Genomic DNA, 288,358 nt, shown 5'->3' with positions numbered 1-288,358 from the left:
ACAAATATACATTGTTTTATGTGCATTTTGTATATTTTTTCAATACAAATTTACCTTATTGTACGTGCATTTTGTATATTAATTTTATTACAAATTTAATTATTCTATGTGTATTTTTGTATATATATTTTTAAAAAAATATGCTTTATTTTATGGATATTTTGCATCTTTATTTTCATAAAAAATTACATTATTTTATTGATATTCTGTGTATTTATTTTGATACGAATTTACATTATTTTATGTATATTTTGTATATCTATTTTATACAAATGTACGTTATTTTATGTGAATTTGTTTTCATTTCATACAAATTTACATTATTTTTTGTGTATTTTCTACATGTATTTAAATACAAATCTAACTAAATATATGTGTATTTTGTATATCTATTTTCATACAAATTGAAATTTATTTTTTTGTTTTTTCGTATATATTTTTATTCAAATTTTCGTAATTTTATGTGTATTTTGTATATTTATTTTCCTACAAATATACGTTCTTTTATCGGAATTTTGTTTATTTATTTTGATACGAATTTTCATTTTTTTAGGTGTATTTCATATATATATTTTTATACTTATTTACATAATTTTTTATGTATTTTGAATATATATTTTCATAGAAATTTACTCTATATGTATATACATAAAAACACAGAAATAATTTAAATTTCTATGAAAATAAATATACAGAACACACATAAAATTAGGTAAATTTGTATTGAAATACATATACAAAATACACTTAAAATAATGTAAATTTGAATGAAATTATATAAACAAATACACTTAAATAACGTTAATTTGTATAAATTATAAAAAAAATACACATTAAATAATGAAAATATGTATAAAAGAATATATACAAAACACAAATAGTATAATATAAAATCGTATCAAAATATATACACAGAATATTAATAAAATAGTGTACATTTGTATGAAAACTAAGATGCAAAATACCTATAAAATAACGCATTTGTTATAAAATTATATATACCAAAATACACATAAAATATTTGAATTTGAATTAAAATAAATATACAAAATGCACATACAATAAGGTAAATTTGTATTGAAATAGATATGCAAAATACATATAAAACAATGTAAATTTGTTACAAAATATATATACGAATACACATAAAATAACGTAGATTTCTATAAATATATATATACAAAATACAAATAAAATTAAGTAAATACGAATCAAAAATGTATACAAAATACACATAAAATAATGTAAATTCGTATAAATATAAATAAACAAAATACCAATAAGAGAATGTGTATTTGTATAAATATAAATATACAAAATGTACATAAATTTGTATGAAAATAGATATACAAAATACACACAAAATAAGCTAAATTTGAATTGAAATATATATACAAAATACATAAAATAAAGTAAATTCGTTTCAAAATATTTTTAACAAATACACATATAATAACGTAAATTTGTAAAAAATATATAAACAAAATACACATTAAGTAATGTAAATACGTATAAAAAAATATTTACAAAATACACAAATAATCAAGTCATTCGTATCAAAATAAATAAACAAAAAACTATTTAAATAATGTAAATTTGTATGAGAAAACATATACAAAATACACATAAAATAACGTTTTAAGTTTCTATAAAAATATATGTACAAAAATGCACATAAAATTAGTTTGCATAAAAAAATATATACAAAACACACATTAGATAATGTAAATGAGTATAAAAATATGTACACAAAATACCTATGAAATAATCTAAATTCGTATCGAGTTAAATTAAGAAAATAACAATAAAATAATGTAATTTTGGATGAAAATATATATAGAAAACACACATAAAATAACCTAAATACAAATACAAAAATACACATTAAATAATTTAAAATTGAATTAAATAAATATACAAAATAAACATAAAATAAGGTAAATTTGTAATAAAATATATATAAGAATACACATAAAATAATATAAATTTGTATGAAAATATATATACAAATACACATAAAATAACATAAATTTGTATAAAATTTGTTTCAAAATATATACGAATACACACAATAAAATAACGTAAATTTTTATGAAAATGTAAATTTAAATACGTAGAAAAATATATATACAAAAAACACATAAAATAATGTAACTTCGTAAAAAATTAAATACACAAAATTCCAATAAAAGAATGTATATTTGTAGGAAAATATATATACAAAAAACAAATAAATAACTAAAATTTGTTTAAAAATATATACAAAAATACACAAAAATAATTTAAATTTGTTTGAAAATAGATATGCAAAATACACATAAAGTTAGGCAAATTTGTATTGAAATACATATACAAAACTCACATAAAATAATGTAAATTTGAATGAAAATATATAAACAAATACATATAAAATAACGTAAATTTGGATAAAATATATATACAAAATATACATTAAATATTTTAAATATGTATAAAAATATATTATATTATATATATTTTTATTGATATTTGCGTTATTTTGTCTGTTTATTTTGATACGAATTACATGATTATTTGTGTATTTTGTACATTTTTTTATACGTATTTACATTATTTAATGTGTATTTTGTTTATATATTTTTATACAAATTTACGTTATTATAAGTGTATTTGTATAAGTATTTTGATACAAATTTACATTATTTTATGTATTTTGTATATATATTTCAATTCAAATTTAGCTTATTTTATGTGTATTTTGTATATCTATTTATTTTAATACAAAATCAAATATTTTATGTTTTCTCGTATATATATTTTTATAAAAAATGCATTATTTTATGGGTATTTTGCATCTTAATTTTCATACAAATTTACATTATTTTATTAATATTTTCTGTATTTATTTTGATACGATTTTACATTATTTTATTTGTGTTTTGTATATATTTTTTATACATATTTACATTATTTAATGTGATTTTGTATATATATTTGATACATATATACGTTATTTTAAGTTATTTTATGTGTATTTATTTATATATTTTGACACAAATTTACAATATTTTATGGGTATTTTGTATATATATTTCAAAAGAAATTTACCTAGTTTTATGTGTATTTTGAATATCTATTTTCATACAAACTCAAATTATTTTTATGTTTTTTTGTATATATTTCAATACAAATTTTAGTTATATTATGTGTATTTTGTAAATCTATTTTCATTCAAATATATATTATTTTATTGGTATTTTGTTGATTTATATTGATACGAATTTACATTATTTTATATGTACTTTGTATATATATTTTTATACGCATTTACATTATTTAATATTTATTTTGAATATATAATTTCATACAAATTCATGGTATTTTATGTGTATTTGTATATATATTTTCATATAAATTTACATTATTTTATGTGTATTTTGTACATATATTTTATTACAAATTTACCTTATGTTATGTTTATTTTGTATGTGTATTTTGTACATTTATATTTATAGAAATACACATTCTTTTATTGGTATTTTGTTTATTTATTTTGTTTCGAATTTACATTATTTTATGTGTATTTTGTTTACATAGTCTTATACGTATTTACTTAAGTTTATGTGTATTTTGTATATATTTTTTTTATAGAAATCTACGTTATTTTATGTGTATTCGTATATATATTTTGAAACAAATTTACATTGTTTTATATGTATTTTTGCATATCTCTTTCAATAGAAGTTTACCTTACTGTATGTGCATTTTGTATATTTATTTCAATACAAATTTAAATATTTTATGTGTATTTTGGTATATATATTTTTATAAGAAATGCGCTATTTAATGGGAATTTTGCAACTTTATTTTCATACAAATTTACATTATTTTATTAATATTCGGTGTATTTATTTTGATACGATTTTACATTATACTATTTGTTTTTTGTATATATATATTTTTTTTTTATACATATTTATATTATTTAATGTGTATCTTAATTTTATGTGTATTTTGTATATATATATTTTTTAAAAATCTACGTTATTTTATGTGTATTCGTATATATATTTTGAAACAAATTTACATTGTTTTATATGTATTTTTGCATATCTCTTTCAATAGAAGTTTACCTTATTGTATGTGCATTTTGTATATTTATTTCAATACAAATTTAAATATTTGATGTGTATTTTGGTATATATATTTTTATAAGAAATGCGCTATTTAATGGGAATTTTGCATCTTTATTTTCATACAAATTTACATTATTTTATTAATATTCGGTGTATTTATTTTGATACGATTTTACATTATTCTATTTGTTTTTTGTATATATATTTTTTTATACATATTTACATTATTTAATGTGTATCTTGCATATATATTTCATACAAATTTATTATCTATTATTTATTTTCATACAAATACACATTCTTTTCATGAGATTTTGTTGATTTATTTTGACACGAATTTACATTACTTAATATGTATTTTGTATATATATTTTTATACGTATTTATATAATTTCATGTGTATTTTGTATATATATTTCTATAGAAATCTACGTTATTTTATGTGTATTCGTATATATATTTTGAAACAAATTTACACTGTTTTATGTGTATTTTGCATATCTATTTCAATACAAATTTACCTTATTGTATGTGCATTTTGTATATTAATTCTAATACAAATTTAATTATTCTATGTGTATTTTTGTATATGTATTTTTAAGAAAAAATATGCTTTATTTTATGGGTATTTTGCATCTTTATTTTCATACAAATTTAAATTATTTTATTGATATTCTGTGTACTTATTTTGATACGAATTTACATTATTCTATGTATAACAAAAATAAATACAGAATACACAAAAATAGATATGCAAAATACAGATAAACAATATAAATTGTTTCAAAATATATATACGAATACACATGAAATAAGGTAGATTTCTATAAAAATATATATACAAAATACACATAAAATTAAGTAAATACGTATAAAAAATGTATACAAAATACACATAAAATAATATAAATTAGTATCAAAATAAATATACAAAATACCTATAAAAGAATGTGTATTTGTATAAATATATATATACAAAATACGCATTAAATAACATAAATTTGTTTAAAACTATACAAAATACACATGAAATGATGTAAATACGTATAAAAATATATATACAAAATACACATTAAATAATGTAAATTCGCGTCAAAATAAATAAACAAAATATCAATAAAAGAATGTGTTTTTGTATGAAAATAGATATACAAAATACACATGAAATAATCTAAATTTGTATCAAACTATATACAAAAATACACAAAAATATTTTAAATTTGCATGAAAATAAATATACAAAATACACATAAAATTAGGTAAATTTGTATTGAAATACATACACAAAATACACATAAAATAATGTAAATTTGAATGAAAATACATAAACAAATACACTTAAAATAACGTAAATTTGTATAAAAAAAATATGTACAAAACACAAATAGAATAATGTAATATCGTATCAAAATAAATACACAGAATATTAATAAAATAATGTAAATTTGTATGAAAATAAAGAAGCAAAATACCCATAAAATAACGCTTTTTTTTTAATATATATATATACCAAAATACACATCAAAAAATTAAATTTGTATTAAAATAAATATACAAAAACACATACAATAAGGTAAATTTGTATTGAAAAAGATATGCAAAATACATATAAAACAATTTAAATTTGTTTCAAAATATATATACGAATACTCATAAAATAACGTAGATTTCTTTATAAATATATATACAAAATACACATAAAATGAAGTAAATACGTATAAAAAAATGTATACAAAATACACATAAAATAATGTAAATTCGTATCAAAATAAATAAACAAAATACCAATAAAAGAATGTGTATTTGTATAAATATAAATATACAAAATACACATAAAAAACCGTAAATTTATATAAAACTATATACAAAAATACACAGAAGTAATTAAATTTGTATGAAAATATATACAAAATACACACAAAATAAGCTAAATTTGAATTGAAATATATATACAAAATACATGAAATAAAGTAAATTTGTATCAAAATATTTATACAAATACACATATAATAACGTAAATTTGTATGAAAATATATAAACAAAATACACATTAAATAATGTAAATACGTATAAAAAAAATATGTACAAAATACACATATAATCAGGTAATTCGTATCAAAATAAATAAACAAAATACCAATAAAATAATATAAATTTGTATGAGTAAACGTGTATGTTGCATATTTTTTCAATACAAATTTACCTTATTATATACCCATTTTGTATATTAATTTTAATACAAATTTAGTTATTCTATGTGTATTTTTGTATCTGTATTTTTATAAACATATGCTTTATTTTTTGGGTATTTTGCATCTTTATTTTCATACAAATTTTTCATTATTTTATTGATATTCTACTCATTCATTTTGATACGAATTGACATTATTCTATGTGTATTTTGTATATATTTTTCATACAAATTAACGTTATTTTATGTGTATTTGTTTATATATTTTGACACAAATTTACAATATTTTATGGGTATTTTGTATATACATTTCAAAAGAAATTTACCTAGTTTTATGTGTATTTTGTATATCTATTTTCATACAAACTCAAATTATTTCTATGTATTTTTGTATATATTTTAATACAAATTTTAGTTATGTTATGTGTATTTTGTAAATTTATTTTCATTCAAATATATATTATTTTATTGGTGTTTTGTTGATTTATATTTATACGAATTTACATTATTTTATATGTACTTTGTATATATATTTTTATACGCTTTTACATTATTTAATATTTAGTTTGAATTTATATTTTTATACAAACTCATGGTATTTTATGCGTATTTGTATATATATTTTCATATAAATTTACATTATTTTATGTGTATTTTGTACATATATTTCATTACAAATCTACCTTATTTTATGTATGTTTATATTTATCCAAATACACATTCTTTTATTGGTATTTTGTTTACTTATTTTAATTCGAATTTACATTATTTTATGTGTATTTTGTATACATTTTTTTATACGTATTTACTTAACTTTATGTGTATTTTGTATATATATTTGTATAGAAATCTACGTTTTTTTATTTGTATTCGTATATATATTTTGAAACATATTTACATTGTTTTATATGTATTTTTGCATATCTCTTTCAATACAAATTTACCTTATTGTATGTGCATTTTGTATATTTATTTCAATACAAATTTAAATATTTGATGTGTATTTTCGTATATATATTTTTATAAGAAATGCGCTATTTTATGGGAATTTTGCATCTTTATTTTCATACAAATTTACATTATTTTATTAATATTCAGTGTTTTTATTTTGATGCGATTTTACATTATTCTATTTGTATTTTGTATATACTTTTTTTTATACATATTTACATTATTTAATGTGTATCTTGCATATATATTTTATACAAATTTATTATCTATTATCTATTTTCATACAAATACACATTCTTTTCATGATATTTTGTTTATTTATTTTGACACGAATTTACATTATTTGATATGTATTTTGTATATATATTTTTATACGTATTTACATAATTTCATATGTATTTTGTATATATATTTTTATAGAAATCTGCTTTATTTTATGTGTATTCGTATATATATTTTGAAACAAATTTACATTGTTTTATATGTATTTTTGAATATCTGTTTCAATACAAATTTACCTTACTGTATATGCATTTTGTATATTTATTTCAATACAAATTTAAATATTTTATGTGTATTTTGGTATATATATTTTTATAAAAAATGCGATAATTTTTGGGAGTTTTACATCTTTATTTTCATACAAATTTACATTATTTTATTGATATTCTGTGTATTTATTTTGATACGATTTTACATTATTCTATTTGTTTTTTGTATATATTTTTTATACACATTTACATTATTTAATGTGTATCTTGCATATATATTTTATACAAATTTACGTTATTTTAAGTGTATTTGTTTATATATTTTCATTCAAATTTACATTTATTTTAATTCGAAATTACATTATGTTATGTGTATTTTGTATTTATTTTGACACGAATTTACATTATTTGATATGTATTTTGTATATATATTTTTATAGAAATCTACGTTTTTTTATTTGTATTCGTATATATATTTTGAAACAAATTTACATTATTTTATATGTATTTTTGCATATCTCTTTCAATACAAATTTACCTTATTGCATGTGCATTTTGTATATTTATTTCAATGCAAATTTAAACATTTTATGTGTATTTTGGTATCTATATTTTTATAAGAAATGCGCTATTTTATGGAAATTTTGCATCTTTATTTTCATACAAATTTACATTATTTTATTAATATTCGTGGTATTTATTTTGATACGATGTTACATTATTCTATTTGTTTTTTGTATATACTTTTTTATACATATTTACATTATTTAATGTGTATCTTGCATATATATTTTATACAAATTTATTATCTATTATCTATTTTCATACAAATACACATTCTTTTCATGATATTTTGTTTATATATTTTGACACGAATTTACATTATTTGATATGTATTTTGTATATATATTTTTATACGTATTTACATAATTTCATATGTATTTTGTATATATATTTCTATAGAAATATACTTTATTTTATGTGTATTCGTATATATATTTTGAAACAAATTTACATTGTTTTATATGTATTTTTGAATATCTCTTTCAATACAAATTTACCTTACTGTATATGCATTTTGTATATTTATTTCAATACAAATTTAAATATTTTATGTGTATTTTGGTATATATATTTTCATAAAAAATGCGATAATTTTTGAATTTTTGCATATTTTCATACAAATTTACATTATTTTATTGATATTCTGTGTATTTATTTTGATACGATTTTACATTATTCTATTTGTTTTTTGTATATATTTTTTTATACACATTTACATTATTTAATGTGTATCTTGCATATATATTTTATACAAATTTACGTTATTTTAAGTGTATTTGTTTATATATTTTCATTCAAATTTACATTATTTGATGTGTATTTTGTATATGTATTTCAATACAAATTTACCTAATTTTATGTGTATTTTGTATATTTCTTTTCAAACAAATTTAAAATATTTTTGTGTATTTTTGTATATAGTTTTATACAAATTTAGGTTATTTTATGTACGCATTTACATTATTTAGTGTGTGTTTTGTATATATATTTTTTTGCAAATTTACTTTATTTTATGTGCATTTTTGTACAAATATTTTTATAGAAATTTGCGTTATTTGTATATGTTTTCTCATACAAATTTGCATTATTTTATTGCTATTTTGTTTATTTATTTTGATACGAATTACATGATTATATGCGTATTTTGAACATATTTTTTATACGTATTTACATTATTAATGTGTATTTTGTTTATATATTTTTAAACAAATCTACGTTATTATATGTATTTGCATAAATATTTTGATACAGATTTACATTATGTTATGTATTTTGTATGTACATTTCAATTCAAATTTAGCTTATTTTAGCTGTATTTTGTATATATATTTTCATACAAATTTAATTACTCCTGTGTATTTTTGTATATAGTTTTATACAAATTTACGATATTTTTTGTGTATTTTGTATATTTATAATTATACAAATACACATTCTTTTACTGGTATTTTGTTTATTTATTTTGATACGATTTTTATGTGTATTTTGTATTCATTTTTTTATACGTATTTACTTCATTTTATGTGTATTTTGTATATATTTTTATAGAAATCTATCTTATTTTATGTGTATTCGTATATATATTTTGAAACAAATTTACATTGTTTTATATGTATTTTTGAATATCTCTTTCAATACAAATTTACCTTACTGTATATGCATTTTGTATATTTATTTCAATACAAATTTAAATATTTTATGTGTATTTTGGTATATATATTTTTATAAAAAATGCGATATTTTTTAGGAATTTTGCATCTTTATTTTCAGACAAATTTACATTATTTTATTGATATTCTGAGTATTTATTTTGATACGAATTTACATTATTCAATTTGTTTTTTGTATATATTTTTGTATACACATTTACATTATTTAATGTGTATCTTGCATATATATTTTATACAAATTTACGTTATTTTAAGTGTGTTTGTTTATATATTTTCATTCAAATTTACATTATTTGATGTGTATTTTGTATATGTATTTCAATAAAAATTTACCTAATTTTACGTGTATTTTGTATATTTCTTTTCATACAAATTTAAATAATTTTTGTGTATTTTTGTATACAATAAGGTAAATTTATATTGAAATAGATATGCAAAATACATATAAAACAATGTAAAATTTGTTTCAAAATATATATACGAATTCACATAAAATAACGTAGATTTCTATAAAAATATATATACAAAATACACATAAAATGAAGTAAATACGTATATAAAAATGTATACAAAATACACATAAAATAATGTAAATTCGTATCAAAATAAATAAACAAAATACCAATAAAAAAATGTGTATTTGTATAAAAATAAATATACAAAATACACATAAAATATCGTAAATTTATATAAAACTATATACACAAAAGTTAAATTTGTATGAAAATAGATATACAAAATACACATAAAATAAACTAAATTTTTGTATTTTTGTAATTACTTTTATATCAATTTACGTTATTTTATGTGTATTTTGTATATTTATATTTATACAAATACACATTCTTTTATTAGTATTTTGTTTATTTATTTCGATACGAGTTTACATTATTTTATATGTAATTTGTACACATTTTTTTATACGTATTTAATTCATTTTATGTGTATTTTGTATATATATATATATATATATATATATATATATATATATATATATATATATATATATATATATATATATATATATATATATATATATATATATATATATATTTTGTATATATATCTTTATAGAAATATGCGTTATTTTATGTGTATTTGTATATATATTTTTAAACAAATTTACATTGTTTTATATGTATTTTGCATATCTATTTCAAAACAAATTTACCTTATTGTGTGTGCATTTCGTATATTTATTTTAATACAAATTCAAATATTTTATGTGTGTTTTAGTATATATATTTTTTAAAAAAATGCGCTATTTTTGGGGTATTTTGCATCTTAGTTTTCATACAAATTTACATTATTTTATTAATATTCTGTTTATTTATTTTGATACGATTTTACATTATTTTATTTGTGTTTTGTATATATTTTTGTATACATATTTACATTATTTAATGTGATTTTATATATATATTTTATACAAATTTACGTTAATTTAAGTGTATTTGTATATATATTTTAATTCAAATTTACACTATTTGATGTGTATTTTGTAAATGTATTTAAATACATTGTTTATATATTTTCATACAGATTTACATTATTTTATGAGTGTTTTGTATTTGTATTTCAATCCAAATTTGCCTAATTTTATGTGTATTTTGCCTATCTATTTTCAAACAAATTTAAACTATTTTTGCGTATTTTTGTATCAATTTTTATACAAATTTTAGTTATTTTATTTGTATTTTGTATATATATTTTCCTACATATATACATTATATTATTGCAATTTTGTTTATTTATTTTGATACGAATTTCCATTACTTTATGTGTATTTTGTATATATATGTTTCTACGTATTTACATTATTTTATGTGTATTTTGGATATATATTTTCATAAAAATTTGCGTTATTTTATTGTGTGCTCTGGTATATATTTTTATACAAATTTTATACAAATTCATGTTATTTTATGTGTATTTGAATACATATTTTCATGCATTATTTTATGTGTATTTTTACATATATTTCATTACAAATTTACCTTATTTTATGTTTGTTTCATATATTCATTTCATGCAATTTTAAATTATTTTATGTGTATATTTGTATTTGTATTTAGGGTATTTTATTTGTATTTTCTATATACATTTTCATCCAAAACTACATTATTTTATTGGTATTTTGTTAATTTAATTCGATACGAGTTTAGATTATTCAAAGGTATTTTTTATACATTTTTTTTATACGCATTTTCATTATTTAATGTGTGTTTTGTATATATATTTTGATGCAAATTTACTTTATTTGATGTGCATTTTTGTACATATATTTTTAAAGAAATTAGCGTTATTTTATATGTATTTTGTATATGTTTTCTCATACAAATTTACATTATATTATTGGTATTTTGTTTATTTATTTTGATACGAATTACATGATTATATGTGTATTTTCTACATATTTTTTTACACGTATTTACATTATTTAATGTGTATTTTGTTTATGTGTTTTTATACAAATTTACGTTATTATATGTGTATTTGTATAAATATTTTGATACAAATTCACATTATTTGATGTATTTTGTAAATATATATATATATATATATATATATATATATATATATATATATATATATATATATCTATATATATATATCGATATATCTATATATATATATATATATATATATATATATACATATATATATATATATATATATATATATATATATATATATATATATATATATATATATATATATATTTCAATTCAAATTTAGTTTATTTTATGTGTATTTTGTATATCTATTTTTATAAAAATTTAACTACTTTTGTGTATTTTTGTATATAGTTTTATATAAATTTACGATATTTTATGTATATTTTGTATATTTATTTTTATACAAATACTCATTTTTTTATTGGTATTTTGTTTATTTATTTTGATACGAATTTACATTATTTTATGTGTATTTTGTATACATTTTTTATACGTATTTACTTCATTTTATGTGTATTTTGTATATATATATTTTTATAGAAATCTATGTTATTTTATGTGTATTCGTATAAATTTACAAATTACAAATTTTACATTGTTTTATATGTATTTTGCATATCAATATAAATTTACCTTATTGTATGTGCATTTGGTATATTTATTTTAATACAAATTAAAAAAAATTTATATGTATTTTGGTATATATATTTTTTAAAAAATGTGTTATTTTATGGATATTTTGCTCCTTTATTTTCATACAAATTTACATTATTTTATTAATATTCTGTGTATTTATTTTGTTACGATTTTACATTATTCTATTTGGGTTTTGTATATATTTTTTTTATACATATTTACATTACTTAATGTGTATTTTGTATATATATTTTATACAAATTTACGTTATTTTAAGTGTATTTGTTTATATATTTTCATTCAAATTTACATTATTTTATGTGTATTTTGTAAATGTATTTCAATACAAATTTACCTAATTTTATGTGTATTTTGTATACTTATTTTCAAACAAATTTAAATTATTTTTGTGTATTTTTGTATAAAGTTTTATACAAATTTACGTTATTTTATGTGTATTTTGTATATCTATTTTCATACAAATACACATTCTTTTATTGATATTTTGTTTATTTATTTTGACACGAATTTACATTATTTAATGTCTATTTTGTATATATATTTTTATACGTATTTACAGCATCTCAAGTGTATTTTGTATATACATTTCTATAGAAATCTGCTTTATTTTATGTGTATTCCTATATATATTTTGAAACAAATTTACATTGTTTTATTTTTATTTTGCATATTTTTTAAATAAAAATTTACCTTATTGTATGTGCATTTTGTATATTAATTTTATTACAAATTTAATTATTGAATGTGTATTTATGTATATGTATTTTTATAAAAATATGCTTTATTTTACTGGTATTTTGCATCTTTATTTTCATACAAATTTACATTATTTTATTGATATTTTGTGTATTTATTTTGATACGATTTTACATTATTTTCTGTGTATTTTGTATATATATTTAATACAAATGTACGTTATTTTATGTGTATTTGTTTTCATTTCATACAAATTTTCATTATTTTATGTGTATTTTGTACATGTACAAATTTGTACAAATTTAACTAATTATATGTGTATTTTGTATATCAATTTTCATAAAAATTGAAATTATTTTTGTTTTTTTTGTATATATTTTTATACAAATTCTCGTTATTTTATGTGTATTTTGTATATTTATTTTCCTACAAATATACGTTCTTTTATCGGAATTTTGTTTGTTTATTTTGATACGAATCTACATTATTTTAGGTGTATTTGGTATATATATTTTTATACAATTTACATCATTTTATATGTATTTTGTATGAATATTTTCATAGAAATTTACTCTATTTTATGTGTATTCGTATATATATTTTGATACAAATTTACATTATTGATGTGCATTTTGCATATGTATTTCTATACAAATTTACTTTATTGTATATGCATTTTGTATATTTATTTCAATACAAATTTAATTATTTCATGTGTATTTTTGTACATATATTTTTATGCATATATGCGTTATTATATGGGTATTTTGCATCTTTATTTTCATACAAATTTTAATTATTTTATTGATATTCTGTTTATTTATTTTGATACGATTTAACATTATTCTATGTGTATTTTGTATATATATTTTATACATATTTACATTATTTAATGTATATTTTGTATATATATTTATCCAAATTTACGTTACTTTATGTGTATTTGTTTATATATTTTCATACAAATTTACATTATTTTATGCGTATTTTGTATATGTATTTCAATACAAATTTGCCTAACTTTATAAGTATTTTGCATATCTATTTTCAAACAAATTTAAATTATTTTTGTGTATTTTTGTATTTATTTTATACAAATTTTAGTTATTGTATTTGTATTTTGTATATATATTTTCCTACAAATATACAATCTTTTATTATAATTTTGTTTATTTATATAGTTTATATAGTTTACATTATTTTATGTGTATTTTGTATATATATTTTTCTACGTATTTACATTATTTTATGTGTATTTTATATATTCGTATATATATATAAATTTTAATAAAAATTTATATATATATATATTTATAAATAAATATATATATATATATATATATATATATATATATATATATATATATATATATATATATATATATATATATATATATATATATATATATATATATATATATATATATATATATATATATAAATTTTTAATAAAATTTACATTATTTTATTGTGTGTATTCTATTTATTTTGATACAAATTTTATACAAATTCAGGTTATTTTATGTATTATATTTTACGTGTATTCTTACATATTTTTCATTACAAATTTACCTTATTTTATGATTATTTTGTATATTTATTTCATTCAATTTTATTATTTTATGTGTATATTTGTATTTGTATTTACGTAATTTTATGTGTATTTTCTATAAATATTTTCATCCAAAATTACATTATTTTATTGGTATTTTCTTTATTTAACTCGATACGAATTTAGATTTTTTCATAGGTATTTTATATACATATGTTTATACTCACTTACATTATGTAATGTGTGTTTTGTATATATTTTTTAATGCAAATTTATTTTATGTGCATTTTTGTACATATATTTTTATAGAAATTTATTTATTTTATGTGTATTTTGTATATGTTTTCTCATAAAAATTTACATTATTTAATTAGTTTTTTGTTTATTTATTTTGATACGAATGACTTGATTATTTGTGTATTTTGTAAATATTTTTTTATACGTATTTACATTACTTAATATGTATTTTGTTTATATATATTTTTTTATAAATTTACGTTATTATATGTGTATTTGTTAAAAATATTTTGAAACGAATTTACTTTATTTTATGTATTTTGTATATATATTTCAATTCAAATTTAGCTTATTTTGTGTGTATTTTGTGTATCTATTTTCATACAAATTTAATTACTTCTGTGTATTTTTGTATATAGTTTTATACAAATTTACGTTATTTTACGTGCATTTTGTATATTTATATTTATACAAATACACATTCTCTTATTGGTATTTTGTTTATTTATATTTATACGAATTTACATTATTTTATGTGTATTTTGTATACATTTTTGATTCGTATTTACTTAATTTTTTTTGTATTTTGTATATATATATTTATAGAAATCTACGTTATTTTATGTGTATTCGTATATATATTTTGAAACAAATTTACATTGTTTTATATGTATTTTGCATATCTATTTCAATACAAATTTACCTTATTGTATGTGCATTTTGTATATTTATTTTAATACAAATTCAAATATTTTATGTGTATTTTGGTATATATAATTTTATAAAAAATGCGTTATTTTATACGTATTTTGCATCTTAGTTTTCATACAAATGTACATTATTTTATTAATATTCTGTGTATATATTTTGATACGATTTTATATTATACTATTTGTGTTTTGTATATATTTTTTTATACATATTTTCATTATTTAATGTGTATTTTTTATATATATTTTATACAATTAACGTTATTTTAAGTGTATTTGTTTATATAATTTCATTCAAATTTACATTATTTTAAGTGTATTTTGTATATGTATTTCAATACAAATTTACCTAATTTTATGTGTATTTTGTATATTTATTTTCATACAAATTTAAATTATTTTTTGTTTTTTTGTATATACATATAGAGTAAATTTCTATGAAAATATATATTCAAAATACATATAAAATTATGTAAATAAGTATAAAAATATATATATTAAATACACCTAAAAAATGAAAATTCGTATCAAAATAAATAAACAAAATTCCGATAAAAGAACGTATATTTTGTTTATTTATTTTGATACGAATTGCATGATTATATGTGTATTTTGTATATATTTTTTTATACGTAATTACATTATTTAATGTGTATTTTGTTTATATATTTTTATATAAAATTTACGTAATTATATGTGTATTTGAAAAAATATTTTGATACAAATTTACTTTATTTTATGTATTTTGTACATATATTTCAATTCAAATTAAGCTTATTTTGTGTGTATTTTCTATATCTATTTTCATACAAATTTAATCACTTTTGTGTATCTTTGTATATTGTTTTATATAAATTTACCTTATTTTATGTGCATTTTGTATTTTTATATTTATACAAATACACATAAATTAAGTAAATTTCCATAAAAATAAATATACAAAACACACATTAAATAATGTAAATGAGTATAAAAATATGTATACAAAATACCTATGAAATAATCTAAATTCGTATCGAATTAAACTAACAAAATACCAATAAAATAATGTAATTTTTGATGAAAATATATATAGAAAATACACATAAAATAACCTAAATACAAATACATATATATACACATAAAATAATTTAAAATTGAAGGAAATAAATATTCAAAATAAACATAAAATAAGGTAAATTTGTAATGAAATATATGTAAAAATGCATATAAAATAATGTACATTTGTATGAAAATATATATACAAATACACATAAAATAACATGAATTTGTAAAAAATTTGTATCAAATTATATACGAAAACACACAATAAAATAAAATATTTTTTTATGAAAATATATATACAAAATACACATAAAATAATGTAAATACGTAGAAAAATATATATACAAAATACACATAAAATAAAGTAAATTCGTACCAGAATAAATAGATAAAATTCCAATAAAAGAATGTATATTTGTAAATATGTAAATATGTATAAAAAAAATATATACAAAACACAAAGAGAATAATGTAAAATCATATCAAAATAAATACACAGAATATTATTAAAATAATATAAATTTGCATGAAAATAAAGATGAAAAATACCCATAAAATAACGCATTTTTTATAAAAAATATATATACCAAAACACACATAAAATATTTGAATTTGTATTAAAATAAATATACGAAATGCACACACAATAAGGTAAATTTGTATTGAAATAGATATGCAAAATACATATAAAACAATGTAAATTTGTTTCAAAATATATATACGAAAACATATAAAATAACGCAGATTTCTATAAAGATATATATAAAAAATACACATAAAATGAAGTAAATACGTATAAAAAATGTAAAAAATACACATAAAATAATGTAAACTTGTATCGAAATAAATAAACAAAATACTAATAAAAGAATGTGTATTTGTATAAATATAAATATACAAAATACACATAAAAGAACGTAAATTGATATAAAAGTATATACAAAAATACACAAAAGTAATTAAATTTGTATGAAAATAGATATACAAAATACACAAAAACTAACTCATATTTAATATATATATATATATATATATATATATATATATATATATATATATATATATATATATATATATATATATATATATATATATATATATATATATATATATATATATATATATACAAAATGCACATACAATAAGGTAAATCTGTATTGAAAGAATATGCAAAACACACATAAAACAATGTATATTTGTTTCAAAATATATATACGAATACACATAAAATAATGTAGATTTCTATAGAAATATATATACAAAAAATAGATGAAATGACGTAAATACGTATAAAAATATATATACACAATACATATTAAATAATGTAAATTCGTGTCAAAATAAATTAACAAAATATTAATAAAAGAATGTGTATTTGTATGAAAATAGATATACAAAATACACATTAAATATTGTAAATTTGTATAAAATTCTATACAAAAATACACAAAAAATAATTTAAATTTGTATGAAAATTAATATACAAAATACACATAAAATTAGGTATTGAAATACATATACAAAATACACATAAAATAATGTAAATTTGAATGAAAATATATAAACAAATACACTTAAAATAACGTAAATTTGTATGAAATATATATACAAAATACACATTAGATTATGTAAATATGTATAAAAAAATATATACAAAAGACAAATAGAATAATGTAAAATAGTATCAAAATAAATACACAGAATATTAATAAAATAATGTAAATTTAGATGAAAATAAAGATGCAAAATACCCATAAAACAACGCATTTTTTATGAAAATATATATACCAAAATACACATAAAATATTTAAATTTGTATTACAATAAATATACAAAATACACATACAATAAGGTAAATTTGTATTGAAATTGATATGCAAAATACATATAAAACAATGTAAATTTCTTTCAAAATATATATACGAAACACATAAAATAACGTAGATTTCTATAAAAATATATATACAAAATACACATAAAATGAAGTAAATACGTAAATGTATACAAAATACACATAAAATAATGTAAATTCGTATCAAAATAAATAAACAAAATGCCAATAAAAGAATGTGTACTTGTATAAATATAAATATACAAAATGCACATAAAATAACGTAAAATTGTAAAACTATATACAAAAATACAAAATAATTAAATTTGTATGAAAATAGATATACAAAGACACATAAAATAAGCTAAATTGAAATAAATATATATAAAATACATATAATAATGCATAAATTTGTATCAATATATTTTCAAATACATATATAATAACGTAAATTTGTATAATATATAAACAAAATACATTAAATATATATATATATATATATATATATATATATATATATATATATATATATATATATATATATATATATATATATATATATATATATATATATATATATATATATATATATATATATATATATATATATATATATATATATATATATATATATATATATATATATATATATATATATATATATATATATATATATATATATATATATATATATATATATATATATATATATATATATATATATATATATATATATATATATATATATATATATATATATATGATATATATATATATATATATATATATATTTATATATATTTCAATACAAATTTACATTATTTTATGTGTATTTTGTATATTTATTTTAATACAAATTTACATATTTTATGTATTTTGTATATATATTTTATAAAAAATACGTTATTTTATGTGTATTTTATATATATATTTTCATAAAATTTACATTATTTTATTAATATTTTGTATTTATTTTGATACAATTTTACATTATTTTATGTGTATTTTGTATATATTTTTTCAATACAAATTTACATTATAGTATGTGTATTTTGAATATTTATTTTATACAAATTGAATTATTTCATGTGTATTTTGTATATATTTTCAAATTTACATTATTTTATGTATTTTGTATATATTTCAATATGTTATTTTATGTGTATTTTGTATATCTATTTTCATACAAATTTAACTTATTTTTGTGTATTTTGTATATACTTTTATATCAATTTACGTTATTTTATGTATTTTGTATATTTATATTTATACAAATACACATTCTTTTATTAGTATTTTGTTTATTTATTTTGATACGAGTTTACATTATTTTATGTATTTTGTATATATTTTTATACGTATTTACTTCATTTTATGTATTTTGAATATATATTTAAAGAAATCTGCGTTATTTTATGTGTATTCGTATATATTTTGAAACAAATTTACATTGATTTATATGTATTTTGCATATCTATTTCAACAAATTTACCTTATTGTGTGTGCATTTTGTATATATATTTTTATAAAAATAAATTATTTATGTGTGTATTCGTATATATATATTTTATAAAATTTATTTTATACAAATTCACATTATTTATGTGTATTTGTATATATATTTTATACAAATTTATATTATTTTATGTGTTTTTTACATATTTATATTCATTACAAATTTACCTTATTTTATGATTACTTTGTATATTTATTTCATTCAATTTTAAATTATTTTATGTGCATATTTGTATTTGTATTTACGTTTTATATATTTATATTTATACAAATTTTAGTTATTTTATTTGTATTTTGTATATATATTTTCCTACAAATATACATTCTTTTATGAATTTTGTATATTTTTTATACGAATTTACATTATTTTATGTATTTTGTATATATATTTTCTACGTATTTAAATTATTTTATGTGTATTTTATATATACATTTTCATACAAATTTACGTAATTTTATGTGTATTTTGCATATATATTTCAAAATTTTATACAAATTCATGTTATTTTATGTGATTTTGTATATTTATTTCATACAAATTTAAATTATTTTATGTGTATTTTTACATATATTTCATTACAAATCTACGTTATTTTATATTTTTTGTATATTTATTTTATTCAAATTTAAATTTTAATAATATTGTGTATATATTTTTGTATTTACATTATTTTATGTGTGTTTTCTATATATATTTATATTCAAAACTATATTATTTTATTGGTATTTTATATATTTAACTCTATAAATTTAGATTATTTCATGTATTTTGTATACATATTTTATACGTATTTACATTATTTTATGTGTATTTATATATATTTTCATGCAAATTAATTTTATGTGCATTTTGTATATATATTTTATAGAAATTTGCGTTATTTTATGTGTATTTGTATATATATATTTTCATACAAATTTACATTATTTTATTGTATTTTTTTATATATTTCATTGCAAATTTACATTATTTTATGTGTATTTTGTATATTTATTTTATTCAATTTTAAATTACTTTATGTGTATTTTGTATATATATTTTATACAAATTTACGTTATTATATGAATATTTTGTAAAAATTTTCATACAAATTACTTTATTTTATGTATTTTGTTATATATTTCAACTCAATTTAGATTATTTTGTGTGTATTTTGTATATCTATTTTATACAAATTTACATTATTTAATGTGTATTTTGTATATATTTTTATATAAATTTACGTTATTTTATGTGCATTTTGTATATTTATATTATAAAATACAAAATACATAAAATAATTGGTATATTATTTATTTACATTTATACGAATTCGCATTATTTTATGTGTATTTTGTAAATATTTTTACAAAATACAACTTAATTTTATGTGTATTTTGTATATGTATTTTTATAGAAATCTAAGTTATTTTATGTGTATTCGTATATAATTTTGAAAAAATTTACATATATTTTAAATGTATTTTGCATATAATTTACGTAAATTTTATATTTATTAAAATTAATAAACAAAATACAAATATTTTAATGTATTAGTATCAAAAATTTTATACAAAATTACATATTATATAATTTGTATCCAAATAAATATACAAAATATACATTATTTTATAAATAATTATTTTGTTTATATATTTTTATACGAGTTTTACATATTATTATTTAATGTATATATTTTATATATATATTTACAATATATGTATTTAATTATATGTGTATTTTAAATTTATATTTAAATATATATTTTGTATATGTATTCAATAATAAATAACTGAATTTTATGTGTATTTGTATATTTCTTTCATACAAATTTAAATTAAATTAATATATATTTGAATGAAAAATAAATATACAATATACACATAACATAACTAAACAAAATAATTTATATTAAAATATATACAAAATACACATAGAAATAATTTGAGTTTGTATGAAAATAGATATATAAAATACACTTAAAACTAGGTAAATTTGAATTGAAATGTATATACAAAATACCATAAAACAACGTAAATTTGTGTCAAAATATATAAAATACGCATAAAATAACGTAAATTTGTATAAAAATATATACAAACACACATAGAATAATATCAAATCGTATCAAAATGAGTACACAGAATATCAATAAAATAATGTAAATTTGTATGAAAATAAAGATGCAAAATACCAAAAATAAAGCATATGTTTAAAAAAATACTGATACTAAAATACACATCGAATAACTAAATTTGTATTAAAATTAATATACAAAATGCGTATATAATAAGGTAAATTTGTATTGAAATAATATGCAAAATACATATACTGGATACAATATAAATTTATTGGTTTCAAAATATATATACGAATACACATAATATATGTGTACGTAGATTTCTATAAATATATATACATATTATAAATACAAAAAATTAATGTATATACGTATCAAAATATATGCATAAAATACACATAAATAATGTAAATTCGTATATATATATCTATTTCAATACAAACTCACAAAATGCACATAAGAAATGTAAATTTGTATAAATATATATATACAAAATGCACGTATAAATAACCTAAATTTGTACAAAACTATATACAAAAATACACAAAAATAATTAAATTTGTATGAAAAGAAATATACAAAATAAACATAAAATTAGGTAAATTTGTATTGAAATACATATACAAAATACACATCAAATAATGTAAATTTGAATGAAAATATAAACAAATACACTTAAATAACGTAAATTTGTATGAAATATATATGCAAGATACACATTAAATAATGTAAATGTGTATAAAAAATATATATACTAAAAAGAAATAGAATAATGTAAAATCGTATCAAAATAAATACAGAGAATATCAACAAAATAATGTAAATTTGAATGAAAAGAAAGATGCAAAATTCCCATAAAATAGCGCATTTTTTCTAAAAATATATATACCAAAATACACATAAAATATTTAAATTTGTATTTAAATAAATATACAAAATGCACATACAATAAGGTAAATTTGTATTGAAAGAGATATGCAAAAATACATATAAAACAATGTAAATTTGTTTCAAAATATATATATAAAATACAAATAAAAAACGTAGATTTCTATAAAAATATATATACAAAAAACACATAAAATTAAGTAAATACGTATAAAAAAAGTATAAAAATACACATAAAATAATGTAAATTGATTTAAAATAAATAAACAAAATACCAATAAAAGAATGTATTTGGATAAATATAAATATACAAATACACATAAAATAAACATATAAATTTGTAATAAAATATATGTACAAAATACACATAAAATAATGTAAATTTATATGAAAATATATATACAAATACACATAAAATACCATGAATTTGTATAAAAAAATATATGCAAGATACACATTAAATAATGTAAATGTTTATAAAAAAAATATATACAAAAAAGAAATAGATTAATGTAAAATCCTATCAAAATAAATACAGAGAATATCAACAAAATAATGTAAATTTGTATGAAAAGAAAGATGCAAAATTCCCATAAAATAGCGCATTATTTCTAAAAATATATATACCAAAATACACATAAAATATTTAAATTTGTATTTAAATAAATATACAAAATGCATATAAAACAATGTAAATTTGTTTCAAAATATATATACGAATACACATAAAATAAAGTAGATTTCTATAGAAATATATATCCAAAATACATATGAAATTATGTAAATACGTATAAAAATATATATACAAAATACATATTAAGTAATGTAAATTCGTGTCAAAATAAATAAACAAAATATCATGAAAAGAATGTGTATTTGTATGAAAATAAAGAATAGATAATAAATTTGTATGAAATATATATGCAAGATACACATTAAATAATGTAAATATGTATAAAAAAAATATATACGAAAAACAAATAGAATAATGTAAAATCGTATCAAAATAAATACACCGAATATTAATAAAATAATTAAAATTTGTATGAAAATAAAGATGCAAAATTCCCATCAAATAGCGTATTTCTTATAAAAATACATATACCAAAATACACATAAAATATTTAAATTTTTATTGAAATAAATATACAAAATGCACATACAATAAGGTAAACTTCTATTGAAAGAGATATGCAAAAATACATATAAAACAATGAAAATTTGTCTCAAAATATATATATGAATACACATAAAATAACGTAGATTTCTATAAAAATATTTATACAAAATACACATAAAATTAAGTAAATACATATAAAAAAATGTAAACAAAATACACATAAAATAATGTTAATACGAATCAAAATAAATAAACAAAATACCAATAAAAGAATGTGTATTTGTATAAATATAAATATACAAAATACACATACAAAATAAACATAAAATAAGGTAAATTTGTTATGAAATATATGTATAAAATACACATAAAATAATGTAAAATTATATGAAAATATATATACAAATACACATAAAATATTATGAATTTGTATAAAATTATATATTCAAAATAAATATTAAATAATGTATATGTGTATAAAAAATATATATACAAAGTACATATAAAATAATACAAATTTAATTATTCTATGTGATTTTTTGTATATGTATTTTCATAAAAAAATGCTTTATTGTATGAGTATTTTGCATCTTTATTTTCACAAAATTTACATTATTTTATTGATATTCTGTGTATTTATTTTGATACGATTTTACATTATTCTATGTATATTTTGTATATATATTTCATACAAATGAACGTTATTTTATGTGAATTTGTTTTCATTTCATACAAATTTACATTATTTTATGTGCATTTTGTACATGTATTTAAATGCAAATTTAACTAATTATATGTGTATTATGTATATCTATTTTCATACAAATCGAAATTAGTTTTGTGTATTTTAGTATGTATTTTTATTCATATTTTCGTAATTTTATGTGTATTTTGTATATTTATTTTCCTACAAATATACGTTCCATTATCGGAATTTTGTTTATTTTGATACGAATTTTCATTATTTTAGGTGTATTTAATATATATATTTTTATACTTATTTACATAATTTTATATGTATTTTGAATATATATTTTCATAGAAACTTACTCTATATGTATATACAAAAAAACACAAAAATAATTTAAATTTGTATGAAAATAAATATACAAAATACACATAAAATTAGGTAAATTTGTATTTAAATACATATACAAAATACACTTAAAATAATGTAAATTTGAATGAAATTATATAAACAAATACACTTAAAATAACGTTAATTTGTATAAAATATATATAAAAAATACACATTAAATAATGAAAATATGTATAAAAAAATATACAAAACACAAATAGTATAATATAAAATCGTATCAAAATATATACACAGAATATTAATAAAATAATGTACATTTGTATGAAAACTAAGATGCAAAATACCTATAAAATAACGCATTTTTTATAAAATTATATATACCAAAATACACATAAAATATTTGAATTTGTATTAAAATAAATATACAAAATGCACATACAATAAGGTAAATTTGTATTGAAATAGATATGCAAAATACATATAAAACAATGTAAATTTGTTTCAAAATATATATACGAATACACATAAAATAACTGTATGTGCATTTTGTATATTTATTGTAATACAAATTTAAATATTTTGTGTATTTTGGTATATATATTTTATTAAAAAATGCGTTATTTAATGGGTATTTTGCATCTTTATTTTCATAAAAATTTACATTGTTTTATTAATATTCTGTGTGTTCATTTTGATACGATTTTACATTATTCTATTTGTGTTTTGTATATATTTTTTTATACATATTTACAATATTTAATGTGTATTTTGTATATTTTAAAACAAATTTACGTTATTTTATGCGCATTTGTTAAAATATTTTGATACAAATTTACATTATTTTTTGTATTTTTTATATATATTTCAATACAAATTTAGTTTATTTTATGTATATTTTGTATATCTATTTTCATTCGTATCAAAATAAATAAACAAAATAGCAATGAAATAATGTAAATTTGTATGAAAAAACATATACAAATACACATAAAATAACGCAAATTTTTAAAAAATATACGTACAAAAATGCACATAAAGTAAATTAAATTTGAATAAAAATATATATACAAAACACACATTAAATAATGTAAATGCGTACATAAAATAACCTAAATTTGTATAAAACTATATACAAAAATACACAAAAATTGTATGAAAAGAAATATACAAAATACACATAAAATTAGGTAAATTTGTATTGAAATACACATACAAAATACACATAAAATAATGTAAATTTGAATGAAAATATATAAACAAATACACTTAAAATAACGTAAATTTGTATAAAATATATATGCAAGATACACATTAAATAATGTAAATGTGTATAAAAAATATATACAAAAAAGAAATAGAATAATGTAAAATCCTATCAATATAAATACACAGAATATCAATAAAATAATGTAAATTTGTATGAAAAGAAAGATGCAAAATTTCCATAAAATAGCGCATTTTTTATAAAAATATATATACCAAAATACACATAAAATATTTAAATTTGTATTGAAATAAATATACAAAATGCATATACAGTAAGGTAAATATGTATTGAAAGAGATATTAAAAAAATACATATATAAAACAAAGTAAATTTGTTTCAAAATATATATACGAATACACATAAAAAAACGTAGATTTCTATAGAAATATATATACAAAATACTCATGAAATTATGTAAATACATATAAAAATATATATACAAAATACATATCTAGGTAAATTCGTGTCAAAATAAATGAACAAAATATCATGAAAAGAATGTGTTTTTGTATGAAAATAAATAATAGATAATAAATTTGTATGAAATATATATGCAAGATACACATTAAATAATGTAAATATGTATAAAAAAATATATATACAAAAAACAAATAGAATAATGTGAAATCGTATCAAAATAAATACACCGAATATTAATAAAATAATGTAAATTTGTATGAAAATAAAGATGCAAAATTCCCATCAAATAGCGCATTTCTTATAAAAATATATATACCAAAATACACATAAAATATATAAATTTGTATTGAAATAAATATACAAAATGCACATATAATAAGGTAAACTTGTATTGAAAGAGATATGCAAAAATACATATAAAACAATGTAAATTTGTTTCAAAATATATATACGAATACACATAAAATAACGTAGATTTCTATAAAAATATATATACAAAATACACATAAAATTAAGTAAATACGTATAAAAATAGATATACAAAATACACATAGAATAATGTAAAATTGTTTAAAAAAAATAAACAGAATATAAATAAAATAATGTAAATTTGTATGAAAAAAAAATGCAAAATACCCATAAAATAAAGCATATTTTTATAAAAATACATATACAAAAATACACATAGCATAATTAAATTTGTATTAAAATTAATATACAAAATGCATATACAATAAGTTAAATTTGTATTGAAAAATATGCAAAATTCATAAAACAGTGTAAATTTATTTAAAAATATATATACTAATAATCATAAATCAACGTATATTTATATATAAATATATATACAAAATACAAATCAAATGATGTAAACACGTATAAAAAAAAAAAAAAAAAAAAATATATATATATATATATATATATATATATATATATATATATATATATATATATATATATATATATATATATATATATATATATATATATATATATATAAAAAACACATTAAATAATTTAATTTAGTGTTTAAAAAAATAAACAAAATATCAATAAAAGAATGTGTATTTGTATGAAAATAGATATACAATATACACATAAAATCACATAAATTTATATAAAACTATATACAAAAATATACAAAAATAATTTTAATTTGTATAAAAATAAATATACAAAATACAAATAAAATTAGGTAAATTTGTATTGAAATACATATACAAAATATACATAAAATAATGTAAATTTGAATGAAAATATAAAAACAAATACACTTAAAATACCGTAAATTTGTATAAAATATATATACAAAATACACATTAAATAATGTAAATATGTATAAAAAAAAATATACAAAACACAAATAGAATAATATAAAATCGTATCAAAATAAATACACAGAATATTAATAAAATAATGTAAATTTGTGTGAAAATTAAGATGCAAAATACCCATAAAATAACGCATTTTTTTTATAAAAATATATATACCAAGACACACATAAATATTTAAATTTGTATTAAAATAAATATACAAAATGCACATACAATAAGGTAAATTTGTATTGAAATAGATATGCAAAATATATATAAAACCATGTAAATTTTTTTCAAAATATATATACGAATACACATAAAATAACGTAGATTTCTATGAAAATAAATACACAAAATTCACATAAAATGAAGTAAATACGTATAAAAAAAGGTATACAAAATACACATAAAATAATGTAAACTCGTATCAAAATAAATAAACAAAATACTAATAAAAGAATGTGTATTGTATAAATATAAATACAAAATACAAATAAAATAACGTAAATTTATATAAAACTATATGCAAAAATACACAAAAGTAATTAAATTTGTGTGAAAATAGAAATACAAAATACATGTATATTTTGTATATTGTATAAAACTATATACAAAAATACATAAAAATAATTTAAATTTGTATGAAAAGAAATATACAAAATACACGTAAAATTAGGTAAATTTGTATTGAAATACATATACAAAATACACATCAAATAATGTAAATTTGAATGAAAATATATAAACAAACACACTTAAAATAATGTAAATTTGTATAAAATATATATGCAAGATACACATTAAATAATGTAAATGTGTATAAAAAAATATATACAAAAAACAAATAGTATAATGTAAAATCGAATCAAAATAAAAACACAGAATATCAATAAAATAATGTAAATTTGTATGAAAATAAAGATGCAAAACTCACAAAAAATATCGCATTTTTTATAAAAATATATATACCAAAATACACATAAAATATTTAATTTTGTATTGAAATAAATATACAAAATGCATATACAGTAAGGTAAATTTGAATTGATAGAGATATTCAAAAATACATATAAAACAATGTAAATTCGTTTCAAAATATATATACGAATACACATAAAAAAATGTAAACTCGTATCGAAATAAATAAACAAAATACTAATTAAAGAATATGTATTTGTATAAATATAAATATACAAAATACACATAAAATAACATAAATTGATATAAAAGTATATAAAAAAATACACAAAAGAATTAAATTTGTATGAAAATAGATGTACAAAATACACATGAAATAACTCATATTTAAAAAAATTATATACGAAAATACACATAAAATAATTAAATTTGTATTAAAATAAATATACAAAATACACATACTATAAGGTAAATTTGTATTGAAATAGATATGCAAAATACACATAAAATAATGTAAATTTGTATCAAAATAGATACGAATACACTCAATAAAATAACGCAAATTTTTATAAAAATATAAACAAAATACACATAAAATAATGTAAATACGTAGAAAAATATATATACAAAATACACATAAAATAATGTAAATTCGTATCAAAATAAATAAACAAAATTCCAATAAAAGAATGTATATTTGTATGAATATATATATATATATATATATATATATATATATATATATATATATATATATATATATATATATATATATATATATATATATATATATATCTATATATATATATATATATATATATATATATATATATATATATATATATATATATATATATAGTATATGTATAGAAAATATAATGAAATAATCTAAATTCGTATCGAAATAAATGAACAAAATACCGATAAAATAATGTAATTTTGAATGAAAATATATATAGAAAATACACATAAAATAACGTAAATACAAATAAATATATACACATAAAATGATTTGAATTTGAATGAAAATAGATATAAAAATAAACATAAAATAAGGCAAATTTGTAATGAAATATATATACAAAATACACATAAAATAATGTAGATTTGTTTCAAAATATATATACGAATACACATAAAATAACGTAGATTTCTATAGAAATATATATACAAAATACACATGAAATGATGTAAATACGTATAAAAATATATATACAAAATACACATTAAATAATGTAAATTCATGTCAAAATAAATAAGGAAAATATCAATAAAAGAATGTGTATTTGTATGAAAATACATAAACAAAATACACATAAAATAACGTAAATTTGTATAAAACTATATATAAAAATACACAAAAATAAATTAAATTTGTATGAAAATAAATATACAAATTACACATAAAATTAGGTAAATTTGTATAGAAATACATATACAAAATACACATAAAATAATTTAAATTTGAATGAAAATATATAAACAAATACACCTAAATAAACGTAAATTTTTATAAAATATATATTCAAAATACTCATTAAATAATGTAAATATGTATAAAAATATATATACAAAACACAAATAGAATAATGTAAAATCGTATCATAATAAATACACAGAATGTAAATAAAATAATGTAAATTTGTATGAAAATAAAGATGCAAAATACCCATAAAATAACGCATTTTTTATAAATATACAAAATACAAATGAAAGGATGTAAATACGTATAAATATATATATATATATATATATATATATATATATATATATATATATATATATATATATATATATATATATATATATATATATATATATATATATATATATATATATATATATATATATATATATACAAAATACACATTAAATAATGTAATATCGCGTCAAAATAAATAAACAAAATATCAATAAAAGAATGTGTATTTGTATGAAAATAAATATACAAAATACACATAAGATAACATAAATTTGTATAAAACTATATACAAAAATACACAAAAATAATTTAAATTTGTATGAAAATAAATATACAAAATACACATAAAATTAGGTAAATTTGTATTGAAATACATATACAAAATACACATCAAATAATGTAAATTTGAATGAAAATATATAAACAAATACACATAAAATAACGTAAATTTGTATAAAATATATATGCAAGATACACATTAAATAATGTAAATGTGTATAAAAAAATATATTCAAAAACAAATAGAATAATGTAAAATCGTATCAAAATAAATACATAGAATATCAATAAAATAATGTAAATTTGTATGAAAATAAAGATGCAAAATTCCCAAAAATTATCGCATTTTTTTAAAAAATATATATACCAAAATACACATAAAATATTAAAATTTATATTGAAATAAATATACAAAATGCATATACAGTAAGGTAAATTTGTATTGAAAGAGATATTCAAATATACATATAAAACAATGTAAATTTGTTTTAAAATATATATACGAATACACATAAAATAAAGTAGATTTCTATAGAAATATATATACAAAATACATATGAAATTATGTAAATACGTATAAAAATATATATACAAAATACATATCAAATGATGTAAATTCGTGTCAAAATAAATAAAGAAAATATCATGAAAAGAATGTGTATTTGTATGAAAATAGATAATAGATAATTAATTTGTATAAAATATATATGCAAGATACACATTAAATAATGTAAATATGTATAAAAAAGTATATACAAAAAACAAATAGAATAATGTAAAATCGCATCAAAATAAATACACCGAATATTAATAAAATAATGTAAATTTGTATGAAAATAAAGATGCAAAATTCCCATAAAATAGCGAATTTCTTATAAAAAATATATATACGAAAATACACATCAAATATTTAAATTTGTATTGAAATAAATATACAAAATGCACATACAATAAGGTAAATTTGTATTGAAAGATATATGCAAAAATACATATAAAACAATTTAAATTTGTTTCAAAATATATATACGAATACAAATAAAAAAACGTAGATTTCTATAAAAATATATATACAAAATACACATAAAATTAGGTAAATACGTATAAAAAAATGTATACAAAATATACATAAAATAATGTAAATTCGAATTAAAATAAGTAAACAAAATACCAATAAAAGAATGTGTATTTGGATATATATAAACATACATAAAATAAGGTAGATTTGTAATAAAATATATGTACAAAATACACATAAAATAATGTAAATTTATATGAAAATATATATACAAATACACATAAAATATCATGAATTTGTAAAAAAATATATATTCAAAATAAATATTAAATAATGTAAAAGCGTATAAAAATATATATACAAAGTACATATAAAATAATGTAAATTCGTATAAATATAAATCAACAAAACACCAATAAAATAATATATATTTGAGTGAAAATAAATTTACAAAATACACATAACATAACTAAAATTTGTATTAAAATATATACAAAAATACATAGAAATAATTTGAGTTTGTATGAAAATAGATATACAAAATACACATAAAACTAGGTAAACTTCTTTTGAAATGTATATACAAAATACCCATAAAATATTGTAAATTTGTGTCAAAATATATAAACAAATACACATAAAATAACGTAAATTTGTATGAAAAATATATACAAAATACACATAGAATAATGTCAATTCGTATCAAAATGAATGAGCAGAATATCAATAAAATAATGTAAATTTGTATGAAAATAAAGATGCAAAATACCCAAAAAATAAAGCATATGTTTATAAAAATACAGATACAAAAATACACATCGAATAATTAAATTTGTAATAAAATTAATATACAAAATGCGTATATAATAAGGTAAATTTGTATTGAAAAAATATGCAACATACACGTTTACTCATACAAATTTATATTATTTTATTGGTATTTTGTTTATTTATTTTGATACGAATTATGATTATATTTTATTTTTTTTATACGTATTTACATTATTTAATGTGTATTTTGTTTATATATTTTCATACAAATTTACGTTATTATATGTGTATTTGTATAAATATTTTGATACAAATTTACTTTATTTCATGTATTTTGTATATATATTTCAATTCAAATTTAGCTTATTTTGTGTGCATTTTGTATATATTTTCATACAAATTTAATTACTGTGTATTTTTGTATATAGTTTTATATAAATTTACGTTATTTTATGTGTATTTTGTATATTTATATTTATACAAATACACATTCTTTTATTGGTATTTTGTTTATTATTTTGATACAATTTACATTATTTATATGTATTTTGTATACATTTTTATACGTATTTACTTCATTTTATGTGTATTTTGTATCTATATTTTTAAAGAAATCTACGTTATTTTAGGTGTATTCGTATATATATTTTTAAACAAATTTACATTGTTTTATATGTATTTTGCATATCTATTTCAATACAAATTTACCTTATTGTATGTGTTTTTTGTATATTTATTTTAATACAAATTAAATTTTTTGATGTGTATTTTGGTACATATATTTTTATATATAAAAAAATGCGTTATTTTATGGGTATTTTGCTTCTTTATTTTCACACAAATTTACATTATTTTATTAATATTCTGTGTATTTATTTTGATACAAATTTACGTTATTTTAAGTGTATTTGTTTATGTATTTTCATTCAAATTTACATTATTTTATGTGTATTTTGTGTATGTATTTCAATACAAATTTACCTAATTTTGTGTGTATTTTGTATATTTATTTTCATACAAATTTAAAATATTTTTTGTGTATTTTTGTATATAGTTTGATACAAATTTAGGTTATTTCATGTGTATTTTGTATATCTATTTTCATACAAATACACATTCTTTTATTTTGTTTATTTATTTTCACGCGAATTTACATTATTTAATATTATTTGTATATATATTTTATTTACATCATTTCATTTATGTATTGTATAGTTTTTAAACAAATTTATATTATTTAATGTGTATTTTGCATATATATATATATATATATATATATATATATATATATATATATATATATATATATATATATATATATTTATTCAAATACACATTCTTTTATTGGTATTTTGTTTATTTATTTTGATACTAGTTTACATTATTTTATGTGTATTTTGTATACATTTTTTATACGTATTTACTTAATTTTATGTGTATTTTGTATATATATTTTTATAGAAATCTACCTTATTTCATATGTATTCGTATATATATTTTGAAACAATTTACATTGTTTATCTGTATTTTGCATATCTATTTTTGTGTATTCTGTATTTATTTTTGTTATACATAGAATAATGTAAAATCGTATCAAAATAAGTACACAGAATATCAATAAAATAATTTAAATTTGTATGAAAATAAAGATGCAAAATACCCATAAAATAAAGCATATTTTTTCTTAAAAATACATAAACAAAAATACACATAGAATAATTAAATTTGTATTAGAATTAATATACAAAATGCACTTACAATAAGGTAAATTTGTATTAAAAAAAAAAAAAACGCAAAATACACATAAAACAGTTAAAATTTGTTTCAAAATATATATACGAATACACATAAAATAAAGTAGATTTCTATAGAAATATATATACAAAATACATATGAAATTATGTAAATACGTATAAAAATATATATACAAAATACATATGAAATAATGTAAATTCGTGTCAAAATAAATAAACAAAATATCAAGAAAAGAATGTGTATTTGTATGAAAATAGATAATAGATAATAAATTTGTATAAAATATATATGCAAGATACACATTAAATAATGTAAATATGTATAAAAAAGTATATACAAAAAACAAATAGAATAATGTAAAATCGTATCAAAATAAATACACCGAATATTAATAAAATAATGTAAATTTGTATGAAAATAAAGATGCAAAATTCCCATAAAATAGCGCATTTCTTATAAAAATATATATACCAAAATACACATAAAATATTTAAATTTGTATTCAAATAAATATACAAAATGCACATACGCTAAGGTAAACTTCTATTGAAAGAGATATGCAAAAATACATATAAAACAATGTAAATTTGTTTCAAAATATATATACGAATACACATAAAATAACGTAGATTTTTATAAAAATATATATACAAAATACACATAAAATTAAGATACACATTAAATAATGTAAATATGTATAAAAAAAAAAAAAAAAAAAAAAATATATATATATATATATATATATATATATATATATATATATATATATATATATATATATATATATATATATATATATATATATATATACAAAAAACAAATAGAATAATGTAAAATCGTATCAAAATAAATACACCGAATATTAATAAAATAATGTAAATTTGTATGAAAAAAAAGATGCAAAATTCCCATTAAACAGCGCATTTCTTATATAAATATATATACCAAAAAACACATAAAATATTTAAATTTGTATTGAAATAAATATACAAAATGCACATACAGTAAGGTAAACTTCTATTGAAAGAGATATGCAAAAATACATATAAAACAATGTAAATTTGTTTCAAAATATATATACGAATACACATAAAATAACGTAGATTTCTATAAAAATATATATACAAAATACACATAAAATAAAGTAAATACGTATAAAAAAATGTAAACAAAATACACATAAAATAATGTAAATTCGAAACAAAATAAATAAACAAAATACCAATAAAAGGATGTGTATTTCTATAAATATAAATGTACAAAATACACATACAAAATAAACATAAAATAAGGGAAATTTGTAATGAAATATATGTACAAAATATACATAAAATAATGTAAATTTATATGAAAATATATATACAAATTCATATAAAATACCATGAATTTGTATGAAATTATATATTCAAAATAAATATTAAATAATGTAAATGCGTATAAAAATATATATACAAAGTACATATAAAATAATGTAAATTCGTATCAATATAAATCAACAAAATACCAATAAAATAATATATATTTGAATGAAAGTAGATTTACAAAATACACATAACATAACTAAAATTTGTATTGAAATATATACAAAAATACATAAAAATAATTTGAGTTTGTATGAAAATAGATATTCAAAATACACATAAAACTAGGTAAATTTCTTTTGAAATATATATACAAAATACCCATAAAATATTGTAAATTTGTGTCAAAATATATAAACAAATACACATAAAATAACTTAGAATAACGTAAATATGTATCAAATATATATACAAAAAACACAGTAAATAATGTAAATATGTATAAAAAAATATATACAAAACACAAATAAAATAATGTAAAATCGTATCAAAATAAGTACAGAAAATATTAATAAAATAATGTAAATTTGTATGAAAATTAAGATGCAAAATACCCATAAAATAACGCATTTTTTATAAAAATATATATACGAGAAAACATAAAATGTTTGATTTTGTATTAAAATAAATAGATATACAAAATACACATAAAATAAGCTAAATTTGAATTGAAATATATATACAAAATACATAAAATAATGTAAATTTGTATCAAAATACTTATACAAATACACATATAATAACGTAAATTTGTATAAAAATATATAAACAAAATACACATTAAATAATGTAAATACGTATAAAAAAAATATGTACAAAATACACAAATAATCATGTAATTCGTATCAAAATAAATAGACAAAATACCAATAAAATAATGTAAATTTCAATAAAAATATATATAATATAATATATTTTTATACATATTTAAAATATTCAATGTATTTTTTGTATATATATTTTATCCAAATTTACGTTATTTTATATGTATTTGTTTATATTTTCATTCAAATTTACATTATTTTATGTGAGTTTTGTATATGTATTTCAATACAAATTTGCCTAACTTTATGTGTATTTTGCATATCTATTTTCAAACAAATTTAATTTTTTTTTGTGTATTTTTGTATATATTTTTATGCAAATTTTAGTTATTTTATTTGTTTTTTGTATATATATTTTCCTACAAATATACATTATTTTATTGGAATTTTGTGTATTTAATTTTTTACGAATTTACATTATTTTATGTGTATTTTGTATATATATTTTTCTACGTATTTAAATTATTTTATGTGTATTTTATATATACATTTTCATAAAAATTTACGTTATTTTATTGTGTGTATTCGTATATTTTGAAACAAATTTTATACAAATTCATGTTATTTTATGTGTATTTGTATATATATTTTCATACAAATTTATATTATTTTATGTGTATTCTTACATATATTTTATTACAAATTTACCTTATCTTATGTTTATTTTGTATATTTATTTCATTCAATTTTAAATTATTTAATGTGTATTTTTGTATTTGTATTTAGGTTATTTTATGTGTGTTTTCTATATATTTTCATCCAAAATTACATTATTTTATTGTTATTTTCTTAATTTAACTCGATACGAATTTAGATTATTTCATAGGTATTTTGTATACATATTTTTATACTCATTTACATTATCTAATGTGTGTTTTGTATATATTTTTTTATGCAAACTAATTTTATGTGCATTTTTGTACATATATTTTTATATAAACTTAAAACGTTATTTTATGTGTATTTTGTATATGTTTTCTCATACAAATTTACATTATTTAATTAGTTTTTTGTTTATTTATTTTGATACGAATGACTTGATTATTTGTGTATTTTGTAAATATTTTTTTATACGTATTTACATTACTTAATGTGTATTTTGTTTATATATTTTTTACAAATTTACGTTATTATATGTGTATTTGTTAAAAATATTTTGAAACGAATTTACTTTATTTTATGTATTTTGTATATATATTTCAATTCAAATTTAGCTTATTTTGTGTGTATTTTGTATATCTATTTTCATACAAATTTAATTACTTCTGTATTTTTTTGTATATAGTTTTATACAAATTTACGTTATTTTATGTACATTTTGTATATTTATATTTATACAAATACACATTCTCTTATTGGTATTTTGTTTATTTATATTTATACGAATTTACATTATTTTATGTGTATTTTGTATACATTTTTGATTCGTATTTACATGATTTTATTTGTATTTTGTATATATATATTTATAGAAATCTACGTTATTTTATGTGTATTCGTATATATATTTTGAAACAAATTTACTTTGTTTTATATGTATTTTGCATATCTATTTCAATACAAATTTACCTTATTGTATGTGCATTTTGTATATTTATTTTAATTCAAAATCAAATATTTTATGTGTATTTTGGTATATATAATTTTATAACAAATGCGTTATTTTATAGGTATTTTGCATCTTTGTTTTCATACAAATGTACATTATTTTATTAATATTCTGTGTATATATTTTGATACGATTTTATATTATACTATTTGTGTTTTGTATAAATTTTTTTATACATATTTTCATTATTTAATGTGCATTTTTTTTAAATATTTTATACAAATTAACGTTATTTAAGTGTATTTGTTTATATAATTTAATTCAAATTTACATTATTTTAAGTGTATTTTGTATATGTATTTCAATACAAATTTACCTAATTTTATGTGTATTTTGTATATTTATTTTCATACAAATTTAAATTATTTTTGTGTTTTTTTGTATATACATATAGAGTAAATTTCTATGAAAATATATATTCAAAATACACATAAAATTATGTAAATAAGTAAAAAAATATATATATCAAATACACCTAAAAAAATGAAAATTCGTATCAAATAAATAAACAAAATTCCGATAAAAGAACGTATATTTTTAGGAAAATAAATATACAAAATACACATAAAATTACGAAAATTTGAATAAAAATATATACAAAAAAACAAAAAAATAAATTTCAAATTGTATGAAAATAGATATACAAAATACACATATAATTAGTTAAATTTGTATTTAAATACATGTACAAAATACACATAAAATAATGTAAATTTGTATGAAATGAAAACAAATTCACATAAAATAACGTACATTTGTATAAAATAGATATACAAAATATACATAGAATAATGTAAAATCGTATCAAAATAAATACACAGAATATAAATGAAATAATGTAATTTTGTATGAAAGTAAAGATGCAAAATACCCATAAAATAAAGCATATTTTTTTAAAAATACAGATACAAAAATACACATAGAATAATTAAATTTGTATTAAAATTAATATACAAAATGCACGTACAATAAGGTAAATTTGTATTGAAAAAATATACAAAATGCACATAAAACAATGTATATTTGTTTCAAAATATATATACGAATACACATAAAATAACATATATTTCTATAGAAATATATATACAAAATACACATGAAATGACGTATATACGTATAAAAATATATATACACAATACACATTAAATAATGTAAATTCGCATCAAAATAAATAAACAAAATATCAATAAAAGAATGTGTATTTGTATGAAAATAGATATACAAAATACACATAAAATATTGTAAATTTGTATAAAACTCTATACAAAAATACACAAAAAATAATCTTAATTTGTATAAGAATATATATACAAAATACACATAAAATTAGGTAAATTTCTATTGAAATACATATACAAAATACACATAAAATAATGTAAATATGAATGAAAAGATATAAACAAATACACTTAAAACAACGTAAATTTGTATGAAATATATATAGAAAATACACATTAAATAATGTAAAAATGTATAAAAAAATATATACAAAACACAAATAGAATAATGTAAAATAGTATCAAAATAAATACACAGAATATTAATAAAATAATATAAATTTGTATGAAAATAAAGATGCAAAATACCCATAAAACAACGCATTTTTTATGAAAATATATATACCAAAATACACATAAAATATTTAAATTTGTATTACAATAAATATAGAAAATGCACATACAATAAGGTAAATTTGTATTGAAATAGATATGCAAAATACACATAAAACAATGTAAATTTGTTTCAAAAAATATATACGAATACACATAAAATAACGTAGATTTCTATAAAAATATATATACAAAATACACATAAAATGAAGTAAATACGTATAAGAAAATGTATACAAAATACACATAAAATAATGTAAATTCGTATCAAAATAAATAAAATAAATGCCAATAAAAGAATGTTTACTTGTATAAATATAAATATACAAAATACACATAAAATAACGTAAAATTGTATAAAACTATATACAAAAATAAACAAAAATAATTAAATTTGTATGAAAATAGATATACAAAAGACACATAAAATAAGCTAAATTTGAATTGTAATAAATATAGAAAATACATAAAATAATGTAAATTTGTATCAAAATATATATTCAAATACACATATCATAACGTAAATTTGTATAAAAATATATAAACAAAATACACATTAAATAATGTAAATACGTATAAAAGATATGTACGTAATGTAAACATTTATAAAATTAAAGAAGCAATATACCCATAAAATAGCTCATATTTAAAAAAAAATTATATACAAAAATAAACATAGAATAATTAAATTTGTATTAAAATAAATATACAAAATACACATACAATAAGGTAGATTTTTATTGAAATAGATATGCAAAAAACACATCAAATAATGAATTTTTTTATCAAAATATATACGAATACACACAATAAAATTACGTAAATTTTTATGAAAATATATATACAAAATACACATAAAATAATGTGAATACATAGAAAAATATATATACAAAATACACATAAAATAATGTAAATTCGTATCAATATAAATAAAAAAAATTTCCTCTAAAAGAATGTATATATGTAGGAAAATATATATACAAAATACAAATAAAATAACAAAAATTTGTATAAAAATATATACAAAAATACACAAAAATAATTTAAATTTGTTTGAAAATAGATATGCAAAATACACATGAAATTAGGCAAATTTTTATTGAAATACATATACAAAATACACATAAAATAATGTAAATTTTTATGAAAATATATATACAAATACACATAACATAACGTAAATTTTCATAAAACATTTGTACAAAATATACATTAAATAATGTAAATATGTCTAAAAATATATATACAAAATACACAGAATAACGTAAAATCGTATCAAAATAAATAAAGAGACTATCAATAAAATAATGCAAATTTGTATGAAAAAAAAGATGCAAAATACCCATATAATAACGCATATTTGTTTAAAAATATATATACAAAAATACACATAATATAATTAAATTTGTATCAAAATAAATATACAAAAGGCACATACAATAAAGAAAATTTGTATTGAAATAGATATGCGAAATACACATAAATAATGTAAATTTATATCAAAATATATATACGAATACACATAAAATAGAGTAAATTTCTATGAAAATATATATTCAAAATACATATAAAATTATGTAAATAAGTATAAAAATATATATATCAAATACACCTAAAATAATGAAAATTCGTATCAAAATACATAAACAAAATTCCGATAAAAGAACGTATATTTGTAGGAAAATAAATATACAAAATACACATAAAATTACGAAAATTTGAATAAAAATATATACTAAAATAAAAAAAAATAATTTCGATTTGTATGAAAATAGATATAAATAATACACATATAATTAGTTAAATTTGCATTTAAATACATGTACAAAATACACATAAAATAATGTAAATTTGTATGAAATGAAAACAAATTCACATAAAATAGCTTTCATTTGTATAAAATATATATACAAAATATACATAGAATAATGTAAAATCGTATCAAAATAAATACACAGAATATCAATAAAATAATGTAAATTTGTATGAAAATAAAGATGCAAAATACCCATAAAATAAAGCATTTTTTTATGAAAATACATATACAAAAATACACATAGAATAATTAAATTTGTATTATTTTATATGTACTTTGTATATATATTTTTATAAGCATTTACATTATTTAATATTTATTTTGAATATATAATTTCATACAAATTCATGGTATTTTATGTGTATTTGTATATATATTTTCATATAAATTTACATTATTTTATGTGTATTTTGTACATATATCTCATTACAAATTTACCTTCTTTTATGTTTATTTTGTATGTGTATTTTGTACATTTATATTTATAGAAATACACATTCTTTTATTGGTATTTTGTTTATTTATTTTGATTCGAATTTACATTATTTTAGGTGTATTTTGTTTACATTTTTTTATACGCATTTACTTAATTTTATGTGTATTTTGTATATATATTTTTATAGAAATCTACGTTATTTTATGTGTATTCGTATATATATTTTGAAACAAATTTACATTGTTTTATATGTATTTTGCATATGTATTTCAATACAAATTTACCTTATTATATGTGTTTTTTGTATATTTATTTTAATACAAATTTAATTTTTTGATGTGTATTTTGGTATATATATTTTTATAAATAAAAAAATGCATTATTTTATGGGTATTTTGCTTCTTTATTTTCATACAAATTTACATTATTTTATTAATATTCTGTGTATTTATTTTGATACGATTTTACATTATTCTATTTGTGTTTTGTACATATTTTTTTATACAAATTTACGTTATTTTATGTGTATTTGTTTAAATATTTTCATTCAAATTTACATTATTTTATGTGTATTTTGTGTATGTATTTCAATACAAATTTAAATAATTTTATGTGTATTTTGTATATTTATTTTCATACAAATTTAAAATATTTTTGTGTATTTTTGTATATAGTTTGATACAAATTTACATTATTTAATGTGGATTTTGTATATATATTTTTATACGTAGTGTATTTTGTATATATATTTTTATAGAAATCTATCTTATTTCAAGTGTATTCGTATATATATTTTGAAACAAATTTACATTGTTTATATGTATTTTGCATATCTATTTTTGTGTATTCTGTATTTATTTTTGTCATTCATAGAATAATGTAAAATCGTATCAAAATAAGTACACAGAATATCAATAAAATAATTTAAATTTGTATGAAAATAAAGATGGAAAATACCCATAAAATAAAGAATATTTTTTTTTAAAATACATATACAAAAATACACATATAATAATTAAATTTTTATTAAAATTAATATACAAAATGCACATACAATAAGGTAAATTTGTATTGAAAAATACACATAAAACAGTGTAAATTTGTTTCAAAATATATATACGAATACACATAAAATAACGTTGTTTTCTTTAGGAATATATATACAAAATACACTTGAAATGATGTAAATACGTATAAAAATAGATATACAAAATACACATTAAATACTGTAAATTCGCGTCAAAATAAATAAACAAAATATCAATAAAAGAATGTGTATTTGTATGAAAATAGATATACAGAATACACATAAAATAACCTAAATTTGTATCAAACTATATACAAAAATACACAAAAATATTTTAAATTTGTATGAAAATAAATATACAAAATACACACAAAATTAGGTAAATTCGTATTGAAATACATATACAAAATACACATAAAATAATGTAAATTTGAATGAAAAGACATAAACAAATACACTTAAAATAACATAAATTTGTATAAAAAAATATATACAAAACACAAATAGAATAATGTAAAATCGTATCATAATAAATACACAGAATATTAATAAAATAATGTAAATTTGTATGAAAATAAAGAGGCAAAATACCCATAAAATAACGCATTTTTTTTATTTATAAAAATATATATGCCAAAATACACATAAATTTTTTTAATTTGTATTAAAATAAATATATAAAAAACACATACAATAAAGTAAATTTGTATTGAAATAGATATGCAAAATACATATAAAACAATGTAAATTTGTTTCAAAATATATATACAAATACACATAAAATAACGTAGATTTCTATAAAAATATATATACAAAATACACATAAAATGAAGTAAATACGTATAAAAAAAAGGATACAAAATACACATAAAATAATGTAAATTCGTATCAAAATAAATAAAAAAATACCAATAAAAGAATGTGTATTTGTATAAATATAAATATACAAAATACACTTAAAATAACGTAAATTTATATAAAACTATATACAAAAATACCCAGAAGTATTTTAATTTGTATGAAAATAGATATACAAAATAAGGTAAATTCGTTTCAAATTCAATAAACAAAATTCAGATAAAAGAACGTATATTTGTAGAAAAAATAAATATACAAAATACACATAAGATAACGAAAATTTGTATGAAAATATAAAAAAAAATAAACAAAAATAATTTAAATTGGTATGAAAATAAATATACAAAATTCACATGTATTTTGTATATCTATTTTCACACAAATTTAATTACTTTTGTGTATTTTTGCATATAGTTTTATATAAATTTACGTTATTTTATTTGTATTTTGTATATTTATATATATATACAATACATATTCTTTTATTAGTATTTTGTTTATTTGTTTTCATACGAGTTTACATTATTTTATGTGTATTTTGTATACCTTTTTTTATACGTATTTACATCATTTTATTTGTATTTTGTTTATTTATTTTCATAGAAATCTATGTTATTTTATGTGTATTCATATATATATTTTGAAAAAAATTTACATGGTTTTATATGTATTTTGCATATATATTTCAATACAAATTTACGTTATTGTATGTGCATTTTGTATATTTATTTTAATACAAATTCAAATATTTTATGTGTGTCTTGGTATATATATTTTTATAAAAAATAGCGTTATTTTATGGGTATTTTGCATCTTAATTTTCATACAAATTTACATTATTTTATTAATATTCTGTGTATTTATTTTGATACGATTTTATATTATTCTATTTGTGTTTTGTATATATTTTTTTATACATATTTACATTATTTAATGTGTATTTTTTATATATATATTTTATACAAATTTTCGTTATTTTAATTGTATTTGTTTATATATTTTCATTCAAATTTACATTATTTTATGTGTATTTTCTAAATGTATTTCAATACAAATTTACCTAATTTTATGTGTATTTTGTATATTTATTTTCATACAAATTAAAATTATTTTTGTGTTTTTTTGTATATAGTTTTATACAAATTTAGGTGATTTTATGTGTATATTGTATATCTATTTTCATACAAATACACATTCTTTTATTGATATTTTGTTTATTTATTTTGACGCGAATTTACATTATTTAATGTGTATTTTATATATATGTCTTTATACGTGTTTACATCATTTGATGTGTATTTTGTATATATATTTGTATTGAAATCTACGTTGATTTATGAGTATTCGTATATAGATTTTGAAATAAATTTACACTGTTTTATGTGTATTTTGCATATTTTTTCAATACAAATTTACCTTATTGTATATGCCTTTTGTATATTAATTTTAATACAAATTTAATTATGCTATGTGTTTTTTTGTATATGTATTTTTATGAAAATATGCTTTATTTTATGGGTATTTTGCATTTTTATTTTCATACAAATTTATATTATTTTATTTATATTCTGTTTATTTTTTTTAAACAATTTTACATTATTCTATGTGTATTTTGAATATCTATTTTTATACGTATTTACTTAATTTTATGTGTATTTTGTATATATATTTTTATAGAAATCTACGTTATTTTATGTGTATTCGTATATATATTTTGAGACAAATTTACATTGTTTTATATGTATTTTTGCATATCTCTTTCAATACAAGTTTACCTTATTGTATGTGCATTTTGTATATTTATTTCAATACAAATTTAAATATTTTGTGTATTTTGGTATATATATTTTTATAAGAAATGCGCTATTTAATGGGAATTTTGCATCTTTATTCTCATACAAATTTACATTATTTTATTAATATTCGGTGTATTTATTTTAATACGATTTCACATTATTCTATTTGTTTTTTTAATATATTTTTTTTATACATATTTACATTATTTAATGTGTATCTTGCATATATATTTCATACAAATTTATTATCTATTATTTATTTTCATACAAATACACATTCTTTTCATGATATTTTGTTTATTTAATTTGACACGAATTTACCTAGATATGTATTTTGTATATATATTTTTATACGTATTTACATAATTTCATGTGTATTTTGTATATATATTTCTATAGAAATCTACGTTATTTTATGTGTATTCGTATATATATTTTGAAACAAATTTACTTTGTTTTATATGTATTTTTGAATATCTCTTTCAATACATATTTACCTTACTGTATATGCATTTTGTATATTTATTTCAATACAAATTTAAATATTTCATGTGTATTTTGGTATATATATTTTTATAAAAATGCGCAATTTTATGGAATTTTGCATCTTTCTTTCATACAAATTTACATTATTTTATTGATATTCTGTGCATTTATATTGATAGGATTTTACATTATTCTATTTCTTTTTTGTATATATTTTTTTTATACATATTTACATTATTTAATGTGTATCTTGCATATATACTTTATACAAATTTACGTTATATTAAGTGTATTTGTTTATATATTTTCATTCAAATTTACATTATTTTATGTGTATTTTGTATATGTATTTCAATACAAATTTACCTAATTTTATGTGTATTTTGTATATTTCTTTTCATACAAATTTTAAATATTTTTGTGTATTTTTGTATATAGTTTTATACAAATTTAGGTTATTTTATGTACGCATTTACATTATTTAATGTGTGTTTTGTATATATATTTTTATGCAAATTTACTATATTTTATGTGCATTTTTGTACATATATTTTTTTAGAAATTTGCGTTATTTTATTTCTATTTTGTTAATTTATTCTGATACGAATGAAAATAGATATACAAAATATACATAAAATAAACTAAATTTGTATTGAAATATATATAAAAAATACATAAAATAATGTAAATTTGTAACAAAATATTTTAACAGATGCGCATAAAATAACGTAAATTTGTTTTAAAATATACAAAATACTCATTAAATAATGTAAATATGTATGAAAAATATATACAAACCACAAATAGAATAATGTAAAATCGTATCAAAATAAATACACAGAATATTAATAAAACAATGTAAATTTGTATGAAAATAAAGATGCAAAATACCCATTAAATAACGCGTTTTTTATAAAAATATATATACCAAAATACACATGAAAAAATAAATTTGTATTAAAATAAATATACAAAATACACATACAATAAGGTAAATCTGTATTGAAATAGATATGCAAAATACATATAAAACAATGTAAATTTGTTTCAAAATATATATACGAATACACATAAAATAACGTAGATTTGCATAAAAATATATATACAAAATACACATAAAATGAAGTAAATACTTATAAGAAAATGTGTACAAAATACACATATAATAATGTAAATTTGTTTCAAAATATATATACGAATACACATAAAATAACGTAGATTTGTATAAAAATATATATACAAAATACACATAAAATTAAGTAAATACGTATAAGAAAATGTATACAAAATACACAAAATAATGTAAATTCGTATCAAAATAAATAAACAAAATACCAATAAAAGAGTGTGTATTTGTATTAATATAAAGATACAAAATACACATAAAATAACGGAAATTTGTATAAAACTATATACAAAAATACACAGAAGTAAATAAATTCGTATGAAAATAGATATACAAAATACAGATAAAATAAGCTAAATTTGAATTGAAATGTATATACAAAATATATAAAATAATGTAAATTTGTATCAAAATATTTATAAAAATACATATAATAACGTAAATTTGTAAAAAAATATATAAACAAAATACACATTAAGTAATGTAAATACGTATAAAAAATATGTACAAAATACACATATAATCATGTAATTCGTATCAAACTAAATAAACAAAATATCAATAAAATAATGTAAATTTGTATGAGAAAACATATACAAATACATAGAAAATAACGCTAGTTTCTAGAAAAATATATGTCCAAAAATGAACGTAAAATAGAGTAACTTTGGATAAAAATATATATACAAAACACACATTAAAAAATGTAAATGCGTACATAAAATAGCCTAAATTTGTATAAAACTATATACAAAAATACACAAAAATAATTTAAATTTGAATGAAAAGAAATATACAAAATACACATAAAATTATGTTAATTTGCATTGAAATACATATACAAAATACACATAAAATAATGTAAATTTGAAAGAAAATATATAAACAAATACACATATAATAACGTAAATTTGTATGAAATATATATTCAAAATACACATTAAATAATGTAAATATATATAAAAAAATATATACAAAACACAAATAGAATAATGTAAAATCGTATCAAAATATATACACAGAATATTAATTTGTATGAAAATTAATATGCAACATACCTATAAAATAACGCATTTTTTATAAAATTATTGATACCAAAATACACATAAAATATTTGAATTTGTATTAAAATAAATATACAAAATGCACATACAATAAGGTAAATTTGTATTGAAATAGATATGCAAAATACTTATAAAATAATGTAAATTTGTTTCAAAATATATATACGAATACACATAAAATAACGTAGATTTCTATAAAAATACATATACAAAATACACATAATATTAAGTAAATACGAATAAAAAAATGTATATAAAATACAAATAAAATAATGTAAATTCGTATAAATGAAAATAAACAAAATACCAATAAAAGAATGTGTATTTGTATAAATATAAATATACAAAATGCACATAAAATAACGTAAATTTATATAAAACTATATACATAAAATAACGCAAATTTCTATAAAAATATATGTACAAAAATGAACATAAAATAAATTTGCATAAAAATATATATACAAAACACACTTTAGATAATGTAAATGAGTATAAAAATATGTATACAAAATACCTATGAAATAATCTAAATTCGTATCGAATTAAATTAAGAAAATACCATTAAAATAATGTAATTTTGGATGAAAATATATATACAAAATACACATAAAATAACCTAAATACAAATACAAATATACACATAAAATAATTTAAAATTGAATGAAATAAATATACGAAATAAACATAAAATAAGGTAACCTAAAGATAACCTAAGATAACCTAAATACAAATACAAAAATACACATTAAATAATTTAAAATTGAATGAAATAAATATACAAAATAAACATAAAATAAGGTAAATTTGTAATAAAATATATGTAAGAATACACATAAAATAATATAAATTTGTATGAAAATATATATACAAATACACATAAAATAACATGAATTTGTATAAAATTTGTTTCAAAATATATACGAATACACACAAAAAAATAACGTAAATTCTTATGAAAATGTATATATAAAATACACATCAAACAATTTAAGTACGTAGAAAAATATATATACAAAATACACATAAAATAGTGTAAATTCGTAAAAAATTAAATACACAAAATTCCAATAAAAGAATGCATATTTGTAGGAAAATATATATACAAAATACAAATAAATAACTAAAATTTGTATAAAAATAAATACAAAAATACACAAAAATAATTTAAATTTGTTTGAAAATAGATATGCAAAATACACATAAAGTTAGGCAAATTTGTATTGAAATACATATACAAAATACACATAAAATAATGTAAATTTGTATGAAAATATATAAACAAATACACATAAAATAACGTAAATTTGGATAAAATATATATACAAAATACACATAGAATAATGTTAAATCGTATCAAAATAAATAAACAGAATATCAATAAAATAATTTCAATTTGTATGAAAATAAAGATGCAAAATACCCATATAATAACGCATATATGCATAAAAATATATATACAAAAATACACATGAAATAGTAAAATTTGTATTGAAATAAATACACAAAATGCATATACAATAAAGTAAATTTGTATTGAAATACATATGCAAAATACACATCAATAATGTAAATTTGTATCAAAATATATATACGAATACTCATAAAATAGAGTAAATTTCTATGAAAATATACATACAAAATACATATAAAATGATGTAAATAGTAAAAAAAAATATATACCAAATACACGTAAAATAATGTATATTCGTATCAAAATAAACAAACAAAATTCCGATAAAAGAACGTATATTTGTAGGAAAATAAATATACAAAATACACATAAAATAACGAAAATTTGTATAAAAATATATACAAAAAAAGACAAAAATAATTTCAATTTTTATGAAAATTGATATACAAAATACACATATAATTAGTTAAATTTGTACAAATTTGTACATGTAAAAAATACACATACAATAATGAAAATTTTGTATGAAATGAAAACAAATACACATAAAATAACACACATTTGTATTAAATATATATACAAAATACACATAGAAAATAATGTAAAATCGTATCAAAATAAATACACAAAATATCAATAAAATAATGTAAATTTGTATGAAAATAAAGATGCAAAATACCAATAAAATAAAGCATATTTTTATAAAAATACATATTCATAAATACACATTCAATAATTAAATTTGTAGTAAAATTAATATACAAAATGCACATACAATAAGGTAACTTTTTATTAAAAAAATATGCAAAATACACATAAAACAATGTAAATTTCTTTCAAAATATATATACGAATACATATAAAATAACGCAGATTTCTATAAAAATATATATACAAAATACACTTGAGATGCTGAAAATACGTATAAAAATATATATACAAAATAGACATTAAATAATGTAAATTCGTGTCAAAATAAATAAACAAAATATCAATAAAAGAATGTGTATTTGTATGAAAATAGATATACAAAATACACATAAAATAACGTAAATTTGTTTAAAACTATATACAAAAATACACAAAAATAATTTAAATTTGTTTGAAAATAAGTATACAAAATACACATAAAATTAGGTAAATTTGTATTGAAATACATTTACAAAATACACATAAAATAATGTAAATTTGAATGCAAATATATAAACAAATACACTTAAAATAACGAAAATTTGTATAAAATATATATACAAAATACACATTAAGTATTGTAAATATGTATAAAAAAAATATATACAAAACCCAAACAGAAATATGTAAAATCGTAACAAAATAAATACCCAGAATATTAATAAAATAATGTAAATTTGTATGAAAATAAAGGAGCAAAATATCCATAAAATAACGCATTTTTTTTAAATATATATACCAAAACACATATAATTTTTTTTAATTTGTATTAAAATAAATATACAAAATGCACATACAATAAGGTAAATTTATATTGATATGCAAAATACATATAAAACAATGTAAAATTTGTTTCAAAATATATATACGAATACGCATAAAATAACGTAGATTTCTATAAAAATATATATACAAAATACACATAAAATGAAGTAAATACGTATAAAAAATGTATACAAACTACACATAAAATAATGTAAATTCGTATCAAAATAAATAAACAAAATACCAATAAAAAATGTGTATTTGTATAAAAATAAATATACAAAATACACATAAAATATCGTAAATTTATATAAAACTATATGCAAAAATACACAAAAGTAGTTAAATTTGTATGAAAAAAGATATACAAAATACATATATATATATAATATATATATATCTATATATATATATATATATATATATATATATATATATATATATATATCTAAATATATATATATATATATATATATATATATATATATATTTACAAAATACATCAAATAATGTAAATTTGTATCAAAATATTTATCCAAACACACATATAATAACGTAAATTTGTATAAAAACACATAAACAAAATACACATTAAATAATTTAAATACGTATAAAAAAATGTGTAGAAAATACACATATAATCATGTAATTCGTAAATAAATAAATAATCAAAATACCAATAATATAATGTAAATTTGTATGAGAAAACATATACAAAATACTTATAAAATAACGCTAATTTCTTTAAAAATATATGTACAAAAATGCACATCAAATAAAGTAGATTTGCATCAAAATATATATTCAAAACACACATTAAATAATGTAAATGCGTATAAAAAAATGTATAAAAAATACCTTTGAAATAATCTAAATTCGTATCGAATTAAACTAACAAAACACCAATAAAATAATGTAGTTTTGGATGAAAATGTATATAGAAAATACAAATAAAACAAACTATATACAAATACAAATATACACATAAAATAATTAAAAATTGCATGAAATTAATATATGAAACAAACATAACATAAGGTAAATTTGTAATGAAATATATGTAAAAATACACATAAAATAATTTAAATTTGTATGAAAATATGTATTGAAATACACATAAAATAACATGAATTTGTATGAAATTTGTATCAAAATATATACGAGAGCACACAATGAAATAACGTAAATTTTTATGAAAATATATATCCAAAATACACATAAAATAATGTAAATACGTAGAAACATATATATACAAAATACACATAAAGTAAAGGAAATTCGTATCAAAATAAATAAACAAAATTGCAATAATAGAATGTATATATGTAGGAAAATATATATACAAAATACAAATAAAATAACTAAAATTTGTATAAAAATTTATACAAAAATACGCAAAAATATTTTAAATTTGTTTCAAAATAGATAGGCAAAATACACATAAAATTAGACAAATTTGGATTGAAATACATATACAAAACACTCATAAAATAATGAAATTCTGTATGAAAATATATAAACAATGTATAAATACATTTACCAAATACACATCAAATAGTGTAAATTTCATTTAAAATATATATACAAATACACTTAAATTAACGTAAATTTCTATAAAATATATATATAAAATCACATTAAATAATGTAAATATGTATACAAAAATATATACAAAACACAAATAGAATAATATAAAATCGTATCAAAATAAATAAACAGAATATTAATAAAATAATGTAAATTTGTATGAAAATTAAGATGCAAAATACCCCAAAAATAGCGCATTTTTTTAAAAATATATATACCAAAACACACATAAAATATTTGAATTTGTATTAAAATAAATATACGAAATGCACACACAATAACGTAAATTTGTATTGAAATAGATATGCAAAATACATATAAAACAATGTAAATTTGTTTCAAAATATATATACGAATACACATAAAATAACGCATATTTCTATAAAGATATATATACAAAATACACATAAAATGAAGTTAATACGTATAAAAAAATGTGTACAAATTACACATAAAATAATGTAAACTCGTATCGAAATAAATAAACAAAATACTAATAAAAGAATGTGTATTTGTATAAATATAAATATACAAAATACACATAAAATAACGTAAATTGATATAAAAGTATATACAAAAATACACAAATTTTGTTTATTTAATGTGTATTTTGTATATCTATTTTCATACAAATTTAACTACTTTTGTGTATTTTTGTATAAAGTTTTATATAAATTTACGATATTTTATGTGTATTTTGTATATTTATTTTTATACAAATTCACATTTTTTTATTGGTATTTTGTTTATTTATTTTGATACGAATTTACATTATTTTATGTGTGTTTTGTATACATTTTTTTATACGTATTTACTTCATTTTATGTGTATTTTGTATATATATTTTTATAGAAATCTTCGTTATTTTATGTGTATTCGTATATATATTTTGAAACAAATTTTACATTGTTTTATATGTATTTTGCATATCTATTTCAATATAAATTTACCTTATTGTATACAAAAATACACAAAAATAATTTAAATTTGTATGAAAAGAAATATACAAAATACACGTAAAATTAGGTAAATTTGTATTGAAATACATATACAAAATACACATCAAATAATGTAAATTTGAATGAAAATATATAAACAAACACACTTAAAATAACGTAAATTTGTACAAAATATATATGCAAGATACACATTAAATAATGTAAATGTGTATAAAAAATATATACAAAAAACAAATAGAATAATGTAAAATCGTATCAAAATAAATACACAGAATATCAATAAAATAATGTAAATTTGTATGAAAATAAAGATGCAAAACTCCCCAAAAATATCGCATTTTTTATAAAAATATATATACCAGAACACACATAAAATATTTAAATTTGTATTGAAATAAATATACAAAATGCATATACAGTAAGGTAAATTTGTATTGAAAGAGATATTCAAAAATACATATAAAACAATGTAAATTTGTTTCAAAATATATATACGAATACACATAAAATAACGTAGATTTCTATAAAAATATATACAAAATACACATAAAATGAAGTAAATACGTATAAAAAAATGAATACAAAATACACATAAAAATCGTATCAAAATAAATAAAAAATATACCAGTAAAAGAATATGTATTTGTATAAATATAAATATACAAAATACACAAAAAATATCGTAAATTTGTGTAAAACTATTTACAAAAAACCACAGAAGTAATTAAATTTGTATGAAAATATATATACAAAATACAGCTAAAATAAGCTAAATTTGAATTGAAATGTACATACTAAATACAAAAAATAAAGTAAATCTGTATCAAAATATTTATACAAATACATATAATAACGTAGATTTGTTTAAAAATATATAAACAAAATACACATTAAGTAATGTAAATACGAATAAAAAATATGAGCAAAATACACATATAATCATTTAACTCGTATCAAAATAAATAAACAAAATAGCAATAAAATAATGTAAATTTGTATGAGAAAACATATACAAATAACGCAAATTTCTATAAAAATATATGTACAAAAATGCACATAAAATAAAGTAAATTTTCATAAAAATATATATACAAAACACACACTAAATAATGTAAATGCGTACATAAAATAACCTAAATTTGTATAAAACTCTATACAAAAGTACACACAAATAATTTAAATTTGTTTGAAAAAAAATATACAAAATACACATAAAATTAGGTAAATTTGTATTGAAATACATATACAAAATACACATCAAATAATGTAAATTTGAATGAAAATATATAAAGAAATACACTTAAAATAACGTAAATTTTATAAAATATATATGCAAGATACACATTAAATAATGTAAATGTGTATAAAAAAATATATACAAATAACATATAGAATGATGTAAAATCGTATCAAAATAAATACACAGAATATCAATAAAATAATGTAAATTTGTATGAAAATGAAGATGCAAAATTCCCAAAAATTATCGCATTTTTTATAAAAATATATATACCAAAATACACATAAAATATTTAAATTTGTATTGAAATAAATATACAAAATGCATATACAGTAAGGTAAATTTGTATTGAAAGAGATATTCAAAAATACAAATAAAACAATGTAAATTTGTTTCAAAATATATATACGAATACACATAAAATAAAGTAGATTTCTATAGAAATATATATACAAAATACACATGAAATTATGTAAATACGTATAAAAATATATATACAAAATACATATCATATAATGTAAATTCGTGTCAAAATAAATAAGCAAAATATCATGAAAAGAATGTGTATTTCTATGGAAATAGATAATAGATAATAAATTTGTATAGAATATATATGCAAGATATACATTAAATAATGTAAATATGTATAAAAAAGTATCTACAAAAAACAAATAGAATAATGTAACATCGTATCAAAATAAATACCCCGAATATTAATAAAATAATGTAAATTAGTATGAAAATAAAGATGCAAAATTCCCATAAAATAGCGCATTTCTTATAAAAATATATATACCAAAATACACATAAAATACTTAAATTTGTATTGAAATAAATATACAAAATGCACATACAATAAGGTAAATTTGTATTGAAAGAGATATGCAAAAATACATATAAAACAATGTAAATTTGTTTCAAAATATATATACGAATACAAATAAAAAAACGTAGATTTCTATAAAAATATATATACAAAATACACATAAAATTAATTAAATACGTATAAAAAAATGTATACAAAATACACATAAAATAACGTAAATTCGAATTAAAATAAATAAAGAAAATACGAATAAAAGAATGTGTATTTGGATAAATATAAATATACAAAATACGCATACAAAATAAACATAAAATAAGGTAGATTTGTAATAAAATATATTTACAAAATACACATAAAATAATGTAAATTTATATGAAAATATATATACAAATACACATAAAATACCATGAGTTTGTATAAAAATATATATTCAAAATAAATATTAAAAAATGTAAAAGCGTATAAAACTATATATACAAAGTACATATGAAATAATGTAAACTCGTATCAATATAAATCAACAAAACACCAATAAAATAATATATATTTGAATGAAAATAAATTTTCAAAATACACATAACATAACTAAAATTTGTATTAAAATATATACAAAAATACATAAAAATAATTTGAGTTTGTATGAAAATAGATATACAAAATACACATAAAACTAGGTAAATTTCTTTTGAAATGTATATACAAAATACCCATAAAATATTGTAAATTTGTGTCAAAATATATAAACAAATACTCATAAAATAACGTAAATTTGTATGAAAAATATATACAAAATACACATAGAATAATGTCAATTCGTATCAAAATGGATGAGCAGAATATCAATAAAATAATGCAAATTTTTATGAAAATAAAGATGCAAAATACCCAAAAAATAAACCATATGTTTATAAAAATACAGATACAAAAATACACATCGAATAATTAAATTTGTATTAAAATTAATATACAAAATGCGTATATAATAAGGTAAATTTGTATTGAAAAAATATGCAACATACACGTTTACTCATACAAATTTATATTATTTATTGGTATTTAGTTTATTTATTTTGATACGAATTACATGATTATATGTGTATTTTGTACATATTTTTTTTATACGTATTTACATTATTTAATGTGTATTTTATTTATATATTTTCATACAAATTTACGTTATTATATGTGTATTTGTATAAATATTTTGATGCAAATTTACTTTATTTCATGTATTTTGTATATATATTTCAATTCAAATTTAGCTTATTTTGTGTGTATTTTGTATATATTTTCATACAAATTGAATTACTTCTGTGTATTTTTGTATATAGTTTTATATAAATTTACGTTATTTTATGTGTATTTTGTATATTTATATTTATACAAATACACATTCTTTTATTGGTATTTTGTTTATTTATTTTGATACGATTTTACATTATTTTATGTGTATTTTGTATACATTTTTTTATACGTATTTACTTCATTTTATGTGTATTTTATATATATATTTTTATAGAAATCTACATTATTTTATGTGAATTCGTATATATTTTTTGAAACAAATTTACATTGTTTTATATGTATTTTGCATATCTATTTCAATACAAATTTACCTTATTGTATGTGTTTTTTGTATATTTATTTTAACACAACTTTAATTTTTTGATGTGTATTTTGGTGTATATATTTTTATAAATAAAAAAAATGCGTTATTTTATGGGTATTTTGCTTCTTTATTTTCATACAAATTTACTTTATTTTATTAATATTCTGTGTATTTATTTTGATACGATTTTACATTATTCTATTTGTGTTTTGTACATATTTTTTTTATACAAATTTACGTTATTTTAAGTGTATTTGTTTATGTATTTTCATTCAAATTTACATTATTTTATGTGTATTTTGTGTATGTATTTCAATACAAATCTACCTAATTTTATGTGTATTTTGTATATTTATTTTCATACAAATTTAAAATATTTTTGTGTATTTTTGTATATAGTTTGATACAAATTTAGGTTATTTTATGTGTATTTTGTATATCTATTTTCATACAAATACACATTCTTTTATTGATATTTTGTTTATTTATTTTGACGCGAATTTACATTATTTAATGTGTATTTTGTATATATATTTTATACGTATTTACATCATTTCATGTGTATTTTGTATAGTTTTAAACAAATTTATATTATTTAATGTGTATTTTGTATATATATATATTTATACAAATACACATTCTTTTATTGGTATTTTGTTTATTTATTTTGATACTAATTTTCATTATTTTATATGTATTTTGTATACATTTTTTATACGTATTTACTTAATTTTATGTGTATTTTGTATATATATTTTTATAGAAATCTACCTTATTTCATGTGTATTCGTATATATATTTTGAAACAAATTTACATTGTTTATATGTATTTTGCATATCTATTTTTGTGTATTCTGTATTTATTTTTGTTATATATAGAATAATGTAAAATCGTATCAAAATAAGTACACAGAATATCAATAAAATAATTAAAATTTGTATAAAAATAAAGATGCAAAATACCCATAAGATAAAGCATTTTTTTTTTTAAATACATACACAAAAATACACAGAATAATTAAATTTGTATTAAAATTAATATACAAAATGCACACATACAATAAGGTAAATTTGTATTGAAAAAAAACGTAATGTAAATGTAAATTTATTTCAAAATATATATACGAATACACAGAAAATAACGTAGATTTCTATAGAAATATATATGCAAAATAAACATGAAATTATGTAAATACGTATAAAAATATATATACAAAATACATATTAAGTAATGTAAATTCGTGTCAAAATAAATAAACAAAATATCATGAAAAGAATGTGTATTTGTATGAAAACGAATAATAGATAATAAATTTGTATGAAATATATATGCAAGATACACATTAAATAATGTAAATATGTATAAAAAAAATATATATACAAAAAACAAATAGTTTATACAAATACACATTCTTTTATTGGTATTTTGTTTATTTATTTTGATACGAATTTACATTATTTTATGTGTATTTTGTATATATTTTTTTAATCGTATTTAGTTCATTTTATTTATAGTTTGTATATATATTTTTATACAAATCTACGTTATTTTATGTGTATTCGTATATATATTTTGAAACAAATTTACATTGTTTTATATTTATTTTGCATATCTATTTCAATACAGATTTACCTTATTGTATGTGTATTTTGTATATTTGTTTTAATACAAATTAATTCTTTTATGTGTATTTCTGTATATATATATTTTTATAAAAAAAATGCGTTATTTTATGGGTATTTTGCTTCTTTATTTTCATACAAATTTACATTATTTTATTAATATTCTGTGTATTTATTTTGATATGATTTTACATTATTCTATTTATGTTTTGTATATATTTTTTTATACAAATTTACGTTATTTTAAGTGTATTTGTTTATGTATTTTCATTCAAATTTACAGTATTTTATGTGTATTTTGTATATGTATTTCAATACAAATTTACCTAATTTTATGTGTATTTTGTATATTTATTTTCATACAAATTTAAACTATTTTTGTGTATTTTTGTATATAGTTTTATACAAATTTATGTTATCTTATTTGTATTTTGTATATTTATTTTCATACAAATAAACATTCTTTTATTCATATTTTGTTTATTTATTTTGACTCGAATTTACATTATTTAATGTGTATTTTGTATATATATTTTTAATACGTATTTACATCATTTCATGTGTATTTTGTATATATATTTTTAATACGTATTTACATCATTTCATGTGTATTTTGTATATATATTTCTATAGAAATTCTTTGTATTTATTTTGATACGATTTTACATTATTCTATTTGTGTTTTGTTTATATATTTTTGATACATATTTACATTATTTAATGAGTATTTTGTATATATATTTTATACAAATTTACGTTAATTTAAGTGTATTTTTTTATATATTTCATTCAAATTTACATTATTTTATGTGTATTTTGTATATGTATTTCTATACAAATTTACCTAATTTTATGTGTATTTTGTATATTTATTTTCATACAAATTTAATTTATTTTTGTGTATTTTTATATATAGTTTTATACAAATGTACGTTATTTTATGTGTATTTTTTATATGTATTTTCATACATATACACATTCTTTTATTGATATTTTAATTATTTATTTTGACACGAATTTACATTATTTAATGTGTGCTTTGAATATATATTTTTAATACGTATTTACATCATTTCATGTGTATTTTGTATATATATTTCTAGAGAAATCTACGTTATTTTATGTGTATTCGTATATATATTTTGAAACAAATCTACATTATTTTATGTGTATTTTGTATATATATTTCATTACAAATTTGCCTTATTTTATGTTTATTTTTATATCTATTTTCATTCAAATTCAAATCATTTTATGTGTATATATTTATTTGTATTTACGTTATTTTATGTGTATTTTCTATATATTTTTTCATTCAAAATTACATTATTTATCGGTATTTTGTTCATTTATTTCGATACGAATTTAGATTATTTCATGTGTATTTTCTATACATATACATATATATATGTATTTTTGTATATAGTTTTATACAAATTTACGTTATTTTATGTGTATTTTGTATATTTATATTTATTCAAATTCACATTCTTTTATTGGTATTTTGTTTATTTATTTTGATACGAATTTACATTATTTTATATGTTTTTTGTATACATTTTCTTATACGTATTTACTTCATTTTATGTGTATTTTGTATATATATTTTTATACAAATCTACGTTATTTTATGTGTATTCGTATATATATTTTGATACAAATTTACATTGTTTTGGATATTTATTTTAATACAAATTAATTTTTTCATGTGTATTTTGGTATATATATTTTTATAAAAAATGCGTTATTTAATGGGTATTTTGCATCTTTATTTTCATACAAATTTACATTGTTTTATTAATATTCTGTGTATTTCTTTTGATACGATTTTACATAATTCTATTTGTGTTTTGTATATATTTTTTTATACATATTTACATTATTTAATGTGTTTTTTGTATATTTTAAAACAAATTTACGTTATTTTATGCGCATCTGTTAAAATATTTTGATACAAATTTACATTATTTTATGTATTTTGCATATATATTTCAATACAAATTTAGTTTATTTTATGTATATTTTGTATATCTATTTTCTTTCGTATCAAAATAAATAAACAAAATAGCAATAAAATAATGTAAATTTGTATGAGAAAACATATGCAAATACACATAAAATAACGCAAATTTCTAAAAAAATATATGTACAAAAATGCACATAAAATAAAGTAAATACATATAAAACAATGTAAATTTGTTTCAAAATATATATACGAATACACATTAAATAACGTAGATTTCTATAAAAATATATATAAAAAATACACATAAAATTAAGTAAATACGTATAAAAAAATGTAAACAAAATACACATAAAATATTGTAAACTCGAAACAAAATAAATAAACAAAATACCAATAAAAGAATGTGTATTTGTATAAATATAAATGTACAAAATACACATACAAAATAAACATAAAATAAGGTAAATTTGTAATGAAATATATGTACAAAATACACATAAAATAATGTAAATTTATATGAAAATATATATACAAATACACATAATTATATGTAAATTCGTATCAATATAAATCAACAAAATACCAATAAAATAATATATATTTGAATGAAAATAGATTTACAAAATACACATAACATAACTAAAATTTGTATTGAAATATATACAAATATACATAAAAATAATATGAGTTTGTATGAAAATAGATATTCAAAATACACATAAAACTAGGTAAATTTCTTTTGAAATATATATACAAAATACCCATAAAATATTGTAAATTTGAGTCAAAATATATAGACAAATACACATAAAATAACTTAAAATAACATAAATATGTATCAAATATATATACAAAAAACACATTAAATAATGTAAATATGTATAAAAAATATATATACAAAACACAAATAAAATAATGTAAAATCGTATCAAAATAAATAGAGAAAATATTAATAAAATAATGTAAATTTGTATGAAAATTAAGTTGCAAAATACCCATAAAATAACGCATTTTTTATAAAAATATATATACGAAAAAACATAAAATATTTGATTTTGTATTAAAATAAATATATATACAAAATACACATAAAATAAGCTAAACTTGAATTGAAATATATATATACAAAATACATAAAATAATGTAAATTTGTATCAAAATACTTATATAAATACACATATAATAACGTAAATTTGTATAAAAATATATAAACAAAATACACATTAAATAATGTAAATACGTATAAAAAAAAATTACAAAATACACAAATAATCATGTAATTCGAATCATAATAAATAGATAAAATACCAATAAATTAATGTAAATTTCTATGAGAAAACATATACAAAATACACATAAATAACGCAAATATCAATAAAAATATATATAATATAATATATTTTTATACATATTTAAAATATTTAATGTATATTTTGTATATATATTTTATCCAAATTTACGTTATTTTATAAGTATTTGTTTATATATTTTCATACAAATTTACATTATTTTATGTGAGTTTTGTATATGTATTTCAATACAAATTTGCCTATCTTGATGTGTATTTTGCATATCTATTTTCAAACAAATTTAAATTATTTTTGTGTATTTTTGTATATATTTTTATGCAAATTTTAGTTATTTTATTTGTTTTTTGTATATATATTTTCCTACAAATATACATTCTTTTATTGGAATTTTGTGTATTTAATTTTTTACGAATTTACTTTATTTTATGTGTATTTTGTATATATATTTTTTTACGTATTTAAATTATTTTATGTGTATTTTATATATACATTTTCAAAAAAATTTACGTTATTTTATTGTGTGTATTCGTATATATTTTTAAACAAATTTTATACAAATTCATGTTATTTTATGTGTATTTGTATATATATGTTCATACAAATTAATATTATTTTATGTGTATTCTTACATATATTTTATTACAAATTTACCTTATTTTATGTTTATTTTGTAAATTTATTTCATTCAATTTTAAATTATTTAATGTGTATATTTGTATTTGTATTTAGGTTATTTTATGTGTGTTTTATATATATATTTTCATCAAAAATTACATTATTTTATTGTTATTTTCTTAATTTAACTCGATACGATTTTAGATTATTTCATAGGTATTTTGTATACAAATTTTTATACTCATTTACATTATCTAATGTGTGTTTTGTATATACTTTTTTATGCAAACTAATTTTATGTGCATTTTTGTACATATATTTTTATAGAAACTTAAAGCGTTATTTTATGTGTATTTTGTATATGTTTTCTCATACAAATTTACATTATTTTATTAGTTTTTAGTTTATTTATTTTGATACGAATGACTTGATTATTTATGTATTTTGTAAATATTTTTTTATACGTATTTACATTACTTAATGTGTATTTTGTTTATATATATTTTTTTACAAATTTACGTTATTATATGTGTATTTGTTAAAAATATTTTGAAACGAATTTACTTTATTTTATGTATTTTGTATATATATTTCAATTCAAATTTAGCTTATTTTGTGTGTATTTTGTATATCTATTTTCATACAAATTTAATTACTTCTGTGTATTTTTGTATATAGTTTTATACAAATTTACGTTATTTTATGTGCATTTTGTATATTTATATTTATACAAATACACACTCTCTTATTGGTATTTCGTTTATTAAAATTTATACGAATTTACATTATTTTATGTGTATTTTGTATACATTTTTGATTCGTATTTACTTAATTTTATTTGTATTTTGTATATATATATTTATAGAAATCTACGTTATTTTATGTGTATTCGTATATATATTTTGAAACAAATTTACATTGTTTTATATGTATTTTGCATATCTATTTCAATTCAAATTTACCTTATTGTATGTGCATTTTGTATATTTATTTTAATACAAATTCAAATATTTTGTGTATTTTGGTATATATAATTTTATAAAAAATGCGTTATTTTATATGTATTTTGCATCTTAGTTTTCATACAAATGTGCATTATTTTATTAATATTCTGTGTATATATTTTGATAAGATTTTATATTATACTATTTGTGTTTTGTATATATTTTTTTATACATATTTTCATTATTTAATGTGTATTTTTTATATATATTTTATACAAATTAACGTTATTTTGAGTGTATTTGTTTATATAATTTCATTCAAATTTACATTATTTTAAGTGTATTTTGTATATGTATTTCAATACAAATTTACCTAATTTTATTTGTATTTTGTATATTTACTTTCATACAAATTTAAATTATTTTTGTGTTTTTTTTGTGTAAACATATAGAGTAAATTTCTATGAAAATATATATTCAAAATACATATGAAATTATGTAAATAAGAATAAAAATATATATATTAAAAACACCTAAAAAAATGAAAATTCGTATCAAAATAAATAAACAAAATTCCGATAAAAGAACGTATATTTGTAGGAAAATAAATATATAAAATACACATAAAATTACGAAAATTTGAATAAAAATATATACAAAAAACAAACAAAAAATTTCAATTTGTATGAAAATAGATATACAAAATACACATATAATTAGTTAAATTTGTATTTAAATACATGTACAAAATACACATAAAATAATGTAAATTTGTATGAAATGAAAACAAATTCACATAAAATAACGTACATTTGTATAAAATAGATATACAAAATATACATAGAATAATGTAAAATCGTATCAAAATAAATACACAGAATATCAATAAAATAATGTAATTTTGTATGAAAATAAAGATGCAAAATAACCATAAAATAAAGCATATTTTTTTAAAAATACATATACAAAAATACACATAGAATAATTAAATTTGTATTAAAATTAATATACAAAATGCACGTACAATAAGGTAAATTTGTATTGAAAAAATATACAAAATGCACATAAAAGTGTAAATTTGTTTAAAAATCTATATACGAATACACATAAAATAACGTAGATTTCTATAGAAATATATATACAAAATACACATGAAATGACGTAAATACGTATAAAAATATATATATACAAAATACACATTAAATAATTTAAATTCTCGTCAAAATAAATAGACAAAATATCAATAAAAGAATGTGTATTTGTATGAAAATAGATATACAAAATACTTATAAAATAACCTGTTTGTATTAAACTATATACGAAAATACACAAAAATAACTTAAATTTGTATGAAAATAAATATACAAAATACACATAAAATTAGGTAAATTTGTATTGAAATACATATACAAAATACACATAAAATAATGGAAATTTGAATGAAAATATATAAACATATACACTTAAAATAACATAAATTTGTATCAAATATATATACAAAATACACATTAAATGATGTAAATATGTATAAAAAAATATATACAAAACACAAATAGAATAATGTAAAATCGTATCAAAAATAAATACACAGAATATTAATAAAATAATGTAAATTTGTATGAAAATAAAGATGCAAAATAGCCATAAAATAACGTATTTTTTATAAAAATATATATACCAAAATACACATAAAATATTAAAATTTGTAATAAAGTAAATATAAAAAATGCACATACTATAAGGTAAATTTGTATTGAAATAGATATGCAAAATACATATAAAATAACGTAAATTTTTTTCAAAATATATATACGAATACACATAAAATAACGTAGATTTCTATAAAAATATATACAAAATACACATAAAATGAAGTAAATACGTATAAAAAAATGAATACAAAATACACATAAAAATCGTATCAAAATAAATAAACAAATCTACCAGTAAAAGAATGTGTATTTGTATAAATATTTATATACAAAATACACATAAAATATCGTCAATTTGTATAAAACTATATACAAAAATACACAGAAATAATTAAATTTGTATGAAAATATATATACAAAATACAGCTAAAATAAGCTAAATTTGAATTGAAATGTACATACAAAATACATAAAATAATGTAAATCTGTATCAAAATATTTATACAAATATATATAATAACGTAGATTTGTTTAAAAATATATAAACAAAATACACATTAAGTAATGTAAATACGTATAAAAATATGTACAAAATACACATATAATCATGTAATTGTATCAAAATAAATAAACAAAATAGCAATAAAATAATGTAAATTTGTATGAGAAAACATATACAAATATAAATTTCTATAAAATATATGTACAAAATGCACATAAAATAAAGTAAATTTGCATAAAATATATATACACACACACTAAATAATGTAAATGCGTAAAATAAAATTAATTTATAAAATTATATACAAAATATTAAATAATTTAAATTTGTTTGAAAGATATAAAATAATAAAATTAGGTATTGAAATATATACAAATACACATCAAATAATGTAAATTTGAATGAAATATAAACAAATACACTTAAAATAACGTAACTATTTGGGTTTTGTATATATATTTATACATATTTACATTACTTAATGTGTATTTTGTATATATATTTTATACAAATTTACGTTATTTTAAGTGTATTTGTTTATGTATTTTCATTCAAATTTACATTATTTTATGTGTATTTTGTAAATGTATTTCAATACAAATTTACCTAATTTTATGTGTATTTTGTATACTTATTTTCAAACAAATTTAAATTACTTTTGTGTATTTTTGTATAGTTTTATACAAATTTACGTTATTTTATGTGTATTTTGTATATCTATTTTCATACAAATACACATTCTTTTATTGATATTTTGTTTATTTATTTTGACACGAATTTACATTATTTAATGTCTATTTTGTATATATATTTTTATACGTATTTACAGCATCTCAAGTGTATTTTGTATATATATTTCTATAGAAATCTGCGTTATTTTATGTGTATTCGTATACATATTTTGAAACAAATTTACATTGTTTTATGTGTATTTTGCATATTTTTTTAATAAAAATTTACCATATTCTATGTGCATTTTGTATATTAATTTTACTACAAATTTAATTATTGAATGTGTATTTATGTATATGTATTTTTATAAAAATATGCTTTATTTTATTGATATTTTGCATCTTTATTTTCATACAAATTTACATTATTTTATTGATATTTTGTGTATTTATTTTGATACGATTTTACATTATTTTCTATGTGTATTTTGTATATATATTTAATACAAATGTACGTTATTTTATGTGTATTTGTTTTCCTTTCATACAAATTTTCATTATTTTATGTGTATTTTGTACATGTACAAATTTGTACAAATTTAACTAATTATATGTGTATTTTGTATATCAATTTTCATAAAAATTGAAATTATTTTTGTTTGTTTTTTGTATATATTTTTATACAAATTTTCGTTATTTTATGTGTATTTTGTATATTTATTTTCCTACAAATATACGTTCTTTTATCGGAATTTTGTTTGTTTATTTTGATACGAATTTACATTATTTTAGGTGTATTTGGTATATATTTTTATACTATTTACATCATTTTATATGTATTTTGTATGTATATTTTCATAGAAATTTACTCTATTTTATGTGTATTCGTATATATATTTTGATACAAATTTACATTATTGATGTGTATTTTGCATATGTATTTCAATACAAATTTACTTTATTGTATATGCATTTTGTATATTTATTTCAATACAAATTTAATTATTTCATGTGTATTTTTGTATATATATTTTTATGCATATATGCGTTATTATATGGGTATTTTGCATCTTTATTTTCATACAAATTTAAATTATTTTATTGATATTCTGTTTATTTATTTTGATACGATTTAACATTATTCTATGTGTATTTTGTATATATATTTTTATACATATTTACATTATTTAATGTATATTTTGTATATATATTTTATCCAAATTTACGTTATTTTATGTGTATCTGTTTATATATTTTCATACAAATTTACATTATTTTATGTGTATTTTGTATATGTATTTCAATACAAATTTGCCTAACTTTATGTGTATTTTGCATATCTATTTTCAAACAAATTTAAATTCTTTTTGTGTATTTTTGTATTTATTTTTATACAAATTTTAGTTATTTTATTTGTATTTTGTATATATATTTTCCTACAAATATACAATCTTTTATTATAGTTTTGTTTATTTATTTTGATACGAGTTTACATTATTTTATGTGTATTTTGTATATATTTTTCTACGTATTTACATTATTTTATGTGTATTTTGTATATATATTTTAATAAAAATTTACATTATTTTATTGTGTGTATTCCTATTTATTTTGATACAAATTTTATACAAATTCATGTTATTTTATGTGTATTTGTATATATATTTTCATACAAATTTATATTATTTTACGTGTATTTTTAAAAAAAATTCATTACAAATTTACCTTATTTTATGATTATTTTGTATATTTATTTCATTCAATTTTAAATTATTTTATGTGTATATTTGTATTTGTATTTACGTAATTTTATGTGTATTTTCTATATATATTTTCATCCAAAATTACATTATTTTATTGGTATTTTCTTTATTTAACTCGATACGAATTTAGATTTTTTCATAGGTATTTTGTATACATATGTTTATACTCATTTACATTATGTAATGTGTGTTTTGTATATATTTTTTAATGCAAATTTATTTTATGTGCATTTTTTACATATATTTGATAGAAATTTATTTATTTTATGTGTATTTTGTATATGTTTTCTCATAAAAATTTACATTATTTTATTGCTATTTTGTTTATTTATTTTGATACGAATTACATGATTATATGTGTATTTTGTACATATTTTTATACTTAATTACATTATTTAATGTGTATTTTGTTTATATATTTTATATAAAATTTACGTAATTATATGTGTTTTTGTAAAAATATTTTGATACAAATTTAATTTATTTTATGTACTTTGTACATATATTTCAATTAAAATTAAGCTTACTTTGTATGTATTTTGTATATCTATTTTCATACAAATTTAATTACTTTTGTGTATCTTTGTATATTGTTTTATATAAATTTACCTTATTTTATGTGCATTTTGTATATTTAAATTTATACAAATATGCAAAAAACATATAAAACAATGTAAATTTCTTTCAAAATATATATACGAATACACATAAAATAACGTAGATTTCTATAAAAATATATATACAAAATACACATAAAATGAAGTAAATACGTATAAGAAAATGTATACAAAATACACATAAAATAATGTAAATTCGTATCAAAATAAATAAACAAAATGCCAATAAAAGAATGTGTACTTGTATAAATATAAACATAAAATACACATAAAATAACGTAAAATTGTAAAAACTATATACAAAAATAAACAAAAATAATTAAATTTGTATGAAAATAGATATAAAAAGACACATAAATAAGCTAAATTAGAATGAAATAAATAAATATATATATATAAATATATATATATATATATATATATATATATATATATATATATATATATATATATATATATATATATATATATATATATATATATATATATATATATATATATATATATATATATATATATATATATATATATATATATATATATATATATATATATATATATATATATATATATATATATATATATATATATATATATATATATATATATCTGTGTATTTTGTATACATATTTTTAGACATGTTTACATTATTTAATATATATTTTGTACATATAGTTTATGGAAATTTACGTTATCTTATGTGTATTTGTTGATATAGTTTCATACAAATTTACATTATTTTATGTGTATTTTGTATAATGTATTTCAATAAAAATTTGCCTAATCTCATGTGTATTTTCCATATCTATTTTCAAACAAATAAAAAAAAAAATTTGTATTTTTGTATATATTTTTATACAAATTCTTGTTATTTTATTTGCATTTTATATATATATATTTTCCTACAAATATATATTCTTTTAGTGGAATTTTGTTTATTTATTCTGATAGGAATTTACATTATTTTATGTGTATTTTGTATATATATTTTTTTATGTATTTACATTATTTAATGTGTATTTTGTATATATATTTTCATAAAAATTTTTGTTATTTTATTGTGTGTATTCGTATATATTTTGATACAAATTTACTTTATTTTATGTGCTTTTTGCATATCTATTTCAATAAAAATCTACCTTATTGTATGCGTATTTTGTATATTTATTGTAATACAAATTTAATTATTTTATGTGTATTTTTGTATATATATTTTTTTAAATATGAGTTATTTTATGGGTATATTGCATCTTTAATTTCATAAATTTTTACATTACGTACATATCTTTTATACGTATTTACATTATTTAATGTATTTTTGTATATATTTTATACAAATTTACGTTATTATATGTATTTTGAATATATATTTTGATACAAATTTACATTATTTTATGTATTTTCTTATATTTATTCAATTCAAATTTAGCTTATTTTATGTCTTTTACGTTATTTTATGTGTATTTTGTATATTTATATTTATACAAGTGCACATTCTTTTATTGGCATTTAGTTTATTAATTTTGATCCGAATTTACATTATTTTATGTGTATTTTGTATACATTTTCTTATACATATTTACTTCATTTTATGTGTATTTTGTATATATATTTTTATAGAAATCTACGTTATTTTATGTGTATTCGTATATATATTTTGAAAGAAATTTACATTGTTTTATATGTATTTTGCATATCTATTTCAATACAAATTTACCTTATTGTATGTTCATTTTGTATATCTATTGTAATACAAATTTAAATATTTTATGTGTATTTTGGTATATATATTTTCATAAAAAATGCTTTGTTTTATGGGTATTTTGCATCTTTATTTTCATACAATTTTACATTATTTTTTTAATATTCTGTGTATTTATTTTGATACTATTTTACATTATTCTATTTATCTTTTGTATATATTTTTTTATACATATTTACATTATTTAATGTGTATTTTATATATATATTTCATACAAATTTACGTTTTTTTAAGTGTATTTGTTTATATATTTTCATTCAAATTTACATTATTTTATGTGTATTTTGTATATGTATTTCAATACAAATTTACCTAATTTTATGTGTATTTTGTATATTAATTCTCATACAAATACACATTCTTTTATTGATATTTTGTTTATTTATTTTGACACGAATTTACATTATTTAATGTGTATTGTGTATATATATTTTTATACGTATTTACATCATTTCATCTATTTTTTGTATATATATTTCTATAGAAATCTACGTTATTTTATGTGTATTCGTATATATATTTTGAATATACATTGTTTTATGTGTATTTTGCATATTCTTTCAATACAAATTTACCTTATTGTATGTGCATTTTGTATATATATATATATATATATATATATATATATATATATATATATATATATATATATATATATATATATATATATATATATATATATATATATATATATATATATATATATATATATATATATATATATACATACATTCTTTTATTGGAATTTTGTTTATTTATTTTGGTACGAATTTACATTATTTTAGGTGTATTTTGTATATATATTTTTATACTTATTTACATTATTTTATGTGTATTTTGTATATATATTTTACGTTATTTTATTGTGTATTTGTATCTATTTTGATACAAATTTACATTATTTTATGTATTTTGCATTTCTATTTCAATACAAATTTACCTTATAGTATGTGTATTTTGTATATTTATTTTAATACAAATTTAATTATTTTATGTATTTTTGTATATTTTTTAAATATGAGTTATTTTATGTGTATTTTGTATATCTATTTTCACAAATTTAATTATTTTGTGTATTTTTGTATATATATCAATTTACGTTATTTTATGTGTATTTTGTATATTTTTTTATACATATTTACATTATTTAATGTATTTTGTATATATTTTCATACAATTTTACGTTATTTTATGTATTTGTTTATATATTTTTTCAAACTTACATTTATTTATGTGTATTTTATATGTATTTCAATACAAATTGCCCAATTTATGTGTATTTTGCATATCTATTTTCAAACAAATTTAAATATTTTGTGTGTTTGTATATATTTTATACAAATTTGTTATTTTATTTGTATTTTGCATATATATTTCCTACAAATATATTCTTTTATTGAATTTTTATCTATTTATTCTGATACGAATTTAATTTATTTTATGTGTATTTTGTATATATATTTTCACGTATTTACATTATTTTATGTGTATTTTGTATATATTTTCATAAAATTTATTTATTTTATTGTGTGTATTCGTATATAATTTGATACAAATTTTATACAAATTCATGTTATTTTATGTGTATTATTTATATATTTCACAAATCTACATTATTTTATGTGCATTTTACATATATTTCATTACAAATTTACCTTATTTTATTTTTATTTTGAATATTTATTTCTTCAATTTTAAATTATTTTATGTGTATATATGTATTTGTATTTAGGTTATTTTATGTGTATTTTCTATATATTTTCATAAAAAATTACATTATTTTATTGGTATTTTGTTAGTTTAATTCGATGCGAATTTAGATTATTTCATAGGTGTTTTGAATACATATTTTTATACGCATTTACATTATTTAATGTGTTTTATATATTTATTTTTATGCAAATTTACTTTATTTTATGTGTATTTGTATAAATATAAATATACAAAATGCACATAAAATAAGGTAAATTTATATAAAAAAAATATACAAAGATTCACAAAAGTAATTAAATTTGTATGAAAATAGATATACAAAATACACACAAAATAAGCTTAATTTGAATTGAAATATATGTACAAAATACATAAAATAAAGTAAATTTGTATCAAAATATTTTTACAAATACACATATAATTACGTAAATTTTATATAAAAATATATAGACAAAATACACATTAAATAATGTAATTACATATAATCATGTAATTCGTATCAAAATAAATAAACAAAATACCAATAAAATAATGTAAATTTTTATGAGAAAACATATACAAAATACACATAAAATAAATAAATTTCTATAAAAATATATGTACAAAAATGCACATAAAATAAATTTGCATTAAAAAATATATACAAAACACACATTACATAATGTAAATGAGTATAAACATATGTATACAAAATACCTATGAAAAAATCTAAATTCGTATCGAGTTAAATAAAGAAAATACCAATAAAATAATGTAATTATGAAAATAATGAAAATATATATAGAAAATACACATAAAATTACGTAAATACAAATACAAATATACACATAAAATAATTTAAAATTGAATGAAATAAATATACAAAATAATCATAAAATAAGGTAAATTTGTAATGAAAAATATGTAAAAATACACGTAAAATAATATAAATTTGTATGAAAATATATATACAAATACACATAAAATAACATGAATTTGTATAAAAATTTTATCAAAATAAATACGAATACACACAATAAAATAATGTAAATTTTTATTAAAATATATATACAAAATACACATAAAATAATGTAAATACGTAGAAAAATATATATACAAAATACACATAAAATAATGTAAACTCGTATCAAAATAAATAAACAAAATTATAATAAAAGATTGTATATTTGTAGGAAAATATATATACAAAATACAAATAAAATAACTAAAATTTGTATAAAAATAAATACAAAAATACACAAAAATAATTTAAATTTGTTTGAAAATAGATATGCAAAATACACATAAAGTTAGGCAAATTTGTATTGAAATACATATACAAAATACACATAAAATAATGTAAATTTGTATGAAAATATATAAACAAATACACATAAAATAACGTAAATTTGGATAAAATATATATACAAAATATACATTAAATAATGTAAATATGTATAAAAATAGTTATACAAAATACACATAGAATAATGTTAAATCGTATCAAAATAAATAAACAGAATATCAATAAAATAATTTAAATTTGTATGAAAATAAAGATGCAAAATACCCATATAATAACGCATATATGCATAAAAATATATATACAAAAATACACATGAAACAATTAAATTTGTATTGAAATAAATATACAAAATGCATACTATACAATAAAGTAAATTTGTATTGAAATACATATGCAAAATACACATCAATAATGTAAATTTGTATCAAAATATATATACGAATACACATAAAATAGAGTAAATTTCTATGAAAATATACATACAAAATACATATAAAATGATGTAAATAGTATAAAAATATATATACCAAATACACCTAAAATAATGTAAATTCGTATCAAAATAAACAAACAAAATTCCGTTAAAGAACGTATATTTGTAGGAAAATAAATATACAAAATACACATAAAATAACGAAAATTTGTATAAAAATATATACAAAAAAAAATAATTTCAATTTTTATGAAAATTGATATACAAAATACACATATAATTAGTTAAATTTGTACAAATTTGTACATGTACAAAATACACATAAAATAATGAAAATTTGTATGAAATGAAAACAAATACACATAAAATAACGTACATTTGTATTAAATATATATACAAAATACACATAGAAAATAATGTAAAATCGTATCAAAATAAATACACAAAATATCAATAAAATAATGTAAATTTGTATGAAAATAAAGATGCAAAATACCAATAAAATAAAGCATATTTTTATAAAAATACATATACATAAATACACATTCAATAATTAAATTTGTAGTAAAATTAATATACAAAATGCACATACAATAAGGAAAATCTTTATTAAAAAATATGCAAAATACACATAAAACAATGTAAATTTGTTTCAAAATATATATACGAATACACATAAAATAACGCAGATTTCTATAGAAATATATATACAAAATACACTTGAGATGCTGTAAATACGTATAAAAATATATATACAAAATAGACATTAAATAATGTAAATTCGTGTCAAAATAAATAAACAAAATATCAATAAAAGAATTTGTATTTGTATGAAAATAGATATACAAAATACACATAAAATAACGTAAATTTGTATAAAACTATATACAAAAATACACAAAAATAATTTAAATTTGTTTGAAAATAAGTATACAAAATACACAAAAAATTAGGTAAATTTGTATTGAAATACATTTACAAAATACACATAAAATAATGTAAATTTGAATGAAAATATATAAACAAATACACTTAAAATAACGTAAATTTGTATAAAATATATATACAAAATACACATTAAGTAATGTAAATATGTATAAAAAAAATATATACAAAACCCAAATAGAATAATGTAAAATCGTAACAAAATAAATACAGAGTATTAGTAAAATAATGTAAATTTGTATGAAAATAAAGGAGCAAAATATCCATAAAATAAAGTTTTTTTTTAATATATATACCAAAAGACATATAAAAAATTAAAATTTGTATTAAAATAAATATACAAAATGCACATACAATAAGGTAAATTTATATTGATATGCAAAATACATATAAAACAATGTAAAATTTGTTTCAAAATATATATACGAATACACATAAAATAACGTAGATTTCTATAAAAATATATATACAAAATACACATAAAATGAAGTAAATACGTATAAAAAAAATAAACAAAATACACATAAAATAAATGTATTTGTATAAAATAAATAAACAAAATACACATAAAAAATGTGAAATTTATATAAAATAAATATACAAAATACACAAAAATATCGTAAATTTATATAAAATATATACAAAATACACAAAAGTAGTTAAATTTGTATGAAAATAGATATACATATATATATATATATATATATATATATATATATATATATATATATATATATATATATATATATATATATATATATATATATATATATATATATATATATATATATATATATATATATATATATATATATATATATATATATATATATATATATATATATATATATATATATTTTTTTTTTTTCAAAATACATCAAATAATGTAAATTTTTATCAAAATATTTATACAAATACACATATAATAACGTAAATTTGTATAAAAACACATAAACAAAATACACATTAAATAATGTAAATACGTATAAAAAAATATGTAGAAAATACACATATAATCATGTAATTCGTATCAAAATAAATAAACAAAATACCAATAATATAATGTAAATCTGTATGAGAAAACATATAGAAAATACATATAAAATAACGCTAATTTCTTTAAAAATATATGTACAAAAATGCACATCAAATAAAGTAAATTTGCATCAAAATATATATACAAAACACACATTAAATAATGTAAATGCGTATAAAAAATGTATAAAAAATACCTTTGAAATAATCTAAATTCGTATCGAATTAAATTAACAAAATACCAATAAAATAATGTAGTTTTGGATGAAAATGTATATAGAAAATACAAATAAAATAACCTAAATACAAATACAAATATACACATAAAATAATTTAAAATTGCATGAAATGAATATATGAAACAAACATAAAATAAGGTAAATTTGTAATGAAATATATGTAAAAATACATATAAAATAATTTAAATTTGTATGAAAATATGTATTCAAATACACAAAATAACATGAATTTGTATAAAATTTGTATCAAAATATATACGAGAGCACACAATAAAATAACGTAAATTTTTATGAAAATATATATCCAAAATACACATAAAATAATGTAAATACGTAGAAACATATATATACAAAATACACATAAAGTAATGGAAATTCGTATCAAAATAAATAAACAAAATTGCAATAATAGAATGTATATATGTAGGAAAATATATATACAAAATACAAATAAAATAACTAAAATTTGTATAAAAATTTATACAAAAATACGCAAAAATAATTTAAATTTGTTTGAAAATAGATAGGCAAAATACACATAAAATTAGGCAAATTTGGATTGAAATACATATACAAAACACTCATAAAATAATGTAAATCTATATGAAAATATATAAACAATGCATTTAAATACATTTACAAAATACACATCAAATAGTGTAAATTTGAATTAAAATATATTTACAAATACACTTAAATTAAGGTAAATTTGTATAAAATATATTCATAAAATCACATTAAATAATGTAAATATGTATACAAAAATATATACAAAACCCAAATAGAATAATGTAAAGTCGTATCAAAATAAATAAACAGAGTATTAATAAAATAATGTAAATTTGTATGAAAATTAAGATGCAAAATACCCCCAAAATAGCGCATTTTTTATAAAAATATATATACCAAAACACACATAAAATATTTGAATTTGTATTAAAATAAATATACGAAATGCACACACAATAAGGTAAATTTGTATTGAAATAGATATGCAAAATACATATAAAACAATGTAAATTTGTTTCAAAATATATATACGAATACACATAAAATAACGCATATTTTATAAAGATATATATACAAAATACACATAAAATGAAGTAAATACGTATAAAAAAATGTGTACAAATTAACCATAAAATAAAGTAAGCTCGTATCGAAATAAATAAACAAAATACTAATAAAAGAATGTGTATTTGTATAAATATAAATATACAAAATACACATAAAATAACGTAAATTGATATAAAAGTATATAAAAAATACACAAATTTAGTTTATTTTGTGTATTTTGTATATCTATTTTCATACAAATTTAACTACTTTTGTGTATTTTTGTATATAGTTTTATATAAATTTACGATATTTTATGTGTATTTTGTATATTTATTTTTATACAAATACACATTTTTTTATTGGTATTTTGTTTATTTATTTTGATACGAATTTACATTATTTTATGTGTATTTTGTATACATTTTTTTATACGTATTTACTTCATTTTATGTGTATTTTGTATATATATTTTTATAGAAATCTACGTTATTTTATGTGTATTCGTATATATATTTTGAAACAAATTTTACATTGTTTTATATGTATTTTGCATATATATTTCAATATAAATTTACCTAATTGTATACAAAATACACATTAAATTAGGTAAATTTGTATTGAAATACATATACAAAATACACATAAAATAATGTAAATATCAATGAAAATATATAAACAAATACACTTAAAAAAACGTAAATTTGTATGAAATATATATATATATAAAATACACATTAAATAATGTAAATATGTATAAAAAAATATATACAAAAGACAAATAGAATAATGTAAAATAGTATCAAAATAAATACACAGAATATTAATAAAATAATGTAAATTTGTATGAAAATAAAGATGCAAAATACCCATAAAACAACGCATTTTTTATGAAAAAATATATACCAAAATACACATAAAATATTTAAATTTGTATTACAATAGATATACAAAATGAGCATACAATAAGGTAAATTTGTATTGAAAGAGATATGCAAAATACATATAAAACAATGTAAATTTCTTTCAAAATATATATACGAATACACATAAAATAACGTAGATTTCTATAAAAATATATATACAAAATACACATAAAATGAAGTAAATACGTATAAGAAAATGTATACAAAATACACATAAAATAATGTAAATTCGTATCAAAATAAATAAACTAAGTGCCAAGAAAAGAACGTGCACTTGTATAAATATAAATATACAAAATACACATAAAATAACGTAAAATTGTATAAAACTATATACAAAAAAAAAAAAAAAAAAAAAAATTTGTATGAAAATAGATATACAAAAGACACATAAAATAAGTTAAATTTGAATTGAAATAAATATAGAAAATACATAAAATAATGTAAATTTGTATCAAAATATATATTCAAATACTCATATAATAACGTAAATTTGTATAAAAATATATAAACAAAATACACATTAAATAATGTAAATACGTATAAAAGATATGTACGTAATGTAAAAATTTATAAAATTAAAGATGCAATATACCCATAAAATAACTCATATTAAAAAAAATATATATACAAAAATACACATAAAATAATTAAATTTGTATTAAAATAAATATACAAAATACACATACAATAAGGAAGATTTTTATTGAAATAGATATGCAAAAAACATAAAATAAAGTAAATTTGTATCAAAATATATACGAATACACACAATAAAATAACGTAAATTTTATGAAAATATATATACAAAATACACATTAAATAATGTAAATACATAGAAAAATATATATACAAAATACACATAAAATAATGTAAACTCGTATCAAAATAAATAAACAAAATTTCCTCTAAAAGAATGTATATTTGTAGGAAAATATATATACAAAATACAAATAAAATAACAAAATTTGTATAAAAATATATACAAAAATACACAAAAAAAAATTTAAATTTGTTTGAAAATAGATATGCAAAATACACATGAAATTAGGCAAATTTTTATTGAAATACATTTACAAAATACACATAAAATAATGTAAATTTGTATGAAACTATATAAACAAGTACACATAAGATAACGTAAATTTCCATAAAATATATGTACAAAATATACATTAAATAATGTAAATATGTCTAAAAATATGAATAAAAAATACACAGAATAACGTAAAATCGTATCAAAACAAATAAACAAACTATCAATAAAATAATGTAAATTTGTATGAAAAAGATGCAAAATACCCATATAATAACGCATATTTGTTTAAAAATATATATACAAAAATACACATAAAATAATTAAATTTGTATCAAAATAAATATAGAAAAGACACATACATTAAAGAAAATTTGTATTGAAACAGATATGCGAAATACACATAAATAATGTAAATTTGTATAAAAATATATATTCGAATACATATATAAATATATATATATATCTATATATATATATATATCTATCTATATATATCTCTATATCTATCTCTCTATATCTATATATATATATATATATATATATATATATATATATATATATATATATATATATATATATATATATATATATATATATATATATATATATATATATATATATATATATATATATATATATATATATCAGATACACATAAAATAATTAAAATTCGTATCAAAATCAATAAACAAAATTCCGATAAAAGAACGTACAAATTTACATTATTTTATGTGTATTTTGTACATGTATTTAAATACAAATTTAACTAATTATATGTGTATTTTGTATATCTATTTTCATACAAATTGAAATTTATTTTTTTGTTTTTTTGTATATATTTTTATTTAAATTTTCGTAATTTTATGTGTATTTTATATATTTATTTTCCTACAAATATACGTTCTTTTATCGGAATTTTGTTTATTTATTTTGATACGAATTTTCATTTTTTTAGGTGTATTTGATATATATATTTTTATACTTATTTACATAATCTTATATGTATTTTGAATATTTATTTTCATAGAAATTTACTCTATATGTATATACATAAAAACACAAAAATAATTAAAATTTGTATGAAAATAAATATAATATATAATATATGAAAAAAATATATACAAAACACAAATAGTATAATATAAAATCGTATCAAAATATACACACAGAATATTAATAAAATAATGTACATTTGTATGAAAACTAAGATGAAAAATACCTATAAAATAACGCATTTTTTTAAAAATTATATATACCAAAATACACATAAAATATTTGAATTTGTATTAAAATAAATATACAAAATGCACATACAATAAGGTAAATTTGTATTGAAATAGATATGCAAAATAAATATAAAACAATGTTAATTTGTTTCAAAATATATATACGAATACTCATAAAATAACGTAGATTTTTATAAATATATATATACAAAATACAAATAAAATTAAATAAATACGAATGAAAAATGTATACAAAATACACATAAAATAATGTAAATTCGTATAAATATAAATAAACAAAATACCAATAAGAGAATGTGTATTTGTATATATATAAATATACAAAATGCACATAAAATAACGTAAATTTGTATAAAATATATACAAAAAAAACAAAGAAGTAAGTAAATTTGTGTGAAAATAGATATACAAAATACACACAAAATAAGCTAAATTTGAATTGAAATATATATACAAAATACATAAAATAAAGTAAATTCGTTTCAAAATATTTTTAACAAATACACATATAATAACGTAAATTTGTTAAAAAATATATAAACAAAATACACATTAAGTAATGTAAATACGTATAAAAAAATATTTACAAAATACACAAATAATCAAGTCATTCGTATCAAAATAAATAAACAAAAAACTAATTAAATAATGTAAATTTGTATGAGAAAACATATACAAAATACACAAAAAATAACGTTTTAAGTTTCAATAAAAATATATGTACAAAAATGCACATAAAATTAGTTTGCATAAAAAATATATACAAAACACACATTAGATAATGTAAATGAGTAAAAAAATATGTATACAAAATACCTATGAAATAATCTAAATTCGCATCGAGTTAAATTAAGAAAATAACAATAAAATAATGTAATTATGGATGAAAATATATATAGAAAACACACATAAAATTAACCTAAATACAAATACAAATATACACATTAAATAATTTAAAATTGAATGAAATAAATATACAAAATAAACATAAAATAAGGTAAATATGTAATAAAATATATGTAAGAATACACATCAAATAATATAAATTTGTATGAAAATATATATACAAATACACATAAAATAATAAATTTGAATAAAATTTGTTTCAAAATATATACGAATACACACAATAAAATAACGTAATTTTTTTATGAAAATGTATATATAAAATACACATAAAATAAATTAAATACGTAGAAAAATATATATACAAAATACACATAAAATAATGTAAATTCGTAAAAAATTAAATATACAAAATTCCAATAAAAGAATGTATATTTGAAGGAAAATATATAAACAAAAAACAAATAAAATAACTGAAATTTGTATAAAAATATATACAAAAATACACAATAATAATTTAAATTTCTTTGAAAATATATTTTCAAAATACACATAAAGTTAGGCAAATTTGTATTGAGATACATATACAAAACTCACATAAAATAATGTAAATTTGTATGAAAATATATAAACAAATACATATAAAATCACGTAAATTTGGATAAAATATATATACAAAATATACATTAAATGTTTTAAATATGTATAAAAATATATTATATTATATATATTTTTATTGATATTTGCGTTATTTATGTGTATTTTGTATATGTTTTCTTATAGAAATTTACATTAATTTATTGGTATTTTGTCGATTTATTTTGATACGAATTACATGATTATTTGTGTATTTTGTACATTTTTTTTTACGTTTTTACATTATTTAATGTGTATTTTGTTTATATATTTTTATACAAATTTACGTTATTATATGTGTATTTGTATAAGTATTTTGATACAAATTTACATTATTTTATGTATTTTGTATATATATTTCAATTCAAATTTAGCTTATTTTATGTGTATTTTGTATATCTATTTATTCTAATACAAAATCAATTATTTTATGTTTTTTCGTATATATATTTTTTATAAAAAATGGGTTAATTTAATTGTATTTTGCATCGTAATTTTCATACAAATTTACATTATTTTATTAATATTTTCTGTATTTATTTTGATACGATTTTACGTTATTTTATTTGTGTTTTGTATATATTTTTTTATACATATTTACATTATTTAATGAGTTTTTTGTATATATATTTGATACAAATTTACGATATTTTAAGTCTATATGTTTATATATTTTCATTCAAATTTACATTATTTTATGTGTATTTTGTATATGTATTTCAATACAAATTTACCTAATTTTATATGTTTTTTGTAGATTTATTTTCATACAAGTTTAAATTATTTTGTGTATTTTTGTATATAGTTTTATACAAATTTAGGTTATTATATGTGTATTTTGTATATCTATTTTCATACAAATACACATTCTTTTCATGATATTTTGTTTATTTATTTTGACACGAATTAACATTATTTAATGTGTATTTTGTATATATATTTTTATACGTATTTACATTATTTCAAGTGTATTTTGTATATATATTTCTATAGAAATCTACGTTATTTTATGTGTATTCGTATATATATTTTGAAACAAATTTACATTGTTTTATGTGTATTTTGCATATTTTTTCAATACAAATTTACCTTATTGAATGTGCATTTTGTATATTAATTTTAATACAAATTTGATTAATCTATGTGTATTTTTGTATAAGTATTTTTATAAAAATATGCTTTATTTTATGGGTATTTTGCTTCTTTATTTACATACAAATTTACATTATTTTATTGATATTCTGTGAATTTATTTTGATATGATTTTACATTATTCTATGTGTATTTTGTATATATATTTTAATAAAATGTATTTGTTTTCATTTCATACAAATCTACATTATTTTATGTGTTTTTTGTACATGTATTTAAATACAAATTTAACTAGTTATATGTGTATTTTGTATATCTATTTTGTATGTATATTTTCATAGAAATTTACTCAATTTTATGAGTATTCGTATATATATTTTGATACAAATCTACATTATTGATGTGTATTTTGCATATCTATTTCAATACAAATTTACTTTATTGTACGTGCATTTTGTATATTTATTTTAATACAAATTTAATTATTTTATATGTATTTTTGTATATATATTTTTATGCAAATATGCGTTATTATATGGATATTTTGCATCTTTATTTTCATACAAATTTACATTATTTTATTGATATTCTCTTTATTTATTTTGATACGAATTAACATTATTCTATGTGTATTTTGTATATATTTTTTTTATTCATATGTACATTATTTAATTTTCATTTTGTATATATATTTTATCCAAATTTACATTATTTTATGTGTATTTGTTTATATATTTTCATAAAAATTTACACTATTTTATGTGTTTTTTGTATATATATTTTTCTACGTATTTAAATTATTTTATGTGTATTTTGTATATACATTTTCATAAAAAAATTACGTTATTTTATTGTGTGTATAAGTATATATTTTGATACAAATTTTATACAAATTCATATTATTTAATGTGTATTTGTATATATATTTTCATACAAATTTATATTATTTTATGTGTATTTTTTCATATATTTCATTACAAATTTACCTTATTTTATGTTTATTTTGTATATTTATTTAATTCAATTTTAAATTATTTTATGTGTATATTTGTATTTGTATTTAGGTTATTTTATGTGTATTTTGTATATATATTTTCATCAAAAATTACATTATTTTATTGGTATTTCTTAATTTAATTCGATACGAATTTAGATTATTTCATAGGTATTTTGTATACATATTTTTATACTCATTTACATTATCTAATGTGTGTTTTGTATATATATTTTTATGCAAATTTATCTCATGTTAATTTTTGTTTATATAATTTTATAGAAATTTGCGTTATTTTATGTATATAGTTTTATATAAATTTACGTTATTTAATGTGCATTTTGTATATTTATATTAATACAAATACACATTCTTTTATTGGTTTATTGTTTATTTACATTTATTCGAATTTACATTATTTTATGTGTATTTTGTATACATTTTTTTATACGTATTTACTTAATTTTATGTGTATTTTATATATGTATTTTTATAGAAATCTACGTTATTTTATGTGTATTCGTATATATATTTTGAAACAAATTTACATTATTTTATATGTATTTTCCATATATATTTCAATACAAATTTACCTTATTGTATGTGCATTTTGTATATTTATTTTAATACATGTTCAAATATTTTATGTGTATTTTTGTATCAATAATTTTATAAAAAATGCGTTATTTTATAGGTATTTTGCATCTTAATTTTCATTTTATATGTACTTTGTATATATATTTTTATACGCTCTTACATTATTTAATATTTATTTTGAATGTATATTTTTATACAAATTCATGGTATTTTATGTGTATTTGTATATATATTTTCATATAAATTTACATTATTGTATGTGTATTTTGTACATATATTTTATTACAAATCTACCTTATTTTATGTTTATTTTGTATGTGTATTTTGTATATTTATATTTATCCAAATACACATTTTTTTATTGGTATTTTGTTTATTTATTTTAATTCGAATTTACATTCTTTTATGTGTATTTTGAATACATTTTTTTATACGTATTTACTTAATTTTATGTGTATTTTGTATATATATTTTAATAGAAATCTACGTTTTTTTATTTGTATTCGTATATATATTTTAAAACAAATTTACATTGTTTTATATGTATTTTTGCATATCTCTTTCAATACAAATTTACCTTATTGTATATGCATTTTGTATATTTATTTCAATACAAATTTAAAAATTTTATGTGTATTTTGGTATATATTTTTATAAGAAATGCGCTATTTTATGGGAATTTTGCATCTTTATTTTCATACAAATTTACATTATCTTATTAATATTCGGTGTATTTATTTTGATACGATTTTACATTATTCTACTTGTTTTTTGTATATACTTTTTTATACATATTTATATTATTTAATGTGTATCTTGCATATATATTTTATACAAATTTATTATCTATTATCTATTTTCATACAAATACACATTCTTTTCATGATATTTTGTTTATTTATTTTGACACGAATTTACATTATTTGATATTTATTTTGTATATATATTTTTATACGTATTTACATAATTTCATATGTATTTTGCATATATATTTCTATAGAAAACTACTTTATTTTATGTGTATTCGTATATATATTTTGAAACAAATTTACATTGTTTTATATGTATTTTTGAATATCTCTTTCAATACAAATTTACCTTACTGTATATGCATTTTGTATATTTATTTCAATACAAATTTAAATATTTTATGTGTATTTTGGTAAATATATTTTTATAAAAAATGCGATAATTTTTGGGAATTTTGCATCTTTATTTTCAAACAAATTTACATTATTTCATTGATATTCTGTGTATTTATTTTGATACGATTTTACATTATTCTATTTGTTTTTTGTATATATATTTTTTATACACATTCACATTATTTAATGTGTATCTTGCATATATATTTTATACAAATTTACGTTATTTTAAGTGTATTTGTTTATATATTTTCATTCAATTTTACATTATTTGATGTGTATTTTGTATATGTATTTCATTACAAATTTACCTAATTTTATGTGTATTTTGTATATTTCTTTTCAAACAAATTTAAATTATTTTTGTGTATTTTTGTATATAGTTTTATACAAATTTAGGTTATTTTATGTACGCATTTACATTATTTAGTGTGTGTTTTGTATATATATATTTTTGCAAATTTACTTTATTTTATATGCATTTTTGTACATATATTTTTATAGAAATTTGCGTTATTTGTATATGTTTTCTCATACAAATTTACATTATTTTATTGCTATTTTGTTTATTTATTTTGATACGAAATACATGATTATATGTGTATTTTGTACATATTTTTTATACGTATTTACATTACTTAATGTGTATTTTGTTTATATATTTTTAAACAAATCTACGTTATTATATGTATTTGTATAAATATTTTGATACAGATTTACATTATTTTATGTATTTTGTATGTGCATTTCAATTCAAATTTAGCTTATTTTAGCTGTATTTTGTATATATATTTTCATACAAATTTAATTACTTCTGTGTATTTTTGTATATAGTTTTATACAAACACGATATTTTATGCGTATTTTGTATATTTATATTTATACAAATACACATTCTTTTACTGGTATTTTGTTTATTTATTTTGATACGATTTTTATGTATTTTTTGTATTCATTTTTTTATACGTATTTGCTTCATTTTATGTGTATTTTGTTTATATTTTTATAGAAATCTACGTTATTTTATGTGTATTCGTATATATATTTTGAAACAAATTTACATTGTTTTATATGTATTTTGCATATCTATTTCAATACAAATTTACCTTATAGTATGTGCATTTTTTATATTTATTTTAATACAAATTTTAATATTTTATGTGTATTTTGGTATATAAATTTTTATAAAAAATGTGTTATTTTATGGCTATTTTGCATCTTTATTTTTATACAAATTTACATTATTTTATTAATATTCTGTGTATTTATTGTTGATACGATTTTACATTATTCTATTTGTGTTTTGTATATATTTTTTTATACATATTTACATTATTTAATGTGTATTTTGTATATATATTTGATACAAATTTACGTTATTTTAAGTGTATATGTTTATATATTTTCATTCAAATTTCCATTATTTTATGTGTATTTTGTATATGTATTTCAATACATATTTTTGAGTATTTTTGTATATAGTTTTATACAAACTTAGGTTATTTTATGAGTATTTTGTATATCTATTTTCATACAAATACACATTCTTTTATTGATATTTTGTTTATTTATTTTGACGAGAATTTAGATTATTTAATGTGTATTTTGTATATATATATTTTTTACGTATTTACATCATTTCATGTGTATTTTGTATATATATTTCTATAGAAATCTACGTTATTTTATGTGTATTCGTATATATATTTTGAAACAAATTTACACTTTTATGTGCATTTTGTATATTTTTTCAGTACAAAATTACCTTATTGTACGTGCATTTTGTATATTAATCTTAATACACATTTAATTGCTCTATGTGTATTTTTGTATATGTATTTTTAAAAAAATATGCTTTATTTTATGGGTATTTTGCATCTTTATTTTCATACAAAATTACATTATTTTATTGATATTCTGTGTATTTATTTTGATACGATTTTACATTATTCTATGTATATTTTGTATATCTATTTTATACAAATGTACGTTATTTTACGTGAATTTATTTTCATTTTATACAAATTTACATTATTTTATGTGTATTTTGTACATGTATTTAAATACAAATCTAACTATATATATGTATATTTTGTATATCTATTTTCATACAAATTGAAATTTATTTTTTTGTTTTTTTGTATATATTTTTATTCAAATGTTCGTAATTTTATGTGTATTTTGTATATTTATTTTCCTACAAATATACGTTCTTTTCTCGGAATTTTGTTTATTTATTTTAATACGAATTTTTTTTTTTTAGGTGTATTTGATATATATATTTTTATACTTATTTACATAATTTTATATGTATTTTGAATATATATTATCATAGAAATTTACTCTATATGTTTATACAAAAAAACACAAAAATAATTTAAATTTGTATGAAAATAAATATACTAAATACACATAAAATTAGGTAAGTTTGTATTTAAATACATATACAAAATACACTTAAAATAATATAAATTTGAATGAAATTATATAAACAAATACACTTAAAATAACGTTAATTTGTATAAAATATATATAAAAATTCACATTAAATAATGAAAATATGTATAAAAAAATATATACCAAACACAAATAGTATAATGTAAAATCGTATCAAAATATATACACAGAATATTAATAAAATAATGTACATTTGTATGAAAACTAAGATGTAAAATACCTATAAAATATCGCATTTTTTATAAAATTATATATACCAAAATACACATAAAATATTTGAATTTGTATTAAAATAAATATACAAAATGCAAATACAATAAGCTAAATTTAAATTTAAAATATTTTTGTGTATTTTTGTATATAGTTTAATACAAATTTAGGATATTTTATGTGTATTTTGTACATCTATTTTCATACAAATACACATTCTTTTATTGATATTTTGTTTATTTATTTTGACGCGAATTTACATTATTTAATGTGTATTTTGTATATATATATTTTTACGTATTTACATAATTTCATGTGTATTTTGTATAGTTTTAAACAAATTTATATTATTTAATGTGTATTTTGTATATATATATTTATGCAAATACACATTCTTTTATTGGTATTTTGTTTATTTATTTTGATACTAATTCACATTATTTTATGTGTATTTTGTTTACATTTTTTATACGTATTTAATTAATTTTATGTGTATTTTGTATATATATTTTTATAGAAATCTATCTTATTTCATGTGTATTCGTATATATATTTTGAAACAAATTTACATTGTTTATATGTATTTTGCATATCTATTTTTGTGTATTCTGTATTTTTTTTTGTTATACATAGAATAATGTAAAATCGTATCAAAATAAGTACACAGAATATCAATAAAATAATTTAAATTTGTATGAAAATAAAGATGCAAAATACCCATAAGATAAAGCATATTCTTTTTTAAAAATACATATACAAAAATACACATAGAATAATTAAATTTGCATTAAAATTAATATACAAAAAGCACACATACAATAAGGTAAATTTGTATTGAAAAAAAAAACGCAAAATACAAATAAAACATTGTAAATTTGTTTCAAAATATATATACGAATACACATAAAATAACGTAGATTTCTATAGAAATATATATATAAAATACACATGAAATTATGTAAATACGTATAAAAGTATATATATATATATATATATATATATATATATATATATATATATATATATATATATATATATATATATATATATATATATATATATATAAAATATATATTAAGTAATGTAAATTCGTGTCAAAATAAATAAACAAAATATCATGAAAAGAATGTGTATTTTCATGAAAATAAATAATAGATAATAAATTTGTATGAAACATATATGCAAGATATACATTAAATAATGTAAATATGTATAAAAAAAAGATACAAAAAACAAATAGAATAATGTAAGATCGTATCAAAATAAATACACCGAATATTAATAAAATAATGTAAATTTGTATGAAAATAAAGATGCAAAATTCCCATCAAATAGCGCATTTCTTTTAAAAATATATATACCAAAATACACATAAAATATTTAAATTTGTATTGAAATAAATATACAAAATGCACATACAATAAGGTAAACTTCTATTGAAAGAGATATGCAAAAATACATATAAAACAATGTAAATTTGTTTCAAAATATATACGAATACACATAAAATAACGTAGATTTCTATAAAAATATATATACAAAATACACATAAAATTAGGTAAATACGTATAAGAAAATGTAAACAAAATACACATAAAATAATATAAATTCGAAACAAAATAAATAAACAAAATACCAATAAAAGAATGTGTATTTGTATAAATATAAATGTACAAAATACATATACAAAATAAACATAAAAGAAGGTAAATTTGTAATGAAATATATGTACAAAATACACATAAAATAATGTAAATTTATATGAAAATATATATACAAAAATACATAAAAATAATTTGAGTTTGTATGAAAATAGATATTCAAAATACACATAAAACTAGGTAAATTTCTTTTGAAATATATATACAAAATACCCATAAAATATTGTAAATTTGTGTCAAAATATATAAACAAATACACATAAAATAACGTAAATTTGTTTGAAAAATATATACAAAATACACATAGAATAATGTCAAATCGTATCAAAATGAATGAGCAGAATATCAATAAAATAACGTAAATTTGTATGAAAATAAAGATGCAAAATAACCATAAAATAAAGCATATTTTTATAAAAATACATATACAAAAATACACATAGAATAATTAAATTTGTATTAAAATTAATACACAAAATGCATATAGAATAAGGTAAATTTGTATTGAAAAAATATGCAAAATACACATAAAATTGTAAATTTGTTAAAAAATATATATACTAATACACATAATATAACGTAGATTTCTATAGAAATATATATACAAAATACACTTGAAATGATGTAAATACGTATAAAAATATATATACAAAATACACATTAAATAATTTAAATTCTCGTCAAAATAAATAAACAAAATATCAATAAAAGAATGTGTATTTGTATGAAAATAGATATACAAAATACTCATAAAATAGCCTAAGTTTGTATAAAACTATATACAAAAATACACAAAAATAATGTAAATTTGTATGAAAATAAATATGCAAAATACACATAAAATTATTTTGTATTTTTATTTTATATAAATGTACGTTATTTTATGTGAATTTGTTTTCATTTCATACAAATTTACATTATTTTATATGTATTTTGTACATGTATTTAAATACAAATTTAACTAATTATAGTTGTATTTTGTATATCTATTTTCATACAAATTGAAATTTATTTTTTTTGTTTTTTTTTTATATATTTTTATTCAAATTTTCGTAATCTTAAAAAAATATATATACCAAAATACACAAAATTTTTAAATTTGCATTGAAATAAGTATACAAAATGCACATACAATAAGGTAAATTTGTATTGAAAGAAGTATGCAAAAATACATATAAAAGAATCTAAATTTTTTTCTATATATATATATATATATATATATATATATATATATATATATATATATATATATATATATATATATATATATATATATATATATATATATATATATATATATATATATATATATATATATATATATATATATATATATATATATATATATATATATATATATATATATATATATATAAATATACACATATATATATATACACATAAAATTAAGTAAATACGTATAAAAAAATGTATACAAAATACACATAAAATCATGTAAATTCGAATTAAAATAAATAAACAAAATACCAATAAAAGAATGTGTATTTGGATAAATATAAATATACAAAATACACATACAAAATAAACATTCTTTTATTGATATTTTGTTTATTTATTTTGACGCGAGTTTTATGTGAATTTGTTTTCATTTCATACAAATTTTTTTATTATTTTATGTGTATTTTGTACATGTATTTAAATACAAATTTAACTAATTATATGTGTATTTTGTATATCTATTTTCATACAAATTGAAATTTATTTTTTTGTTTTTTTGTATATTTGTTTATTCAAATTTTCGTAATGTTATAAAAATATATATATACCAAAATACACATAAAATATTTAAATGCGTTATTTTATGGGTATTTTGCATCTTAATTTTCATACAAATTTACATTATTTTATTAATATTTTCTGTATTTATTTTGATACGATTTTACATTATTTTATTTGTGTTTTGTATATATTTTTTTATACATATTCATATTATTTAATTTGTTTTTTGTATATATATTTGATACAAATTTACGTTATTTTAAGTCTATATGTTTATATTTTCATTCATATTTACATTTTTTTATGTGTATTTTGTATATGTATTTCAATACAAATTTACCTAGTTTTATATGTTTTTTGTATATTTATTTTCATAGAAGTTTAAATTATTTTTGTGTATTTTTGTTTATAGTTTTATACAAATTTAGGATATTTTATGTGTATTTTGTATATCTATTTTCATACAAATACACATTCTTTTTATGATATTTTGTTTATTTAATTTGACACGAATTAACATTATTTAATATGTATTTTGTATATATATATTTATACGTCTTTACATTATTTCAAGTGTATTTTGTATATATATTTCTATAGAAATCTGCGTTATTTTATGTGTATTCGTATATATATTTTGAAACAAATTTACATTGTTTTATGTGTATTTTGCATATTTTTTTAATACAAATTTACCTTATTGTATGTGCATTTTGTATATTAATTTTAATACAAATTTGATTAATCTATGTTTATTTTTGTATATGTATTTTTTAAAAAATATGCTTTATTTTATGGGTATTTTGAATCTTTATTTTCATACAAATTTGCATTATTTTATTGATATTCTGTGTATTTATTTTGATATGATTTTACATTATTCTATGTGTATTTTGTATATATATTTTATATAAAATGTATTTGTTTTCATTTCATACAAATCTACATTATTTTATGTGTTTTATGTACATGTACTTAAATACAAATTTAACTAGTTATATGTGTATTTTGTATATCTATTTTGTATGTATATTTTCATAGAAATTTACTCTATTTTATGAGTATTCGTATATATATTTTGATACAAATTTACATTATTAATGTGTATTTTGCATATCTATTTCAATACAAATTTACTTTATTTTACGTGCATTTTGTATATTTATTTTAATACAAATTTAATTATTTTATATGTCTTTTTGTATATATATTTTTATGCAAATATGCGTTATTATATGGATATTTTGCATCTTTATTTTCATACAAATTACATTATTTTATTGATATTCTCTTTATTTATTTTGATACGATTTAACATTATTCTATGTGTTTTTGTATATATATTTTTATATATATATTTACATTATTTAATGTTCATTTTTTATATATTTTATCCAAATTTACATTATTTTATGAGTATTTGTTTATATATTTTCATACATATTTACATTATTTTATGTTTTTTTTTATATATATATATTTTTCTACGTATTTAAATTATTTTATGTGTATTTTGTATATACATTTTCATAAAAAAATTACGTTATTTTATTGTGTGTATAAGTATGTATTTTGATACAAATTTTATACAAATTAATGTTATTTAATGTGTATTCGTGTCAAAATAAATTAACAAAATATCATGAAAAGAATGTGTATTTGTATAAAAATAGATAATATATAAAAAAAATTTATAAAATATATATGCAAGATACACATTAAATAATGTAAATATGTATAAAAAAGTATATACAAAAAAAAACAAATAGAATAATGTAAAATCGTATCAAAATAAATACACCGAATATTAATAAAATAATGTAAATTTGTATGAAAATAAAGATGCAAAATTCCTATAAAATACCGCATTTCTTATAAAAATATATATACCAAAATACACATAAAATATTTAAATTTGTATTGAAATAAATATACAAAATGCACATACAATAAAGTTAATTTGTATTGAAAGAGATATGCAAAAATGCATATAAAACAATGTAAATTTGTTTAAAAATATATATATGAATACACATAAAAAACGTAAATTTCTATAAAATATATATACAAAATACACATAAAATTAAGGAAATACGTATACAAAATGTATACAACATACACATAAAATAATGTAAATTCGATTTAAAATAAATAAACAAAATACCAATAAAAGAATGTGTATTTGGATAAATATAAATATACAAAATACATATACAAAATAAACATAAAATAAGGTAGATTTGTAATAAAATATATGTACAAATTACACATAAAATAATGTAAATTTATATGAAAATATATACAAATACACATAAATACCATGAATTTGTATAAAATATATAATCAAAAATATTAAATAATGTAAAAGCGTATAAAAATATATATATATATATACAAAGTACATATAAAATAATGTAAATTCGTATCAATATAAATCAACAAAACACCAATAAAATAATATATATTTGAATGAAAATAAATTTACAAAATATACATAACATAACTAAAATTTGTATTAAAATATATACAAAAATACATAGAAATAATTTGAGTTTGTATGAAAATAAATATACAAAATACACATAAAACTAGGTAAATTTCTTTTGAAATGTATATACAAAATAGCCAAAAAATATTGTAAATTTGTGTCAAAATATATAAACAAATGCACATAAAATAACGTAAATTTGTATGAAAAATATATACAAAATACACATAGAATAATGTCAATTCGTATCAAAATGAATGAGCAGAATATCAATAAAATAATGTAAATTTGTATGAAAATAAAGATGCAAAATACCCAAAAAATACACATTCTTTTCATGATATTTTGTTTATTTATTTTGACACGAATTAACATTATTTAATGAGTATTTTGTATATATATTTTTAGACGTATTTACATTATTTCAAGTGTATTTTGTATATATATTTCTATAGAAATCTGCGTTATTTTATGTGTATTCGTATATATATTTTGAAACAAATTTACATTGTTTTATGTGTATTTTGCATATTTTTTTAATACAAATTTACCTTGTTGTATGTGCATTTTGTATATTAATTTTAAGACAAATCTGATTAATCTATGTGTATTTTCATACAAATTTACATTATTTTATTGATATTCTGTGTATTTATTTTGATATGATTTTACATTATTCTATGTGTATTTTGTATATATATTTTATATAAAATGTATTTGTTTTAATTTTATACAAATCTACATTATTTTATGTGTTTTTTGTACATGTATTTAAATACAAATTTAACTAGTTATATGTGTATTTTCTATATCTATTTTGTATGCATATTTTCATAGAAATTTACTCTATTTTATGAGTATTCGTATATATATTTTGGTACAAATTTACAATATTAATGTGAATTTTGCATATCTATTTCTATACAAATTTACTTTATTGTACGTGCATTTTGTATATTTATTTTAATACAAATTTAATTATTTTATATGTCTTTTTGTATATATATTTTTATGCAAATATGCGTTATTATATGGATATTTTGCATCTTTATTTTCATTCAAATTTACATTATTTTATTGATATTCTCTTTATTTATTTTGATACGATTTAACATTATTCTATGTGTTTTTTGTATACATTTTTTTATATATATATTTACATTATTTAATGTTCATTTTGTATATATATTTTATCCAAATTTACATTATTTTATGTGTATTTGTTTATATATTTTCATACATATTTACATTATTTTATGTGTTTTTTGTGTATATATTTTTCTACGTATTTAAATTATTTTATGTGTATTTTGTATATACATTTTCATAAAAAAATTACGTTATTTTATTATGTGTATAAGTATATATTTTGATACAAATTTTATACAAATTCATGTTATTTAATGTGTATTTGTATATATATTTTCATACAAATTTATATTATTTTATGTGTATTTTTTCATATATTTCATTACAAATTTACCTTATTTTATATTTATTTTGTATATTTATTTAATTCAAATTTAGATTATTTTATGTGTATATTTTTATTTGTATTTAGGTTATTTTATGTGTATTTTGTATATATATTTTCATCCAAAATTACATTATTTTATTGGTATTTCTTAATTTAATTCGATACGAATTTAGATTATTTCATAGGTATTTTGTATACATATTTTTACACTCATTTACATTATCTAATGTGTGTTTTGTATATATATTTTTATGCAAATTTATCTAATGTTCATTTTTGTAAATATATTTTTATAGAAATTTGCGTTATTTTATGTATATAGTTTTATATAAATTTACGTTATTTTATGTGCATTTTGTATATTTATATTTATACAAATACACATTCTTTTATTGGTATATTGTTTATTTACATTTATACGAATTTACATTATTTTATGTGTATTTTGTATACATTTTTTTATACGTATTTACTTAATTTTATGTGTATTTTGTATGTATTTTTATAGAAATCTACGTTGTTTTATGTGTATTCGTATATATATTTTGAAACAAATTTACATTATTTTATATGTATTTTGCATATCTATTTCAATACAAATTTAACTTATTGTATGTGCAATTTGTATATTTATTTTAATACAAGTCCAAATATTTTATGTGTATTTTGGTATCAATAAATTTAAAAAAAATGCGTTATTTTATAGGTATTTTGCATCTTAATTTTCATTTTATATGTACTTTGTATATATATTTTTATACGCTCTTACATTATTTAATATTTATTTTGAATATATATTTTTATACAAATTCATGGTATTTTATGTGTATTTGTATATATATTTTCATATAAATTTACATTATTGTATGTGTATTTTGTACATATATTTTATTACAAATCTACCTTATTTTATGTGTATTTTGTATGTGTATTTTGTATATTTTTATTTATCCAAATACACATTCTTTTATTGGTATTTTTTTATTTATTTTAATTCGAAGTTACATTATTTTATGTGTATTTTGAATACATTTTTTTATACGTATTTACTTAATTTTATGTGTATTTTGTATATATAATTTTATAGAAATCTACGTTTTTTTATTTGTATTCGTATATATATTTTGAAACAAATTTACATTGTTTTATATGTAATTTTGCATATCTCTTTCAATACAAATTTACCTTATTGTATGTGCATTTTGTATATTTATTTCAATACAAATTTAAATATTTTATGTGTATTTTGGTATATATATTTTTATAAGAAATGTGCTATTTTATGGGAATTTTGCATCTTTATTTTCATACAAATTTACATTATTTGATTGATATTCGGTGTATTTATTTTGATACGATTTTACATTATTCTATTTGTTTTTTGTATATACTTTTTTATACATATTTACATTATTTAATGTGTATCTTGCATATATATTTTATACAAATTTATTATCTATTATCTATTTTCATACAAATACACATTCTTTTCATGATATTTAGTTTATTTATTTTGACACGAATTTACATTATTTGATATGAATTTTGTATATATTTTTATACGTATTTACATAATTTCATATGTATTTTGTATATATATTTAATAGATATTCAAAATACACATAAAATACCTTAATTTGTATCAAACTATATACAAAAATACACAAAAATATTTTATATTTGTATGAAAATAAATATACAAAATACACATAAAATTAGGTAAATTTGTATGGAAATACATATACAAAATACACATAAAATAATGTAAATTTGAATGAAAATACATAAACAAATACACTTAAAATAACGTAAATTTGTATAAAAAAATATATACAAAACACAAATAGAATAATGTAAAATCGTATCAAAATAAATACACAGAATATTAATAAAATAATGTAAATTTGTATGAAAATAAAGAGGCAAAATACCCATAAAATAACGCATTTTTTTTATTTATAAAAATATATATACCAAAATACACATAAAAAAAATAGATTTGTATTAAAATAAATATATAAAAAACACATACAATAAGGTAAATTTGTATTGAAATAGATATGCAAAATACATATAAAGCAATGTAAATTTGTTTCAAAATATGTATACGAATACACATAAAATAACGTAGATTTCTATAAATATATATATACAAAATACACATAAAATGAAGTAAATACGTATAAAAAAATGTATACACAATACACATAAAATAATATAAATTCGTATCAAAATAAATAAACAAAATACCAATAAAAGAATGTGTATTTGTATAAATATAAATATACAAAATACACATAAAATAACGTAAATTTATTTAAAACTATATACAAAAATACACAGAAGTAATTAAATTTGTATGAAAATATATACAAAATACACACAAAATAAGCTAAATTTGAATTGAAATATATATACAAAATACATGAAATAAAGTAAATTTGTATCAAAATATTTATACAAATACACATATAATAACGTAGATTTGTATGAAAATATATAAACAAAATACACAATAAATAATGTAAATACGTATAAAAAAAATGTGTACAAAATACACATATAGTCATGTAATTCGTATCAAAATAAATAAACAAAATACCAATAAAATAATATAAATTTGTATGAGTAAACGTGTATGTTGCATATTTTTTCAATACAAATTTACCTTATTATATACGCATTTTGTATATTAATTTTAATACAAATTTAGTTATTCGATGTGTATTTTTGTATCTGTATTTATATAAACATATGCTTTATTTTTTGGGTATTTTGCATCTTTATTTTCATACAAATTTACATTATTTTATTGATATTCTGCTCATTCATTTTGATACGAATTGACATTATTCTATGTGTATTTTGTATATATTTTTCATACAAATTTACGTTATTTTATGTGCATTTGTTTATATATTTTGACACAAATTTACAATATTTTTTGGCTATTTTGTATATACATTTCAAAAGAAATTTACCTAGTTTTATGTGTATTTTGTATATTTATTTTCATACAAACTCAAATTATTTCTATGTATTTTTGTATATATTTTAATACAAATTTTAGTTATGTTATGTATATTTTGTAAATTTATTTTCATTCAAATATATATTATTTTATTGGTGTTTTGTTGATTTATATTGATACGAATTTACATTATTTTATATGTACTTTGTATATATATTTTTATACGCTTTTACATTATTTAATATTTATTTTGATTATATATTTTTATACAAATTCATGGTATTTTATGTGTATTTGTATATATATTTTCATATAAATTTACATTATTTTATGTGTAATTTGTACATATATTTTATTACAAATCTACCTTATTTTATGTTTATTTTGTATATGTATTTTGTATATTTATATTTATCCAAATACACATTCTTTTATTGGTATTTTGTTTATTTATTTTAAATCGAATTTACATTATTTTATGTGTATTTTGTATACATTTTTTTATACGTATTTACTTAATTTTATGTGTATTTTGTATATATATTTTTATAGAAATTTACGTTTTTTTATTTGTATTCGTATATATATTTTTAAACAAATTTACATTGTTTTATATGTATTTTTGCATATCTCTTTCAATACAAATTTACCTTATTGTATGTGCATTTTGTATATTTATTTCAATACAAATTTAAATATTTTATGTGTATTTTGGTATATATATTTTTATAAGAAATGCGCTATTTTATAGGAATTTTGCATCTTTATTTTCATACAAATTTACATTATTTTATTAATATTCGGTGTATTTATTTTGATACGATTTTACATTATTCTATTTGTTTTTTGTATATACTTTTTTATACATATTTACATTATTTAATGTGTATCTTGCATATATATTTTATACAAATTTATTATCTATTATCTATTTTTATACAAATACACATTCTTTTCATGATATTTTGTTAATTTATTTTGACACGAATACACATTAAATAACATTAATTTGTATAAAATTTGTATCAAAATATATACTTATACACACAATAAAATAACGTAATTTTTTATGAAAATGTATATACAAAATACACATAAAATAATTTAAATACGTAGAAAAATATATATATATATATACAAAAAACACATAAAATAATGTAAATATGTATGAAAATATATAAACAAATACACATAAAATAATGTAAATTTGGATAAAATATATATACAAAATGAACATTAAATAATGTAAATATATATATATAAAAAAATATATACAAAAAACACATAGAATAATGTTAAATCGTATCAAAATAAATGAAGAGAATATCAATAAAATAATGTAAATTTGTATGAAAATAAAGATGCAAAATATCCATATAATAACGCATATTTGCATAAAAATATATATACAAAAAGACATATAAAATAATTAAATTTGTATTAAAATAAATATACAAAATGCACGTAAAATAAAGTAAATTTGTATTGAAATAGATATGCAAAATACACATTAATAATGTAAATTTGTATCAAAATATATATACGAATACTCATAAAATAGAGTAAATTTCTATGAAAATATACATACAAAATAGATATACAAAATACACATATAACTAGTTAAATTTGTATTTAAGTACATGTACATAAAACACATAAAATAATGTAGATTTGTATGAAATGAAAACAAATACATTTTATATAAAATATATATACAAAATACACATAGAATAATATAAAATCATATCAAAATAAATACACAGAATATCAATAAAATAATGCAAATTTGTATGAAAATAAAGATTCAAAATACCCATAAAATAAAGCATATTTTTTTAAAAAATACATATACAAAAATAAACATAGATTAATCAAATTTGTATTAAAATTAATATACAAAATGCACATACAATAAGGTAAATTTGTATTAAAAAAATATGCAAAATACACATAAAACAATGTAAATTTGTTTCAAAATATATATACGAATACACATAAAATAACGCAGATTTCTATAGAAATATATATACAAAATACACTTGAAATAATGTAAATACGTATAAATATATATATACAAAATACATATTAAATAATGTTAATTCGTGTCAAATTAAATAAACAAAATATCATAAAAAGAATGTGTATTTGTATGAAAATAGATATACAAAATACACATAAAATATCCTAAATTTGTATAAAACTATAAACAAAAATACACAAAAATAATTTAAACTTCTATGAAAATAAATATACAAAAAACATATAAAACTAGGTAAATTTGTATTGAAATACATATACAAAATACACATAAAAAAATGTAAATATGAATGAAAATATAAACATATAGACTTAAAATAACGTAAATTTGTATCAAATATATATACAAAAAACAAATTAAATAATATGAATATGTATAAAAAAATATATACAAAACACAAATAAAATAATGTAAAATCGTATCAAAATAAATACAAAAAATATTAATAAAATAATGTAAATTTGTATGAAAATTAAGATGCAAAATACCCATAAAATAACGCATTTTTTATAAAGATATATATACGAAAAAACATAAAATATTTGATTTTGTATTAAAATAAATAGATATACAAAATACACATAAAATAAGCTACATTTGAATTGAAATATATACAAAATACATAAAATAAAGTAAATTTGTATCAAAATACTTATAAAAATACACATATAATAACGTAAATTTGTATAAAAATATATAAACAAAATACACATTAAATAATGTAAATACGTATAAAAAAAATGTACAAAATACACAAATAATCATGTATTTCGTATCAAAATAAATAGACAAAATACCAATAAAATAATGTAAATTTCTATGAGAAAACATATACAAAATACACATAAATAACGCAAATATCAATAAAAAAATATATAATATAATATATTTTTATACATATTTAAAATATTTAATGTATATTTTGTATATATATTTTATCGAAATTTACGTTATTTTATATGTATTTGTTTATATATATTCATACAAATTTATATTATTTTATGTGAGTTTTGTATATGTATTTCAATACAAATTTGCCTAACTTTATGTGTATTTTGCATATCTATTTTCAAACAAATTTAAATTATTTTTGTGTATTTTTGTATATATTTTTATGCAAATTTTAGTTATTTTATTTGTTTTTTGTATATATATTTTCCTACAAATATACATTCTTTTATTGGAATTTTGTGTATTTATTTTTTTACGAATTTACATTATTTTATGTGTATTTTGTATATATATTTTTCTACGTATTTAAACTATTTTATGTGTATTTTATATATACATTTTCAAAAAAATTTACGTTATTTTATTGTGTGTATTCGTATATATTTTGAAACAAATTTTATACAAATTCATGTTATTTTATGTGTATTTGTATATATATTTTCATACAAATTGATATTATTTTATGTGTATTCTTACATATATTTTATTACAAATTTATCTTATTTTATGTTTATTTTGTATATTTATTTCATTCAATTTTAAATTATTTAATGTGTATATTTGTATTTGTATTTCGGTTATTTTATGTGTGTTTTCTATATATATTTTCATCCGAAATTAAATTATTTTATAGTTATTTTCTTAATTTAACTCGATACGAATTTAGATTATTTCAACGGTATTTTGTATACATATTTTTATACTCATTTACATTATCTAATGTATGTTTTGTATATATTTTTTTATGCAAACTAAATTTATGTGCATTTTTGTACATATATTTTTATAGAAACTTAAAACGTTATTTTATGTGTATTTTGTTTATGTTTTCTCATGCAAATTTACATTATTTAATTAGTTTTTTGTTTATTTATTTTGATACGAATGACTTGATTATTTGTGTATTTTGTAAATATTTTTTTTTATACGTATTTACATTACTTAATGTGTATTTTGTTTATATATTTTTTTTACAAATTTACGTTATTATATGTGTATTTGTTAAAAATATTTTGTATATATATATATATATATATATATATATATATATATATATATATATATATATATATATATATATATATATATATATATATATATATATATATATATATATATATATATATATATATATATATATATATATATATATATATATATATATATATATATATATATATATATATATATATATATATATATATATATATACACATAAAATTTTGTATTTTGTATATACATTTCAATTCAAATTTAGCTTATTTTATCTGTACTTTGTATATCTATTTTCATACGAATTTAATTGCTTCTGTGTATTTTTTTATAGTTTTATACAAATTTACGTTATTTTATGTGTATTTTGTATATTTATATTCATACAAATACACATTCTTTTATTGGTCTTTTGTTTATTTATTTTGATACGAATTTAGATTATTTTATGTGTATTTTGTATACATTATCTTATACGTATTTACTTCATTTTATGTGTATTTTGTATATATATTTTTATACAAATCTACGTTATTTTATGTGTATTCGTATATATATTTTGAAACAAATTTACATTGTTTTATATGTATTTTGCATATCTATTTCAATACCGATTTACCTTATTGTATGTGTATTTTGTATATTTATTTTAATACAAATTAATTTTTTCATGTGTATTTTGGTATATATATTTTTATAAAAAATGCGTTATTTAATGGGTATTTTGCATCTTTATTTTCATACAAATTTACATTGTTTTATTAATATTCTGTGTATTTATTTTGATACGATTTTACATTATTCTATTTGTGTTTTGTATATATTTTTTTATACATATTTACATTATTTAATGTGTATTTTGTATATTTTAAAAGAAATTTACGTTATTTTATGCGCATCTGTTAAAATATTTTGATACAAATTTACATTATTTTATATATATATTTCAATACAAATTTAGTTTATTTTATGTATATTTTGTACATCTATTTTCATTCGTATCAAAATAAATAAACAAAATAGCAATAAAATAATGTAAATTTGTATGAGAAAACATATACAAATACACATAAATTAACGCAAATTTCTAAAAAAATATGTACAAAAATGCACATAAAATAAAGTAAATTTGCATAAAAATATATATACAAAACACACAGTAAATAATGTAAATGCGTACATAAAATAAGCTAAATTTGTATAAAACTATATACAAAAATACACAAAAATATTTAAATTTTGTATGAAAAGAAATATACAAAATACACATAAAATTAGGTAAATTTGTATTGAAATACATATACAAAATACACATAGAATAATGTAAATTTGAATGAAAAGATATAAACAAATACACTTAAAATAACGTAAATAATGTAAATGTGTATAAAAAAATATATACAAAAAAGAAATAGAATAATGTAAAATCCTATCAATATAAATACACAGAATATCAATAAAATAATGTAAATTTGTATGAAAAGAAAGATGCAAATACATATACATATAAATGCATATACATATAAATGCATATACAGTAAGGTAAATATGTATTGAAAGAGATATTCAAAAATACATATAAAACAAAGTAAATTTGTTTCAAAATATATATACGAATACACATAAAATAACGTAGATTTCTATAGAAATATATATACAAAATACACATGAAATTATGTAAATACGTATAAAAAAATATATACAAAATACATATCTAGGTAAATTCGTGTCAAAATAAATAAACAAAATATCATGAAAAGAATGTGTATTTGTATGAAAATAAATAATAGATAATAAATTTGTATGAAATATATATGCAAGAAACACATTAAATAATGTAAATATGAATAAAAAAAATATGTACAAAAAACAAATAGAATAATGTGAAATCGTATCAAAATAAATACACCGAATATTAATAAAATAATGTAAATTTGTATGAAAATAAAGATGCAAAATTCCCATCAAATAGCGCATTTCTTATAAAAATATAAATACCAAAATACACAAAAAATATTTAAATTTGTATTGAAATAAATATACAAAATGCACGTACAATAAGGTAAACTTGTATTGAAAGAGATATGCAAAAATACATATAAAACAATGTAAATTTGTTTAAAAATATATATACGAATACACATAAAATAACGTAGATTTCTATAAAAATATATATACAAAATACACATAAAATTAAGTAAATACGTATAAAATAAAAACAAAATATAAATATAATAATGTAAATTTGAATGAAAATAAAAATCCAAATTACCATTAAAATAAAGCATATTTTTATAAAAATACATATACAAAAATACACATAGCATAATTAAATTTGTATTAAAATTAATATACAAAATGCATATACAATAAGGCAAATTTGTATTGAAAAAATATGCAAAATACACAGAAAACAGTGTCAATTTATATCAAAATCTATACACGAATACTCATAAATCAACGTAGATTTCTATAGAAATATATATACAAAATACACATCAAATGATGTAAACACGTATAAAAATATATATATAAAATACACATTAAATAATGTAAATTCGCGTCAAAATAAATAAACAAAATATCAATAAAAGAATGTGTATTTGTATAAAAATAGATATACAATATACACATAAAATCACCTAAATTTGTATAAAACTATATACAAAAATACACAAAAATAATTTTAATTTGTATGAAAATAAATATACAAAATACACATAAAATTACGTAAATTTGTATTGAAATACATTTACAAAATACACATAAAATAATGTAAATTTGCATGAAAATATATAAACAAATACACTTAAAATAACGTAAATTTGTATAAAATATATATAAAAAATACACATTAAATAATTTAAATATGTATAAAAAAATATATACAAAACACAAATAGAATAATATAAAATCGTATCAAAATAAATACACAGAATATTAATAAAATAATGTAAATTTGTATGAAAATTAAGATGCAAAATACCCATAAAATAACGCATTTTTTTTTTAAATATTTATACCAAGACACACATAAAATATTTGAATTTGTATTAAAATAAATATACAAAATGCACATACAATAAAGTAAATTTGTATTGAAATACATACGCAAAATACATATAAAACCATGTAAATTTTTTTGAAAATATATACACGAATACACATAAAATAACGTAGATTTCTATGAAAATAAATATACAAAATACACATAAAATGAAGTAAATACGTATAAAAAAGGTATACAAAATACACATAAAATAATGTAAACTCGTATCAAAATAAATAAACAAAATACTAATAAAAGAATGTGTATTGTATAAATATAAATATACAAAATAAAAATAAAATAACGTAAATTTATATAAAACTATATGCAAAAATACACAAAAGTAATTAAATTTGTGTGAAAATAGATATTCAAAATACATGTGTATTTTGTATGTTTATTTTCATACAAATTGAAATTATTTTTGTTTATTTTTTTATATATTTTCATACAAATTTTCGTGATTTTATGTGTATTTTGTATATTTATTTTTTCTACAAATATACGTTCTTTTATCTGAATTTTGTTTATTGAATTTGAAACGAATTTACCTTATTTTGTATATCTATTTTCATACAAATTAAAATACTTCTGTGTATTTTTGTATATAGTTTTATATAAATTTACGTTATTTTATGTGTATTTTGTATATTTATATTTATACAAATACACATTCTTTTTTTGGTATTTTGTATATATATTTTGATACGAATTTACATTATTTTATGTGCATTTTGTATACATTTTTTTTATACGTATTTACTTCATTTTATGTGTATTTTGTATATATATTTTAATAGAAATCTACGTTATTTTATGTGTATTCGTATATATATTTTGAAACAAATTTACATTGTTTTATATGTATTTTGCATATCTATTTCAATACAAATTTACCTTATTGTACGTGTTTTTTATATATTTATTTCAATTCAAATTTAATTTTTTTTATGTGTATTTTGGTATATATATTTTTATAAATAAAAAAAAAATGCGTTATTTTATGGGTATTTTGCCTCTTTATTTTCATACAAATTTACATTATTTTATTAATATTCTGTGTATTTATTTTGATACGATTTTACATTATTCTATTTGTGTTTTGTATATATTTTTTTTATTCAAATTTACGTTATATTAAGTGCATTTGTTTATGTCTTTTCATTCAAATTTACATTATTTTATGTGTATTTTGTATATGTATTTCAATACAAGTTTACCTAATTTTATATGTATTTTGTATATTTATTTTCATTCATTCATTTATTTTTGTGTATTTTTGTATATAGTTTGTTACAAATTTAGGTTATTCTATGTGTATTTTGTATATCTATTTTCATTCAAATACACATTCTTTTATTGATATTTTGTTTATTTATTTTGACGCGAATTTACAGTATTTAATGTGTATTTTGTATATATATTTTTATACGTATTTACATCATTTCATGTGTATTTTGTATATATATTCCTATAGAAATCAACGTTATTTGATGTGTATTCGTATATATATTTTGAAACAAATTTACCATAGAATAATTAAATTTGTATTATTTTATATGTACGTAATGTAGAAAATTATAAAATTAAAGATGCAATATACCCATAAAATAACTCATATTAAAAAAAATATATATACAAAAATACACATAAAATAATTAAATTTGTATTAAAATAAATATACAAAATACACATACAATAAGGTAGATTTTTATGGAAATAGAAATGCAACAAACACATAAAATAAAGTAAATTTGTATCAAAATATATACGAATACACACAAAAAAATAACGTAAATTTTTATGAAAATATATATACAAAATACACATTAAATAATGTAAATACATAGAAAAATATATATATACAAAATCCACATAAAATAATGTAAATTCGTATCAAAATAAATAACCAAAACTTCCTCTAAAAGAATGTATATTTGTAGGAAAATATATATACAAAATACAAATAAAATAACAAAAATTTGTATAAAAATATATACAAAAATACACAAAAATAATTTAAATTTGTTTGAAAATAGATATGCAAAATACACATGAAATTAGTCAAATTTTCATTGAAATACATATACAAAATACACATAAAATTATGTAAATTTGTATGAAACTATATAAACAAATACACATAAGATAACCTAAGTTTCCATAAAATATATGTACAAAATATACATTAAATAATGTAAATATGTCTAAAAATATGTATACAAAATACACAGAATAACGTAAAATCGTATCAAAATAAATAAACAGACTATCAATAAAATAATGTAAATTTGTATGAAAATAAAGATGCAAAATACCCATATAATAACGCATATTTGTTTAAAATATATATATATATATATATATATATATATATATATATATATATATATATATATATATATATATATATATATATATATATATATATATATATATATATATATATATATATATATATATATATATATATATATATATATATATATATATATATATATATATATATATATATATATATATATATATATATATATATATATATATATATATATATATAGAAAATTTGTATCAAAATAAATATACGAAATACACATAAATAATGTTAATTTGTATCAAAATATATATAAATAATACACATAAATATATATATAAATATATTAAATATATATTAAAATTACATATAAAATTATGTAAATAATTAAAAAAAAAATATATATATATATATATATCAAATACCCCTAAAATAATGAAAATTCGTATCAAAATCAATAAACAAAATTCCGATAAAAGAACGTACAAATTTACATTATTTTATGTGTTTTTTGTACATGTATTTAAATAGAAATTTAACTAATTATATGTGTATTTTGTATATCTATTTTCACACAAATTGAAATTTATTTTTTTGTTTTTTTGTATATATTTTTATTCAAATTTTCGTAATTTTATGTGTATTTTGTATATTTATTTTCCTACAAATATACGTTCTTTTATCGGAATTTTGTTTATTTATTTTGATACGAATTTTCATTTTTTTTGGTGTATTTGATATATATATTTTTATACTTATTTACATAATTTTATATGTATTTTTAATATATATTTTCATAGAAATTTACTCTATATGTATATGTAAATTCGCGTCAAAATAAATAAACAAAATATCAATAAAAGTATGTGTATTTGTATAAAAATAGATATACAAAATACACATAAAATAACCTAAATTTGTATAAAACTATATACAAAAATACACACAAATAATTTAAAGTTGTATGAAAATAAATATACAAAATACACATAAAAAGAGGTAAATTTGTATTTAAATACATATACAAAATACACTTAAAATAATGTAAATATGAATGAAATTATATAAACAAATACACTTAAAATAACGTTAATTTGTATAAAATATATATAAAAATACACATTAAATAATGAAAATATGTATAAAAAAATATATACAAAACACAAATAGTATAATATAAAATCGTATCAAAATATATACAGAGAATATTAATAAAATAAGGAACATTTGTATGAAAACTAAGATGCAAAATACCTATAAAATAACGCATTTCTTATAAAATTATATATACCAAAATACACATAAAATATTTGAATTTGTATTAAAATAAATATACAAAATGCACATACAATAAGGTAAATTTGTATTGAAATAGATATGCAAAATACATATAAAACAATGAAAATTTGTTTCAAAATATATATACGAATACACATAAAATAACGTAGATTTCTATAAATATATATATACAAAATACAAATAAAATTAAGTAAATACGAATCAAAAATGTATACAAAATACACATAAAATAATGTAAATTCGTATAAATATAAATAAACAAAATACCAATAAGAGAATGTGTATTTGTATAAATATAAATATACAAAATGCACATAAAATAACGTAAATTTGTATAAAACTGTATACAAAAATACACAGAAGTAATTAAATTTGTATGAAAATAGATATACAAATACACACAAAATAAGCTAAATTTGAATTGAAATATATATACAAAATACATAAAATAAAGTAAATTCGTTTCAAAATATTTTTAACAAATACACATATAATAACGTAAATTTGTAAAAAAATATATAAACAAAAAACACATTAAGTAATGTAAATACGTATAAAAAAATATTTACAAAATACACAAATAATCAAGTCATTCGTATCAAAATAAACAAAAAACTAATTAAATAATGTAAATTTGTATGAGAAAACATATACAAAATACACATAAAATAACGTTTTAAGTTTCTATAAAAATATATGTACAAAAATGCACATAAAATTAGTTTGCATAAAAAAATATATACAAAACACACATTAGATAATGTAAATGAGTATAAAAATATGTATACAAAATACCTATGAAATAATGTAAATTCGTATCGAGTTATATTAAGAAAATAACAATAAAATAATGTAATTTTGGATGAAAATATATATAGTAAACACACATAAAATAACCTAAATAAAAATACAAATATGCACATTAAATAATTTAAAATTGAATGAAATAAATATACAAAATAAACATAAAATAAGGTAAATTTGTAATAAAATATATGTAAGAATACACATGAAATAATATAAATTTGTATGAAAATATATACAAATACACATAAAATAACATAAATTTGTATAAAATTTGTTTCAAAATATATACGAATGCACACAATAAAATAACGTAAATTTTTATGAAAATGTATATATAAAATACACATAAAATAATTTAAATACGTAGAAAAATATATATACAAAATACACATAAAATAATGTAAATTCGTAAAAAATTAAATACACGAAATTCCAAGAAAAGAATGTATATTTGTAGGAAATTATATATACAAAAAACAAATAAAATAACTAAAATTTGTATAAAAATATATACAAAAATACACAAAAATAATTTAAGTTTGTTTGAAAATAGATATGCAAAATACACATAAAGTTAGGCAAATTTGTATTGAAATACATATACAAAACTCACATAAAATAATGTAAATTTGTATGAAAATATATAAACAAATACATATAAAATAACGTAAATTTGGATAAAATATATATACAAAATATACATTAAATATTTTAAATATTTAAATATATTATATATATTTTTATTGATATTTGCGTTATTTATGTGTATTTTGTATATGTTTTCTCATATAAATTTACATTATTTTATTGGTATTTTGTCTATTTATTTTGATACGAATTACATGATTATTTGTGTATTTTTTACATTTTTTTTATACGTATTTACATTATTTAATGTGTATTTTGTTTATATATTTTTATACAAATTTACGTTATTATATGAGTATTTGTATAGGTATTTTGATACAAATTTACATTATTTTATGTATTTTGTATATATATTTCAATTCAAATTTAGCTTATTTTATGTGTATTTTGTATATCTATTTATTTTAATACAAAATCAAATATTTTATGTTTTTTCGTATATATATTTTTAAAAAAAATGCGTTATTTTATGGGTATTTTGCATCTGAATTTTCATACAAATTTACATTATTTTATTAATATTTTCTGTATTTATTTTGATACGATTTTACATTATTTTATTTGTGTTTTGTATATATATTTTTTATACATATTTACATTATATTATGTTTTTTTTTGTATATATATTTGATACAAATTTACGTTATTTTAAGTCTATATGTTTATATATTTTCATTCAAATTTACATTATTTTATGTGTATTTTGTATATGTATTTCAATACAAATTTACCTATTTTTATATGTTTTTTGTATATTTATTTTCATACAAGTTTAAATTATTTGTGTGTATTTTTGTATATAGTTTTATACAAATTTAGGTTATTTTATGTGTATTTTGTATATCTATTTTCATACAAATACACATTCTTTTCATGATATTTTGTTTATTTATTTTGACACGAATTAACATAATTTAATGTGTATTTTGTATATATATTTTTATACGTATTTACATTATTTCAAGTGTATTTTATATATATATTTCTATAGAAATCTGCGTTATTTTATGTGTATTCGAATATATATTTTGAAACAAATTTACATTGTTTTATGTGTATTTTGCATATTTTTTCAATACAAATTTACCTTATTGTAAGTGCATTTTGTATATTAATTTTAATACAAATTTGATTAATCTATGTGTATTTATGTATATGTATTTTTATAAAAATATGCTTGATTTTATGGGTATTTTGCATCTTTATTTTCATACAAATTTACATTATTTTATTGATATTCTGTGTATTTATTTTGATATGTTTTTACATTATTCTATGTGTATTTTTTATATATATTTTATATAAAATGTATTTGTTTTCATTTCATACAAATCTACATTAATTTATGTGTTTTTTGTACATGTATTTAAATACAAATTTAACTAGTTATATGTGTATTTTGTATATCTATTTTGTATGTATATTTTCATAGAAATTTACTCTATTTTATGAGTATTCGTATATATATTTTGATACAAATTTACATTATTAATGTGTATTTTGCATATCTATTTCAATACAAATTTACTTTGTTGTACGTGCATTTTGTATATTTATTTTAATACAAATTTAATTATTTTATATGTATTTTGTATATATATTTTATGCAAATATGCGTTATTATATGGATATTTTGCATTTTATTTTCATACAAATTTACATTATTTTATTGATACTCTCTTTATTTATTTTGATACGATTTAACATTATTCTATGTGTTTTTTGTATATATTTTTTTTATACATATTTACATTATTTAATGTTCATTTTGTATATATATTTTATCCAAATTTACATTATTTTATGTGTATTTGTTTATATATTTTCATACATATTTACATTATTTTATGTGTATTTGTATATATATTTTCTACGTATTTAAATAATTTTATGTGTATTTTTTATATACATTTTCATAAAAAAATTACGTTATTTTATTGTGTGTATAAGTATATATTTTGATACAGATTTTATACAAATTCATGTTATTTAATGTGTATTTGTATATATATTTTCATACAAATTTATATTATTTTATGTGTATTTTTTCATATATTTCATTAAAAATTTACCTTATTTTATGTTTATTTTGTATATTTATTTCATTCAATTTTAAATTATTTTATGTGTATATTTGTATTTGTATTTAGGTTATTTTATGTGTATTTTGTATATATATTTTCATCCAAAATTACATTATTATATTGGTATTTTCTTAATTTAACTCGATACGAATTTAGATTATTTCATAGGTATTTTGTATACATATTTTTATACTCATTTACATTATCTAATGAGTGTTTTGTATATATATTTTTATGCAAATTTATTTAATGTTCATTTTTGTACATGTATTTTTATAGAAATTTGCGTTATTTTCTGTATATAGTTTTATATAAATTTACGTTATTATATGTGTATTTTGCATATTTATATTTATACAAATACACATTCTTTTATTGCTATATTGTTTATTTATATTTATACGAATTTATATTATTTTATGTGTATTTTGTATACATTTTTTTATACGTATTTACTTAATTTTATGTGTATTTTGTATATGTATTTTTATAGAAATCTACGATATTTTATGTGTATTCGCATATATATTTTGAAACAAATTTACATTATTTTATATGTATTTTGCATATCTATTTCAATACAAATTTAACTTATTGTATGTGCATTTTGTATATTTATTTTGATACAAATTCAAATATTTTATGTGTATTTTGGTATCAATAATTTTATAAAAAATGCGTTATTTTATAGGTATTTTGCATCTTAAAACAAATTTACATTATTTTATTAATATTCTGCGTATATATTTTGATACGATTTTACATTATTCTATTTGTGTTTTGTATATATTTTTTTATACATATTTACATTATTTAATGTGTATTTTGTATATATATTTCATACAAATTTACGTTATTATATGTGTATTTGTTTATATATTTTCTTTCAAATTTACATTATTTTATGTGTATTTTGTATATGTATTTCAATAGAAATTAACCTAATCTTATGTGTATTTTGTATATTTCTTTTCATACAAATTTAAATTATTTTTGTGTATTTTTGTATATAGTTTTGTACAAATTTAGGTTATTTTATGTACGCATTTACATTATTTAATGTGTGTTTTGTATATATATTTTTATCCAAAGTTAATTTATTTTTCGTTCATTTTTGGACATATATTTTTATAAAAATTAGCGTTATTTTATATGTATTTGTATATGTTTTCTCATACAAATTTACATTATTTTATTGCTATTTTGTTTATTTAGTTTGATACGAATTACATGATTATATATGTATTTTGTACATATTTTTTATACGTATTTACATTACTTAATGTGTATTTTGTTTATCTATTTTTAAACAAATTTACGTTAATATATGTATTTTTATAAATATTTTGATACAGATTTACATTATTTTATGTATTTTGTATATACATTTCAATTCAAATTTAGCTTATTTTATCTGTATTTTGTATATCTATTTTCATACGAATTTAATTACTTCTGTGTATTTTTTTTTATAGTTTTATACAAATTTACGTTATTTTATGTGTATTTTCTATATTTATATTTATACAAATACACATTCTTTTATTGGTATTTTGTTTATTCATTTTGATACGAATTTACATTATTTTAAGTGTATTTTGTATACATTTTTTTATACGTATTTACTCCATTTTACGTGTATTTTGTATATATATTTTTATACAAATCTACGTTATGTTATGTGTATTCGTATATATATTTTGAAACAAATTTACATTGTTTTATATGTATTTTGCATATCTATTTCAATACAGATTTACCTTATTGTATGTGTATTTTGTATATTTATTTTAATACAAATAAATTTTTTTGTGTATTTTTGTATATATATTTAAAAAAAAAAATGCGTTATTTTATGCGTATTTTGCTTCTTTATTTTCATACAAATTTACATTATTTTATTAATATTCTGTGTATTTATTTTGATACGATTTTACATTATTCTGTTTGTGTTTTGTATATATTTTTTTTATTCAAATTTACGTTATTTTAAGTGTATTTGTTTATGTATTTTCATTCAAATTTACAGTATTTTATGTGTATTTTGTATATGTATTTCAATACAAATTTACCTAATTTTATGTGTATTTTGTATATTTATTTTTATACAAATACACATTCTTTTATTGACATTTTGTTTATTTATTTTGACGCGAACTTACATTATTTAATGTGTATTTTGTATATATGTTTTTATACGTATTTACATCCTTTCATGTGTATTTTGTATATTTAAAAAAAATGCGTTATTTTATGGGTATTTTGCATCTTTATTTTCATACAAATTTACATTATTTTATTTACATTCTGTGTATTTATTTTAATACGATTTTACATTATTCTATTTGTGTTTTGCATATATATTTTTTATACATATTTACATTATTTAATGAGTATTTTTTATATATATTTTATACAAATTTATATTAATTTAAGTGTATTTGTTTATATATTTTCATTCAAATTTACATTATTTTATGTGTATTTTGTATATGTATTTCTTTACAAATTTACCTAATTTTATGTGTATTTTGTATATTTATTTTCATACAAATTTAACTTATTTTGTGTATTTTATATATAGTTTTATACAAATTTACGCTATTTTATGTGTATTTTGTATATGTATTTTCACAAATAATACATTCTTTTAATGATATTTTAGTTATTTATTTTGACACGAATTTACATTATTTAATGTGTATTTTGTATATATATTGTTATACGTATTTACAACATTTCATGTGTATTTTGTATATATATTTCTATAGAAATCTACGTTATTTTATGTGTATTCGTATATATATTTTGAAACAAATCTACATTATTTTATGTGTATTTTGTATATATATTTCATTATAAATTTGCCTTATTTTAAGTTTATTTTTATATCTATTTTCATTCAAATTCAAATCATTTTATGTGTATATATTTATTTGTATTTACGTTATTTTATGTGTTTTTTCTATATATATTTTCATTCAAAATTACATTATTTTATCGGTATTTTGATCATTTATTTCGATACGAATTTAGATTATTTCATGTGTATTTTCTATACATATATATATATAGAGTAAATTTCTATGAAAATATATATTCAAAATACATATAAAATTATGTAAACATGTATGAAAATATATATATCAAATACACCTAAGAAAAATGAAAATTCGTATCAAAATAAATAAATTAAATTCCGATAAAAGAACGTAAATTCGAATTAAAATAAATAAACAAAATACCAATAAAAGAATCTGTATTTGGATAAATATATATATACAAAATACACATACAAAATAAACATAAAATAAGGTAGATTTGTAATAAAATATGTACAAAATACACATAAAATAATGTAAATTTATATGAAAATATATATACAAATACACATAAAATACCATGAATTTGTATAAAAATATATATTCAAAATAAATATTAAATAATGGAAAAGCGTATAAAAATATATATACAAAGTACATATAAAATAATGTAAATTCGTATCAATATAAATCAACAAAACACTAATAAAATAATATATATTTCAATGAAAATAAATTTTCAAAATACACATAACATAACTAAAATTTGTATTAAAATATATACAAAAATACATAGAAATAATTTGAGTTTGTATGAAAATAGATATACAAAATACACATAAAACTAGGTAAATTTCTTTTGAAATGTATATACAAAATACCCATAAAATATTGTAAATTTGTGTCAAAATATATAAACAAATACACATAAAACAACGTAAATTTGTATGAAAAATATATACAAAATACACATAGAATAATGTCAATTCCTATCAAAATGAATGAGCAGAATATCAATAAAATAATGTAAATTTGTATGAAAATAAAGATGCAAAATACCCCAAAAATAAAGAATATGTTTATAAAAATACAGATACAAAAATACACATCGAATAATTAAATTTGTATTAAAATTAATATACAAAATGCGTATATAATAAGGTAAATTTGTATTGAAAAAATATGCAACATACACGTTTACTCATACAAATTTATATTATTTTATTGGTATTTTGTTTATTTATTTTGATACGAATTACATGATTATATGTATTTTGTACATATTTTTTATACGTATTTACATTATTTAATGTGTATTTTGTTTATATATTTTCATACAAATTTACGTTATTATATGTGTATTTGTATAAATATTTTGATACAAATTTACTTTATTTCATGTATTTTGTATATATATTTCAATTCAAATTTAGCTTATTTCGTGTGTATTTTGTATATATTTTCATACAAATTTAATTACTTCTGTATATTTTTTATATAGTTTTATATAAATTTACGTTATTTTATGTGTATTTTGTATATTTATATTCATACAAATACACATTCTTTTATTGGTATTTTGTTTATTTATTTTGATACGAATTTACATTATTTTATGATATATATTTTATCCAAATTTACATTATTTTATGTGTATTTGTTTATATATTTTCATACATATTTACATTATTTTATGTGTTTTTGTATATATATTTTTCTACGTATTTAAATTATTTTATGTGTATTTTGTATATACATTTTCATAAAAAAATTACGTTATTTTATTGTGTGTATAAGTATATATTTTGATACAAATTTCATACAAATTCATGTTATTTAATGTGTATTTGTATATATATTTTCATACAAATTTATATTATTTTATGTGTATTTTTTCATATATTTCATTACAAATTTACCTTATTTTATGTTTATTTTGTATATTTATTTCATTCAATTTTATATTATTTTATGTGTATATTTGTATTTGTATTTAGGTTATTTTATGTGTATTTTGTATATATATTTTCATCCAAAATTACATTATTTTATTGGTATTTCTTAATTTAATTCGATACGAATTTAGATTATTTCATAGGTATTTTGTATACATATTTTTATACTCATTTACATTATCTAATGTGTGTTTTGTATATATATTTTTATGCAAATTTATTTAATGTTCATTTTTGTACATATATTTTTATAGAAATTTGCGTTATTTTATGTATATAGTTTTATATAAATTTACGTTATTTTATGTGCATTTTGTGTATTTATATTTATACAAATACACATTCTTTTATTGGTATATTGTTTATTTACATTTATACGAATTTACATTATTTTATGTATATTTTGTATACATTTTTTTATACGTATTTACTTAATTTTATGTGTATTTTGTGTATATATTTTTATAGAAATCTACGTTATTTTATGTGTATTCGTATATATATTTTGAAACAAATTTACATTATTTTATATGTATTTTGCATATCTATTTCAATACAAATTTACCTTATTGTATGTGTATTTTGTATATTTATTTCAAGACAAATTTAAATATATTATGTGTATTTTGGTATATATATTTTTATAAGAAATGCGCTATTTTATGGGAATTTTGCATCTTTATTTTCATACAAATTTACATTATTTTATTAATATTCGGTGTATTTATTTTGATACGATTTCACATTATTCTATTTGTTTTTTGTATATATTTTTTTATAAATATTTACATTATTTAATGTGTATCTTGCATCTTTTATCGTAATTTTGTTTATTTATTTTTATACGAATTTACATTATTTTAGGTGTATTTGATATGTATATTTTTATACTTATTTATATCATTTTACTTGTGTTTTGAATATATATTTTCATAGAAATTTACTCTATTTTATGGGTATTCGTATATATATTTTGATACAAATTTACATTATTTAAGTTTATTTTGCATATCTATTTCAATACAAATTTACCATATTGAATGTGTATTTTGTATATTTATTTTAATACAAATTTAATCATTTTATGTGTATTTTTGGAAAAATATGCGTTATTATTTGGGTATGCATATCTATTTTTGTGTATTCTGTATTTATTTTTGTTATACATAGAATAATGTAAAATCGTATCAAAATAGGTACAGAGAATATCAATAAAATCATTTAAATTTGTATGAAAATAAAATACCCATAAGATAAAGCATTTTTTTTTTTTTAAAAATACATATACAAAAATACACATAGAATAATTAAATTTGTATTAAAATTAATATACAAAATGCACACATACAATCCGGTAAATTTGTATTGAAAAAAAAACGCAAAATACAAATAAAACAGTGTAAATTTGTTTCAAAATATATATACGAATACACATAAAATAACGTAGATTTCTATAGAAATATATATACAAAATACACATGAAATTATGTAAATACGTATAAAAATATATATATAAAATACATATTAAGTAATCTAAATTCGTGACAAAATAAATAAACAAAATATCATGAAAAAAATGTGTATTTGTATGAAAATAAATAATAGATAATAAATTTGTATGTAATATATATACAAGATACACATTAAATAATGTAAATATGTATAAAAAAAAATATATATAAAAAACAAATAGAATAATGTAAAATCGTATCAAAATAAATACACCGAATATTAATAAAATAATGTAAATTTGTATGAAAATAAAGATGCAAAATTCCCATCAAATAGCGCATTTCTTATAAAAATATATATACCAAAATACACATAAAATATTTAAATTTGTAATGAAATAAATATACAAAATGCACATACAATAAGGTAAACTTCTGTTGAAAGAGATATGCAAAAATACATATAAAAAATTGTAAATTTGTTTCAAAATATATATACGAATACACATAAAATAACGTAGATTTCTATAAAAATATGTATACAAAATACACATAAAATTAGGTAAATACGTATAAAAAAATGTAAACAAAATACACATAAATAATATAAATTCGAAACAAAATAAATAAACAAAATACCAATAAAAGAATGTGTATTTGTTCTGTGTATTTTTGTATATAGTTTTATACAAATTTACGATACAAATACAAATACAAATATACACATTAAATAATTTAAAATTGAATGAAATAAATACACAAAATAAACATAAAATAAGGTAAATTTGTAATAAAATATATGTAAGAATACACATGAACTAATATAAATTTGTATGAATATATATATACAAATACACATAAATAACATAAAATTTGTTTCAAAATATATACGAATACACACAATAAAATAACGTAATTTTTTATGAAAATGTATATATAAAATACACATAAAATAATTTAAATACGTAGAAAAATATATATACAAAATACACATAAAATAATGTAAATTCGTAAAAAATTAAATACACGAAATTCCAATAAAAGAATGTATATTTGTAGGAAAACATACATACAAAAAACAAATAAAATAACCAGAATTTGTATAAAAATATATACAAAAATACACAAAAATAATTTAAGCTTTTTTGAAAATAGATATGCAAAATACACATAAAGTTAGGCCAATTTGTATTTTGTATATCTTTTTTATACGTATTTACTTAATTTATGTGTATTTTGTATATATATATTTATAGAAATCTACGTTATTTTATGTGTATTCGTATATATATTTTGAAACAAATTTACATTGTCTTATATGTATTTTTGTATATCTCTTTCAATAGAAGTTTACCTTATTGTATGTGCATTTTGTATATTTACTTCAATACAAATTTAAATATTTTATGTGTATTTTGGTATATTTATTTTTATAAGAAATGCGCTATTTTATGGGAATTTTGCATCTTTATTTTCATACAAATTTACATTATTTTATTAATATTCGGTGTATTTATTTTGATACGATTTCACATTATTCTATTTGTTTTTTGTATATATTTTTTTTTTATACATATTTACATTATTTAATGTGTATCTTGCATATATATTTCATACAAATTTATTATCTATTATTTATTTTCATACAAATACACATTCTTTTCATGATATTTTTTTTATTTATTTTGACACGAATTTACCTAAATATGTATTTTGTATATATATTTTTATACGTATTTACATAATTTCATGTGTATTTTGTATATATATTTCTATAGAAATCTACGTTATTTTATGTGTATTCGTATATATATTTTGAAACAAATTTACTTTGTTTTATATGTATTTTTGAATATCTCTTTCAATACATATTTACCTTACTGTATATGCATTTTGTATATTTATTTCAATACAAATTTAAATATTTTATGTGTATTTTGGTATATATATTTTTTAAAAAAATGCGCTATTTTATGGGAATTTTGCATCTCTCTTTTCATACAAATTTACATTATTTTATTGATATTCTGTGTATTTATATTGATAGGATTTTACATTATTCTATTTTTTTTGTATATATTTTTTTATACAAATTTACATTATTTAATGTGTATCTTGCATATATATTTTATACAAATTTACGTTATTTTAAGTGTATTTATTTATATATTTTCATTCAAATTTAACATATTCTATGTGTATTTTGTATATGTATTTCAATACAAATTTACCTAGTTTTATGTGTTTTTTGTATATTTCTTTTCATATAAATTTTAAATATTTTTGTGTATTTTTGTATATAGTTTTATACAAATTTAGGTTATTTTATATACGCATTTACTTTATTTAATGTGTGTTTTGTATATATATTTTTATGCAAATTTACTTTATTTTATGTGCATTTTTGTACATATATTTTTTTAGAAATTTGCGTTATTTTATGTGTATTTGTATATGTTTTCTCATACAAATTTACATTATTTTGTTGCTATTTTGTTTATTTATTTTGATACGAATGAAAATAGATATACAAAATATACATAAAAGAAACTAAATTTGTATTGAAATATATATACAAAATACATAAAATAATGTAAATTTGTATCAAAATATTTTAACAGATGCGCATAAAATAACGTAAATTTGTTTTAAAATATACAAAATACAAATTAAATAATGTAAATATGTATAAAAAAATATATACAAAACACAAATAGAATAATGTAAAATCGTATCAAAATAAATACACAGAATCTTAATAAAACAATGTAAATTTGTATGAAAATAAAGATGCAAAATACCCATTAAATAACGCATTTTTTTATAGAAATATATATACCAAAATACACATGAAAAAATTAATTTGTATTAAAATAAATATACAAAATACACATACAATAAGGTAAATCTGTATTGAAATAGATATGCAAAATACATATAAAACAATGTAAATTTGTTTCAAAATATATATACGAATACACATAAAATAACGTAGATTTGTATAAAAATATATATACAAAATACACATAAAATGAAGTAAAAACGTATAAGAAAATGTATACAAAATACACTAAAAATAATGTAAATTCGTTTCAAAATAAATAAACAAAATACCAATAAAAGAATGTGTATTTGTATAAATATAAATATACAAAATACACATAAAATAACGTAAATTTGTATAAAACTATATACAATAATACACAGAAGTTATTAAATTCGTATGAAAATAGATATACAAAATACAGATAAAATAAGATAAATTTGAATTGAAATGTATATACAAAATACATAAAATAATGAAAATGTGCATCAAAATATTTATAAAAATACATATAATAACGTAAATTTGTTTAAAAATATATAAACAAAATACACATTAAGTAATGTAAATACGTATAAAAAATATGTACAAAATACACATATAATCATGTAATTCGTATCAAACTAAATAAACAAAATATCAATAAAATAATGTAAATTTGTATGAGAAAATATATACAAATACATATAAAATAACGCTAATTTCCATAAAAATATATGTCCAAAAATGAACGTAAAATAAATTAACTTTGGATAAAAATATATATACAAAACATACATTAAATAATGTAAATGCGTACATAAAATAACCTAAATTTGTATAAAACTATATACAAAAATACACAAAAATAATTTAAATTTGTATGAAAAGAAATATACAAAATACACATAAAATTAGGTTAATTTGTATTGAAACTCATATACAAAATACATTTAAAATAATGTAAATTTGAAACAAAATATATAAACAAATACACATATAATAACGTAAATTTGTATGAAATATATATATTCAAAATACACATTAAATAAAGTAAATATGTATAAAAAAATATATACAAAACACAAATAGTATAATGTAAAATCGTATCAAAATATATACACAGAATATTAATAAAATAATGTAAATTTGTATGAAAATTAAGATGCAAAATACCTATAAAATAACGCATTTTTTTAAAAATTATTGATACCAAAATACACATAAAATATTTGAATTTGTATTAAAATAAATATACAAAATGCACATACAATTAGGTAAATTTGTATTGAAATAGATATGCAAAATACATATAAAATAATGTAAATTTGTTTCAAAATATATATACGAATACACATAAAACAACGTAGATTTCTACAAAAATACATATACAAAATATACATAATATTAAGTAAATACGTATAAAAAATGTATACAAAATACACATAAAATAATGTAAATTCGTATAAATGTAAATAAACAATATACCAATAAAAGAATGTGTATTTGTATAAATATAAATGTAAAAAATGCACATAAAATAACGTAAATTTATATAAAACTATATACATAAAATAACGCAAATTTCTATAAAAATATATGTACAAAAATTAACATAAAATAAATTTGCATAAAAATATATATACAAAACACACTTTAGATAATGTAAATGAGTATAAAAATATGTATACAAAATACCTATGAAATAATCTAAATTCGTATCGAATTAAATTAAGAAAATATCAATAAAATAATGTAATTTTGGATGAAAATATATATACAAAATACACATAAAATAACCTAAATACAAATACAAATATACATATAAAATAATTTAAAATTGAATGAAATAAATATACAAAATAAACATAAAATAAGGTAAATTTGTAATGAAATATATGAAAAAATACACATAAAATAATATAAATTTGTATGAAAATATATATACAAATACACATTAAATAACATGAATTTGTATAAAATTTGTATCAAAATATATACTTATACACACAATAAAATAACGTAATTTTTTATGAAAATGTATATACAAAATACACATAAAATAATTTAAATACGTAGAAAAATATATATACAAAAAACACATAAAATAATGTAAATTTGAATGAAAATATATAAACAAATACACATAAAATAATGTAAACTTGGATAAAATATATATACAAAATGAACATTAAATAATGTAAATATGTATAAAAAAATATATACAAAATACACATAGAATAATGTTAAATCGTATCAAAATAAATAAAGAGAATATCAATAAAATAATGTAAATCTGTATGAAAATAAAGATGCAAAATATCCATATAATAACGCATATTTGCATAAAAATATATATACAAAAATACATATAAAATAGTTAAATTTGTATTAAAATAAATATACAAAATGCACGTAAAATAGATATACAAAATACACATATAACTAGTTAAATTTGTATTTAAATACATGTACAAAAAACACATAAAATAATGTAGATTTGTATGAAATGAAAACAAATACATTTTATATAAAATATATATGCAAAATACACATAGAATAATGTAAAATCATATTAAAATAAATACACAGAATATCAATAAAATAATGTAAATTTGTATGAAAATAAAGATGCAAAATACCCATAAAATAAAGCTATTTTTATAAAAATACATATACAAAAATACACATAGATTAATCAAATTTGTATTAAAATTAATATACAAAATGCACATACAATAAGATAAATTTGTATTGAAAAAATATGCAAAATACACATAAAACAATGTAAATTTGTCTCAAAATATATATACGAATACACATAAAATAACGCAGATTTCTATAGAAATATATATACAAAATACACTTGAAATAATGTAAATACGTAAAAAATACACATTAAATAATGTTAATTCGTGTCAAAATAAATAAACAAAATATCATGAAAAGAATGTGTATTTGTATGAAAATAGATATACAAAATACACATAAAATAACCTAAATTTGTATAAAACTATAAACAAAAATACACAAAAATAATTTAAACTTGTATGAAAATAAATATACAAAAAACATATAAAAATAAGTAAATTTGTATTGAAATGCATATACAAAATACACATAAAATAATGTAAATTTGAATGAAAATATATAAACATATAGACTTAAAATAACGTAAATTTGTATCAAATATATATACAAAAAAACATTAAATAATGTAAATATGTATAAAAAAATATATACAAAACACAAATAAAATAATGTAAAATCGTATCAAACTAAATACAGAAAATATTAATAAAATAATGTAAATTTGTATGAAAATTAAGATGCAAAATACCTATAAAATAACGCATTTTTTATAAAAATATATATACGAAAAAACATAAAATATTTGATTTTGTATTAAAATAAATACATATACAAAATACACATAAAATAAGCTAAATTTGAATTGAAATATATATACAAAATACATAAAATAATGTAAATTTGTATCAAAATACCTATACAAATACACATATAATAACGTAAATTTGTATAAAAATATATAAACAAAATACACATTAAATAATGTAAATACGTATAAAAAAATGTAAAAAATACACAAATAATCATGTAATACGTATGAAAATAAATAGACAAAATACCAATAAAATAATGTAAATTTCTATGAGAAAACATATACAAAATACACATAAATAACGCAAATATCAATAAAAAAATATAAAATATAATATATTTTTATATATATATTTAAAATATTTAATGTATATTTTGTATATATATATTTTATCCAAATTTACGTGATTTTATATGTATTTGTTTATATATTTTCATACAAATTTACATTATTTTTTGTGAGTTTTGTATATGTATTTCAATACAAATTTGCCTAACTTTATGTGTATTTTGCTTATCTATTTTCAAACAAATTTAAATTATTTTTGTGTATTTTTGTATATATTTTTATAAAAATTTAAGTTATTTTATATGTATTTTTTAGATATATTTTCCTACAAATATACATTATTTTATTGGAATTTTGAGTATATAATATTTAAAGAATTTACATTATATTATGTATGTATATATATTTTTCTTCGTGTTTAAACTATTTTATGTGTATTTTATATATACATTTTCATAAAAATTTACGTTATTTTATTGTGTGTATTCGTATATATTTTGAAACATTTTATACAAATTCATGTTATTTTATGTGTATTTGTATATATATTTTCATACAAATTTATATTATTTTATGTGTATTCTTACATATATTTTATTACAAATTTTCCTTATTTTATGTTTATTTTGTATATTTATTTCATTCAATTTTAAATTATTTAATGTGTATATTTGTATTTGTATTTAGGTTATTTTATGTGTGTTTTCTATATATATTTTCATCCAAAATTACATTATTTTATTGTTATTTTCTTAATTTAACTCGATACGAATTTAGATTATTTCATAGGTATTTTGTATACATATTTTTATACTCATTTACATTATGAAATATATATGCAAGATACACATTAAATAATGTAAATATGTATAAAAAAATATATACAAAAAACAAATAGAATAATGTGAAATCGTATCAAAATAAATACACCGAATATTAATAAAATAATGTAAATTTGTATGAAAATAAAGATGCAAAATTCCCATCAAATAGCGCATTTCTTATAAAAATATATATACCAAAATACACATAAAATATTTAAATTTGTATTGAACTAAATATACAAAATGCACATACAATAAGGTAAACATTCATTGAAAGAGATATGCAAAAATACATATAAAACAATGTAAATTTGTTTCAAAATATATATACGAATACACATAAAATAACGTAGATTTCTATAAAAATATATATACAAAATACACATAAATTAAGTAAATACGTATAAAAATAGATATACAAAATACACATAGAATAATGTAAAATTGTTTAAAAAAAAATAAACAGAATATAAATAAAATAATGTAAATTTGTATGAAAATAAAAATGCAAAATACCCATAAAATAAAGCATATTTTTATAAAAGTACATATACAAAAATACACATAGCATACTTAAATTTGTTTTAAAATTAATATACAAAATGCCTATACAATAAGGTAAATTTGTATTGAAAAAATATGCAAAATACACATAAAACAGTGTAAATTTATTTCAAAATCTATATACGAACACTCATAAATCAACGTAGATTTCTATAGAAATATAAACAAAATACACATTAAATGATGTAAACACGTATAAAAATATATATATATATATAAAATACACATTAAATAATGTAAATTCGCGTCAAAATAAATAAACAAAATATCAATAAAAGAATGTGTATTTGTATGAAAATAGATATACAATATACACATAAAATCACCTAAATTTGTATAAAACTATATACAAAAATACACAAAAATAATTTTAATTTGTGTGAATATAAATATACAAAATACACATAAAATTAGGTAAATTTGTATTGAAATACATTTACAAAATGCACATAAAATAATGTAAATTTGAATGAAAATATATAAACAAATACACTTAAAATAACGTAAATTTGTATAAAATATATATAAAAAATACACATTAAATAATGTAAATATGTATAAAAAAATATATACAAAACACAAATAGAATAATATAAAATCGTATCAAAATAAATACACAGAATATTAATAAAATAATGTAAATTTGAATGAAAATTAAGATGCAAAATACCCATAAAATAACGCATTTTTTATAAAAATATTTATACCAAGACACACATAAAATATTTGAATTTGTATTAAAATAAATATACAAAATGCACATACAATAAGGTAAATTTGTATTGAAATAGATATGCAAAATACATAAAAACCATGTAATTTTTTTTCAAAATATATATACGAATACACACAAAATAACGTAGATTTCTATGAAAATAATTATACAAAATACACATAAAATGAAGTAAATACGTATAAAAAAAGGCATGCAAAATACACATAAAATAATGTAAACTCGTATCAAAATAAATAAACTAAATGCCAATAAAAGAATGTTTACTTGTATAAATATAAATATACAAAATACACATAAAATAACGTAAAATTGTATAAAACTATATACAAAAATAAACAAAAATAATTAAATTTGTATGAAAATAGATATACAAAAGACATAAAATAAGCTAAATTTGAATTGAAATAAGTATAGAAAATACATAAAATAATGTAAATTTGTATCAAAATATATATTCAAATACACATATATTAAAATTAATATACAAAATGCGTATATAATAAGGTAAATTTGTATTGAAAAAATATGCAACATACACGTTTACTCATACAAAATAGCAATAAAAGAATGTGTATTGTATAAATATAATTATACAAGATACAAATAAAATAACGTAAATTTATATAAAACTATATGCAAAAATACACAAAAGTAATTAAATTTGTGTGAAAATAGATATACAAAATACATGTGTATTTTGTATATTTATTTTCATACAAATTGAAATTATTTTTGTTTATTTTTTTATATATTTTCAAACAAATTTTCGTTATTTTATGTGTATTTTGTATATTTATTTTTTCTACAAATATACTTTCTTTTATCTGAATTTTGTTTATTGAATTTGAAACGAATTTACCTTATTTTGTATATCTATTTTTATACAAATTAAAATACTTCTGTGTATTTTTGTATATAGTTTTATATAAATTTGCGTTATTTTATGTGTATTTTGTATATTTATATTTATACAAATACACATCCTTTTATTGGTATTTTGTATATTTATTTTGATACGAGTTTACATTATTTTATGTGTATTTTGTACACATTTTTTTATACGTATTTACTTCATTTTATGTGTATTTTGTATATATATTTTTATAGAAATCTACGTTATTTTATGTGTAGTCGTATATATATTTTGAAACAAATTTACATTGTTTTATATGTATTTTACATATCTATTTCAATACAAATTTACCTTATTGTATGTGTTTTTTATATATTTATTTTAATTCAAATTTAATTTTTTATGTGTATTTTGGTATATATATTTTTATAAATAAAAAAAAATTGTTATTTTATGGGTATTTTGCCTCTTTATTTTCATACAAATTTACATTATTTTATTAATATTCTGTGTATTTATTTTGATACGATTTTACATTATTCTATTTGTGTTTTGTATATATTTTTTTATACAAATTTACGTTATTTTAAGTGTATTTGTTTATGTCTTTTCATTCAAATTTACATTATTTTATGTGTATTTTGTATATGTATTTCAATACAAATTTACCTAATTTTATGTGTATTTTGTATATTTATTTTCATACAAATTTAAAATATTTTTGTGTATTTTTGTATATAGTTTGATACAAATTTAGGTTATTTTATGTGTATTTTGTATATCTATTTTCATACAAATACACATTCTTTTATTGATATTTTGTTTATTTATTTTGACGCGAATTTACAGTATTTAATGTGTACAAAATACACATAAAATAATGTAAATATATATGAAAATATATATACAAATACACATAAAATACCATGAATTTGTATAAAATTATATTTTCAAAATAAATATTAAATATGTAAATGCGTATAAAAATATATATACAAAGTAAATATAAAATAATGTAAATTCGTATCATTATAAATCAACAAAATACCAATAAAATAATATATATTTGAATGAAAATAGATTTACAAAATACACATAACCTAAATAAAATTTGTATTGAAATATATACAAAAATACATAAAAATAATTTGAGTTTGTATGAAAATAGATATTCAAAATACACATAAAACTAGGTAAATTTCTTTTGAAATATATATACAAAATACCCATAAAATATTATAAATTTGTGTCAAAATATATAAACAAATACACATAAAATAACGTAAATTTGTATGAAAAATATATACAAAATACACATAGAATAATGTCAAATCGTATCAAAATGAATGAGCAGAATATCAATAAAATAACGTAAATTTGTATGAAAATAAAGATGCAAAATACCCATAAAATAAAGCATATTTTTATAAAAATACATATAGAAAAATACACATAGAATAATTAAATTTGTATTAAAATTAATATACAAAATGCATATACAATAAATTTAAATTTTATTATATTAAATGAAATAAATATACAAAATAAACATAAAATAAGGTAAATTTGTAATAAAATATATGTAAGAATACACATAAAATAATATAAATTTGCATGAAAATATATATACAAATACACATAAAATAACATGAATTTGTATAAAATTTGTTTCAAAATATATACGAATACACACAATAAAATAACGTAAATTTTTATGATAATGTTTATATAAAATACACATAAGATAGTTTAAATATGTAGAAAAATATATATACAAAATACACATAAAATAATATAAATTCGTAAAAAATTAAATACACAAAATTCCAATAAAAGAATGTATATTTGTAGGAAAATATATATACAAAAAACAAATAAAATAACTAAAATTTGTATAAAAATATATACAAAAATACACAAAAATAGTTTAAATTTGTTTGAAAATAGATATTCAAAATACACATAAAGTTAGGCAAATTTGTATTGAAAAACATATACAAAACTCACATAAAATAATGTAAATTTGTATGAAAATATATAAACAAATACATATAAAATCACGTAAATTTGGATAAAATATATATATATATATAAAATATACATTAAATATTTTAAATATGTATAAAAATATATTATATTATATATATTTTTATTGATATTTGCGTTATTTATGTGTATTTTGTATATGTTTTCTCATAGAAATTTACATTATTTTATTGGTATATTGTCTATTTATTTTGATACGAATTACATGATTATTTGTGTATTTTTTACATTTTTTTATACGTATTTACATTATTTAATGTGTATTTTGTTTATATATTTTTATACGAATTTACGTTATTATATGTGTATTTGTATAGGTATTTTGATACAAATTTACATTATTTTAAGTATTTTGTATATATATTTCAATTCAAATTTAGCTTATTTTATGTGTATTTTGTATATCTATTTATTTTAATACAAAATCAAATATTTTATGTTTTTTCGTAAATATATTTTTATAAAAAATGCGTTATTTTATGGGTATTTTGCATCTTAATTTTCATACAAATTTACATTATTTTATTAATATTTTCTGTATTTATTTTGATACGATTTTACATGATTTTATTTTTGTTTTGTATATATATTTTTTATAGATATTTACATTATTTAATATTTTTTTGTATATATATTTGATACAAATTTACGTAATTTTAAGTGTATATGTTTATATATTTTCATTCAAATTTACATTATTTTAAGTATATTTTGTATACGAATTTACATTGTTTTATATGTACTTTGTATATATATTTTTATACGCATTTACATTATTTAATATTTATTTTGAATATATATTTTTTTACAAATTCATGGTATTTTATGTGTATTTGTATATATATTTTCATATAAATTTACATTATTTTATATGTATTTTGTACATATATTTTATTACAAATCTACCTTATTTTATGTTTATTTTGTATGTGTATTTTGTATATTTATATTTATCCAAATACACATTCTTTTCTTGGTATTTTGTTTATTTATTTTAATTCGAATTTACATTATTTTATGTGTATTTTGTATACATTTTTTTATACGTATTTACTTAATTTTATGTGTATTTTGTATATATATTTTTATAGAAATTACGTTATTTTATTTGTATTCGTATATATATTTTGAAACAAATTTACATTGTTTTATATGTATTTTTGCATATCTCTTTCAATACAAATTTACCTTATTGTATGTGCATTTTGTATATTTATTTCAATACAAATTTAAATATTCTATGTGCATTTTGGTATATATATTTTTATAAGAAATGCGCTATTTTATGGGAATTTTGCATCTTTATTTTCATACAAACTTACATTATTTTATTTTCATAGAAATTTACTCTATTTTATGAGTATTCGTATATATATTTTGATACAAATTTACATTATTGATGTGTATTTGCATATCTATTTCAATACAAATTTACTTTATTGTATGCATTTTGTATATTTATTTTAATACAAATTTAATTATTTTATATGTATTTTGTATATATTTTTATGCAAATATGCGTTATTATATGGATATTTTGCATTTTTATTTTCATACAAATTTACATTATTTTATTGATATTCTGTTTATTTATTTTGATACGTTATTTTATTGTGTGTATTCGTATATATTTTGATACAAATTTTATACAAATTCTTGTTATTTAATGTATATTTGTATATATGTATTTTGATACAAATTTATATTATTTTATGTGTATTTTTACATATATTTCATTACAAATTTACCTTATTTTATGTTTATTTTGTATATTTATCTCATTCAATTTTAAATTATTTTATGTGTATATTTGTATTTGTATTTAGGTTATTTTATGTGTTTTTTCTATATATATTTTCATCCAAAACTACATTAGTTTATTGGTATTTTCTTAATTTAATTCGATACGAATTTAGATTATTTCATAGGTATTTTGTATACATATTTTTATACTCATATTTTTTTTATACTCATATTTTTATGCAAATTTATTTGATGTGCATTTTTGTACATATATTTTCATAGAAATTTACGTTATTTTATGTGTTTTTTGTATATGTTTTTTTATACAAATTTATATTATTTCATTGGTGTTTTGTTTATTTATTTTGATACGAATTACATGATTATATGTGTATTTTGTACATATTTTTTATACGTATTTACATTATTTAATGTGTATTTTGTTTATATATTTTCATACAAATTTACCTTATTGTGTGTGTATTTGTATAAATATTTTGATACAAATTTACTTTATTTTATGTATTTTGTATATATATATATATATATATATATATATATATATATATATATATATATATATATATATATATATATATATATATATATATATATATATATATATATATATATATATATATATATATATATATATATATATTTCAATTCAAATTTAGTTTATTTTGTGTCTATTTTGTATATCTATTTTCATACAAATTTAATTACTTTTGTGTATTTTTGTATATAGTTTTATACAAATTTACGTTATTTTATGTGTATTTTGTATATTTATATTTATACAAATACACATTCTTTTTTTGGTATTTTGTTTATTTATTTTGATACGAATTTACATTATTTTATGTGTAATTTGTATACATTTTTTTTATACGTATTTACTTCATTTATTCATTTATTTATTTGTATATATATTTTTATAGAAATCTACGTTATTTTATGTGTATTCGTATATATATTTTGAAACAAATTTACACTGTTTTATATGTATTTTGCATATCTATTTCAATACAGATTTACCTTATTGTATGTGTATTTTGTATATTTATTTTAATACAAATTAATTTTTTATGTGTATTTTTGTAAATATATTTTTATAAAAAAAATGCGTTATTTTATGGGTATTTTGCATCTTTATTTTCATACAAATTTACATTATTTTATTAACATTCTGTGTATTTTTTTTGATACGATTTTACATTATTCTATTTGTGTTTTGTATATATATTTTTTATACATATTTACATTATTTAATGAGTATTTTGTATGTATATTTTATACAAATTTACGTTAATTGAAGTGTATTTGTTTATATATTTTTATTCAAATTTACATTATTTTATGTGTATTTTGTATATGTATTTCAATACAAATTTACCTAATTTTATATGTATTTTGTATATTTATTTTCATACAAATTTAGTTTATTTTTGTGTATTTTTATATATAGTTTTATACAAATTTACGTTATTTTATGTGTATTTTCATACAAATACATATTCTCTTATTGATATTTTCCTTATTTATTTTGTCACGAATTTACATTATTTAATGTGTATTTTGTATATATATTTTTATACGTATTTACATCATTTCATGTGTATTTTGTATATATATTTCTATAGAAATCTACGTTATTTTAAGTGTATTCGTATATATATTTTGAAACAAATCCTCATTATTTTATGTGTATTTTGTATATATATTTCATTACAAATTTGCTTTATTTTATGTTTATTTTTATATCTATTTTCATTCAAATTCAAATTATTTTATGTGTATATATTTATTTGTATATACGTTCTTTTATGTGTATTTTCTATATATATTTTCATTCAAAATTACATTATTTTATCGGTATTTTGTTCATTTTTTTCGATACGAATTTAGATTATTTCATGTGTATTTTCTATATTTATACATATAGAGTAAATTTCTATGAAAATATATATTGAAAAAACATATAAAATTATGTAAATAAGTATAAAAATATATATATCAAATACACCTAAAAAAATGAAAATTCAATATAAATTTACCTTATTGTATGTGCATTTTGTATATTTATTACAATACAAATTTAAATATTTTATGTGTATTTTGGTATATATATTTTTATAAGAAATGACCTATTTTATGGGAATTTTGCATCTTTATTTTCGTACAAACTTACATTATTTTATTTTCATAGAAATTTACTATATTTTATGAGTATTCGTATATATATTTTGATACAAATTTACATTATTGATGTGTATTTTGCATATCTATTTCAATACAGATTTACCTTATTGTATGTGTATTTTGTATATATATTTTAATACAAATTAATTTTTTTTTTGTATTTTTGTATAGATATATTTCTATAAAAAAAAGCGTTATTTTATGGGTATTTTGCATCTTTATTTTCATACAAATTTACATTATTTTATTAATATTCTGTGTATTTATTCTGATACGATTTTACATTATTCTATTTGTGTTTTGTATATATTTTTTTATTCAAATTTACGTTATTTTAAGTATATTTGTTTATGTATTTTCATACAAATTTAAATTATTTTTGTGTATTTTTGTATATAGTTTTATACAAATTTATGTTATCTTATGTGTATTTTGTATATATATTTTCATACAAATACACATTCTTTTATTGATATTTTGTTTATTTATTTTGACACGAATTTACATTATTTAATGTATTTTGTATATATATATTTAGATATATATATTTATATATATCTATATATATATATATATATATATATATATATATATATATCTATATATATATATATATATATATATATATATATATTTATACGTATTTACATCCTTTCATGTGTATTTTGTATATTTATAAAATAATGTAAATTTGTATGAAAATTAAGATGCAAAATACCCATAAAATAACGCATTTTTTATAAAAATATATATACGAAAACACATAAAATATCTGATTTTGTATTAAAATAAGTATACAAATGCATACAATAAGGTAAATTTGTATTGAAATAGATATAAAATACATATAAAACAATGTAAATTTGTTTCAAAATATATAAAGGAATACACCTAAAATAACGTAGATTTCTATAAAATATATACAAAATACATATAATTAAGTAAAACGTATAAAAATGTATACAAAATACATAAAATAATGTAAACTCGTATCAAAATAAATAAACAAAATACTAATAAAAGAATGTGTTTGTATAAATATAAATATACTAAATACACATAAAATAACGTAAATTTATATAAAACTATGTAAAATACATAAAAGTAATTAAATTTGTATTAAAATAGATATAAAAATACATAAAATAAGCTAAATTTGAATTGAAATATATATAAAAAATACACATATATATAACGTAATTTGTAAAAAATATATAAAATACACATTAAATAATGTAAATACGTATAAAATGTACAAAATAAACAATCATGTAATTCGTATCAAAATAAATAGACAAAATACCAATAAAATAATGTAAATTTCTATGAGAAAACATATACAAAATACACATAAATAACGCAAATGTCAATAAAAATATATATAATATAATACATTTTTATACATATTTAAAATATTTAATGTATATTTTGTATATATATATTTTATCCAAATTTACGTTATTTTATGTGTATTTGTATATATATTTTTATACAAATTTACATTATTTTATGTGAGTTTTGTATATGTATTTCAATAACTGCCTAACTTTATGTGTATTTTGCATATCTATTTTCAAACAAATTTTAATTATTTTTGTGTTTTTTTGTATATATTTTTATACAAATTTTAGTTATTTTATTTGTTTTTTGTATATATATTTTCCTACAAATATACATTCTTTTATTGGAATTTTGTGTATTTATTTTGTTACGAGTTTACATTATTTTATGTGTATTTTGTATATATATTTTTCTACGTATTTAAATTATTTTATGTGTATTTTATATATACATTTTCATAAAAATTTATGCTATTTTATTGTGTGTATTCGTATATATTTTGAAACAAATTTTATACAAATTCATGTTATTTTATGTGTATTTGTATATATATTTTCACACAAATTTATATTATTTTATGTGTATTTTTACATATATTTTATTACAAATTTACTTTATTTTATGTTTATTTTGTATATTTATTTCATTTAATTTTAAATTATTTAATGTGTTTATTTGTATTTGTATTTAGGTTATTTTATGTGTGTTTTCTATATATATTTTCATCCAAAATTACATTAATTTGTTGTTATTTTCTTAATTTGACTCGATACGAATTTAGATTATTTCATAGGTATTTTGTATACATATTTTTATACTCATTTACATTATCTAATGTGTGTTTTGTATATATATTTTTATGCAAATTAATTTTATGTGCATTTTTGTACATATATTTTTATAGAAATTTGCGTTATTTTATGTGTATTTTGTATATGTTTTCTCACACAAATTGACATTATTTAATTAGTTTTTTGTTTATTTATTTTGATACGAATGACATGATTATTTGTGTATTTTGTACATATTTTTTTATACGTATTTACATTACTTAATGTGTATTTTGTTTATATATTTTTATACAAATTTACGTTATTATATGTGTATTTGTTAAAAATATTTTGAAACAAATTTACTTTATTTTATGTATTTTGTATATATATTTCAATTCAAATTTAGCTTATTTTGTGTGTATTTTGTATATCTATTTTCAAACAAATTTAATTACTTCTGTGTATTTTTGTATATAGTTTTATACAAATTTATGTTATTTTATGTGCATTTTGTATATTTATATTTATACAAATACACATTCTTTTATTGGTATTTTGTTTATTTATATTTATACGAATTTACATTATTTTATGTGTATTTTGTGTACTTTTTCTATTCGTATTTACTTAATTTTATGTGTATTTAGTATATATATTTTTATAGAAATCTACGTTATTATATGTGTATTCGTATATATGTTTTGAAAGAAATTTACATTGTTTTATATGTATTTTGCATATCTATTTCAATACAAATTTACCTTATTGTATGTGCATTTTGTATATTTATTTTAATACAAATTCAAATATTTTATGTCTATTTTGGTATATATAATTTTATAAAAATGCGTTATTTTTTAGGTATTTTGCATCTTAGTTTTCATACAAATTTACATTATTTTATTAATATTCTGTGTATATATTTTGATACGATTTTATATTATACTATTTGTGTTTTGTATATATTTTTTTATACATATTTTCATTATTTAATGTTTATTTTTTATACATATTTTATACAAATTTACGTTATTTTAAGTGTATTTCTTTATATAATTTCATTCAAATTTACATTATTTTAAATGTATTTTGTATATGTATTTCAATACAAATTTACCTAATTTTATGTGTATTTTGTATATTTATTTTCATACAAATTTAAATTATTTTTGTGTTTTTTTGTATATAGTTTTATACAAATTTAGCTTATTTTATGTGTATTTTCTATATCTAGTTTCATACAAATACACATTCTTTTATTGATATTTTGTTTATTTATTTTGACTCGAGTTTACATTATTTAATGGCTTCCTACAAATGAATAGACCATTTATTATTATTATTATTATTTTATTGCTATTTTGTTTATTTATTTTGATACGAATTACATGATTATATGTGTATTTTGTACATATTTTTTTACGTATTTACATTACTTAATGTGTTTTGTTTAAACATATTAACGTTATTAAATGTGTATTTGTGTAAATATTTTGATACAAATTTACATTATTTTATGTATTTTGTATATACATTTCAATTCAAATTTAGCTTATTTTATTTTTAATTTGTATATATATTTTCATACAAATTTAATTACTTCTGTGTATTTTTGTATATAGTTTAATACAAATTTACGTTATTTTATGTGTATTTTGTATATTTATATTTATACAAATACACATTCTTTTATTGGTATTTTGTTTATTTATTTTGATACGAATTTACATTATTTTATCTGTATTTTGTATACATTTGTTTATACGTATTTACTTCTTTTTATGTGTATTTTGTATATATTTTTATAGAAATCTACGTTATTTTGTGTGTATTCGTATATATATTTTGAAACAAATTTACATTGTTTTATATGTATTTTGCATATCTATTTCAATACAAATTTACCTTATTGTATGTGCATTTTGTATATTTATTTTAATACAAATTCAAATATTTTATGTGTATTTTGGTATATATATTTAAAAAAAATGCGTTTCTTTATGGGTATTTTGCATCTTAATTTACATACAAATTTACATTATTTTATTAAGATTCTGTGTATTTATTTTGATACTATTTTATATTATTCTATTTGTGTTTTCTATATATATATTTTTTTATACATATTTACATAATTACCTTATAATTACATAATGTATTTTTTATATATATTTTATACAAATTTACGTAATTTTAGGTGTATTTTTTATATATTTTCATTCAAATTTAAATATTATTTTATGTGTATTTTGTATATGTATTTCAATACAAATCTACCTAATTTTATGTATATTTTGTACATGTATTTAAATACAAATTTATTTAATTATATGAGTATTTTGTATATCTATTTTCATACAAATTGAAATTAATTTTGTGTATTTTTGTATATATTTTTATATTATATTATATATATATATATATATATATATATATATATATATATATATATATATATATATATATATATATATATATATATATTTATATTTGTATATTTATTTTCCTACATATATACGTTCTTTGATCGTAATTTTGTTTATTTATTTTGATACGAATTTACATTATTTTAGGTGTATTTGATATGTATATTCTTATACTTATTTATATAATTTTTTTGTATTTTGAACATATATTTTCATAGAAATTTACTCTATTTTATGGGTATTCGTATATATATTTTGATACAAATTAAAATTGTTTATGTTTATTTTGTATATCTATTTCAATACAAATTTACCATATTGTATGTGTATTTTGTATATTTATTTTAATACAAATTTAATTATTTTATGTGTATTTTTGTAAAAATATGTGTTATTATTTGGGTATTTTGCATCTTTATTTTCATACAAATTTACATTATTTTATTGATATTCTGTTTATTTATTTTGATACGATTTTACATTATTCTATGTGTATTTTGTATATATATTTTTATACACATTTACATTATTTAATGTATATTTTGTATATATATTTTATATAAATTTACGCTATTTTATGTGTATTTGTTTATATATTTTCATACAAATTTACAATATTTTATGTGTAATTTGTATATGTATTTCAATACAGATTTGCCTAATTTTATGTGTATTTTGCATATCTATTTTCAAATAAATTTAAATTATTTTTATGTATTTTTTATATATTTTTATACAAATTTTTGTTATTTTATTTGTATTTTGTATTTATATTTTCAAACAAATATACATTCTTTTAGTGGAATTTTGTTCATTTATTTTCATAAGAATTTACATAATTTTATGTGTATTTTGTATATATATTTTTTTACGTATTTACATTATTTTATGTGTATTTTTTATATATATTTTCATAAAAATTTACGTTATTTTATTGTGTGTATTCGTATATGTTTTGATACAAATTTACATTATTTTATGTTTATTTTGCATATCTATTTCAATATAGATTTACCTTATTGTATGTGTATTTTGTATATTTATTTTAACACAAATTTAATTATTGTATGTGTACTTTGTATTAAATTTCTCATACGTATTTACTTCATTTAATGTGTATTTTGTATATATATTTTTATAGTAATCTACGTTATTTTATGTGTATTGGTATATATATTTTGAAGCAAATTTACATTGTTTTATATGTATTTAGCATATCTATTTCAATATAAATCTATCTTATTGTATGTGCATTTTGTATATTTATTGTAATACAAATTTAAATATGTTACTATTTTGGTATATATATTTTTATAAAAAGAGTTTTATATAAATTTAAAATATTTTATGTGTATTTTGTATATCTATTTTCATACAAATACACATTTTTTATTGAGATTTTGTTTATTTATTTTGACGCGAATTCACATTATTTAATGTGTATTGTGTATATATATTTTTATACGTATTTACGTCATTTCATGTGTATTTTGTATATATATTTCTATAAAAATATATGTTATTTTATGTGTATTCGTATATATATTTTGAAACAAATATACATTGTTTTATGTGCATTTTGCATATTTTTTCAATATAAATTTACCTTATTGTACGTGCATTTTGTATATTAATTTTAATACAAATTTAATTATTCTATGTGTATTTTTGTATATGTATTTTCATAAAAAAATGCTTTATTTTATGGGTATTTTGCATCTTTATTTTCATACAAATTTACCTTATTTTATTGATATTCTGTGTATTTATTTTGATACGATTTTACATTATTCTATGTATATTTTGTATATATATTTCATACAAATGAACGTTATTTTATGTGAAATTGTTTTCATTTCATACAAATTTACATTATTTTATGTGTATTTTGTACATGTATTTAAATACAAATTTAACTAATTATATGTGTATTATGTATATCTATTTTCATACAAATTGAAATTAATTTTGTGTGTTTTATTATATATTTTTATTCAAATTTTCGTAATTTTATGTGAATTTTGTATATTTATTTTGCTACAAATATATGTTCTTTTATCGGAATTTTGTTTATTTATTTTGATACGAATTTTCATTATTTTAGGGGTATTTGATATATATATTTTTATACTTATTTACATAATTTTATATGTATTTTGAATATATATTTTCATAGAAATTTACTCTATTTTATGTGTATTCGTATATATATTTTGATACAAATTTACATTATTTATGTGTATTTCGCATATCTATTTCAATACAAATTTTCTTTATTGTATGTGCCTTTTGTATATTTATTTTGATGCAAATTTAATTATTTTATGTGTATTTTTGTATATATATTTTTAAACAAATATGCGTTATTATATGGGTATTTTGCATCTTTATTTTCATACAAATTTACATTATTTTATTGATTGTCTGTTTATTTATTTTGATACGATTTTACGTTATTCTGTGTATTTTGTATATATATTTTTAGACATATTTACATTATTTAATGTATATTTTGTACATATATTTTATGGAAATCTACGTTATCTTATGTGTATTTGTTTATATATTTTCATACAAATTTACATTATTTTATGTGTATTTTGTATATGTATTTCAATAAAAATCTGCCTAATTTCATTTGTATTTTGCATATCTATTTTCAAACAAATTTAAATTATTTTTGTGTATTTTTGTATTATTTTTATACAATTTTTTTTTTATTTGTATTTTGTATATATATTTTCCTACACATATACATTCTTTTAGAGGAAATTTTGTTTATTTATTTTGATACGAATTTACATTATTTTATGTGTATTTTGTATATATATTTTTTTATGTATTTACATTATTTTATGTGTATTTTGTATATATATTTTCATAAAAATTTACGTAATTTTATTGTGTGTATTCGTATATATTTTGATAAAAATTTTCATTATTTTATGTGTTTTTTGCATATCTATTTCAATAAAAATGTACCTTATTGTATGTGTATTTTGTATATTTATTTTAATCCAAATTTAATTATTTTATGTGTATTTTTGTATATATTTTTTTTTTTAAATATGAGATATTTGATGGGTATTTTGCATCTTTAATTTTAAAATTTTTTACATTACGTACATATCTTTTATAGGTATTTACATTATTTAATGTGTATTTTGTTTATATATTTTTATACAAATTTACGTTATTATATGTGTATTTGAATATATATTTTGATACAAATTTACATTATTTTATGTATTTTCTATATTTATTTCAATTCAAATTTAGCTTATTTTATGTGTCTTTTGTATATCTATTTTCATACAAATTTAATTATTTTGTTTATTTTTGTATAGTTTTATACAATTTTACGTTAATTTATGTGTATTTTGTATATTTATATTTATACAAGTAAACATTCTTTTATTGGCATTTAGTTTATTTATTTTGATACGAATTTACATTATTTTATGTGTATTTTGTATACATTTTCTTATACGTATTTACTTCATTTTATGTGTATTTTGTATATATATTTTATAGAAATCTACGTTATTTTATGTGTATTCGTATGTATATTTTGAAACAAATTTACATTGTTTTATATGTATTTTGCATATCTATTTCAATACAAATTTACCTTATTGTATGTGCATTTTGTATATTTATTGTAGTACAAATTTAAATATTTTATGTGCATTTTGGTATATATATTTTCATAAAAAATGCGTTGTTTTATGGGTATTTTGCATCTTTATTTTCATACAAATTTACATTATTTTATTAATATTCTGTGTATTTATTTTGATACTATTTTACATTATTCTATTTGTGCTTTGTATATATTTTTTTATACATATTTACATTATTTAATGTGTATTTTCTATATATATTTCATACAAATTTTCGTTATTTTAAGTGTATTTGTTTATATATTTCTATTCATATCTACATTATTTTATGTGTATTTTGTATATGTATTTCAATAGAAATTTAACTAATTTCATGTGTATTTTGTATATATATTTTATACAAATTTAAATTATTTTTTGTGTATTTTTGTATAGAGTTTTATACAAATTTACAATATTTTATGTGTATTTTGTATATCTATTTTCATACAAATACACATTCTTTTATTGATATTTTGTTTATTTATTTTGATGCGAATTTACATTATTTAATGTGTATTGTGTATATATATTTTTATACAGATTTACGGCATTTCATGTGTATTTTGTATATATATTTCTATAGAAATATACGTTATTTTATGTGTATTCGTATATATATTTTGAAACAAATATACATTGTCTTATGTGCATTTTGCATATTTTTTCAATACAAATTTATCTTATTGTACGTGCATTTTGTATATTAAATTTAATACAAATTAAGCTATTCTATGTGTATTTTTGTATATGTATTTTATAAAATATGCTTTATTTTATGGGTATTTGCATCTTTATTTTCATACAAAATTACATTATTTTATTGATATTCTGTGTATTTATTTTGATACGATTTTATTATCTATGTATATTTTGTATATCTATTGTATACCAATGTACGTTATTTTATGTACATTTGGTTTAATTTCATACAAATTTACATTATTTTATGTAAATTTTGTACATGTATTTAAATACAAATTTAACTAATTATATGTGTATTTTGTATATCTATTTTCATACAAATTGAAATTAATTTTGTGTATTTTGTATATTTTTATTCAAATTTTCGTAATTTTATGTGTATTTTGTATATTTATTTTCCTACAAATATACGTTCTTTTATCGGAATTTTATTTATTTATTTTGATACGAATTTTCATTTTTTTTAGGTGTATTTGATATATATATTTTTATACTTATTTACATAATTTTATATGTATTTTGAATATATATTTTCATAGAAATTTACTCTATATGTATATGTATAGAAAATACACATGAAATAATCTAAATTCGTATCGAAATAAATGAACAAAATACCGATAAAATAATATAATTTTGAATGAAAATATATATAGAATATACACATAAAATAACGTAAATACAAATAAATATATACACATAAAATGATTTGAATTTGAATGAAAATAGATATAAAAATAAACTTAAAATAAGGCAAATTTATAATGAAATATATATACAAAATACACATAAAATAATGTAGATTTGTTTCAAAATATATATACGAATACACATAAAATAACGTAGATTTCTATAGAAATATATATACAAAATACACATGAAATGTTGTAAATACGTATAAAAATATATATACAAAATACACATTAAATAATGTAGATTCGTGTCAAAATAAATAATTAAAATATCAGTAAAAGAATGTGTATTTGTATGAAAATACATATACAAAATACACATAAAATAACGTAAATTTGTATAAAACTATATATAAAAATACACAAACATAAGTTAAATTTGTATGAAAATAAATATACAAAATACATAAAATTAGGTAAATTTGTAAAGAAATATATACAAAATACATAAAATAATGTAAATTTGAATAAAAATATATAAACAAATACACTTAAATTAACATAAATTTGTATAAAATATATATAAAAAATACTCATTAAATAATGTAAATATGTATAAAAAAATATATATACAAAACACAAATAGAATAATGTAAAATCGTATTAAAATAAATACACAGAAAGTAAATAAAATAAAGTAAATTTGTATGAAAATAAAGATGCAAAATACCCATAAAATAACGCATTTTTTATAAATATACAAAATACACATGAAAGGATGTAAATACGTATAAAAGTATATATATACAAAATACACATTAAATAATGTAAATTCGCGTCAAAATAAATAAACAAAATGTCAATAAAAGAATGTGTATTTGTATGAAAATAAATATACAAAATACATAAGATAAATATAAATTTGTATAAAACTATATACAAAATACACAAAATAATTTAAATTTGTATGAAAATAAATATACAAAATACACATAAAATTAGGTAAATTTGTATTGAAATACATATACAAAATACACATAAAATACTGTAAATTTGAATGAAAATACATAAACAAATACACTTAAAATAACGTAAATCTGTATAAAAAAAATATATATACAAAATACAAATAGAATAATGTAAAATCGTATCAAAATAAATACACAAAATATTAATAAAATAATGTAAATTTGTATGAAAATAAAGAAGCAAAATACCCATAAAATAACACATTTTTTTTTAATATATATACAAAATACATAAAAAATTTATTTGTATTAAAATAAATATACAAAATACATACAATAAGGTAAATCTGCATTGAAATAGATATGCAAAATACATATAAAACAATGTAAATTTGTTTCAAAATATATATACGAATACACATAAAATAACGTAGATTTGTATAAAAATATATATACAAAATACACGTAAAATGAAGTAAATACGTATAAAAAATGTATACAAAATACACATAAAATAATGTAAATTCGTATCAAAATAAATAAACAAAATACCAATAAAAGAATGTGTATTTGTATAAATATAAATATACAAAATACACATAAAATAACGTAAATTTGTATAAAACTATATACAAAAATACACAGAAGTAATTAAATTCGTATGAAAATAGATATACAAAATACAGATAAAATAAGCTAAATTTGAATTGAAATGTATATACAAAATACATATTAAGTAATGTAAATACGTATAAAAAATATGTACAAAATACACATATAATCATGTAATTCGTATCAAACTAAATAAACAAAATAACAAAAAAATAAAGTAAATTTGTATGAGAAAACATTTACAAATACATATAAAATAACGCTAATTTCTATAAAAATAAACGTCCAAAAATGAACGTAAAATAAATTAACTTTGGATAAAAATATATATACAAAACACACATTAAATAATGTAAATGCGTACATAAAATAACCTAAATTTGTATAAAACTATATACAAAAATACACAAAAATAATTTAAATTTGTATGAAAAGAAATATACAAAATACACATAAAATTAGGTTAATTTCTATGGAAATACATATACAAAGTACACATAAAATAATGTAAATATGAAAGAAAATATATAAACAAATACACATATAATAACGTAAATTTGTATGAAATATATATACAAAATACACATTAAATAATGTAAATATGTATAAAAAAATATATACAAAACACAAATAGAATAATGTAAAATCGAATCAAAATATATACACAGAATATTAATAAAATAATGTAAATTTGTATGAAAATTAAGATGCAAAATACCTATAAAATAACGCATTTTTTATAAAATTATTGATACCAAAATACACATAAAATATTTGAATTTGTATCAAAATAAATATACAAAATGTACATACAATAAGGTAAATTTGTATTGAAATAGATATGCAAAATACATATAAAAAGTTTTAAATTTGTTTCAAAATATATATGCGAATACACATAAAATAACGTAGATTTCTATAAAAATACATATACAAAATACACATAATATTAAGTAAATACGTATCAAAAAAGTATACAAAATACACATAAAATAATGTAAATTCGTATAAACATAAATAAACAATATAGCAATAAAAGAATGTGTATTTGTATAAATATAAATACACAAAATGCACATAAAATAACGTAAATTTATATAAAACTATATACATAAAATAACGCAAATTTCTATAAAAATATATGTACAAAAATGAACATAAAACAAATTTGCATAAAAATATATATACAAAACACACATTAGATAATGTAAATGAGTATAAAAATATGTATACAAAATACCTATTAAATAATCTAAATTCGTATCGAATTAAATTAAGAAAATACCAATATAATAATGTAATTTTGGGTGAAAATATATATACTAAATACACATAAAATAACCTAAATACAAATACAAATATACACATAAAATAGTTTAAAATTGAATGAAATAAATATACAAAATATATATAAAATAAGGTAAATTTGTAATGAAATATAAAAAAAAATACACATAAAATAATATAAATTTGTATGAAAATATATATACAAATACACATTAAATAACATGAATTTGTATAAAATTTGTTTCAAAATATATACTTATACACACAATAAAATAATGTAATTTTTTTATGAAAATGTATATGCAAAATACACATAAAATAATTTAAATACGTAGAAAAATATATATACAAAAAAAACATAAAATAATGTAAATATGTATGAAAATATATAAACAAATACACATAAAATAATGTAGATTTGGATAAAATATATATACAAAATGAACATTAAATAATGTATATATGTATAAAAAAAATATATACAAAAAACACATAGAATAATGTTAAATCGTATCAAAATAAATAAAGAGAATATCAATAAAATAATGTAAATTTGTATGAAAATAAAGATGCAAAATATCCATATAATAACGCATATTAGCATAAAAATATATATACAAAAATACATATAAAATAATTAAATTTGTATTAAAATATATATACAAAATGCACGTACAATAAAGTAAATTTGTATTGAAATAGATATGCAAAATACACATTAATAATGTAAATTTGTATCAAAATATATATACGAATACTCATAAAATAGAGTAAATTTCTATGAAAATATACATACAAAATAGATATACAAAATACACATATAACTAGTTATATTTGTATTTAAATACATGTACAAAAAACACATAAAATAATGTAGATTTGTATGAAATGAAAACAAATACATTTTATATAAAATATATATACAAAATACACATAGAATAATGTAAAAACATATCAAAATAAATACACAGAATATCAATAAAATAATGTAAATTTGTATGAAAATAAAGATGCAAAATACCCATAAAATAAAGCATATTTTTATAAAAATACATATACAAAAATACAAATAGATTAATCAAATTTGTATTAAAATTAATATACAAAATGCACATACAATAAGGTAAATTTGTATTGAAAAAATATGCAAAATACACATAAAACAATGTAAATTTGTTTAAAAATATATATACGAATACACATAAAATAACGCAGATTTCTATAGAAATATATATACAAAATACACTTGAAATAATGTAAATACGTATAAAAATATATATACAAAATACACATTAAATAATGTTAATTCGTGTCAAAATAAATAAAAAAATATCATGAAAAGAATGTGTATTTGTATGAAAATAGATATACAAAATACACATAAATAACCTAAATTTGTATAAAACTATATACAAAAATACACAAAAATAATTTAAACTTGTATGAAAATAAATATACAAAAAACATATAAAAATAGGTAAATTTGTATTGAAATACATATACAAAATACACATAAAATAATGTAAATTTGAATGAAAATATATAAACATATAGACTTAAAATAACGTAAATTTGTATCAAATATATATACAAAAAAAACATTAAATAATGTAAATATGTATAAAAAAATATATAGAAAACACAAATAAAATAATGTAAAATCGTATCAAAATAAATACAGAAAATATTAATAAAATAATGTAAATTTGTATGAAAATTAAGATGCAAAATACCCATAAAATAACGCATTTTTTATAAAAATATATATACGAAAAAACATAAAATATTTGATTTTGTATTAAAATAAATAGATAAATAACATAAATAAACATAAAATAAGCTAAATTTGAATTGAAATATATATATAAAATACATAAAATAATGTAAATTTGTATCAAAATCCCTATACAAATACACATATAATAACGTAAATTTGTATAAAAATATATAAACAAAATACACATTAAATAATGTAAATACGTATAAAAAAAAATGTACAAAATACACAAATAATCATGTAATTCGTATCAAAATAAATAGACAAAGTACCAATAAAATAATGTAAATTTCTATGAGAAAACATATACAAAATACACATAAATAACGCAAATATCAATAAAAATATATATAATATAATATATTTTTATACATATTTAAAATATTTAATGTATATTTTGTATATATATATTTTATCCAAATTTACGTGATTTTATATGTATTTGTTTATATATTTTCATACAAATTTACATTATTTTATGTGAGTTTTGTATATGTATTTCAATACAAATTTGCCTAACTTTATGTGTATTTTGCATATCTATTTTCAAACAAATTTAAATTATTTTTGTGTATTTTTGTATATATTTATATACAAATTTTAGTTATTTTATTTGTTTTTTGTATATATATATTTTCCTTCAAATATACATTCTTTTATTGAATTTTGTGTATTTAATTTTTTACGAATTTACATTATTTTATGTGTATTTTGTATATATATTTTTCTACGTATTTAAACTATTTTATGTGTATTTTATATACACATTTTCATAAAAATTTACGTTATTTTATTGTGTGTATTCGTATATATTTTGAAATAAATTTTATACAAATTCATGTTATTTTATGTGTATTTGTATATATATTTTCATACAAATTTATATTATTTTATGTGTATTCTTACATATATTTTATTACCAATTTACCTTAGTTTAGGTTTATTTTGTATATTTATTTCATTCAATTTTAAATTATTTAATGTGTATATTTGTATTTGTATTTAGGTTATTTTATGTGTATTTTCTATATATATTTTCATCCAAAATTACATTATTTTATTGTTATTTTCTTAATTTAACTCGATACGAATTTAGATTTTTTCATAGGTATTTTGTATACATATTTTTATACTCATTTACATTATCTAATGTGTTTTGTATATATTTTTTTATGCAAACTAATTTTATGTGCATTTTGTGTACATATATTTTTTAGAAACTTAAAACGCTATTTTATGTGTATTTTGTATATGTTTTCTCATACAAATTTACATTATTTAATTAGTTTTTTGTTTATTTATTTTGATACGAATGACTTGATTATTTGTGTATTTTGTAAATATTTTTTTATACGTATTTACATTACTTAATGTGTATTTTGTTTATATATTTTTTTTACAAATATTATATGTGTATTTGTTAAAAATATTTTGAAGCGAGTTTACTTTATTTTATGTATTTTGTATATATATTTCATTTAAAATTTAGCCTATTTTGTGTGTATTTTGTATATCTATTTTCATACAAATTTAATTACTTCTGTGTATTTTTGTATATAGTTTTATACAAATTTACGTTATTTTATGTGTATTTTGTATATTTATATTTATACAAATACACATTCTCTTATTGGTATTTTTTTTATTTATATTTACACGAATTTTCATTATTTTATGTGTATTTTGTATACATTTTTGATTCGTATTTACTTAATTTTATTTGTATTTTGTATATATATTTATAGAAATCTACGTTATTTTATGTGTATTCGTATATATATTTAGAAACAAATTTACATTGTTTTTTATGTTTTTTGCATATCTATTTCAATACAAATTTACCTTATAGTATGTGCATTTTGTATATTTGTTTTAATACAAATTCAAATATTTTATGTGTATTTTGGTATATATAATTTTATAAAAAATGCGTTATTTTATAGGTATTTTGCATCTTAGTTTTCATACAAATGTACATTATTTTATTAATATTCTGTGTATATATTTTGATACGATTTTATATTATACTATTTGTGTTTTGTATATATTTTTTTATACATATTTTCATTATTTAATGTGTATTTTTTATATATATTTTATACAAATTAACGTTATTTTAAGTGTATTTGTTTATATAATTTCATTCAAATTTACATTATTTTAAGTGTATTTTGTATATCTATTTCAATACAAATTTACCTAATTTTATGTGTATTTTGTATATTTATTTTCATACAAATTTAAATTATTTTTGTGTTTTTTTGTATATACATATAGAGTAAATTTCTATGAAAATATATATTCAAAATACATATAAAATTATGTAAATATGTATAAAAATATATATATCAAATACACCTAAGAAAATGAAAACTCGTATCAAAATAAATAAACAAAATTCCGATAAAAGAACGTATATTTGTAGGAAAATATATATACAAAATACGTATAAAATTACGAAAATTTCAATAAAAATATATACAAAAAACAAAAAAATAAATTTCAATTTGTATGAAAATAGATATACAAAATACACATATAATTAGTTAAATTTGTATTTAAATACATGTACAAAATACACATAAAATAATGTAAATTTGTATGAAATGAAAACAAATTCACATAAAATAACGTACATTTGTATAAAATAGATATACAAAATATACATAGAATAATGTAAAATCGTATCAAAATAAATACACAGAATACCAATAAAATAATGTAATTTTGTATGAAAATAAAAATGCAAAATACCCATAAAATAAAGCATATTTTTTTAAAAATACATATACAAGAATACACATAGAATAATTAAATTTGTATTCAAATTAATATACAAAATGCACGTACAATAAGGTAAATTTGTATTGAAAAAATATACAAAATGCACATAAAACAATGTATATTTGTTTCAAAATATATATACGAATACACATAAAATAACGTATATTTCTATAGAAATATATATACAAAATACACATGAAATGACGTAAATACGTATAAAAATATATATACACAATACACATTAAATAATGTAAATTCGCATCAAAATATATAAACAAAATATCAATAAAAGAATGTGTATTTGTATGAAAATAGATATACAAAATACACATAAAATATTGTAAATTTGTATAAAACTCTATTCAAAAAATACACAAAAATAATTAAAATTTGTATAAAAAAAAATATACAAAATGCACATGAAACTAGTTAAATTTCTATTGAAATACATATACAAAATACACATAAAATAATGTAAATTTGAATGAAAATATATAAACAAATACACTTAAAATAACGTAAATTTGTATGAAATATATATAGAAAATACACATTAAATAATGTAAATATGTATAAAAAAATATATACAAAACACAAATAGAATAATGTAAAATAGTATCAAAATAAATACACAGAATATTAATAAAATAATGTAAATTTGTATGAAAATAAAGATGCAAAATACCCATAAAACAACGCATTTTTTATGAAAATATATATACCAAAATACACATAAAATATTTAAATTTGTATTACAATAAATATACAAAATGCACATACAATAAGGTAAATTTGTATTGAAATAGATATGCAAAATACACATAAAATGAAGTAAATACGTATAAGAAAATGTATACAAAATACACATAAAATAACGTAAAATTGTATAAAACTATATACAAAAATAAACAAAAATAATTAAATTTGTATGAAAATAGATATACAAAAGACACATAAAATAAGCTAAATTTGAATTGAAATAAATATAGAAAATACATAAAATAATGTAAATTTGTATCAAAATATATATTCAAATACACATATAATAACGTAAATTTGTATAAAAATATATAAACAAAATACACATTAAATAATGTAAATACGTATAAAAGATATGTACGTAATGTAAAAATTTATAAAATTAAAGATGCAAAATACCCATAAAATAACTCATATTTATAAAAAAAATATATACAAAAATACATATTAAATAATTGAATTTGTGTTAAAATAAAGATACAAAATACACATACAATAAGGTAGATTTTTATTGAAATAGATATGTAAAAAACACATAAAATAATGAAATTTTTTATCAAAATATATAAGAATACACACAATAAAATTACGTAAACTTTTATGAAAATATATACAAAATACACATAAAATAATGTAAATACATAGAAAAATATATATACAAAATACACATAAAATAATGTAAATTCGTATCAAAATAAATAAACAAAATATCCTCTAAAAGAATGTATATTTGTAGGAAAATATATATACAAAATACAAATAAAATAACAAAAATTTGTATAAAAATATATACAAAAATACACAAAAATAATTTAAATTTGTTTGAAAATAGATATGGAAAATACACATGAAATTAGGCAAATTTTTATTGAAATACATATACAAAATACACATAAAATAATGTACATTTGTATGAAAATATATAAACAAATACACATAAGTTAACGTAAATTTCCATAAAATATATGTACAAAATATACATTAAATAATGTAAATATGTCTAAAAATATATATACAAAATACACAGAATAACGTAAAATCGTCTCAAAATAAATAAACAGACTATCAATAAAATAATGTAAATTTGTATGAAAATAAAGATGCAAAATACCCATATAATAACGCATATTTGTTTAAAAATATATATACAAAAATACACATAAAATAATTAAATTTGCATCAAAATAAATATACAAAAGGCACATACAATAAAAAAAATTTGTATTGAAATAGATATGCGAAATACACATAAATAATGTAAATTTGTATCAAAATATATATACGAATACACATAAAATAGAGTAAATTTCTATGAAAATGTATATTCAAAATACATATTAAATTATGTAAATAAGTATAAAAATATATATATCACATACACCTAAAATAATGAAAATTCGTATCAAAATAAATAAACAAAATTCCAATAAAAGAACGTATATTTGTAGGAAAATAAATATACAAAATACACATAAAATTACGAAAATTTGAATAAAAATATATACTAAAATACACAAAACTAATTTCGATTTGTATGAAAATAGATATACATAATACACATATAATTAGTTAAATTTGCATTTAAATACATGTACAAAATACATATGAAATAATGTAAATTTGTATGAAATGAAAACAAATTCACATAAAATAACGTTCATTTGTATGAAATATATTTACAAAATATACATAGAATAATGAAAAATCATATCAAAATAAATACACAGAATATCAATAAAATAAAGTAAATTTGTATGATAATAAAGATGCAAAATACTAATAAAATAAAGCATTTTTTTATGAAAATACATATACAAAAATACACATAGAATAATTAAATTTGTATTATTTTATATGTACTTTGTATATATATTTTTATTCGCATTTACATTATTTAACATTTATTTAATTTAATTACTTCTGTGTATTTTTGTATATAGTTTTATACAAATTTACGATATTTTATGTGGACTTTTTATATTTATATTTATACAAATACACATTCTTTTATTGGTATTTTTTTTATTTATTTTGATACGATTTTACATTATTTTATGTGTATTTTGTATTCATTTTTTTATACGTGTTTATTTCATTTTATTCATTCAAATAACGTAAATTTATATAAAACTATATACAAAAATACACAGAAGCAATTAAATTTGTATGAAAATATATACAAAATACACACAAAATAAGCTAAAATTGAATTGAAATATATATACAAAATACATGAAATAAAGTAAATTTGTATCAAAATATTTATACAAATATACATATAATAACGTAAATTTGTATGAGAATATATAAACAAAATACACATTAAATAATGTAAATACGGATAAAAAAAATGTGTACAAAATACACATATAATCATGTAATTCGTATCAAAATAAATAAACAAAATACCAATAAAATAATATAAATTTGTATGAGTAAACGTGTATAAATATAAATGTACAAAATACTCATACAAAATAAACATAAAATAAGGTAAATTTGTAATGAAATATATGTACAAAATACACATAAAATAATGTAAATTTATATGAAAATATATATACAAATACACATAAAATGCCATGAATTTGTATAAAATTATATATTCAAAATAAATATTATATAATGTAAATGCGTATAAAAATATATATAAAAAGTACATATAAAATAATGTAAATTCGTATCAATATAAATCAACAAAATACCAATAAAATAATATATATATGAATGAAAATAGATTTACAAAATACACATAACATAACTAGAATTTGTACTGAAATATATACAAAAATACATATAAAAATAATTTGAGTTAGTATGAAAATACATATTCAAAATACTTGTATTGAAATAGATGTGCAAAATAAATATAAAACAATGTAAATTTGTTTCAAAATATATATACGAATACACATAAAATAACGTTGATTTCTATAAAAATATATACAAAATACAAATAAAATGAAGTAAATACGTATAAAAAAATGAATACAAAATACACATAAAAATCAAAATAAATAAACAAAATACCAGTAAAAGAAAGTGTATTTGTATAAATATAAATATACAAAATACACATAAAATATCGTAAATTTGTATAAAACTATATACAAAAATACACAGAAGTTATTAAATTTGTATGAAAATATATATACAAAATACAGCTAAAATAAGCTAAATTTGAATTGAAATGTACATACAAAATACATAAAATAATGTAAATATGTATCAAAATATTTATATAAATACATATAATAACGTAGATTTGTTTAAAAATATATAAACAAAATACACATTAAGTAATGTAAATACGTATAAAAAATATGTACAAAATACACATATAATCATGTAATTCGTATCAAAATAAATAAACAAAATAGCAATAAAATAATGTAAATTTGTATGAGAAAACATATACAAATAACGCAAATTTCTATAAAACTATATGTACAAAAATGCACATTAAATAAAGTAAATTTGCATTAAAATTTATATACAAAACACACACTAAATAATGTAAATGCGTACATAAAATAACCTAAATTTGTATAAAACTATATACAAAAATACACAAAAATAATTTAAATTTGTTTGAAAAGAAATATACAAAATACACATAAAATTAGGTAAATTTGTATTGAAATACATATACAAAATACACATCAAATAATGTAAATTTGAATGAAAACATATAAACAAATACACTTAAAATAACGTAAATTTGTATAAAATATAAATGCAAGATACTCATTAAATAATGTAAATGTGTATAAAAAAATATATACAAAAAACAAATAGAATAATGTAAAATCGTATCAAAATAAAATAATGTAAATTTGTATGAAAATAAAGATGCAAAACTCCCAAAAATTATCGCATTTTTTATAAAAATATATAGACCAAAATACACATAAAATATTTAAATTTGTATTGAAATAAATATACAAAATGCATATACAGTAAGGTAAATTTGTATTGAAAGAGATATTCAAAAATACATATAAAACAATGTAAATTTGTTTCAAAATATATATACGAATACATATAAAATAAAGTAGATTCCTATAGAAATATACATACAAAATACATATGAAATTATGTAAATACGTATAAAAATATATATACAAAATACATATCAAATAATGTAAATTCGTGTCAAAATAGATAAACAAAATATCATGAAAAGAATGTGTATTTGTATGAAAATAGATAATAGATAATAAATTTGTATAAAACATATATGCAAGATACACATTAAATAATGTAAATATGTATAAAAAAGTATATACAAAAAACAAATAGAATAATGTAAAATCGTATCAAAATAAATACACCGAATATTAATAAAATAATGTAAATTTGTATGAAAATAAAGATGCAAAATTGCCATAAAATAGCGCATTTCTTATAAAAATATATATACCAAAATACACAAAATATTTAAATTTGTATTGAAATAAATATACAAAATGCACATACAATAAGGTAAATTTGTATTGACAGAGATATGCAAAAATACATATAAAATAATGTAAATTTGTTTCAAAATATATATACGAATACACATAAAATAACGTAGATTTCTATAAAAATACATATACAAAATACACATAAAATTAAGTAAATACGTATAAAAAAATGTATTCAAAATACACATAAAAGAATGTGTATTTGTATAAATATCAATATACAAAATGCACATAAAATAACGTAAATTTATATAAAACTATATACATAAAATAACGCAAATTTCTATAAAAATATATTTACAAAAATGAACATTAAATAAATTTGCATAAAAATATATATACAAAACACACATTAGATAATGTAAATGAGTATAAAAATATGTATACAAAATACCTATGAAATAATCTAAATTCGTATCGAATTAAAATAAGAAATACCTATAAAATAATGTAATTTTGGATGAAAATATATATACAAAATACACATAAAATAACCTAAATACAAATACAAATATACACATAAAATAATTTCAAATTGAATGAAATAAATATACAAAATAAATATAAAATAAGGTAAATTTGTAATGAAATATATGAAAAAATACACATAAAATAATATAAATTTGTATGAAAATATATATACAAATACACATTAAATAACATGAATCTGTATAAAATTTGTATCAAAATATATACTTATACACACAATAAAATAACGTAATTTTTTTATGAAAATGTATATACAAAATACACATAAAATAATTTAAATACGTAGAAAAATATATATACAAAAAACATATAAAATAATGTAAATATGTATGGAAATATATGAACAAATACACATAAAATAATGGAAATATGGATAAAATATATATACAAAATGAACATTAACTAAAGTAAATATGTATAAAAAAATATATATACAAAAAACACATAGAATAATGTTAAATCGTATCAAAATAAATAAAGAGAATATCAATAAAATAATGTAAATTTGTATGAAAATAAAGATGCAAAATATCCATATAATAACGCATATTTGCATAAAAATATATATACAAAAATACATATAAAATAATTAAATTTGTATTAAAATAAATATACAAAATGCACGTACAATAAAGTAAATTTGTATTGAAATAGATATGCAAAATACACATTAATAATGTAAATTTGTATCAAAATATATATACGAATACTCATAAAATAGAGGAAATTTCTATGAAAATATACATACAAAATAGATATACAAAATACACATATAACTAGTTGAATTTGTATTTAAATACATGTACAAAAAAAACATAAAATAATGTAGATTTGTATGAAATGAAAACAAATACATTTTATATAAAATATATATACAAAATACATATAGAATAATGTAAAATCATATCAAAATAAATATACAGAATATCAATAAAATAATGTAAATTTGTATGAAAATAAAGATGCAAAATACCCATAAAATAAAGCATATTTGTATAAAAATACATATACAAAAATACACATAGATTAATCAAATTTGTATTAAAATTAATATACAAAATGCACATACAATAAGGTAAATTTGTATTGAAAAAATATGCAAAATACACATAAAACAATGTAAATTTGTTTAAAAATATATATACGAATACACATAAAATAACGCAGATTTCTATAGGAATATATATACAAAATACACTTGAAATAATGTAAATACGTATAAAAATATATATACAAAACACACATTAAATAATGTTAATTCGTGTCAGAATAGATAAACAAAATATCATGAAAAGAATGTGAATTTGTATGAAAATAGATATACAAAATACGCATAAAATAACCTAAATTTGTATAAAACTATAAACAAAAATACACAAAAATAATTTAAACTTGTATGAAAATACATATACAAAAAACATATAAAATCAGGTAAATTTGTATTGAAATACATATACAAAATATACATAAAATAATGTAAATTTGAATAAAAATATATATAAACATATAGACTTAAAATAACGTAAATTTGTTTCAAATATATATACAAAAAACACATTAAATAATGTAAATATGTATAAAAAAATATATACAAAACACAAATAAAATAATGTAAAATCGTATCAAAATAAATACAGAAAATATTAATAAAATAATGTAAATTTGTATGAAAATTAAAATGCAAAATACCCATAAAATAACGCATTTTTTATAAAAATATATATACGAAAAAACATAAAATATTTGATTTTGTATTAAAATAAATAGATATACAAAATACACATAAAATAAGCTAAATTTGAATTGAAATATATATACAAAATACATAAAATAATGTAAATTTGTATCAAAATACTTATAGAAATACACATATAATGTAAATACGTAATACGAAAAATAAAAATAAAAAAAACAAATAATAATCATACTCTGAAAATCAACAATAATAAATAAATATAAATAATGAAATTTTTATGAGAAAACATACAAAAAATACATAAATAACGCAAATATCAAAAATATATATAATATAATATATTTTATACATATTTAAAATATTTAATGTATATTTTGTATATATATATTTTATCCAAATTTACGTGATTTTATATGTATTTGTTTATATATTTTCATACAAATTTACATTATTTTTTGTGAGTTTTGTATATGTATTTCAATACAAATTTGCCTAACTTTATGTGTATTTTGCATATCTATTTTCAAACAAATTTAAATTATTTTAGTATTTTGTATATTTTTATACAAATTTTAGATATTTTATTTGTTTTTTGTATATATATTTTCCTACAAATATAACTTCTTTTATTGGAGTTTTGTGTATTTCATTTTTTACTAATATACATTATTTTATGTGTATTTTGTATATATATTTTTCTACGTATTTAAACTATTTTATGTTTATTTTATATATACATTTTCATAAAAATTTACATTATTTTATTGTGTGTATTCGTGTATATTTTGAAACAAATTTTATACAAATTCATGTTATTTTATGTGTATTTGTATATATATTTTCATAAATTTATATTATTTTATGTGTATTTACATATATTTTTTACAAATTTAATTTTATTTTGTGTTTATTTTGTATATTTATTTTATTCAATTTTAAATTATTTAATGTGTATATTTGTATTTGTGTTTAGGTTATTTTATGTGTGTTTTCTACATATATTTTCATCCAAAATTACATTATTATATTGTTATTTTCTTAATTTAACTCGATACGAATTTAGATTATTTCATAGGTATTTTGTATACATATTTTTATACTCATTTACATTATCTAATGTGTGTTTTGTATATATTTTTTTTTATGCATACTAATTTTATGTGCATTTTTGTACATATATTTTTATAGAAACTTAAAACGTTATTTTATGTGTATTTTGTATATGTTTTCTCATACAAATTTACATTATTTAATTAGTTTTTTGTTTATTTATTTTGATACGAATGACTTGATTATTTGTGTATTTTGTAAATATTTTTTATACGTATTTACATTACTTAATGTGTATTTTGTTTATATATTTTTTTTACAAATTTACGTTATTATATGTGTATTTGTTAAAAATATTTTGAAATGAATTTACTTTATTTTATGTATTTTGTATATATATCTCAATTCAAATATAGCTTATTTTGTGTGTATTTTGTATATCTATTTTCATGCAAATTTAATTACTTCTGTGTATTTTTGAATATAGTTTTATACAAATTTACGTTATTTTATGTGAATTTTGTATATTTATATTTATACAAATACACATTCTCTTATTGGTATTTTGTTTATTTATATTTATACGAATTTACATTATTTTATGTGTATTTTGTATACATTTTTGATTCGTATTTACTTAATTTTATTTGTATTTTGTATATATATATTTATAGAAATCTACGTTATTTTATGTGTACTCGTATATATATTTTGAAACAAATTTACATTGTTTAATATGTATTTTGCATATCTATTTCAATACAGATTTACCTTATTGTATGTGTATTTTGTATATTTGTTTTAATACAAATTATTTTTTTCATGTGTATTTTGGTATATATAATTTAAAAAAAAAATGCGTTATTTAATGGGTATTTTGCATCTTTATTTTCATACAAATTTACATTGTTTTATTAATATTCTGTGTATCTGTTTTGATACGATTTTACATTATTCTATTTGTGTTTTGTATATATTTTTTTATACATATTTACATTATTTAATGTGTATTTTGTATATTTTAAAACAAATTTACGTTATTTTATGCGCATCTGTTAAAATATTTTGATACAAATTTACATTATTTTATGTATTTTGTACATATATTTCAATACAAATTTAGTTTATTTTATGTATATTTTGTATATCTATTTTCATTCGTATCAAAATAAATAAACAGAATAGCAATAAAATAATGTAAATTTGTATGAGAAAACATATACAAATACACAAAAAAATTACGCAAATTTCTAAAAAAATATATATACAAAAATGCACATAAAATAAAGTAAATTTGCATAAAATATATATACAAAACACACATTAAATAATGTATATGCGTACATAAAATAACCTAAATTTGTATAAAACTATACACAAAAATACACAAAAATATATATACAAAAAACAAGTAGAATAATGTAAATTCGTATCAAAATAAATACACCGAATATTAATAAAATAATGTAAATTTGTATGAAATTAAAGATGCAAAATTCCAATCAAATAGCGCATTTCTTATAAAAATATATATACCAAAATACACATAAAATATTTAAATTTGTATTGAAATAAATATACAAAATGCACATACAATTAGATAAACTTCTATTGAAAGAGATATGCAAAAATACATTTAAAACAATGTAAATTTGTTTCAAAATATATATACGAATACATATAAAATAACGTAGATTTCTATAAAAATATATATACAAAATACACATAAAATTATGTAAATACGTATAAAAAAATGTAAACAAAATACACATAAAATAATGTAAATTCGAAACAAAATAAATAAACAAAATACCAATAAAAGAATGTGTATTTGTTCTGTGTATTTTTGTATATAGTTTTATACAAATTTACGATATTTTATGTGTATTTTGTATATTAATATTTATACAAATACACATTCTTTTACTGGTATTTTGTTTATTAATTTTGATACGATTTTTATGTGTATTTTGTATTCATTTTTTTATACGTATTTACTTCATTTTATGTGTATTTTGTATATATTTTTATAGAAATCAACGTTATTTTATGTGTATTCGTATATATATTTTGAAACAAATTTACATTGTTTTATATGTATTTTGCATATCTATTTCAATACAAATTTACCTTATAGTATGTGCATTTTTTATATTTATTTTAATAATAATTTTAATATTTTATGTGTATTTTGGTATATATATTTTTATAAAAAATGCGTTATTTTATGGATATTTTGCATCTTTATTTTCATACAAATCTACATTATTTTATTAATATTCTGTGTATTTATTTTGATACGATTTTACATTATTCTATTTGTGTTTTGTATATATTTTTTTATACATATTTACATTATTTAATTAGTATTTTGTATATATATTTGATACAAATTTACGTTATTTTAAGTGTATATGTTTAAATATTTTCATTCAAATTTCCATTATTTTATGTGTATTTTGTATATGTATTTCAATACAAATTTACCTAATTTTATGTGTATTTTGTATATTTATTTTCATACAAATTTAAATTATTTTTGTGTATTTTTGTATATAGTTTTATACAAATTTAGGTTATTTTATGAGTATTTTGTATATCTATTTTCATACAAATACACATTCTTTTATTGATATTTTGTTTATTTATTTTGACGAGAATTTAAATTATTTAATGTGTATTTTGTATATATTTTTATACGTATTTACATCATTTCATGTGCATTTTGTATATATATTTCTATAGAAATCTACGTTATATTATGTGTATTCGTATATAGATTTTTAAACAAATTTACACTTTTATGTGTATTTTGCATATTTTTTCAATACAAATTTACCTTATTGTATATGCATTTTGTATATTAATTCTAATACAAATTTAATTATTCTATGTGTATTTTTGTATATGTATTTTTATAAAAATATGCTTTATTTTATTGGTATTTTGCATCTATATTTTCATACAAAATTTACGTTATTTTATTGATATTCTGCTCATTCATTTTCATACGATTTGACATTATTCTATGTGTATTTTGTATATATTTTTCATACAAATTTACGTTATTTTATATGTATTTGTTTATATATTTTGACACAAATTTACAATATTTTATGGGTATTTTGTATATACATTTCAAAAGAAATTTACCTAGTGTTATGTGTATTTTGTATATCTATTTTCATACAAACTCAAATTATTTCTATGTATTTTTGTATATATTTTAATACAAATTTTAGTTATGTTATGTGTATTTTGTAAATTTATTTTCATTCAAATATATATTATTTTATTGGTGTTTTGTTGATTTATATTGATACGAATTTACATTATTTTATATGTACATTGTATATATATTTATATATATATTTACATTATTTTATGTGTATTTTGTACATATATTTTATTACAAATCTACCTTATTTTATGTTTATTTTGTATGTGTATTTTGTATATTTATATTTATCCAAATACACATTCTTTTATTGGTATTTTGTTTATTTATTTTAATTCGAATTTACATTATTTTATGTGTATTTTGTATACATTTTTTTATACGTATTTACTTAATTTTATGTGTATTTTGTATATATATTTTTATAGAAATCTACGTTTTTTTATTTGTATTCGTATATATATTTTGAAACAAATTTACATTGTTTTATATGTATTTTTGCATATCTCTTTCAATACAAATTTACCTTATTGTATGTGCATTTTGTATATTTATTTCAATGCAAATTTAATATATTTTATGTGTATTTTGGTATATATATTTTTATAAGATTACGAAAATTTGAATAAAAATATATACAAATAAACAAAAAAATAAATTTCAATTTGTATGAAAATAGATATACAAAATACACATATAATTAGGTCAATTTGTATTTAAATACAAGTACAATATACACATAAAATAATGTAAATTTGTATGAAATGAAAACAAATTCACATAAAATTCGCGTCAAAATAAATAAACAAAATATCAATAAAAGAATGTGTATTTGTATGAAAATAGATATTCAAAATACACATAAAATAACCTAAATTTGTAGCAAACTATATACAAAAATACACAAAAATATTTTAAATTTGTATGAAAATAAATATACAAAATACACATAAAATTAGGTAAATTTGTATTGAAATACATACACAAAATACACATAAAATAATGTAAATTTGAATGAAAATACTTAAACAAATACACTTAAAATAACGTAAATTTGTATAAAAAAATATGTACAAAACACAAATAGAATAATGTAAAATCGTATCAAAATAAATACACAGAATATTAATAAAATAATGTAAATTTGTATGAAAATAAAGAAGCAAAATACCCATAAAATAACGCATTTTTTTTATTTATAAAAATATATATACCAAAATACACATCAAAAAATTAAATTTGTATTAAAATAAATATACAAAAAACACTTACAATAAGGTAAATTTGTATTGAAATAGATATGCAAAATACATATAAAACAATGTAAATTTGTTTCAAAATATATATACGAATACACATAAAATAACGTAGATTTCTATAAAAATATATATACAAAATACACATAAAATGATGTAAATACGTATGAAAAAATGCATACAAAAAACACATAAAATAATGTAAATTCGTATCAAAATAAATAAACAAAATACCAATAAAAGAATGTGTATTTGTATAAATATAAATATACAAAATACACATAAAACAACGTAAATTTATATAAAACTATATACAAAAATACACAGAAGTAATTAAATTTGTATGAAAATATATACAAAATACACACAAAATAAGCTAAATTTGAATTGAAAGATATATACAAAATACATGAAATAAAGTAGATTTGTATCAAAATATTTACGCAAATGCACATATAATAACGTAAATTTGTATGAAAATATATAAACAAAATACACATTAAAGAATGTAAATACGTATAAAAAATATGTACAAAATACACATATAATCATGTAATTCGTATCAAAATAAATAAACAAAAAACCAATAAAATAATATAAATTTGTATGAGTAAACGTGTATGTTGCATATTTTTTCAATACAAATTTACCTTATTATATACGCATTTTGTATATTAATTTTAATACAAATTTAATTATTCGATGTGTATTTTTGTATCTGTATTTGTATACATATTTTTATACGCTTTTACATTATTTAATATTTATTTTGAATATATATTTTATACAAATTCATGGTATTTTATGTGTATTTGTATATATATTTTTATATAAATTTACATTATTTTATGTGTATTTTGCACATATATTTTTTTACAAATCTACCTCATTTTATGTTTATTTTGTATGTGTATTTTGTATATTTATATTTATCCAAATACACATTCTTTTATTGGTATTTTGTTTATTTATTTTAATTCGTATATACATTAATTTATGTGTTTTTTGTATACATTTTTTTATACGAATTCACTTAGTTTTATGTGTATGTTGTATTTATATTTTTATAGAAATCTACGTTTTTTTATTTGTATTCGTATATATATTTTGAAACAAATTTACATTGCTTTATATGTATTTTTGCATATCTCTTTCAATACAAATTTACCTTATTGTATGTGCATTTTGTATATTTATTTCAATGCAAATTTAAATATTTTATGTGTATTTTGGTATATATATTTTTATAAGATTACAAAAATTTGAATAAAAATATATACAAATAATAAAAAAAAAAATTTCAATTTGTATGAAAATAGATATACAAAATACACATATAATTAGTTAAATTTGTATTTAAATACATGTACAAAATACACATAAAATAATGTAAATTTGTATGAAATGAAAACAATTTCACATAAAATTCGCGTCAAAATAAATAAACAAAATATCAATAAAAGAATGTGTATTTGTATGAAAATAGATATACAAAATACACATAAAATAACCTAAATTTGTATCAAACTATATACAAAAATAAACAAAAATATTTTAAATTTGTTTGAAAATAAATATACAAAATACACATAAAATTAGGTAAATTTGTATTGAAATACATACACGAAATACACATAAAATAATGTAAATTTGAATGAAAATACATAAACAAATACACTTAAAATGACGTAAATTTGTATAAAAAAATATGTACAAAACACAAATAGAATAATGTAAAATCGTATCAAAATAAATACACAGAATATTAATAAAATAATGTAAATTTGTATGAAAATAAAGAAGCAAAATACCCATAAAATAAAGCATTTTTTTTATTTATAAAAATATATATACCAAAATACACATCATAAAATTAAATTTATATTAAAATATATATACAAAAAACACATACAATAAGGTAAATTTGTAATGAAATAGATATGCAAAATACATACAAAACAATGTAAATTTGTTTCAAAATACATATATGAATACACATAAAATAACGTAGATTTCTATAAAAATATATATACAAAATACACATAAAATGAAGCAAATACGCATAAAAAAATGTATACAAAATACACATAAAATAATGTAAATTCGTATCAAAATAAATAAACAAAATACCAATAAAAGAATGTGTATTTGTATAAATACAAATATACAAAATACACATAAAATAACGGAAATTTATATAAAACTATTTACAAAAATACACAGAAGTAATTAAATTTGTATGAAAATATATACAAAATACACACAAAATAAGCTAAATTTGAATTGAAATATATATACAAAATACATGAAATAAAGTAAATTTGTATCAAAATATTTACACAAATACACATATAATAACGTAAATTTGTATGAAAATATATAAACAAAATACACATTAAATAATGTAAATACGTATAAAAAATATGTACAAAATACACATATAATCATGTAATTCGTATCAAAATAAATAAACAAAATACCAATAAAATAATATAAATTTGTATGAGTAAACGTGTATGTTGCATATTTTTTCAATACAAATTTACCTTATTATATACGCATTTTGTATATTAATTTTAATATATGTGTATTTGAATATATATTTTGATACAAATTTACATTATTTTATGTATTTTCTATATTTATTTCAATTCAAATTTAGCTTATTTTATGTGTCTTTTGTATATCTATTTTCAGACAAATTTAATTATTTTTGTTTATTTTTGTATATAGTTTTATATAATTTTACGTTATCTTATGTGTATTTTGTATATTTATATTTATTCAAGTAAACATTCTTTTATTGGCATTTTGTTTATTTATTTTGATACGAATTTACATTATTTTATGTTTATTTTGTATCCATTTTCTTATACGTATTCACTTCATTTTATGTGTATTTTGTATATATATTTTTATAGAAATCTACATTATTTTATGTGTATTCGTATATATATTTTGAAACAAATTTACATTGTTTTATGTGTATTTTGCATATGTATTTCAATACAAATTTACCTTATTTTATGTGCATTTTGTATATTTATTGTAATACAAATTTAAATATTTTATGTGTATTTTGGTATATATATTTTCATAAAAAATGCGTTCTTTTATAGGTATTTTGCATCTTTATTTTCATACAAATTTACATTATTTTATTAATATTCTGAGTATTTATTTTGATACTTTTTTACATTATTCTAATTGTGTTTTGTATATATTTTTTTATACATATTTACATTATTTAATGTGTATTTTCTATATATATTTATACAAATTTACGTTATTTTAAGTGTATTTGTTTATATATTTTCGTTCAAATTTACATTATTTTATGTGTAGTTTGTATATGTATTTCAATAGAAATTTAACTAGTTTTATGTGCATTTTGTATATATATTTTTATACAAATTTAAATTATTTTTGTGTATTTTTTTTAATAGAGTTTTATACAAATTTACAATATTTTATGTGTATTTTGTACATCTATTTGCATACAAATACTCAATCTTTTATTGATATTTTGTTTATTTATTTTGATGCGAATTTACATTATTTAATGTGTATTGTGTATATATATTTTTATACGTATTTACGTCATTTCATGTGTATTTTGTATATATATTTCTTTAGAAATATACGTTATTTTATGTGTATTCGTATATATATTTTGAAACAAATATACATTGTTTTATGTGCATTTTGTATATTTTTTCAATACAAATTTCCCTTATTGTACGTGCATTTTGTTTATTAATTTTAATACAAATTTAATTATTCTATGTGTATTCTTGTATATGTATTTTAAAAAAAAAATATGCTTTATTTTATGGGTATTTTGCATCTTTATTTTCATACAAAATTACATTATTTTATTGATATTCTGTGTATTTATTTTGATTCGTTTTACATTATTCTATGTATATTTTGTATATCTATTTTATACAAATGTACGTTATTTTATGTGAATTTGTTTTCATTTCATACAAATTTACATTATTTTATGTGTATTTTGTACATGTATTTAAATACAAATTTAACTAATTATATGTGTATTTTGTATATCTATTTTCATACAAATTGAAATTTTTGTTTTTGTTTTTTTTATATACTTTTATTCAAATTTTCGTAATTTTATGTGTATTTTGTATATTTATTTTCCTACAAATATACGTTCTTTTATCGGAATTTTGTTTATTTATTTTGATACGAATTTTCATTATTTTAGGTGTATTTGATATATATATTTTTATACTTATTTACATAATTTTATATGTATTTTGAATAAATATTTTCATAGAAATTTACTCTATATGAATATACAAAAAAACACAAAAATAATTTAAATTTGTATGAAAATAAATATACAAAATACACATAAAAGTAAGTAAATTTGTATTGAAATACATATACAAAATACACTTAAGATAATGTAAATTTGAATGAAAATATATAAACATATACACTTAAAATTACGTAAATTTGTATAATATATATATACAAAATACTCATTAAATAACGTAAATATGTATAAAAAAACATATACAAAACACAAATAGAATAATATAAAATCGTATCAAAATATATACACAGAATATTAATAAAATAATGTAAATTTGTATGAATATTAAGATGCAAAATACCTATAAAATAACGCATTTTTATAGAATTATGTATACCAAAATACACATAAAATATTTGAATTTGTATTAAAACAAATATACAAAATGTACATACAATATGGTAAATTTGTAGTGAAATAGATAGGCAAAATACATATAAAACAATGTAAATTTGTTTCAAAATATATATACGAATACACATAAAATAACGTAGATTTCTATAAATATATATATACAAAATACTAATAAAATTAAGTAAATACGAATCAAAATTTATACAAAATACATAAAATAATGTAAATTGTATAAATATAAATAAACAAAATACTAATAAGAGAATGTGTATTTGTATAAATATAAATATACAAAATGCACATAAAATAACGTAAATTTGTTTAAAACTATATACAAAACTACACAAGTAATTAAATTTGTATGAAAATACTTTTACAAAACACACACAAAATAAGCTAAATTTGAATTGAAATATATATACAAAATACATAAAATAAAGTAAATTCGTTTCAAAATATTTTTAACAAATACACATATAATAACGTAAATTTGTAAAAAAAATATATAAACAAAATACACATTAAGAAATGTAAATACGTATAAAAAAATATTTACAAAATACACCAATAATCAAGTCATTCGTATCAAAATAAATAAACAAAAAACTAATTAAATAATGTAAATTTGTATGAGAAAACATATACAAAATACACATAAAATAACGTTTTAAGTTTCTATAAAAATATATGTACAAAAATGCACATAAAATTAGTTTGCATAAAAAAATATATACAAAACACTCATTAGATAATGTAAATGAGCATAAAAATATGTATACAAAATACCTATGAAATAATCTAAATTCGTATCGAGTTAAATTAAGAAAATAACAATAAAATAATGTAATTTTGGATGAAAATATATATAGAAAACACACATAAAATATTATGTGTATTACACATAATATTTTATGATAAATAAATAAATAATTAAATAATGTATATATGTAAAAAAAAATATATACAAAAAACAAATAGAATAATATGAAATCGTAACAAAATAAATACACCGAATATTAATAAAATAATGTAAATTTGTATGAAAATAAAGATGCAAAATTCCCATCAAATAGCGCATTTCTTATAAAAATATATATACCAAAATACACATAAAATATTTAAATTTGTATTGAAATAAATATACAAAATGCACATACAATAAGGTAAGCTTGTATTGAAAGAGATATGCAAAAATGCATATAAAACAATGTAAATTTGTTTCAAAATATATATACGAATACACATAAAATAACGTAGATTTATATAAAAAAAAATATATACACAATACACATAAAATTAAGTAAATACGTATAAAAATAGATATACAAAATACACATAGAATAATGTAAAATTGTTTAAAAATAAATAAACAGAATATAAATAAAATAATTTAAATTTGTATGAAAATAAAAATGCAAAATACCCATAAAATAAAGCATATTTTTATAAAAATACAGATACAAAAATACACATAGCATAATTAAATTTGTATTAAAATTAATATACAAAATGCATATACAATAAGGTAAATTTGTATTGAAAAAATATGCAAAATACACATAAAACAGTGTAAATTTATTTCAAAATCTATATACGAATACTCATAAATCAACGTAGATTTCTAAAGAAATATATATACAAAATACACATCAAATGATGTAAACACGTATAAAAAAATATATATATATAAAATACACATTAAATAATGTAAATTCGCGTCAAAATAAAAAAAAAATATCAATAAAAGAATGTGTATTTGTATGAAAATAGATATACAGTATACACGTTATTTTATGTGTATTCGTATATATATTTTGAAACAAATTTACACTGTTTTATTTGTATTTTGCGTTTTTTTTCAATACAAATTTACCTTTTTGTATGTGTGCCTAATGTATATTAATTTTAATACAAATTTAATTATTCTATGTGTATTTTTGTATATGTATTTTTAAAAAAAAATATGCTTTATCTTATGGGTATTTTGCATCTTTATTTTCATACAAATTTAAATTATTTTATTGATATTCTGTGTACTTATTTTGATACGATTTTACATTATTCTATGTATAACAAAAATATATATTAAAAATAAAAATAATTTAAATTTGTTTGAAAATAGATATGCAAAATATGTGTATTTTGTATATATATTTCAATTCAAATTTAGCTTATTTTGTGTGTATTTTGTATATATTTTCATACAAATTTAATTACTTCTGTGTATTTTTGTATATAGTTTTATATAAATCTACGTTATTTTATGTGTATTTTGTATATTTATATTTATACAAATACACATTCTTTTATTGGTATTTTGTTTATTTATTTGGATACGAATTTACATTATTTTATGTGTATTTTGTATCCATTTTTTATACGTATTTACTTCATTTTATGTGTTTTTTGTATATATATTTTTATAGAAATCTACGTTATTTTATGTGTATTCGTATATATATTTTGAAACAAATTTACATTGTTTTATATGTATTTTGCATATCTATTTCAATACAAATTTACCTTATTGTATGTGTTTTTGTATATTTATTTTAATACAAATTTAATTTTTTGATGTGTATTTTGGTATATATATTTTTATAAATAAAAAAAATGCGTTATTTTATGGATATTTTGCTTCTTTATTTTCATACAAATTTACATTATTTTATTAATATTCTGTGTATTTATTTTGATACGATTTTACATTATTCTATTTGTGTTTTGTACATATTTTTTTATACAAATTTACGTTTTTTTATAAAATTATTGATACCAAAATACACATAAAATATTTCAAATTGTATTAAAATAAATATACAAAATGCACATACAATAAGGTAAATTTGTATTGAAATAGATATGCAAAATACATATAAAATTTTGTAAATTTGTTTCAAAATATATATACGAATACACATAAAATAACGTAGATTTCTATAAAAAATACATATTCAAAATACATATAAAATTAAGTAAATACGTATAAAAAAATGTTTACAAAATACACATAAAATAATGTAAATTCGTATAAATGTAAATAAACAATATGCCAATAAAAGAATGTGTATTTGTATAAATATAAATATACAAAATGCACATAAAATAACGTAAATTTATATAAAACTATATACATAAAATAACGCAAATTTCTATAAAAATATATGTACAAAAATGAACATAAAATATATTTGCATAAAAATATATATACAAAACACAAATTAGATAATGTAAATGAGTATAAAAATATGTATAGAAAATACCTATGAAATAATCTAAATTCGTATCGAATTAAATTAAGAAAATACCAATAAAATAATGTAATTTTGGATGAAAATATATATACAAAATACATAAAATAACCTAAATACAAATACAAATATACACATAAAATATTCTATATTGTATATACCTTTCAATTCAAATTTAGCTTATTTTATCTGTATTTTGTATATCTATTTTCATACGAATTTAATAACTTCTGTGTATTTTTGTATATAGTTTTATACAAATTTACGTTATTTTATGTGTATTTTGTATATTTATATTTATACAAATACACATTCTTTTATTGGTATTTTGTTTATTTATTTTGATACGAATTTACATTATTTTATGTGTATTTTGTATACATTTTCTTATAAGTATTTACTTAATTTTATGTGTATTTTGAATATATATTTTTATACAAATCTACGTTATTTTATGTGTATTCGTATATATATTTTGAAACAAATTTACATTGTTTTATATGGATTTTGCATATCTATTTCAATACAGATTTACCTTATTGTATGTGTATTTTGTATATTTATTTTAATACAAATTAATTTTTCATGTGTATTTTTACATATATTTTTATAAAAAATGCGTTATTTAATGGGTATTTTGCATCTTTATTTTCATACAAATTTACATTGTTTTATTAATATTCTGTGTGTTTATTTTGATACGATTTTACATTATTCTATTTGTGTTTTGTATATATTTTTTTATACATATTTACATTATTTAATGTGTATTTTGTATATTTAAAACAAATTTACGTTATTTTATGCGCATCTGTTAAAATATTTTGATACAAATTTACATTATTTTATGTATTTTGTATATATATTTCAATACAAATTTAGTTTATTTTATGTATATTTTGTATATCTATTTTCATTCGTATCAAAATAAAAAAACAAAATAGCAATCAAATAATGTAAATTTGTATGAGAAAACATATACAAATACACAAAAAAATAACGCAAGTTTCTAAAAAAATATATATACAAAAATGCACATAAAATAAAGTAAATTTGCATAAAAATATATATACAAAACACACATTAAATAATGTAAATGCGTACATAAAATAACCTAAATTTGTATAAAACTATAAACAAAAATACACAAAAATATTTAAAATTTGTATGAAAAGAAATATACAAAATACACATAAAATTAGGTAAATTTGTATTGAAATACATTTACAAAATACACATAGAATAATGTAAATTTGAAAGAAAATATATAAACAAATACACTTAAAATAACGTAAATTTGTATAAAATATATATGCAAGATACACATTAAATAATGTAAATGTGTATAAAAAAATATATACAAAAAAGAAATAGAATAATGTAAAATCCTATCAATATAAATACACAGAATATCAATAAAATAATGTAAATTTGTATGAAAAGAAAGATGCAAAATTCCCATGAAATAGCGCATTTCTTATAAAAATATATATACCAAAATACACATAAAATATTTAAATTTGTATTGAAATAAATATACAAAATGCATATACAGTAAGGTAAATATGTATTGAAAGAGATATTCAAAAATACATATAAAACAAAGTTAATTTGTTTCAAAATATATATACGAATACACATAAAATAACGTAGATTTCTATAGAAATATATATATAAATACACATGAAATTATGTAAATACGTATAAAATATTTTTACAAAATACATATCTAGGTAAATTCGTGTCAAAATAAATAAACAAAATATCAAGAAATGAATGTGTATTTGTATGAAAATAAATAATAGATAATAAATTTGTATGAAATATATATGCAAGATACACATTAAATAAAGTAAATATGTATAAAAAATATATACAAAAACAAATAGAATAATGTGAAATCGTATCAAAATAAATACACTGAATATTAATAAAATAATGTAAATTTGTATGAAAATAAAGATGCAAAGTTCCCATCAAATAGCGCATAACTTATAAAATATATATACCAAAATACACATAAAATATTTAAATTTGTATTGAAGTAAATATACAAAATGCACATACAATAAGGTAAACTTCTGTTGAAAGAGATATGCAAAAATACACATTAAATAATTTAAATTCTCGTCAAAATAAATAAACAAAATATCAATAAAAGAATGTGTATTTGTATGAAAATAGATGTACAAAATACTCATAAAATAACCTAAGTTTGTATAAAACTATATAAAAATACACAAAATAATTTAAATTTGTATGAAAATAAATATTCAAAATACACATAAAATTATTTTGTATATCTATTTTATACAAATGTACGTTATTTTATGTGAACTTGTTATCATTTCATACAAATTTACATTATTTTATGTGTATTTGTACTTGTTTAAATACAAATTTAACTAATTATAGTTGTATTTTGTATTTCTATTTTCACAAATTGAAATTTATTTTTTTATTCAAATTTTCGTAATCTTATAAAAATATATATACCAAAATTCACATAAAATTTTTAAATTTGCATTGAAATAAATATACAAAATGCACATACAATAAGGTAAATTTGTATTGAAAGAGATATGCAAAATACATATAAAACAATGTAAATATGTTTCAAAATATATATACGAATACAAATAAAAAAACGTAGATTTTATATATATATATATATATATATATATATATATATATATATATATATATATATATATATATATATATATATATATATATATATATATATATATATATATATATATATATTCTCTTTGCTATACGAGATTGAATGAAACTGCTGTTTCTGCATTATTCAGCTTCTGCTGCGTTTTTTTTCTATTAGTCTTATCAACTCTCTTTTGACGGTGTCTAAAGCCCTGAGGAGCTGTCCAAAAGTTGGGTTGTTGGTTGCAACGTTTCGTTCCTGCTCAGGGAACATCTTCAGGCTGAATGGAGCTGGGTCGTCTGGGTTGCTCCTTTTATATGCGCGTTCTGGCTTGTGATTGGCCGGTGGCGTGTACAAGTAGCTCGGTAAATGCTACGCGGCGTCCCTCGCTGCGCAGGTGTTCAGGTGTTGTTTTTCTGCTACTTCTCTTCGTTGGTAAGATTTGCAGATCTTGGGCTTGAGTGTTCATCGTTGGCCCTAGATCTTCAATGTAGAGGGCTTCCAGGAACAACAGTCGGCGTGGGTCAGTTTCCTGTCAAGCATTTTCGTTGAATCTTCTTGGTGGCTGCGTGCTAAGGTTTTGTGCTTGACTGTGTAATGGTTCTTGATAGCACCATTTTGTAGGTGGCATGTTAAGCGCCTAGTCAGTTTTGTCCGTGCCATCCAGCAGTTTCATTCAATCTCGTATGCTTAAAGAGAATATATATATATATATATATATATATATATATATATATATATATATATATATATATATATATATATATATATATATATATATATATATATATATATATATATATATATATATATATATATATATATATATATATATATATATATATATATATATATATATATATATATATATATATATATATATATATATATATATATATATATATATATATACAAAATACACATAAAATTAAGTAACTACGTATAAAAATTTTTATACAAAATACACATAAAATAATGTAAATTCGAATTAAAATAAATAAACAAAATACCAATAAAAGAATGTGTATTTTAATAAATATAAATATAAAAAATACACATACAAAATAAACATAAAATAAGGTAGATTTGTAATAAAATATATGTACAAAATACACATAAAATAATGTAAATTTATATGAAAATATATATACAAATACACATAAAATACCATGAATTTGTATAAAAATATATATTCAAAATAAATATTAAATACTGGAAAAGCGTATAAAAATATATATACAAAGTTCATATAAAATAATGTAAATTCGTATCAATATAAATCAACAAAACACCAATAAAATAATATATATTTGAATGAAAATAAATTTACAAAATACACATAACATATCTAAAATTTGTATTAAAATATATACAAAAATACATAGAAATAATTTGAGTTTGTATGAAAATAGATATACAAAATACACATAAAACTAGGTAAAATTCTTTTGAAATGTATATATAAAATACCCATAAAATATTGTAAATTTGTGTCAAAATATATAAAAAAAAATACACATAAAATAACGTAAATTTGTATGAAAAATATATACAAAATACACATAGAATAATGTCAATTCGTATAAAAATGAATGAGCAGAATATCAATAAAATAATGTAAATTTGTATGAAAATAAAGATGCAAAATACCCAAAAATAAAGCATATGTTTATAAAATATAGATACAAAATACACATCGAATAATTAAATTTGTATTAAAATTAATATACAAAATGCGTATATAATAAGGTAAATTAGTATTGAAAAAATATGCAACATACACGTTTACTCATACAAATTTATATTATTTTATTGGTATTTTGTTTATTTATTTTGATACGAATTACATGATTATATGTGTATTTTGTACATATTTTTTTATACGTATTTACATTATTTAATGTGTATTTTGTTTATATATTTTCATTACGTTATTATATGTGTATTTGTATAAATATTTTGATACAAATTTACTTTATTTCATGTATTTTGTATATATATTTCAATTCAAATTTAGCTTATTTCGTGTGTATTTTGTATATATTTTCAAACAAATTTAATTACTTCTGTGTATTTTTGTATATAGTTTTATATAAATTTACGTTATTTTATGTGTATTTTGTATATTTATATTCATAGAAATTCACAGTCTTTTATTGGTATTTTGTTTATTTATTTTGATACGAGTTTACATAATTATATGTGTATTTTGAATACATTTTTTTATACGTATTTACATCATTTTATGTGTATTTTGTATATATATTTTTATAGAAATCTACGTTATTTTATGTGTATTCGTATATATATTTTGAAACAAATTTACATTGTTTTATATGTATTTTGCATATCTATTTCAATACAAATTTATCTTATTGTATGTGTTTTTTGTATATTTATTTTAATACAAATTTAATTTTTTGATGTGTATTTTGGTATATATATTTTTATAAATAAAAAAAAATGCGTTATTTTATGGGTATTTTGCTTCTTTATTTTCATACAAATTTACATTATTTTATTAATATTCTGTGTATTTATTTTGATACGATTTTACATTATTCTATTTGTGTTTTGTACATTTTTTTTTTATACAAAATTACGTTATTTTAAGTGTATTTTTTTATGTATTTACATTCAAATTTACATTATTTTATGTGTATTTTGTGAATGTATTTCAATACAAATTTACCTAATTTTATGTGTATTTTGTATATTTATTTTCATACAAATTTAAAATATTTTTGTGTATTTTTGTATATAGTTTGATGCAAATTTAGGTTATTTTATGTGTATTTTGTATATCTATTTTCATACAAATACACCTTCTTTTATTGATATTTTGTTTATTTATTTTGACGCGAATTTACATTATTTAATATGTATTTTGAATATATATTTTTATACGTATTTACGTCATTTCATGTGTATTTTGTATAGTTTTAAACAAATTTATATTACTTAATGTGTATTTTGTATATATATATTTATACAAATACACATTCTTTTATTGGTATTTTGTTTATTTATTTTGATACTAATTTACATTATTTTATGTGTATTTTGTATACATTTTTTATACGTATTTACTTAATTTTAGGTTATTTTGTATATATATTTTTATAGAAATCTACCTTATTTCATGTGTATTCGTATATATATTTTGAAACAAATTTACATTGTTTATATGTATTTTGCATATCTATTTTTGTGTATTCTGTATTTATTTTTGTTATACATAGAATAATGTAAAATCGTATCAAAATAAGTACACATAATATCAATAAAATAATTTAAATTTGTATGAAAATAAAGATGCAAAATACCCATAAGATAAAGCATTTTTTTTTAAATACATATACAAAAATACACATAGAATAATTAAATTTGTATTAAAATTAATATACAAAATGCACACATACAATAAGGTAAATTTGTATTGAAAAAAACGCAAAATACAAATAAAACAGTGTAAATTTGTTTCAAAATATATATACGAATACACATAAAATAACGTAGATTTCTATAGAAATATATATACAAAATACACATGAAATTATGTAAATGCGGCCCCGCTGCACTCGACTTTTCTTACTTCTGCTCATCCTTATACTGTTCAACTCTTTCTGCAAGAGTTAACAGCATCTTCACCCCTTCATCCTCTCACGCTGTAAAAAAAAAAAAAAAAAAAAATATTAAGTAATGTAAATTCGTGACAAAATAAATAAACAAAATATCATGAAAAGAATGTGTATTTGTATGAAAATAAATAATAGATGATAAATTTGTATGTAATATATATGCAAGATTCACATTAAATAATGTAAATATGTATAAAAAAAAATATATAAAAAAAAAACAAATAGAATAATGTAAAATCGTATCAAAATAAATACACCGAGTAATAATAAAATAATGTAAATTTGTATGAAAATAAAGGTGCAAAATTCCCATCAAATAGCGCATTTCTTATAAAAATATATATACCAAAATACACATAAAATATTTAAATTTGTATTGAAATAAATATACAAAATGCACATACAATAAGGTAAACTTCTATTGAAAGAGATATGCAAAAATACATATAAAACAATGTAAATTTGTTTCAAAATATATATACGAATACACAAAAAATAACGTAGATTTCTATAAAAATATATATACAAAATACACTTAAAATTAAGTAAATACGTATAAAAAAAATGTAAACAAAATACTCATAAAATAATGTAAATTCGAAACAAAATAAATAAACAAAATACCAATTAAAGAATGTATATCTATTTATTTTAATACAAATCAAATATTTTATGTTTTTTCGTATATATTTTTATAAAAAATGCGTTATTTTATGGGTATTTTGCATCTTAATTTTCATACAAATTTACATTATTTTATTAATATTTTCTGTATTTATTTTGATACGATTTTACATTATTTTATTTATGTTTTGAATATATTTTTTTATACATATTTACATTATTTAATGTGTTTTTTGTATATATATTTGATACATATTTACGTTCCTTTAAGTCATTTTATATGTATTTTGACACAAATTTACAATATTTTATGGGTATTTTATATATATATTTCAAAAGAAATTTACCTAGTTTTATGTGTATTTTGAATATCTATTTTTATATAAACTCAAATTATTTCTATGTATTTTTGCATATATTTCAATATAAATTTTAGTTATGTTATGTGTATTTTGTAAATCTATTTTCATTCAAATATATATTATTTTATTGGTATTTTGTTGATTTATTTTTATACGCATTTACATTATTTTATATGTACTTTTTATATATATTTTTATACGCATTACATTATTTAATATTTATTTTGAATATATAATTTTATACAAATTCATGGTATTTTATGTGTATTTGTATATATATTTTCATATAAATTTACATTATTTTATGTGTATTTTGTACATATATTTCATTACAAATTTACCTTATTTTATGTTTATTTTGTATGTGTATTTTGTACATTTATATTTATACACACATTCTTTTATTGGTATTTTGTTTATTTATTGTTTCAATTTACATTATTTTATGTGTATTTTGTTTACATTTTTTGTACGTATTTACCTAATTTTATGCGTATTTTGTATATATATTTTATTGAAATCTACGTTATTTTATGTGTATTCGTATATATATTTTGAAACAAATTTACATTGTTTTATATGTATTTTTTAATATCTCTTTCAATAGAAGTTTACCTTATTGTATGTTCATTTTGTATATTTATTTAAATACAAATTTAAATATTTTATGTGTATACATGTAGAAAAGACACATAAAATTAGGTAGATTTGTATGAAATGAAAACAAATACATATTATATAAAATATATATACAAAATACACAGAATAATGTAAAATCATATCAAAATAAATACACAGAATAACAATAAAATAATGTAAATTTGTATGAAAATAAAGATGCAAAATACCCATAAAATAAAGCATATTTTATATAAAATATATATACAAAATACACATAGATTAATCAAATTCGTATTAAAATTAATACAAAATGCACATACAATAAGGTAAATTTGTATTGAAAAAATATGCAAAATACACATAAAACAATGTAAATTTGTTTCAAAATATATATACGAATACACATAAAATAACGCAGATTTCTATAGAAATATATATACAAAAAACACTTGAAATAATGTAAATACGTATAAAAATATATATACAAAATACACATTAAATAATGTTAATTCGTGTCAAAATAAATAAACAAAATATCATGAAAAGAATGTGTATTTGTATGAAAATAGATATACAAAATACACATAAAATAACCTAAATTTGTATAAAACTCTAAACAAAAATACAAAAAAATAATTTAAACTTGTATGAAAATAAATATACAAAAAACATATATTTTTATGTAAATTTGTATTGAAATACATATACAAAATACACATAAAATAATGTAAATATGAATGAAAATATATAAACATATAGACTTAAAATAACGTAAATTTGTATCAAATATATATACAAAAAACACATTAAATAATGTAAATATGTATGAAAAAATATATACAAAACACAAATAAAATAATGTAAAATCGTATCAAAATAAATACAGAAAATATTAATAAAAAAATGTAAATTTGTATGAAAATTAAGATGCAAAATACACATAAAATAACGCATTTTTTATAAAAATATATATACGAAAAAACATGAAATATTTGATTTTGTATTAAAATAAATAGATATACAAAATACACATAAAATAAGCTAAATTAAATGAAAAATATATACAAAATACACATAGAATAATGTAAAATCGTATCAAAATAAATACACAGAATATCAATAAAATAATGTAATTTTGTCTGAAAATAAAGATGCAAAATACCCATAATATAAAGCATTTTTTTTTTAAATATATATAGAATTATTAAATTTGTATTAAAATTAATATACAAAATGAACGTACAATAAGGTAAATTTGTATTGAAAAAATATACAAAATGCACATTAAAGCGTAAATATGATAAATGATCTTTATTCGTATACACATAAAATAACGTTGATTTCTATTGAAATAAATATACAAAATGCACATGAAATGATGTAAATACGTATAAAAATATGTATACAAAATACACATTAAATAATTTAAATTCTCGTCAAAATAAATTAACAAAATATCAATAAAAAAATGTGTATTTGTATGAAAATAGATATACAAAATACTCATAAAATAACCTAAGTTTGTATAAAACAAGATACAAAAATACTCAAAAATAATTTAAATTTGTATGAAAATAAATATACAAAATACACATAAAATTAGGTAAATTTGTATTGAAATACATATACAAAATACATATAAAATAATGGATATTTGAATGAAAATATATAAACATATTCACATATAATAACGTAAATTTGAATGATATATATATACAAAATACACATTAAATAATGTAAATATGTATAAAAAAAAATATATATACAAAACACAAATAGAATAATGTAAAATCGTATCAAAATATATTCACAGAATATTGATTAAATAATGTAAATTTGTATGAAAATAAAGATGCAAAATACCCATAAAATAACGCATTTTTTATAAAATATATATACCAAAATACACATAAAATATTAAAATTTGTATTAAAATAAATATAAAAATGCACATACTGTAAGGTAAATTTGTATTGAAATAGATATGCAAAATACATATAAAATAATGTAAATTTGTTTCAAAATATATATGCGAATACACATAAAATAACGTTGATTTCCCTAAAATATATACAAAATACACATAAAATTAAGTAAATACGTATAAAAAATGAATACAAAATACACATAAAAATCGTATCAATATAAATAAACAAAATAGCAATAAAAGAAAGTGTATTTGTATAAATATAAATATACAAAATACACATAAAATATCGTTAATTTATATAAAACTATATACAAAATAACAGAACAAATACATTCTTTTATTGGTATTTTGTTTATTTATTTTGTTTCGAGTTTATATTATTTATGCGTATTTTGTTTTCATTTTTATACGTATTTACCTAATTTTATGTGTATTTTGTATATATATTTTATAGAAATCTACGTTATTTTATGTGTATTCGCATATATATTTAAACAAATTTACAATATTTATATGTAATTTTGGATATCTATTTACAAAATACAAATTAACCTAAATATACAAATATTATATACAAATTCAAATAATTTATGTGAATTTGGTATATAAATATATAAAAAAACATAAAATAAGGTATTTTGTAATGAAATATATGAAAAATGTACATAATTTTATTAATATTTGTATGAAAATATATTGATATGATTTTATATTATACTGAATTTGTATAAAATTTGTATATATATATATACATATTTTCATTAAAATAACGTAATTTTTATATAATTTATACAAAATACACATTATTTAATGTATTTGTATATAATTTCATTCAAATTTACATAAAATAATGTAAATTTGTATAAATATATATACAAATTTACCTAATAATGTAAATATGTATATTTATCTTCATACAAATTTAAATAATGTTGTGTCGGAACAAAATTTTTGAATAACATATAAAATAATGTTAATTTGTATGAAAATAAAGCTGCAAAATACATATAATAATTATGTAAATAAATATAAAATATACAAATACATATAAAAAATTAAAATTGTATTAAAATAAATATACAAAACTACGATAAAAGAACGAATATTTGAAGGAAAATAAATATACAAAATACACATCAATAATGAAAATTTGTATAAAATATATACAAAAATACTCATAAAAAATTTCAATTTGTATGAAAATAGATATACAAAATACAAATATAACTAGTTAATTTTGTATTTAAATACATATACAAAATACACATAGAATAATGTAAAATCATACCAAATAAATACACAGAATATCAATAAAATAATGTAAATTTGTATGATAATAAAGATGCAAAATACCCATAAAATAAAGCATATTTTTATAAAAATACATACACAAAAATACACATAGACTAATCAAATTTGCATTAAAATTAATATACTAAATGCACATACAATAATGTAAATTTGTATTGAAAAAATATGCAAAATACACATAAAACAATGTAAATTTGTTTCAAAATATATATACATATATATATGTACATAAAATAACGTAGATTTCTATAGAAATATATATACAAAATACACTTGTAAATACGTATAAAATATATATACAAAATACTCATTAAATAATGTTAATTCGTGTCAAAAAAAATATCATGAAAAGAATGTGTATTTGTATGAAAATAGATAATAATAAAATATATACAAAATACATTAAATAACCTTAATATGTATAAAACTATATACAAAAATAAACAAAATAATTTGAACTTGTATGAAAATAAATATACAAAAACATAAAATATTTAAATTTGTATTGAAATACATATACAAAATACACATAAAATAATGTAAATTTGAATTGAAAGATATATAAACATATAGATATAAAATAACGTAAATTTGTATCAAAATATATATACAAATACACATAAAATAATGTAAATATGTATAAAAATATATATACAAAACACAAATAAAATAATGTAAATACGTATCAAAAAAATGTATACAAAATAGACATAAAATAATGTAATAAAATAATGTAAATTTGAATGAAAATATATAAACAAATACACTTAAAATAACGTAAATTTGTATATATATTTTGAAACAAATTTACATATGTAAATGCATATATATTTTGTGTAATATGTATTTATTTTGTTATACATAGAATAATGTAAAATCGTATCAAAATAAGTACACAGAATATCAATGAAATAATTTAAATTTTTATTAAAACAAATATTCAAAATACCCATAAATGAAAGCATTTTTTTAAAATACATATACAAAAATACACATAGAATAATTAAATTTGTATTAAAATTAATATACAAAATGCACACATACAATAAGGTAAATTTGTATTAAAAAAAAACGCAAAATACAAATAAAACATTGTAAATTTGTTTCAAAATATATATACGAATACACATAAAATAACGTAGATTTCTATAGAAATATATATACAAAATACACATGAAATTATGTAAATACGTATAAAAATATATATATAAAATACATATTAAGTAATGTAAATTCGTGTCAAAATAAATAAACAAAATATCATGAAAAGAATGTGTATTTGTATGAAAATAAATAATAGATAATAAATTTGTATGAAATATATATGCAAGATATACATTAAACAATGTAAATATGTATAAAAACAAATATACACATAAAACAAATAGAATAATGTAAGATCGTATCAAAATAAATACACCGAATATTAATAAAATAATGTAAATTTGTATGAAAATAAAGATGCAAAATTCCCATCAAATAGCGCATTTCTTATAAAAATATATATACCAAAATACACATAAAATATTTAAATTTGTATTGAAATAAATATACAAAATGCACATACAATAAGGTAAACTTCTATTGAAAGAGATATGCAAAAATACATATAAAACAAAGTAAATTTGTTTCAAAATATATATACGAATACACATAAAATAACGTAGATTTCTATAAAAATATATATACAAAATACACATAAAATTAGGTAAATACGTATAAAAAAAATGTAAACAAAATACACATAAAATAATATAAATTCGAAACAAAATAAATAAACAAAATACCAATAAAAGAATGTGTATTTGTATAAATATAAATGTACAAAATACACATACAAAATAAACATAAAATAAGGTAAATTTGTGATGAAATATATGTAAAAAATACACATAAAATAATGTAAATTTATTTGAAAATATATATACAAACACACATAAAATACCATGAATTTGTAAAAAAATATATATTCAAAATAAATATTAAATAATGTAAATGCGTATAAAAATATATATACAAAGTACATATTAAATAATGTAAATTCGTATCAATATAAATCAACAAAATACCAATAAAATAATATATATTTGAATGAAAATAGATTTACAAAATACACATTACATAACTAAAATTTGTATTGAAATATATACAAAAATACATAAAAATAATTTGAGTTTGTATGAAAATAGATATTCAAAATACACCTAAAACTAGGTAAATTTCTTTTGAAATATATATACAAAATACCCATAAAATATTGTAAATTTGTGTCAGAATATATAAACAAATACACATAAAATAACGTAAATTTGTTTGAAAAATATATACAAAATACACATAGAATAATGTCAAATCGTATCAAAATGAATGAGCAGAATATCAATAAAATAACGTAAATTAGTATGAAAATAAAGATGCAAAATACCCATAAAATAAAGCATATTTTTATAAAAATACATATACAAAAATACACATAGAATAATTAAATTTGTATTAAAATTAATATACAAAATGCATATACAATAAGGTAAATTTGTATTGAAAAAATATGCAAAATACACATAAAACAATGTAAATTTGTTTCAAAATATATATTCGAATACACATAAAATAACACAGATTTCTATAGAAATATATATACAAAATACACTTGAAATGATGTAAATACGTATAAAAATATATATACAAAATACACATTAAATAATGTTAATTCGTGTCAAAATAAATAAACAAAATATCTTGAAAAGAATGTGTATTTGTACGAAAATAGATATACAAAATACACATAAAATAACCTTAATTTGTATAAAAATATATATAAAAATACACAAAAATAATTTAAACTTGTATGAAAATAAATATACAAAAAACATATAAAAATAGGTAAATTTGTATTGAAATACATATACAAAATACACATAAAATAATGTAAATTTGAATGAAAATATATAAACATATAGACTTAAAATAACGTAAATTTGTATCAAATATACATACAAAAAAAACATTAAATAATGTAAATATGTATAAAAAAATATATACAAAACACAAATAAAATAATGTAAAATCGTATCAAAATAAATACAGAAAATATTAATAAAATAATGTAAATTTGTATGAAAATTAAGATGCAAAATACCCATAAAATAACGCATTTTTTATAAAAATATATATACGAAAAAACATAAAATATTTGATTTTGTATTAAAATAAATAGATATACAAAATACACATAAAATAAGCTAAATTTTAATTGAAATATATATACAAAATACATAAAATAATGTAAATTTGTATCAAAATACTTATACAAATACACATATAATAACGTAAATTTGTATAAAAATAGATAAACAAAATACACATTAAATAATGTAAATACGTATAAAAATATGTAAAAAATGCACAAATAATCATGTATTCGTATCAAAATAAATAGACAAAATACCAATAAAATAATGTAAATTTCTATGAGAAAACATATACAAAATACACATAAATAACGCAAATATCAGTAAAAATATATATAATATAATATATTTTTATACATATTTAAAATATTTAATGTATATTATGTATATATATATTTTATCCAAATTTACGTGATTTTATATGTATTTGTTTATATATTTTCATACAAATTTACATTATTTTATATGAGTTTTGTATATGTATTTCAATACAAATTTGCCTAACCTTATGTGTATTTTGCATATCTATTTTCAAACAAATTTAAATTATTTTTGTGTAATTTTGTATATATTTTTATACAAATTTTAGTTATTTTATTTGTTTTTTGTATATATATTTATCTACAAATATACATTCTTTTATTGGAATTTTGTGTATTTAATTTTTTACGAATTTACATTATTTTATGTGTATTTTGTATATATCTTTTTCTACGTATTTAAACTATTTTATGTGTATTTTATATATACATTTTCATAAAAATTTACGTTATTTTATTGTGTGTATTCATATATATTTTGAAACATTTTATACAAATTCATGTTATTTTATGTGTATTTGTATATATATTTTCATACAAATTTATATTATTTTATGTGTATTCTTACATATATTTTATTACAAATTTACCTTATTTTATGTTTTTTTGTATATTTATTTCATTCAATTTTAAATTATTTAATGTGTATATATTTGTATTTGTATTTAGGTTATTTTATGTGTGTTTTCTATATATATTTTCATCCAAAATTACATTATTTTATTGTTATTTTCTTAATTTAACTCGATACGAATTTAGATTATTTCATAGGTATTTTTTATACATATTTTTATACTCATTTACATTATGTAATGTGTGTTTTGTATATATTTTTTTATGCAAACAAATTTTATGTGCATTTTTGTACATATATTTTTATAGAAACTTAAAACGTTATTTTATGTGTATTTTGTATATGTTTTCTCATACAAATTTACATTATTTAATTAGTTTTTTGTTTATTTATTTTGATACGAATGACTTGATTATTGGTGTATTTTGTAAATATTTTTTTATACGTATTTACATTACTTAATGTGTATTTTCTTTATATATTTTTTTTTACAAATTGACGTTATTATATGTGTATTTGTTAAAAATATTTTGAAACGAGTTTACTTTATTTTATGTATTTTGTATATATATTTCAATTCAAATTTAGCTTATTTTGTGTGTATTTTGTATATCTATTTTCATGCAAATTTAATTACTTCTGTATATTTTTGTATATAGTTTTATACAAATTTACGTTATTTTATGTGCATTTTGTATATTTATATTTATACAAATACACATTCTCTTATTGGTATTTTGTTTATTTATATTTACACGAGTTTACATTATTTTATGTGTATTTTGTATACATTTTTGATTCGTATTTACTTAATTTTATTTGTATTTTGTATATATATATATATATATATATATATATATATTTATATATATATATATATATATATATATATATATATATATATATATAAATATATATATATATAGAAATCTACGTTATTTTATCTGCATTCGTATATATATTTTAAAACAAATTTACATTGTTTTATATATTTTTTGCATATCTATTTCAATACAAATCTACCTTATAGTATGTGCATTTTGTATATTTATTTTAATACAAATTCAAATATTTTATGTGTTTTTTGGTATATATAATTTTATAAAAAAAATGCGTTATTTTATAGGTATTTTGCATCTTACTTTTCATACAAATGTACATTATTTTATTAATATTCTGTGTATATATTTTGATACGATTTTATATTATACTATTTGTGTTTTGTATATATTCTTTTATACATATTTTCATTATTTAATGTGTATTTTTTTTTATATATTTTATACAAATTAACGTCATTTTAAGTGTATTTGTTTATATAATTTCATTCAAATTTACATTATTTTAAGTGTATTTTGTATATGTATTTCAATACATATTTACCTAATTTTATGTGTATTTTGTACACTTATTTTCATACAAATTTAAATTATTTTTGTGTTTTTTTGTATATACATATTGAGTAAATTTCTATGAAAATATATATTCAAAATACATATAAAATTATGTAAATAAGTATAAAAATATATATATCAAATACACCTAAAAAAATGAAAATTCGTATCAAAATAAATAAACAAAATTCCGATAAAAGAACGTATATTTGTAGGAAAATAAGTATACAAAATACACATAAAGTTACGAAAATTTGAAAAAAAATATATACAAAAAAACAAAAAAACAAAATTTCAATTTGTATGAAAATAGATATACAAAATACACATATAATTAGTTAAATTTGTATTAAAATACATGTACAAAATACACATAAAATAATGTAAATTTGTATGAAATGAAAACAAATTCACATAAAATAACGTACATTTGTATAAAATAGATATACAAAATATACATAGAATAATGTAAAATCGTATCAAAATAAATACACAGAATATCAATAAAATAATATAATTTTGTATGAAAATAAAGATGCGAAATACTCATAAAATAAAGCATTGTTTTTTTAAACATATACAAGAATACACATAGAATAATAAAATTTATATTAAAATTAATATACAAAATGCACGTACAATAAGGGAAATTTGTATTGAAAAAATATACAAAATGCACATAAAACAATGCATATTTGTTTCAAAATATTTATACGAATACACATAAAATAACGTATATTTCTATAGAAATATATATAAAAAATACACATAAAGTGACGTAAATACGTATAAAAATATATATACACAATACACATTAAATGATGTAAATTCGCATCAAAATAAATAAACAAAATATCAATAAAAGAATGTGTATTTGTATGAAAATAGATATACAAAATACACATAAAATATTGTAAATTTGTATAAAACTCTATTAAAAAAATACACAAAAATAATTTAAATTTGCATAAAAATATATATACAAAATACACAGAAAACTACTTAAATTTCTATTGAAATACTTATACAAAATACACATAAAATAATGTAAATTTGAAAGAAAATATATAAACAAATACACTTAAAATAACGTAAATTTGTATGAAATATATATAGAAAATACACATTAAATAATGTAAATATGTATAAAAAAATATATACAAAACACAAATAGAATAATGTAAAATAGTATCAAAATAAATACACAGAATATTAATAAAATAATGTAAATTTGTATAAAAATAAAGATACAAAATACCCATAAAACAACGCATTTTTTATGAAAATATATATACCAAAATACACATAAAATATTTAAATTTGTATTACAATAAATATACAAAATGCATATACAATAAGGTAAATTTGTATTGAAATAGATATGCAAAATACACATAAAACAATGTAAATTTGTTTCAAAATACATATACGAATACACATAAAATAACGTAGATTTCTAGAAAAATATATATACAAAATACACATAAAATGAAGTAAATACGTGTAAGAAAATTTATACAAATAATGTAAACTCGTATCAAAATAAATAAACTAAATGCCAATAAAAGAATGTTTACTTGTATAAATATAAATATACAAAATACACATAAAATAACGTAAAATTGTATAAAACTATATACAAAAATAAACAAAAATAATTAAATTTGTATGAAAATAGATATACAAAAGACACATAAAATAAGCTAAATTTAAATTGAAATTTATATAGAATATACATAAAATAATGTAAATTTGTATCAAAATATATATTCAAATACACATATATTAAAATTAATATACAAAATGCGTATATAATAAGGTAAATTTGTATTGAAAAAATATGCAACATACACGTTTACTCATACAAATTTATATTATTTTATTGGTATTTTGTTTATTTATTTTGATACGAATTTCATGATTATATGTGTATTTTGTACATATTTTTTTATACGTATTTACATTATTTAATGTGTATTTTGTTTATATATTTTCATACAAATTTACGTTATTATATGTGTATTTGTATAAATATTTTGATACAAATTTACTTTATTTCATGTATTTTGTATATATATTTCAATTCAAATTTAGCTTATTTTGTGTGTATTTTGTATATATTTTCATACAAATTTAATTACTTCTGTGTATTTTTGTATATAGTTTTATATAAATGTACGTTATTTTATGTGTATTTTGTATATTTATATTTATACAAATACACATACTTTTATTGCTATTTTGTTTATTTATTTTGATACGAGTTTACATTATTTTATGTGTATTTTGATACATTTTTTTATACGTATTTACTTCATTTTATGTGTATTTTATATATATGTTTTTATAGAAATCTACGTTATTATATGTGTATTCGTATAAATATTTTGAAACAAATTTACATTGTTTTATATGTATTTTGCATTGCTATTTCAATACAAATTTACCTTATTGTATGTGTTTTTTGTATATTTATTTTAATACAAATTTAATTTTTTGATGTGTATTTTGGTATATATATTTTTATAAAAAAAAATGCGTTATTTTATGGGTATTTTGCTTCTTTATTTCCATTCAAATTTACATTATTTTATTAATATTCTGTGTATTTATTTTGATACGATTTTACATTATTCTATTTGTGTTTTGTACATATTTTTTTATATAAATTTACGTTATTTTAAGTGTATTTGTTTATGTATTTTCATTCAAATTTACATTATTTTATGTGTTTTTTGTGTATGTATTTCATTACAAATTTACCTAATTTTATGTGTATTTTGTATATTTATTTTCATACAAATTTAAAATATTTTTGTGTATTTTTGTATATAGTTTGATACAAATTTAGGTTATTTTATGTGTATTTTGAATATCTATTAAATATATATACAAAATACATATGAAATTATGTAAATACGTATAAAAATATATATACAAAATACATATCAAATAATATAAACTCGTGTCAAAATAAGTAAACAAAATATCATGAAAAGAATGTGTATTTGTATGAAAATAGATAATAGATAATAAAATTGTATAAAATATATATGCAAGATACACATTAAATAATGTAACTATGTATAAAAAGGTATATACAATAAACAAATAGAATAATGTAAAATCGTATCAAAATAAATACACCGAATATTAATAAAATAATGTAAGTTTGTATGAAAATAAAGATGCAAAATTCCCATAAAATAGCGCATTTCTTATAAAAATATATATTGAAATAAATATACAAAATACACATACAATAAGGTAAATTTGTATTGAAAGAGATATGCAAAAATACATATATAACAAAGTAAATTTGTTTCAAAATATATATACGAATACAAATAAAAAAACGTAGATTTCTTTAAAAATATATATACAAAATACACATAAAATTAAGTAAATACGTATTAAAAAATGTATACAAAATACACGTAAAATAATGTAAATTCGAATTAAAAAAAATAAAAAAATACCAATAAAAGAATGTGTTTTTGGATAAATATAAATATACAAAATACACATACAAAATAAACATAAAATAAGGTAGATTTGTAATAAAATATATGTACAAAATACACATACAATAATGTAAATTTATATGAAAATATATATACAAATACACATAAAATACCATGAATTTGTATAAAAATATATATTCAAAATAAATATTAAATAATGTAAGAGCGTATAAAAATATATATATACAAAGTACATATAAAATGAAAATTAAGATGCAAAATATCTATAAAATAACGCATTTTTTATAAAATTATTGATACAAAAATACACATAAAATATTTGAACTTGTATTAAAATAAATATACAAAATGCACATACAATAAGGTAAATTTGTATTTAAATATATATGCAAAATACATATAAAATAATGTAAATTTGTTTCAAAATATATATACGAATACACATAAAATAACGTAGATTTCTATCAAAATACATATACAAAATACTCATAAAATTAAGTAAATACGTATAAAAAAATGTATACAAAATACACATAAAATAATGTAAATTCGTTATTTTAAGTGTATTTGTTTATGTCTTTTCATTCAAATTTACATTATTTTATGTGTATTTTGTATATGTATTTCAATACAAATTTACCTAATTTTATGTGTATTTTGTATATTTATTTTCATACAAATTTAAAATATTTTTGTGTATTTTTGTATATAGTTTGATACAAATTTAGGTTATTTATGTATTTTGTATATCTATTTTCATACAAATACACATTCTTTTATTGATATTTTGTTTATTTATTTTGAAGCGAATTTACAGTATTTAATGTGTATTTTGTATATATATTTTTATACGTATTTACATCATTTCATGTGTATTTGTATATATATTTATATATATATATATATATATATATATATATATATATATATATATATATATATATATATATATATATATATATATATATATATATATATATATATATATATATATATATATATATATATATATATATATATATATATAGAAATCAACGTTATTTTATGTGTATTCGTATATATATTTTGAAACAAATTTACACTGTTTTATGTGTATTTTGCGTTTTTTTTTCAATACAAACTTACCTTATTGTATGTGCATTTTGTCTATTAATTTTAACACATTTAATTATTCTATGTGTATTTTTGTATATGTATTTAAAAAAAAAATATGCTTTATTTTATGGGTATTTAGCATCTTTATTTTCATACAAATTTAAATTATTTTATTGATATTCTGTGTACTTATTTTGATACGATTTTCCATTATTCTATGTATAACAATAATAAATACAGAATACACAAAAATAGATATGCAAAATACATATAAACAATGAAAATTTGTTTCAAAATATATATACGAATACACATGGAATAAGGTAGATTTCTATAAAAATACATATACAAAATAAACAGAAAATTATGTAAATACGTATAAAAAATGTATACAAAATACACAAAATAATGTAAATTAGTACCAAAATAAATAAACAAAATACCAATAAAAGAATGTGTATTTGTATAAATATAAATATATATATATATATATATATATATATATATATATATATATATATATATATATATATATATATATATATATATATATATATATATATATATATATATATACAAAATACACATTAAATAATATAAATTTGCTTAAAACTATACAAAATACACATGAAATGATGTAAATTCGTATAAAAATATATATACAAAATACACATTAAATAATGTAAATTCGCGTCAAAATAAATAAACAAAATATAAATAAAAGAATGTGTATTTGTATGAAAATAGATATACAAAATACACATAAAATAACCTAAATTTGTATCAAACTATATACAAAAATACACAAAAATATTTAAAATTTGTATGGAAATAAATATACAAAATACACATAAAATTAGGTAAATTTGTATTGAAATACATACACAAAATACACATAAAATAATGTAGATTTGAATGAAAATACATAAACAAATACACTTATAATAACGTAAATTTGTATAAAAAAAATATGTACAAAATACAAATAGAATAATGTAAAATCGTATCAAAATAAATACACAGAATATTAATAAAATAATGTAAATTTGTATAAAAAAATAAAGTAGCAAAATACCCATAAAATAGCGCATTTTTTTTATTTATAAAAATATATATACCAAAATACACATCAAAAAATTAAATTTGTATTAAAATAAATATACAAAAAACACATACAATAAGGTAAATTTGTATTGAAATAGATATGCAAAATACATATAAAACAATGTAAATTTGTTTCAAAATATATATACGAATACACATAAAATAACGTAGATTTCTATAAAAATATATATACAAAATACACATAAAATGAAGTAAATACGTATAAAAAAATGTATACAAAATACACATAAAAAAATGTAAATTCGTATAAAAAAAAATATAAAAAATACCAATAAAAGAATGTGTATTTGTATAAATATAAATATTCAAAATACACATAAAATAACGTAAATTTATATAAAACTATATACACAGAAGTAATTAAATTCGTATGAAAATAGATATACAAAATACAGATAAAATAAGCTAAATTTGAATTGAAATGTATATACAAAATACATAAAATAATGTAAATTTGTATCAAAATATTTATAAAAATACATATAATAACGTAAATTTTTTTAAAAAAATATAAACAAAATACACATTAAGTAATGTAAATACGTATAAAAAATATGTACAAAATACACATATAATCATTTAACTCGTATCAAACTAAATAAACAAAATATCAATAAAATAATGTAAATTTGTATGAGAAAACATATACAAATACATATAAAATAACGCTAATTTCTATAAAAATATATGTCCAAAAATGAACGTAAAATAAAGTAACTATGGATAAAAATATATATACAAAACACATATTAAATAATGTAAATGCGTACATAAAATAACCTAAATTTGTTTAAAACTATATACAAAAATACACAAAAATAATTTAAATTTGTATGAAAAGAAATATACAAAATACACATAAAATTAGGTTAATTTGTATTGAAATACATATACAAAATACACATAAAATAATGTAAATTTGAAAGAAAATATATAAACAAATACACATATAATAACGTAAATTTGTATGAAATATATATATACAAAATACACATTAAATAATGTAAATATGTATAAAAAAATATATACAAAACACAAATATAATAATGTAAAATCGTATCAAAATTTACGTTATTATATGTATTTTTATAAATATTTTGATACAAATCTACATTATTTTATGTATTTTGTATATACATTTCAATTCAAATTTAGCTTATTTTATCTGTATTTTGTATATCTATTTTCATACGAATTTAATTACTTCTGTGTATTTTTGTATATAGTTTTATACAAATTTACGTTATTTTATGTGTATTTTGTATATTTATATTTATACAAATACACATTCTTTTATTGGTATTTTGTTTATTTATTTTGATACGAATTTACATTATTTTATGTGTATTTTGTATACATTTTCTTATACGTATTTACTTCATTTTATGTGTATTTTGTATATATATCTTCATACAAATCGACGTTATTTTATGTGTAATCGTATATATATTTTGAAACAAATTTACATTGTTTTATATGTATTTTGCATATCTATTTCAATACAGATTTACATTATTGTATGTGTATTTTGTATATTTATTTTAATAAAAATTAATTTTTTCATGTGTATTTTGGTATATATATTTTTATAAAAAATGCGTTATTTAATGGATATTTTGCATCTTTATTTTCTTACAAATTTACATTGTTTTATTAATATTCTGTGTATTTGTTTTGATACGATTTTACATTATTCTATTTGTGTTTTGTATATATTTTTTTATACATATTTACATTATTTAATGTATATTTTGTGTATTTTAAAACAAATTTACGTTATTTTATGCGCATCTGTTAAAATATTTTGATACAAATTTACATTATTTTATGTATTTTGTATATATATATATTTCAATACAAATTTTGTTTATTTTATGTATATTTTGTACATCTATTTTCATTCGTATCAAATTAAATAAACAAAATAGCAGTAAAATATTGTAAATTTGCATGAGAAAACATATACAAATACACATAAAATAACGCAAATTTCTAAAATAATATATTTACAAAAATGCACATAAAATAAAGTAAATTTGCATAAAAATATATATACAAAACACACATTAAATAATGTAAATGCGTACATAAAATAACCTAAATTTGTATAAAACTATGTACAAAAATACACAAAAATATATATACAAAAAACAAATAGAATAATGTGAAATCGTATCAAAATAAATACACCGAATATTAATAAAATAATGTAAATTTGTATGAAAATAAAGATGCAAAATTCCCATCAAATAGCGCATTTCTTATAAAAATATATATACCAAAATACACATAAAATATTTAAATTTGTATTGAAATAAATATACAAAATGCACATACAATAAGGTAAACTTCTATTGAAAGAGATATGCAAAAATACATATAAAACAATGTAAATTTGTTTCAAAATATATATTCGAATACATATAAAATAACGTAGATTTCTATAAAAATATATATACAAAATACACATAAAATTAAGTAAATACGTATAAAAAAATGTAAACAAAATACACATAAAATAATGTAAACTCGAAACAAAATAAATAAACAAAATACCAATAAAAGAATGTGTATTTGTTCTGTGTATTTTTGTATATAGTTTTATACAAATTTACGATATTTTATGTGTATTTTGTAAATATATATTTATACAATTACACATTCTTTTACTGGTATTTTGTTTATTTATTTTGATACAATTTTTATGTGTATTTTGTATTCATTTTTTTATACGTATTTACTTCATTTTATGTGTATTTTGTATATATTTTTTTAGAAATCAACGTTATTTTATGTGTATTCGTATATATATTTTGAAACAAATTTACATTGTTTTATATGTATTTTGCATATCTTTTTCAATACAAATTTAACTTGCAGTATGTGCATTTTTTATATTTATTTTAATACAAATTTTAATATTTTATGTGTATTTTGGTATATATATTTCTAGAAAAAATGCGTTATTTTTTGGCTTTTTGCATCTTTATTTTCATACAAATTTACATTTTTTTTATTAATATTCTGTGTATTTATTTTGATACGATTTTACATTATTCTATTTGTGTTTTGTATATATTTTTTTATACATATTTACATTATCTAATTAGTATTTTGTATATATATTTGATACAAATTTACGTTATTTTAAGTGTATATGTTTATATATTTTCATTCAAATTTCCATTATTTTATGTGTATTTTGTATATGTATTTCAATACAAATTTACCTAATTTTATGTGTATTTTGTATATTTATTTTCATACAAATTCAAATTATTTTTGTGTATTTTTGTATATAGTTTTATACAAGCTTAGGTTATTTCATGAGTATTTTGTATATCTATTTTCATACAAATACACATTCTTTTATTGATATTTTGTTTATTTATTTTGACGAGAATTTAAATTATTTAATGTGTATTTTGTATATATATTTTTATACGTATTTACATCATTTCATGTGTATTTTGTATATATATTTCTATAGAAATCTACGTTATATTATGTGTATTCGTATATAGATTTTTAAACAAATTTACTCTTTTATGTGTATTTTACATATTTTTTCAATACAAATTTACCTTATTGTATATGCATTTTGTATATTAATTTTAATACAAATTTAATTATTCTATGTGTATTTTTGTATATGTATTTTTATAAAAATATGCTTTATTTTATGTGTATTTTGCATCTTTATTTTCATACAAAATTTACGTTATTTTATTGATATTCTGCTCATTCATTTTGATACGATTTGACATTATTCTATGTGTATTTTGTATATATTTTTCATACAAATTTATGTTATTTTATGTGTATTTGTTTATATATTTTGACACAAATTTACAATATTTTATGGGTATTTTGTATATATATTTCAAAAGAAATTTACCTAGTTTTATGTGTATTTTGAATATCTATTTTCATACAAACTCAAATTATTTATATGTATTTTTGTATATATTTCAATACAAATTTTAGTTATATTATGTGTATTTTGTAAATCTATTTTCATTCAAATATATATTATTTTATTGGTATTTTGTTGATTTATATTGATACGAATGTACATTATTTTATATGTACTTTTTATATATATTTTTATACGCATTTACATTATTTAATATTTATTTTGAATATATAATTTTCTACAAATTCATGGTATTTTATGTGTATTTGTATATATATTTTCATATAAATTTACATTATTTTATGTGTATTTTGTACATATATTTCATTACAAATTTACCTTATTTTATGTTTATTTTGTATGTGTATTTTGTACATTTATATATATACACGTTTACTCATACAAATTTATATTATTTTATTGGTATTTTGTTTATTTATTTTGATACGAATTACATGATTATATGTGTATTTTGTACAAATTTTTTTATACGTATTTACATTATTTATTGTGTATTTTGTTTATATATTTTCATTCAAATTTACGTTATTATATGTGTATTTGTATAAATATTTTGATACAAATTTACTTTTTTTCATGTATTTTGTATATATATTTCAATTCAAATTTAGCTCATTTTGTGTGTATTTTGTATATATTTTCATACAAATTTAATTTCTTCTGTGTATTTTTGTATAGAGTTTTATATAAATTTACGTTATTTTATGTGTATTTTGTATATTTATATTTATACAAATACACATTCTTTTATTGGTATTTTGTTTATTTATTCTGATACGAATTTACATTATTTTATGTGTTTTTTGTATACATTTTTTTATACGTATTTACTTCATTTTATGTGTATTTTGTGTATATATTTTTATAGAAATCTACGTTATTTTATGTGTATTCGTATACATATTTTGAAACAAATTTACATTGCTTTATATGTATTTTGCATATCTATTTCAATACAAATTTACCTTATTGTATGTGTTTTTTATATATTTATTTTAATTCAATTTTTTTTTTATGTGTATTCTGGTATATATATTTTTATAAATAAAAAAAAATGCGTTATTTTATGGGTATGAAAATAAAGAGGCAAAATACCCATAAAATAACACATATGCTTTATTTTTGGGGTATTTTGCATCTTTATTTTCATACAAATTTACATTATTTTACTGATATTCTGCTCATTCATTTTGATACGAATTGACATTATTCTATATGTATTTTGTATATATTTTTCATACAAATTTACGTTATTTTATGTGTATTTGTTTATATATTTTGACACAAATTTACAATATTTTATGGCTATTTTGTATATACATTTCAAAAGAAATTTACCTAGTTTTATGTGTATTTTGTATATCTATTCTCATACAAACTCAAATTATTTCTCTGTATTTTTGTATATATTTTAATACAAATTTTAGTTATGGTATATATATTTTGTAAATTTATTTTCATTCAAATATATATTATTTTATTGGTGTTTTGTTGATTTATATTGATACGAATTTACATTATTTTATATGTACTTTGTTTATATATTTTTATACGCTTTTACATTATTTAATATTTATTTTAAAAATATATTTTTATACAAATTCATGGTATTTTATGTGTATTTGTATATATATTTTCATATAAATTTACATTATTTTATGTGTATTTTGTACATATATTTTATTACAAATCTACCTTATTTTATGTTTATTTTGTATATGTATTTTGTATATTTATATTTATCCAAATACACATTCTTTTATTGGTATTTTGCTTATTTATTTTAAATCGAATTTACATTATTTTATGTGCATTTTGTATACATTTTTTTATACGTATTTACTTAATTTTATATGTATTTTGTATATATATTTTTATAGAAATTTACGTTTTTTTATTTGTTTTCGTATATATATTTTGAAACAAATTTACATTGTTTTATATGTATTTTTGCATATCTCTTTCAATACAAATTTACCTTATTGTATGTGCATTTTGTATATTTATTTCAATACAAATTTAAATATTTTATGTGTATTTTGGTATATATATTTTTATAAGAAATGCGCTATTTTATGGGGATTTTGCATCTTTATTTTCATACAAATTTACATTATTTTATTAATATTCGGTGTATTTATTTTGATACGATTTTACATTATTCTATTTGTTTTTTGTATATACTTTTTTATACATATATACATTATTTAATGTGTATCTTCCATATATATTTTATACAAATTTATTATCTATTATCTATTTTTATACAAATACACATTCTTTTCATGATATTTTGTTAATTTATTTTGACACAAATAAACATTAAATAACATGAATTTGTATAAAATTTGTATCAAAATATATACTTATACACACAATAAAATAATGTAATTTTTTTTATGAAAATGTATATTCAAAATACACATAAAATAATTTTAATACGTAGAAAAATATATATACAAAAAACACATAAAATAATGTAAATATGTATGAAAATATATAAACAAATACACATAAAATAATGTAAATTTGGATAAAATATATAGACAAAATGAACATTAAATACTATAAATATATATCTAACAAAATATATACAAAAAACACATAGAATAATGTTAAATCGTATCAAAATAAATTAAGAGAATATCAATAAAATAATGTAAATTTGTATGAAAATAAAGATGCAAAATATCCATATAATAACGCATATTTGCATAAAAATATATATACAAAAAGACTTATAAAATAATTAAATTTGTATTAAAATAAATATACAAAATGCACGTACAATAAAGTAAATTTGTATTGAAATAGATATGCAAAATACACTTTAATAATGTAAATTTGTATCAAAATATATATACGAATACTCATAAAATAGAGTAAATATCTAGTAAAATATACATACAAAATAGATATACAAAATACACATGTGTATTTGTTAAAAATATTTTGAAACGAATTTAATTTATTTTATGTATTTTGTATATATATTTCAATTCAAATTTAGGTTATTTTGTGTGTATTTTGTATATCTATTTTCATACAAATTTAATTACTTATACTTCTGTGTATTTTGTATATAGTTTGTACAAATTTATTTTTTATGTATTTTGTATATTTATATTTATAAAATACACATTCTTATTAATTATTTTGTTTATTTATATTTATACGAATTTATATTTTGTTATTTTTGTATACATTTTGATTGATTCGTATTTACTGAATTTTATTTGTATTTATATATATATATATATATATATATATATATATATATATATATATATATATATATATATATATATATATATATATATATATATATATATATATATATATATATATATATATATATATAAATATAGGGTTTTTTATGTGTATTCGTATATATATTTTGACACAAATATAGAGTGTTTTATATGTTTTTGCATATATATTTCAATACAAATTTACCTTGTGCATTTTGTTTATTTATTTTAATACAAATTCAAATATTTTATTTATTTTGGGTATATATAATATTATAAAAAATACGTTATGCGTTATTTATAGGAGTTTGCAGTTTAGTCAAATGTAATTATTTTATTAATATTATGTGTATATATTTTGATACGATTTTATATTATACTATTTGTGTTTTGTATATATTTTTTTATACATATTTTCATTATTTAATGTGTATTTTTTATATAAATTTTATACAAATTAACGTTATTTTAAGTGTATTTGTTTATATAATTTCATTCAAATTTACATTATTTTAAGTGTATTAAGTATATGTATTTCAATACAAATTTACTTAGTTTTATGTGTATTTTGTATATTTATTTTCATTCAAATTTAAATTATTTTTGTGTTTTTTTGTATATACATATAGAGTAAATTTCTATGAAAATATATATTCAAAATACATATAAAATAAGTATAAAATATATATACATCAAATACAACTAAAAATGAAAATTCGTATCAAAATAAATAAAAAAAATTCCGATAAAAGAACGTATATTTGTAGGAAAATAAATATACAAAATACACATAAAATTACGAAAATTTGAATAAAAATATATACAAAAAAACAAAAAAATAAATTTCAATTTGTATGAAAATAGATATACAAAATACACATATAACTAGTTAAATTTGTATTTAAATACGTGTACAAAATACACATAAAATAATGTAAATTTGTATGAAATGAAAACAAATTCACATAAAATAACGTACATTTGTATAAAATAGATATACAAAATATACATAAAATAATGTAAAATCGTATCAAAATAAATACACAGAATATCAATAAAATAATGTAATTGTAAATACATATACAAGAATACACATAGAATAATTAAATTTGTATTAAAATTAATATACAAAATGCACGTGTATTTGTATGAAAATAGATATACAAAATACACATGAAATAACCTAAATTTGTATAAAACTATATACAAAAATAAACAAAAATAATTTAAACTTGTATGAAAATAAATATACAAAAAACATAAAATTAGGTAAATTTGTATTGAAATACATATACAAAATACACATAAAATAATGTAAATTTGAATGAAAATATATAAACATATAGACTTAAAATAACGTAAATTTGTATCAAATATATATACAAAAAACACATTAAATAATTTAAATATGTATAAAAAATACATACAAAACACAAATAAAATAATGTAAAATCGTATCAAAATAAATACAGAAAATATTAATAAAATAATGTAAATTTGTATGAACATTAAGATTCAAAATACCCATGTCATGTGTATTCGTATATATATTTTGAAACAAATTTACATTTTTTATATGTATTTTGCATATCTATTTTTGTGTATTCTGTGTTTATTTTTGTTATACATAGAATAATGTAAAATCGTATCATAATAAGTACACAGAATATCAATAAAATAATTTAAATTTGTATGAAAACAAAGATGCAAAATACCCATAAGATAAAGCATATTTTTTTTTTAAAATACATATACAAAAAAACACATAGAATAATTAAATTTGTATTAAAATTAATATACAAAATGCACACACACAATAAGGTAAATTTGTATTGAAAAAAAACGCAAAATACAAATAAAACATTGTAAATTTGTTTCAAAATATATATACGAATACACATAAAATAACGTAGATTTCTATAGAAATATATATACAAAATACACATGAAATTATGTAAATACGTATAAAAATATATATATAAAATACAAATTAAGTAATGTAAACTCGTGTCAAAATAAATAAACAAAATATAATGAAAAGAATGTGTATATGTATGAAAATAAATCATAGATAATAAATTTGTATGAAATATATATGCAAGATATACATTAAATAATGTAAATATGTATAAAAAATATATATATATATATATATATATATATATATATATATATATATATATATATATATATATATATATATATATATATATATATATATATAAAACAAATAGAATAATGTAAGATCGTATCAAAATAAATACACCGAATATTAATAAAATAATGTAAATTTGTATGAAAATAAAGATGCAAAATTCCCATCAAATAGCGCATTTCTTATAAAAATATATATACCAAAATACACATAAAATATTTAAATTTGTATTGAAATAAATATACAAAATGCACATACAATAAGGTAAACTTCTATTGAAAGAGATATGCAAAAATACATATAAAACAAAGTAAATTTGTTTCAAAATATATATACGAATACACATATAATAACGTAGATTTCTATAAAAATATATATTCAAAATACACATAAAATTAGGTAAATACGTATAAAAAAATGTAAACAAAATACACATAAAATAATATAAATTCGAAACAAAATAAATAAACAAAATACCAATAAAAGAATGTGTATTTGTATAAATATAAATGTACAAAATACACATACAAAATAAACATAAAATAAGGTAAATTTGTAATGAAATATATGTACAAAATACACACAAACTAATGTAAATTTATATGAAAATATATATACAAATACACATAAAATACCATGAATTTGAATAAAATTATATATTCAAAATAAATATTAAATAATGTAAATGCGTATAAAAATATATATAAAAAGTACATATAAAATAATGTAAATTCGTATCAATATAAATCAACAAAATACCAATAAAATAATATATATTTGAATGAAAATAGATTTACAAAATACACATAACATAACTAAAATTTGTATTGAAATATACACAAAAATACATAAAAATATTTTGAGTTTGTATGAAAATAGATATTCAAAATACACATAAAACTAGGTAAATTTCTTTTGAAATATATATACAAAATACCCATAAAATATTGTAAATTTGTGTCAGAATATATAAACAGATACACATAAAATAACGTAAATTTGTTTGAAAAATATAAACAAAATACACATAGAATAATGTCAAATCGTATCAAAATGAGTGAGGAGAATATCAATAAAATAACGTAAATTTGTATGAAAATAAAGATGCAAAATACCCATAAAATAAAGCATATTTTTATAAAAATACATATACAAAAATACACATAGAATAATTAAATTTGTATTAAAATTAATATACAAAATGCATATACAATAAGGTAAATTTGTATTGAAAAAATATGCAAAATACACATAAAAGTGTAAATTTGTTTAAAAATCTATATACGAATACACATAATATAACGTAGATTTCTATAGAAAGATATATACAAAATACACATGAAATGATGTAAATACGTATAAAAATATATATACAAAATACACATTAAATAATTTAAATTCTCGTCAAAATAAATAAACAAAATAACAATAAAAGAATGTGTATTTGTATGAAAATAGATATACAAAATACTCATAAAATAACATGTTTGTATAAAACTATATACAAAAATACACAAAAATAATTTAAATTTGTATGAAAATAAATATACAAAATACACATAAAATTATTTTGTATATCTATTTTATACAAATGTACGTTATTTTATGTGAATTTGTTTTCATTTCATACAAATTTACATTATTTTATGTGTATTTTGTACATGTATTTAAATACAAATTCAACTAATTACATATTTTTATAAAAATACATATACAAAAATACACATAGATTAATCAAATTTGTATTAAAATTAATATACAAAATGCACATACAATAAGGTAAATTTGTATTGAAAAAATATGCAAAATACACATAAAACAATGTAAAGTTATTTCAAAATATATATTCGAATACACATAAAATAACACAGATTTCTGTAGAAATATATATACAAAATACACTTGAAATAATGTAAATACGTATAAAAATATATATAAAAAATACACATTAAATAATGTTAATTCGTGTCAAAATAAATAAACAAAATATCATGAAAAAAATGTGTATTTCTATGAAAATAGATATACAACATACAAATAAAATCACCTAAATTTGTATAAAACTATATACAAAAATAGACAAAAATAATTTAAACTTGTATGAAAATAAATATACAAAAAACATATAAAAATAGGTAAATTTGTATTGAAATACATATACAAAATACACATAAAATAATGTAAATTTGAATGAAAATATATAAACATATAGACCTAAAATAACGTAAATTTGTATCAAATATATATACAAAAAATAATGTAAATATGTATAAAAAATATATATACAAAACACAAATAAAGTAATGTAAAATCGTATCAAAATAAATAGAGAAAATATTAATAAAATAATGTAAATTTGTATGAAAATTAAGATGCAAAATACCCATAAGATAACGCATTTTTTATAAAAATATATATACGAAAAAACATAAAATATTTGATTTTGTATTAAAATAAATAGATAAACAAAATACACATAAAATAAGCTAAATTTGAATAGAAATATATATACAAAATACATAAAATAATGTAAATTTGTATCAAAATACCTATACAAATATACATATAATAACGTAAATTTGTATAAAAATATATAAACAAAATACACATTAAATAATGTAAATACGTATAAAAAAATGTAAAAAATACACAAATAATCATGTAATTCGTATCAAAATAAATAGACAAAATACCAATAAAATAATGTAAATTTCTATGAGAAAACATATACAAAATACACATAAATAACACAAATATCAATAAAAATATGTATAATATAATATATTTTATACATATTTTAAATATTTAATGTATATTTTGTATATATATATTTTATCCAAATTTACGTGATTTTATATGTATTTGTTTATATATTTTTATACAAATTTACATTATTTTATGTGAGTTTTGTATATGTATTTCAATACAAATTTGCCTAACTTTATGTGTATTTTGCATATCTATTTTCAAACAAATTTAAATTATTTTTGTGTATATTTGTAAATATTTTTATACAAATTTTCGTTATTTTTTTTGTTTTTTGGATATATATTTTCCTACAAATATACATTTTTTATTGGAATTTTGTGTATTTAATTTTTTACGAATTTACATTATTTTATGTGTATTTTGTATATATATTTTTCTACGTTTTTCAACTATTTTATGTGTATTTTATAAATACAGTTTCATAAAAATTTACGTTATTTTATTGTGTGTATTCGTATATATTTTTAAACATTTTATACAAAATCATGTAATTTTATGTGTATTTGTATATATATTTTCATACAAATTTTTATTATTTTATGTGTATTCTTACATATATTTTATTACAAATTTACCTTATTTTATGTTTGTTTTGTAAATTTATTTCATTCAATTTTAAATTATTTAATGTGTATATTTGCATTTGTATTTAGGTTATTTTATGTGTGTTTTCTATATATATTTTCATCCAAAATTACATTATTTTATTGTTATTTTCTAAATTTAACTCGATACGAATTTAGATTATTTCATAGGTATTTTGTATACATATTTTTATACTCATTTACATTATCTAATGTGTGTTTTGTATATATTTTTTTATGCAAACTAATTTTATGTGCATTTTTGGACATATATTTCTATAGAAACTTAAAACGTTATTTTATGTGTATTTTGTATATGTTTTCTCGTACAAATTTACATTATTTAATTAGTTTTTTGTTTATTTATTTTGATACAAATGACTTGATTATTGATGTATTTTGTAAATATTTTTTTATACGTATTTACATTACTTAATGTGTATTTTGTTTATAATTTTTTTTTACAAATTTACGTTATTATATGTGTATTTGTTAAAAATATTTTGAAACGAATTTACTTTATTTTATGTATTTTGTATATATATTTCAATTCAAATTTAGCTTATTTTGTATGTATTTTGTATATCTATTTTCATGCAAATTTAATTACTTCTGTGTATTTTTGTATTTAGTTTTATACAAATTTACGTTCTTTTATGTGCATTTTGTATATTTATATTTATACAAATACACATTCTCTTATTGGTATTTTGTTTATTTATATTTATACGAATTTACATTATTTTATGTGTATTTTGTATTCATTTTTGATTCCTATTTACTTAATTTTATTTGTATTTTGTATATATATATTTATAGAAATCTAAGTTATTTTATGTGTATTCGTATATATATTTTGAAACAAATTTACATTGTTTTATATATTTTTTGCATATCTATTTCAATACAAATTTACCTTATGGTACGTGCATTTTGTATATTTATTTTAATACAAATTCAAATATTTTATGTGTATTTTGGTATATATAATTTTATAAAAAATGCGTTATTTTATAGGTATTTAGTTTTCATACAAATGTACATTATTTTATTAATATTCTGTGTATATATTTTGATACGATTTTATATTATACTATTTGTGTTTTGTATATATTTTTTATACATATTTTCATTATTTAATGTGTATTTTTTATATATATTTTATACAAATTAACGTCATTTTAAGTGTATTTGTTTATATAATTTCATTTAAATTTACATTATTTTAAGTGTATTTTGTATATGTATTTCAATACAAATTTACCTAATTATATGTGTATTTTGTATATTTATTTTCATACAAATTTAAATTATTTTTTGTGATTGTTTGTATATACATATAGAGTAAATTTCTATGAAAATGTATATTCAAAATACATATAAAATTATGTAAATAAGTATAAAAATATATATATCAAATACACCAAAAAAATGAAAATTCGCATCAAAATAAATAAACAAAATTCCGATTAAAGAACGTATATTTGTAGAAAAATAAATATACAAAATACACATAAAGTGACAAAAATTTGAATAAAAATATATACAAAAAAAAAAACTAATTTCAATTTGTATGAAAATAGATATACAAAATACACATATAACTAGTTAAATTTGTATTTAAATACATGTAGAAAATACACATAAAATAATGTAAATTTGTATGAAATGAAAACAAATTCACATAAAATATCGTACAATTGTATAAAATAGATATACAAAATATACATAATGTAAAATCGTATCAAAATAAATACACAGAATATCAATAAAATAATGTAATTTTGTATGAAAATAAAGATGCAAAATACCCATAAAATAAAGCATTTTTTTTAAATACATATACAAGAATACACATAGAATAATCAAATTTGTATTAAAATTAATATACAAAATGCACGTACAATAAGGGAAATTTGTTTTGAAAAAAAATACAAAATGCACATAAAACAATGTATATTTGTTTCAAAATATATATACGAATACACATAAAATAACATATATTTCTATAGAAATATATATAAAAAATACACATAAAATGACGTAAATACGTATAAAAATATATATACACAATACACATTAAATAATGTTAATTCGCATCAAAATAAATAAACAAAATATCAAACTAGTTTAAATTCTATTGAAATACATACAAAATACACATAAAATAATGTAAATTTGAATGAAAATATATAAACAAATACACTTAAAATAACGTAAATTTGCATGAAATATATATATAGAAAATACACATTAAATAATGTAAATATGTATAAAAAAATATATACAAAACACAAATAGAATAATGTTAAATAGTATCAAAATAAATACACAGAATATTAATAAAATAATGTAAATTTGTTTGCAAATAAAGATGCAAAATACCCATAAAACAACGCATTTTTTATGAAAATATATATACCAAAATACTCATAAAATATTTAAATTTGTATTACAATAAATATACAGAATGCACATACAATAAGGTAAATTTGTATTGAAATAGATATGCAAAATACACATAAAACAATGTAAATTTGTTTCAAAATATATATACGAATACACATTAAATAACGTAGATTTCTATAAAAATATATATATAAAATACACATAAAATGAAGTAAATACGTATAAGAAAATGTATACAAAATACACATAAAATAATGTAAACTCGTATCAAAATAAATAAACTAAATGCCAATAAAAGAATGTTTACTTGTATAAATATAAATATACAAAATACACATAAAATAACGTAAAATTGTATAAAACTTTATACAAAAATAAACAAAAATAATTAAATTTGTATGAAAATAGATATACAAAAGACATATAAAATAAGCTAAATTTGAATTGAAATAAATATAGAAAATACATAAAATAATGTAAATTTGTATCAAAATATATATTCAAATACACATATATTAAAATTAATATACAAAATGCGTATATAATAAGGTAAATTTGTATTGAAAAAATATGCATCATACACGTTTACTCATACAAATTTATATTATTTTATTGGTGTTTTGTTTATTTATTTTGATACGAATTACATGATTATATGTGTATTTTGTACATATTTTTTATACGTATTTACATTATTTAATGTGTATTTTGTTTATATATTTTCATACAATTTTACGTTATTATATGTGTATTTGTATAAATATTTTGATACAAATTTACTTTATTTCATGTATTTTGTATATATATTTCAATTCAAATTTAGCTTATTTTCTGTGTATTTTGTATATATTTTCATACAAATTTAATTACTTCTGTGTATTTTTGTATATAGTTTTATATAAATTTACGTTATTTTATGTGTATTTTGTATGTTTATATTTATACAAATACACATTCTTTTATTGCTATTTTGTTTATTTATTTTGATACGAATTTACATTATTTTATGTGTATTTTTATACGTATTTACTTCATTTTATGTGTATTTTGTATATATATTTTTATAGAAATCTACGTTATTATATGTGTATTCGTTTAGATATTTTGAAACAAATTTACATTGTTTTATATGTATTTTGCATATTTATTTCAATACAAATTTACCTTATTGCATGTGTTTTTTGTATATTTATTTTAATACAAATTTACTTTTTTGATGTGTATTTTGGTATATATATTTAAAAAAAATGCGTTATTTTATGGTTATTTGCTTCTTTATTTTCATACAAATTTACATTATTTTATTAATATTCTGTGTATTTATTTTGATACGATTTTACATTATTCTATTTGTGTTTTGTACATATTTTTTTATACAAATTTAAGTTATTTTAAGTGTATTTGTTTATGTATTTTCATTCAAATTTACATTGTTTTATGTGTATTTTGTGTATGTATTTCAATACAAATTTACCTAATTTTATGTGTATTTTGTATATTTATTTTCATACAAATTTAAAATATTTTTGTGTATTTTTGTATATAGTTTGATACAAATTTAGGTTATTTTATGTGTATTTTGTATATCTATTTTCATACAAATACACATTCTTTTATTGATATTTTGTTTATTTATTTTGACATAATTTTATGTGAATTTGTTTTCATTTCATACAAATTTACATTATTTTATGTGTATTTTGTACATGTATTTAAATACAAATTTAACTAATTATATGTGTATTTTGTATATCTATTTTCATACAAATTGAAATTTATTTTTTTGTTTTTTTGTATATATTTTTATTCAAATTTTCGTAATCTTATAAAAATATATATACCAAAATACACAAATTATTTAAATTTGCATTGAAATAAATATACAAAATGCACATACAATAAGGTAAATTTGTATTGAAAGAGATATGCAAAAATACATATAAAACAATGTAAATTTGTTTCAAAATATATATACGAATACAAATAAAAAAACGTAGATTTCTATACAAATATATATACAAAATACACATAAAATTAGGTAAATACGTATAAAAAAATGTATACAAAATACACATAAAATAATGTAAATTCGAATTAAAATAAATAGACAAAATACCAATAAAAGAATGTGTATTTGGATAAATATAAATATACAAAATACACATACAAGATAAACATAAAATAAGGTAGATTTGTAAAAAAATATATGTACAAAATACACATAAAATAATGTAAATTTATATAAAAATATATATACAAATACACATAAAATACCATGAATTTGTATAAAAATATATATTCAAAATAAATATTAAATAATGTAAAAGCGTATAAAAATATATATACAAAGTACATATAAAATAATGTAAATTCGTATCAATATAAATCAACAAAACACCAATAAAATAATATATATTTGAAAGAAAATAAATTTACAAAATTCACATAACATAAATAAATTTGGATTAAAATATATACAAAAATACATAGAAATAATTTGAGTTTGTATGAAAATAGATGTACAAAATACACATAAAACTAGGTAAATTTCTTTTGAAATGTATATACAAAATACCCATAAAATATTGTAAATTTGTGTCAAAATATATAAACAAATACACATAAAATAACGTAAATTTGTATGAAAAATATATACAAAATACACATAGAATAATGTTAATTCGTATCAAAATGAATGAGCAGAATATCAATAAAATAATGTAAATTTGTATGAAAATAAAGATGCAAAATACCCAAAAAATAAAGCATATGTTTATAAAAATACAGATACAAAAATACACATCGAATAATTAAATTTGTATTAATATTAATATACAAAATGCGTATATAATAATGAAAATTTGTATTGAAAAAATATGCAACATACACGTTTACTCATACAAATTTATATTATTTTATTGGTATTTTGTATATTTATTTTGATACGAATTACATGATTATATGTGTATTTTGTACATATTTTTAAACATAAAATAACGTAAATTTGTATGAAAAATATATACAAAATACACATAGAATAATGTCAATTCGTATCAAAATGAATGAGCAGAATATCAATAAAATATTGTAAATTTGTATGAAAATAAAGATGCAAAATACCCAAAAAATAAAGCATATGTTTATAAAAATACAGATACAAAAATACACATCGAATAATTAAATTTGTATTAATATTAATATACAAAATGCGTATATAATAATGAAAATTTGTATTGAAAAAATATGCAACATACACGTTTACTCATACAAATTTATATTATTTTATTGGTATTTTGTATATTTATTTTGATACGAATTACATGATTATATGTGTATTTTGTACATATTTTTAAACATAAAATAACGTAAATTTGTATGAAAAATATATACAAAATACACATAGAATAATGTCAATTCGTATCAAAATGAATTTACATTATTTTGTAAATAAAATAATGTAAATTTGTATGAAAATAAAGATGCAAAATACCCAAAAAATCAAGCATATGTTTATAAAAATACATATACAAAAATACACATCGAATAATTAAATTTGTATTAAAATTAATATACAAAATGCGTATATAATAAGGTAAATTTGTATTGAAAAAATATGCAACATACACGTTTACTCATACAAATTTATATTATTTTATTGGTATTTTGTTTATTTATTTTGATACGAATTACATGATTATATGTGTATTTTGTACATATTTTTTTATACGTATTTATATTATTTAATGTGTATTTTGTTTATATATTTTGATACAAATTTACGTTATTTTATGTGTATTTTGTATTTGTATAAATATTTTGATACAAATTTATATTATTTCATGTATTTTGTATATATATTTCAATTCAAATTTAGCTTATTTCGTGTGTATTTTGTATATATTTTCATACAAATTTAATTACTTCTGTGTATTTTTGTATATAGTTTTATATAAATTTACGTTATTTTATGTGTATTTTGTATATTTATATTCATACAAATACACATCCTTTTATTGGTATTTTGTTTATTTATTTTGATACGAATTTACATTATTTTATGTGTATTTTGTATACATTTTTTTATACGTATTTACTTCATTTTATGTGTATTTTGTATATATCTTTTTATAGAAATCTACGTTATTTTATGTGTATTCGTATATATATTTTGAAACAAATTTACATTGTTTTATATGTATTTTGCATATCTATTTCAATACAAATTTACCTTATTGTATGCGTTTTTTGTACATTTATTTTAATACAAATTTAATTTTTTGATGTGTATTTTGGTATATATATTTTTATAAATAAAAAAAATGCGTTATTTTATGAGTATTTTGCTTCTTTATTTTCATACACATTTACATTATTTTATTAATATTCTGTGTATTTATTCTGATACGATTTTACATTATTCTATTTGTGTTTTGTACATATTTTTTTATACAAATTTACGTTATTTTAAGTGTATTTGTTTATGTATTTTCATTCAAATTTACCTAATTTTATGTGTATTTTGTATATTTATTTTCATACAAATTTAAAATATTTTTGTGTATTTTTGTATATAGTTTGATACAAATTTAGGTTATTTTATATGTATTTTGTATATCTATTTTCATACAAATACACATTCTTTTTTTGATATTTTGTTTATTTATTCTGACGCGAACTTACATTATTTAATGTCTATTTTGTATATATATTTTTATACGTATTTACATCATTTCATGTGTATTTTGTATAGTTTTAAACACATTTATATTATTTAATGTGTATTTTGTATATATATATTTAATAAAATACACATTCTTTTATTGGTATTTTGTTTATTTATTTTGATACTAATTTACATTATTTTATGTGTATTTTGTATACATTTTTCATACGTATGTACTTAATTTTATGTGTATTTTGTATATATATTTTTATAGAAATCTACCTTATTTCATGTGTATTCGTATATATATTTTGAAACAAATTTACATTGTTTATATGTATTTTGCATATCTATTTTTGTGTATTATGTATTTATTTTTGTTATACATAGAATAATGTAAAATCGTATCAAAATAAGTCCACAGAATATCAATAAAATAATTTAAATTTGTATGAAAATAAAGATGCAAAATACCCTTAAGATAAAGCTTTTTTTTTTTAAATACATATACAAAAATACACATAGAATAATTAAATTTGTATTAAAATTAATGTACAAAATGCGCACATACAATAAGGTAAATTTGTATTGAAAAAAAACGCAAAATACAAATAAAACAGTGTAAATTTGTTTCAAAATATATATACGAGTACACATAAAATAACGTAGATTTCTATAAAAATATATATACAAAATACACATAAAATTAAGTAAATACGTATAAAAAAAGTAAACAAAATACACATAAAATAATGTAAACTCGAAACAAAATAAATAAACAAAATACCAATAAAAGAATGTGTATTTGTATAAATATAAATGTACAAAATACACATACAAAATAAACATAAAATAAGGTAAATTTGTAATGAAATATATGCACAAAATACACATAAAATAATGTAAATTTATATGAAAACATATATACAAATACACATAAAATACCATGAATTTGTATAAAATTATATATTCAAAATAAATATTAAATAATGTAAATGCGTATAAAAATATATATACAAAGTACATATAAAATATTGTAAATTCGTATCAATATAAATCAACAAAATACCAATAAAATAACATATATTTGAATGAAAATAGATTTACAAAATACACATAACATAACTAAAATTTGTATTGAAATATATACAAAAATACATAAAAATAATTTGAGTATGAAAATAGATATTCAAAATACATATAAAACTAAGTAAATTTCTTTTGAAATATATATACAAAATACCCATAAAATATTGTAAATTTGTGTCAAAATATATAAACAAATACACATAAAATAACTTAAAATAACGTAAATATGTATCAAATATATATACAAAAAACACATTAAATAATGTAAATATGTATAAAAAAATATATACAAAACATAAATAAAATAATGTAAAATCGTATCAAAATAAATACAGAAAATATTAATAAAATAATGTAAATTTGTATGAAAATTAAGATGCAAAATACCCATAAAATAACACATTTTTTATAAAAATATATATACGAAAAAACATAAAATATTTGATTTTGTATTAAAATAAATAGATATACATTCTTTTATTGGTATTTTGTTTATTTATTTTGTTTCGAGTTTACATTATTTTATGTGTATTTTGTTTACATTTTTTTTATACGAATTTACTTAATTTTATATGTATTTTGAATATATATTTTTTTTGAAATCTACGTTTTTTATGTGTATTCGTATATATATTTTGTAACAAATTTACATTGTTTTATATGTATTTTTGCATATCTCTTTCAATAGCAGTTTACCTTATTGTATATGCATTTTGTATATTTATTTTAATACAAATTTAAATATTTTATGTGTATTTTGGTATATATATTTTTATAAGAAATGCGCTATTTGATGGGAATTTTGCATCTTTATTTTCATACAAATTTGCATTATTTTATTAATATTCGGTGTATTTATTTTGATACGATTTTACATTATTCAATTTGTTTTTTGTATATATTTTTTTTTATACATATTTACATTATTTAAATGTATCTTGCATATATATTACATACAAATTTATTATCTATTATTTATTTTCATACATATACACAATCTTTTCATGATATTTTATTTATTTATTTTGTCACGAATTTACATTACTTAATATGTATTTTATATATATATTTTTATACGTATTTACATAATTTCATGTGTATTTTGTATATATATTTCTATAGAAATCTACGTTATTTTATGTCAATTTATTATCTATTATTTATTTTCATACAAATACACATTCTTTTCATGATATTTTGTTTATTTATTTTGTCACGAATTTACATTACTTAATATGTATTTTATATATATTTTTATACGTATTTACATAATTTCATGTGTATTTTGTATATATATTTCTATACAAATCTACGTTATTTTATGTGTATTCGTATATATATTTTGAAACAAATTTACACTGTTTTATTTGTATTTTGCGTTTTTTTTTCAATACAAATTTACCTTATTGTATGTGTGCATTTTGTATATTATTTTTAATACAATTTTTATTATTCTATGTGTTTTTTTGTATATGTATTTTAAAAAAAAATATGCTTTATCTTATGGGTATTTTGCATCTTTATTTTCATACAAATTTCAATTATTTTATTGATATTCTGTGTACTTATTTTGATACGATTTTACATTATTCTATGTATAACAAAAATAAATACAGAATACACAAAAATAGATATGCAAAATACATATAAACAATGTAAATTTGTTACAAAATATATATACGAATACTCATGAAATAAAGTAGATTTCTATAAAATATATATACAAAATACACATAATAAAAAATACAAAATAATGTAAATTAGTAAAAAAATGTCAAAATAAATAATAAAGAATGTAAATATATATAATATATATATATATATATATATATATATATATATATATATATATATATATATATATATATATATATATATATATATATATATATATATATATATATATATATATATATATATATATATATATATATATATATATATATATATATATATATATATATATATATATATATATATATATATATATATATATATATATATATATATATATATATATATATATATATATATATATACATATATATATATATATATATATATATATATATATATATACCAAATACACATTAAATAATATAAATTTGTTTAAAACTATACAAAATACACATGAAATGATGTAAATACGTATAAAAATATATATACAAAATAAACATTAAATAATGTAAAATAAATAAACAAAATATCAGTAAAAGAATGTGTATTTGTATGAAAATAGATATACAAAATACACATAAAATAACCTAAATTTGTATCAAACTATATACAAAAATACACAAAAATATTTTAAATTTGCATGAAAATAAATTTACAAAATACACATACAATTAGGTAAATTTGTATTGAAATAGATACACAAAATACACATAAAATAATGTAAATTTGAATGAAAATACATAAACAAATACACTTGAAATAACGTAAATTTGTATAAAAAAAATATGTACAAAACACAAATAGAATAATGTAAAATCGTATCAAACTAAATACACAGAATATTAATAAAATAATGTAAATTTGTATGAAAATAAAGAAGCAAAATACCCATAAAATAACGCATTTTTTATTTATAAAAATATAAATACCAAAATACACATCAAAAAATTAAATTTGTATTAAAATAAACATACAAAAAACACATACAATAAGGTAAATTTGTATTGAAATAGATATGCAAAATACATATAAAACAATGTAAATTTGTTTCAAAATATATATAAGAATACACATAAAATAACGTAGATTTCTATAAAAAGATATATACAAAATACACAGAAAATGAAGTAAATACGTATAAAAAAATGTATACAAAAAACACATAAAATAATGTAAATTCGTATCAAAATAAATAAACAAAATACCAATAAAAGAATGTGTATTTGTATAAATATAAATATACAAAAGACACATAAAATAACGTAAATTTATATAAAACTATATACAAAAATACACAGAAGTAATTAAATTTGTATGAAAATATATACAAAATACACACAAAATAAGCTAAATTTGAATTGAAATATATATACAAAATACATGAAATAAAGTAAATTTGTATCAAAATATTTATACAAATACACATTAAATAACGTAAATTTGTATGAAAATATATAAACAAAATACACATTAAATAATGTAAATACGTATAAAAAATATGTACAAAATACACATATAATCATGTAATTCGTATCAAAATAAATAAACAAAATACCAATAAAATAATATAAATTTGTATGAGTAAACGTGTATGTTGCATATTTTTTCAATACAAATTTACCTTATTATATACGCATTTTGTATATTAATTTTAATACAAATTTAATTATTCGATGTGTATTTTTGTATCTGTATTTTTATAAACATATGCTTTATTTTTTGGGTATTTTGCATCTTTATTTTTATACAAATTTACATTATTTTATTGATATTCTGCTCATTCATTTTGATACGAATTGACATTATTCTATGTGTATTTTGTATATATTTTTCATACAAATTTACGTTATTTTATGTGTATTTGCTTATATATTTTGACATAAATTTACAATATTTTATGGGTATTTTGTATATACATTTCAAAAAAAATTTACCTAGTTTTATATATATTTTAATACAAATTTTAGCTATGTTATGTGTATTTTGTAAATTTATTTTCATTCAAATATATATTATTTTATTGGTGTTTTGTTGATTTATATTGATACGAATTTGCATTATTTTATATGTACTTTGAATATATATTTTTATACGCTAAAACATTTAATATTTATTTTGAATATATATTTTCATACAAATTCATGGTATTTTATGTGTATTTGTATATTTATTTTTATATAAATTTACAATATTTTATGTGTATTTTGTACATATATTTTTTTACAAATCTACCTTATTTTATGTTTATTTTGTATGTGTATTTTGTATATTTATATTTATCCAAATACACATTCTTTTATTGGTATTTTGTTTATTTATTTTAATTCGAGTTTACATTGTTTTATGTGTATTTTGTATACATTTTTTTATACTTATTTACTTAATTTTATGTGTATTTTGTATATATATTTTTATAGAAATCTACGTTTTTTTATTTGTATTCGTATATATATTTTTAAACAAATTTACATTGTTTTATATGTATTTTTGCATATCTCTTTCAATACAAATTTACCTTATTGTATGTGCATTTTGTATATTTATTTCAATGCAAATTTAAATATTTTATGTGTTTTTTGGTATATATTTTTTTTATAAGATTACGAAAATTTGAATAAAAGTATATACAAAAAAACAAAAAAATAAATTTCAATTTGTATGAAAATAGATATACAAAATACACATATAATTAGCTAAATTTGTATTTAAATACATGTACAAAATACACATAAAATAATGTAAATTTGTATGAAATGAAAACAAATTCACATAAAATTCGCGTCAAAATAAATAAACAAAATATCAATAAAAGAATGTGTATTTGTATGAAAATACATATACAAAATACATATAAAATAACCTAAATTTGTATCAAACTATATACAAAAATAAACAAAAATATTTTAAATTTGTATGAAAATAAATATACAAAATACACATAAAATTAAGTAAATTTGTATTGAAATACATACACATAATACACATAAAATAATGTAAATTTGAATGAAAATACATAAACAAATACACTTAAAATTACGTAAATTTGTATAAAAAAATATGTACAAAACACAAATAGAATAATGTAAAACCGTATCAAAATAAATACACAGTATATTAATAAAATAATGTAAATTTGTATGAAAATAAAGAAGCAAAATACCCATAAAATAACGCATTTTTTTTATTAAAAAAATATATATATCAAAATACACATCAAAAAATTAAATTTGTATTAAAATAAATATACAAAAAACACATACATAAGGTAAATTTGTATTGAAATAGATATGCAAAATACATATAAAACAATGTAAATTTGTTTCAAAATATATATACGAATACACATAAAATAACGTAGATTTCTATAAAAATATATATACAAAATACACATAAAATGAAGTAAATACATATAAAAAAAATATATACAAAATACACGTAGAATAATGTAAATTCGTATAAAAATAAATAAACAAAATACCAATAAAAGAATATGTATTTGTATAAATATAAATATACAAAATACTCATAAAATAACGTAAATTTATATAAAACTATATACAAAAATACACAGAAGTAATTAAATTTGTATGAGAATATATACAAAATACACACAAAATAAGCTAAATTTGAATTGAAATATATATATAAAATACATGAAATAAAGTAAATTTGTATCAAAATATTTATTCAAATACAGATATAATAACGTAAATTTGTATGAAAATATATAAACAAAATACACATTAAATAATGTAAATACGTATAAAGAAATATGTACAAAATACACATATAATCATGTAATTCGTATCAAAATAAATAAACAAAACACCAATAAAATAATATAAATTTGTATGAGTAAACGTGTATGTTGCATATTTTTTCAATACAAATTTACCTTATTATATACGCATTTTGTATATTAATTTTAATACAAATTTAATTATTCGATGTGTATTTTTGTATCTGTATTTGTATATATATTTTTATACGCTTTTACATTATTTAATATTTATTTTGAATATATATTTTTATACAAATTCATGGTATTTTATGTGTATTTGTATATATATTTTTATATAAATTTACATTATTTGATGTGTATTTTGTACATATATTTTTTTTAAAAATCTACCTTATTTTATGTTTATTTTGTATGTGTATTTTGTATATTTATATTTATCCAAATACACATTCTTTTATTGGTATTTTGTTTATTTATTTTAATTCGAATTTACATTATTTTATGTGTATTTTGTATACACTTTTTTATACGTATTTACTTAATATTATGTGTATTTTGTATATATATTTTTATAGAAATCTGCGTTACTTTATGTGTATTCGAATATATATTTTGAAACAAATTTACATTATTTTATATGTATTTTGCATATCTATTTCAATACAAATTTACCTTATTGTATGTGCATTTTGTATATTTATTTTGATAAAAATTCAAATATTTTATGTGTATTTTGGTATCAATAATTTTATAAAAAATGCGTTATTTTATAGGTATTTTGCATCTTAATTTTCATACAAATTTACATTATTTTATTAATATTCTGTGTATATATTTTGATACGATTTTACATTATACTATTTGTGTTTTGTATATATTTTTTTATACATATTTACATTATTGAATGTGTATTTTGAATATATATTTCATACAAATTTACGTTATTATATGTGTATTTGTTTATATATTTTCTTTCAAATTTACATTATTTTATATGTATTTTGTATATGTATTTCAATACAAATTTACCTTATTATATGTGCATTTTGTATATTTAATTTAATACAAGTTCAAATATTTTATGTGTATTTTGGTATCAATAATTTTATAAAAAAATGCGTTATTTTATTGGTGTTTTGCATCTTAATTTTCATTTTATATGTACTTTGTATATATATTTTTATACGCTCTTACATTATTTAATATTTATTTTGAATATAATTTTTTATACAAATTCATGGTATTTTATGTGTATTTGTATATATATTTTCATATAAATTTACATTATTGTATGTGTATTTTGTACATATATTTTATTACAAATCTACCTTATTTTATGTTTATTTTGTATGTGTATTTTGTATATTTTTATTTATCCAAATACACATTCTTTTATTGGTATTTTGTTTATTTATTTTAATTCGAATTTACATTATTTTATGTGTATTTTGAATACATTTTTTTATACGTATTTACTTAATTTTATATGTATTTTGTAAATATATTTTTATAGAAATCTACGTTTTTTTTATTTGTATTCGTATATATATTTTGAAACAAATTTACATTGTTTTATATGTATTTTTGCATATCTCTTTCAATACAAATTTACCTTATTGTATGAGCATTTTATATATTTATTTCTATACAAATTTAAATATATTATGTGTATTTTGGTATATATATTTTTATAAGAAATGCGCTATTTTATGGGAATTTTGCATCTTTATTTTCATACAAATTTACATTCTTTTATTAATATTCGGTGTATTTATTTTGATACGATTTTTCAGTATTCTAATTGTTTTTTGTATATACTTTTTTATACATATTTACATTATTTCATGTGTACCTTGCATATATATTTTATACAAATTTATCATCTATTATCTATTTTCATACAAATACACATTCTTTTCATGATATTTTGTTTTTTTATTTTGACACGAATTTACATTATTTGATATGTATTTTGTATATATATTTTTATACGTATTTACATAATTTCATATGTATTTTGTATATATATTTCTATAGAAATCTACTTTATTTTAAGTGTATTCGTATATATATTTTGAAACAAATTTACATTGTTTTATATGTATTTTTGAATATCTCTTTCAATACAAATTTACCTTACTGTATATGCATTTTGTATATTTATTTCAATACAAATTTAAATATTTTATGTGTATTTTGGTATATATAGTTTTTTATAAAATTCGATAATTTTTGGGAATTTTGCATCTTTATTTTCATACAAATTTACATTATTTTATTGATATTCTGTGTATTAATTTTGATACGATTTTACATTATTCTATTTGTTTTTTGTATATATTTTTTTATACACATTTACATTATTTAATGTGTATCTTGCATATATATTTTATTCAAATTTACGTTATTTTAAGTGTATTTGTTTATATATTTTCATTCAAATTTACATTATTTGATGTGTATTTTGTATATGTATTTCATACAAATTTACCTAATTTTATGTGTATTTTGTATATTTCTTTTCAAACAAATTTAAATTATTTTTGTGTATTTTTGTATATAGTTTTATACAAATTTAGGTTATTTTATGTACGCATTTACATTATTTAGTGTGTGTTTTGTATATATATTTTTATGCTAATTTACTTTATTTTATGTGCATTTTTGTACATATATTTTTATAGAAATTAGCGTTATTTGTATATATTTTCTCATACAAATTTACATTATTTTATTGCTATTTTGTTTATTTATTTTGATACGAATTACATGATTATATGTGTATTTTGTAAATATTTTATACATTTACATTACTTAATGTGTATTTTTTATAATTTTAAACAAATCTACGTTATTATATGTATTTGTATAAATATTTTGATACAGATTTACATTATTTTATGTATTTTGTATGTACATTTCAATTCAAATTTAGCTTATTTTAGCTGTATTTTGTATATATATTTTCATACAAATTTAATAACTTCTGTGTATTTTTGTATATAGTTTTATACAAATTTACGATATTTTATGTGCTTTTTGTATATTTATATTTATACAAATACACTTTCTTTTACTAGTATTTTGTTTATTTATTTTGATACGATTTTTATGTGTATTTTGTATTCATTTTTTTATACGTATTTACTTCATTTTATGTGTATTTTGTATATATTTTTATAGAAATCAACGTTATTTTATGTGTATTCGTATATATATTTTGAAACAAATTTACATTGTTTTATATGTATTTTGCATATCTATTTCAATACAAATTTACTTTACAGTATGTGCATTTTTTATATTTATTTTAATACAAATTTTAATATTTTATGTGTATTTTGGTATATATATTTTTATAAAAAATTCGTTATTTTATGGCTATTTTGCATCTCTATTTTCATACAAATTTACATTATTTTATTAATATTCTGTGTATTTATTTTGATACGATTTTATATTATTCTATTTGTGTTTTGAATATATTTTTTTATACATATTTACATTATTTAATTAGTATTTTGTATATATATTTGATACAAATTTACGTTATTTTAAGTGTATATGTTTATATATTTTCATTCAAACTTCCATTATTTTATGTGTATTTTGTATATGTATTTCAATACAAATTTACCTAATTTTATGTGTATTTTGTATATTTATTTTCAAACAAATTTAAATTATTTTTGTGTATTTTTGTATATAGTTTTATACAAACTTAGGTTTTTTTATGAGTATTTTGTATATCTATTTTCATACAAATACACATTCTTTTATTGATATTTTGTTTATTTATTTTGACGAGAATTTAAAGTATTTAATGTGTATTTTGTATATATATTTTTAAACGTATTTACATCATTTCATGTGTGTTTTGTATATATATATATATCTATAGAAATCTACGTTATATTATGTGTATTCGTATATAGATTTTTAAACAAATTTACACTTTTATGTGTATTTTGCATATTTTTTCAATACAAATTTACCTTATTGTATATGCATTTTGTATATTAATTTTAATACAAATTTAATTATTCTATGTGTATTTTTGTATATGTATTTTTATAAAAATATGCTTTATTTTATGGGTATTTTGCATCTTTATTTTCATACAAATTTACATTATTTTATTGATATTCTGCTCATTCATTTTGATACGATTTGACATTATTTTATGTGTATTTGTTTATATATTTTGACACAAATTTACAATATTTTATGGGTATTTTGTATATATATTTCAAAAGAAATTGACCTAGTTTTATGTGTATTTTGAATATCTATTTTCATACAAACTCAAATTGTTTTTATGTATTTTTGTATATATTTCAATACAAATTTTAGCTATGTTATGTGTATTTTGTAAATCTATTTTCATTCAAATATATATTATTTTATTGGTATTTTGTTGATTTATATTGATACGAATTTATATTATTTTATATGTACTTTTTATATATATTTTTACACGCATTTACATTATTAATATTTATTTTGAATATATAATTTTATACAAATTCATGGTATTTTATGTGTATTTGTATATATATTTTCATATAAATTTCCATTATTTTATGTGTATTTTGTACATATATTTCATTACATATTTAACTTATTTTATGTTTATTTTGTATGTGTATTTTGTACATTTATATTTATACACGTTTACTCATACAAATTTATATTATTTTATTGGTATTTTGTTTATTTATTTTGATACGAATTACATGATTATATGTGTATTTTGTACACATTTTTTTATACGTATTTACATTATTTAATGTGTATTTTGTTTATATATTTTCATACAAATTTACGTTATTATATGTGTATTTGTATAAATATTTTGATACCAATTTACTTTATTTCATGTATTTTGTATATATATTTCAATTCAAATTTAGCTTATTTTGTGTGTGTTTTGTATATATTTTCATACAAATTTAATTACTTCTGTGTATTTTTTATATAGTTTTATATAAATTTGCGTTATTTTATGTGTATTTTGTAAATTTATATTTATACAAATACACATTCATTTATTGGTATTTTGTTTATTTATTTTGATACGAATTTACATTATTTTATGTGTATTTTGTATACATTTTTTATACGTATTTACTTCATTTTATGTGTATTTTGTATATATTTTTAAAGAAATCTACGTTATTTTATGTGTATTCGTATACATATTTTGAAACAAATTTACATCGCTTTATATGTATTTTGCATATCTATTTCAATACAAATTTACCTTATTGTACATATAAAACAATGTAAATTTGTTTCAAAATATATGAATACACATAAAATAACGTAGATTTCTATAAAATATATATACAAAATACACATAAAATTAAGTAAATACGTATAAAAAATGTAAACAAAATACACATAAAATAATGTAAATTCGAAACAAAATAAATAAACAAAATACCAATAAAAGAATGTGTATTTGTATAAATATAAATGTACAAAATACACATACAAAATAAACATAAAATAAGGTAGATTTGTAATGAAATATATGTACAAAATACATATAAAATAATGTAAATTTATATGATAATATATATACAAATACACATAAAATACCATGAATTTGTATAAAATTATATACTCAAAATAAATATTAAATAATGGAAATGCGTATAAAAATATATATACAAAGTACATATAAAATAATGTAAATTCGTATCAATATAAATCAACAAAATACCAATAAAATAATATATATTTGAATGAAAATTGATTTACAAAATACACATAACCTAACTAAAATTTGTATTGAAATATATACAAAAATACATAAAAATAATTTGAGTTTGAATGAAAATAGATATTCAAAATACACATAAAGCTAGGTAAACTTCTTTTGAAATATATATACAAAATACCCATAAAATATTGTAAATTTGTGTCAAAATATATAAACAAATACTCATAAAATAACGTAAATTTGTATGAAAAATATATACAAAATACACATAGAATAATGTCTAATCGTATCAAAATGAATGAGCAGAATATCAATAAAATAACGTAAATTTGTATGAAAATAAAGATGCAAAATACCCATAAAATAAAGCATATTTTTTTAAAAATACATATAGAAAAATACACATAGAATAATTAAATTTGTATTAAAACTAATATACAAAATGCATATACAATAAATTTAAATCTGACTATATTAAATGAAATAAATATACAAAATAAACATAAAATAAGGTAAATTTGTAATAAAATATATGTAAGAATACACATAAAATAATATAAATTTGTATGAAAATATATATACAAATACACATAAAATAACATGAATTTGTATAAAATTTGTTTCAAAATATATACGAATACACACAATAAAATAACGTAAATTTTTATGAAAATGTATATATAAAATACACATAAAATAATTTAAATACGTAGAAAAATATATATACAAAATACACATAAAATAATGTAAATTCGTAAAAAATGAAATACACAAAATTCCAATAAAATAATGTATATTTGTATGAAAATATATATACAAAAAACTAATAAAATAACTAAAATTTGCATAAAAATATATACAAAAATACACAAAAATGATTTAAATTTGTTTGAAAATAGATATGCAAAATACACATAAAGTTAGGCAAATTTGTATTGAAATACATACACAAAACTCACATGAAATAATGTAAATTTGTATGAAAATATATAAACAAATACATATAAAATAACGTAAATTTGGATAAAATATATATACAAAATATACATTAAATATTTTAAATATGTTTAAAAATATATTATATTATATATATTTTTATTGATATTTGCGTTATTTATGTGTATTTTGTATATGTTTTCTCATAGAAATTTACATTATTTTATTGGTATTTTGTCTATTTATTTTGATACGAATTACATAATTATTTGTGTATTTTGTACATTTTTTTTATACGTATTTACATTATTGTACATTATTGTACATGTATTTAAATACAAATTTAACTAGTTATATGTGTATTTTGTATATCTATTTTATATGTATATTTTCATAGAAATTTACTCTATTTTATGAGTATTCGTATATATATATTGATACAAATTTACATTATTAATGTGTGCATTGCTTATCTATTTCAATACAAATTTGCTTTATTGTACGTGCATTTTGTATATTTATTTTATACAAATTTAATTATTTTATATGTATTTTTGTATATATATTTTTATGCAAATATGCGTTATTATATGGATATTTTGCATCTTTATTTTCATACAAATTTACATTATTTTATTGATATTCTCTCTATTTATTTTGATACGATTTAACATTATTCTATGTGTTTTTTGTATATATATATATATATATATATATATATATATATATATATATATATATATATATATATATATATATATATATATATATATATATATATATATATATATATATATATATATATATATATATATATATATATATATATATATATATATATATATATATATATATATATATATATATATATATATATATATATATATATATATATATATATATATATATATATATATATATATATATATATATATATATATATATATATATATATATATATATTATTTAATGTTAGTTTTGTATATGTTTTTTATCCAAATTTACATTATTTTATGTGTATTTGTTTATATATTTTCATAAAAAAATTACGTTATTTTATTGTGTGTATAAGTATATATTTTGATACAAATTTTATACAAATTTATGTTATTTAATGTGTATTTGTATATATATTTTCATACAAATTTATATTATTTTATGTGTATTTTTTCATATATTTCATTACAAATTTACCTTATTTTATGTTTATTTTGTATATTTATTTCATTCAATTTTAAATTATTTTATGTGTATATTTGTATTTGTATTTAGGTTATTCTATGTGTATTTTGTATATATATTTTCATCCAAAATTACATTATTTTGTTGGTATTTCTTAATTTAATTCGATACGAATTTATATTATTTTATAGGTATTTTGTATACATATTTTTATACTAATTTACATTATCTAATGTGTGTTTTGTATATATATTTTTAGGCAAATTTATCTAATGTTCATTTTTGTACATATATTTTTATAGAAATTTGCATTATTTTATGTATATAGTTTTATATAAATTTACGTTATTTTATGTGCATTTTGTATATTTATATTTATACAAATACACATTCTTTTATTGGTATATTGTTTATTTACATTTATACGAATTTACATTATTTTATGTGTATTTTGTTTACATTTTTTTATACGTATTTACTTAATTTTATGTGTATTTTGTATATGTATTTTTATACAAATCTACGTTATTTTATGTATATTCATATATATATTTTGAAACAAATTTACTTTATTTTATATGTATTTTCCATATCTATTTCAATACAAATTAACCTTATTATATGTGCATTTTGTATATTTAATTTAATACAAGTTCAAATATTTTATGTGTATTTTGGTATCAATAATTTTATAAAAAAATGCGTTATTTTATAGGTGTTTTGCATCTTAATTTTCATTTTATATGTACTTTGTATATATATTTTTATACGCTCTTACATTATTTAATATTTATTTTGAATATAATTTTTTATACAAATTCATGGTATTTTATGTGTATTTGTATATATATTTTCATATAAATTTACATTATTGTATGTGTATTTTGTACATATATTTTATTACAAATCTACCTTATTTTATGTTTATTTTGTATGTGTATTTTGTATATTTTTATTTATCCAAACACACATTCTTTTATTGGTATTTTGTTTATTTATGTTAATTCGAATTTACATTATTGTATGTGTATTTTGAATACATTTTTTTATACGTATTTACTTAATTTTATGTGTGTTTTGTATATATATTTTTATAGAAATCTACGTTTTTTTATTTGTATTCGTATATATATTTTGTAACAAATTTACATTGTTTTATATGCATTTTTGCATATCTCTTTCAATACAAATTTACCTTATTGTATATGCATTTAGTATATTTATTTCAATACAAATTTAAAAATTTTATGTGTATTTTGGTATATATATTTTTATAAGAAATGCGCTATTTTATGGGAATTTTGCATCGTTATTTTCATACAAATTTACATTATTTTATTAATATTCGGTGTATTTATTTTGATACGATTTTACATTATTCTATTTGTTTTTTGTATATACTTTTTTATACATATTTACATTATTTAATGTGTATCTTGCATATATATTTTATACAAATTTATTATCTATTATCTATTTTCATACAAATACACATTCTTTTCATGATATTTTGTTTATTTATTTTGACACGAATTTACATTATTTGATATGTATTTTGAATATATATTTTTATTCGTATTTACATAATTTCATATGTATTTTGTATATATATTTAATAGATATTAAAAAAACACATAAAATAACCTAAATTTGTATCAAACTATATACAAAAATACACAAAAATATTTTAAATTTGTATGAAAATAAATATACAAAATACATATAAAATTAGGTAAATTTGTATGGAAATACATATACATAATACACAAAAAATACATAAACAAATACACTTAAAATAACGTATATTTGATAAAAAAAATATATACAAAACACAAATAGAATAATGTAAAATCGTATCAAAATAAATACTCAGAATATTAATAAAATAATGTAAATTTGTATGAAAATAAAGAGGCAAAATACCCGTAAAATAACGCATTTTTATTATTTATAAAAATATATATACCAAAATACACATAAAAAAATAAGATTTGTATTAAAATAAATATATAAAAAACACTTACAATAAGGTAAATTTGTATTGAAATAGATACGCAAAATACGTATAAAGCAATGTAAATTTCTTTCAAAATATGTATACGAATACACATAAAATAACGTAGATTTCTATAAATATATATATATACAAAATACACATAAAATTTAGTAAATACGTATAAAAAAAATGTATACAAAATACACATAAAATAATGTAAAATCGTATGAAAATAAATAAACAAAATACCAATAAAAGAATGTGTATTTGTATAAATATAAATATATAAAATACACATAAAATAACGTAAATTTATATAAAACTATATACATAAATGCACAGAAGTAATTAAATTTGTATGAAAAGATATACAAAATACACACAAAATAAGCTAAATTTGAATTGAAATATATATACAAAATACATGAAATAAAGTAAATTTGTATTAAAATATTTATACAAATACGCATATAATAACGTAAATTTGTATGAAAATATATAAACAAAATACATTAAATACGTATAAAAAAATATGTACAAAATACACATATAATCATGTAATTCGTATCAAAATAAATAAACAAAATACCAATAAAATAATATAAATTTGTATGAATAAACGTGTATGTTGCATATTTTTTCAATACAAATTTACCATATTATATACGCATTTTGTATATTAATTTTAATACAAATTTAATTATTCGATGTGTATTTTTGTATCTGTATTTTTATAAACATATGTTTTATTTTTTGGGTATTTTGCATCTTTATTTTCATACAAATATACATTATTTTATTGATATTCTGCTCATTCATTTTGATACGAATTAACGTTATTCTATGTGTATTTTGTATATATTTTTCATACAAATTTACGTTATTTTATGTGTATTTGTTTACATATTTTGACACAAATTTACAATATTATATGGCTATTTTGTATATACATTTCAAAAGAAATTTACCTAGTTTTATGTATATTTTGAATATCTATTTTCATACAAACTCAAATTATTTCTATGTATTTTTGTATATATTTTAATACATATTTTAGTTATGTTATGTGTATTTTGTAAATTAATTTTCATTCATATATATATATTATTTTATTGGTGTTTTGTTGATTTATATTGATACGAATTTACATTATTTTACATGTACTTTGTATATATATATATATATATTTTAATACGCTTTTACATTATTTAATATTTATTTTGAATATATATTTTTATACAAATTCATGGTATTTTATGTGTATTTGTATATATATTTTCATATAAATTTACATTATTTTATGTGTATTTTGTAAATATATTTTATTACAAATCTACCTTATTTTATGTTTATTTTGTATATGTATTTTGTATATTTATATTTATTCAAATACACATTCTTTTATTGGTATTTTGTTTATTTATTTTAAATCGAATTTACATTATTTTATGTGTATTTTGTATACATTTTTTTATACGTATTTACTAATTTTTATGTGTATTTTGTATATATATTTTTATAGAAATCTACTTTTTTTTATTTGTATTCGTATACAAATAAATATATACAAATTCATGGTATTTTATGTGTATTTGTATATATATTTTCATATAAATTTACATTATTTTATGTGTATTTTGTAAATATATTTTATTACAAATCTACCTTATTTTATGTTTATTTTGTATATGTATTTTGTATATTTATATTTATTGAAATACACATTCTTTTATTGGTATTTTGTTTATTTATTTTAAATCGAATTTACATTATTTTATGTGTATTTTGTATACATTTTTTTATACGTATTTACTAAATTTTATGTGTATTTTGTATATATATTTTTATAGAAATCTACTTTTTTTTATTTGTATTGTATGTGCATTTTGTATATTTATTTCAATGCAAATTTAAATATTTTATGTGTATTTTGGTATATATATTTTTATAAGAAATGCGCTATTTTATGGGAATTTTGCATCTTTATTTTCATACAAATTTACATTATTTTATTAATATTCGGTGTATTTATTTTGATACGATGTTACATTATTCTATTTGTTTTTTGTATATACTTTTTTATACATATCTACATTATTTAATGTGTATCTTGCATATATATTTTATACAAATTTATTATCTATTATCTATTTTCATACAAATACACATTCTTTTCATGATATTTTGTTTATTTATTTTGACACGAATTTACATTATTTGATATGTATTATGTATATATGTTTTTATACGTATTTACATAATTTCATATGTATTTTGTATATATATTTCTATAGAAATCTACTTTATTTTATGTGTATTCGTATATATATTTTGAAACAGATTTACATTGTTTTATATGTATTTTTGAATATCTCTTTCAATACAAATTTATCTTACTGTATATGCATTTTGTATATTTATTTCAATACAAATTTAAATATTTTATGTGTATTTTGGTAAATATATTTTTATAAAAAATGCGATAATTTTTGTGAATTTTGCATCTTTATTTTCATACAAATTTACATAATTTTATTGATATTCTGTGCATTTATTTTGATACGATTTTACATTATTCTATTTGTTTTTTGTATATATTTTTTTTATAAATATATATGCAAGATACACATTAAATAATGTAAATGTGTATCTTGCATATATATTTTATACAAATTTACGTTATTTTAAGTGTATTTGTTTATATATTTTCATTCAAATTTACATTATTTGATGTGAATTTTGTATATGTATTTCAATACAAATTTACCTAATTTTATATGTATTTTGTATATTTCTTTTCATACAAATTTTAAATATTTTTGTGTATTTTTGTATATAGTTTTATACAAATTTAGGTTATTTTATGTACGCATTTACTTTATTTAATGTGTGTTTTGTATATATATTTTTATGCAAATTTACTTTATTTTATGTGCATTTTTGTACATATATTTTTTTAGAAATTTGCGTTAATTTATGTGTATTTGTATATGTTTTCTCACACAAATTTACATTATTTGATTGCAATTTTGTTTATTTATTTTGATACGAATGAAAATAGATATACATAATATACATAAAATAAACTAAATTTGTATTGAAATATATATACAAAATACATAAAATAATTTAAATTTGTATCAAAATATTTTAACAGATGCGCATAAAATAACGTATTTTTTTTTAAATATACAAAATACACATTAAATAATGTAAATATGTATAAAAAAATATATACAAAACACAAATAGAATAATATAAAATCGTATTAAAATAAATACACAGAATATTAATAAAACAATGTAAATTTGTATGAAAATAAAGATGCAAAATACCCATTAAATAACGCATTTTTTTTAATTATAAAAATATATATACCAAAATACACATCAAAAAATAAAATTTGTATTAAAATAAATATACAAAAAACACATACAATAAGGTAAATCTGTATTGAAATAGATATGCAAAATACATATAAAACAATGTAAATTTGTTTCAAAATATATATACGAATACACATAAAATAACGTAGATTTCTATAAAAATATATATACAAAATACACATAAAATGAAGTAAATACGTATAAAAAAATGTATACAAAATACACATAAAATAATGTAAACTCGTATCAAAATAAATAAACAAAATACCAATAAAAGAATGTGTATTTGTATAAATATAAATATACAAAATACACATAAAATAACGTAAATTTATATAAATCTATATACAAAAATACACAGAAGTAATTAAATTTGTATGAAAATATAAACAAAATACACACAAAATAAACTAAATTTGAATTGAAATATATATTCAAAATACACATATTTTGCAAATCTATTTTCAAACAAATTTAAATTATTTTTGTGTATTTTTGTATATATTTATTTTTGTTATACATAGAATAATGTAAAATCGTATCAAAATAAGTACACAGAAAATCAATAAAATAATTTAAATTTGAATGAAAATAAATATGCAAAATACCTATATGATAAAGTTTTTTTTTTTTTAAATACATATACAAAAATACACATAGAATAATTAAATTTGTATTAAAATTAATATACATAATGCACACATACAAAAAGGTAAATTTGTATTGAAAAAAAAAGCAAAATACAAATAAAACAGTGTATATTTGTTTCAAAATATATATACGAATACACATAAAATAACGTGTATATTGTATATATATTTTCATACAAATACACATTCTTTTATTGATATTTTGTTTATTTATTTTGACGCGAATTTACATTATTTAATATATATATATATATATATATATATATATATATATATATATATATATATATATATATATATATATATATATATATATATATATATATATATATATATATATATATATATATATATATATATATATATATATATATATATATATATATATATATATATATATATATATATATATATATATATATATATATATATATATATATATTTTACACCATTTGATGTGTATTTTGTATATATATTTCTATAGAAATCTACGTTGATTTATGAGTATTCGTATATAGATTTTGAAATAAATTTACACTGTTTTATGTGTATTTTGCATATTTTTTCAATACAAATTTACCTTATTGTATATGCATTTTGTATATTAATCTCAATACAAATTTAATTATTCTATGTGTATTTTTGTATATGTATTTTTATAAAAATATGCTTTATTTTATGGGTATTTTGCATTTTTATTTTCATACAAATTTACATTATTTTATTTATATTCTGTTTTTTTTTTTTAAACAATTTTACATTATTCTATGGGTATTTTGTATATCTATATTTATACGTATTTACTTAATTTTATGTGTATTTTGTATATATATTTTTATAGAAATCTACGTTATTTTATGTGTATTCGTATATATATTTGGAACAAATTTACATTGTTTTATATGTATTTTGCATATCTATTTCAATACAAGTTTACCTTATTGTATGTGCATTTTGTATATTTATTTCAATACAAATTTAAATATTTTATGTGTATTTTGGTATATATATTTTTATAAGAAATGCGCTATTTGATGGGAATTTTGCATCTTTATTTTCATACAAATTTACATTATTTTATTAATATTCGGTGTATTTATTTTGTTACGATTTCACATTATTCTATTTGTTTTTTGTATATATAATTTTTTTACATATTTACATTATTTAAAGTGTATCTTGCATATATATTTCATACAAATTTATTATCTAATTTTTATTTTCATGCAAATACACATTCTTTTCATGATATTTTGTTTATTTATTTTGACACGAATTTACCTAGATATGTATTTTGTATATATATTTTTATACGTATTTACATAATTTCATGTGTATTTTGTATATATATTTCTATAGAAATCTACGTTATTTTATGTGTATTCGTATATATATTTTGAAACAAATTAACTTTGTTTTATATGTAAATATGAATATCTCATTCAAAACAGATTTGCCTTGCGGTATATGGATTTTATATATTTATTTCACTACAAATTTAAATATTTTATGTGTATTTTGTATATATATTTTATAAAAATGCGCTATTTTATGGAATTTTGCATCTTTCTTTTCATACAAATTTACATTATTTTATTGATATTCTGTGTATTTATATTGATAGGATTTTACATTATTCTATTTCTTTTTTGTATATATTTTTTTATACACATTTACATTATTTAATGTGTATCTTGCATATATATTTTATACAAATTTACGTTATTTTATGTGTATTTGTTTATATATTTTCATTCAAATTTACATTATTTTATGTGTATTTTGTATATGTATTTCAATACAAATTTACCTAATTTTACGTGTATTTTGTATATTTCTTTTCATACAAATTTTAAAATTTTTTGTGTATTTTTGTATATAGATTTATACAAATTTAGTTTATTTTATGTACGCATTTACATTATTTAATGTGTGTTTTGTATATATATTTTTATGCAAATTTACTTTATTTTATGCGCATTTTTGTACATATATTTTTTTAGAAATTTGCGTTATTTTATGTGTATTTGTATATGTTATCTCATACAAATTTACATTATTTTATTGCTATTTTGTTTATTTATTTTGATACGAATGAAAATAGATATACAAAATATACATAAAATAAACTAAATTTGTATTAAAATATATATACAAAATACATAAAATAATGTAAATTTGTATCAAAATATTTTAACAGATGCGCATAAAATAACGTAAATTTGTTTTAAAATATACAGAATACACATTAAATAATGTAAATATGTATAAAAAAATATACACAAAACACAAATAGAATAATGTAAAATCGTATCAAAATAAATACACTGAATATTAATAAAACAATGTAAATTTGTATGAAAATAAAGATGCAAAATACCCATTAAATAACGCATTTTTTTTATAAAAATATATATACCAAAATACACATGAAAAAATTAATTTGTATTAAAATAAATATACAAAATACACATACAAGAAGGTAAATCTGTATTGAAATAGATATGCAAAATACATATAAAACAATGTAAATTTGCTTCAAAATATATATACGAATACACATAAAATAACGTAGATTTGTATAAAAATATATTTACAAAATACACATAAAATGAAGAAAATACGTATAAGAAAATGTATACAAAATACACATAAAATAAAGTAAATTCGTTTCAAAATAAATAAACAAAATACCAATAAAAGAATGTGTATTTGTGTAAATATAAATATACAAAATACACATAAAATAACGTAAATTTTTATAAAACTATATACAAAAATACACAGAAGTTATTAAATTCGTATGAAAATAGATATACAAAATACAGATAAAATAAGCTAAATTTGAATTGAAATGTATATAGAAAATACATAAAATAATGTAAATTTGTATGAAAATATTTATAAAAATACATATAATAACGTAAATTTGTTTAAAAATATATAAACAAAATACACATTAAGTAATGTAAATACGTATAAAATATATGTACAAAATACACATATAATCATGTAATTCGTATCAAACGAAATAAACAAAATAGCAATAAAATAATGTAAATTTGTATGAGAAAACATATACAAATACAAATAAAATAACGCTAATTTCCATAAAAATATATGTCCAAAAATGAACGTAAAATAAAGTAGCTTTGGATAAAAATATATATACAAAACACACTATACATAATGCAAATCCGTATATAAAATAACCTAAATTTGTATAAAAATATATACAAAAATACACAAAAATATACAAAATACACATAAAATTAAGTTAATTTGTATTGAAATACATATACAAAATACATATAAAATAATGTAAATTTGAGAGAAAATATATAAACAAATACACATATAATAAGGTAAATTTGTATGAAATATATAATCAAAATACAAATTGAATAATGTAAATATGTATAAAAAAAATATATACAAAACACAAATAGAATAATGTAAAATCGTATCAAAATATATACACAGAATATTAATAAAATAATGTAAATTTGTATGAAAATTAAGATGCAAAATACCCATAAAATAACGCATTTTTTATAAAAATATTGATACCAAAATACACATAAAATATTTAAATTTGTATTAAAATAAATATACAAAATGCACATACAATAAGGTAAATTTGTATTGAAATAGATATGCAAAATACATATAAAACAATGTAAATTTGTTTCAAAATATATATACGAATACACATAAAATAACGTAGATTTCTATAAAAATACATATACAAAATACACATAATATTAAGTAAATACGTATAAAAAAATGTGTACAAAATACACATAAAATAATGTAAATTCGTATAAATGTAAATAAGCAATATACCAATAAAAGAATGTGTATTTGTATAAATATAAATATACAAAATGCACATAAAATAACGTAAATTTATAAAAACTATATACATAAAATAACGCAAATTTCTATAAAAATAGATGTACAAAAATGAACATTAAATAAATTTGCATAAAAATATATATTCAAAACACACTTTAGATAATGTAAATGAGTATAAAGATATGTATACAAAATACGTATGAAATAATCTAAATTCGTATCGAATTAAATTAAGAAAATATCAATAAAATAATGTAATTTTGGATGAAAATATATATTCAAAATACACATAAAATAACCTAAATACAAATACAAATATACACATAAAATAATTTAAAATTGAATGAAATAAATATACAAAATAAACATAAAATAAGGTAAATTTGTAATAAAATATATGAAAAAATACACATAAAATAATATAAATTTGTATGAAAATATATAAACAAATACACATTAAATAAAATTAATTTGTATAAAATTTGTATCAAAATATATACTTATACACACAATAAAATAACGTAATTTTTTTATGAAAATGTATATACAAAATACATATAAAATAATTTAAATACGTAGAAAAATATATATACAAAAAAACACATAAAATAATGTAAATTTGTATGAAAATATATAAACAAATACACATAAAATAATGTAAATTTGGATAAAATATATATAGAAAATGAACATTAACTAATGTAAATATGTATAAAAAAAAATATACAAAATACACATAGAATAATGTTAAATCGTATCAAAATAAATAAAGAGAATATCAATAAAATAATGTAAATTTGTATGAAAATAAAGATGCAAAATATCCATATAATAACGCATATTTGCATAAAAATATATATACAAAAATACATATAAAATAGTTAAATTTGTATTAAAATAAATATACAAAATGCACGTAAAATAAAGTAAATTTGTATTGAAATAGATATGCAAAATACACATCAATAATGTAAATTTGTATCAAAATATATATACGAATACTCATAAAATAGAGTAAATTTCTAAGAAAATATACATACAAAATAGATATACAAAATACACATATAACTAGTTAAATTTGTATTTAAATACTTGTACAAAAAACACATAAAATAATGTAGATTTGTATGAAATAAAAACAAATACATTTTATATAAAATGTATATACAAAATACACATAGAATAATGTAAAATCATATCAAAATAAATACACAGAATATCAATAAAATAATGTAAATTTGTATGAAAATAAAGATGCTAAATACCCATAAAATAAAGCATATTTTTATAAAAATGCATATACAAAAATACACATAGATTAATCAAATTTGTATTAAAATTAATATACAAAATGCACATACAATAAGGTAAATTTGTATTGAAAAAATATGCAAAAAACACATAAAATAATGTAAATATGTTTCAAAATATATATACGAATACACATAAAATAACGTAGATTTCTATAGAAATATATATACAAAATACACTTGAAATAATGTAAATACGTATAAAAATATATATACAAAATACACATTAAATAATGTTAATTTGTGTCAAAATAAATAAACAAAATATCATGAAAAGAATGTGTATTTGTATGAAAAAAGATATACAAAATACACAGTATGTGTCTTTTGTATATTTATTTTAACACAAATTTAATTATTTTATGTGTACTTTGTATGCATTTTCTTATACGTGTATTATATGTATTATATGTGTATTTTGTATATATATTTTTATAGTAATCTACGTTATTTTATGTGTATTGGTATATATATTTTGAAGCAAATTTACATTGTTTTATATGTATTTAGCATATCTATTTCAATATAAATCTACCTTATTGTATGTGCATTTTGTATATTTATTGTAAGACAAATTTAAATATTTTATTATTTTGGTATATATATTTTAATAAAAAGAGTTTTATATAAATATAAAATATTTTATGTGTATTTTGTATATCTATTTTCATACAAATACACATTTTTTATTGATATTTTGTTTATTTATTTTGACGCGATTTCACATTATTTAATGTGTATTATGTATATATATTTTTATACGTATTTACGTCATTTCATGTGTATTTTGTATATATATTTCTATAGAAATATATGTTATTTTATGTGTATTCGTGTATATATTTTGAAACAAATATACATTGTTTTATGTGCATTTTGCATATTTTTTCAATATAAATTTACCTTATTGTACGTGCATTTTGTATATTAATTTTAATACAAATTTAATTATTCTATGTGTATTTTTGTATATGTATTTTCATTAAAAAAATGCTTTATTTTATGGGTATTTTGCATCTTTATTTTCATACAAATTTACCTTATTTTATTGATATTCTGTGTATTTATTTTGATACGATTTTACATTATTCTATGTATATTTTGTATATATATTTCATACAAATGAACGTAATTTTATGTGAATTTGTTTTCATTTCATACAAATTTACACTATTTTATATGTATTTTGTACATGTATTTAAATACAAATTTAACTAATTATATGTGTATTATGTATATCTATTTTCATACAAATTGAAATAAATTTTGTGTATTTTAGTATATATTTTTATTCAAATTTTCGTAATTTTATGTGAATTTTGTATATTTATTTTCCTACAAATATACGTTCTTTTATCGGAATTTTGTTTATTTATTTTGATACGAATTTTCATTATTTTAGGTGTATTTGATATATACATATATTTTTATACTTATTTACATAATTTTATATGGATTTTGAATATATATTTTCATAGAAATTTACTCTATTTTATGTGTATTCGTAATATATTTTGATACAAATTTACATTATTTATGTGTATTTCGCATATCTATTTCAATACAAATTTTCTTTATTGTATGTGCCTTTTGTATATTTATTTTGATGCAAATTTAATTATTTTATGTGTATTTTTGTATATATATTTTTAAACAAATATGCTTTATTATATGGGTATTTTGCATCTTTATTTTCATACAAATTTACATTATTTTATTGATTGTCTGTTTATTTATTTTGATACGATTTTACGTTATTCTGTGTATTTTGTATATATATTTTTAGATATATTTACATTATTTAATGTATATTTTGTACATATATTTTATGGAAATTTACGTTATCTTATGTGTATTTGTTTATATATTTTCATACAAATTACATTATTTTATGTGTATTTTGTATATGTATTTCAATAAAATTTGCCTAATTTCATTTGTATTTTGCATATCTATTTTCAAACAAATTTAAATTATTTTTTGTGTATTTTTGTATTATTTTTATACATTTTTTTTTTATTTGTATTTTGTATATATATTTTCCTACACAGATACATTCTTTTAGAGGAAATTTTGTTTATTTATTTTGATACGAATTTACATTATTTTATGTGCATTTTTTATATATATTTTTCTATGTATTTACTTATTTTATGTGTATTTTGTATATATATTTTCATAAAAATTTACGTAATTTTATTGTGTGTATTCGTATATATTTTGATAAAAATTTTCATTATTTTATGTGTTTTTTGCATATCTATTTCAATAAAAATCTACCTTATTGTATGTGTATTTTGTATATTTATTTTAATACAAATTTAATTATTTTATGTGTATTTTTGTATATATATTTTTTTTAAATATGATTTATTTTATGGTTATATTGCATATTTAATTTTAAAAAATTTTACATTACGTACATATCTTTTATACGTATATACATTATTTAATATGTATTTTGTTTATATATTTTATACAAATTTACGTTATTATATGTATTTGAATATATATTTTGATACAAATTTACACTATTTTATGTATTTTCTATATTTATTTCAATTCAAATTTAGCTTATTTTATGTCTTTTGTATATCTATTTTCATACAAATTTTATTATTTTTGTTTATTTTTGTATTAAGTTTTATACAATTTTACGTTAATTTATGTGTATTTTGTATATTTATATTTATACAAGTAAACATTCTTTTATTGGCATTTAGTTTATTTATTTTGATACGAATTTACATTATTTTATGTGTATTTTGTATACATTTTCTTATACGTATTTACTTCATTTTATGTGTATTTTGTATATATATTTTATAGAAATCTACAATATTTTATGTGTATTCGTATGTATATTTTGAAACAAATTTACATTGATTTATATGTATTTTGCATATCTATTTCAATACAAATCTACCTTATTGTATGTGCATTTTGTATATTTATTGTAATACAAATTTAAATATTTTATGTGCATTTTGGTATATATATTTACATAAAAAATGCGTTGTTTTATGGGTATTTTGCATCTTTATTTTCATACAAATTTACATTATTTTATTAATATTCTGTGTATTTATTTTGATACTATTTTACATTATTCTATTTGAGTTTTGTATATATTTTTTTATACATATTTACATTATTTAATGTGTATTTTCAATATATATTTCATACAAATTTTCGTTATTTTAAGTGTATTTGTTTATATATTTTTATTCAAATATATATTATTTTATGAGTATTTTGCATATGTATTTCAATAGAAATTTACCTAATCTCATGTGTATTTTGTATATATATTTTATACAAATTTAAATTATTTTTTGTGTATTTTTGTATAGAGTTTTATTCAAATTTACAATATTTTATGTGTATTTTGTATATCTATTTTCATACAAATACACATTCTTTTATTGATATTTTGTTTATTTATTTTGATGCGAATTTACATAATTTAATGTGTATTGTGTATATATATTTTTATACGTATTTACGTCATTTCATGTGTATTTTGTATATATATTTCTATAGAAATATACGTTATTTTATATGTATTCGTATATATATTTTGAAACAAATATACATTGTTTTATGTGCATTTTGCATATTTTTTCAATACAAATTTACCTTATTGTACGTGCATTTTGTAAATTAATTTTAATACAAATTTAGCTATTCTATGTGTATTTTTGTATATGTATTTTTATAAAAATATGCTTTATTTTATGGGTATTTTCCATCTTTATTTTCATACAAGATTACATTGTTTTATTGATATTCTGTGTATTTATTTTGATACGATTTTACATTATTCTATGTATATTTTGTATATCTATTTTATACCAATGTACGTTATTTTATATGAATTTCTTTTCATTTCATACAAATTTACATTATTTTATGTGAATTTTGTACATGCATTTAAATACAAATTTAATTAATTATACTTGTATTTTGTATATCTATTTTCATACAAATTGAAATTAATTTTGTGTATTTTTGTTTATATTTTTATTCAAATTTTCGTAATTTTTTTATGTATTTTGTATATTTATTTCCCGACAAATATACGTTCTTTTATCGGAATTTTATTTATTTATTTTGATACGAATTTTCATTTTTTTTAGGTGTATTTGATATATATATTTTTATACTTATTTACATAATTTTATATGTATTTTGAATATATATTTTCATAGAAATTTACTCTATATGTATATGTATAGAAAATACACATGAAATAATCTAAATTCTTATCGAAATAAATGAACAAAATACCGATAAAATAATGTAATTTTGAAAGAAAATAAATATAGAAAATACACATAAAATAACGTAAATACAAATAAATATATACACATAAAATGATTTGAATTTGAATGAAAATAGATATAAAAAAAAAACTTAAAATAAGGCAAATTTATAATGAAATATATGTACAAAATACACATAAAATAATGTAGATTTGTTTCAAAATATATATACGAATACACATAAAATAACGTAGATTTCTATAGAAATATATATACAAAAAACATGAAATGTTGTAAATACGTATAATATATATATATATATATATATATATATATATATATATATATATATATATATATATATATATATATATATATATATATATATATATATATATATATATATATATATATACAAAATACACATTAAATAATGTAAATTCGTGTCAAAATAAATAATTAAAATACCAATAAAAGAATGTGTATTTGTATGAAAATACATATACAAAATACACATAAAATAACGTAAATTTGTATAAAACTATATATAAAAATACACAAACATAAGTTAAATTTGTATGAAAATAAATATACAAAATACACCTAAAATTAGGTAAATTTGTAAAGAAATACATATACAAAATACACATAAAATAATGTAAATTTGAATGAAAATATATAAATAAATACACTTAAATTAACATAAATTTGTATAAAATATATATAAAAAATACTTATTAAACAATGTAAATATGTATAAAAAATATATATACAAAACACAAATAGAATAATGTAAAATCGTATTAAAATAAATACACAGAATGTAAATAAAATAATGTAAATTTGTATGATTATAAAGATGCAAAATACCCATAAAATAACGCATTTTTTATAAATATACAAAATACACATGAAAGGATGTAAATATGTATAAAAATATATATACAAAATACACATTAAATAATGTAAATTCACGTCAAAATAAATAAACAAAATACCAATAAAAGAATGTGTATTTGTATAAATATAAATATACAAAATACACATAAAATAACGTAAATTTATATAAAACTATATACAAAAATACACAAAAGTAATTAAATTTGTATGAAAATATATACAAAATACACACAAAATAAGCTAAATTTGAATTGAAATATATATACAAAATACATGAAATAAAGTAAATTTGTATCAAAATATTTATACAAATACACATATAATAACGTAAATTTGTATGAAAATATATAAACAAAATTCACATTAAATAATGTAAATACGTATAAAGAAATATTTACAAAATACACATATAATCATGTAATTCGTATCAAAATAACTAAACAAAATACGAATAAAATAATATAAATTTGTATGAGTAAACGTATATAATGTAAATATGTATAAAAAAAAATGTATACAAAAAACAAATAGAATAATGTAAAATCGTGTCAAAATAAATACACCGAATATTAATAAAATAATATTATTTGTATGAAAATAAAGATGCAAAATTCCCATCAAATAGCACATTTCTTATAAAAATATATATACCAAAATACACATAAAATATTTAAATTTGTATTGAAATAAATATACAAAATGCACATACAATAAGGTAAACTTCTCTTGAAAAAAATATGCAAAATACATAAAACAATGTAAATTTGTTTCAAAATATATATATGATACACATAAAATAACGTAGATTTCTATAAAATATATATACAAAATACATATAAAATTAAGTAAATACGTATAAAAAAATGTAAAAAATACACATAAAATAATGTAAATGAGACAAAATAAATAAACAAAATACCAATAAAAGAATGTATATAAAAATGCGTTATTTTATGGGTATTTTATCTAAATTTTTATACAAATTTACATTATTTTATTAATATTTTTATGTTTTTTTATATACGATTTTACATTATTTAATGTATTTATGTTTGTATATATTTTTTATATATTACATTATTTAGTTATATATTTGATACATATTTACAATATTTATTTTATGTGTATTTTGTATATATATTTCAAAAGAAATTTACCTAGTTTTATATGTATTTGAATACCTATCTATTTTCATACAAACTCAAATTATTTTATGTATTTTGTATATATTTTCATACAAATTTATATTATTTTATGTATTTTGTATATATATTTGATACATTATTTAACATTTATTTTGAATATATACTTTTAATACAAATGGTATTTTATGTGTATTTATATATATTTTCATATATTTACATTATTTTATGCATGTATTTGTATATATTTTCATTACAAATTTAACTTATTTTATGTTTATTTTGTATGTTGTACATTTATATTTATACAAATACATTCTTTTATTGGTATTTTGTTTATTTATTTTGTTTCGAGTTTACATTATTTTATGTGTATTTTGTTTACATTTTTTTATACGTATTTATTTAATTTTATGTGTATTTTGTATATATATTTTATAGAGAAATACGTTATTTTATGTGTATTCGTATATATATTTTTGAAACAAATTTACATTGTTTTATATGTACTTTTTGCATATCTCTTTCAATAGAAGTTTACCTTATTGTATGTGCATTTTGTATATTTATTTCAATACAAATTTAAATATTTTATGTGTATACATGTACAAAAAATACATAAAATAATGTAGATTTTTATGAAATGAAAACAAATACATTTTATATAAAATATGTATACAAATTACACCTAGAATAATGTAAAATCATATTAAAATAAATACACAGAATATCAATAAAATAATGTAAATATGTATGAAAATAAAGATGCAAAAAATACATATACAAAAATACACATACATTAATCAAATTTGTATTAAAATTAATATACAAAATGCACATACAATAAGGTAAATTTGTATTGAAAAAATATGCAAAATACACATAAAACAATGTAAATTTGTTTCAAAATATATATACGAATACACATAAAATAACGCAGATTTCTATAAAAATATATATACAAAATACACTTGAAATAATGTAAATACGTATATAAATATATATACAAAATACACATTAAATAATGTTAGTTCGTGTCAAAATAAATAAACAAAATATCATGAAAAGAATGTGTATTTGTATGAAAATAGATATACAAAATACACATAAAATAACCTAAATTTGTATCAAACTATATACAAAAATACACAAAAATATTTTAAATTTGTATGAAAATAAATATGCAAAATACACATAAAATTAGGTAAATTTGTATTGAAATACATACACAAAATACACATAAATTAATGTAAATTTGAATGAAAATACATAAACAAATACACTTAAAATAACGTAAATTTGTATAAAAAAAAATTTATACAAAACACAAGTAGAATAATGTAAAATCGTATCAAAATAAATACACAGAATATTAATAAAATAATGTAAATTTGTATGAAAATAAAGAAGCAAAATACCCATAAAATAACGCATTTTTTTTATTTATAAAAATATATATACCTAAAGACACATCAAAAAATTAAATTTGTATTAAAATAAATATACAAAAAACACATACAATAAGGTAAATTTGTTTTGAAATAGATATGCAAAATACATATAAAACAATGTAAATTTGTTTCAAAATATATATACGAATACACATAAAATAACGAAGATTTCTATAAAAATATATATGGAAAATACACATAAAATGAAGTAAATACGTATAAAAAAATGTATACAAAATACACATAAAATAATGTAAATTCGTATCAAAATAAATAAACAAAATACAAATAAAAGAATGTGTATTTGTATGGATATAAATATACAAAATACACATAAAATAACGTAAATTTATATAAAAATATATACAAAAATACACAGAAGTAATTAAATTTGTATGAAAATATATACAAAATACACACAAAATAAGCTAAATTTGAATTGAAATATATATACAAAATACATGAAATAAAGTAAATTTGTATCAAAATATTTATACAAATACACATATAATAACGTAAATTTGTATGAAAATATATAAACAAAATACACATTAAATAATGTAAATACGAAAAAAAAAATATGTACAAAATACACATATAATCATGTAATTCGTATCAAAATAAATAAACAAAATACCAATAAAATAATATAAATTTGTATGAGTAAACGTGTATGTTGCATATTTTTTCAATACAAATTTTCCTTATTATATACGCATTTTGTATATTAATTTTAATACAAATTTAATTATTCGATGTGTATTTTTGTATCTGTATTTTTATAAACATATGCTTTATTTTTTGGGTATTTTGCATCTTTATTTTCATACAAATTTATGTTATTTTATTGATATTCTGCTCATTCATTTTGATACGAATTGACATTATTCTATGTGTATTTTGTATATATTTTTCATACAAATTTACGTTATTTTATGTTTAAAAATATGTACAAAATACACATATTATCATGTAATTCGTATCAAAATATATAAACAAAATACCAATAAAATAATATAAATTTGTATGAGTAAACGTGTATGTTGCATTTTTTTTCAATACAAATTTACCTTATTATATACGCATTTTGTATATTAATTTTAATACAAATTTAATTATTCGATGTGTATTTTTGTATCTGTATTTTTATAAACATATTCTTTATTTTTTGGGTATTTTGCATCTTTATTATCATACAAATTTACATTATTTTATTGATATTCTGCTCATTCATTTTGATACGAATTGACATTATTCTATGTGTATTTTGTATATATTTTTCATACAAATTTACATTATTTTATGTGTATTTGTTTATATATTTTGACACAAATTTACAATATTTTATGGGTATTTTGTACATACATTTCAAAAGAAATTTACCTAGTTTTATGTGTATTTTGTATATCTATTTTCATACAAACTCAAATTATATCTATGTATTTTTGTACATATTTTAATACAAATTTTAGTTATGTTATGTGTATTTTGTAAATTTATTTTCATTCAAATATATATTATTTTATTGGTGTTTTGTTGATTTATATTGATACGAATTTACGTTATTTTATATGTACTTTGTATATATATTTTATACTTTACATTATTTAATATTTATTTTGAATATATATTTTTATACAAATTCATGGTATTTTATGTGTATTTGTATATATATTTTTATATAAATTTACATTATTTTATGTGTATTTTGTACATATATTTTTTTTACAAATCTACCTTATTTTATGTTTATTTTGTATGTGTATTTTCTATATTTATATTTATCCAAATACACATTCTTTTATTGGTATTTTGTTTATTTATTTTAATTCGAATTTACATTATTTTATGTGTATTTTGTATACATTTTTTTATACGTTTTTACTTAATTTTAAGTGTATTTTGTATATATATATTTTTATAGAAATCTACGTTTTTTTATTTGTATTTGTATATATATTTTGAGACAAATTTACATTGTTTTATATGTATTTTTGCATATCTCTTTCAATTCAAATTTACCTTATTGTATGTGCATTTTGTATATTTATTTCAATGCAAATTTAAATATTTTATGTGTATTTTGGTATATATATTTTTATAGGATTACGAAAATTTGAATAAAAATATATACAAAAAAACAAAAAAATAAATTTCAATTTGTTTGAAAATAGATATACAAAATACACATATAATTAGTTAAATTTGTATTTAAATACATGTACAAAATACACATAAAATAATGTAAATTTGTATGAAATGAAAACAAATTCACATAAAATTCGCGTCAAAATAAATAAACAAAATATCAATAAAAGTATGTGTATTTGTATGAAAATAGATACACAAAATACACATAAAATAACCTAAATTTGTATCAAACTATATACAAAAATACACAAAAAATATTTTAAATTTGTATGAGAATAAATATATAAAATACACTTATAATTAGGTAAATTTGTATTGAAATACATACACAAAATACACATAAAATAATGTAAATTTGAATGAAAATACATAAACAAATACACTTAAAATAACGTAAATTTGTATAAAAAAATATGTACAAAACACAAATAGAATAATGTAAAATCGTATCAAAATGAATACACAGAATATTAATAAAATAATGTAAATTTGTATGAAAATAAAGAAGCAAAATACCCATAAAATAACGCATTTTTTTATTTATAAAAATATATATACCAAAATACACATCAAAAAATAAAATTTGTATTAAAATAAATATACAAAAAACACATACAATAAGGTAAATTTGTATTGAAATAGATATGCAAAATACATATAAAACAATGTAAATTTGTTTCAAAATATTAATACGAATACACATAAAATAACGTAGATTTCTATAAAAATATATATACATAATACACATGAAATGAAGTAAATACGTATAAAAAAATGTATACAAAATACACATAAAAATAATGTAAATTAGTATCAAAATAAATAAGCAAAATACCAATAAAAGAATGTGTATTTGTATGAATATAAATATACAAAATACACATAAAATAACGTAAATTTATATAAAACTATATACAAAAATACACAGAAGTAATTAAATTCGTATGAAAATAGATATACAAAATACAGATAAAATAAGCAAAATTTGAATTGAAATGTATATACAAAATACATAAAATAATGTAAATTTGTATCAAAATATTTATAAAAATACATATAATAACGTAAATTTGTTTAAAAATATATAAACAAAATACACATTAAGTAACGTAAATACGTATAAAAAAATATGTACAAAATACACATATAATCATGTAATTCGTATCAAAATAAATAAACAAAATACCAATAAAATAATATAAATTTGTATGAGTAGACGTGTATGTTGCATATTTTTTCAAAACAAATTTACCTTATTATATACGCATTTTGTATATTAATTTTAATATAAATTTAATTATTCGATGTGTATTTTTGTATCTGTATTTTTATAAACATATGCTTTATTTTTTGGGTATTTTGCATCTTTATTTTCATACAAATTTAAATTATTTTATTGATATTCTGCTCATTCATTTTGATACGAATTGACATTATTTTATGTGTATTTTGTATATATTTTTCATACAAATTTACGTTATTTTATGTTTAAAAATATGTACAAAATACACATATAATCATGTAATTCGTATCAAAATAAATAAACAAAATACCAATAAAATAATATAAATTAGTATGAGTAAACGTGTATGTTGCATATTTTTTCAATACAAATTTACCTTAATATATACGCATTTTGTGTATTAATTTTAATACAAATTTAATTATTCGATGTGTATTTTTGTATCTGTATTTTTATAAACATATCCTTTATTTTTTGGGTATTTTGCATCTTTATTTTCATACAAATTTACATTATTTTATTGATATTCTGCTCATTCATTTTGATACAAATTGACATTATTCTATGTATATTTTGTATATATTTTTCATACAAATTTACGTTATTTTATGTGTATTTGTTTATGTATTTTGACACAAATTTACAATATTTTATGGGTATTTTGTATATACATTTCAAAAGGAATTTACCTAGTTTTATGTGTATTTTGTATATCTATTTTCATACAAACCCAAATTATTTCTATGTATTTTTGTATATATTTATATACAAATTTTATTTATGGTATGTGTATTTTGCAAATTTATTTTCATTCAAATATATATTATTTTATTGGTGTTTTGTTGATTTATATTGATACGAATTTACATTATTTTATATGTACTTTGTATATATATATTTATACGCTTTCACATTATTTAATATTTATTTTGAATATATATTTTTATACAAATTCATGGTATTTTATGTGAATTTGTATATATATTTTTATATAAATTTACATTATTTTATGTGTATTTTGCACATATATTTTTTTACAAATCTACCTTATTTTATGTTTATTTTGTATGTGTATTTTGTATATTTATATTTATCCAAATACACATTCTTTTATTGGTATTTTGTTTATTTATTTTAATTCGAGTTTACATTATTTTATGTGTATTTTGTATATATTTTTTTATACGTATTCACTTAATTTTAAGTGTATTTTGTATATATATTTTTATAGAAATCTACGTTTTTTTATTTGTATTCGTATACATATTTTGAAACAAATTTACATTGTTTTATATGTATTTTTGCATATCTCTTTTACCTTATTTTAAGTGCATTTTGTATATTTATTTCAATGCAAATTTAAATATTTTATGTGTATTTTGGTATATATATTTTTATAAGATAACGAAAATTTGAATAAAAATATATACAAAAAAACAAAAAAATAAATTTCAATTTGTATGAAAATAGATATACAAAATACACATATAATTAGTTAAATTTGTATTTAAATACATGTACAAAATACACATAAAATAATGTAAATTTGTATGATATGAAAACAAATTCACATAAAATTCCCGTCAAAATAAATAAACAAAATATCAATAAAAGAATGTGTATTTGTGTGAAAATAGATATACAAAATACACATAAAATAACCTAAATTTGTATCAAACTATATACAAAAATACACAAAAATATTTTAAATTTGTATGAAAATAAATATACAAAATACACATAAAATTAGGTAAATTTGTATTGAAATACATACACAAAATACACATAAAATAATGTAAATTTGAATGAAAATACATAAACAAGTACACTTAAAATAACGTAAATTTGTATAAAAAATATATGTACAAAACACAAATAGAATAATGTAAAATTGTATCAAAATAAATGCACAGAATATTAATAAAATAATGTAAATTTGTATGAAAATAAAGAAGCAAAATACCATTAAAATAACGCATTTTTTTATTTATAAAAATATATATACCAAAATACACATCAAAAAATTAAATTTGTATTAAAATAAATATACAAAAAACACATACAATAAGGTAAATTTGTATTGAAATAGATATGCAAAATACATATAAAACAATGCAAATTTGTTTCAAAATATATATACGAATACACATAAAATAACGTAGATTTCTATAAAAATATATTTACAAAATACACATAAAATGAAGTAAATACGTATAAAAAAATGTATACAAAAATCACATAAAATAATGTAAATTTGTATCAAAATAAATAAACAAAGTACCAATAAAAGAATGTGTATTTGTATAAATATAAATATACAAAATACACATAAAATAACGTAAATTTATAAAAACCTATATACAAAAATACACAGAAGTAATTAAATTTGTATGAAAATATATAGAAAATACACACAAAATAAGCTAAATTTGAATTGAAATATATATACAAAATACATGAAATAAAGAAAATTTGAATCAAAATATTTATACAAATACAAATATAATAACGTAAATTTGTATGAAAATATATAAACAAAATACACATTAAATAATGTAAATGCGTATAAAAAATATGGTCAAAATACACATATAATCTTGTAATTCGTATCAAAATAAATAAACAAAATACCAATAAAATAATATAAATTTGTATAAGTAAACGTGTATGCTGCATATTTTTTCAATACAAATTTACCTTATTATACACGCATTTTGTATATTAATTTTAATACAAATTTAATTATTCTATGTGTATTTTTGTATCTGTATTTGTATATATATTTTTATACGCTTTTACATTATTTAATATTTATTTTGAATATATTTTTATACAAATTCATGGTATTTTATGTGTATTTGTATATATATTTTTATATAAATTTACATTATTTTAATTGTATTTTCTACATATATTTTTTTACAAATCTACCTTATTTTATGTTTATTTTGTATGTGTATTTTGTATATTTATATTTATCCAAATACACATTCTTTTATTGGTATTTTGTTTATTTATTTTAATTCGAATTTACATTATTTTATGTGTATTTTGTACACATTTTTTATACGTATTTACTTAATTTTATGTGTATTTTGAATATATATTTTTATAGAAATCTACGTTTTTTTATTTGTATTCGTATATATATTTTGAAACAAATTTACATTCTTTTATATGTATTTTTGCATATCTCTTTCAATACAAATTTACCTTATTGTATGTGCATTTTGTATATTTATTTCAATGAAAATTTAAATATTTTATGTGTATTTTGGTATATATATTTTTATAAGATTACGAAAATTTGAATAAAAATATATACAAAAAAACAAAAACAAAATTTCAATTTGTATGAAAATAGATATACAAATACAAATATTATTAGTTAAATTTGTATTTTAATACATGTACAAAATACACATAAAATAATGTAAATTTGTATGAAATGAAAAAAAATCACATAAAATTCGCGTCAAAATAAATAAACAAAATATCAATAAAAGAATGTGTATTTGTATGAAAATTGATATACAAAATACACATAAAATAACCTAAATTTGTATCAAACTATATACAAAAATACACAAATTTTTTTAAAATTTGTATGAAAATAAATATACAAAATACACATAAAACTAGGTAAATTTGTATTGAAATACATACACAAAATACACATAAAATAATGTAAATTTGAATGAAAATACATAAACAAATACACTTAAAATAACATAAATTTGTATAAAAAAATATGTACTAAACACAAATAGAATAAGGTAAAATCGTATCAAAATAAATACACAGAATATTAATAAAATATTGTAAATTTGTATGAAAATAAAGAAGCAAAATACCCATAAAATAACGCATTTTTTTATTTATAAAAATATATATACCAAAATACACATCAAAAAATTAAATTTGTATTAAAATAAATATACAAAAAACACATACAATAAGGTAAATTTGTATTGAAATAGTTATGCAAAATACATATCAAACAATGTAAATTTGTTTCAAAATATATATGCGAATACACATATAATAACGTAGATTTCTATAAAAATATATATATACAAAATACACATAAAATGAAGTAAATACGTATAAAAAAATGTATACAAAATACACATAAAATAATGTAAATTCGTATCAAAATAAATAAACAAAATAGCAATAAAAGAATGTGTATTTGTATAAATATAATAATACAAAATACACATAAAATAACGTAAATTTATATAAAACTATATACAAAAATACACAGAAGTAATTAAATTCGTATGAAAATAGATATACAAAATACAGATAAAATAAGCAAAATTTGAATTGAAATGTATATACAAAATACATAAAATAATGTAAATTTGTATAAAAATATTTATAAAAATACATATAATAACGTAAATTTGTTTAAAAATATATAAACAAAATACACATTAAGTAATGTAAATACGTATAAAAAAAATATGTACAAAATACACATATAATCATATAATTCGTATCAAAATAAATAAACAAAATACCAATAAAATAATATAAATTTTTATGAGTAAATGTGTATGTTGCATATTTTTTCAATACAAATTTACCTTATTATATACGCATTTTGTATATTAATTTTAATATAAATTTAATTATTCGATGTGTATTTTTGTATCTGTATTTTTATAAACATATGCTTTATTTTTTTGGGTATTTTGCGTCTTTATTTTCATACAAATTTACATTATTTTATTGATATTCTGCTCATTCATTTTGATACGAATTGACATTATTTTATGTGTATTTTGTATATATTTTTCATACAAATTTACGTTATTTTATGTTTAAAAATATGTACAAAACACACATATAATCATGTAATTCGTATCAAAATAAATAAACAAAATACCAATAAAATAATATAAATTTGTATGAGTAAACGTGTATGTTGCATATTTTTTCAATACAAATTTACCTTATTATATACGCATTTTGTGTATTAATTTTAATACAAATTTAATTATTCGATGTTTATTTTTGTATCTGTATTTTTATAAACATATGCTTTATTTTTTGGGTATTTTGCATCTTAATTTTCATACAAATTTTCATTATTTTATTGATATTCTGCTCATTCATTTTGATACGAATTGACATTATTTTATGTATATTTTGTATATATTTTTCATTCAAATTTACGTTATTTTATGTGTATTTGTTTATGTATTTTGACACAAATTTACAATATTTTATGGGTATTTTTGTATATACATTTCAAAAGAAATTTACCTAGTTTTATGTGTATATTGTATATCTATTTTCATACAAACTCAAATTATTTCTATGTATTTTTGTATATATTTATAAACAAATTTTAGTTATGGTATGTGTATTTTGTAAATTTATTTTCATTCAAATATATATTATTTTATTGGTGTTTTCTTGATTTATATTGATACGAATTTACATTATTTTATATGTACTTTGTATATATATATTTATACGCTTTTACATTATTTAATATTTATTTTGAATATATATTTTTATACAAATTCATGGTATTTTATGTGTATTTGTATATATATTTTTATATAAATTTACATTATTTTATGTGTATTTTGTACATATATTTTTTTACAAATCTACATTATTTTATGTTTATTTTGTATGTGTATTTTGTATATTTATATTTATCCAAATACACATTCTTTTATTGGTATTTTGTTTATTTATTTTAATTCGAATTTACATTATTTTATGTGTATTTTGTATGTATTTTTTTATACGTATTCACTTTATTTTAAGTGTATTTTGTATATATATATTTTTATAGAAATCTACGTTTTTTTTATTTGTATTCGTATATATATTTTGAAACAAATTTACATTGTTTTATATGTATTTTTGCATATCTCTTTTACCTTATTTTCAGTGCATTTTATATATTTATTTCAATGCAAATTTAAATATTTTATGTGTATTTTGGTATATATATTTTTATAAGATAACGAAAATTTGAATAAAAATATATACAAAAAAACTAAAAAATAAATTTCAATTTGTATGAAAATAGATATACAAAATACACATATAATTAGTGAAATTTGTATTTACATACATGTACAAAATACACATAAAATAATGTAAATTTGTATGAAATGAAAACAAATTCACATAAAATTCCCGTCAAAATAAATAAACAAAATATCAATAAAAGAATGTGTATTTGTATGAAAATAGATATACAAAATACACATAAAATAACCTAAATTTGTATCAAACTATATACAAAAATACACAAAAATATTTTAAATTTGTATGAAAATAAATATACAAAATTCACATAAAATTAGGTAAATTTGTATTGAAATACATACACAAAATACACATAAAATAATGTAAATTTGAATGAAAATACATAAACAAAAACACTTAAAATAACGTAAATTTGTATAAAAAAAATATGTACAAAACACAAATAGAATAATGTAAAATCGTATCAAAATGAAAACACAGAAAATTAATAAAATAATGTAAATTTGTATGAAAATAAAGAAGCAAAATACCCATAAAATAACGCATTTTTTTTTATTTATAAAAATATATATACCAAAATACACATCAAAAAATTAAATTTGTATTAAAATGAATATACATAAAACACATACAATAAGGTAAATTTGTATTGAAATAGATATGCAAAATACATATAAAACAATGTAAATTTGTTTCAAAATATTAATACGAATACACATAAAATAACGTAGATTTCTATAAAAATATATATACAAAATACACATGAAATGAAGTAAATACGTATAAAAAAATGTATACAAAATACACATAAAAATAAAGTAAATTAGTATCAAAATTAATAAACAATATACCAATAAAAGAATGTGTATTTGTATAAATATAAATATACAAAATACACATAAAATAACGTAAATTTATATAAAACTATATACAAAAATACACAGAAGTAATTAAATTCGTATGAAAATAGATATACAAAATACAGATAAAATAAGCAAAATTTGAATTGAAATGTATATACAAAATACATAAAATAATGTAAATTTGTATCAAAATTTTTATAAAAATACATATAATAAGGTAAATTTGTTTAAAAATATATAAACAAAATACACATTAAGTAACGTAAATACGTATAAAAAAATATGTACAAAATACACATATAATCATGTAATTCGTATCAAAATAAATAAACAAAATACCAATAAAATAATATAAATTTGTATGAGTAAACGTGTATGTTGCATATTTTTTCAATACAAATTTACCTTATTATATACGCATTTTGTATATTAATTTTAATATAAATTTAATTATTCGATGTGTATTTTTGTATCTGTATTTTTATAAACATATGCTTTATTTTTTGGGTATTTTGCATCTTTATTTTCATACAAATTTACATTATTTTATTGATATTCTGCTCATTCATTTTGATACGAATTGACATTATTTTATGTGTATTTTGTATATATTTTTCATACAAATTTACGTTATTTTATGTTTAAAAATATGTACAAAATACACATATAATCATGTAATTCGTATCAAAATAAATAAACAAAATACCAATAAAATAATATAAATTAGTATGAGTAAACGTGTATGTTGCATATTTTTTCAATACAAATTTACCTTAATATATACGCATTTTGTGTATTAATTTTAATACAAATTTAATTATTCGATGTGTATTTTTGTATCTGTATTTTTATAAACAAATTTACATTATTTTATTGATATTCTGCTCATTCATTTTGATACAAATTGACATTGTTCTATGTATATTTTGTATATATTTTTCATACAAATTTACGTTATTTTATGAGTATTTGTTTATGTATTTTGACACAAATTTACAATATTTTATGGGTATTTTGTATATACATTTCAAAAGAAATTTACCTAGTTTTATGTGTATTTTGTATATCTATTTTCATACAAACTCAAATTATTTCTATGTATTTTTGTATATATTTATATACAAATTTTAGTTATGGTATGTGTATTTTGTAAATTTATTTTCATTCAAATATATATTATTTTATTGGTGTTTTGTTGATTTATATTGATACGAGTTTACATTATTTTATATGTACTTTGTATATATATATATATATATATTTATATATATATATATATATATATATATATATATATATATATATATATATATATATATATATATATATATATATATATATATATATATATATATATATATATATATATATATATATATATATATAAATATATATATATATATATATATATATATATATATATATATATTTATACGCTTTTACATTATTTAATATTTATTTTGAATATATATTTTTATACAAATTCATGGTATTTTATGTGTATTTGTATATATATTTTTATATAAATTTACATTATTTTATGTGTATTTTGCACATATATTTTTTTGCAAATCTACCTTATTTTATGTTTATTTATTATGTGTATTTTGTATATTTATATTTATCCAAATACACATTCTTTTATTGGTATTTTGTTTATTTATTTTAATTCGAGTTTACATTATTTTATGTGTATTTTGTATATATTTTTTTATACGTATTCACTTAATTTTAAGTGTATTTTGTATATATATTTTTATAGAAATCTACGTTTTTTTATTTGTATTCGTATATATATTTTGAAACAAATTTACATTGTTTTATATGTATTTTTGCATATCTCTTTTACCTTATTTTAAGTGCATTTTGTATATTTATTTCAATGCAAATTTAAATATTTTATATGTATTTTGCTATATATATTTTTATAAGATAACGAAAATTTGAATAAAAATATTTACAAAAAAACAAAAAAATAAATTTCAATTTGTATGAAAATAGATATACAAAATACACATATAATTAGTTAAATTTGTATTTAAATACATGTACAAAATACACATAAGATAATGTAAATTTGTATGATATGAAAACAAATTCACATAAAATTCCCGTCAAAATAAATAAGTAAATATCAATAAAAGAATGTGTATTTCTATGAAAATAGACATACAAAATACACATAAAATAACCTAAATTTGTATCAAACTATATACAAAAATACACAAAAATATTTTAAATTTGTATGAAAATAAATATACAAAATACACATAAAATTAGGTAAATTTGTATTGAAATACATACACAAAATACACATAAAATAATGTAAATTTGAATGAAAATACATAAACAAGTACACTTAAAATAATGTAAATTTGTATAAAAAATATATGTACAAAACACAAATAGAATAATGAAAAATTGTATCAAAATAAATACACAGAATATTAATAAAATAACGTAAATTTGTATGAAAATAAAGAAGCAAAATACCCATAAAATAACACATTTTTTTATTTATAAAAATATATATACCAAAATACACATCAAAAAATTAAATTTGTATTAAAATAAATATACAAAAAACACATACAATAAGGTAAATTTGTATTGAAATAGATATGCAAAATACATATAAAACAATGTAAATTTGTTTCAAAATATATATACGAATACACATAAAATAACGTAGATTTCTATAAAAATATATTTACAAAATACACATAAAATGAAGTAAATACGTATAAAAATAAATAAATATAAAAATAAATAAACAAAATACCAATAAAAGAATGTGTATTTGTATAAATATAAATATACAAAATACACATAAAATAACGTAAATTTATATAAACCTATATACAAAAATACACAGAAGTAATTAAATTTGTATGAAAATATATACAAAATACACACAAAATAAGCTACATTTGAATTGAAATATATATACAAAATACATGAAATAAAGTAAATTTGTATCAAAATATTTATACAAATACACATATAATGACGTAAATTTGTATGAAAATATATAAACAAAATAAACATTAAATAATGTAAATACGTATAAAAAATATGTACAAAATACACATATAATCTTGTAATTCGTATCAAAATAAATAAACAAAATACCAATAAAATAATATAAATTTGTATGAGTAAACGTGTATGTTGCATATTTTTTCAATACAAATTTACCTTATTATACACGCATTTTGTATATTAATTTTAATACAAATTTAATTATTCTATGTGTATTTTTGTATCTGTATTTGTATATATATTTTTATACGCTTTTACATTATTTAATATTTATTTTGAATATATTTTTATTCAAATTCATGTTATTTTATGTGTATTTGTATATATATTTTTATATAAATTTACATTATTTTATGTGTATTTTGTACATCTATTTTTTTACAAATCTACCTTATTTTATGTTTATTTTGTATGTGTATTTTGTATATTTATATTTATCCAAATACACATTCTTTTATTGGTATTTTGTTTATTTATTTTAATTCGAATTTACATTATTTTATGTGTATTTTGTATACATTTTTTTATACGTATTTACTTAATTTGATGTGTTTTTTGAATATATATTTTTATAGAAATCTACGTTTTTTTATTTGTATTCGTATACATATTTTAAAACAAATTTACATTCTTTTATATGTATTTTTCCATATCTCTTTCAATACAAATTTACCTTATTGTATGTGCATTTTGTATATTTATTTCAATGCAAATTTAATATTTTATGTGTATTTTGGTATATATATTTTTATCAGATTACGAAAATTTGAATAAAAATATATACAAAAAAACAAAACAAAAAATCAATTTGTATGAAAATAGATATACAAAATACACATATAATTAGTTAAATTTGTATTTTAATACATATACAAAATACACATAAAATAATGTAAATTTGTATGAAATGAAAAAAATTCACATAAAATTCGCGTCAAAATAAATAAACAAAATATCAATAAAAGAATGTGTATTTGTATGAAAATAGATATACAAAATACACATAAAATAACCTAAATTTGTATCAAACTATATACAAAAATACACAATTTTTTTTTAAATTTGTATGAAAATAAATATACAAAATACACATAAAACTAGGTAAATTTGTATTGAAATACATACACAAAATACAAATAAAATAATGTAAATTTGAATGAAAATACATAAACAAATACACTTAAAATCACATAAATTTGTATAAAAAAATATATACAAAACACAAATAGGATAATGTAAAATCGTATCAAAATAAATACACAGAATATTAATAAAATAATGTAAATTTGTATGAAAATAAAGAAGCAAAATACCCATAAAATAACGCATTTTTTTATTTATAAAAATATATATACCAAAATACACATCAAAAAATTAAATTTGTATTAAAATAAATATACAAAAAACACTTACAATAAGGTAAATTTGTATTGAAATAGATATGCAAAATACATATAAAACAATGTAAATTTGTTTCAAAATATATATACGAATACACATATAATAACGTAGATTTCTATAAAAATATATATACAAAATACACATAATATGAAGTAAATACGTATAAAAAAATGTATACAAAATACACATAAAATAATGTAAATTCGTATCAAAATAAATAAACAAAATAGCAATAAAAGAATGTGTATTTGTATAAATATAAATATACAAAATACACATAAAATAACGTAAATTTATATAAAACTATATACAAAAATACACAGAAATAATTAAATTTGTATGAAAATATATACAAAATACAGACAAAATAAGCTAAATTTGAATTGAACTATATATACAAAATACATGAAATAAAGTAAATTTGTATCAAAGTATTTATACAAATACACATATAATAACGTAAATTTGTAAGAAAATGTATAAACAAAATACACATTAAATAATGTAAATACGTATAAAAAAATATGTACAAAATACACATATAATCATGTAATTCGTATCAAAATAAATAAACAAAATACCAATAAAATAATATAAATTTGTATGAGTTAACGTGTATGTTGCATATTTTTTCAATACAAATTTACCTTATTATATACGCATTTTGTATATTAATTTTAATATATGTGTATTTTAATATATATTTTGATACATATTTACATTATTTTAAGTATTTTCTATATTTATTTCAATTCAAATTTAGCTTATTTTATGTGTCTTTTGTATATCTATTTTCATACAAATCTAATTATTTTTGTTTATTTTTGTATATAGTTTTATACAATTTTACGTTATTTTATGTGTATTTTGTATATTTATATTTATACAAGTAAACATTCTTTTATTGGCATTTAGTTTATTTATTTTGATACGATTTTACATTATTTTGTGTGTATTTTGTATACATTTTCTTATACGTATTTACTTCATTTTATGTGTATTTTGTATATATATTTTTATAGAAATCTACGTTATTTTATGTGTATTCGTATATATATTTTGAAACAAATTTACATTGTTTTATGTGTATCTATATTTACCTTATTGTATGTGCATTTTCTATATTTATTGTAATACAAATTTAAATATTTTATGTGTATTTTGGTATATATATTTTAAAAAAATGCGTTGTTTTATGGGTATTTTGCGTTTTTATTTTCATACAAATTTACATTATTTTATTAATATACTGTGTATTTATTTTGATACTATTTTACATTATTCTATTTGGGGTTTGGATATACTTTTTTATACATATTTACATTATTTAATGTGTATTTTCTATTTATATTTCATACAAATTTACGTTATTTTAAGTGAATTTGTTTATATATTTTCATTCAAATTTACATTATTTTATGTGTATTTTGTATATGTATTTCAATAGAAATTTAACTAGTTTTATGTGTATTTTGTATATATATTTTTATACAAATTTAAATTATTTTTGTGTATTTTTTTAATAGAGTTTTATACAAATTTACAATATTTTATGTGTATTTTGTATATCTATTTTCATACAAATACACATTCTTTTATTGATATATTGTTTATTTATTTTGTTGCGAATTTATATTATTTAATGTGTATTGTGTATATATATTTTTGTACGTATTTACGTCATTTCATGTGTATTTTTTATATATATTTCTATAGAAATATACTTTATTTTATGTGTATTCGTATATATATTTTGAAACAAATATACATTGTTTTATGTGCATTTTGTATATTTTTTCAATACAAATTTCCCTTATTGTACGTGCATTTTGTATATTAATTTTAATACAAATTTAGTTATTCTATGTGTATTCTTGTATATGTATTTTTAAAAAAAATATGCTTTATTATATGGGTATTTTGCATCGTTATTTTCATACAAAATTACATTATTTTATTGATATTCTGTGTATTTATTTTGATACGATTTTACATTATTCTATGTATATTTTGTATATCTATTTTATACAAATGTACGTTATTTTATGTGACTTTGTTTTCACTTCATACAAATTTACATTATTTTATGTGTATTTTGTACATGTATTTAAATACAAATTTAACTAATTATATGTGTATTTTGTATATCTATTTTCATATAAATTGAAATTTATTTTTTTGTTTTTTTGTATATATTTTTATTCAAATTTTCGTAATTTTATGTATATTTTGTATATTTATTTTTCTACAAATATACGTTCTTTTATCGGAATTTTGTTTATTTATTTTGATACGAATTTTCATTTTTTTTAGGTGTATTTGATATATATATTTTTATACTTATTTACATAATTTTATATGTATTTTGAATATATATTTTCATAGAAATTTACTCTATATGTATATACAAAAAAACACAAAAATAATTTAAATTTGTATGAAAATAAATATACAAAATACACATAAAATTAGGTAAATTTGTATTGAAATACATATACAAAATACACTTAAAATAATGTAAATTTGAATGAAATTATATAAACAAATACACTTAAAATGACGTTAATTTGTATAAAATATATATAAAAAATACACATTAAATAATGAAAATATGTATAAAAAAATATATAGAAAACACAAATAGTATAATATAAAATCGTATCAAAATATATACACAGAATAATAATAAAATAATGTACATTTGTATGAAAACTAAGATGCAAAATACCTATAAAATAATGCATTTTTTATAAAATTATATATGCCAAAATACACATAAAATATTTGAATTTGTATTAAAATAAATATACAAAATGCACATACAATAAGGTAAATTTGTATTGAAATACAATAAGGTATTGAAATACAATAAGGTATTGAAATACAATAAGGTAAATTTGTATTGAAATAGATATGCAAAAAACATATAAAACAATGTAAATTTGTTTCAAAATATATATACAAATACACATAAAATAACGTAGATTTCTATAAATATATATATACAAAATACAAATAAAATTAAGTAAATACGAATCAAAAATGTATACAAAATACACATAAAATAATGTAAATTCGTATAAATATAAATAAACAAAATACCAATAAGAGAATGTGTATTTGTATAAATATAAATATACAAAATGTACATAAAATAACGTAAATTTGTATAAAACTATATACAAAAATACACAGAAGTAATTAAATTTGCATGAAAATAGATATACAAAATACACTCAAAATAAGCTAAATTTGAATTGAAATATATATACAAAATACATAAAATAAAGTAAATTCGTTTCAAAATATTTTTAACAAATACACATTAACTAATGTAAATACGTATAAATTTTTTTTTACAAAATACACCAATAATCAAGTCATTCGTATCAAAATAAATAAACAAAAAACTAATTAAATAATGTAAATTTGTATGAGAAAACATATACAAAATACACATAAAATAACGTTTTAAGTTTCTATAAAAATATATGTACAAAAATGCACATAAAATTAGTTTGCATAAAAAAATATATACAAAACACACATTTGATAATGTAAATGAGTATAAAAATATGAATACAAAATACCTATGAAATAGTCTAAATTCGTATCGAGTTAAATTAAGAAAATAACAAAAAAATAATGTAATTTTGGATGAAAATATATATAGAAAACACACATAAAATAACCTAAATACAAATACAAATATACACATTAAATAATTTAAAATTGAATGAAATAAATATACAAAATAAACATAAAATAAAGTAAATTTTTAATAAAATATATGTAAGAATACACATAAAATAATATAAATTTGTATGAAAATATATATACAAATACACATAAAATAACATGAATTTGTATAAAATGTTTCAAAATATATACGAATACACACAATGAAATAACGTAAATTTTTATGAAAATGTATATATAAAATACACATAAAATAGTTTAAATACGTAGAAAAATATATATACAAAATACACATAAAATAATGTAAATTCGTAAAAAATTAAATACACAAAATTCCAATAAAAGAATGTATATTTGTAGGAAAATATATATACAAAAAAACAAATAAAATAACTAGAATTTGTATAAAAATATATACAAAAATACACAAAAATAATTTAAATTTGTTTGAAAATAGATATGCAAAATACACATAAAGTTAGGCAAATTTGTATTGAAATACATATACAAAACTCACATAAAATAATGTAAATTTGTATGAAAATACATAAACTAATACATATGAAATCATGTAAATTTGGATAAAATATATATATACAAAATATACATTAAATATTTTAAATATGTATAAAAATATATTATGTTATATATATTTTTATTGATATATGCGTTATTTATGTGTATTTTGTATATGTTTTCTCATAGAAATTTACATTATTTTATTGGTTTTTTGTCTATTTATTTTGATACGAATTACATGATTATTTGTGTATTTTGTCCATATTTTTTATACGTATTTACATTATTTAATGTGTATTTTGTTTATATATTTTTATACAAATTAACGTTATTATATGTGTATTTGTATAAGTATTTTTATACAAATTTACTTTATTTCATGAATTTTGTATATATATTTCAATTCAAATTTAGCTTATTTTGTGTGTATTTTGTATATATTTTCATACAAATTTAATTACTTTTGTGTATTTTTGTATATAGTTTTATATAAATTTACGTTATTTTATGTGTATTTTGTATATTTTTTATACGTATTTACTTCATTTTATGTGTATTTTGTATATATATTTTTATAGAAATCAACCTTATTTTAGGTGTATTCGTATACATATTTTGAAACAAATTTACATTGCTTTATATGTATTTTGCATATCTATTTCAATACAAATTTACCTTATTGTACATATAAAACAATGTAAATTTATTTCAAAATATATGTACGAATACACATAAAATAACGTTGATTTCTATAAAAATATATATACAAAATACACATAAAATTAAGTAAATACGTATAAAAAATGTAAACAAAATACACATAAAATAATGTAAATTCGAAACAAAATAAATAAACAAAATACCAATAAAAGAATGTGTATTTGTATAAATATTAATGTACAAAATACACATACAAAATAAACATAAAATAAGGTAAATTTGTAATGAAATATATGTACAAAAAACACATAAAATAATGTAAATTTATAAGAAAATATATATACAAATACACATAAAATACCATGAATTTGTATAAAATTATATACTCAAAATAAATATTAAATAATGTAAATGCGTATAACATTATATATATACAAAATACATATAAAATAATGTAAATTCGTATCAATATAAATCAACAAAATACCAATAAAATAATATATATTTGAATGAAAATAGATTTACAAAATACACATAACCTAACTAAAATTTGTATTGAAATATATACAAAAATACATAAAAATAATTTGAGTTTGAATGAAAATAGATATTCAAAATACACATAAAACTAGGTAAATTTCTTTGAAATATATATACAAAATACCCATAAAATATTGTAAATTTGTGTCAAAATATATAAACAAATACACATAAAATAACGTAAATTTGTATGAAAAATATATACAAAATACACATAGAATAATGTCAAATCGTATCAAAATGAATGAGCAGAATATCAATAAAATAACGTAAATTTGTATGAAAATAAAGATGCAAAATACCCATAAAATAAAGCATATTTTTATAAAAATACAAATAGAAAAATACACATAGAATAATTAAATTTGTATTAAAATTAATATACAAAATGCATATACAATAAATTTAAATTTGATTATATTAAATGAAATAAATATACAAAATAAACATAAAATAAGGTAAATTTGTAATAAAATATATGTATGAATACACATAAAATAATATAAATTTGTATGAAAATATATATACAAATACACATAAAATAACATGAATTTGTATAAAATTTGTTTCAAAATATACACGTATACACACAATAAAATAACGTAAATTTTTATGAAAATGCATATATAAAATACACATAAAATAATTTAAATATGTAGAAAAATATATATACAAAATACACATAAAATAATGTAAATTCGTAGAAAATTAAATACACAAAATTCCAATAAAAGAATGTATATTTGTAGGAAAATATATATACAAAAAACAAATAAAATAACTAAAATTTGTATAAAAATATATACAAAAATACACATAAATAATTTAAATTTGTTTGAAAATAGATATGCAAAATACACATAAAGTTAGGCAAATTTGTATGGAAATACATATACAAAACTCACATAAAATAATGTAAATTTGTATGAAAATATATAAACAAATACATATAAAATAACGTAAATTTGGATAAAATATATATACAAAATATACATTAAATATTTTAAATATGTATAAAAATAAATTATATTATATATATTTTTATTGATATTTGCGTTATTTATGTGTATTTTGTATATGTTTTCTCATAGAAATTTACATTATTTTATTGGTATTTTGTCTATTTATTTTGATACGAATTACATGATTATTTGTGTATTTTGTACATTTTTTTATACGTATTTACATTATTTAATGTGTATTTTGTTTATATATTTTTATAAAAATTTACGTTATTATATGTGTATTTGTATAAGTATTTTGATACAAATTTACATTATTTTATATATTTTGTATATATATTTCAATTCAAATTTAGCTTATTTTATGAGTATTTTGTATATCTATTTATTTTAATACAAAATCAAATAATTTATGTTTTTTCGTATATATATTTTTATAAAAAATGCATTATTTTATGGGTATTTTGCATCTTAATTTTCATACAAATTTACATTATTTTATTAATATTTTCTGTATTTATTTTGATACGATTTTACATTATTTTATTTGTGTTTTGTATATATTTTTTTTACATATTTACATTATTTAATGTATTTTTTGTATATATATATATATTTGATACAAATTTACGTTATTTTAAGTCTATATGTTTATATATTTTCTTTCAAATTTACATTATTTTATGTGTATTTTGTATATGTATTTCAATACAAATTTACCTAATTTTATATGTTTTTTGTATATTTATTTCATACAAGTTTAAACTATTTTTGTGTATTTTTGTATATAGTTTTATACAATTTTTGGTTATTTTATGTGTATTTTGTATATCTATTTTCATACAAATACACATTCTTTTCATGATATTTTGTTTATTTATTTTGACACGAATTAACATTATTTAATGTGTATTTTGAATATATATTTTTATACGTATTTACATTATTTCAAGTGTATTTTGTATATATATTTCTATAGAAATCTGCGTTATTTTATGTGTATTCGTATATATATATTTTGAAACATATTTACATTATTTTATGTGTATTTTGCATATTTTTTCAATACAAATTTACCTTATTGTATGTGCATTTTGTATATTAATTTTAATACAAATTTGATTAATCTATGTGTATTTTTGTATATGTATTTTTATAAAAATATGCTTTATTTTATGGATATTTTGCATCTTTATTTTCATAAAAATTTACATTATCTTATTGATATTCTGTGTATTTATTTTGATATTATTTTACATTATTCTATGTGTATTTTGTATATATATATTATATAAAATGTATTTGTTTTCATTTCATAGAAATCTACATTATTTTATGTGTTTTTTGTACATGTATTTAAATACAAATTTAACTAGTTATATGTGTATTTTGTATATCTATTTTGTATGTATATTTTCATAGAAATTTACTCTATTTTATGAGTATTCGTATATATATTTTGATACAAATTTACATTATTAATGTGTATTTTGCATATCTATTTCAATACAAATTTACTTTATTGTACGTGCATTTTGTATATTTATTTTAATACAAATTTAATTATTTCATATGCATTTTTTGTATATATATTTTTATGCAAATATGCGTTATTATATGGATATTTTGCATCTTTATTTTCATACAAATTTACATTATTTTATTGATATTCTCTTTATTTATTTTGATACGATTTAACATTATTCTATGTGTTTTTTGTATATATTTTTTTATATATATATTTACATTATTTAATGTTAATTTTGTATATATTTTTTATCCAAATTTACATTATTTTATGTGTATTTGTTTATATATTTTATTTTTATATTTACACTATTTTATGTGTTTTTTGTATATATATTTTTCAACGTATTTAAATTATTTTATGTGTATTTTGTATATACATTTTCATAAAAAAATTACGTTATTTTATTGTGTATAAGTATATATTTTGATACAAATTTTATACAAATTCATGTTATTTAATGTGTATTTGTATATATATTTTCATACAAATTTATATTATTTTATGTGTATTTTTTTCATATATTTCATTACAAATTTACCTTATTTTATGTTTATTTTGTACATTTATTTCATTCAATTTTAAATTATTTTATGTGTATATTTGTATTTGTATTTAGGTTATTTTATGTGTATTTTGTATATATATTTTCATCCAAAATTACATTATTTTATTAGTATTTCTTAATTTAATTCGATGAATTTAGATTATTTCATAGGTATTTTGTATACATATTTTTATACTCATTTACATTATCTAATGTGTGTTTTGTATATATATTGTTATGCAAATTTATCTAATGTTCATTTTGTACAAATATTTTATAGAAATTTATGTTATTTATGTATATATTTTATATAAATTTACGTTATTTTATGTGCATTTTGTATATTTATATTTATACAAATACACATTCTTTTATTGGTATATTGTTTATTTACATTTATACGAATTTACATTATTTTATGTGTATTTAGTATACATTTTTTTTATACGTATTTATTTGTATTTTGTATATGTATATGTATTTTATAGAAATCTACGTTATTTTATGTGTATTCGTATATATATTTTGAAACAAATTTACATTATTTTATATGTATTTTGTTCATTTATTTCAATACAAATTTAGATTATTTCATGTGTATTTTCTATACATATACATATAGAGTAGATTTCTATGAAAATATATATTCAAAATACATATAAAATTATGTAAATAAGTATAAAAATATATATATCAAATACACCTAAAAAAATGAAAATTGTATCAAAATAAATAAATAAAATTCTGATAAAAGAACGTATATTTGTAGGAAAATAAACATACAAAAACACATAAAATTACGAAAATTTGAATAAAATATATACAAAATACAAAATACAAAATTTCAATTTATATGAAAATAGATATACAAAATACACATATAATTAGTTAAATTTGTATTTAAATACATGTACAAAATTCACATAAAATAATGTAAATTTGTATGAAATGAAAACAAATTCACATAAAATAACGTGCATTGGTATAAAATATATACAAAATATACATAGAATAATGTAAAATGTATCAAAATAAATACAGAGAATATCAATAAAATAATGTAATTTTGTATGAAAATAAAGATGCAAAATACCCATAAAATAAAGCATATTTATAAAATATATATACAAAAATACACATAGAATAGCTAAATTTGTAAAATTGATATACAAAATGCACGTACAATAAGATAAATTTGTATTGAAAAATATGCAAAAGGCACATAAAAACAATGTATATTTGTTTCAAAATATATATACGAATACACATAAAATAACGTATATTTCTATAGAAATATATATACAAAATACACATATGAAATGACGTAAATACGTATAAAATATATTTACAATACACATTAAATAATGAAATTCGCATCAAAATAAATAAACAAAATATCAATAAAAGAATGTATTTGTAGAAAAAATAGATATACAAAATACATAAAATATTGTAAATTTGAATAAAACTCTATACAAAATACACAAAAATAATTTAAATTTGTATAAAATATATATACAAAATACACATGAAATTAGGTAAATTTCATTGAAATACAGATACAAAATACACATAAAATAATGTAAATTTGAATAAAAATATATAAACAAATACACTTAAAATAACGAAAATTTGTATGAAATATATATAGAAAATACATTATAAATAATGTAAATATGTATAAAAAAATATATACAAAACACAAATAGAATAAAGTAAAATAGTATCAAAATAAATACACAGAATATTAATAAAATAATGTAAATTTGTATGAAAATAGATGCAAAATACCCATAAAACAACGTATTTTATGAAAATATATACCAAAATGCATATAAAATATTTAAATTTGTATTACAATAAATATACAAAATGCACATACACAAGGTAAATTTGTATTGAAATAGATATGCAAAATACATATAAATCAATGTAAATTTGTTTCAAAATATACATACGAATACTATAAAATAACGTAGATTTCTATAAAATATATATACAAAATACAATATAAATGAAGTAAATACGTATAAGAAAATGTATAGAAAATACACATAAAATAATGTAAATTCGTATCAAAATAAATAAACTAAATGCCAATAAAAGAATGTTTACTTGTATAAATATAAATATACAAAATACATAAAATAACGTAAAATTGTATAAAACTATATACAAAAATAAACAAAAATAATTAAATTTGTATGAAAATAGATATATAAAAGACACATAAAATAAGCTAAATTTGAATTGAAATAAATATAGAAAATACATAAAATAATGTAAATTTGTATCAAAATATATATTCAAATACACATATAATAACGTAAATTTGTATAAAAATATATAAACAAAATACACATTAAATAATGTAAATACGTATTATGTACTTATACATTAAATAAACCAAATACTATAAAAGAATGTGTATTTGGATAAATATAAATATACAAAATACACATATAAAATAAACATAAAATAAGGTAGATTTGTAATAAAATATATGTACAAAATACACGTACAATAAAGTAAATTTATATGAAAATATATATACAAATACACATAAAATACCATGAATTTGTATAAAAAATTATATTCAAAATAAATATTAAATAATGTAAGAGCGTATAAAAATATATATACAAAGTATATTAAAGATGCAAATTACCCTTAAAATATCTTATATTTAAAAAATATATATATACAAAAAAACACATAAAATAATTAAATTTGTATTAAAATAAATATACAAAATACACATACAATAAGGTAGATTTTATTGAAATAGATATGCAAAAACACATAAAATAATGAAAATTTTTATGTAAATATATACGAATACACACAATAAAAATTACGTAAATTTTATGAAAATATATATACAAATACACATAAAATAATGTAAATACATAGAAAATAAATATAAAAAATACAAATAAAATAATATAAATTAGTATAAAAATAAATAAACCAAAATTACTAATAAAGAATGTATTTGTGTATGAAAATATATTTACAAAATTAAAATTAAAAAAAAAAATTGTATAAAAATAATACAAATATACACAAAAATAATTTAAATTTGTTTGAAAATAGATATGCAAAATACAAATGAAATTAGGCAAATTTTATTGAAATACATATACAAAATACATAAAATAATGTAAATTTGTATGAAAATATAAACAAATACATAAGATAACGTAAATTTCCATAAAATATATGTACAAAATATATATTAAATAATGTAAATATGTTCAAAAATATATATACAAAATACACACAATAACGTAAAATCGTATCAAAATAAATAAACAGACAATCAATAAAATAATGTAAATTTGTATGAAAATAAAGATGCAAAATACCCATATAATAACGCATATTTGTTTAAAAATATATATACAAAATACACATAAAATAATTAAATTTGCATCAAAATAAATATACAAAAGGCACATACAATAAAGAAAATTTGTATTGAAATAGATTTGCGAAATACACATAAATAATGTAAATTTGTATCAAAATATATATACGAATACACATAAAATAGAGTAAATTTCTATGAAAATATATATTCAAAATACATATAAAATTATGTAAATAAGTATAAAAATATATATATCAAATACACCTAAAATAATGAAAACTCGTATTAAAATAAATAAACAAAATTCCGATAAAAGAACGTATATTTGTAGGAAAATAAATATACAAAATTCACATAAAATTACGAAAATATGAATAAAAATATATACTAAAATACACAAAATTCATTTCAATTTGTATGAAAATAGATATACATAATACACATATAATTAGTTAAATTTGTACATGTACAAAATACACATAAAATAATGTAAATTTGTATGAAATGAAAACAAATTCACATAAAATAACGTTCATTTGTATGAAATATATATACATAATATACATAGAATAATGTAAAATCGTATCAAAATAATGTAAATTCGATTTAAAATAAATAAACAAAATACCAATAAAAGAATGTGTATTTGGATAAATATAAAAAACAAAATACATATACAAAATAAACATAAAATAAGGTAGATTTGTAATAAAATATATGTACAAAATACACATAAAATAATGTAAATTTATATGAAAATATATATACAAATACATATAATACCATGAATTTGTATAAATATATATTCAAAATAAATATTAAATAATGGAAAATCGTATAAAAATATATATACAAATTACATATAAAATAATGTAAATTCTTATCAATATAAATCAACAAAAAACAAGAAAAATAATATATATATGAATTAAAATAAATTTACAAAATACACATAACATAACTAGATATTCAAAATATATTGTAAATTTGTCAAAATATAATGAATGAGCAGAATATCAATAAAATAATGTATATTTGTATGAAAATAAAGATGCAAAATACCCAAAAAATTAAGCATATGTTTATAAAAAAACAGACACAAAAGTACACATCGAATAATTAAATTTGTATTAAAATTAATATACAAAATGCGTATATAATAAGGTAAATTTGTATTGAAAAAATATGCAACATACACGTTTACTCATACAAATTTATATTATATTATTGGTATTTTGTTTATTTATTTTGATACGAATTACATGATTATATGTGTATTTTGTACACATTTTATACGTATTTACATTATTTAATGTGTATTTGTTTATATATTTATTATATGTGTATTTGTATAAATATTTTGATACAAATTATTTTATTTCATGTATTTTGTATATATATTTCAATTCAAATTTAGCTTATTTTGTGTGTATTTTGTATATATTTCATACAAATTTAATTACTTGTATTTATGTATATAGTTTTATATAAATTTACGTTATTTTATGTGTATTTGTATATTTATATTTATACAAATACACATTCTTTTATGGGTATTTTGTTTATTTATTTGATGAATTTACATTATTTTATGTGTATTTTGTATACATTTTTATACGTATTTATTTTGCTTTATATGTATTTTGCGTATCTATTTCAATACAAATTTACCGTATTGTAAGTGTTTTTTATATATTTATTTTAATAAAAATCTTATTATTTTATGTGTATGTGGGTATATATATTTTTATAAAAAATAATGCGTTATTGTATGGGTATTTTGCCTCTTTATTTTCATAGAAATTTACAATATTTTATTAGTATTCTGTGTATTTATTTTGATACGATTTACATTATTCTATTTGTGTTTTGTATATATTTTTTATCCAAATTTACGTTATTTTAAGTGTATTTGTTTATGTATTTTCATTCAAATTACATTATTTTATGTGTATTTTGTATATGTATTTCCATACAAATTTACCTAATTTTATGTGTATTTTGTATATTTATTTTCATACAAATTGAAAATATTTTATGTATTTTTGTATAAAGTTTGATACAAATTGAGGTTATTTTATGTGTATTTGAATATCTATTAAATATATATACAAAATACATATGAAATTATGTAAATATGTATAAAATATATATACAAAATACATATCATATAATGTAAATTCGTGTCAAAATAAATAAACAAAATATCATGAAAAGAATGTGTATTTGTATGAAAATAGATAATAGATAATAAATTTGTATAAAATATATATGCAAGATACACATTAAATAATGTAAATATATATAAAAAAGTATATACAAAAAACAAATCGAATAATGTAAAATCGTATCAAAATAAATACACCGAATATTAATAAAATAATGTAAATTTGTTTGAAAATAAAGATGCAAAATTCTAAAATAGCGCATTTCTTATAAAATATAACAAAATACACATAAAATTTTTAAATTTGTATTGAAATAAATATACAAAATGCATATACAATAAGGTAAATTTGTATTGAAAGAGATATGCAAAAATACATATAAAACAATGTAAATTTGTTTCAAAATATATATACGAATACAAATAAAAAAACGTAGATTTCTCTAAAAATATATATACAAAATACACATAAAATTAAGTAAATACGTATAAAAAAATGTATTCAAAATACACATAAAATAATGTAAATTCGAATTAAAATAAATAAACAAAATACCAATAAAAGAATGTGTATTTGGATAAATATAAATGTACAAAATACACTTACAAAATAAACATAAAATAAGGTAGATTTGTAATAAAATATATGTACAAAATACACATACAATAATGTAAATTTATATGAAAATATATATACAAATACACATAAAATGCCATGAATTTGTATAAAAAATTATATTCAAAATAAATATTAAATAATGTAAGAGCGTATAAAAATATATATACAAAGTACAAATAAAATGAAAATTAAGATGCAAAATACCTATAAAATAACGCATTTCTTTATAAAATTATTGATACCAAAATACACATAAAATATTTGAGCTTGTAATAAAATAAATATACAAAATGCACATACAATAAGGTAGATTTGTATTGAAATAGATATGGAAAATACATATAAAATAATGTAAATTTGTTTCAAAATATATATACGAATACACATAAAATAACGTAGATTTCTATAAAAATACATATACAAAATACACATAAAATTAAGTAAAAACGTATAAAAAAATGTATACAAAATACACATAAAATAATGTAAATTCGTATAAATGTAAATAAACAATATACCAATAAAAGAATGTGTATTTGTATAAATATATATATATATATATATATATATATATATATATATATATATATATATATATATATATATATATATATATATATATATATATATATATATATATATATATATATATATATATATATATATATATATATATATATATATATATATATATATATATACAAAATGCACATAAAATAACTTAAATTTATATAATACTATATACATAAAATAACGCAAATTTCTATAAAAATATATGTACAAAAATGAACATTAGATAAATTTGCATAAAAATATATATACAAAACACACATTAGATAATGTAAATGAGTATAAAAATATGTATACAAAATACCTATGAAATAATCTAAATTCGTATCGATTTAAATTAAGAAATACCAATAAAATAATGTAATTTTGGATGAAAATATATATACAAAATACATAAAATAACCTAAATACAAATACAAATATACACATAAAATAATTTAAAATTGAATGAAATAAATATACAAAATAAACATAAAATAAGGTAAATTTGTAATGAAATATATGAAAAAATACACATAAAATAATATAAATTTGTATGAAAATATATACACAAATACACATTAAATAACATGAATTTGTATAAAATTTGTATCAAAATATATACTTATACACACAATAAAATAACGTATTTTTTTAATGAAAATGTATATACAAAATACACATAAAATAATTTAAATACGTAGAAAAATATATATACAAAAAACACATAAAATAGTGTAAATATGTATGAAAATATATAAACAAATACACATAAAATAATGCAAATTTGGATAAAAAATATATACAAAAAGAACACTAAATATTGTAAATATATATATATATATATATATATATATATATATATATATATATATATATATATATATATATATATATATATATATATATATATATATATATATATATATATATATATATATATATATATATAAAAAAATATATACAAAAAACACAGAATAATGTTAAATCGTATCAAAATAAATAAAGAGAATATCAATAAAATAATGTAAATTTGTATGAAAATAAAGATGCAAAATATCCATATAATAACGCATATTTGCATAAAAATATATATACAAAAATACATATAAAATAATTAAATTTGTATTAAAATAAATATACAAAATGCACGTACAATAAAGTAAATTTGTATTGAAATAGATATGCAAAATACACATTAATAATGTAAATTTGTATCAAAATATATATACGAATACTCATAAAATAGAGTAAATTTCTATGAAAATATATTTACAAAATAGATATACAAAATACACATATAACTAGTTAAATTTGTATTTAAATACATGTACAAAAAACACATAAAATAATGTAGATTTGTATGAAATGAAAACAAATACATTTTATATAAAATATATATACAAAATACACATAGAATAATGTAAAATCATATCAAAATAAATACACAGAATATCAATAAAATAATGTAAATTCTTATGAAAATAAAGATGCAAAATACCCATAAAATAAAGCATATTTTTATAAAAATACATATACAAAAATACACATAGATTAATCAAATTTGTATTAAATTAATATACAAAATGCACATACAATAATGTAAATTTCTATTAAAAAAATATGCAAAATACACATAAAACAATGTAAATTTGTTTCAAAATATATATACGAATACACATAAAATAACGCAGATTTCTTTAGAAATATATATACAAAATACACTTGAAATAATGTAAATACGCATAAAAATATATATACAAAATACACATTAAATAATGTTAATTCGTGTCAAAATAAATAAACAAAATATCATGAAAAGAATGTGTATTTGTATGAAAATAGATATACAAAATACACATAAAATAACCTAAATTTGTATAAAACTATATACAAAAATACACAAAAATAATTTAAACTTGTATGAAAATAAATATACAAAAAACATATAAAATTAGGTAAATTTGTATTGAAATACATATACAAAATACATATAAAATAATGTAAATTTGAATGAAAATATATAAACATATAGACTTAAAATAACGTAAATTTGTATCAAATATATATACAAAAAACACATTAAATAATGTAAATATGTATAAAAAAATATATACAAAACACAATTAAAATAATGTAAAATCGTATCAAAATAAATACAGAAAATATTAATAAAATAATGTAAATTTGTATGAAAATTAAGATGCAAAATACCCATAAAATAATGCATTTTTAAAAAAAATATATATACGAAAAAACTTAAAATATTTGATTTTGTATTAAAATAAATAGATATACAAAATACTCATAAAATAAGCTAAATTTGAATTGAAATATATATACAAAATACATAAAATAATGTAATTTTGTATCAAAATACTTATACAAATACACATATAATAACGTAAATTTGTATAAAAATATATAAACAAAAAACACATTAAATAATGTAAATACGTATAAAAAAATGTACAAAATACACATATAATCATGTAATTCGTATCAAAATAAATAGACAAAATACCAATAAAATAATGTAAATTTCAATGAGAAAACATATACAAAATACACATAAATAACGCAAATATCAATAAAAATATATATAATATAATATATTTTTAAACATATTTAAAATATTTAATGTATATTTTGTATATATATTTTATCCAAATTTACGTTATTTTATATGTATTTGTTTATATATTTTCATACAAATTTACATTATTTTATGTGAGTTTTGTGTATGTATATCAATACAAATTTGCCTAACTTTATGTGTATTTTGCATATATATTTTCAAACAAATTTAAATTATTTTTGTGTATTTTTGTATATATTTTTATACAAATTTTAGTTATTTTATTTGTTTTTTGTATATATATTTTCCTACAAATAAACATTCTTTTATTGGAATTTTGTGTATTTAATTTTTTACGAATTTACATTATTTTATGTGTATTTTGTATATATATTTTTCTACGTATTTAAATTATTTTATGTGTATTTTATATATACATTTTCATAAAAATGTACGTTATTTTATTGTGTGTATTCGTATATATTTTGAAACAAATTTTATACAAATTCATGTTATTTTATGTGTATTTGTATATATTTTCATACAAATTTATATTATTTTATGTGTATTCTTACATATATTTTATTACAAATTTACGTTATTTTATGTTTATTTTGTATATTTATTTCATTTAATATAATCAAATTTAAATTTATTGTATATGCATTTTGTATTTTAATTTTAATACAAATTTGTATGAAAAATATATACAAAATACACATAGAATAATGTCAAATCGTATCAAAATGAATGAGCAGAAAATCAATAAAATAACGTAAATTTGTATGAAAATAAAGATGCAAAATACCCATAAAATAAAGCATATTTTTATAAAAATACATATACAAAAATACACATAGAATAATTAAATTTGTATTAAAATTAATATACAAAATGCATATACAATAAGGTAAATTTCTATTGAAAAAATATGCAAAATACACATAAAAGTGTAAACTTGTTTAAAAATCTATATACGAATACACATAATATAACGTAGATTTCTATAGAAATATATATACAAAATACACATGAAATGATGTAAATACGTACAAAAATATATATACAAAATACACATTAAATAATTTAAGTTCTCGTCAAAATAAATAAACAAAATATCAATAAAAGAATGTGTATTTGTATGAAAATAGATATACAAAATACTCATAAAATAACCTAAGTTTGTATAAAACTATATACAAAAATACACAAAAACAATTTAAATTTGTATGAAAATAAATATACAAAATACACATAAAATTACGTAAATTTGTATTGAAATACATATACAAAATACACATAAAATAATGGAAGTTTGAATAAAAATATATAAACATATACACTTAAAATAACGTTAATTTGTATCAAATATATATACAAAATAGTAATTAAATAATGTAAATATGTATAAAAAAATATATTCAAAACACAAATAGAATAATGTAAAATCGTATCAAAATAAATACACAGAATATTAATAAAATAATGTAAATTTGTATGAAAATAAAGATGCAAAATAGCCATAAAATAACGCATTTTTTTATAAAAATATATATACCAAAATACACATAAAATATTAAAATTTGTATTAAAATAAATATAAAAAATCCACATACTGTAAGGTAAATTTGTATTGAAATAGATATGCAAAATACATATAAAACAATGTAAATTTGTTTCAAAATATATATACGAATACACATAAAATAACGTTGATTTCTATAAAAATATATACAAAATACACATAAAATGAAGTAAATACGTATAAAAAATGAATACAAAATACACATAAAAATCGTATCAAAATAAATAAACAAAATACTAGTAAAAGAAAGTGTATTTGAATAAATATAAATATACAAAATACACATAAAATATGGTAAATTTGTATAAAACTATATACAAAAATACACAGAAGTTATTAAATTTGTATGAAAATATATATACAAAATACAGTTAAAATAAGCTAAATTTGAATTGAAATGTACCTACAAAATACATAAAATAATGTAAATCTGTATCAAAATATTTATACAAATACATATAATAACGTAGATTTGTTTAAAAATATATAAACAAAATACACATTAAGTAATGTAAATACGTATAAAAAATATGTACAAAATACACATATAATCATGTAATTCGTATCAAAATAAATAAACAAAATAGCAATAAAATAATGTAAATTTGTATGAGAAAACATATACAAATAACGCAAATTTCTATAAAAATATATGTACAAAAATGCACATAAAATAAAGTAAATTAGCATAAAAATATATATACAAAACACACACTAAATAATGTAAATGCGTAAATAAAATAACCTAAATTTGTATAAAACTATATACAAAAATACACAAAAATAATTTAAATTTGTTTGAAAAGAAATACACAAAATACACATAAAATTAGGTAAATTTGTATGGAAATACATATACAAAATACACATCAAATAATGTAAATTTGAATGAAAATATATAAACAAATACACTTGAAATAACGTAAATTTGTATAAAATATATATGCAAGATACACATTAAATAATGTAAATGTGTATAAAAAATATATACAAAAAACAAATAGAATAATGTAAAATCGTATCAAAATAAATGCACAGAATATCAATAAAATAATGTAAATTTGTATGAAAATAAAGATGCAAAATTCCCAAAAATTTTCGCATTTCTTATAAAAATATATATACCAAAATACACATAAAATATTCAAATTTGTATTGAAATAAATATACAAAATGCATATACAGTAAGGTAAATTTGTATTGAAAGAGATATTAAAAAATACATATAAAACAATGTAAATTTGTTTTTAAATATATATACGAATACACATAAAATAAAGTAGATTTCTATAGAAATATATATACAAAATACATATGAAATTATGTAAATACGTATAAAAATATATATACAAAATACATATCAAATAATGTAAATTCGTGTCAAAATAAATAAACAAAATATCATGAAAAGAATGTGTATTTGTATGAAAATAGATAATAGATAATAAATTTGTATAAAATATATATGCAAGATACACATTAAATAATGTAAATATGTATAAAAAAAGTATATACAAAAAACAAATAGAATAATGTAAAATCGTATCAAAATAAATACACCGAATATTAATAAAATAATGTAAATTTGTATGAAAATAAAGATGCAAAATTCCCATAAAATAGCGCATTTCTTATAAAAATATATATACCAAAATACATATAATATATTTAAATTTGTATTGGAATAAATATACAAAATGCACATACAATAAGGTAAAATTGTATTGAAAGAGATATGCAAAAATACATATAAAACAATGTAAATTTGTTTCAAAATATATATACGAATACAAATAAAAAAAACGTAGATTTCTATAAAAATATATACAAAATACACATATAATTAAGTAAATACGTATAAAAAAATGTATACAAAATACACATAAAATAATGTAAACTCGAATTAAAATAAATAAACAAAATACCAATAAAAGAATGTGTCTTTGGATAAATATAAATATACCTAATACACATACAAAATAATCATAAAATAAGGTAGATTTGTAATAAAATATATGTACAAAATACACATAAAATAATGTAAATTTATAAGAAAATATATATACAAATACACATAAAATACCATGAATCTGTATAAAAATATATATTCAAAATAAATATTAAATAATGTAAAGCGTATAAAAATATATATACAAAGTACATATAAAATGAAAATTAAGATGCAAAATACCTATAAAATAACGCATTTTTTTAAAATTATTGATACCAAAATAACCATAAAATATTTGAACTTGTATTAAAATAAATATACAAAATGCACATACAATAACGTAAATTTGTATTGAAATAGATATGCAAAATACATATAAAATAATGTAAATTTGTTTCAAAATATATATACGAATACACATAAAATAACGTAGATTTCTATAAAAATACATATACAAAATACACATAAAATTAAGTAAATACGTATAAAAAAATGTATACAAAATACACATAAAATAATGTAAATTCGTATAAATGAAAATAAACAATATACCAATAAAAGAATGTTTATTTGTATAAATATAAATATACAAAATGCACATAAAATAACGTAAATTTATATAAAACTATATACATAAAATAACGCAAATTTCTATAAAAATATATGTACAAAAATGAACATTAAATAAATTTGCATAAAAATATATATACAAAACACACATTAGATAATGTAAATGAGTATAAAAATATGTATACAAAATACCTATGAAATAATTTAAATTCGTATCGAATTAAATTAAGAAATACCAATAAAATAATGTAATTTTGGATGAAAATATATATACCAAATACACATAAAATAACCTAAATACAAATACAAATATACACATCAAATAATTTAAAATTGAATGAAATAAATATACAAAATAAACATAAAATAAGGTAAATTTGTAATGAAATATATGAAAAAATACACATAAAATAATATAAATTTGTATGAAAATATATATACAAATACACATTAAATAACATGAATTTGTATAAAATTTGTATCATAATATATACTTATACAATTTTTTTATGAAAATGTATGTACAAAATACACATAAAATAATTTAAATACGTAGAAAAATATATATACAAAAAACACATAAAATAATGTAAATATGTATGAAAATATATAAACAAATACACATAAAATAATGTAAATTTGGATAATATATATATCATAAAATAATGTAAATTCGTATCAAAATAAATAAACAAAATACCAATAAAAGAATGTGTATTTGTATGAATATAAATATACAAAATACACATAAAATAACGTAAATTTATATAAAACTATATACAAAAATACACAGAAGTAATTAAATTTGTATGAAAATATATACAAAATACACACGAAATAAGCTAAATTTGAATTGAAATATATATACAAAATACATGAAATAAAGTAAATTTGTATCAAAATATTTATACAAATACACATATAATAACGTAAATTTGTATGAAAATATATAAACAAAATACACATTAAATAATGAAAATACGTATAAAAAAATATGTACAAAATACACATATAATCATGTAAATATTATCAAAATAAATAAACAAAATACCAATAAAATAATATAAATTTGTACGAGTAAACGTGTATGTTGCATATTTTTTCAATACAAATTTACCTTATTATATACGCATTTTGTATATTAATTTTAATACAAATTTAATTATTCGATGTGTATTTTTGTATCTGTATTTTTATAAACATATTCTTTATTTTTGGGGTATTTTGTCTCTTTATTTTCATACAAATTTACATTATTTTATTGATATTCTGCTCATTCATTTTGATAGGAATTGACATTATTCTATGTGTATTTTGTATATATTTTTCATGCAAATTTACGTTATTTTATGTGTATTTGTTTATATTTTGACACATATTTACAATATTTTATGGGTATTTTGTATAAACATTTCAAAAGAAATTTACCTAGTTTTATGTGTATTTTGTATATCTATTTTCATACAAATTCAAATTATTTCTATGTATTTTTGTATATATTTTAATACAAATTTTAGTTATGTTATGTGTATTTTGTAAATTTATTTTCATTCAAATATATATTCTTTTATTGGTGTTTTGTTGAATTATATTGATACGAATTTGCATTATTTTATATGTACTTTGTATATATATTTTTATACGCTTTTCCATTACTTAATATTTATTTTGAATATATATTTTTATACAAATTCATGGTATTTTATGTGTATTTGTATAAATATTTTCATATAAATTTACATTATTTTATGTGTATTTTGTACATATATTTTATTACAAATCTACCTTATTTTATGTTTATTTTGTATGTGTATTTTGTATATTTATATTTATCCAAATACACATTCTTTTATTGGTATTTTGTTTATTTATTTTAATTCGAATTTACGTTCTTTTATCGGAATTTTGTTTACTTATTTTGATACGAATTTTCATTTTTTTTAGGTGTATTAGATATATATATTTTTATACTTATTTACATAATTTTATATGTATTTTGAATATATATTTTCATAGAAATTTACTCTATATGTATATGTATAGAAAATACACATGAAATAATCTAAATTCGTATCGAAATAAATTAACAAAATACAGATAAAATAATGTAATTTTGAATGAAAATATATATAGAAAATACACATAATATAACGTAAATAGAAATAAATATATACACATAAAATGATTTGAATTTGAATAAAAATAGATATAAAAATAAACTTAAAAAAAGGCAAATTTATAATGAAATATATATACAAAATACACATAAAATAATGTAGATTTGTTTCAAAATATATATACGAATACACATAAAGTAACGTAGATTTCTATAGAAATATATATACAAAATACACATAAAATGTTGTAAATACGTATAAAAATATATATACAAAATACACATTAAATAATGTAAATTCGTGTCAAAATAAATAATTAAAATATCAATAAAAGAATGAGTATTTGTATGAAAATACATTTACAAAATACACATAAAATAACGTAAATTTGTATAAAACAATATATAAAAATACACAAAAATAAGTTAAATTTGTATGAAAATAAATATACAAAATACACATAATATTAGGTAAATTTGTAAAGAATTACATATACAAAATACACATAAAATAATGTAAATTTGAATGAAAATATATAAACAAATACACTTAAATTAACATAAATTTGTATAAAA

The sequence above is a fragment of the Eriocheir sinensis genome, unplaced genomic scaffold (genome assembly GCF_024679095.1).
Source record: "Eriocheir sinensis breed Jianghai 21 unplaced genomic scaffold, ASM2467909v1 Scaffold14, whole genome shotgun sequence".
Taxonomy (NCBI): Eukaryota; Metazoa; Arthropoda; class Malacostraca; order Decapoda; family Varunidae; genus Eriocheir; species Eriocheir sinensis.
The sequence above is the reverse complement of the archived record's forward strand: the minus strand, read 5'-3'. Positions refer to the sequence as shown.